Source organism: Bactrocera oleae, chromosome 2 (genome assembly GCF_042242935.1).
Source record: "Bactrocera oleae isolate idBacOlea1 chromosome 2, idBacOlea1, whole genome shotgun sequence".
Lineage (NCBI taxonomy): Eukaryota > Metazoa > Arthropoda > Insecta > Diptera > Tephritidae > Bactrocera > Bactrocera oleae.
In genome coordinates, this window is record NC_091536.1 from 54,182,732 (window position 1) to 54,404,319 (window position 221,588).

A 221,588-nucleotide genomic window follows, 5' to 3' on the forward strand; every position below is an offset into this window, starting at 1 on the left:
AGGTATTAGAAATGCTTTATCATCAATTTTGCTCAATTATAATGGAAAATTGTATGATTCGCTACCAAATCAGACCTTTGAGATCATTCTCAACCGGGCGGGATCAACTCATTTTTAAAATAATACACTGGACTAAAAATGTTAAAGAATATTTTAAAAAATGTGATATGTGTTAACCTGATGACCTAATTAATTTGTTAGTTTTTATACTCTGAACAGGGTATATTAAGTTTGCCACGAAGTTTGTAACAACCAGAAGGAAACTTCGGAGACCCTATAAAATATATACATAAATGATCATCATGATGAGCTGAGTTGTATATACGCGAACTAGTCTCTTTTTGTTTTTAAATTTATCATAAAACCTTTTCTCACAAAGAAGCTGCGCCTTTGTATTTGTGAAGGGTATTATAGATCGAAGTTAACGTTTTTTCGTGTTTTTGTTGATTTCAAGGTAGGTAAACTTCCCAAATACATTTAAGCATATTGCAAAATCAGCAAATTTTTTCTATTGCCGTGGCCGATTGCGACGAAAGCAACGTGTGTTGCGAATACAATACCTAGCGGAAAATGTCTAAAATTATCACCTATCGTAAAAGAAGAGCTAAAGTTGCTTGGTGAAACAACAGCGACCCTCGCGCAACTTTGTTCTTACTTATCCAGAATCGACTCCGAGATACTAAAACTACATCCGTAATGCAAAAAAGGCCTTCTTATGACACAAACCACCTCTTTGTATGACCCATCAAACCACAATCCATCCCCCTAATGTCCGGCACCATCGCCACAACGCGTGTCCTAGACCTCCCGTATCATTTGCTCAATTGGCTAATACCGGATCTGGAATTAAACTATGGGCTCAATCTATTGAAATCAAACGCTTATTGGGGCTCAAATGCGATAAATTTACGCACATAATAATAACAACAAACCCGCTGGTGGAATGACTTTTCGGCGTTGAAATTTTCCTACATCCTAAAACTAAAAGCATAGAAGAAACATAAAAAAAAACAATTTCTTTTTGGATGTAGTTTAGATTACTTCTCACTTTCATGACGTTCACGTGGTTATTTATTTATTAATTTGTAAATTGTATTTGCAATGTTTAGTTTAGTAGTTGTAATTGTAATTAGCATATATCCATTGTTGGGTTCAGTTTTGTTGAATTTCTTAAGACTAACTATTAAACTAAAATTTCTTCATACTATTTTTTTATTTTTTTCTTGTATTTATCATAATGATTTTTTGTTTGTTTTTGTTGGGTTTTGCAATTACCACAATTCGTTTTCTAATTCAAACACACATGTAATTTCAATTTCAAAAACGTAGTAATTTTTAGTATTCGTACGTACAATTATATAAGTTTGTATTTTGTATTTATGCATGTAATTATGCGGGTAGATAGCAATTCAATAGATTTGCATGATACAAAATATTTTTTTATTGTATTTTTTTTCACTTTATTTTCGAAAAAGTTTATGTTTATTGTTGTATGCAATCATTTGATAGCTTGGATGCTGTCAAAATAAAATGTAAATCATAATTAAAGTTTCTATTTCAACTAAGGCCATAAATCATACATATTTATATCTATACGCATACATACAGCCGTGTGTGTATTTAGTTTGAAAGTGATGCGAAACCACAATATTAATAATAAAATTTGACTAAATCAATAAAATTTTCTAAGCATAAGTTTACACATAGATAATACAACTAAATGCTGCTTAAAAAAGTTGTTTAAACTATTACTGATTTTATTTGTTTCATTTGCGCTTCTCGCCAACTAAATGTTTACACAATGGTACTTCTCTCCTTCTTTGCTTTCTTCTTTGTTTAATTATAATGTTTGAATTTTTTTTCTATTTTTTGTTGTTTGTTGTCGTAAATATCATTTCCATATTGCACTTGAAGCCAGTGAAGTAATGAATTCATGGGAAGAAGGGACATGATAGTCGACATTTTATATACTTACATATACATACTTTTATTTTTGTTATTTATTATTTATTGCTATACATGTTAATGCTATTTTAAATAATAAATTATCAAATAATTTCAGAAATTTTATAGCTCATATAAATAATGTAAGGCGATAATTGTAAACCATTGAAACTCAATGTTATTTAAAGGAAAAATAATAGTTAATTCTATAACACCATATTATTATATTTTAATTAATAATAATAATAATTTCCAATTCAAAAACGGCATATTAAACACAATTTAATTAAAGTGTCACTGAAGTTACCTAACAACTGAAATGAATATGCCAAGTGGAAGCTAGTAGAAGAACAATAATGGTTAAAAAAAATTATTAATTATCATTTGAATTAAATTTTTTTTTATATACCGAATCTCTTACTAAAAATAATTTTTAAATTTTTAATCCGAAATACTGGATTGAAAAAAATTTTTATCTCAAAATTCGTCATCATCGGAATTAGATTTTCAATTTTCAATTTTTAATTTTGTATCTTTTTTTTAATATTTTGCTTTTTTGTACTCCTGCAAGCTTAAACTAATAAAACTGTAAATAAATTTTGTTGACTGATGAGGAAAAAATTTGACATTATCAATGTTTGCTGATTTTAAAAATCATTCGCTGGCAGATTTTGTTTAATAATTAATAGTTTATTTTTGTCATACATACTTTTTTTACATATGTATGTATGGCGCAATTTAAGTATTGTATAAAAACTAATTTAACGAAGATATTCATGCGATTTTAAATTGAATTCGAATTTAACTTGCATTTATTTATTTAATTGTTGTTGGGTACATTAAGCAACAGTGGTTGGTCTTTAGTCTACCTTAAATCATATACAAAAAACAATACATTTGTCTGTTGCTTTTTGGGAAACCAAAATAATATGTATGTATCATACATACAAGTATAACGCTTAATTTGTTTAAATGTTAATGAAAAGTTGATGCACAATTCTCTATTCCTATAACTTTCTATAATGTAAATTTAAAATTAGTAAATTTTGGTTTTTGTAACTATGATAAAGAAAATACACACTATTGAATCTGTAGATTTTCAAAATTTCATAAACATCCTAATAACCGCTAATCCATACATTATCAAATGTGTAATCAGATGCGAATGACGATTAATTTTCAAATAACTAACTTCTTTTTATGAAATACATACATACATAGACTATAATTTGCTCGACCATTTTCAGATGGAGACGATATAAGCAATTATGCAGAAATTAAATAAAACAAGCTGATAAAATGCGAAAAAGCTATTATATACCAAAGTTTTATTATGATTTTTTTATTCCACGAACTTAGGGAAAATTAAGCAAATAAAATGAAATGCCTATATAACTAATTGTTCGGAGAAAGAAAATAAAAGAATTTTCTATTAAAGCAAAATTGGATAAAAATCAGCCAACTAACACCTACAAAAAAAAAAAATTAATAATAATAAAACAATAGCTTAGCGTTTTCTTTTCCCGATCTCATTATATGGCAATATCATATAAATGTTCCACTTTTTTCATGACAAAAGAACAAAAAAATGCCAACCAACTCATTCGTAATATCCATTATTGATCTTAACATAATTTACCGAATCATTCAAATTAGTAGAAAAACTTGATTTAACAAAAAAAAAAAATAACTATCAAAAACAAAAAATAAACATTGCTTGGGCAACTCTCACTCCTGAGTTGTAAAATGCTGCATTTTTTATGTTTAGAGGGCAACATTGTGAGAAAAGACCACGCAACTTTGAAAAGATGTTTGTATTAAAATTTTACTTCAGCTGGAATTCTGATTATAAATTTTTTCTTAACAAATTTTTTTTGGTTATATCATTTAGTTCTTTTTTGTTATATTATTTTAATATTTCATTTTTTTTTTAATTCAAAGTCTTTTAAAACTAAATTACTTGTAGCACAAGTAAATTTCAAGCATGATAGGCTATTGAATGCCGTCATTTGTAACTAAAAACTATATTTTGTCAAAAACTGCATGCACACTGGGCACATTATATAACCAAATTTAAGTTTAAATTGCGTAAAAACAAAATCACATATACAATGTACCGCTATTGCATTCCCAGCTCCAAGTCTTTATTCTAAAACATGTTAAAAATTTTTTTAGTATTAAGACTTACTAACTCAGTTTATAAAATAAAGTGAAGTTTGAGACTCAAAAAGTTCATTAGCAAATTATAAACTAAGAGGGAAAATTTTTTTCTTTAACTACTTTGGAAAATTTATCAACATTTGTGCCAATACTTGCTAAATAAACCCTTTTCATATAATAATTCATGCTTGCATTTAGCAAATTAGTAAGCTAGCTAGTGAACTTAACTTATTAAAAGCGAATTCCATCTGAAAATGACTTACGCATCTATATTTTTATGTATTGCTTTAACACTTTGCTTGTTTGCTTCAACACATACATATATGTAAATATTAGCCTAAACAACTACTTACCGCATTAATTCGTTATTCATTAATTCAGTAATATTTATAATACTCATTTAAATTACAGACACATACACGAAGATATTAAGAGAGAAAAACTTTCTTAAAACCATGATACGCCACAATCAATTTTTGCTAACCGCAGGAGTTTGCAACGCCTTCTCAACATATTATTATTTAAGTGCAACCAACACTTTACGCCTCGACGGTGAAGGGATCACGCGAATGATGTATTTTCAAGTGTTTGTTGTGATTGGTCTTCGTTGTGGAACTTTTGCCGCATATTGTACACTGAAATGGCCGCTCGCCTGTGTGTATGCGTCGATGTTCGATGAGATAGTAATGCCGATGGAAGGACTTTTTGCACAGGTCACAGGTGAACTTCTTGTTGCCGTGATGTTCGCGCCGGTGACGCATGTAATTGTATTTCCTTATGAATTTACAGCCACAATACTCGCATGTGTATGGTTTGATTTGTTTGTGTGCATTCATGTGGTTCTTAAAATCCACCTCGCGAACAAACGCCTTAGGGCAGTGTTCACATTTGAATGGTTTCGATGTGCGATTGGCATGTACCCAAGAGTGTATCTTCAAATTCCATTTGGTGGAGAAGGATTTATTGCAAATTGCACAGTCATGTTGTGTGTCCATCGAATGTGTGGCCATGTGTGCCTTAATGGAGGACTTGGCAAAGGTTTGCTTACACAACGGGCACTCCATCGGTTCGGCGTAATCGAACTTATCGGAGTGCGCCAAACGAATGTGGCGGCGCAAAGAGTTCGCGTGCACGAAGCGATCACAACAGTATGGACAACATTTTGGCTTGGCATCGTGCGTCTCTTTGTGCCAGAGGAAGCGCGCCTTCGATGGCAACACCTCACCGCAATGGCAAACATATTCCTTCTTCCTTATGATTTGCTTGCCGTGACGCTTGCGATGCTGCGTTAAATTCGAATAGCGTTTGAAGTATTTTCCTACAACCCAAAAATATAAATTTAGTATTAGGAGACGCCCGTGAGTAAAGTCAAAAAAATGTGTAAACTTACCGCATACTTTGCACTTGAGTGGCGTATGTCCGGTGTGCATGCGCATATGTTCCACCAATGCGCTACGCACCACGAACTTTTTGTCACACACATTACAACCGAACTCCTTCCAGCCCAAGTGGCGTTTCAAATGTAGTGAGAAATTCTTCCAACGTTGAAACGTTTTGCCACACGTAAAGCATTCGGCAGGATGCTCGCTCAGATGTGCATCGTACAATTTGACCGAAGTGAAATTGCGACGACACACGTAACAGAAAAATATCGATTGTTCAATGAGTTTCTGCTCCATTTCACTTAAGTTATGGCTATCTTTCAGTGTCGAAATATTGTAGGAAACCAGCATGCGGTAAAGCGCCGCCAATTTGGTGGCTGGCGTGGTCATCGCGAGTGGTTGTATTAGCGGCTTGGTATCCAGTGCGTCGCCGACAATATCACCCATGCCGCCGCTTATATTTGCATTGCTTGCGGGCAATGACATACCTTGCTTGTCATCAACCAGTTCTGGCTTGGCGTCGACGCTCTCACTGTTGCCAGCTGTTGACGTAGACGCAGCTGTTGCGGCTACCGCTGGCGGAGCAGTAGCTAATGGCTGATACGCATTGTCTACCTCAATTTTGACAATGTCCTGCTTGGAATCTTCCAAAAATTCCATGCTATCGGAACGCACAAGCGAACTACTGCAACCTTCGGCCATATTTACGACTACCACATTGTCCACACCGCCAGCGTCGGCGTTGGATGACGAAGGTATGGCATCAGGCGCCGTCGCACCCGCAGCGACATCCGGGCGTTGCATGCATATTAAGCGGCGATTCTGACGCACATAGTTGTGTTGTAGTATCATATGTGAATTGCGATCCTTCAGTTTGGGGAACTCTGCTGTGCAATGTGTACACTGATAGACTTTCTTCCGCTGACGCCTTTGGTCTGCGCCCAATGAAGGCGTACCGTTGGTAGCAGCAGCAGCGGCCGTTGAAGAAGTTGCAGATTCGGCGTTTTGACTTAATTGTTGTAGCTGTTCATGTGCTTGTAGATGTTGACTATTTTGTGGCTGGGGGAATAAAAACTGTTGTGACGTAATTGTGGCGGTTGGTTGAACGCGTGACACAGTCACCTTTTCAACTCGACCAGTGGCAGTGCTACTACCACCATGACTGTCCCGCTTTCGTTTCTTCTTATTAGATGTTGATGTGGATGGTAAGACATCAGTATGTCGGGCGAATAGCTGAAAATTACTATTGCCGCTGCCGGTGGCATTTGCTGCAGCTGAGGTAGTTGCTTCCAAAGGAAGACGAAAATCGAAGCTAATCAAAGCAGACAAGAATAAATAAAATATTAATAAAAATCAGAAATGGGTTGCAAAAATATATGCTGACCTTTTGCCTGAACGGTTAGACGGTGCCGTACCAGTTGTCGCAGCCGAAGCGCTCAAATCCTGTACAGTGAAATACTCGTCATGGTTCCAACCATTCTCATGCTGGAATATGCCGGGAAAGGTGGTTTTGAAGAAACGCGCAGATATCTCGCCATACATCTATAATACAATTAAAATGTATTTAATTTAAATTTCAGGTAACATTTAAACCAGTTATAATAACCAGCACTAGAAGCATAAGTTTTCAAATCGCCTTCTATCAATTCCCCTCTACTCACCGGTTGACTCCACGAGTTTTCAATGTCGCAGTTACTTTCCTGTCCAGAAATCTCACCCTTGGCTGGCATTTTTTCATCCGTGCGTATATTCAGGGCATCAGCCGTGCAGCCTCCAGCCAAGCTACTCTCTGTGGCAGCAGCAAACGATGATGAAGTAGAAGATGGCGCACCGGGCATGCCAACTAAAACCTCCCGCTTACATGTATCGAGGTCCAAGTATTTGCCTACATCACCGCCGTCGACGGCGGCATTGCAATCCACAGCCAAGGCTGCTTCGAAATCAGCATTAGCCGTGGCCAACGCATGATGATACCAATGTGAAGCAGAGCTGCCCATTTCTCCGGCACTGCCATGCACGCCATCAAAGTGACTGGTATGAGTTTGTTGTTGTTGCGTGGAACTGGTAGAGTCATCTGTGTGTATAGTATTGCTGCCGGATGCAAGTGTTGCTGCTGTGGTGGCGTCTTGTGCCGCCTGCTGATATATGGCAGAAAAATTGCCGCCTTTGGTATCAGCTGGTTGTAAGCCGCTGCTTGCGCCACTGACGCTTCCACCGTGACCATAAAGAAAGCTGAACGGATAATCGGTGAAATTGTGGTGCAGGTGTTGTTGTTGCTGCTGCTGTTGTTGGTGTTGCAACTGCTGCTGATGATGATGCTGCTGTTGTTGTTGTTGCTGCTGTTGCTGAACCAGATTTAAGTCCCTCACGTGCGAAATGGTGGTGCTACTGGTAGCACTGGTGGGTACATCTGAGGCGGATTGCGATTGAGAATATGACGACGAAATGACTACCTCTTGCACATCATCGTGTGCTATAAATTCGTCTTCGCAACGCAATGCGGCATGTGACTCTGTGCTGCTGGTATTGCTGTTGGGCTGTAACGAGGCAGGATTTGGCGTATTCACTTTGCTTGAGGTGTTTGAGAAGATCGAAGTGGCAGAGAGAAAATTTGTCGCGACGTTATGTGGTGCTTCGTGTTTCTTCGAATTAGCGAACTCCAACAAAACGCGTGCATCATCAGTCACTGCAGCATTGTCGTTGGAATTGCTGCCGTCTTTATCTTCCTCCTTGAATGGTTGCAGAAAGTTTGTTTGAGCTTCCTGCACGCCGCCTACTTGTTCGGTCTTACATTGTATAATGGGTGCACAATTGTTATCAACATTTAAGATTAGATGATTCTCAAGAATGCTATGGCCCAAATTTTGGTTGCCTATTCTATTGGTATTGCTGTCGTAGGCTGAGGAACTCGGTTCACTTTTGATCAATTTATGTGCTATTGTATGATGCGTTGGCTGCTCTTGCTGTGATTGCCGGATTTTCTCTTGCATTTCCATTTGTGCTTTTGTCGAAGTTGTTGGTTGTTCGCATAGTGCTTCTTCAATGATTATTTGACTATTTATATCTTTAACATCCACATTCCGATTGCAATTGGAATTGATGTTGTTGCTGTTGAGGTTAGCATTAGCATCAGTCTTTGTTGCTTTTGGCTTGATAATCAGCTTCTTTGGGCCTCTCTTCTGCACTGGCAGTGTGGTTGAAGTTGACGCTCGTGTATGCAACGGTGATTTCCCCTCTACTTTTGAATTAAGATCCATTTGCTGCAACGACAAACCGTGTATGTCATCCATGGCATGAAGTGACCGCGGTTGATTATGCGTGTGTTGCTCATCTTGAAGTTGTATAATATGTTGCCGCGATAAATCTTGTATAATGATTGATGTCACTTGCGATTGAGCTGTTGATGTAGCCTCGTCGTCAAACATACTTCGTGAGTGTGTGCCCGTTGCATCCGTAGCAATTGAAGGTTGCTGCACCACATCTTTTTGCGTCTGCTGTTGTTGACTAGTTGTTGCCATGCGTATAACACTGGTCACGTGACTGGAGCATATCGCCGTGCCAGTGGCTGATGTTGTCGGCATAGCGGCATTGTCAGCCGTTTTTACATTGTCACTACTGTCATTTATTCTAACCTTATTGCTACTACAATTATTTTCAACTATTTTTTCAGTCTCATTTTTGTTGTTGGCGATTGTAGGTGGTTCAATTACAGTTGATGCTTGAAAATCGTTAATCGGTTTTTGTGTTTCGAAAAACTCTTCCTTTCGTTCAGCGAACTTGTGTTGTTCCTGTTGCGAAGTCGGTATTTCGTACTCGTCATCGGGCGGCTCCTCCTTTTCAACTTTTAGTAAAGGTATGGGCATGGTGCCCGGTAATGTATTACTTTTCGCTGTTATTTTACTGGACGCTATTATATTACCGACCAAATCGAGGTATTCATCTAAATTTAGCTGCACATCACTCAGCACAGTAATAGTGTTTTTGGAGCTACGTTTACGCGAAGTACCAGCCGAGTTATGAGTTGGATTGGCATTTGTTGTGGAGCAGCTCGGCAACATATTCGATTCGCTATTTTCAATCGAATTCGAAGACGAGCTTGGCTCGCTGCCTACATCCACATGGGCAACACTCGAAGTTGCACAATGTTGGAGTGCTGATCTATCGCTATTTGTATTCGTGTTGCTGCTGCCACTGGCGCTTGCCACATCTGATTTATCACTACCGAATATTTTGGTTTGTACCTTACCATCAGCTGATGCAGTGCTCTTATTGCTACTTGTTTCTACTTCGTTAATTTGCGCATCCATATTCATTTGAGATTTATTACCTTTTCGTAATTGGTCATCTGAGAGATTTTCTTCGCATTCGATATCCATTGGTACAACTTCGTTTGCTTTCGCAGTATCATCGGCTGTTGAAACCTTTTTGCTATCGTTGTCTTTAATATCACCGTTATCTTCATCTGCACCATCATCATCGTCTTCTTTCTCATTGTCTTCGTGTATATGCAACACGCTTAATGGCGACTGATATATACGCTCGATTACTGAAAATTCACCATTATCCTTTTCAACGCATTCCACAATGTGCTTCGGTGTTTCCTGAACTATAAAATCGCCATTGTCGCGTTCCAGATAGTGCGCCACCGGCGATTCAGCATAACGCAACACTGAAGACGACGAAGGAGACTGTGCAGCTGTCATCAGCAATGTATTGTATGGCGAAGCTATTTGTCGCATGCCAGGTGTAGATGACATGGTGACAATGGCTGGTGTGGTGGCCGCTGCAGACACAGTCACAGCCGTTGATGGAGTAAGCGTTTGACTGGTTGCTGTGACGCTGGCCTCATTGCCATCTGTTGCAACACGTTGTTGCGCGGCTGGCATAGCTTTTACCGGAGCGCCGAAATGTGACAATGTATTTGGCAATTGTTGTTGATGAAGCTGGTGCAAGTTGGTTTGTGTTCGCGAGGGTGGTGGTGGTGGTGGAAGCAATTCAGTTGGTTTCGTACCAACGAAAGTTTTCGCGGTTGCCGGTGGTATATTTGCAAGTGCGTGCTGTTGATGATGCTGGTGGATTTGTTGCAGCGATGGCGTGCAATTCGATGATGCCTGTGATTGTGTGGAATGAATTGTGGCACGTTGTTGCATCTGACGAGTAAGTTGCTGATGGTGCTGTTGTTGCTGGTGCGGTTGTTGTTCCAGCTGCTGATGTTGTTGTTGTATGTTGTTTTTATCTGTTGTGGCATTTTTGTTTTTGTTTTGGTTATTTTGAGATCGAATTTGACTTATCGCTGTGCCATAAGCGGGCGGCGGTTTCTGATGTTGCAATTGATTTGATGCGTGGAATGGAAACAGCTAAAAGCAAGAATATGCAAAATAATTTAATGAGAAAGAAGAACATGTGATGCATGTCAAACTTACCTGTAGCGTGGGCGGTGGTGTTGGCATAGTAGTTGAATAATATATTTTTAGGTTCTGTTGTTGCTGATGATGTTGTTGATTGTGAGCTTGTTGTTGTTGTTGCTGTTGATACTGATGTTGGAGCTGTTGATGTGGCTGTTGGATCGGATGCATTTGTATGTGACGATGTGAGGCAACATTGTTTGCAAATAAATTGTTTGTGTGTGATTGATGTAACAGTTTGTTTGGCACTTGACCGACCACTAGTGGCATTGTTGTCATTGGTGGAGGTGGTGGTGGTGGCAAAATATTGCGCTGTTGTGCAATTTCCATGTGTGTACTTGCACTATCTAGGTGCTGTTTTTGTTTTTGCAGTTGATTCTTTTGATGTTGTTGTTGCTGGTGTCGCTGCTCTAATTGACTGGTTGCTAATTGTTTTTGCTGCATTTGGTGGTATCTATTAGCCGCATAATCATCAAATTGGCCGGGTAACTGAACTTGTCCAATACCGTTAGTAGGCACTGCCGTTGGGACAGAAACTTGAACTTTATCGCTTACATTACCGGCGTCAGTTTTGATCTCCCTTTTATCCTCTATCTTCTTATTGTTTGCGTTTGCCGCTACATCAATTGGTGCCCTAGGCGTCGCTGATGCTGACAGTGCGCTTCCAATTGGAGTCGACGGTTTATTTATTGCTGATATGCCACAAAACGCATTTGCAAAACTCTGGCTGCTCATTTGAGCTGTTTCATTAACGGCAGAATTGGATGTACCGCTCGTCGTCGAATTACTAGTTGCATCTGAATCAGATGATATCGGGGCGGGAATTGATTTTTCATCCGGATCAGTTTTAGGTGCGCTACCGCCACTTAATGAGGCGGCCAGCGCGGTGCTTGCAGCACTACCACCACTCCCCGATATGGTCATTTGCACAAGTGCCTTAATCACTTGCTCTTTAGGATGTGTTTCCAAATGATCTGAAAGATTCATGCCAGCATGCAGGAATAGTGTGCATACCGGACACTGAACGTTTTCCCCCATTTTGTGTATTTTTATTTCTACGCTTCGTGATCGTTGTATGTATTTAAAGTTTGTTATGATAATGCTGTTGCAGTAATTACTTCAAGACAGTATGGCTTGAAATCATAAAATCGGTGCAGTCCCTTCTTTAGCCATCTTCGTTAGAACATCAGTAAATTAAGCGACGATTCGTCAATCTAGAAATTATATTTTTTACATTGTGAAATTTTTAAGAAACTTTTTATCTAAAGAATTTCTTAAAATAAAAATTTAAACATTATTAAAATGCTAGAGTAGAATTTTGCAGTTTGTGTTAAAATTTTTACTTTCGTAAAGGCTTTGACTCAATATCAATTTACCAATCTGGTAATACTAGGCACCCTACATATTTCTAATAAAAGTGAATGCGTTTTCTGAAATTTATTATTTATGCTTCCAGATGAAAAACAAATGCTTTTAAACAGGTTTTTCTCGCTAGTGTACGCTTGATTGCCACTTTGCACTATTAATTCTTAAAAAAATCTGTAGAATCCCTAATACGTTTTTATACTAGTTTCCACGCTCGCCCCAGCTCTAAAAACCAAAGTTGAAATTTTTGTTCAAGAACAGAGATTCTCACCCTTTGTTACCAAAACTCTATACAACACTTGTAGGTATGTCATTTCTCATATGCTTGTTGCCGACTCAATAAAATATGAATTAATAAAATAAACAACGATTGGGGTCGTTATTCGAGTGTGACCTTCAAATTGAATACTAAATCGACTATATTTAAATTACTCTGTATGGCGTTTCACACGAGTAACCGCTTACTAAAGTCATCATATCTACGCACATAAAACAGCAAAACATTATATATTTAGTAGCTGGAAGGCTAAATTATCACAACGATAATTATGATACTCATTTTATATGAGTACATCTTTTCGATGAGAACAAAGCAAAATATTAGTCGAAAGGAGTTCAGTTAGTCGTATCCTCTGATCCAAGAAAGACATACGATTATGAGGACAAGACAGAAAACAATTTATGAAAACGATCACACGAGCCGAAGATGAGAATAACGATTACACATATGTACATATTATATAGTCATAGTATATTTACCATATAAATATATGCACATGAGTATGAATGTGTTGTTTATTAAACCAATAAATTCTCTACTATATGGGCATATATCAATAGATACAATTATTGACAACAAAATAGAATCAAAATTATATTCACAACTATTTGAAAAAAAGGGTTACCACAGTTCTTAGGAAGAAATAATTATTTTTTATAGTTAATAAAATTTATTTTAAATTTATCAAAATACAAATACAACTATAAATTAAAGTATTATCAGCAAACACCTTTTAAAGGAACTTCGATTGACATAAAAATAGAATCATGGGGCAAAAACTCGTAAATAATAAACTATTATAACTAAAAAATGCATATAAGTTAGAAATTAGTAGCAAAATCTTTATTTGAGACAGCGCACTTTTTCGGCATAGATCCCACCAGAGCTTTACAGACTGAATTCGGTATTGAATACCACGTCTCTTGGACTTTTTCTTATAGTTCATTCCTTTTTCGATGTTTACTGGGTCCCACCTTTCTTTTTTTACAATATTCTACAGGTTTTCTATAGAATTTAAATCCGGAAATTGAGCCGGCCAAGTCAAAACATCGACTCTTGATCCAGTAGCCAAGTCTTGACCTCACCCGCGGTATGCTTCAAACTAAAGGCATGTTCCATTCAGCATAAGGAAGCACTACATATCCCATAATAGATTTTAGGGCTGTGATCAACGGTCCATGATTTCCTGAATCGAAAACAGCGGCCCGACTCCGCACCACGAAAAACATCCCCATATTATAATACCACTTTTTTGCATTTTCTTCACCGGTCCAATTGATATGCGCTGAAGCAAAAGCAATCCGATTTTTAGGCTGTCTTTTTGCCAACATTGGGACTTTCCTTTCGAGAAGATTATTTTCTACAAGTCGACGCGCAATAGTTTTTGAAGAAATTTCTACACCTAATTCTCTTTGGATAGCTACAGAGGACTTGAAAAGATGGCGTGTTGATAAAATGTCAATATAATTGTCATCCTCAGACGTTGGTTTTCATGGTCATCCCTTTAATACTCATTCTTTTGGAGTTTCACAGGTAAACGCAATTTTTCCTATCTTTTTTGCAATTTTCCTTTGGGTATACCCGTTATTTTGCAAATTTGCAATGCTTTCCTCGGCTTATTTCATCTATAAATAATACGTAACTGTAGCTAAATGTCAAGTTTTAAAAAATACCCTAAAGATTATATACTTACAATATAATTGTTTATTAGATAACGCCTGTAATTGATATTTTTATCCCTTGATTATATTTTTTTCACAACAACAACAGCACACTTTTATTTAATTTGAACACAAAGATAACGGTAAAATATAAGAGAGCTACCATCAAAGTGTTTTAAAAGATAAATATTGTAAGGATTGATTAGAGGCAAAACATATCGGAAATCTATCGAACAAATATTAAATATTGTTGATTATTTCGGATATATCTATTTGATTCTAATTTATTGTCAGTAACTGTACATCAGTATAAAGATATGAAGCCTATGTGCAATTTATATACACATGAGTAAAGGAGTTTGTCAGGAGGAAAATGACAATGAAGTCTTAAACACAAACTCGATAAGTGTAAATGCATATTTCTCTGGTAGCGAGAAAAAATCAAAGCATGGGCAGCAAAGAGAACCCAATCTATATGAAGAAGTGCACATTGAAGTACAGAGGTTATACTTACACATATACAACTTCAACAGAAGGTAATAAGACACATATTCATATGTACGTAAGTATACAGGCGAAGGGCACTCGTTGAGCATTATTATATTGTTATTATTGTTTCTACTATGCGCATTTTCAGCGATCAATTTATACATGTATGTATCCTGTATGGGGTGCAGCAGACGATAATAATGACGGCAAAAGCAAACAAACACATGCAAACCCAGTAATTAAGGAACTAAATGAACAAGAGGAATAAGCAAACGAACAACAAAGTACCAGACAAAAACAAAACAAAATTAAACATTTAAAGCTTAAAATACATGTTCAACAATGTATATGAATACCTAAGTAGATAAATTTTTAAATACGTAAATAGGTATGTACATACATATGTAGATATTGTTCAAATGAAGTAGCTCTGACGCGGTGTGGCGATTAATAATAATACAATCAAGAAATATGAAGTACACACAACAAAGAGGCAAAATGTACCAGTGGAATTATACACAGATGAAATGGAAGCGATAGAGCTAACTGTGTGCCGGGAGAACAAAAAAATATGAAAAGCAAAAGGAACAGGTAGAATCTGATATAAGAAATGGTGTCGAGAAACGTCACCTTCGGATAAATAATTTAATATTTTGTTCTACTACTAATTTAAAAAATCATTTATGCATATCTCAATAGGTTTGTTCACAAACACACACACACGCAATAAGCTAAACAAATAAGCAACAGAAACTTGGATAATCTTGGCACAGCTACTTAGTCATAAAAAATTCGGTGTAAGGAGTAATGAGTGGGAGATGCTACCCTTATTGATTTTTCTTTAAAAAAAAAAGGAGTACATCTGGTGTAAAACTAATACGCGCATAATTGTTTGCAGCAAATTGACAACAAAAATTACAAGCAAACGAATTCTATAAATAATAATGTTGATACTCAACTAATAACACGTGACTCTAAATAGGCATGCATAGATCTGATAGTAAATTATCAAAGAATGCGGTTGTTAGCATATATGTATATCTGATGACCAACTGGTTAATTCCACCAAAGCTTACCATTACCACTGCCAGTGTTGTGAACATGAGTGCTACACTTTCTGTTAACGTTGTTTTTGCTTCACCTCCCACAGTTTGTAAGAGTGATCGTTTTCAATGACTTCCACACTCAGTTGTTTGCCCTTTTTTACGGTTTGCTTTTTGCATATGTAGATAATTATGTACATATGTTTTATAAAGATTTTTATTTGTTTTTTTAATATTTTTCAGCACACATACACAGAGTTACAACACAGTATCTTTTTTTATTTTTTGTATATCACTATACAAATTTATTCAGTTTTCAAGGGGTGTTCACATAATTAAGCATAGCAATCAATGTTCTCTATACAAATGTCTATATAACGAGAACACTGAGTATGGTCAAATTGCGATGGCGACAAATTGTGTGGAAAGGAAACAACGCATATTTACTATTTATATAGTTAGGGAACGTAGCGAAAGCAACAAAAATAATTGAATTTTATTTCACCGTTCTTCGCTCACGCATTTGTGATAAAGCAGAAAGATATGGAATGGTATTTATTTTTCTCATGTTTGAACTAAAAAAAAAATACCAATAGTTATGGCCCCAGTTATTACGTCCAAGTCAACTTTTTTGTGTGTTGTTACTACTGTGTTGGTGCTGGTATCGACCTTAAACGGCAGTCGATATATGATGTGCTGATCCTTGAGTTCTACCTCAGCTCCTCCTTATGAGAGTTCATTCCTGTCACTCACAGACGTCCAATGACACAATTTTTTATTTCTTTTATACATATAGTCCCATACACTCCTGCCCAAGCATGTAATCCGAATGTTTCAACTGCTGTTTGTGTATGCGATTGCGAGGCCGTTCGACAGACCCGTTCGTATAGGTCATACAAAAGAATTTTTGCATGCGAATTTCACGATAAATCCGTGTTATAATCTACATATTTTAAGTGAAATCATTACTACACTGGTTTGTGCTGTGTTTTTCACTATTTTTGCATATTTCCAAACACTTTAATACACTTTAATTCAGTTGAAAATATTTTGCACCGAAATGAAAAATTACGACAACGTCTAGATATTGTGTAGTAATAGAGTACACATTTTGACAATGGCCGACACAGAGTGCCTCGAACAGAAAACTTATAGCTACGTTCGAGTGTTCGAACATTTCACGCATTTATGAGAATGCAAGTGTTCAGTGATTTAATATTATAATACATAATAAAATTTTTTAACATAAAAAAAAAATTTCAAAAGTTCATTGTTCGAACGTAATTTTATCAAGCGAAATTATTTGCTGATTTATTACATTATATAATATTATACTGTTGGGCCGTGACAATATTTCATTTATTTTATTGAGAATTTTTATTTGCATAAAATGTAATAACCTTAAATTTACAATATTTCGTTTACATTTAAGTTAAATTTAAATTTTTATTATATAAAAAAAAAAAATTATTTTAATATATTTTTAAATTAATTTTTATATATGTGGGTGCACACGAAACGTACTACAGGTAATGCATTACTGTATTTGTTGTCAACGTGAGTCGTTTCCATCTGCTTGATTTGTCGCTCATCTACAGAAAGTATATTTAAATTTGAAACTTCTATAAATTGTTTGAATTAACTTGAACTTGAACTTTTATTAGAAAATTGATTTGCGAATTTAAAATTTAAAAGGACTACAGATACTTAACTAAAAGAAACATGGCGGATAAAAATTCCGAACAAAGTATTATGGATAAATCCATGCGATCTGTTTTCGGTGAGTTTTACGCCACACTTTAAATTCTGCTAAAGTATACACTATATTAATTGCAATTATTGAATAGTGGGCAATATTCCGTATGAAGCCACAGAGGAGAAACTTAAGGAGATTTTTAGTGAGGTTGGACCGGTCCTCTCCCTGAAGTAAGATGAAAACCTTAAGCTGATTGTGAATTTGAAAAACTAATCATATGGTATTTATAGACTGGTGTTTGACCGCGAAAGTGGAAAGCCAAAAGGTTTCGGCTTTTGTGAATACAAAGATCAGGAAACGGCTCTCAGTGCAATGCGCAATCTAAATGGTTATGAAATCGGTGGCCGGACACTTCGTGTAGACAATGCTTGTACGGAAAAGTCACGTATGGAAATGCAACAGCTGCTGCAAGGCCCCCAGATTGAAAATCCCTATGGCGAACACTGTGATCCAGATCAAGCACCAGAAATTATCACAAAGACAGTGGCATCTTTGCCACCAGAGCAAATGTATGAACTGATGAAGCAAATGAAGCTTTGTATACAAAATAATCCCTCAGAAGCGCGTCAAATGTTGATGTTAAATCCACAACTGGCGTATGCTTTGCTGCAATCGATGGTTGTAATGCGCATAGTTGATCCGCAAGCAGCATTGGTAAGAATACTGTCATAAATGTGAATATACATATGTGTCTAACTTTGCTTTGTAATTTTATAGGGAATGCTGTTCAAAGCAAATCAGATGCCTCCTGTTCTTGGTGGAAATCCATTGTCTGGTGGCGTACAGTCGCAAAATATATCATCAAATATTATACAACAATCACAGCAACAACCAACACAGCCGCCACCATTAGTTGGGGGACCACCAATGCCCGTACCCGGTCCGAATTTCAATGTGATGCAAGGCGGTGATATTGATTTACGCGCTATGAGCGGCACTGCATTAGGTGGGCCTGGCAACATGGATCCAAGGCAAATGGATCCGCGCATGTCTCGAAATATTGACCAAGATATGCGCGCTATACCGAATCCCGTTCCTCCGCCACTCTTGGATCCACGTGCACAGCGACAGATGCCACCACAACAGGTTAATCCACAACCGTCATTCCCAACGGATCCTCGACGACAGATCGACCCCCGTCTTCGTGGAAACGCAGGTGGCCCACCGGGAATCCCAGGTCCAACAATGTCTCAGCAACAACAAACAGCTCAACAGCAGTTACAAAATCGTTTAGCTACGAATTGTGGCATACCAAACGATGCAACGGATCAGGAGAAAGCCGCTCTTATTATGCAAGTATTGCAACTTTCTGATGAGCAAATCTCGCAATTACCACCGGAGCAACGCGCTAGTATTTTGGTGCTGAAAGAACAGATCGCAAAGAGCACTCAGCGTTAATATTCAACGCAATACATTTATATAAAAAAAATATTGAATTTCGTATGACTTAACTATTTTCAATTTAATAATAGGTACCAAAACAAATTTAAACTTGGTTATTTCAGACACAATAAAAAGTTTAACATTCGATTATAAAAATAATTTTGTATGTATTGTATATTTATTGTAGCTCATGGCATGGTGACTAAAGCTTGATGCAGTTTTTGTACTGCCGTATTAACAATTTGTCGCAAACTTTCATCTTCCAGGCAATGCACTTGCTAAAAATAAAGTAAATATTAACAAATGTATAAAATTTGGCATATTATTTATTAACTAACCAATGTTTCCAAATTCACTTCGGCTCGCTTTCCGGCCACTGTAACCGGCAAAACATCGCCTTTGAACATTTTTGGTACTGAATGCTCGCCAAATGTATCCTGCAGTGTTTCCACTAAACATTCTTTAAAATGCGTGCGATCCGATTTGGATATGGCGGTGGTGCCCTTAATGTTAGTACCACCCATTTCAGTTTGCATTATGCATGCGAGTACAGAATCAGCGAACATATCGTTAACGGGCGTTGCCTGCCACTCCATAATAATTATTTTCCCCTCTACCGATAAGTCGATGCACTTAAATGCGCGAATACGTTTTTCCTCCTCTATCACTTCCGTTGTACCGGCACCACCAATTCGATCTAGCAGTAACTTTAAAGTGCTTAACGAACTATTCCACGGTATGGATTGTCTCTGAGTTACTACGGACATACTCATGTCGGTGTACTCTAGAAAGTAAAAATTACATTAACATAAATATTGTCAACGTATTCAAAAGATAACTTACTCGACAAATCAGAAGCTGCGAGCAAGTGATATTTGAAGTCGCGTTTCACTAAAACTCCAGATAATTTGTTACCAACTTCCGGCTTTGTAGCCGCTAAATTACCCATCACTTTGGCTGTTTTTTCGCCACGGAAATATAATTCCACGGAATGTGTGTTTCGGGGGTTATAGAACTTGATATTTGTAGAAGTGTCGGCTTCATATTCACGTTGCAGTGCCATCTTAAGACGGGACATTTCGTTCTGTTCCCCATGAACCAACACCTAAACGATTGAGACATTTAATATATGTCAAAATTTATAAAATGCAAGCTTATAGTAAACATACCACATGTTGAGGTTTCAACAGCCGTATGAATTCGCTAGTTTGCTGGTAGTCAGTATGTGCAGAAAACGAAATATAATCCACTGACATATTTAATGGCAACTTTTGTCCCGCCAAAGTCGTAATTTCTTCTGGTTCAGAGAGAATGGTTTTAGCTAATGTACCCTCAACGCAGTAGCCGGCAATAATAACACCATTTTTCGGATCTGTGCACCAATTTTCGAATAATTCACGCGACAAACCGCTTTGCATCATACCAGGTGACGCCATCACAACACAGGGACCAATGTCGTCAAAATGGTCGATGCCTTTCAGATTCGAAATGTGCCGAAACACAAATGGATTATTCACAGCGATTTGACGTCGTATCTTGTCATTCATAGCATTAATGTATGTTTGATATACAGCCATGCATTTCTTAGCCAGCGATGATGCATAGTAAATGGGTATTTCATGCAGTTCAGGATTCTGCGACCAATATTCGTCTAGTATAAGTAGCAATTCTTGAGCGCGCCCCAAAGCGAAGACCGGTATCAAGCAACGACCACCCTGTTGAACAGTCTTTTGCACCAATGTTGTAAATCTATTTTCACGATCTTCGCGCTTTTCATGGATATGAGTCCCATATGTTGACTCTGTTATCAGAACGTCGGGTTTAACAGGTGGTATTTCAGCCGCCATCAAATGGCGGTCTTCTTGCCTAGAAAAGTCACCCGTGTAAAGTATTTTCACACCGGCAATTTCAATCAGAAACATAGCAGCACCGAGTACATGTCCTGCATTGTAAGCACAAAAGCGTACACCCATAACGTCACGCTCTTCGTGGAAATTTATAGTTTCAATTTTTTCCATAGACGCCTCCAAGTCGGCTTCGGTGTAGAGCATTTGCTCCGTGGAAATGTTACTAATTTTTATGTAGTCCGATAACATCCAACGATATATAGCTTTCGTGGCATGTGTCATAAAGCATCTCCCACGAAAACTGGTCTTCATCAAAAACCATGGCAGAGCACCACAATGATCCAAATGAAAGCTATAAAACAAACAGTATTGATTAGCAAAGTGTGAGTGATATTAACAGCTATTTATGGTTCTTACTGCGATATAAAGAGGAGATCAACTTCATCAGCTTCTATCAAATCCACATAAGGTAATGCATCCATACCGGATAAACCAGGATGTATACCGCAATCAAGCTATATAGTTTACAATTGTATTATTATTTTTAAATACAAGTAAATTCAAATAAATACCATGATTTTCTTTCCTTTAAAATCCAACATTATACAAGATCTTCCAACTTCCTGACCGGCCCCACTGAAATTAAGATTTTACAATTACAGTACGTATTTTTATTTTTTACTTACAGCGGCTTAATTTGAAGAAGATCACTTTCTTCTGCCGGTACTCTGTCATCATTACGTTGTGACATTTTATTAAATGTTTAATATAATTTATTACAATTTCTTGTGTATAAACACGCGTTTAAACACACAAATAGAGAATGGCAAATAGCATAAAAATTTGGACGCCAACCGTTTTAGCAAAACCCGCAAATGTCAAGAACAGCTGTGTACGTTTTGGTTGAGGGTTGAAATGTTACCTTAATGAAATCTTTAATACTATGGCAAAGTGTTAAATTACAGGAAATTTCTTGTAACTTTTTATATTAAATTTACTTAATTGTGGCGTAGTTAAAAGTTTTCAAGGTCGATAAAAGAAATTTTATGAAATTATTGCAATTTTTAGAATATCTTAAAGAATTTTTTCTACTAAACCCAGGTAACTCTGATAGATATGAGTGTTTTTTTTTTACATTTGTTTTGCTCGCGTCATTCGTTGCTTCTTCTGCTCCATGCAAAACCATTCACAGTACTGTCTCAATTATGTGTCATTCAATAGCCGTCACTCCCTTTCATTTTCTCTATTGTTTGAGTCTAAATTTGCAGTTGTGCATAGTTTTTAAAAAAAACTAATTAATCTCTTCCATACCACTTAAATAACTAATAGCTCTGTCTCTAAATATTGAACTGAACTTGAATTGTAAAGAAATGTGTTAAAAATTGTTTTTTCTGTACCACATTAAATTTAGCTAGATGTGAAATTGCAGCGAAACGAATTTTTAACTAATAATAATGACGTAAAAATTGAAAATTAATGAGTGTTCCCATATATAAAACAATATTGCTAAATATAATCAAAGTTTTTTATGAGTGCTAACCAGTTTGTACATACCACTGGAAAAGTGAACTAATAAAATGAGTAAGCCAGAAACTGATTCGGATAGTTCCGAAGAGTTTTTCGACGCGGAAGATTCAACACCAAATCGTCTTTCGACATTAAGGTTTGTAGATTACGTGCGGGTTCTCAAAAAACGTTTTCACACAAAACCAACTTAATATTAACATTCTAAATGGTATATTATTTCTCGCAGTCGCAAATGCAAGATATCACTTGACGGTGCACAAGCGCAGGATGGATTTATATTCCCAGAACCTGCTGTGCATGTGAACCCCTCATCCGACAGCGATGCAACTCCAATAGGCGGTGTAACGCCAGCCACCAGCAGTCCGACAAGTACTCTCAGCTTGGGTGGGCGCGGTCCCAAGCAAGACATGTTTGTCGAACCTAAACCCGTACTGGTAAGTAAATATATTTGCTTGATAGTATTCTTATCCGAAAAATTAAATTTCTTTAAGTTGTTGCATTGATTAGTTCGTGTAATTTTTTGAACACAATTGTTTATGTTTGGTAGTTCATTTGTAAATCTTCTAGTGGGTAAAATATATATTGCTTTTAGCAAAAATTATTATAAATAAAAAAGGTAGGAGAAATGTGAACATAAATACAGTATACGTTAAAATTTACAATAAATTCATTGACTAAGCACAACTACCAGTATGTAAATTAGCTTTTGACGTGCTTTCGATTTCATTTTCAAAACTATATTCGGATACTTGCTATGGGCCTTACATAAATTTTCAGTTTTGTTATTTCACCCATTACTTTGATTTGCTTTATAATTGATTGATGTCATTTTTATAAAGGTGTAAGCAGCCAACCGTTCATGATAATAAAAAAATTAAAAAACATAAAAGTAAGACAACTTCCTTTGTGTAATATAGTAGCAGGTGAAAAAAATAATGCTGGGCAGTTGGAAGATACAAAATCATTTAGGATTAGAGAGGTTGTTGTCTTGTGTAATTTAACCAACCGTCTGTAAGTCTGCCTTTATATACCTGAACTAGTCCTTCAGTTTTTGAAATATCGTCCTGAAATTTTGCTTACGTCCGAAGAAACGGCTCATTTCTCGGAACCAGCGAAATCGGGCCCCTATCACATATAGCTGTCATAGATAGATATTCTGCTGGGTGCTAGTGAAGCGATGCGACCCCTGTTTGGAAACATGGATTACAGGGCCTTAATTCTGCGGCTGCAGACTGCTGTGCAGTCCACTAGCAGGTGTTCTGGGGTTTCCGGCTCCATGTCACAGAACCGACAGTTTGCAGAAGAGACTAAGGCCATGTTGCATAGATTCTTATTGAGCCTGCAATGGCCGGTGTAGAACGAGACAAGCAGCTGGAACTCGTTCCTCGGGAGATTGATTACACTTTAAACCGTCTTAGGTCGTAACCCCCCATTACAACCTGGCATGACGCATTCCTTGAATTTGTTGCCAATGTCTCTCCCTACCTGCTCTTTCCCCCCTACGGAGCAGCTCTTTCATGGTATGTGGACCAACCACTACGTATGGTTCTGGTCCTACCATTTTTGTAGAGGCTGCGGAGCGGGCCAGCTCGTCAGCCAGTTCATTCCTGGCTATACCCCTCTGACCAGGCTCCCAAATAAGGTGCATTTGGTTGCGAATTGATAGGCTGTTCAGCCGTTCTATACACTCCTGCACTAGTAGCGATTTAACCTCATAAGCAATACTTTCGTTACGATAGTTGCGTTGGAGGTTTATCTCTACACACCGACTTATAGCACAGACTTCGGTCTGAAAAATGCTCGGAAAACTTCCCATGGGAATGAAGAGTTTGGCAATCCCTGCACCAATCCCCTCCGACGTTTTCGAGCCGTCGGTGTACCACTTGATAGTGCTATCCCTTAGCAGCAGGTCCAGCGATGAATCATTCCATTTCGACCTGCTGCCAAGGGTAACTTTGAACTTCTTAGTGAAGCTTACTACTTTGGTAATGCTGTCCCTTGGGAGAAGGGCTAGTGGCATTACTTCACTTAGCACCTCCATCTGCTGGGACGAGATTACCTTCCCTCTGCCAACTCCTTTTGCTGTCATTTGGAGCAGAGTCTGTTTGGATGTCTGTTTGATTAGTGCTGCAGTCGGACACGTACGCATTGCGCCCGACGCGCAGATGCAGGCAAGTCTTTGCAGCTTCGGCAGTTGCAGTCCTACCGAAGTCTGCGATTCTTTAGAAGTCCAAGACACCACTCCATACGTGATGATCGGTCTCACGATCATGGTGATTAGTGTCAGGTCTACATGCTGCTTCCATCGTAGAGTGGAATCCAGCGTGAGGCCTAGATACTTGACCGTGCTGGCCATCTCCAACACTATGCCGTCAAGGGGTAAATCTCTGAGGCCTGGCACTGACCTCCGTCTAGTGAACGGAAAGATTGTAGTTTTAAAGGGGTTGATGTTTAAGCCAATCCCACTACACCATCCCTTTGCCAGCCCCAGTCCTCTCTGTACGATATCGCAGAGTGTGTCTACGAATTTACCCCTAGCTAAGATAACAATGTCATCCCGATATCCCTGACAGCGGATTCCATTGCTAGTTAGCCGCTCAAGGAGATCGTCCACAACTAAGCTCCAAAGTAGGGGGGGTAGTACTCCACCCTGTGGGCAACCTCCAAGCCAAGACGGATTTTAGTATCTCCTAATGAGGTTTCAGCTACCCTAGTGCGCAGTACGGCTTCGATCCATCTTCGTACTGGTGCTGCCACACTCTTTTTCTCCAGTTCTCTTGACACGCTTTCGTGAGACGTACTATCAAAAGCACCTTCGATGTCAAGGAAGGCGCATAACGTCACCTCGCCCCCATCTAACGAACTCTGGATCTTCGAGGCCTGCTCTGTAAGCATGTTGCTTCGAATGAACTGGTGAAGCCTTCTGCACCTTCGATCATAATTCGTGGTCTATGATCTTTTCCGTACTCTTAAGCAGGAAGGAAGTAAGACTGATTGGCCTGAAAGATTTCGTCAATGAGTAGTCTTTCCTTTCTACCTTGGATATGAAGATCACCTTTGCAGTGCGCCATGGTTCTGGGATATAAGCCAGCGCCAGGCTATCCCTCATCAGCCGAACGAGGTGGGCCAGTAGGACCTGCTCCCCCTGTTGCAGAAATGATGAGAGGATGCCATCCGCACCCGTTGTCTTATATTTCGACGGAGGTCAAAGCCGACTTGATGGAGTCTGCAGTGAAGAGCTGTTTTGCGACTATCCAATCTAAGCGAGATGGCTTTCATTCGACCATAGGTTGGATCTGGTCTGAATACTGTGTCCGTCTTGCCTGTAGCCAGAGCTTTATGCAGCCTTGCTGCCTCTGGCGTTGAGGAGACGCTTTCACAGAACTTCCGAAAGCTCTTCTGCTTTGCTGTCCTAATCTCCTTATTGTAAGCAGTAAGGCGAACCCACTTTTGTAACTAGTGTCAGAAGGGAGGTGCTTGACATCACGCTCAGTAACGAGTCTGAGGTAGGGCTGATCTCACAATGGAGGGTATCATCGGAACCCTCCATGTCGGATCACCGTATCATAAGATTCGTGCTGGGGATGGGGGTCAAGCAACTCCCTCCCAAACGTATCCCTGGGAACACGGACTGGGCCGTTTTTAAGGAATCGCTTGGAACAAGAATTAGCAGTAGGGAGCAGCTGGATAGAAGCGCAACGGCTTCTGGATTGGAGAGCAGACTATCTGCCCTAAACCAATCCATTATAGAAGCTTATCATAGCAGCTGCCCCCTAAAGACAACCGCCAAGGGCGGTAAATGCTCCTGGTGGTCTAGTAAACTCTCAGTACTAAGAAAAACGGAGCGCAAGCTATTCAATAAGGCTAAGCGCACCGGAAACTGGGAGGATTACAGATGCAGCCTAACTGCTTATAATAAGGAGATTAGGACCGCGAAACGGAAGAGCTTTAGGAAGTTCTGTGAGAGCGTCTCCTCAACGCCAGAGGCAGCTAGACTGCATAAGGCTCTGGCTAGAGGCAAGACGGACACAGCACTAGCGATTAAACGATCTGATGGGACCTATACGTCCAGCGCAGAAGAAAGAGCTACGGCTCTTCTACTAGCGCATTTCCCGGAGACGATTCAAGAAGACCAGATTCGACCTATGGTCGAACGAAGGCCGTCACGCTTGGACTCGACAGTCGCAAAACAGCTCTTCACTGCAGACTCCATCAAGTGGGCGCTGGCCTCCTTTGAAAAATATAAGTCAACGAGTGCGGATGGTATCCTTCCAGCTTTTCTGCAACAGGGGGAGCAGGTGCTACTGCCCCACCTTGTTCTGGTGATGAGGGATAGCCTAGCGCTGGCGTATATCCCAGAACCATGGCGCACCGCAAAGGTGATCTTCATACCCAAAATAGGGAGGAAAGACTACTCATTGGCGAAATCGTTCAGGCCAATCAGTCTTACTTTCTTCCTACTCAAAAGTATGGAAAAGATCATAGACCACGAACTACGATCGAAGGTGCTGAAGGCTTCACCGCTTCATGAGAAGCAACATGCTTACAGAGCAGGCAGGTTAACAAACACTGCTCTGTACCAGCTAACCTCAGAGATCCAGAATTCGTTAGATGGGGGCGAGGTGATGTTATGCGCCTTCCTCGACATAGAAGGTGCCTTTGACAACACGTCTCACGAGAGCGTGTCAAGAGCACTGGAGAAAAGGAGCGTGTCAGCACCAGTGCGCAGATGGATTACAGCCGTACTGCGCACTAGGGTGGCGGAAACCGCAGTAGGAGAAACTAAAATTCGTCTGGGAACAACAAGAGGCTGCCCACAGGGTGGAGTGCTATCCCCCCTACTTTGGAGCCTAGTTGTGGACGATCTCCTTGAGCGGCTGACTAGCAATGGAATTCGCTGTCAGGGATATGCGGATGACATTGTTATCTTAGCTAGGGGTAAATTTGAAGACACACTCTGCGATATCGTTCAGAGGGGATTGGGACTGGCAAAGGGATGGTGTAGTGGGGTTGGCTTAAGCATCAACCCCGCTAAAACTACAATCATTCCCTTCACCAGACGGAGGTCACTGCCGGGCCTCAGGAGTATATCCCTGGACGGCAGAGTGGTTGAGATGGCCAGCACGGTCAAGTACCTGGGCCTCACGCTGGATTCCACACTACGATGGAATCAGCATGTGAACCAGACCTTAACCAAAGCTACTAAAGCACTCATGGTGTGCAACCGACTTGCTGGAAAATCCTGGGGGTGCTCCCCAAGGACTATCAGGTGGATGTACACCATGATCGTGAAACCGATTATCACGTATGGAGCGGTATCGTGGGGTTCGAAAGCATCGCAGACTTCGGTAGGACTTAGACTGTCGAAACTGCAAAGACTTGCCTGCATCTGCGCGTCGGGAGCAATGCGAACGTGTCCGACCGCAGCACTGGAAGTCATGCTAGAACTTTCACCGCTACACCTGGTAATCAAACAGACTGCCAAACGAACTCTGCTCCAAATGACAGCAGAGGGAGCTGGCAAAGGGAAGGTAATCTCATCCCAACAGATGAAAGAGCTAAGTGAGGAAATACCACTAGCCCTTCTCCCAAGGGATAGCATTACCAAAGTAGTAAACTTCAGTAGAAAGTTTCAAGTAACCCTTGGCAGCAAATCTGAGTGGAATGACTCTTCATTGGACCGACTGCTAAAGGGTAGCACCATCAAGTGGTACACCGACGGGTCGAAAACGGAGGAGGGGATTGGTGCAGGGGTCGCTGGGCCAAGCACCAAACTCTCCATTCCCATGGGAAGTTTCCCAAGCATTTTCCAAGCCGAGGTCTATGCTATAAGTCGGTGTGTGGGGATAAACCTCCAACGCAACTATCGCAATAAGAGTATTGCTATACTCAGCGATAGTCAGGCGGCACTAAGAGCGATCTCAGCCTATGAGGTCACATCTCTCCTAGTGATGGAGTGTATAGAACGGCTGAACAGCCTATCTAAGCAAAACCGAGTACACCTTATTTGGGTGCCGGGCCATAGGGGTATAGCTGGGAACGAACTAGCGAACTAGGGAGATTCATTGGCAACAACTTCAGGGCATACACCATGCCAGACTGCTATTGGGGGGTTACGACCTCAAGCGGTTTAAAGCCATAATTAATCTCCCCAGAAACAAATTCCGGCTACTGGCAGCGTTCTACACCGGCCATTGCAGGCTCAAGAAGCACCTCTTTAACATGGGCATAGCCTCTTCTGCAAACTGCCGGTTCTGCGACATAGAGCCGGAAACCCCTGAGCATCTGCTGATGAACTGCACAGCAGTCTGCAGACGCAGAATCAAGGCCCTGGGATCCATGTTTCCACACAGGGATCGTATCGCCTCACTAGCACCCAGCAGAATTTTGGAATTTATCAACATGCTGGGCCTAGATGATACGATATGACTTAGGGGAGGGCACAATAGACCATAGGTCGCGGTGCATACCTCGAAACTAATCTAATCTAATCTAATCTAAGGCTGCACCTGTAGTCCTCCCAGTTCCCGGTACGCTTGGCCTTGTTAAATAGTTTGCGACCCTTTTTCCTTAAATCTAAGAGTCTACTAGACCAACATAAGTCCTCTTTAGAGGACAGCTGCTGTGATACGCCTCCATAATGGATTGGTTTAGCGCAGACAATCTGCTTTCCAATCCAGGACCTGTTGCACTTCTATCCAGCTGCCCCCTTCTACTAACATTAGTTTTTAGCGAGTCCCTAAAAGTGGCCCAATCCGCGTTCCTAGGGATACGCTTGGAGTTGCTTGACGTGTATCCCCAGTGCGAATCTTCTGATACGGTGATCAGCCATGGATGGTTCCGACGACACTCTCCATTGTGAGATAAACCCTGCCATAGACTCGTTACTAAGCTTGATGTGTAGCAGCTCCCTTCTAACCCACCCCACGTTTGCAATGCTTAGGTTTTTATTAAGTATAAATTCAATGAGAGACTCACCCCGTGTGTTGCAGTCCGTGCTGCCCCAATCCGTATGGTGGGCGATGGCGTCGCAACCTAGGACTAGGGGCATCTTATTCCTTCTGCAATACTCCACCAGATTGCCCACTGCCTCTGGGAGTGCTGTCGGAGTCTCTCCTGGAAAGTAGGCCGCTGCCATGACGAAGTCCGCTCTTTCGTCGTGTTTTGTTTGTACAGCGACCAGGTCCAGGAACCGCCGAGGCCGATGCCGCGTGGTGCAGGTTCACCTGGGCAACTTCCATAAGTGGCCCCACTACAGGATCGGCTCCTTGAGGAACTGGTCCTCATCCTCACCGTCCTCCGCGTTGCCACCCGCTAGGTCCGTGAGCCGCTCCAGAAGCTCTTGCGTGGAGGGTAGCTCAAATTCTTTTAAAGAATTTTTTGTATTTGTGTGCAAGCGGAGTTAACGTTTTTTCTTGTTTTCGTATGCAGTAAGTGGAATTTTTGAACAAGCACAATTTGAAAGGAGTGTTTACGATAGCCATGCAAGTTATTGTTATTGTTTATTATCATTGAAGCCCAAAATTGAATATTTATTTCAGAAATGTGTTTAATATAATATACTCACGTAAAAGCTGTGCGTAAAAAATTTTAAAGTATATATGTATTATGTGTATTATAAGTTTTAATTTTTGTAAATCTATTCCTTTGTTCCCTTGCTGATTGTAGACATTGTTTTTTTTCTCAATTTTTGTTTAAATTCTGTTAATGATTTATTGTGTTATGATTTTATTTACGATTTTTTTTTTCATATTCTCTTTCGAAATCATGTAACAAACAAAACAACAATTACCAAATTCATGATGTAGTTTGGTAGGCAGCGCTTTCACGAGTTGCGTCAATGCATGCAAAATGATGAAGATGATAATCCTGGAAACACACTCACACCTGATTCTCAGGTATTATCACAAACTGTTTTACTTTTAATTACTTTATTTATTTATTATTATGCAAATCTAATAAATTAATCATAAATATTTACACAGTTACTTGTACCAATGCAATACTAACTTTTATAACATTTATTTAGCATAACTTTCTAATCATTTCATTTATTTCATATGAGGTTTGTGTTTTATGAAAATTAATTCTTATTAATTTATTGAAAAATTCTAATAGCAACTAAACTTAGCAAAGTTATATAATAACAATCGTACGCCTAAATTCCAAGTCTAATCTTTTTAACAAATCTCATATTCTACAGAAGAACTTCTTTTATACATATAATACATATTAACAGTAATTACCATATTTATAAATGCATATATTCATTTTAAATACAGAATAGTTCCACAGATGGCGTCTTTACGAATCGTACTACGCATCCATTCAAAGTGATAGAAAATGATACCATGAGCATACAAAGTATGACCTCATTGGGTCGTGTTGGTCGCATACTAGCAGGAAATATTGATCCATCAGGTATGTCGGGCTCGCAAAGGATTTTATACAGTTACAGAATTCTAGCATTCTTATTACAGCTTTGAGCGTGGACCGTGAGTCACTAGCTGCATACTCTACCGCTTCTACGAGTTCTCATCAATTGCAACAGCAACAACAAATGTACTTACAACATTTGCAGCAACAGCAACAACAACAGCAGCAACAGCTACAGCAAAATTTGGGTATTATGGCACCATCCACCAGTAATAATTTGGCGGCTTTGGTTGAGCAGCAAAATGCTGCGGCTGCTGCAGCTGCTGCTGCAGCGGCGGCACCTCGTGGTAGCAATGCTTCACGTATAACCAAGAAATATAATTCAACACCATCGCCATCACCAACGCATAGCCAAAAATCTACATCAACAATTGGTGCTGTAGGTGCTGTAACAAGGTCGGCCGGCGATAGCAAGATAATCTTTCAAGAGCCTGATGTGATTGCGAGCACCAAATTGGCACATTCGAAAACAACAGATTCGATCACTTCAAGCGGACCGATTGCGCCACCGCGCCGCAAGAAAAAGTCACGCAAGTCAACCAGTTCCTCGGATCAGTACAGTTTGAATGAAGCAATGCATACGTCCGGTGCACCGGACACAGAAGACACCGATAGTGATACACGTTCCGTAAAAAGTGTGCTTGATGTACAGCAGAAGTTGCGAGATGACATTGCTGAGGAAATTGAGCGATCTTGGAAAGAAAAAAATGCGATGACAAGTGCGAATTCTGCGAGTGGCACGGTACCAATCGGCACTGCACCAATAAATAGCTCATCGTTGCATATGTCTGTTGCTGGTGGCCGAAAACACATTATCGGCATGAATGCGCTACCTATGGGAATTTCCAATGTACCTTTAGGCCCATCCATGACCATGGCAACGTCATCGGGCCTCGCATCGGCATCCATTGCATCGTTAGCACAAACTTCCACATGCAACACTCGTCCTGTCACTACAGCAACTGTGGGCGGTTCTATAAATCGTATTTCACATTCGCTAGGCAATAGTTCAACATCGGTTTACTCGAAGCCTAGTCCATCGAATTCGGCAAAAAGCAATTCGGCACCCGGACGTGTTAGATACTTGTATGTAATCAAGATTATAAAAAAAACTACACAAATGTTATGCCTTAAAATAAGTTATGCTGCTGGTTTTATTTACAGTTCTATTGACCCCTCACAAGGCCTCAATCTATATAAAGCCACACAAGGCGGGTGTGTCGTTAAGCCACGCGACGAGGCGTGCAATAAAGCCGAGGGTCCAACGCAAGAGGAGATTAAACGCATCGAACAAATTCTGATGGATGATGATGCTCGTCCCATTTTGGCTGGCACTGGTTCGAACAGTTTGGGTAGCGGCACAAGGTAAGCAATTTTAATGATTTTGCAGAGAGAATTTTGTTACATAAAGAACATGGGAATTAAAGTAATGGCCAACCTATTCAAAACTGGTCAAATTTGCAAAATTTTCGCAAACGATCATTAAATACTCTCGCATTTTAAAGGAATTAAGAATCTGTGAAATATTTTTAAAGCTTTATTTTAACAATTTTGCATACAAATTCAACATTCGTTTTTAAAATAAATTGAAAACCAATTTTATCCATTTTGGGTTTAATTAACATAATGTGCAAAATCCGTACCATAAAACAAACCTAACAGGGAAAGGTATGGAATTATTTTCACTTAATATTATTGAAATATCTCCCTTTATGACCGATATATAGGTTATACGCTAATATTTTTATAAAAACATGTCCATTGAATTTCATTAAGATATCTTATAAATCTTTTTTTTTAAATATATAATAATTGTTAGTGCCATTTCATCCAATTTTGTAATCAAATCTATTAATGTCCAAAAATATATGGCGCGCTGTAGATAAAATTATATCACTTATTTAATGACGGGTTTAGGGTAGATATAACTCGATTTCGACCAATTTTTTTCGTAGTAAATTTAATATACGCTATTTAGAGTATAAAAATATAATCTCACATTGAGAAAATTAATAAAATAACTTTAAATATACTAAAATGTATTCAATCCGAGCGAGTTATGTTATGAACCAAGTGTAAAATTTTAGACTCTTTTGGAAACGCACACGGGGGCAGGTGGGACAGTATGGATATCTGATTGATATAATTTTATCCAATTATTCCTTTATGAATATAAAAGTTTTGAAAAGCTTTTTAAGTTTTTATATTTAATACTTATAATTTACCTAATCTTGACGATATCTTTTCAAAGAGAATTAAATCAATATATTTAGATTTCGCTTAAACAAAATAAAATAGAACGCATTAGTTTCAATAATTTAAATCAGTTTCAAAATCATAACATTAAACTGGTTAGAAACTATCACAGAAAATTAATTTGTTTAAAGTGTGGCCATAAGCTATGTTTGGGAGTTTTTACATATATAAATAACTAATGTCATTTGAGGAGGATTAAATTCATATAACTTTTGCTTTCATTTAATTCAGCATTTCTTCAAAGCTGACTTATCAATAATATTGTACAAAGGATTTAAATGAACTTTAGTAAATTCTCTAATGCTTACAGCAATGCCTTTGACATATTCATTATACCTATATATAAATCAAGTTAGTGCTTTAATTCCGTTTTGTTATTACTAATTTCCCTGTAATCGCTTTTTATAGTTTTACTAACATACATACATGCTTGTGTATTTCCTCACTTTTTATCGAACGTCTCGAGCAATTACAATTCATTTAGATTGCGTACTAAATGCGTCAAATTAGTTCTTGCTGTTGTTTTTGTTGTTATTTGAATATACCGCCAACTGATGTTAACGGATTTGTCCTCTTCCAGATATTCATCACTTGTGTACCGTGCAAGCAGCGACAAGGAGCGTCGCAAATCCGCTGGCGATGAGGATGTTCTTAAGCAGATGAACATCTATGTGCGTACGCGCACTAGTTCTGGCAAACAATTAACCGATTTTGAAATACTCAAACAGGTTCCCGTCAAAAATTTAGATACCGGTGAGAATATGACATTGTCGGAGGTGCGATCGCCGCCAGTACCCGAAGGTTGGAATCCATTATCGTTGCATATCCTGAAGCTGACGTCACATCTGGAGGTGAACCCGAAGGAATCTGATGAGGAGAGCGTCATTGGTATACCGCCATGCAGTGAGGGTCAGCCGCCGGATGAAGAGGAGGGCGAAGCGGAGGATGGCAGTCGTTTGAAGAAGAAGACGGCGCGCTTTAAACGTTTCCTTGGCTATACTGTGCGTAAGACGGTGGATAAGGCTAAATCGCTGGCTTCTGAGGTGTCACATGCGCGGCACAAAGAGGACGTTGCCGACATAACGGATGTCATGAATCCAGAGGCGAACATAAAAATCAAAGCGTCATCAACGAATAAAGGCCCATATGAATTCACTAAATTGCAACATGTGCAGGTTGGTAGCGGTTTGAATGATGGTGAGTATTGTGGTTATGTAAGCTCTTTTCTCTGCTTTTCGCAAGGACTTGTATGGCGAACACACCGGTGCTGTTTGGTGCATGAAATTCAGCTCATGCGGACGTTTATTAGCTACCGCTGGTCAAGACAAAGTGCTACGGATATGGGTATTAAAAGACGCCTATCCATTCTTCCAGGTAAGGGCGCTTCTTTGTTAACAAGTCTTATGTGCTGCCTTTGCTTATGTTCCTATCGTTGCACAGGATATGCGTACCAAATATAATGCGGATCAGAAGTCGTCGCCTACACCCTCACAAGAATCGCTTGTGTCGCAACATTCGGAGGAAGCTATCGCTATGGCAGCCGCAGCTGAGAAATGCGCCGGACCATTTATGCCGAAAGCTTTCTGTACATATATTGGACACACCTCGGACTTGCTGGACGTGTCGTGGTCGAAGAACTATTTTATACTATCTAGCTCGATGGATAAGACTGTACGTTTGTGGCATATATCGCGCAAGGAGTGTCTCTGCTGCTTTCAACACATTGACTTTGTCACGGCAATTGCTTTTCATCCGCGCGACGATCGTTATTTCCTTAGTGGCAGTTTGGATGGCAAGCTACGCTTGTGGAATATACCAGACAAGAAAGTGGCACTGTGGAATGAAGTGGACGGTCAAACTAAACTAATTACGGCAGCGAATTTCTGTCAAAATGGACAATTCGCTGTAGTCGGCTCGTATGATGGACGTTGTATTTTCTACAACACAGATCAGCTGAAATATCACACACAGATACATGTGCGTTCAACGCGTGGCAAAAATCGCATTGGACGCAAAATAAGTGGCATTGAGCCGATGCCGGGCGAGGACAAGATACTCGTCACATCCAATGATAGCCGTGTGCGCTTGTATGATTTGCGGGACTTAAATTTATCCTGCAAATACAAGGGATATCTGAATGTCTCGTCGCAAATCAAGGCCTCCTTCAGTCATGATGGCAAGTATATAATTGCTGGCTCGGAAAATCAGTGCATATATATTTGGAAAACAAATCACGATTACTCGAAACTAAGTTCGGTGAGTAGAAAATAAAGGCAACTAGATTACTCAACTGCAAAAGTTTAAGTATAATTCTTAAATCTAACATACTAGGGTTTTAAAATACGATATAACTCAAATTAACAAATTCAAATCATATGTTTTTGAATTTTTCAGGTGCGCCGCGATCGCAGTGACTTCTGGGAGGGCATTAAGGCGCACAATGCGACAGTGACTTGCGCCATTTTCGCGCCACATCCAGAGGCCATCATAAAATCAGAGCCAGACGAAATTGGACATAGCGAAAAGGTTAGCAAATCATTGATAAGGGTTGCGAACATCTACGATTAAATATTAAATTTTCAAATCCAAGATGTTGGGTTTAAAATTTATATTTTCAAATCCAACATAAATTTTAATTCCAAAATCAGAAATAAAAATAGAAAATTTTATTTTTAATTTAATGATAACAATTAAAAATTAAAAATTTCTTGGATTTAATATTGATTAATCCCAAACCCAGAATTTAATATTGAAAATTTAATTTTTAATCCAAGGTGTTCGGGAAAATATTTTTAATTATAAAAATTGAAGTAATAAATAAAAAAATATTTTTCAAATTAAAAGCTGGAATAAAAAGGCATAAAGGAAAAATTTACATATTTCTTACTGAAACGCTATAACTAAACGCAATTAATCATAAATAAGACAAAAAGAGCTAAATTATGTCTTTTTTCAAAAGGTATCCAAAACGCAAACGCAAAATAATGTAAATTCCAAAACAATTTATTTTTTAATTTTTTATTATAAGCCAAGAATTAACAATTTTTTTCAATCCGGTGAAGTAATATCTTTTATGCCCTTAACAGGGTATATCAAGTTTTCCACGAAGCTTGTAACACCTAGAAGGAAATGAAAGAGACCCTATAAAATATTTACATAAATGATCAGCATGATTAGCTGAGTTCATTAAGCTATGTCCGTCTGTCTGTCTGTTTATATACGAACTAGTCCATCAGTTTTTAAACTATCATTCTGTAATTTTGCACCTATTCTTTCCTCACCAAGATGCTGCTCATTTGAAACGGTCGATATCGGACCACTATAGCATATAGCTGCCATACAAACTGAACGATTGGAATCAAGTGCTTGTATGGAAAACTTTTTAATTTGACGAGGTATCTTCACGAAATTAGGCACGAGTTATTGTTTGTTCGTATGACTATAGCATGTAGCTGCTGAACGATCGGAATTAAGTTAAGTAAGGAACCTTTGTATTTGTGAAGGGAATTATAGCTTCGGTGCAACCGAAGTTAACGTTTTTTCTTGCTGATCCAATTTTTGAGATTACAATTTGTTTTTATTTTTCTATCCACTATTTGAGATTAAAAATTATCTTTGTTTAAGAATTTCAGGATTACAAAATAAAAAAATTTAATTCCATTGTTACTTAAATTTTTTTTTAATGCATTAGTTGCAACCCTGCCTTTATTACATTATATTACATTACAGCCGGATCCGCTTGTGGAACAGCATAAAAAAGGTTGTGGTTATGTCATGGTTAGCGCCGACTTCAATGGTGCCATTAAAGTGTTTATCAATAAAACAAAGCCGAAACACAGCAGCTTACCGTACACAGCAATCGCAGACTAAGCTTACTTACATATTTAGCGCTGAATTTTATAGTTATTGATTAAAAAACAAATAGAAAAACAAAAAAAAAAACAAGAAAAGTGATATTGGTTAAGATGGCAACGGCATTAGCGCCAATTACGAAGTTTAAAACTAAACATTTGTTTCGTCTAATAATAAAATAAGACTAATACGAAAGCTATTGTGACAATTAAAGAGAGTTCGTAGTAATACTATTAATGATAAAATATAAATTATGTAACTATGCCAGATGTGGCGCAAGGAGGAGAATTAAGTTTTCTCCAGATTTGTTAAAATATGCACCCTTATTATGGCGTTAAATCAAGAATAATTACCGTTCAAGAGAGTATTAAGTATTGTATATTATGCAGCTAATATTTATATTAAAGGAAATACACAAATCTTAGATGTATTTACTATGTTTTTGTCCGTACTTTATTTTAACCTATTTTATTGTGCGCTGCACTGCATTGTATTGTAATGCGAATGTGTTATTATCGATAAAAATAGCAAAAATAATGTAGCATATTGTTTTCAATTCTTGTAAGTTTCCAAATGTTTGGTTTTCAATTGAGGAATTCACACACACACACATACGTACTATGCTTCTACGTATTATTTATTACATTTAGTACACACGTGGACTAGTCTCGAAGCAATATACAACAAACACATATAAATAATTACAATAACTAACTCAAATCGAATTGGGATTAACTTAAAATGTCAATTCATTTAGATAGCACATTGCATAGCATTGCATTGCAGATTTGTTTACTAAGTTGTAAAGAAGCCAATTAACTATATGTATGTATTTATATTGCTAATAAGTGTGCATGTAAAGCAGGTGATTATGTAAAGATAAACAAAACATCATACAAAATAAAATGCAATTTATTTTATTTACAATAATAAAAGGCGTTTTAAACAATCGAATTTAACCAAGATGGGACTACAACTTGTGGATTGTGTTTTTTTATACCCTTAACAGGGTATATCCAGTTTGCAACACCTAGAAGGAAATGATCAGTGTGAACTAAGTCGATTTAGCCATGTCCGTCTGTCTGTCCGCCTGCATGTCCACGAACTAATCCCTTAATTTTTGAGATTATTATAGCATATAGCTGCCGTACAAACTGATCGATCAAACTCAAACTTTTTTATTTGACAAGATAATTTGGCATATATTATTGTCCAAGGCAGCGCTACAACCTTCGAAAAAAATCGGACAACTATAACATATAGCTCCATACCATTCTTGTATGCATAAATTTTTTTTGACGACATATATTCACGAAATTTGGCATGGATTACTGTCTAAGGCGGCGCAACAATCTCTAAAAAATTTCTTCAGATCAAACCAATATACAATAGTATATAACTGCCATACGAACAGCTCAATTAAAAGCAAGATTATCATTGTTCCGACATGAAATACGAAGATCTTCCTTGTAATTACTTAAATAGCGAGTAAAATCTTACGTACTAGTTTTTTTGTATACTATATATCAGTTAACTCCAACGACAGTCGGCATTCCGTTATCAGAACTATCCGTCCAAAAGCGGTTTTATCGTCGATCTAACTTTATTTGGATTGGTAAGTAGTAAATTAAATTTGTTATAACTTGAACAGCAACTAGCAGAAAGGCTGCTGTATACTTTCCTTATCCCGGCTGGCACTGAGTCCAATCCAGCCACGGAGGAATTTTTCTGCTGCGTACGCTCCAAATGGCTGCATCCAAATTTTTACTCGGTAAGTATGAACCTTTTGTGTCGGGTTCACAGAATTATGTTAACTGAGAACTCCTTTGCTGTCTACCCCATTCCTATGGATATAATAGTTGATGAAAACGATCGCAGCTGATAATGCTCCCAGTTAAAGCAGCGGTCATAACAAATGAGCGCAATGATTAATGCAAGATCGATTCCAGTGAACTTCGCAAAAAGGATCTCAATTTGGAGATGAGACAAATTTGAAACAGCAGCAAGCGGATTAAATTTGTAATGTATTTGAGGTCTTGTAATATCTCCCATGATGTGAGTAAGTTCTGAACAACCGTAAAATCTTTATTCCACCTGTGGAAGCTGAAGGAGTGTTGAAATTCAGTTCGATGGTTATGACTCTACGGTCCAAAGTGCGCAAGCTATTTGATTGATTTTGTAATTTACATTTTTACATAAAATGCCAAGCAAGAGGGCACCGCTTACTTTCATCAAAGAGGTTAAATTTTACTAGAAGAGAGCAAAGGCTTACGAGTCCAGATCGAGAAAATGTATATGTTCTGCTAAAAAACTTAGCTCAGCGGGACTAAACTAACTAACAAAGGTACTGAAAACGCTTCAATTACTCGATATGTGTATAATTTTATTTTATTTTATATAATTGATTATTTTTAAAAATTATGGACTGGCAATATGCGACGTCGAGTTGAAGAATTGAAGTCGGGATTGTCTTAAGTATCGATTTAATGTTTCAGTCAGATTTCTTGGTTTACTTTTGTACACCTCTTGCTTGACATAACCCCATAAAAAAAAGTATGGTGCAGTCAGGTCAGGTGACCTTAGGAGCTAGCGGAAGGTGGAGTTTCTTGATATTAATTTGTTTTCAAATTTTCGTTGGAGCTCCGCAATAACCGATCTGGCTATATGTGCAGTAGCTTTATCTTGCTGGAAACAAACGCTATTGAAAGAGATACGTCTTCGGCGCAGTTCTGGGTAAAAACCTCATTCAACATCTTTAAATAACGGTGGCCATTGTCTGCAAAGAAGTATGGCCCGACAATACACCTTGATGAAACTGCGCACCACACAGTGACTCGTGCTGCACTCCTCTTCAAGCAGTTTCTGCTAGGCAATTTTCGTAGAAATCACCCTTGCAGTAATCAGCTTGGAGGGGAACCGCCGACTAGGAGAATCAAAAGGTCATTCCTTGATAACATGATTGACATAGAATAATACGTCGATCAGACTACGGTCGCCACTAACTTCAGACACGCACTGAACGTCATTCATAGTGAAGCTATTAAAACCTTCCCAGTGAATTGCGTTTTTGGAGCGAAACCACTATCAATATCAGACGAAGAGCTCAAGTTGCCTCGTGAATCTAGAGTGACCCTTGCGTAACTTCGTTCTGGATATGGTAGTAGGTTAAACTTCTTTTTTCCAGAATTGACCCCGACATTATTAATATATGTCCTGCGTGTAATCGCCACAACAACTACATGACATGAAAACATAGATGACATTGAAAAATCTACACTCAAGCTCGTGCTTAACATATGGACTACGACTTAACTGAGCGATGACCAACATTATTCTCTGCTAGTAATCTCACACTCTCGGCTAATAAACAGTGACTCTTTTCATTGACATTATTTTCCATGATGCCAATATTTCAATACTTAAATTCCAAAATTTGAGTTTTGTCAATTTTATACATACTAGGTAGTAAATAGGCTGTTATTGAGGAAAAAAGTTATACTTTTTTTTTAATTATCCATTTAGTTTTTACAAAAAACTGTTGTTGCAGACATGCAATATGACGTCATCTTTCAGGAGAACGAGCAGAGCCGGCTTTTCCTCCTTTTATTTTCAATGCGACATTCAACATCACTTTTGCGCTTCAAAAGTCTGACCATCTTATATTCGTTATATATCCGTTAGGTGACCAAACTATTATACTCTGTAGCAACTGGTGGCGAGAGTATAATTACGTTTAAACCACTCCGTAGACCTTTAAACTTCACCAGCGTGTAACAAAAAACTGAGACGTAGCAATCTATTACTTTCTTCGGATAAAATGATCAGGACAATCTCTTCTTTCCAAAATTGCTGTCTCATCGTTGCCGAAAAATGCCTGTTGTATTGTGTTATTAATATATAGTCACTCACCTTTTGCTCACACTTATTTTAAATAGAAATATGCTCTCTTTTTTAACAATAAATTACTTATCATAAACAAATCTACTTTCTACACGTGCGTCACTTTAATGCGATTAAAATTAAATAATCATCAGTCAGAAATCTTTCAGTTTACCGATATAATGCTTTGTTGCTGATGTACATCACCGTGCAAAGGCGGTCTATTAACAAGTGCTGTATTTATATTTTTACTTGAATAGTATGTTGCAGAAGTGCAGCAAGTTTTGATAATGTGCTCAATGTACAGAGCGGTTCTAAGTCCCAATATCGTCGCTGCCGCTTAGTAGGATGCAGAAATCATCCTTGCATCCGTCGAACATTTACAACGTCTCTTTCACCTTTATTAAAAAAAAAAACAGCTTTCAAAATTGTTAAATAAGCAAACTTTTTTATTTCAGTATTAATAAAAATAAATGTACAATGAAAAATGCAAATGTATCTCATATACAGAGAGAATAAAATATAACAAATGTTTAGGGAATGTTTAATAATTCACACCTTCCATTTCCCGTGCAACAAACCGAACATTATGAATATCAAACAAAATAATGAAAGTTCAAGTATAAAATATTAAATAAACTTAGTTATAAAATTAAATTTTTGGGTAATTTTATGCCCATAGGTTACCCTCCTATAATGTAATTAATTTTCCAATTTAAGTTTGCATATATATTTCTAAGCATTTTTATAAGAATAGAAACTATCCTGTATAAGCGGTTGGTAGATGCGAGCGTCCTTCTGTTTACGTGCATAAGTGTCGGGATCGTATAAATGCACCTCTATGATATCATCCACGTTCTGTTGATAAGTCCCAGCACCAGTGATCGCACCTGAAGCAGTGGCTGAGCTTAAATCGCCAACGTCATCTAGAAGCATGAAACTTGTCATACTTATGGCTGTCGAGTTGTCAAGCCGCTTCGGCTCTTTTACAATGCGCGCGACCAAAGTGCGCTTGAGTACAATATTCTGCAAAGCTTGTCGTATGTCCTTTTCACGTAGGCGCGGATTCGGTATCATACCATGGAGGCGAGCGCGTATGGTGCGCAATGGCCAACTGAATAATTCGAGCGGACATTGTTTGAGTTGTGTGACCGACACTGATGCCGTGTTCAAGTAGTCAACGAAGAGCACATCCACTTGCTTGCCGACGGGATTGTAGGAGCGTATTAGGGCGCGATACCATTTCTTGTCCTTATGGTATTGTGATAGGCAAATGGTGCGCGGTTCGTATTCGGTGAGCAGTGGCGCTGACTTCACTAAATGTTTAATGCGTCTTTGCAATTCCAGTTCGCGATATTCGAATTCGGTGAGATGTGGTAGAATTTGTACAATTGTCGGTGTAACAATAAAGACAACGCTGCATTCGAAGGAACGTTTACCCACTGGTATTTGTGGCATTTTAAAACATTCGATGCCACTTAAGTGAGAGAACACCGACGACGTTTCATTGGGACAGAATCCATCGAATGCAGATGTTTCCATCACCTAAAATGTTCAATAAGAAAACATTAAGAATTTTTATAGTAAGGAATTCAACTACATTAAAATGGCATTGGAATGGAAAAATATTGAGAGGGCAATTCTATATTGCACACCGTCGTTAGAACACCGACACGATAAACAAAAACTCCAAATAACAGTTTCGGTTTGAAACTTTTGGTGTGTCGGACTATGCGCTAACTAACATTTCTAATTTTTATTATTTATACCCTGAAGGAAACGTCGGCGCCCATATACAAGTAAAATATATATATAATATTATATAAGTGATCAGCGTGACGGATTTAACTATGTCCGACTGCCTGCTGTATAATGTTTTGATTACATATTCAAATATTTTTCGATTATTAAAATTCCTAAAGATTAAATTTACATTTAAAAAGTATATCACTGTGGGTGATTTAGAATACTTTGTAAATATTATTTATTACTTAGGAGATTGTTTGGTTTTATATATTCATTTTGGTTTTTGTTTAAGTTGATTATTTCGACATATATTGTTAATGTAATTACTATTCATGAAGTGTACCTGCTTTTATATATATATACTTTCTTCTAGTTATATTTGTTATGAAAAGTAGATTGATTTAAAACTGTATATATTATATAAGTGGATAAAGGCACCAAAGGGAACCGAACACCCAAAAAATAGCGGTAACGCGCTTACATTGCATCCTCAGAGGTGGTTAGGAAAAGCAATAAATATGTAATAAATTTTTTTCGAAAATATTCTTGAAACTTTTATTAATGTTTTCCATTACAAACACCTGTTGCTTTTATTTACATCTCTGTGTCAAAAAAAGGCAGATTTCGTTCAGGGGATCCCAGTTGTATAACACACATAGGAAAACAGCTGATTCTTTTGTTACTTGTAGGATTATACAATGCCACCGCTTCTACTGTCCGTTTCTACAGACCATACGGTAGGATATCCGCGAAAATAGGATTTTTCCCGTAGAAACGAGTCAGCTGATTGCTCTCTTGCAACGGAGGGTTGACAGTTTCGATATTTTGTAGCAATTAAAAAATAAACTTGTATATATGTATTTGAAATATTCTTAAACTATCTCAAAATCGCAGTCGAATACATTTATTTATAAATAGGTAGACTAATTTTAATAAAAATTATAACTTAAAAGCTAAATGTGCGCAAAACCATCTATGTTATATAAATTGAGCAATGGCAATATTGCTCAAATGAAAATAAACGAGAACAACTGATTTCTACGTTGCCACTACGTTCATAACTGTCGACAACTTTGTTTAATAAGGGCGGTAAGTACGGAAGGTCAGAACGTCGTTGACTTTTTCCAGCATAACGGATCAGTGCTCGAGTATGAACAAAAATGTATTACCCGTTGCAGTTATCTGATACACACATAATTTCACGAATAAGCCTATGACCTGTATTAGAGGAAAATTTAAATTTGTGGAGAAATATATGTAAGATGTATAAGTAGAAACTGTCTCTATCTATAATTATCTCTATAACAAATGGCAAAATTAAAATTCTCAAAACCCAACTCACTGAGTTCGACCGCTGGGAAAGGCCAACGTGGTCGTGAGTTTCCAATTCTCTTCCTATAATTTTTTCCTGTTCATTCGTTGTTTTTTCTTTCTCTTTATTTTTATCTTTTTGCCGTTCGGTTTCGTTAGCGGTATGCCAATAATTCAGCGCAAAACTTTGCTCCAACTCAACAATGGCGGCATCTTCATCATCCTCCCCAATTCCCCAACTGGCAGCAAGAGCGCCGGAACCTCCAGCGTCAGCGACATCGTTATCACATTGCATCGCGGCCAATTCATTTTTCATGAAATTTTCGCTGCCATACAAATTTTCCAGCAACATTTGCTTATGCAATTGCTTGTACTCATTTGAGTCGAACATGCGTTTCTTACAGGGTGGCGTAAAAGAGTGTTGGGTTGGTTTTTGATGCTGTTGCAAAGCTAATTGTGCTGCCTGCAATGGTGAGAGCGCATTATTTAATTCATCATTAGGACTGTCATCACTATCCGAATGATTAACGCCTTTGTCCAAATTGTATATCAATTGATCGAGACAATCATTGACTGTATCGTCATTGTTGTCGCTTCCATCATCGTCGGTATCTTTATCGCTTTTGTTGTCCTCATTTAGTTCAAAAAAGTCGGGTTTAATGTGCTTGAATTGGAACTGTATCAAAGAAGTAGAAAATCAAATTATAAATAAACCTAGATATATTATGTATAAATATAATTTTTTAATTATAGCAATTTATATAAGTAAGGATCGTTTCGAAGACGATTACAAAGGATATTAATTTAAATTATTATTATTATTGTTGCTGTCTAAGAGGAAAACTTTCTGATATTAAGATTATCTACTGATAAGTAAACGGAATTTTTTTTGAGTACGAGGGTCTGATCTGTTGATCAAATACTGAATAGAAATTTCTGCAGCATTCTCCCTGATGAACCAAATTGTACGATTGTCACGAACGTATAATATCGGATAATCTTTAGTTTAATACCGAAAATGTATGAAGTAAGTCCCCGAATTGCCCCAGCTTTCATACAATGATTTTCGTTAGGCGAACATGTCAGTCCTAACATGGCAACCTTAGCTTTAACCCATGCTAAATTTCGTTAAGATATCTCGTCAAATGAAAAAGCTTTCCATACAAGCACTTGAATCCGATCCTTCAGTTTGCATTGTTGCTTTAGCCGAATTTCGTTAATAAATCTTACCAAATCAAAAAGTTTTCTATACAAGTACTTGATTTCGATCATTGAGTTTGTATGGTAGCTATATGCTATAAAGGTCCGATATCGGCTTCTTGGGGAGAAAAGAGCGTGTGTAAAATTAAACTATCAAAAAAAGATCACCGGAAATATTCTTGGAATAGTCTTCAGAAGACTACAGTTTCCCATTTTAACTTAACTTTCGCCATATCTATATAATTCCCACAGCCAAAAATATCATTTTTCGGTTTAGTTTTTAAAAATTCATTTTTTTCCATTCACAAATATTTATAATATAATCTATTGGTTTCTTATACCAGCAATAACGTTACGTCTTTATTTGTAAATAGCCATAGAAACGCATGGCCGGATCTACTAGTTATTTTATAGATGTAACTTACCATTTTTTCCGCTTCCATTATGGGCAACCCATTGTCATCAATTGTAAGTGCATCACAGTTATCCGTAGTCGATTCAATATCAACAATTACTTTCAAATCTTTATAACTAGGCTTGAGCTTATCTCTCACCTTTTTCTTATGAGATCGATCGGAGAGCAAAACATCTCGCTCAACATGTCCAGCGCTGATGAGATACTCTGCAACATCCATATTACCTACACGCATACTACATGCCTTTATCGGATTTTGTAGCTCTGAAATGGCCACACGTATGGAAACCAGTTTTTCAACAACTGTAACATGTATGATGTCAAGTACATCTGTCGTGTAGACGCCATCGACGGATTTGGCACGTATCCCCTCGATGCGATATTTGTGTGCTATGCGTGGTAACTTCGGGAATGGCGCAAATGGAAGTAAGTCGTGCAATTTGACCGACTCCACATTACCATAGTCAATGAATTGTACAATAAAATCATCTTTTTTCTTTTTTTGTACGATACCACGGTAAAGACGTTTATCCACATGATAACGCACTAAGCACGCCTGGTCCGGTGTATATATGGGTACAAAAGTTGTTGGCAATTCATAGTTACCATAAGTTTTCATAATTCTCTCTCGTATATGTTGTAGTAGAGCCTTATCATTGGCATCATGTAAATAGACAATGGCTTCATAATCCACATATGTTGGTATGGCGGCGAAAATTGACTTATCAATTGGTTTCGACTGCAGCCAAGCCTCTGGTGTCTTCGCATTGAAAACTGTGGGCTCGCCGCAGGCCTGACTATCTACTGCGTTGTCTAAGGTGAAGTCCACGTCAGGTATATGTTTGGTATCGTGATCATCAGTTTTCATAGACTTGTCAGAGTCGAAGGCGTTAAAAGCATTCGTAAGACGCTGGGCACGGCTATCGATTTCTGTAATTAAGAACATAATATAACCAATTTATGATTTTAAAATATGGTTATGATATGAAATTATTGATTCATGAAAAATAAATTGTTTATAGATTTACACCCTTTTTTTTAAAAGGAACTGGTATATAATTACCGGTCTATTAGCCAAGACTACTATAACAGTAAAATGCATTGCGTATGGCTACTGATTTCAGTATGCTTAAAAACTTCTTCAAAAATTAACATGTGCGTTGGTGACAAGAGACGCCACTTAATCGGTGCGCGTCAGCATAGGTAATCTTTATTATGTAATCCTAACTATTATAAGAACACATACAGCACACTGATTTTTAATAATTACTTATGTCCTCGGAAATATGTTCAAATATCCTTGAGCATATTTATCTTACCGAGGCAATACCTTATATATATTTACATATATACATAACCAAATAGAAACGAACCCTAGAAGAAACTGCTGATGGGTTCACCAATGCACTCACATTTATTATGTCAGTACTGACAGTCAAATGATCAGTAAAATGACTGCCAATGTTAACGATTTTTTCAAATGCAAATTCTGTATACGTCGAAAAGAGACGGCATACATTTCCATAGAAGATTCGGGAAGTTGTGAAATACCTATGTAGCTGTTATTTCGTGCGATAAAACAAAAGTGTTGCGTGCTCCTGTGCAATAACAATTTTTGTTTTATTAAAAATAAATAAATAACGAAGGAGTTTTGAAATATAAAATACGTAAGTTATCATTAAGTTTAAAATAAAATTATATTTTTAGTTATAGTATAATTTTTATTTAGGCATTTTTAAATTCCGAAATATTCATGAACTGGAGAAATACGTAGAGCAGAGCTTTCGAGAGAAGCAAGCATGGAAACAAGTGAAAATTTATTTTCATAATTTATTATTCAATTGTTACACTCTTTTTTATACTCTCGCAACCTGTTGCTACAGAGTATAATAGTTTTGTTCACCTAACGGTTGTTTTTATCACCTAAAACTAATCGAGTTAGATATAGGGTTATATATATATACATGATCAGAATGAAGAGACGAGTTGAAATCCGGGTGACTGTCTGTCCGTCCGTCCGTGCAAGCTCTAACTTGAGTAAAAATTGAGATATCTTTATGAAACTTGGTAGACATGTTTCTTGGTACCGTGAGACGGTTGGTATTGTAGATGGGCGTAATCGGACCACTGCCACGCCCACAAAACGCCATTAATCAAAAACAAATAACTTGCCATAACTAAGCTCCGCAATAAGATACAAGACTGTTATTTGGTACACATGATCACATTAGGGAGGGGCATCTGCAGTTAAAACTTTTTTTAAAAAGTGGGCGTGGTCCCGCCTCTAATAGGTTTAATGTGCATATCTCCTAAACCGCTAATGCTATAATAACAAAATTCACTAGAAGCAAATGTTTTTAACACTTCTATTGACGGTGTGAAAATAGTTGAAATCGGGTGGCAACTCCGCCCACTCCCCATATAACGGTACTGTTAAAAACTACTAAAAGCGCGATAAATCAAGCACTAAATACGCCAGAGACATTAAATTTTATCTCTGAGATGGTATAAATTGGCTTTGTAGGAACCGCGTTCAAAATTAGTCAGTGGGCGTGGCACAGCCCACTTTTAGGTGAAAATCCATATTTTGAGATCTGCTCAACCGATTTCAAACAAATTCGGTGCATAACGTTCTTTTCATGTTTCTATGTCATAGTGCGAAAATGGGCGAAATCGGACTACAACCACGCTTACTTCCCATGTAACACCATTTTCAATTCCATCTGATTCTTTCACTTTCCACTATGCAAATCAGGTAACAATGATTATATCGGGGTAAAACTTTGCGTGAATAATGCAATTAAAGTATGCCACCTTGCGGCCAAAAATTGTCTAAATCGAACCAAAACTGTTCAAACCCCTAAGTACTAAATATATGGACCCCATTGCCTATAGTTGACCTTCTACCGAAAATATCAGTCAATCCACAAAGAAATCTCAAACGAGTATACCATTTGACATTGCGAGAGTATAAAATGTTCGGTTACATCCGAACTTAGCCCTTCCTTACTTGTTTATATATATGTATATTATTATAAATAATTTAAATTAAAAGTTTTGAATTTATTAAAGAAATAAAAATTATATTATCTACTGCACAAAAGAATTTTTCACTTGTGATAGATTTACAATATTATATTTTCACAAAGTATTTAAAGTCCAACGATTTTAAGAAGATATACTAAATAAATAAGAAATGAAGTATTAATTTTTTCATCAAATATATTTATTATACACCAAAAATTATGACTAGTCACTTAGTTTCTTATAACCGGGCGCCAATTGCCATGTATATTGAAAGTTTTAGTAGCGGTAACTATACTTGCGTTAGTCCTCAAACATATTAGAGATGTTAAATGAGACTACTATTAGTAACTGACCTCTACATACTTTTTCTTAAGCCTAACAAACACTCACCTTTCAGTGCGGCATTGCTCGCAAAATTCTTATTCCACTCCTCCATGGTAATCTCACCCTCTGCAAATTCCATTTCTAACAATTTATCCAGCTGTTCTGTTAAATCTAAACGTTGTACGGAATATGCGAGACCAGCTTTCACTAATATACGATTGATTATCGAATGCTTGGTAATACAAGGCGCTAACGGATCCTCGGTTTCAGTGATTGTACCCCAAAGCACGATGGGCAATGAGTTGGAACCTGCCATACGTTTGCCTTGTAAAGTGGCCGAAAGGGACTCAAAAGAGCTGACGGTGTGGTTAAAGCAATCGATGGCGGAATGTGACCAAGCAGTAATACCGCCAGTTGGCTCAACGCAAGCCAAGTGACAGCGATGTACGGCATTTGTTACACAATCCCATTGATGATCTATAACCCGAAGTTGTGCACAGGTAATATCTGAAATGGTAGCACCAATATCTCGTAGAAAAACGGTATACAAATCAGCTTCGAAGTCGGCATTTATTGAGATAATAATAGCGCGATACCATTCGTTTGGGCTGGACGATTGTGTAGCGTGCGCATGCTTGGTAAGATCACTTTTATATTTTGTATGAACCAAACAGTGATTACCAACAAACCAATTGTTTGTGCTTTGTGAACCCAACGAGAAACTTGATGTGTTCGATTGATCTTCATTTTGTGCTTGCTGCAGTTGATTGTGAAATTTAGCAATGCCCGTTGTGAGACTTGCAATTTGTATGTAGAACTCGCCAGGATCCACGACATGTACAACCTTGACCGGTGTACGTTTGAGCACTTTCACAGGTTTGCTACTTTTCGCCGTTACTGCATTGTTGGCAGTCTCTTGACTGTCCTGTATTGTGACATCACCTTTGCCCTTGATATTGGTATTGACTTGGCTGAACTGCGCGGCATCTGTTATTGCATTAGTCGGTAAGATCATGCGTTTCTTTGGCGTTTTGTAGACTTCTACCACTTGAGAACTCTCGCCAGTCGGCACGCAGTGACCGTAGCTAACGAGCATGGCTCCAATATTTATATCCATATGCTTTTTGCAAACATGCAATGTGACTCGCATTGTTGCTTGATTTGTAGATAGTATGGTCATTTGTAGTGTAGGATTGGCAGCCAATTGGCGAAATTCGCATATGGCTTCGGATGTCCAAGCGTAGCTATTCTCTTGCAATGGTTCAACATCTGCCAATGCACATTTAACGGTAAACTCTTTTTGCGCGCGGAATTTATTTAAGAGCGGAAAAATGTGACGCCAATTAACTTCGTGTTGTGAGCCCTCGTCTACGAGGAGCACAGTAATTTTCCCTACCATGAAAGTACATAAATATTATAAGGGGAATTTATAATGAAATATAGTCACATATCAAGCTTGGTGTTAAAAAAAATTGTTTTACATACCTCCTCCGCGTATTCCCTCAATCCGGGCTCGGTGCCATATATCTTCGATGCGCACAGCGCAGCACATTTGTGGTAATGCTAAAAAAACAGGTAGCAATGTCACATTCGGTTGATTGTATTGTAAGTTTAAGTCGGCTTTCAATGTCTGTGCCATCTCAATAGCGTCCAGCTAGAATATAATACGTTTTAATTTTACTTCTTACAAATGTTTCTGCACTTGTTGGCTTTGGGAATGCTTCAAATACCTTCATGGTGTAGAACAGATGAGGACTTTCTATATTTGTCACTTTTACGACCAACATATCTCCATTATGAAACGAATATTTTGGTAGCCTTTGATTGGTACGCGCCATGGGAGATATTTTCTAGAAAGAAATTCAATTATTACTTAATGTATATCTATAAAAAAATATATGTAAATATGTTTGTATGTATGACTCTGATATGAGTTTGCTCAAAGAGCATTCCAAGAGGTCACAGTGGCTAAGTAGCTGAAACTTGTTCAAAAAGCGGCTTTCATCGGTATCTGGGTATTTTGATGATCCCAGAGAGGAGCACTCTGATATCCTCCATAATTGCGACTGAGTGGCTGCCATAAAAGTCGCAGTAGATGTATTCTCCCGAATTGCAGCCGCCTTCAGAGAGGTGAGCATTCACTCTATAGGTAGAGCGGCAACACAATCGATATTAGTCGAGTGTTTCAGTTGCCACAGTGGCATCCTCGCGGCTTTTGTCCCGGACCTATTCTAGATTAAGCGTGTTATTTTAGATTTATTTATGTTATGTTAGATTTGAACGAACGAGGGATGATAATTTTAGAATTAATCTACTCTAACTTTTTTGCACGTAAAACTCGTTAACTTTACTATGATAAGTTGATTCTTAATGTAGCGCTTGCATAAATACAACAAGATAGGTTATTTTGAAGTATTTGTTACCTTAAGTGGCGATGGTAAATTTGCTGCACCTGACATCTCCCGCGCCAGGCCAGTATATAAAAAAGATTCTCGAACCGAAATCGCTTCTACACATGACGTTGTAATCAGATCTACTGAAAGCATATTCTCTTTGATGCGTTCGACAATGCTGACGCGCACGAAGTGATTGTTTGTAATTTCGACTAACAGATTAGAGGCTTCTTCACTCCATGACTTTCCAACTGGCATTATGTCATGTATGGCACAGCGTATAGCTGCAAAGGGAATGCTCAGCGATTTACTATCAATTTCGCAGAATCTGTAGGAATAAGAGTTCCAAAAAAACAAATTATAGTGGCCTCTCACTTAAAAAATAAAAATAACAAAAACTTCAAACGCACCGCGTTTTTGGCACTTCGATCTGCATGCCAATATCTATTAAAAACACCTTATACAGATCTTTTGTTAGGTTTTTTTTGACCATACCGCGATACCATTGCTTATCATCGCTATGGTATGTCATGTAGTATTGACCCTCAGTGATAACTTTAGGAATTAAGTCGGTTTGCATGAAGTTCACATATTTATTTGAGAGTTCACGTATTTGGGAGATCGCAGTCTTTGTTTGCACGAAGAAATGTTCCGGCGACTTTACATAACTGATGCGCACCAACTCTTTATCCCGTAGCAAATGACCTTGGGATTCAGTGTCTGACATTTTGTTATTCGAACCGTCTTCGTTGTCATTGCGTCGCAGTGTTTTTTGTTTTTGCTTTTTATTACGTTCGTTATTTTTGCGTTTGTGCTTCTCAACGTAGCAGTCCACATCCATTTGATCAGACGAATCGGATTTTCGATCAGGAAAGGAATGGTTATCGCCATATATGGGTTGCAAACGAACGGTAATCGTAGGATCAATATATTGATAGGTGAAGAACTGTGAAAAGTCTTTGCGCAAATCCTGTTTAATCTCAAAACTGAAAATAAAATAGGTTTGAGTTAAAAGCGGTGGATAATTTTATTTACTGTTTTAGATAATCTCTTTATTTTAAGCTTGAAAGCTCATTTACATGAAAGGACTTTTGGTGAGTTTCGAAATTTGTACGCGGCAATCGATTTGCTCCAGCTGTGTATTGTAAACATCAAATACTTGACGTAGATATATATCGGTTGGTACTTTTTGTTGATATTGCTCCAATTGTGAGCGCATTTTCTATTTGAAAAAACATTTTTTAAATATGGTGTAAAAGTGAGTTTTTGAAACCCTTTTATGTACCTACATTTAAAATGCTCTGAGTTTCGCCGAGTTTTGAAAATGCATCGCGTATAATCTTTTGCGGCTCCACACATTGGTTATGGAAGTCTTCTAATATGCGCGCTTCTTCATTTTGTAAAAAACTGTGTAATTGTAGAAAATACTCAGATATGTCTTTGAGGCACTGAGTGGCATATTCTTCGAGCTGGAGTTCAATGGCTTTGACATCCTGAAGTAAATATGTAAAATAATTGTTTATAAATTAACTGCTAATACATTTAAAAAAAATTGAAATTAATTACATGAATGTTAATTGCCACCATAGGCTTTGTGGAGGTATGCGAAGCAGGTCTACTTGGTTGCGATAACATCGTTATTCGGCTCAAATTTCAGACAGTTAACTCTTTTATGTTGGGAAACAAAAAAAATAGATAATTCGATCGAGATTATTCGACCGATGCGTTGTCATGATAGAAGATCACAAAACATAAGAAACATTAAATTTAACATTAATGATAGCTCGGAAGGCCTGCAAACAACTCAGTATAAATTAGATAATTGCTATGGCGGCGCGTAACTTTAGTGAAATTTATATATCTAGTTCTTCTGATCTGACCAATTTCAATCAAACCACGTCCACTTTCCATTTTATACAATTTTATGTTCCATATCATTATTTCACCTTAAAGTATATAAATCAAGCACCAATGAAGATGTAGAAATATACTCCTTTGCACAATTAGTGACTTCAAGGTAGGCTATCTCTCACCCGAAAATAGTGGAAATCGGAGAACTTTTCAAGCACCCAAATATCTTAATGATAATTTAAAGGCAATATTTCCTGAAATTAATGTTTTCTGGTACCAAAAATGGATAAAATCGGGTCAATATTTCGATTTGCCCCCATATACATTAGAGCGGGTCGATCCACATGGTCAAAAAAAAAAACGGAAAAATTCTATATACGAAAAATTTACTACCATTCTGAATAACTTTGCTTAAGAAACTATGGCTCTAAAATCGATTTCGAGTTTTTTAAAGTCGAAGTTTAAGGAATTATAAAACTTTGTTTGTCACTTTTTAAGATATCCGAATGAAATTTGATACCCAGGTTCATATTGATATTGTATTGATCATTCATGGGAATCGGACAAATCAGACAACTATAACATATATCTTTCATACAATCGATTATTCAGCTGTTTTATATTTTGGTATAATACCTTCAATTAATAAGCTAAGAGCAAATAATTTTGAAGAATAATATATACTTAACTCTAATATTCATTATATATACTTAACAGTGACAGTTAAGAAAAAAAAAATGAACAACTATAACATATAACTTCCATAAAACCGATTGCTCAGAAACTATATTTAAAGATAAATTAAATCAAACAACAGTGTTTTTTTAATATTTATTAACTATCAACTTGTTCAGTTAAAAACTTATTTAATCGACACGCTCTAATATGCATACGTAATATAAGGATTTTTATACTTCTGCTTGGCCTTAGACCGAATAACGACCCTTAATTTCTTTTCTGTTTGGTTTTTATTCATATTTGGTATTCAATAAACTTACAGTCATTGAACAAACAGAATCATATTTTTTCATTGTGTTGAAAATGTTGAATTTTGTACCGGAAAGTGATGATTTGCGGACAGCATTAGTTTTTTGATTTCCTTTGAAAAGTGCTTCAGAGTCGCATGGAATGCTTGTCGAGGCATATGGTGATCATGCTCTATCAGAAGCAACATGCAAAAGATGGTTTCAACGATTCAGAGGTAATGATTTTGATGTAAAAATGAAGAACGTGAAAGACCACCAAAAAAGGATGAAGACGCCGAACTGCAAGCAATATTGGATGAAGATGATACTTTGATTCAAAAGAAAATGGCAGCCATGTTAAATGTTGCACAACAAACAATTTCAGACCGTTTGAAAGCTATTAAATTATATAAATAGAAAATAATTTTTGCATAGAATTGTCACTGGCGATAAAAAATTTATTTATTTAAAAAAATCGTAAACGGAGAAAGTCATGGGTTAATGCGGAACAACTATCAACATCGACTGCAAAAACAGATCGATTCGGTAAGAAGACAATGCTCTGGGTTTGGTGTGATCTGAAGGGTGACGTATGTAATTAGCTTCTTAAGCCTGGTGAAACTGTTAATACTAATTACTACAAATGAACAATTTGAAACATGCATTGATCGAAAAACGACCGGAATGGGCCAGAAGACATGGCAAAATAGTTTTGTTACACGATATTGCACCTGTATATAAAGCGAAATCGGTTCTGGATACAATCAAAGTACTTGGCTGGGAGCTGCTACTCTACCCGCCGTATTCACCAGACTTGGCACCTTCCGATTACCATTTGTTTTCATCGATGGAACACGCATTGGCTGAGCCATTACCAACCGAATTATTGCAATATAACGATTACCGAAACTTTGCAATATAACAGTCTATCGACCGAACAAACAAGTGCTAATTTATTAATAAATTTTCAGTATATCAAAATGTTTTCCTATTCAATTGAAATTAAATGTAATTATTTATAGGAAATAAACCTTACTACAATAAAACTGTATTAAAGTCAGAAAAATCAAAATTTTATGATTAAGGCAATTTGCAATATTGCTTGTGAAAAGCCATCAAAATAAAATTATGCCTACTTACCCTATTTACTAAAAACAATCATTTTAATATAATATAAAGTTATTTGAAAGCCAAAAAAGTTGTTGTTGTAATGCTCAATAAGCACTATAAGTGATATAAGTACATACTTAAATAGTTGAAAAAAATATTAAATCTGAAATCAAATCAAGACGAAGCAGATGAATGTGAACAAAGAAACAATAGACTTAAGACACAAACTTGTTCAAACGCGATAACGACTATCCACTTATTTTGAGGCTTCAGTTGAAAGTATTCACTAAATAAATGTAGCTTGTGAGTAGCAATAACACACATTAAATCATTATTTACGTCATTACATTAAATTACTTCATTTATGGAGCACAGATTTAGTTTAGATCTAGTTTGATCAGCGGCGTATGCAGAAACAAATTTCAGGGCAGCAGAGATCGTTTGAAGCCCTAAAACCCTCTTTGCATACGCTCCTGAGTTTGATTAAAAAATCGTTAGCGCTCGTTAGTAATTTAGCGCTTACATACAAGCAGCCACAGATAATTAAAGTACATGACAAGTGGTGGGAATATTAAAGATATTTATAAAACATGTTTCGAAGGAATTCAACATTTATTATTCGATGAAATCGTGAATGGATTACAATCAAATTTGGTATTTTAGTAAGTTATATTATAGGTCATGGAGTCACATAGAGTTTTATTGCTATATTTTACTTCGCGTCAGCTAAAATTATGTTTAGACCATCTTCGAATTAGTGATATGTGATATAAACTCAACCGAAAGGAGTTTGATTGAATATATTGAGTTGATGTGGAAGAAATAAACCAGAGGATCGGAATTCATTATATTAGAGATATGAGGCTTTGGGGTTTGAAAGCAATAAACATTATAAATAACTGAACAAGTGATGACACCAAACGCCAACCAATGTGGAAGCGTTGGTTGAGAGAGTTTTTGAGACAAGTTCGAAAAAGATAACTTACTTAGCAATTATAAATATGACTCTGCTATTTACGAGAAAATCAAGTTAGCCATATCATTAAAAATACAAAGATTTTTCATGCACATAAAAAAGTGTAGAGGGCTCTTCAAATACAATATTTATACACGTTTAAGAATGCCAAGTATACTTCGGACAATCTACATTTATACCAGCATTTTCTTCCCAGCATAATTTAGCCTTTAGCCTAGCTCGAATGATTGCTATAATATCTAAATTTAATGAAGTTCTATAAATAAGACTGCCGTCGTATTCATAAACTAGCCCATTGTGAACACGTATAGGGTCCAAACTGTTTGTGATAGTCGTACATATCCAAAAGCTATCAGCTGTCAGCAGTTGATGTGGAAGAAATAAACCAGAGGAGCGGAATTCATTATATTAGAGATATGAGGCTCAATAAGATATTTTCCAGCAATTTTATAAATATATAACTCACATACTAAACGCCATATTCGGCCCGATTCAACTCATTTTCGACATACAGACATATTATTATCAGGAAAGGATTCTCTCCGAATTTCGAATATCTTACAGATTGATTGGTCCGAATTTTTTTGTATCTGGGAACTTGAGCAGTTATGGTTAGATTTTGACAATTTTAAGTCTTGAGATGGCATACCTTATTATTATTAAGGCATTATTTGTGCAAAGTTTTATTCCGACATATTAATTGGCGTTAAATTTGTATACTGGAAGTGAAAGAATAATATGGAATTTAAAGTTGTGTTATATGGGAAGTACTCGTGGTTGTAGTCCAATTTCGCTCATTTTCCTGTAATGTAGGCAGGTCAGGATACCGTTACTCTCTCTGACGCATTTACACTGTACCATTGAAATGTTACAATAATGTTATGTACCGAATTTGGTTGAAATTGGTCGAGCAGTTATGTGATTTCCCCTAAATGTAGGCGCACATCGTCCAATTTTGACATCGGGCCCTATATTTTCACACTGAGGTAAGAGGTCTCGAGAGGATTTGTCCTATGAGGAGCCACGCCTGCTTTTTACGAATTTTTAAATCAAAATACAAAATACCAAATTACAGTTTTGTATCGTGCCAAGGAACATGTGTACCAAGTTCATCAGGATATCTTAATTTTTACTCGAGTTACAGTTTTCACGGACGGACAGACAGTTACCTGGATTGGAACTCGTTTTGTCATCCCGATCATTTACATATTATAAATATATATATATATTATATATGGTATATATAGCTCTATACCAATCTCCGTTTGTTTTAGGTGTTACATACAACCGTTAAGTGAACAAAACTATTAAACTCTGTAGCAACACGTTGAGAATGTAGATAGAAGCTCACAAACCTCCATCTCTGTATCGCTTTCTAATGCCAACAAAATCCATCCATTTCTGAAGCAGATGGTTACTGGTGATAATACAGTCGTGGTCAAATCACGGTGAGCCAGCGCAAATGGTGGCCAAGCCATGATTAACGCTTAGGAAAGTTTTGTTATTTGTTAGTGGCATTGGCAGAGAATCATCTACTTTGAACTGTTCACCTATGGCCTAACTTTTATTCCGAACCTGTCCTGTCAACAATTGGACCATCTGGGAGCAATCGCGTAGAATCCACCTTGCAGCAAGTGATTACTACTATCTATGGCGAATGATCCAGTCGATCCACCTTAGACGAGAGGTTCAGCCTGCTGTGACTTTTTCCCTTTTCTAAAACACAAATACTCGCACCGGGGAAAGTGTCATGAGTAAATTGAGGTTACAACATGGAATTTGCTGAAGGAATAAAAGCTCGATCGGTCCAAGACCAGGATTTGGAGTCATCGTATAAGTTTATAAAACATGCTTATATTGACTCAGCGAAACCTATTTCAAAAGTGACAAAATAATTTTGCATTCAATAACCATTAGAGAAAAATTTTATGAGATAATCCACACATACACATACATTTATCCAAAAAAATCAGCAAGTTGTTTTTAACACGAGCGCATTTTCCAAATGTTGACTATTATACAGCTCGGTTTCTGAATATGAAGACATTATTTTTGCACTTAAAAACGGCGAATAACAACAACAAAGTGTTTTTGGTGTCATGAGACGACATAAATGCAGCTAATTACATGCTGACAATACCAATTTAAAGAATGAATGTTTTACTTTTAACAATCACTTTTAGCTGCCAACGCGGCAATAATTCGAAAAGTTTAAGTTCATTACAAGTATGCAGATGCAACATATATATATTTGCATACTATTTACTTATAAGTGATGCATATATATATGTTTCTGATTATGTCGGTGCAGCTTTGGGATTTGAAAGCAATAAACATTATAAATAAATGAACAAGTGATGACACCAAACGCCAATTTATGTGGAAGCGTTGGTTGAGAGAGATTTTGAGACAAGTTCGAAAAAGATAATTTACTTAGCAATTATAAATATGACTCTGCTATTTACGAGAAAATCAAGTTAGCCATATCATTAAAAATACAAAGATTTTTATGCACATAAAAAAGTGTAGAGGGCTCTTCAAATACAATATTTATACACGTTTAAGAATGCCAAGTATACTTCGGACAATCTACATGCCAGCATTTTCTTCCCACCATAATTTAGCCTTTAGCCTAGCTCGAATGATTGCTATAATATCTAAATTTAATGAAGTTCTATAAATAAGTATTCATAAATTAGCCCATTGTGAAAACGTATAGGGTCCAAACTGTTTGTGATAGTCGACATATTCAAAAGCAATCAGCTGTCAGCAGTGGTCAGCAGTCTGTGATTCCCACAGACCGGGAAATGGCTTCACTAAGCTTCCTGGGTAAAGAACTTTCAGAATAGGAGTTTCCATTGCAATTTGAATTTCAGTGTTTGTTGTTATCGTGTCCTACACAAATGGATATTGAGTGTTGTTGAAAAGCAGTCAGGAGTACTACTGACACATCATCGTCCACACAAATTCATTAAGTTATCTTGCATAACATACAAAACACCTGTAGCTTGATAGATTTAATCTAGCGATGCTCCAACCTCTTTAACCCTTCGTTACGGGGGCGGTGATAATCTCCTAATTCGACCAAGTTACTCGCGATTTTAAGGTCTTGTTGCCTTTCTGCAGGTAGTCGATGTGGATGACACCTTGTAAATTCCAACGCAAAACGATGGTCATCACCTTTACCTCTGATAGGATAGTATTCACCTTCTTTGGAGCAGGTTCGCGGAAAGTCCACTGTTTTGACTTCTGCTGGGTCTCTAGTGTGTACCAGTGGCTCCATGTTTTGCCGGCAGCTACGCCACAATGCAGCGTTTAAACAATGTCAAATATTGTGTATCAAAAACAAAATAAAACGACGAGTCCAGTAGGACTCACACCGGATGAGGCTGTGCAACATATTCCGAGACTATAAAAAATTTCAAAAAGATTTATTATATTATTTTTTAGAGAAGGATGTATTATGAGTATATCCAATTTTTTTAATACAATTTTGTAAAAAGCAAGTAAATTTAATACTACTTCCGCTGAACTTTCAAATCATCCACCAACGTTTAGTTATGCATCGATATTTTTGCAATAGAAAATATTTTGAATTAAATAAAGCTTTACAAAAACAATTTCAAAGGTGTTATGAATTCCGCACCAGACATGTCAATATTAGCACAAAACAAATAAGTGAGTAAAGAGTCAATTAATGAAATTACGAAAATCATGAAAACGATTGAAAAATCTGCACCCAACAACCACTGAGCACAGCGCCTTCAATGAACGCGACGAATTACATGTGTTTACATTTTTTTCACGTAGGATCCCACACAATTTGTCAATCGATTAAAAAAAGATTCGTGTCGATTGGTCGAGAGAAATGTTAAAAAAAAAGTAGTGGTGCTTTAGGCCATATTACTAGAACAACGCAGACCTGTAAATCAGGAAAACCAACCGCTGAAGACGGATTACTCTTCACCACCACAATTCGAGTTTTCACACATCGACTGAAACAACTGCACTTTGAAGCACTCAAAACTTCGATTTGATGAGTCATCCCGTCGTAAAGTCCTGCCTAAGAATTCAACGTTTTTTGATATCTGAAGAGGCGGTTGATGCCTTCAAAACGCATGTTTGGAGGATACCTCAATCAGAGTGGCAAAAAAGCTTCGACAATTGGTTCAAATGCATGCAAAATTGTATCGATCTTAATGAAGAATATTTTGAAAAACAATAAAGCGATTTCCGATTTTTAATATTTGTTTCTGTTTTCTTATCCCGAAATATAAAAACAACCTACGTATTCAAGGAAGGTAGGGTGCTACAAATTTTGGAATCTGATCAGAAGTCTTTTCATTTCGGCAACGTGCTTGGAGGTTTGTCGTTAACTGCCGAGGGACGACGACGAAACGAAACGAACGAAAAGAAATGAAACCATTTTTTTATTGTTTGCTATATCTCACATTTGAACCAACGGCCACCGAGGGACAGTCACGCACACAGTGCACTCAGCTGTCACGAAACTAAGCGATTATAACCCTGAATTACATTTCTTATAGGTCCACTGCCGCCAAAAATTATCGCTTTTCACATCAAATAAATTGTTTATGCTTTTAAATGAGGTGCAGGGCGTGACGAGAAGCAACCACCCAGCTTACTGGGCCCATAAAACTGACACCTATTTAAGGTCATTTATGCTTGATTATCGGCTTTGCTTTTGATTTAAGCTGTTTATTAAGAAAAAAAGTTCCAACTGCCAAATAGAGTTACTGACAAGAACGCGTGATCGTATATATCTCCAACTACATATCTTCAATAACATATGTGTATAAGTATATAACATACATATATAAATTCTTCTATACAAAACTTCTTATGGGCAACCGCATTGAAGCTAGCGTGTGGGCGACTCGCTGAATAACGAAGAATTTGTAATTTGTTTTCTCACTTCTTTTTTTCTCAAACTTAAAAAGATTAATCTATGAGTTGGCCTTGTATGTGGATACATAGTTTGCGTGCATGTGAATTTGAAATTGAAAGGAAGCAAATTGTTAATACAATAATTATGTAGCGAATTGATTTTCTACTTATTTATTAAAACGAAATAAGTCTTTCGGCTGTCAAAAATGTGCATAAGCTACGCTTATTTGCCCTGAAATTATATTAAATAGTAATTAATCATAGTTATAATTTTAACACCTTTCGGTTGCGGACGGTAATTTTCAGACTCCCGACGAACTTCGAGGAAGTGTTAATATGGAAATTTTAGACAGCTGTGAGAAGATTATGTTGCATTGTGCTGAAAACCGACAAAATAGAAAATTTGTAATTAAAAAAATTGTCGAATTCGTCTCCGCCCGAAATAGCATGAATATAAAATATATTACTCTGAAATATATAAATGGAAACAAATATGGAAATATTCCTTTGCTCGGCATCAGCAAGTTTCTACTAAGCTAAAAAAATTGTTACATTTTTTCCTCCGAAAATTATTTATAGCAAGGCTCGGTTTCATAATTTTACAATATTTCTTAATTGAAAAAAAGTGCTAAAAGTTTGACCTAAGGTCTTGCTAATAAATACTTAATTCTATGGATAATATGATGGTTAAGAATGGATATTTTATCTGAAAGATTTGGGATATTAAATTATTACTCGGTATTCGTTAATGAAGTCCAAAACTAAAAAAAAAAAAAAAAATATTACCACTTCCACAACCTTTCAACATAAGTTTTTAAATCTCCGAGAGTATTTTTGTTGATAAATGCATTTTCACAAAAACAATCTAATTCTCCATGATGGTTTATAAAAAATTTTATCAAGAACCTAACATGTACATATATACGAGTATACATATAAGTAACATATATGTATCGAATATTCAAAAAGTAGGGCCAAATGGCTTAGTACTTTTGCCACTATTATTGCCTTACATCTAATCAAATGAAGTATAAAAGTGTTAAATATAGAAAATATAAAACTAAATTTACTACAAGTATATAACATTATAGAAGCCTTATACAAGTATTCGCCACTTATGTGCTCACTAATAGCGTTTTCTTTTCTCACAAGAATGTTGCATTTATTCTGCCCTAAGGCCGGGCTGCCAAACTTAGGTGTTCTTTTCTCAGAATGTTGCATTCTAACCTGAAAAAGTGCAAGATTTTCTGCGCTTCTCAAAACGTAAGGGTGAGAGTTGCCGAGGCGAAGTTTAATTTCGTTTTTGATAGTTATTATTTTTATACTCTTGCAACATGCTGATACAGCGTATAATAGTTTTGTTCACCTAACGGTTGTTTGTATCAGCTAAATCTAATCGAGTTAGATTATAACCCTATATATATAAATATATATATATATAAAAGATCAGGATGAAGAGACAAGTTGAAATCCGGGTGACTGTCTGTCCGTCCGTCAGTGTGTGCAGGCTGTAACTTGAGTAAAATGCGATATCGTTATGAAAATTGGTATACATGTTTCTTGGTACCGTAAGACGGTTGGTATTGCAGATGGGCATAATCAGACCATTGCCACGCCCACAAAACGCCCTTAATCAAAAACAAATAAATTTCCATAACTAATCTCCACAATAAGATACAAGACTCCTACTTGTTATACAGTATCACATTAGGTATGGGATCTGCAGCTTAAATTTGTTTAAAAAATTTGGGCGTAGTCTCGCCTCGTGAAAATGGTTGAAACCAGGCGATAAATCAAGCACTAAACACGCCAGAGACATTAAATTGTATCTCTGGGATGGTATAAGATGACTTTATAGGAACCGACTTCAAAATTAGACAGCATGGCACCGTCCACTTTTAGCTGAAAACCCACATCTGATCTGCTTAACCGATTTCAACCAAATTCGGTACATAACATTCTTCTCATATTTCTATGTTATAGTGCGAAAATGGGCGAAATCGGAATGGCCAATCCCCATATAACACCATTTTAAATTCCATCTGATTCTTTAACTTTCCCTTACGCAAATTAAACAACAATGATTATATCGGGGTAAAACTTTGCGTGAATAATACGTTTAAAGTATGCCATCTTGTGACCTAAAATTATCTAAATCGAACCAAAACTGTTCAAGCCCCTAGGTACTGAATATGTGGACCCCAGTACCTATAGCTGAATTTTTACCGAAAATATCGGTCAATATGTAAGATATATAATTGAAATTCATAGAATTAAATACATAAATGAAACTTTCGATAATAGTATGTTTTTGTGTCAAAAATTGGTTGAATCGGATTAATACTTTAATATACAATTTTGCCTACATCTGAAGTAATTTCCCAGGTTTTGATCCTTGCAAATTGCGAGAGTATAAAATGTTCGGTTGCACCCGAACTTAGAACTTCATTACTTGTTAAAGCAAGTTTTTCTGCTAATAATGATAAAAATCAGTTTTGTTAAGCTCAATGATATATAGATATTTGTATTTTACACTTTTGTCATATAAAAAATGAAACATTTATATAATGTTGCCATATAATGAGGCAACACTTTCATCAAGAAAAGAAAACGCTATAAATCTCTCTTGTCACGAATTTGAAGCAAATAATAATACAGTTCCACTCTCTAAATATCTCCAACGCAAAATTATGTTTTCCAGATTTTAAAAAATAGGCAGTGCTTAGATGATTACAGACTCAGTTATATGGTTTTATACTCTTGTATTTCTATGTATAAGAGCACCACTTCGCAGTATCAGATCTCCAGCAATCGCAAACATTTAATTTGTTATGTATTTCTGCTCATAATGGAACTTGTACAACTTTTTGCTTATCGGATAAAGTCAGGGAACATTACTGAGGGTCGTAATTTGTATTTTATGAGAGTTATTGCTTTAATTTTTCTCTATAAAAAACAACTTAGCATATTTGTTAATACAAATAAATAAATATATTCGCTTCGGCGTTAGGCGTGGAAATCCTCAAACGGAAGCATTGGATTTTTGCGTTAAGTACAACGATTGTAAAAAAATAAGACTAGCCACACTTAAGGGGTTACATGGATTTCGTCAAGCAAAAATAGGCATATTTTCAACAATTTTTTTTGCATATGAAAAATTAAATATTTTATTCAAATTTATTATTCCAAAGATACATATTTTACAAGTTTTTGTGAAATTTTCAAAGGAAAATATTCAAAACTCGTCTATTACGACGTCGTTTCCGACAGTTCCTCGGAAAAAAAGTTTACAGCAGAACTTCTTACAGGATCATGAAAATTAAAAAAGAAAATACGTGCTTTAATTAAGACTTAGTTGTCAAACATCAACTTTTTTTTGGTATTACGGTTTTTAACTCTGGGCCAGTGGGGTTGACTAGAGTATCAAAAAATTTAAGCTGCTAACAAGCAGTTGTAGTTAAGCATTAATGAATTTATTTAGGAAAAATATGAATAGAAAATGGACAATGGGTAAAAAGAACTATTTTATTTTTAATTTCAAATTATTTTAATCAGTTATTATGTACAAATCCATAGAAAGGTGAACAGATTTGTTGAGCTCGTGGAGCAAAATCCGGAAACTGGATGAGACAAGCTACAATTTGAAAACCTTAAAATAAAATTAAGGGACCATGGGAAGTAGTGCTAGTACTCCAAGGAATATACTTTTTGAGTAAAATTAAAGTGTTGAAGCGTTTTGCTCCTCTTCAGTCATTGGTGTTTTATCCAAAGCGCACAAATATGGTGTTCATAATATTTAAATTTATAAAAATCATTTAAAATGCATTTTTAATAATTAGCGGAAAGGAAATGGAGAGTTTGTGGTAACGTTCCTTCATCTCATTTAGTAAAAAACAAAATTATTCCTCATTTAAACGAAAAAAATATAATAATACAAAATATTATTTAAAAACCATTTAATTATCAATAAAGCTTTGGCTTACTTGGTGTTAAGAAATTTAAATGGATTTGAGTGGTCACGAAGGTTTTTTCTTATGCGCAGCACATCCGTTTTGGCGCCAACTTTTTGTCATCATAATATAAATTTAAACTAATGCCAATTTTATAAATTATTCACCCTTTCGTTAGCAATAACTAAATTAAATTGTTTTGATTTTTCCTTTAAAAATTTTCAGCTGTTTAATTATCTGTTAAATCGTCATTTTTTAGGTTGGCAACAATGAAACTTCAACTATAGTTGAAAATATTACCATAAAAGAGTTGAGTTGATCTGAAGTTAAATTGCTTCAACTTCAATTCAACCGAGTGGAGTTGAAAACCGTAGTAGAGGTATATATCTCAAAGACTGTGTAAAATTTCATTAAGATCGGTTGAGTAGTTCTTGAGAAATCTTGACAACCGACTTTGAAAACACAGTTTCGAGAAAAACGCGTTTAAAATTTTAAGTGACTATATAGCTGACCTCGACCGCGCAACTTTTTAAGGCTGTATCTTCAAAAATATTACTCGGATCGAATTGAGAATTTAGGACAATATTCTAGAGATGTTATAAAATTAAAGAAGACAATAAAAAACATTTGTTTTTGAAGCGGTGAAATCCATGTAACCCCTAAGATAAAAAATGAATTTTATTTCGTTTGTATAAAAAAATTAAAGTGCCTCTAGTGCTTTTTTCGAAATCGCTTCTGAAAACAAAGAAATCTAGAATAATAACTCTTTGTATACCTTTTTAAGGTTATATATATTAACTTATAATAAAACAACATAACTGTTTTCATCCTGTTTTCATCTTTTTCCAACTAAACAGGTAATAATCAGGATTTAAAAACTCATTAATAAGTGATTGGAAAAGCGACTTCTCTTGAGATAAAATTAGTATAAAAATTTACAGTAACAGATCCCAGCTTATAAGAAAATATAGACCAATATCAGAAGACTAGTAAAGTGGCAAACAAGCCTGCTGAACATTGACAGGATAACTTTTAGATCAAACAAGATCTTCGAAATTATTCAGTATTTTTTTCTAACCCAGTATAGCCAAATTTATGTTAGTCAGTTAATGAATGAACATTTGGCTGGCGACCCATTGTAGGGTACGATACGTTGTTCCAATACGAACAAGAAAGGCGTTACCTAAAGGACACATTTGGTATATACAGTAGTAAAAAAAAAAAAAAAAATCAAAGAGCTCGAAAACAGCAGCGAAGACCAAACTGTCTAGACCTTATGGAAAGGGTTTGGTGACAATCATTGGACGGGGGAAGATGGGGTCAAGTAAATGCAACTTATCAGTGAATGCATTGAAACCATTAAAAACTTATGAACAGTATTCTAACTGTTAGAACCTAAAATCTTCTCGACTTAATACTTGAAGGTGGTACCTGGAGGATCGGTACATGACAGTAAGAGGTTTAATTCAGACTAAAATTTCACACTGGCTGGGGTTCAGGATTTTAATGCTTCCTCATCATAAAAAAACACTACAGCACGGTTCGCTCAACTACTGAACAAATAACCAATCGTTCAGATAAGAATTTACCAAAACTTAATTGAATCGATGAACAATATTTGACATGGGAGAAGACCGGAAAGCCGGAGCCTCAATCCTTATGATTTGATACCAACTGCGAGGAACGGTGGTGTAAATATGTAAGAATATAATTTTTTTCTGCCCAAGAGATCGGGCCAATTCAGAGAATAATATATAATAAGTCAATACATACACATCGATTTTCCAAAACGTAATGTTGCCCTAAATAGAGGCACCAACGAGATTAAGATCACTACTACATCTCCAACCTTAGCAAAACCTACGTGAGAGATACTTATGGAGAAACTGTAAATTTATAACGAATATGTGAAACAAGAATTATTGGTAAATTTTAGTGTTATTTGTAATTATGCATAAAATACCTTATAAATGTGCAAAATTTAAAAGCTCGGAAATCCAAACGATACTTAAAAATAAATGACAAATGAATAATTAGTTCGCCGGTTATCACTTATCAGATTAAAAGATTGGAGAACTTTACTAAGTTAACCATTTCTAGCGGTAAACTTTCTAGGGCTTGGGAAGAATGTTCCGAGATATTTTAAACTCAATCCATTAAAACGTTATAAATTGCAGACAAATGTTGCGTGTAATTTTTTTGCACCTAAGTGAGAGTTAATTTCTGAAGCAAGTGTCACAAAAAAATAAAGCAGTCGAATTATTGGTTTGAGTGTGTGGATGAGTACCTATGTATGTATCTGCGTTTAATGATGACTTAATTGTACTAAAAACTGTTCAGTTCAACTTCACTAGCCTTTTTTTTTTTTAGCAATTTTCAGTATACAGTATAGAAATACGAACGTTTGTACAACAAATGTCACTTGCATAGAATAAATTTGCTGGAACCATATTAACTCCGAATATGCCCATTAAACTAATTAGAAGCATAAACTATGCTTGTTTATAAATTAAAATGATTAAATATAGCGATGACACACATAATAATGCAAAGATTAATATCAGAGCTCGACTCACAGCCTAAGTTTGAACTCACCTTGCACAGACGAATATGAAATCCTTTCATTTGCACTTTTCAAACAACAGCTGTGCGCTTAGCTGACTACTAACATCGTTGCCAAGATGCTTTATAGTATTATTTACATTACAAAAAAAATAATAATAAATAAACAATTGTAGTAACAACTTGTAAAACGCAGCAAATATGTATGTAGGAATGCGTTTCTAAACAGCTGGAAGAACAATAAATCAAGCGCTCCAATGATTTGCTCGCTGCTTAAACTTTTAACTGCTACACACATGTACATATGTAACTGACTGGCTTTTAGGAACTTTACCCACAAAAAAGAGCAAAAAGCGGTTTGCGCCGTTCGCGAAAGCGTCTTGTTGCCATCCTCATTACATGAATGTTTGTACTTAAATATATGAATAAGTAGGCGACGCAACAACACTCGGGTAGAAGTAGAGGCAAACAAGCCAGACACACGATCGCGATCGCAACTCCGTCTGTCTGACGGCCTGAGAAGATAGTTTGCCTACAAAGTGGCCGAATGGTGCGCAGTCACATTCTCTCCATAGAACATCATGTATATTCATATGTATGTATGTATGTGGGGTGCCACTTGCATCTTTTTATGTGCAATAAGCTTGCATGAAGCCGTCTATTATTCGCCATTGCGGCATGATAGACACTTCCAACACTTTGTATGTGCAACCATACACACGGTGTGTAGGTATGTGTGATATATACACGACGACCTTGTGTTTGATGGGTAGATGTCTTTGCCCCTGTCGTCGTCACAGTCAACGATAGTGTTGCAGCCAACGGTGATTCGAGAGTACCGTCCCATGTACGGAAAAGTAATAGAAAAAAGGGTTGCTATGAAATGAATGGCTTATAAGATTGTGTGTGTGTTTAAATTTTTTATTATACCCTAACAGAGTAACACTCAGAAAGAAACGTCGGCGACTCCATAAAATTTATATTCGTATATAAATGATCAGTATGATGAGCCGAGTTGATTTAACCTTGTCCGTCTGTCTGTATATATGCGAGAGTACCTCAGTTTTTGAGATATCGATCTGAAATTTTGCACACGTCCTTTTCCCCCAATAAGCTGCCCATTTGTCGGAACCGACAATATCGGACCACTAAAGCATAAGCTGCCATACAAACTGAACGATCAAAGTTTTTGTAAGAAATCTTTTGTTTTTGTAAAGGGTATTAAAGTTAGGGACAACGACTTATAGATTTTTCATTATATACCGGAGTTACTAAAATAAAGTTCTCTAAACACAATGTTTATTTCTTCCCGGAAAAAAATGTACATTGGAAAATGGATTTTACGACACTACAGCGTGGTGTAAGCCCTTAGCAACACGAACCATAGACAAATACTTTGACATCGTTTACCTTTCAAACTCTTTTTTGTGGTTAATTTCGTTTACTTTCTATTTTGAAAGAGCTTGTCAATGTAAAATACTATGGATAAAAGTAAAATATACAGATATTTTATTTGTTTAATATATATGGTACTTGTGTAGCTAGGTTAGTCAAAAAGCAATAATATTTTTTGATCTTTGCTAAGAACCGGTGAGAATAGAGAGAGTAATGCCTAAATGCCCATCACTTGGAATAAAGTAAAATTAGTATTTTTTTTATTTAAGCATTAAACACCTGGATACAATTTTTTTGATTCATCACTTAGTTACAATATGAAAAATAAAACACTTTTTTATAGGGATGTTGCCCACTGTTAAAAAAATACTAATTCAATCAAATCGTTATGCTAACCGTCAGATAACTATATAAATATCAATCTAGAAATTTAAAAAGACCTGCTTAGCCTATTAAAGTTATACCAAAATTTTGGAAAATTGGCGAATAGCGGAGGCTTTTTGGTGGAAAGAGGAGAAGTTATCGTATACAGCATTCAAGCGCTCTGTAATTTAATTGCGCGATTTCTCTTTTAAATACAAGAATTGAATCACTGACTGATACTCAGACATGCCCGTGTTCACAAGCAGTCCAAACAAAGCTACTACTCCGGTATTTTTTGTGGCCGAAAATTTTGTAGTTGCCGTTACAAGCCGACCTCGTATTAATAAAATCTATTTTATAGATAGAAATTAATTAGAAATATTTCTAATATTTATTCACCTAACTAAATTTACTTTTTCGACGCACTAATAAAAATTTTACGTTTATTGCGTATAATTCTTTTAGCACAAGCACAATAATACCAATAAAAATAAAATGCTTCTAATATTCTTTAATACTCCTGGAAAAATGCTTGTTTTTCTTTTGTTAGAGAAATTTCGAACATATGTATAAACATTGGTCATGTAATACACCAGGCGAAGGCGGGGTCAATAACTAATATTAAGTAACCACCGAAATTGTTGTGGAAAAATAACGGCATATTAAATATATTTATATGCATATAAAAAGTGGATTTAATAAAGCGATTTAACTATTTGTACAAGTATAAGCGTTTACTGGCACAAATGAGAATCGATTAAAGTATGATTATTTTAAGTAGCAGAAAGTGGTGTAGATATTGGCGTTGGACACAGCTGCACATTTTGGATTTACACCAATTCAATGTTTGTATGAATATTTCTTGATTGTCGGTCATTGTGTATGTGTGTATGGATGTATGTGAAATGTGCGAAAAATTCAAGTCATTCCCCGAATTAAACTACAAATTAAAATATATGGTGGTAAGTGTACTTTGCAACAAATTTGGAGGCACGGCCAGAGCGACAACAAAGAAAAAACCATAACAAGCAAGCAGCCAAATGCCATAATGAAAGAGTTATAAATAATAGATAAAAAAAACATAAATAAAATAAGAATAAGAGTGGGCAAGAAAACTTTGTAGACGAAAATTTGACTTATAGCGTTTTTTTGCAGCTCAACACGATCACAACTCCGATAGGGTCCCATAAACCAGCCCAAAAACTCTCTTATTGCTTGAGGCGGACGGCGGAGCGGACAGAAAAAGCAGTAAGCCGAAAACAGCAGGCCGCAAATACATAAATAGTGATCAGCGATCGGTAGGCACAAAGCAACAATGAATAGGCAGCAACAACGGCGGCACTAGTAGTTCGGGTAGTACTTCATCTAAACGGGCTGACTCACAACCGGAGGCCGATGGTGCTGCCGCTGCTGTAACTATTGCGCCGTTGCCTTTGGCTCATGGTTACTGCTGTTATTGGCAATGTGTTGGCGCTTTTGTAGTGATGTTGGTGAAGTGGCAACATCCGCACAGAGTTGGTGAATCTGTGTATTGTTAATCGCAGCAAATTTTCAAGTGGTGAGTTCAGTTCGTGCTTGGTAGTCGATTGGATTTGAGCGGTGAACGGAGACTTTTGCAACTAGTATTTGAGTGCAGGAAACAATAAAAAAAAACAATAAGCAATTGAATGCGCGGGTTTTACAAGTTTCGACTAGAAACCATTAAGTGTGCTGAAAAGCAGTTTGAAGAATACTGTGTGCCTAAATTATTTATTTACATGTTCTATACAAGTGAGATTCAATATTTTTAAATTAAAAAATTATAATAAAAAAAAACATTGACAAAAAATATTTTATAATTAAAAAAATATCAATATCGTAAAGAAAGAATTAAATAATAATAATAAATAAATTTAAAGAATTAAACAGTATAAACATTTTTCTAATTTATATAAAGCATACAAAATGTTATAAAAATTTCTTGCAACAGTAACTAAATATTTTTTAAAATATTTTTATTATGCAAACAACGACGTTTTAGTTAGTTTAAGCAGAAAATACAAATGCGTAGTATGCGTGAAATATGCACTTTGTTAAATGCGCCTGTGCATGTTTCTTTTAGTAAAATGTGTCTAAAGTCTGGTTATCGTGCTGACAAAATCCGCGAATATTAAGCAACCGCAAAATCCCTGCTAAATCCAACGACACAGTCCGAGGCACGCAATAAATGCGATGCTCGAATGTGGTCACTTGGCCGATTTTACGATCCAACTAACAAATGTGCAAAGCAACAATATTTTAACTACTCGCTTAAACAAATTACGTAAATATTTGAGAGTAAATAGGAAAATAAAAATTAAAATATAACCAAAAATTAAAACCAGAATAAAAAACATATTAAAAACATACTAATAAAACAAAATTATATAACAAAAATTAAATTAAATTATAATAAAAAATAAATAAAATGCAAAAATAATATTAAATTTTATACTCCCGCAACTTGTTACTACAGAGTATAATAGTTTTGTTCACCTAACGGTTGTTTGTATCACCTAAAACTAATCGAGTTAGATATAGGGTTATATATATATGAATGATCAGGATGAAGAGACGAGTTGAAATCCGGGTGACTGTCTGTCCGTCTGTGCAAGCTGTAACTTGAGTAAAAATTGAGATATCTTAATGAAACTTGGTACACATGTTTCTTGGTACCGTGAGACGGTTGATGCTGCAGATGGGCGTAATCGGACCACTGCCTACAAAACGCCATTAATCAAAAACAAATAAATTGCCATAACTAAGCTCCACAACAAGATACAAGACTCTTATTTGGAATACAGGATCACATTAGGGAGGGGCATCTGCAGTTTAATTGGTTTTAAAGTGGGCGTGGTCCCGCCCCCTAATAAGTTTAATGTGCATATCTTCTATACCACTGAAACTATAATAACAAAATTCACTGGGAACAAATGTTTTTAGCATCTTACAACCACGCCTATTTCCCATATAACACCATTTTAAATTCCATCTGATTTTTTCATTTTCCACTATAAAAATCAAGCAAGAATGATTGTATCGGAGTAAAACTTTGCCTGAATAATGCGTTTAAAGTATGCCACCTTGTGACCAAAAATTATCTAAATGAAACCAAAACTGTTCAAGCCCCTAGGTACTGAATATGTGGACACCCAGTGCCTATAGTTGACTTTTTACCGAAAATATCGGTCAACATAGAACAAGGCGGCAACATACACAAAGAAATCTAAAACGAGTATACCATTTGACTTTGTGAGAGTATAAAATGTTCGGCTACATCCGAACTTAGCCCTTCCTTACTTGTTTTAAATATGTTTTTGCGGATTTAAATAGCAGCATAAGTAGCATTGAAAAATAAATAAATAAAATATAGCGAATATAAAAATTAAAAACGATAAAAAAAAAATTTGTCAAACAAACAAATATTTATTTCTTTTATTTTTTCAAATTTCTATAATATTTTATATTGTATTTTATGTTTTGTTTTTGTTTTTTTAGTTTTTATGTTTTCTTATTCCACTGAAAAGACAAATCCATTCGTAAACTAAGCTTTAAAACAACAAAAACAAAAATATTTATAACTGTTAATACAAATTGTATCAAAATTTTACACAAATCTTGCTAATAACATAACAAAAAGTAGTTTTCCACCAACAAACTGCTTAAGCACGAATTGTGTTTGCCCATGCGCGCCCTATTAAACACCGGAAAGGGAGCGCAGCAAATACAAGTATTAACCATTGCGGGAATGGAACAAACCAGGCCAATTCATGATGTACATGTTGTTGTTTTTAGCATTTGTCTAGCTGTTACATGCTTTAACTGATTTTTCTGCAAATTGCCAATCAGCAAAGTAAAAGTGTGTTTTTGTGTGTTTATTGTGGTCAGCTTAAATTTGAAACCGTTAGCGTAAAATAAACCGAGTATTGTGAACAACAATAAGATTAGCAAAAGTTATTGCTGATCAATGTTATTGAACGGATTGACAGAGTTCGAAAATCACGAAAACCTCAAAGTAAAATACCACAAAAAAATGTAAACGACACAAATAAATACGTAAATGCACCGGTAATTAGCAGCAAGCCATTGGAATTTGATACAGTTTACCGTTACTCACTTACCTTTACGTTCTGTGGTGTATCATTGAAAGTGATACGCCAAGGGGTGTTAAACGATTTGCAAAACACACATACATATGTATATGCGTGAAAATGAATGCAATGATAAAAATGCAAAAATTAAAATATGAATAAAATATTAAATGAAATTTAAAAGATATAACATAGAAAAATATTAACATAAAACATTTATAAAAAATTTAAACAATCAATGAATCGAAATATGAAATTATATAAGTTACAATAAGAGAAAATAAAAACTTCGGCTGCATCGAAGCACCCCTTCACTGGGACATTTCTTATAGCAACTATGTACTATATTAATAGCATTACTAAATCTGAAAAAAGAAAACCGGCCAAAGGTTTGCGTCCAAAGGAAAACGCTTTGCTAGTTCTTTCTAGCCACCTTGTTTGATATAACCAATCTTCGAGACGAATTAAAGTTAATTATTAAAGAAAAAAATATCTTATGAAGATCTTTATTTTGATTTTGATCGGTCATTTCGTATAGCAACTATACGCTAAAGTGGTCCAATCTGAAAAACATGTTTGGACAATTGTACCCTTCCTCTATGCCAAATTTCTTTCAAAGATACCTTGAATATACCATAAAAAAGTTTTTCACACAATAACTTGATTTTGATCGTTCCATTTGTAGGAAGTTATATGCAATGATGGTCCGATATTAACGGTTCTAATAAATGAACAGCTTCTTGGGGAGAATAGGACGTATACAAAATTTTGATATTTCTAACATCATTATATATGTATGTATATATTATGTATATTTTAGAGGGTGTGCGAACTTTCCTTCTAGGTGTTACAAACTTCGTGTCAAACTTAGTATGCCCTATTCAGGGTATAAAATTAACAAAAGGAATTAAAAAACAAAAGAATAATATAACAAGTGATAACGGAATATAAGCGGGCACAACCGAATATTAAATACTTATAGTAGAACACAACTTTGGCTAGGGGTCAAGAAGGAGGGCTTAAATCCCTATGAAATCAGGATCTAACAGGACGTATTAATAAATAAAGGCTTTGCATCCAAATATTAGTCACTGGAAAAGATTTACTGTATGCAATTTTCATTTTTGACTGGATTATTTGCTCTTTTCCCTTCTCCAATATATGTAGGCACTACTATTGTTAACAAACTAAATTTGTGTTTTTTGTTTTTTTTTTAAATAATACTTGTGGGTAAAACTACATATACGATATATTGAAAAAGTAAAACTGTGTATACATACAGAAATAGCTAAAAATTACTTTTAAATGTTATAGAATACGTATTGCGTAGTACCGAACTGCTATGAACAAGAATACAAAGCGTGTTGCTAGGGCACGGGACTGGGTCTCTTTGTATTTCCTTGTCGTTCCCTCGCCAAAGGACGGACAGAAAAACATCGCGAAATCAAATTGCCACATCATCTTGATAATTTTCTACATCTATTTTAAATAGTTTTAGGTCGAAAATGTCAAACAGAAGTGATTTAAAAATAGAAAAAAATATTAAAATACAAAATATGTTAGATAACAAAAAAACGTAAAATAAAATATAAAAATAACAAAAGATAAATTAGATTATCCATATACACTAGAAGTAATAATGTAGATAAATAATACAAGAATTATTTAATTAAAAAAAAAATAAAATTCTATAAATAAAATAGATCATACTTTTGACAATTAGCTAAATGAAAATAACATTCAGGAACTACTAGTAGTAAAGTTTCGAGGTGATATCAAATATATTATGAACAAAATATTAATTTATACATAACTTACAACAGTTAAAAACTTTAAAAGCATCAAGAGAGATATTAGGTGCTACAAATATAATTGTTAGTGCTTTGCAATTGTACTAACTTTTAAAGCAGAGATTAACATTTTTTTATTTTACTTATTAATTTGACATATTTAAAAATATAAGAAAATTATAATTTTTTTTAATAAGAATTATTATTAATTAAATAAAATTTGGTGGATTCCAAATAAAAACTCTTCATTAATGAGTGAACAACGTGTGTTCAATACACACGAAATACAAAAAACAACAAATATAATATAAAATAAATATTATTAAATCATAACTATTAAATTCAAACAAAATAAAACAAAAATCGAAAGCAAAATATATTCGTACTATAGTAAAGTACCCAAAAACAATTCAAATTAATATCGTAAAAATTGTCGCCCATTGAAAGATAAGAAAAGCAAAAACACATAGCTACCCACAACTTTTATTTTTACAAGGCACAAACAGCGCAAGATAAACAACAACAATACAAGTATGTGTGGAACAGCAAACAAGTGAAATATACCGAAACCTGTTCTCATTGCAATTACTGCGCATGCGCAACGCTTCTGTAATTGACGGCAGCAACTACAACAATTGCGTCGACGCCAGCAACAACCTCAACCAACATTCGCGTCACCTCTCATATCGCGCCTCGTCATCACGTTTGTTTTTGTTGTAGTGATTTTTTAATAATAATTACCACATCTATATGTGGTTTTCTCGCACGTATATTTGTACGTATGTGTGTGTGTGTGTGCACCCATGTGAATTTGTGGAATTGTCCTACCGCAACAACACAAGTCGACAACACTCACTCCATGTGACTGCTGTGACAACAAAAAATTGCAATATCAACAGCAACGAGATATCACGACGCCTGGCCACAACAACGACGACCACAACCCGAGTATTACATAACTTTCAAGTTGTTCACGTATTGTTGTTATGGCTTGCTGCTCTTTTAATTTGATCACTCATTGTGTTCACTCCAGTGTCTACTTGAATTTGTCACTCGTAATTGTGACACATTAACCCAATTCTCTGGCTTTCTTCACACAGATACATACGGAGATACGTTTAATTGACGTTTGATTTATTGCATTGGATTGATTTGACTTTTGTGCTCCATTTGCGGTCGATTCATTTTATTTACACCATTATTTATCGTACGCATTTTTGTGGAATTCGGCTTTACTGGCATTTGTTTTGAAGGCGTTTCACAAACTAGTGCAGTTAAAATGTACAAAGCAACGGCGATACTATTGATCCTCTTCGGATATCTGCTCATCACAGGTGGGTTAAACATAGTATATATATATATATAGAATACAAATTTATATAAAACAAATATTGTTATTTTGAATAATTAAAATTTAGAAACGACATTTTTGGATAATATTTTTCGCTTCTAGACAGGCTTCTTAAGAATTTAGGCTAGGGTAGCCAAAAACAAATTTTAATTTTCTTTCCTTACGTATCGCTAAAATATCGTCCGGCTAACTTCAGGTGTAACCGAAAATTTCATACTCTTGCAACTTGCAAGGATCAAACCTGGGGAAAATTCTTTTCGAATTTTAATAATAAATATATCTGACAGTTGACCGATATTTACGGTAAAAATTTCGCAATATCTAGAGTGGAAGTAGGCCCTGGTTTTTGTCTGATTTCGCCCATTTTTCCACTGTGATGTAGAAATGTCAGGATAATATTACTTACCGAATGTGTTTGAAATTGGTCGGGTAGGTTCCGAAATATGGATTTTCACCTAAATATGGGACTTTGTAGTATTTTTTAACAAAACTGTTATATGGAGAGTGAGCGGGGTTATAATCCGAATTCACTCATAGGATGGTTATTCCAGTTTGAATGGTTTAGGAAATATGTACATTAAACTTATCAAGAGGGATCACTCCCACTTTTTAAATATTTTTTCCATAATGCAAATTGTTGTACTAAATAACAGACTTGTACCTCCTTTGGTGCCAAGGAACATGTGTACCAAGTTTTATTAAAATATCTAAATTTCTACTCAATTCTTCGCTTGCACGAACGGAAAGACAGACAGTCACTCGGAATTCAACTCGTCTCGTCATCCTGATCATACATCGTCACATCTAACTCCATTATTTTTAGTTGATACTGTGTAGCAACATGTTGAAGAGTATAAAAATCTGATAAAGTGGGCTCTAAATATTAATGTTAAGAAGTGACGATTTGTAATTTTTTCCCCCATTTAAATAAAAAAAGAATTTATTAATTTTTTAGTATTGTAAATGCATTTTAACAAATTATTGTCTAGTTAAAACGAAAATTTATTATTGTTGTACATTTAAGGATCTAACTAAATATTTGATATATTTAAGCTAAGACGACTTCAAGAGTCCAACCTTAGATCGGAAAAGATAATTTTTACAATTTTTAATATTCGGTAACAAATTTATTCTCAAATCAAAAGCATTAAAATAAAGGAAACCCTAGAGCAATATATAGGAATAATACAATAATGTGAATTTTTAAATTTAAAACTCTATTTGAATATTGTACCTAAAATTTGCGAAGAAGACCTTTATAATAAGGTAAGTGATATACAATCAAACGGAAAATATTTCGGATAAAAGCGTAGAACTATTTTAAGTTCCAAATATCAGAAAGAACACAGAACTCTAAACTCGGAGAAAAACCATGTATTTACATATAAAAATGTAGGTTTAGCATTACTTTTTATATTTTTTGGCTTAAACAACATGTCAAATACAATGCATAAATAATATTGTAAAATAAAATGTGTTAATCTTAATCGTATTGTATTATCTATAATTGTACAATGCGTATAATACCTTATATTAAAACGAAATTATTAACACTAAATGTACGAAGTATAATAATTATTAGTAGTATGTGACGTTATTGGTATATTGCAAGGTACATTGAATATATAGTACAGTTCCATATGTGAGAAATAATAAGGACAGGGATGCATAAAAAAAAACTGTAATACATTTCTAGGGAGCCATGAAAATGCTGCCAGTTAACAGAATCTTTTATCACTCATTATTTATTTGATGTATATTAACAAATTCCGTTGGAAAAATGAAAATAATTTGCATATATATCGTAAAAAGCCATTCTGTGTTGTTTTGCGATTTAATATGTCGTTTTAAAATAACGAAAATATTTTTACTAATATTTTCAGGTTTGTTATCAATTAATTAGAGCTTGGATTTTATCTTTATTAGGTGTGAGAAAGGATAATTCGATGTGTTAAGAAAAATCCACCCATCAACTATCCGCAAAGTGCTTACGAAGGAAAATCTCAAGACCCAAAGCCAAACAAACATGTGCTTATGTTGAAAAAAAAACGTGCAACAAAGGCTAAAGTTTATTAAAAATCATGTGTAGTCTGACGACACAAAAGTAAAATTATTTAAGTCTGATCGAGGTATTCATCAAATAAGAAGACCGAAAAATGCAACCTACCACCATAAATACACAAAAAAAGACCGTTAAACATGCTGGCGGAAAGACTATGTTTTGGGTATTCTTTTTTATACATCGGTCTGGGCCGTAGGATACAAAGCACTATGAAGGCAACCGATTATGTTGCAATACTTCAAGAATGTCTCCTACGGTACGCTGAAGATAATATTCCACTAAAATTGTTATTTCAGCCAACGATCCCAAACGCACGGCTAAGTGTACAAAATAGTTGTTTAGGGTCAATGTATTGGAGTCGGCTCCTCAATCCCCGGATCTAAAACCCACTGAAAATTTGTGAAATACAGTAAAATCGTTCATAAGAGGAATGGTAACTATTCAGAATTCATGGAACGCAATTTCGATTTGCTCTGCCAAAACCTAGTTGATTTTATGCCGAAGTAGTTTCAATCAGTTTTAAACAACCATGAATTTTCAAAAGAATATTAAACTAATTAGTAATTAATATTAACAAAAATTAATGAAAACTAGTTTCTTTTCCTTATTTAATATTAGAAAATTTTTAAATAAAACAAAAAGTGTCTTTATTTTTTCACATGTTAAAATCGCGTTATTATAGAAAAAATGCTAACAAAATACAATAATTTGCCAAACTTAGCTAAAACTTAAAAAAAAATTATTTCCAATTTGTTCCCAAACAATTTGCTTCGTTATTTGCTTTTGATTCCTTTACATGTCTGTGAGACCACTGTCCTTATTATTTCTGTCAAAACTGTATGTATTATTATATGTATGTACGGTAAAATGTATCATTATCATTGCATTAGAATAAACACAACAAAACTCAATCTATTCTGTTTTCGCTTATTGTCTTTCAAGTGGCAAAACAAAGCAAGAAAAGCACCTTCTCTATTTGGTTTTAGTAATAAAAACGAGGCTTAGTGGGGTAGGATGACCTAAAATGTATACTGATTCCTCTTACTAATATGGGTAGTGTACCAAATTTCAGAAAAATATTGTGCTTACAACCGAAGTTATTAGACTTTAACTGATTTACCTGAACCGTTCATATAGTGATTTATGGCAATAATAAAACTTAAACTATAGAAAGAATTTAAACAATATGACCAAAACAAACAAAATATTTGAAACTAACTTAAGAAGTGTTTATGAAGAAGAAGTGGCCTGATGAAGTTTTTGAACACATAATCGCAATATTATAATCCTGAGATGAGGCTTCAATCAAAAGTTTTGACACTTCACTTTACCCGAATCCCTTAATTTCATTTGAGTAGCATAACTCAGAACATCAATTGGGGTATTTCCTCAAATATTGTGATTTCGTACGTTTAGCTCGTTGTGAGCTTTCTTCTAAAGATTTCTCAGGCCGATCACCTTTTCGGCTTGAATTTTTTATTAAACAAATTGAGCAATTCAGCCATGTTTTTTATTAATTTCATTAAAAACATCTCCTTTTCGGAGCGATTTATTCCAAAAAAGTTTAAATTCAGATTTCAGGTGGTTCAATGTTTTCTTCAATTCTTCTTCAGGCACTTCCTAAAATTTTTTCGTTTTTCCAATTCGTTTAAAAAAAAATTAATTTTTCACCAATATTGATCTTTTCAGAAGAAAATAATATTTCGATGAGTTCCCTACGATTCACAAAAATAGTTTTTGAAGTAACACCTGAAATTAAAAGTGAAATCAATCACTAAAAGATTATAAATTTGGAATAGTATGGCCACACTGGCTTCTATTTGACGTTTCACACAACTAAAATAATAAAGATTAATACAGTTTGTACTTGTAGTTGACGTTTGACAAATATATAATCAAAACAAAGTAAAAAAAAAGCTCGTTATCTTCGAACTAAACCACACATAGACACATACCTAAATGCGAACAAATCCCAAAACGCAAAAAATCAGCAAAATTCTTTTTTTCAAATAAGTACATAAATATACGTATTACAGGTTAATAAAAAAAATTTCGGCCGATCATGCTAGGCTCACTAACTTTTTCAATTGTACAAACTTAAACTGTAGGAAAATAAACTTGTTAAGGTAGACTTCCGAAAAAAACGACCAAAATGTGAAAATCACAATTACATACAAAGTGAATATAAATGAACCTTTATAAAAATCCGATGTTGACGCGGTGCACTTATTGCGAACATAAACTCTATGTTTTAAGGCTGTGAAAAGAGAGATGCTTAAAAAGACATTTAAAAACAGTTGGTTTATTGATGCTAGGACATTCGACATTCGGTTGGTCGAAATAATTTTTAAAGTGCACATTAATCATTCCACGAAATATAATATTTGGACCCTAAATATTTACAATAGATGGCGATCAGTGGAAATAACTTTTATGTACTACTTTAGATTTAGAAACTGATCTTGTGTTCATAAGACAAACTTTATCAAATTGAAAGTAGATATCTTCGATTCGCCATTTCTCTGCTCGCTACATGTAAAAGCAACAACAATCGAGTTGAATTCGTACAAGAGAGTATACGGATACCTCATTGAATTGATATAGACGCTATCTTTAATGCTAACAAGTTTTGTTTTGCATATTTTTGATCACTATTACTATTGTGAATGGTTAAAATGACAAATGAAAACTCAAATTCCCTTTTTCTTGTACTTTTTAAACTAAATCTTGAAATCAGTTAATGTAACTTATTGAAAACAAAAACAAAGGGTTACTGCAACGTTTTTGAAAACAAAATGTATCCACTAAGAAATAATCATAACATACTGTTGTTACAAAGAATTAGTTATGTGTAGATTAATTACTAGGAAAGAAAGCAAAACTTGTTATTGTACCTTTTTTTACTAATATTCTCTTTAGTGTATCGAGACTCATCGGAGTACATTCTTACCGAATTGTTTGTGGATCTTCGCAATATCCCAATTTTTATCACGGTTATAACATTTATAGCCGAATGGTGAGTTAAAAAAAAACACTAATAATAGACACCAAATTTTTCATACCTAATAAAAGTTTAAGCATGTGTAGGAGGGCCGCTTCGTGTTGTTGATGAATTATCGCTTATGTAAAGCAAAATAGTTGATAATTATATGGAAACAGCCAACGGAGAAACAACAACAAGCAGCCACACCTGCACACACCCGTTGAATTATTGGCTATTTTCCCATATCTAATACAACTTGCAAGCCATTCATCTTCTCGATTTTGTTTCGCTGGTGCTTTTTTGTATTTTCATTTATACTAAGATAAGACATAGAAAATTATGCAGAAATAAAAAACAAATGCCACACATAGCAGGTTTCATCCACTCACCCGTCATTCGTCAGATGTAATGGATCATTAAATCACCGTGAGTGCTGCAATTTAAACCATCAGACAAATGCTACAACAACACTTGTTTGTGGCCATACCAACAATACATACATGTATTATTATCCAAAGTTGCCTGTTGCAGATATAACAGTGAAGAATAACAGCAAAAATCAAGCAGCAAATGAGGAATCTCTTAAGCAGCTACCAAGCACTTCATTTCACTTTGTTAGACACAGTTGAATAAACACGCGATCATTTGCATAAACGGGCGACTCACTCATGTACAGTGGGGGAGGAGAGGGCAAAAGCATTGGTCCGCGCAGCAACGACAGCGAGTGCAATAGATGCTCGTGCGTATGTTGGCTGCTTGTTGCTGGCTCATTCGCCTATTGACCCATTCAGCCGCTCATTTATTCATTCATTCAGACAGATCGGTTAACTTGTTTATTTTTTACTGCGTGACCTGTTGTTTCTGAGTTGACTTACCGCTTTTAATACTCAAGGTAGAATGTTACGCGCATGGTATTATGGTTTTGTGAACCAAACGGTTACTTATCTATAATACAATGTGGACAGAACAAAGTGGGAAAATTTTTGAACTTTAACATTTACTTGCTACCATACGTATGTATTAGGTAGGCAGGCAGAATGTCTAACGACGCACCTAGGTCTATAGGAGGCCCATTGTGATACCACCGTATATGTATTAAATTTAAAAAAATATTTCTTAACAAAAATTGTTAAATCTTACTTAAAAAATTGTTTGAAATTAATGATTTTTCTGAAAATAAATTTTGGTAAATTAATCATTTAAAAACGTTTGTAAATAAATAAAAAATAAAGTAAACAATTTTGTTATACAAATATTCAACATATGACAATCGCTCAAAATTAACTTCCTGATTTGAACTTTTCTTTATACTATAACCAAAGCTGTTAATATACGAACGAAATGGAGATGGCTGACTCAAATTTCTGCAATAGTTAGCCGATATCCACTTGTACCGTACATTTTGGTAAACTGTTGTTGAACGGCAACTATACTTACGAAACAATACATAGATAGTAAAGATGTAGGCGAGAAAAAATATAGGCATTAGAAAGAATTGGTTCTCAATCGACCTTGGTCGGAAACTAAGCTTGGTCATCCTAGACTGAACTTACTTACTTCGAGAATATTACGAATTTTTTCATGGGAGAGTTCTAGCAAATTTTCGGCTAATATTCAAATTTTTCTACTGGATTTTAAAACAGGATACAACTTTGAAGATATCAATTTCGGCATTATTTTGGAAATAGTAAATGGGAAAGTCTTTAATTGTAATTTCTTTAATTTACCCGCAGTCTATTTTAATATTAATTACGAAAGTTATGTTATAAAGTGTTGTCTTCGCTATTTTCTCATAGACTTGTGGCATACAATGTTTTCGTTGCGTTCAGCAGCTCAGCATTTTTTAAAAACTTTTTTTTCTCATGTTCGCTGTTTTGAAATCTTAAATCATTTACAAACTTTTTAGCGCATGTGCTGCGCACTCTTTCCAGCCGCAGACCAACACATTTTCAATTTAAATAATTATGCATTTGTAAGTTTGCATAATTTAAAAAAAAAATCTTGTACTTAGCTGTGTATAATGCACAGCTAAAGTGAGAGATGAGCTAGTGAGTGGTGCCGTCGGCTGTTGGTGACTTGTTTACGCGCCGACACGAACGCGGATATATTTTCAAGCGACAGTTGAACTTTCTAATCACTTTCAGTCAATGCTGTTTCTTTTTTTTCTGCCAACATTGCCCAATTGGCAATAATACTAGCATTTTGAAAGGATTATGGCGATCTCGTTTGCCGCTCTCAGTGCTGCCAGCCAGGCAGTACGCGCTTAAGCGTAAAAGCATTACGACATTAACGTACACAGTTACATCTTCTTCTTAAATATGACGCTCTCGAAGCAGTTTTTACCTTTCAAGTTTTATTTGCGTGTATTCACTCGCAGAAATGCAGCGTGTATTTTCGCAGGTCATATGTGGCAACCATTTATGAAACCGACATTTATGTAACTCTTTAGAGGAGTTGGAGTTGTCTGCTAACTGCGACATTAAGTGATTTATACTAATGAGAATGAGTTCGTACAATTTAAACTGAGGCTTAAGTAATTTTATTATTACTTAATTTTTCTTGTTGCAAGCCGTTAATGGCAATAACAAATCAAGTTTTTGTATAAACACTCATACTGCATGAGATGGAAGCAGGTGTTAGCGCCGTTTAAGTTTAAGAGCTTAGATTAGGCAGATATTAGCTAATGATAAGTTGTTTTTTTTTCAAATCTATCTTTAGATAAAATAATAATAATGTAGTCACCACGCCAATTCCCAAAATATCTGAAATAGATTTGTAAATCTTAAAATTTAGCTTGAGTCTCAGGATAAGGAAAAATTTTATAATTTCTTAAAATACAAAAGAAAAATTGCAACTTTGTGAAGCATAAATGACTTCTTCATAATGTAACAGCGCCTGCTATCTTTGTTAGTTTGATTATTCTAACGGTAAACAATTTGCCTTAGTTCTAAATTCTGTCAGCAGGAAGTCACGGTGTGCGTGATCAATCAATTTATTGGAGTAAAATTTTGGTTATCGAATCACATAAAGAAAGCATTAAACCGATAAATCAGTTACAATTGACCAACATCCGTTGTATTGAGGCAAAGCTATGATTAAAAACAAGAAAAAACGTTAACTTCGGTTGCACCGAAGCTATAATACCCTTCACAAATACAAAGGATCCTTACAAGAACTTGATTCCGATCGTTCAATTTGTGATTTGAATCTTGCATTGTTGCGTCAAATAATAATCCATGCCAAATTTTGTGAAGATACCTCCTCAAATGAAAGAGTTTTCCATACAAGAACTTAATTCCGATCGTTCAGTTTGTATGGCAGCTATATGCTATAGTGATCTGATCTGAAAATTTTTTTTAAGATTACATTGTTGCCCTAAACAATAACTCATGCCAAATTTCGTGAAGATATTACATCAAATAAAAAAGTTTTCCATACATACACTTGATTCCGATTATTCAGTTTGTATGGCAGCTATATGCTATAGTGATCCGATATCGGCTGTTCCGACAAATGAGCTGCTTCTTAGTGAAGAAAAGACAGGTGCAAAATTTCAGATCGATAGCTTAAAAACTGAGGGACTAGTTCGTATATATACAGACAGACGGACATGGCTAAATCAACTCAGCTCATCACGCTGATCATGATACATATATTTTATATGTATTATTATATACTCTGTTCAGGATATAATAAAGTGCAAAGAGGCACAAAAATAATGTCTTCTACACTACACTATATATTCTTCGGCGTTTTTTCTTTAATTAACGTTCTTTAACTCTGAAAAAGACACCCTCTACATATTATGATCACTGCATAATAAAAACGAAAATATGATTAGGTGTGACATTATATGCAGCATATTTTCGTATTTGACGCGTTGAAAGCTTCCTATTGTGACTCTAAAGTCCACAATCTGCCTCACCCAGAATTCAGCATTTGATTTAAATATCATGCAGTTTAAACTGCATACAAGTATTTCTACACCCATTATTTTTGTATGAACTAACATAGCAAGAATTCTCATTTATATAATTTTAAATAAAAAACCCAATAAACAAAAATCATATTTGCATCTCAGACAGCTCACATCTTTGGCAACTAGCAAGCACATCGGGTCTTAGCGAGATTGTAATCGAGCCTTATGCAGATTGCATCCAAACGATACACAAATTAAATATAAAAGAACTATCAAAAAAATTTAAATAAAACTTAAGTACGATGTAGTTAAAAAATATAATATGTGAGTGCAAAAATTTTAAGTGGTGATCTCAAATGCTTTGCAGCGTTTTTTTTTTTTTGTATGCGTGGCTAATGAAGATTTATTTAATTGGCATGAAAGGTTTTATGGCAACTGCCCTAGCGCTTTTTCAAGAATTAGAATGTGATTTAATACATACCTATATTTATGCAAATGATATCAAATTGTTTTAAAAACCTTATAATAAAGCTCACTTGAACCGATAACAAAAGCATCTTTCGGAAATTCAACCGATTTTTAAAAAATAATAAGTAGTTCTTCCCTCTACTCTTCTACCCAACGGAGATCTTGTAAAGGTAAGATCTGGCATTTAGAGGACAGGATAAGCTTATGGTAAAAGCTCGACGCTAAAAACTCCACTGGCTTATAAGGGAAAGAGAGTTATTTTTAACGCCGCTAGACAATAGACTATGATGTCCTCTCCTCCTATATTAGCTAAGCTCTTTCTTCGGTTTCTTTCAAAGCGATATGTTACCTAATATACTTGCTGAAGCTTAAATTTCGAGAATAAAGTCCGACGTTTTCGTTAGTGATTCAGTTAATTTAGAATCTAATTGTAACTATGTATATCGTAAATAGGTATTATCGGCCAGTTGATTTAAAATCATATTCAGCGACTTTTACATTTTTTTTTTTTAATTTTCTAGTGTTGTTCTGATGTTTGCCTTGTATACCTAGAATATAAGTTTCTCCAGTAGTCCCCACTTGAAGTATTCTATACATATGCCCTTTTAGACGTTTCGCTTCCCGTCTATCTTCTTAATTTTTCCCATCCCCAGGAACGGCACGTACAGTAATTAAGAAGAGAATTTAATTAGACTAAAAAGTTGGAAGAAATTGGTTTCGACCAGTGCATACTATAAATCCCTCCCAGAAGTTTCAGGATGATAATGGAAGACTGTATTTACTGTCTCTAAATAAAATACTTGAAGCTAAAGACTTTAAAAATGGTTAAAAGTGGAAGAATCATAGTAGGATGAAACCCATCGGTGACAAGATAAAACAATCTGAGGTCGGGCAGAGAAAGGCGTGGTTGAATTTTTAAGGGTTAAACGAATAGCAAAATTGTAGGTAATAAAGTCATCTACAATCTTTTTCACATAACCTCAAAATATATGTGAAAAATTCAAATTTTTCTACGACATCTCTCGTCTCTGATAATGTTAAATTAAATCACCTTACTATGGTAGGTTTTTTCAGAAACACAAAAAAAAGACTGCACTAAACAATTCAGAGCAGCTTTTTTAATAGCTGCTACTACGAAATAGCAGATAGATGAAGATTTAACTTCTTGATTACCCCGAATTGGCGAGATCAAGGCTTAAACAATTGAGACTCTCAGACGTCCCTCTGAGCTGGTGGCTGAGATTTGTATTGGTATCAAGGAGCTTTATCGGCTCATAAGATCTTATTACATGAGTTTTATTTTCTGGTTTTCCAAAGTATGTATTTAGTAGTCCAAGTGCGATCCACATCTTCATCAGTAATTGAACCTAATCTTAAACCTAGATGTTATTTTAATTTTGTAGAACTTAACCCTCCAAAAAAAAAAGCAAAAAGAAATTCGTGGAAATCTTTTTGTGATGACATCGAGAATACGGCAGAAGCGTCTCGACTGAGAAAGATAATGACACAGTCGAAACATAGCATCGGATACCTTCAGAATCCAGATCACAGCTGGACGGTATCCAGTAAAGAGACTCTAGGCCTACTAATGGATACTCACCTCCCAGACAGTTCCGAGAACCTCGTAGGGGAACATATAATGGATAGTGAAGTGGGCTCAGAGTCCCCTCCGCTAGACATAGTGTCAGATAGCAATGTTTATTGGGCAATAGGCAGCTTCAAGCCTTATAAAACGCCGGGACCAGACGGACTATTCCCGGCTCAGTTACAGCAGTCCCTGAGCTACACAATAAACTGGTTAACAACCATGTTTAGAGGGGCACTGAAATTAAACTATATTCCCTCGATATGGAGGGAAGTCAAGGTGATATATATACCAAAGGCTGGCAAAAGCTCACAGATTAATCCAAAGGATTTTAGACCAATTAGTATTTCATCATTTCTTTTAAAAACGCTGGAGAGACTAATAGAAATACATATAAGGGACATACTAAACCCAGGAAAAATGGCAGTTTCGCAGCATGCGTACTCGAAGGGTAGATCCACAGAAACGGCATTAAGCTCAGTGGTAACAGAGATTGAAAAGTCTCTGGAAATAAAAGAATATACCTTCGTAGCCTTCCTAGACATAGAAGGTGCCTTCAACAACATCCAGCCGAGGGCCATATTAAGCGCGCTTAAAGATCTGGGCATCTCTGAGCCTCTCCGGAAATTAATTGAACAGATGCTCTTAGGCAGGTCAATTATTTCAACGCTGGGAGCTTCAACGATGCACAGATCTGCCCGAAGGGGTTCACCCCAAGGAGGCGCGTTATCCCCACTTCTTTGGATCCTGACAATGAATAAAATGCTTGTGGGTCTAGAAAAGAAGGGGGTACATGTTGTGGCCTACGCTGATGATGTGGCAGTCTCGGTTAGTTAGCAAGTTCCCGAACACCCTCGCTTGCCTTATGCAGACAATATTAAACGATATTAATCCATGGGCCGTATCATGCGGACTGAATTTAAATGCTAGCAAGACAGAACTAGTATTGTTCACTAAGAAACACAGTACTCCAGAAATCACGCCGCCATTTTTAAATGGCACCAGGCTAACGATAGGAGATAAAGCAAGCTACTTGGGACTAATTTTGGACAGGAAGCTTTCTTGGAAACAAAACTTGGAAGTGAGGGTAAAGAAAGCAGCTACAGCGCTTTACATATGTAAAAGAATGGTGGGGCCCAGATGGGGACTGACACCTCGGGTGGCTCACTGGCTGTACACAGCAATTGTAAGGCCGATCATGACCTACGGTATAGTAGTATGGTGGCCAATTACAGAAAAGAAATATGCGATTAGAAGCATGGAAAGTATACAAAGAGCAGCTAGTATTTGCATCAGCGGAGCTCTCAGAATTACGCCAACCAAGGCACTCAACATAATTTTACACTTGCTGCCAACAGATCTGTATTGCAAACAAATGGCAGCGAAGTCAGCTCTGAGACTGAGGGAATCCTCCCTACTAGTCGCCAGCAACAAGGGGCATTCTATGATGCTCAGAAAGTTCCCGTTTCTTCCCATAACTACGGATTTTCGCAATCCTATGGAGCTGAACCTAAATCCGGTCCTCAATATTGCCTTCCCTCCAGAGAGGAGTGGGAAAGGGACGTAGTGGACTTGGAAGCAGGGATAAGCTTCTATACGGATGGTTCCAAACTGGATAACCGAGGAGGCGGCGTTGTCTTCTCGGCTAAACTAGATACCAAAATCGCCTTCCGGTTATCAGACCACTGCAGTGTCTTCCAAGCGGAGGTCACTGCAATTAAAGAAAGCCTTCTTGTACTAACAAAAAGTGTAATCACAACAAGAAGTGTATTTATATATACAGACAGCCAGGCGGCTTTGAAATCTCTGATGTCTCATAGGATTTCGTCGAGGACAGTGAAAGATTGCTGTGATCTTCTATCGGATCTGTCATCCTATTTCACGGTAAATCTGCAATGGGTCCCAGGACACAGTGACATCCCTGGGAACTGCGTAGCGGATGAACTAGCCAGAACAGGCACCACCCTACAACTATATCCTGGTAAGGAGGACATAAATATTCCTCTGGCTTCTTGTAGATACATAATCGACAAACATGTCATTAATATAGCCGAGTGTCAGTGGAATCAGTCCCTGACCTGCTCAACTAGCAGGCAAACGTGGCAAGAATGGAATGAGCCGCACATGCCGACTGTTAAAATCCAAGAGGAATGATTTAAGAACTCTAGTAGGAGTACTAACAGGCCACTGTCTAATAGACAGACATGCAAGTAGACTTGGCACGCCATATAACGACTATTGTAGAAGCTGTCAGGAAGTAGAAGAGGAGGAGACCATTAAACATCTTCTATGCGATTGCGCAGCACTATATAGTAAAAGAATCGCCACCATCGGTCGTGGGTTTCTTGACGACGTCTCGGAGGTTGCACTGATAAAACTTATCTCATTGATGAAGTTCATCAGAAGTACGGGGTGGTTCAGAGAGGAGCCAACAGAGTGAGGGGATCACAGTCCCAGTGGTATCACAATGGGCCTCCTAAAGGCCTAAGTGTGTCGAATGACAGCCACTTTACCTACCTACCTACCTACCTAATTAATTAATAATATAGAATTAAAAGACAATGACTTTGCTTTGTACTTTGCTACATTTGATATTTAAATAAAATTGGACATTCGAAAAAAAGTACAAACAAAAAATTAAAGCGCAACTGAAACAATTGCCCAAAGCGGGTTTTTTTCCGTGCTATTCAAATAAAAATTATAACATCAAGCTTTTGTTTGTTGTGTACTTGTACTTTTTTTTGTGCTCCGCCTTAATTTTCGTATTTTAATTTTGTTGCTTTTGTTTTTGCTCAAATAGGATTTCGCCAATAGTTAGCGCGCATAGCTTTGAGGCCGGGATTTTATATTGTCACGACTTTTGTGGAGTGTCCACATTCAGTTATTACCCCTATTACATTGTTGTTATTATAGTTGTGTTGTATATATATTATATATTATATATGCTTCCAATAATCCGTATTTGAGCTCGTTTTTCGGGCTTGGACTAAATTATTTGCATTGATGTAATCACGGTATGTTCAAAACGTACCCGAAATTTGCTTAGAAAACAAAAACATATTTTTTCCAAAGTATTGTACTTGTATGTGCAAGTATTTATAGTGATATTAGGTATTTTAAACCTAAAAAGGTTTTCTATAACTGCTTTTTAGAATAATCTGCAGTTTATTTTGTTAATTCTTTATTACGATTTAAATATTTCTGAAACAAAAAAGTATACAAAGCCTGTCTACGGTACAGAATAATTATATGAATATTTTAAGGTTCAGGCTGAGTTACATAGAGGTTGAATCTGGCCCATTGTCCATAAAATGTTTACTTCAGTGATTATAATCACATTGGTCCCATAAGGGTAAGGTTTTTAATTAATTTTATTTATTGAATGCATAATTTCAAGAATATTTTTCCGACATCACCCAGGTCTTAAACTCTGATTAACAAAATGCACTCCGGTCGCTTATTGAAATCGTGTTAAATAATTTAAGGAAAGTAGCTAATAATATAATAAAAATAGTTGTTTTTAATATTGTTTACCACAATCCTTAATTAGTTCCACATCAATTTGTTTACTGTTTGCTTTGGGTAAAGAAAATTCCAGGCACATATTGTACAAAGTTTATGCGTTATGAGGCAGTTTTGCAAGCTAAAACGTAGAGGCCCATGCAAAGGAAAATTCAAACTGACTAATAATAAAACGAATTAAAACTGGTTTAGATTAGCGTATTGGGTATTGTCAAAATCCATACAAAAACATATATGCATATATCTATATTTCACACAACTAATTTCATTGCAGTCCGAGCACTCATATAAACACAAGCAAGTAAGGGGCATTACTATTGAAAATTAGTTGGTTAACACATCCGCATGCAAGGCTTGGCGAATACTGAACTGCAATTCTCTTATGTACAAATATATCAGAGAGCCATTGGTGAACAAAAAAATCTGTAAATGGGTGTGCAAACTGGCCTAACGAATATTTTTGTGTTATATAAGAATTGATTGCAAAAAATTTACATTTAAAAAAACGTTAAAAAGAGCTTGAAGCAATTCTTTATTACATATTACACAGACTTTGACAGAAGCGACTAAGAGCTGAGTTTTGAAGGCATTTTATATTTAACATTTAATATATAAATCTAATAAGAAGTTCAGTTTATTAAAGCAAGACCTGCGGTTTAATTTTAAAATTTACCGATCAACATTTACAAACAAATCAACTTTTTTAATCCTATCCTGATAAAACTCTGAACTTTTTCAATCTAAAAAACGAAAGTGTCTTACAAATATTGTCGAATTTTAGATAGCAAGAGTCTTTAAAACTGGAAAAATTATCCCAGCTCGTTTATAATATGTATAATGATTTTCGTTATACTTACTGACATTTGGCATAGAATATATTGATCAATTTGTGAGTTTTCTTTGTAAAATGATGTGAAAACATGCTCGCGAGAATGCTTGGGATATGTCATGCAGTCAGCTCAGACTTTCCCCTAGTCCCAGTACGCCCGAAATTCAAGCTGTCTTTTAGCCATAGACAACTTAATAAATTTCACAAAGCATCTTGTCCTGGTAATAATGTTCCCTGTTGCCAAAAGTTAATAAAATAGGGTCAATACTTCCCCCAGCACCCATATACCTGACAAAGTGATGTCCGACTTTCCAGGCGACTGTTGACTTTAAACCCTTTATTTAAGAAAACATGAATGATGTTCACAATTTATATGAACATGTTTTCTTGAAAATTATATGGTTTAGAATATAAATGAAATTGGTATAGACCTAGGTTTAAACTGCATACCCTAGTATAATACCACCATGAACAAACAGCACCAGCAGAATATCAATGATATCAACTAAGTTCAAGAAAGAATATATATTAAATCTGTGAAAATATAAAGCCATAATAAAGGACTTTTTCAAAAAGGACCTCATAATGCATATGTATGTATATAATATCAGGTGTAGTAAAAATAAATCCATTATTTTTGCATGAAATTGAAGACTTTAATTACCATAGTTAGAATGATCCGATTTAGGTCAAATATGCGCCGTTTTGTTCGATAAGGGTAATTTCATTATGCCTCTCTCCTAGAAGCCTTCGTTCCTATTGGCAAAAAATTGACAGTCGATTTTCACAAGCCTCTCTTGAAGCGAATTCTTCACCAGCAAAATTGTTCGCCATGACAGGAACAGATGGTAATCACTTGGTGCCAGGTCCGGACTATAAGGTGGATGAATAAAATCCTCCCTGCCGAGTCACTATCGATGTGTGTGGCCTGGCGTTGTCCTGATGGAACACAATTCCTCTCTTATTGGCCAAAGCTGGTCGCTTCTGGGCGATTGATTCCTTCAGACGGTCCAATTGTTGACAATACAGGTCCGAGTTAAGAGTTTTGCCATATGGGAGCAGCTTATAGTAGACAATTCCCGCAATTCGCTTGACGTTGTCGTAAGTGATCCACTTACCATAGCCAGTCACCAACCGCTTTAAAAATGGGTCGATTTTGTTGCGATTCAACAGCGATTCGCAGATGGAAATTCGGTCCATGAGGTTTTTTTGCGTTAACTCGTGTGGCACCCATACATTGAACTTCTTTTTGTATCCAGTCATATTCAAATGGTTCCAAACGGTTTTTTGTGCAATCTTTAGTTCTTGGGCAATCGAAACAGTGCCTACATGACGGTCGGACTCGACAATGTCCATGATTTTATCGAAATTTTCGACAATCGGCCTTCCAGTGCGTGGTTCATCTTTGACATCGAAATTACCGGAACGGAATCGATGAAACCAAAATTGCGTGTGATTAGCTTTTACAGTATCAGGACCATAAACGCTATTCACATTTTCAGCCCCCTGGATTGCGTTTTCGCCCTTATCGACGAAAAACTGTAAAATATAGCGTATTTTCTATTCGCTAGTGTCAATCTTTGAAACGCGCTCAAACAAAACTGAATGAACCAATCACAAAACTGTCAGAAAAGCTTTTTTAGTACTAAATGTCATCATTCAACGCGAGATACAGATAAATAATGCCATCTATTTTAAAAAAACAAAATGGATTTCTTTTAACTACACCTAATATATACATGATTGCTTGTAATAAATACCTTCTGCTCAAATATTAACGAGACTGGCTCAAACAACAAAAAACGGTTAATTATTCTTCAATATTTATTTTATCCCCTTCAAAATAGTCACCATTAGAGGCGATACACAAATGCCACCTTTTTTTTCCAATCTTCCTAACACTTCTGGTAGGCCGCTTTAGGTATGGCTTTCAGTTCCTTCTTCGAATTCTGTTTTATGACTTCAATCGACTGAAAATGCTTTCCACGAAGCGGCAATTTGAGTTTAGGGAAAAGAAAAAAGTCACACGGTGCCATGTCGGGTGAATACGGTGCTTGCGGAACAATATTTACGTTGTTTTTGGTCAAATAATCGCGTACAAGACGAGACGTATGAGCTGGATTTTGGAACAAGTCGAGCAGATACACGTCTCATGCCCAAAACATTGTGAATAATGCTATCCGTTTGATATGTTGAGCTCACTAGCTATCTATCTTTCAGTCACACGACGATTTTCCAACACAATTTTCATTACTTTTTCGACGTTTTCTTCGTTTATTGACGTTGCTGGACGACGATCATGGGGCAAGTTCTCCAGCGATGTACGGCCGTCCTTGAACGACTTATACCAATCAAAAATACGTGCACGTGATAGGCAAGACTCCCCATATGCCTTCTGCAACATTTTCATTGCGTCCGTCGCACTTATTCCATTGGAATAACAAAATTTCAAACAAACACTTTTTGCTCAACGTTAATTTCCATAGTAAAATTCGAAAAACACACTCGAGGTTGACTTGTTTATAGTGCCTTAAAAAAAAAACTATATGACAGATCGCGCTCAAATTTGACATGTAAACATATAACAGTCCTGCCAACCTAAGCAAAAAAAAAAGTATGGCCATATGTCATGTCCTTGTCGAGTTATGGATAAAGTCTCGTTTTGCGTTGAGCAGAAGGTATTGTAGAAATTTCTTTTGTATACGTAAATGTATTATCCAATGTTTTTAAAAGAATTGAAATTATAAATTTATTGTAAGTAAACTATTATTATTGTATTTAAAAACCGACAATAGTTTCTCACAACATGTGTATTGAAAATTTAATAACTACGAAGGAAATTTAAAATACATTTGCGTATTGCTTAAATGGTTTACGTTGTCTGTGGTTCTTTTAAATATAGTATTGTGACTTATTAAAAAAATAACGCACATATCTACTTACGAGGTATCACAATAAAACATATTCGTCTAAATTATCCAACCGCTTAATAACGATTAAATAATTAATTTTAGTTGTGGACGAATTTTGCGTGAATAAATGCACCCAGTAAGAAAAATATTCGTAGAAAATTTTTTTTTGAAGATGGATTTGCTTACAGCATACATTAAATACAATAGCTTATATTTAGTTCAGTTAAAAGAAGTTGTCTTTACAGTGTTTATCAGTATTACTCATGACAAGACTATAAACCTACTACTTACTAGGCACAACGAATTTTTTACTTGGGTCACGGCTGAAGATGAAGTATCACTAAAACCAATATAACGTATTGATTTAAGACTCTCTATCTAATAAGATTCTTATTTAAGACAAGTTCTTGTTATAAGAACTACAATGGAGACATGTTTACTGAAGTTCAGTGTATATTAAATTTATGGAAAAAAAGATATGGCCAGATGGATGGATATAATTGGCGACATTATATTTTATATCGTTTACATAAATAAACCAGGCGATTGAAACGGATTGTGAACGATATTGATTATTAATAACTCTTAACTTCGAAATTATATACAAATTTATCTATTTTGGTACCAATATTAAGACTGAAACCCAAGTTCGTCTTACAATCTATAGAATAATCAGTTTTATCAATTCTTTTTGGTTTATTTGATTTGATAATGTGAAAAGATTTTTTTATCAAGAAAATGCAGTTCGACGAATTGATCTATGTCTGCTATATAATTTTATCTTTGTAGACCTAATATGTGATGTGAATGATATAAACCAACCTCGTTTCAAAATTACGGATATCCCCCTACAAAAGCTTTTTTGCTACTCTAGGACATAGATTTCTAGCAGGTGATGATTACAATGCAAAGCCTTTGTTCACGTCTAATTAACCCGGAAGAAGGGCATAACTAACATTGACAAAATTTCTCCCTGGTAAGCCGACATACTGGCTCAGTGATTGAATGAAAATAATACATTTAATTGAGATGATTCCTTTCCTTCATGAAAATAATACAATTCTAACGCACCATTTCGGGTTTCGTGCAAAACATGGCACTGTAGAGCTGGATTATATAGTTACTAACGAAATTAGAAAGGCATTGAAGTATAGAGAGTTTCAAATATATTAAAGATTTTATTGCTTATTGTTAGGGTTGCTGAAGTATATTCTATAATTAAAGATATATTAACCAAAAATACTCGAAAGTATTTCTAAAAACAAAAAGGCAATAAATATATTATTTCTATGCTCACTGGACGGTTCTGTTCAGGTAAATTAAAAACAAAAAAAATTTACTAACAAAAATCACAGCACATACACGATGCGGCGAGAACGCCCTTACAGTTATTTTCACTACATACTTATAGTTATTGTTGTTGCACTACTACGTACATATATGGTATGATAACCTGTGTGTTGTGTACTTTTTGGTTTGACCATAGTTAATGATTATTATTGTTGTGGGTAATGTTTTCATCCGTTGTCATTGACGTTGTTGGTGTCAGCGGTTTAATCACACACCATAGCGCTTGTAATGTGTGAATTTTCAATAGTAATTCTACAATTTTTAATGTAATTAAAAATCTGATTTATTTAAATTGCATTTGGAATTGTCCGTCTCCCCCCTGTCACTCTTTATAACTTAAAGCAAATAACACGGTCCAAAAGGAAATTAAAAAACAAAAATTTACGACTATTGCGATTTAAGTTTTATGGCTGTGGAAGTAATTGTGGGGCTTATGAAAGGTAGAAAGGAAATATTAAATGCGATTATGCCAGCAAATTGAGCACAGTGCATGTACTAGTTCAAACATGTAATGCAATGACCATATATTTTATTGGAGACAACACGCATGTTGCAAGTTTGCAAAAGCAATGTTGATTCCTTACTTTTTCTTTTACAAAATGTTGGCCACAAATTAGCACACAAAGGCTTGGAATTAGATTGGCAATAAATTTGTGTAAGCTATTTTGAATCTTGCGTGACAGTTAAAACGATTTACACATTTTTATATAAGTTTCTATATGGTTACGGTTATCCTCGCAATAGCAAATTCTATCAAAGGCTTTGAAGTAAATAAATAATAAATTATTTGAAGAAATATCCCAAAATAATATATATTTGAAAACATGTATTACACTCGACTGGGTATTAGACCAAACCTACTATTCCGGTTGTTCGAAATTTGGCAATTTAAAACCACCATTCTTAAATGTATATTGTAGCTTACTAAAAAAATAAAGCTACTTATTACTCAATCCCTTTAAAAAAAATTGGTTGATCCAATACCCAGAAAAAAATCGATTTTGCCGTATATTTTTTGTGCAACTTAGTTCTTTGATTGTTAATTTATATATGAATATTTATTATATTTATGAACTATGGATTAAAACTTTGTAGAATTATTTCTTTGTTAAATGTTGTTTTAGAAAATTAACTCCCTTCCAACAAGAAGAATAAATTATTTCAAAAATGGACAGAAACCTCGATATATTTAATACTCCTTATATTTGTGTTTTATTTGCCTTTTTACTTAAACTATCAAATTTAGATACTTAATACTTTCAAGATTTAGTTGCGAAACCATAAAATTTATTCACTACATTATTAACGCAAAACAGCTATCAAAAAACTGCAATCATATTTTATTAACAATTTATTTCATTTCAACAACTTTTAATTTTATTTAACTTCACAATGTATAATTCACGTTTTTGATTAACACTAAGGCCACAAATCCTGATATAGGAAAGGGTTTTCAGACAGAAAACAAAGAAAAAAAAAATGAGTGCATATTGAATGAAGTTGTTATTCTTTGTTGATTCTTATAGTAACATGGGACCACCATCGAAATCTATTTCAAAATGAAAAAAGTAACCATCGAGTGGGGCCATTCCTTCTTTTTCTTGTGCTGGAGAACGCAAGATGAGCCAGCACTGAAAATTGTTATCTGAATAAATTATGTAGGTAAAAATTAAGAGTTCTGATTAGATCAATAATAATATTTTAGCTAATTCGGATAATTGTATTTATAAATATAAAATTTTTCTAAATAAATATACATCGGATTGATTTATTCACATGAAGTTTACAATTAGGCAATAGATCAAAAAGGAATAATATGTCTCAAGTATAAAAATGTAGTAATTATATACCAACATACATATAAATTGGAATACTTATAATAATTGAGGTTTAAGACCTTTAAAAAAATAATATTAAGAAACTGGTAACCAAACCTCTCGAAAAAGATTTCTGTGTGGGGGGATATGAAGTAGGGGATTCCCCTTAGATCCGACTGCCTTTGGAACAAAAAGTCCTTACTTGACTGTTCTGTTAAGTGCTTTGATAAAGTGTTGTAATTCATCTATTTCGTTTAATACAGGAACGTGAAAGTGAATAGGAGAAAATTTCTCTTCGACCACAGATAACGACCAAATCAACAAATTTACATACTATAGGTAAACGTGTTTTTAAGGATAAGAAAATTTAAATTTAAAATTTCTGATCAAACGTTTCGGATGTATATACGCATATATATTATATATGTCTGCGCGTGAGAATTCATTAAAATTACTGCATTTCGATTTACAATCGTTTTTCGGCATTAAAGCATCCGCTTAACAATATAAAACGAAAAAAATGTACTACCAGCAAAATGCATTTGCATGTCGATAGACAAGCTGGCGAATGAGTAAGCAGCAAGCTGAATTCCCCAACGGATGTCATAACATTATGTGGCATCCGCGGCTGACATCATTATTATCATGAGCGCTTGGTTAGCCGTAATGCTGCTGCAATTTTTTTGCTATTTTTCGCTTTTGCATAAATAAATACATACTTACATACAAACAAAAATGAAAAGCAGCCAATGTTTGCGTTACTGATTAATTCGAAGAGGAAATGCAGTAAATTTTCGCAAAACAAGAAAAATACGAAGAAAAAAAATTTTAAACTGACAGAATATCAGGTAGGCAGTATGTTAGGAGCAAGTATGCAAGTACTTCATAAAAACGTAAACTTATGGGAAGTCATAAAAATATGCGTCGTCATTCAGGCTAAGTTACATACATACATATATATCCATATAGATATGTAGAAACAGAAGTACCTACAATTTGTATGTATTGAATGTCCGTCTATTGGATATATAGTAAATGCATTTTTTGCAATATTCTTAATTTCAGCAAAAAATATCATTCTTGTTCGTTACCCAAATTGTATTGTAATAATTAACTTATTAAATCAAAAATTTTAAACAGGTAGCACGCGTCCTCAAAAAATATTTTTAACAGTCAGCTTTCGCAAATCTCTTCATTTAGATTTGTTTTTTCATCTCATAATTTCTTTTTATTTATACATTTCAAATAGTTGGCAACACCTACTTATTTTTCTGTAAATATTCAAGAATATTATCGAACAATAGAAAATGAGGTTCAAAACGGTTCTACCGTCACTATGTTGTGAGCTCGGTATACTGGAAGTATGGCGGGATTTCTTTGCAATTAATCAAGTAGTATACTAACCTGCGTGGGGTCTTGGTAGGTCACACTAATTTCGATAACTGTCCGAGACAGCGCTGCAATCTCCAAACTAATTGTTTAGATCAGAACACTATAGCATTTAGTGATTCATACAATTTGACCGATCAAAATCAAGATAGATAAGATTAAAGATGTTTGTATATCTTTTTATGCTTTAAAAAACCTGTTAGTTTTCATGGGACTGTTATAAACAATATTTGGTTTAAATTGTCCGAATAGCTTATGAGAGATAAAAGTAGGTCCATAGTACCAATTTTTAAATTGATCCTATGTAAGCATTTCTCAAACTTTTCTTTCGGGTGATTTTTATAGAGTTGCGGCCTCTTTGGTTATTTTGAATAATATCTGTATAATTTTTGCCTATATTCACATTGCAATAAGAGATAGTAGAATGTAATATTTTCATTAATAGTGAAGTTATTAGAAAATGGTGTCATGTCCGCTTCACAAAGTTTTAGTATCGTCTCTTCCTTCTCTGAATACATATTGGATATTGAGGGCTTACAGAATTATGGCCTTTATATAAAAGATGCGGGAGGTTGTGGTCTTTAAATGAAATACATTGTTGGAGCTTTTCTTTTTTGTAACTCGTCGGTGGTATTGTGGTGTGTCCGAGAAGTGGAGGGTGCCATAGAGTTTAAGTCCCATGCCAACAACTGATGAATTTTTTTGAGATTTTTTGACATCAAAATCACAACTGCCCTCCGATGGATAATGTCTGTTAAAAAATATCTTACATATATACTTCTAAAATTTGCCTTCGCTGCAGTTTAAACCTAAAAAATATACCTCTTGAACTTACACAATACTTGATGCATTCTATTAATAGAAGACTGGAGGCGTGATCAAGGCCAAGGGTGCATATACAAATTTTTAATTTTTCTTAAAATCGTTGTAATGTCAATTAATGCAAGCATTACCAGTTTTTTTTTTTTTTTGGTTTTAGCAAGTTCTTTTGGTATATTTAGACTGTCGACTTTGCAACTTCCTTTTACGGCTATTCAAAATCAGTTTGTAACTTTTTCACTTCCACTGTCTTCGATGCTCACATGACTTATAATCACCTGCGTGAAAATTCGGTTAACAATCATCAAGCTATTTTTGGTTTCAGCAATTTGTATTTTTTATCGTTTTCCATATTTCCCAATATAACAAAAGTAGAGCCACTTAAACTGATATTTCTCACCAAACAACAGTCCGACGACCGTGAAATTTATACACGTATCTTTGGAAGGTGAGATCTACCTACAAAGCATACGAATGCTATTCTGATAGGAACGATCTTATATTGTAGAAATAATACAAACTTTTGAAATTTTGTTTCTCTTGACCTTTATGTTATTCTACATATTTGTAGTCCAAAAAGTTTCAAGCCACCGCCTTCAAACTAATCGATAATAGTTATTTGGATTTTTTCTTGTCAGACAAAACGAAGAGGTAAAGTTTCTCATTTTCTCAGATCAAATAATTCAAATACATTTTTTATATATAAAATATAAATAATTTCAATAGTCATTCTCATCTACAATTTTTTATTTCATTACTCATAAATTTATTAGCTTCTTTGTTCGTAAGCGTATTTTCATAGCACATAACCTCGGAACGGAACGGAATTAGCAAGACTTACCTGCAAGAAATTGTATTATGACTAATTTTATTGAATATATTTTAAATGAAATTAAAAGACCGACAATCAATAAACATAAAATGTGAACTCTAAAATAAGCTAACTGTGGCGTGAGGTTAAGGCCAAGCTGAAATTGGGCACAGCGCTGTGCTGTCAAATCGGCTTCAACATAATCAAAATAAATTTCATTATTGTAGACTCAATTAAGAACAAGGCGTTGTTTGAACTATAAAATCAGCAGAATCAAACGAAAAGATGGTGAAAATGGAAAAATTGCAAAATCATTAACGAAGCAAACAACTAAAAAGAATGAGCAAAGAAGTTTCAAGCTAGTGCCAAATAATAAAATAAAGCGTAAAACAAATTTACACATCATTTAAATTAAATAAAAGATAAAAAAAAACGCAAACTGCCGTTAACCTTGATGGCAATCAATTGTGGTGAATTTTTTCTTGCACAAAATAAAATTCATGTGAAAATTCTTGTCACAATCAACGGTTTCCAATTTTTAGCTTCAATTCAGAGAGGATAGGAGGGTCTCGACGAAAAATTAAAATTGCCTTGCAAAACGCCAACAATTGCAAACAAGGTCAACAACCAGTAGGTTACAACGAGCGGCATGTAGAAAAAAAAATTATCAAAATAATATATGAATAAAATAAAAATTTGACACTCTACGCGAGTACATAAACATACCCGATTCATTGACGAACTCAGTCACTCATTCATTACCTACTCAATGCTTGGCAACCTCAGCTCATTACTTGAGTGATTGTGTAGTTATTGCTATTTAAACATCGGCTTGATTAAAGCACATTTTTTTCAGTGCTTCGGTAGCAGGCAGCATACGGAAAAACCAGGCTGAACAGAGGCAAGAAAAGCGCAGAGGAATCCACGGCTTTAACTGAAAACGCCAGCGCACCCAAAACGCTACGTTTAAGACGGTACGTAGTAGCAGTTACAAAAAATGTCGACAAGCTAAAAACCATTCAAAAACAAATAAAAGAAACAACAACAACAAATGTTAAAATAAAAGAATAGCAACTTGAAAGATAAGACAACGCAACTGCAGCCAGCTAAATAGTGACCAAATTTGAAACGTTTGAGAAAAAACAAAATCAAATCAAATGTTATTTCGTAAATATTCATTTAATGTTATGTATCTTAAGCTTAAATACTATAAATTTAATAAATAATGTAATTATCGTAGCGGTATTAATGAAAATTCGGAATTTAAGTTCATATAACGGCATTTCAAAGTTTACTAATTATGAATACCCTAGTTCAAAGAATTTCGAGGAGTTGAACTTATTTAAGGGCAATTTCAAACTTCACTATTTTCAAATAAAGACAGAAATTCTTTCTTCTCGATCGCATAACGTACTTTCGGAGGTAGAGTGTCTATATCCTGCGTAACTTCAGTATGTTTTACCAAATGGAATCTCACCATAAAGCTCAAGCGGGTCTTTATTATTTCGTCTAACGAAGTTCACAATGCACAAAAAACCATATTTTTTATAGAATTTTTCCCATGATCTGTCCATAATTACGAGTTTTATTTGATCCTTAAAATTGTTGATCCTTGATCTTTACCAGACCATATTCGACCAAGCCTTAAACCGGAATACACGAAGGAACCAATAAGCTAGGTCGAATTATATATTTCCCCCAAAAGGAAATCTTAAACCTCATTTAGCATTGTACAAGGTGCGTTCCAAAGTAAACAGTAAAAAAGTAACACAGTAAACTCTAGTGGCGCCATCTATATGTCGACTAGTGCGTTAGAATCTGCTATCCTTTATCTTCCAGTAAAAATTTCATGACATTTCATCTATTGGAAGTGAAGTTATTGCGGTTTAAGTGTCAGTATGTTTTTGTCATCGTTGCGAAAATGATCTTAGAACAAAGAGCCAACATTAAATTTTGTTTTAAAATTGGTAAAACTTTTACCGAAACGTTTCAATTGATGAAACAAGTTTATGGCGATGATTGCCTATCCCGTAGCAGAGTGCACGAGTGGTTTCAACGTTTTCAAAGTGGTCGTGGTGGACGAGATGAAACCCAAAAAATCGCGCCTGGAGAAGTCAAAAGTGAAGACAATGCTGATTTGTTTTTATGATTCCAAGGGTATTGTCCACAAAGAAACCTTTACCTTTTCGGAAAAATGCATTTGTTGATGAAAGGAAAGCGTTATGCAGACGTGGAGGCTATTCAAACTTTCTTTTTTACATCGAAACTAAAAAATTATACAACTCCAATTCTTTTTCGTGAATGAGAGGACTAAAGTCAACAAATAGATGCTGAATGTATAAGGAGGTAGTTTCTGTCATTTTTAAGACTTGAGACATGATAAGATTAACTCTATTTTATGTGCACGCCCTTATATTAACTTGCTATCTTAAATAAAATATTACCAGCTGAAAAGTTCGCATCGATTCTATGGAAGCGATTAGAATTGGATCCCTATATTTTGTGGTTAGACTTGGGTGACCATATTTTTTTCGGCAAAATCCGAAATCATAGATTTAGATTTTTTCCATATTATATTTCACTGAAAATCGCCTCATATAGTAGGTGAAGAGCAACAAATTTTATTCAAAAAGAATGGAAATCATAAAAGAGAAAGCAAAGTAATATTAAAATTTATTAAAAGATTCAATAACTGTCTGGTTCGATCGTTTGTATATCAGTTGATGAAATGGACAATGTTTCCGGAATTGTTGAAGACGTCTTCGGTTTGACGTATTTCTCTTGTTGATTGATTTTTCGAATATACTCGGGGTGCGATTTTAAGCGAGAGAAAAATTCTGTTAATAGTGGAATGCGTTCCACTGGTGCCGATGTTCCTAGTAATGTCAGAGCATATTCAAAGGCCTCTGAAAGCTCAACAAATGGTATGTTTTGCTTCAACAGAAAAGCATAACATTGAATCAAACGTTTGTCAACGGATGTTTGCTCTTTGCTCCATTCATCATATCTTTTGCCATCTATATACTGAGAAATATAAGTAAATTGTTCAAACAGTTTATGTGACCTTGTGTCTGATGCTTTTAAAATGTTATTTTCTGTCAGAAAAATAAACGTTTTCTCAATTTTTTCCCAGTCGAGTTTATTAGTGAGTAGTACCCAACCAAATAGTTTTACATACGCAAACTCAAGAGTTCATGCGTCAAGATATTCGTAGCAATCACCTGATTGACGTATTGAAGACAATTAAAAACAAGTAAGGAAGTTCTAAGATTGGGTGTAACCGCACATTTTATACTCTCGCAACTTGCAAGGTTCAAAGCCCGGGAAATTACTTCAGGTGTTGGCAAAATTTTATATTAAAGAAAGTATTGATCCGCTTCAACCCATTTTTGACACAAAAACATACTTTTATCGAGAGTTTCATTTATTTATTTTAAAATATGAATATCAATTATATATCTTACACATTGACCGATATTTTCGGTAAAAACTCAACCATAGGCACTCGGGTCCACATATTTAGTGCCTAAAGGCTTGAACAGTTTTAGCTCGATTTGGACAATTTTTGGTCACAAGGTGGCACACTTTAGATGCACTATTCACGCAAAGTTTTACCCCGATACAATCATTGTTGCTTGATTTATACCGTTATATGGGGAGAGGGGGGAATGCCAGCTGGTTTCACCCCATTTTCACACTGTCGATAGAGGTGCTAAAACGCTTGCTCTCAATGAATTTTATTATTATAGCCTTAGCGGTTTAGGAGATATGCACATTAAACCTATTAGGGACCGGGACCAACCCACTTAAAAAAAAGTTTTAAACTGCAGATGTCCCTTCCTAATGTAATCCTGTATACCAAATAACAGTTTTGTATCTTATTGTGGAGCTTAGTTATGGCAATTTGTTTGTTTGAAAGTTCATTTATTTTAACATTCACTCCAGATAATGGAAGAAAATAACGAATGACAGGAAACATCTTGATTGCTTTGCGATTGGAAGCGTCGATCGACAAACAAATGAATCGGGCAGTCTGTCAATCAGACTTGTGGCATACCAATGCATATGGTGTAAAAGAACATTTTTTCATCAGTCGTGTGATCTGCAAAAAAAAGTTTGAAAAAATTTGAATTGTGTGGTACGCCCACACGCCTTCCACCGTCGATAGATTCAAATCTGGTTTCTCTCCGATGAAAAAATCTGATACGATTGAAGTTTGAAGAGAAGCATTTTCAGCCACTTTGTCTTCAAATGATTTTCAATATCATTGCCTCCAACAGCAGCAGCTGAAAAAGTTGCATTACATTTGTCGCAACGAACGTTGGAGTCGTCATAAGCGAATCTCAAAAAATTATATTTTTTCTTCAAATTATCGTTGAAAACACTTTTTCGTGAAAGCATTTTACAAAGTAATATTTATGCTTCAAATTCACAAAAGTATCTTATGTTTCACTTTGAATGTTGAGTGAAAGTAATGAACTGTCAGTGAACAACGCCGACGTTCGCGCTAAAATCTATTACAGAATTTAAAACATTCAAACCGAATGTATAATGAAACATGTATGGAAGGTATAAGTACATTTTATACTCTCGCAAGGTAAAGTAATACACCGAATTTTCGTATATATTTTAATTAAAAGTAGGTAGATTGCATCCATCATTTACAATCACAGGCAAGAAGACGCAATAATATTAGAAATAAATTTTTTCGGAATTGCTTTAAGATTTCTAACATATCATGATTAGGTATTTGGGCTAAGGGAAGTATTGACCCATTTTTGGCTCAAGAACACACCCGAATTTCAATACTAGAATCATAGACTAACCGATATGTTCGATAAAAAATCAGCCATAAACACCGTCGTCCATATATTTGATGTATGGGTCCCTAACAGTTATAGTCCGATTTTAACAATTTATGGGCGTTAACTTAAATACTTTGAAGCACTATTTGTGTAAAGTTTTCCCCTATTAACTGCATTGATGTTTGATTTGAATACTGTAAAAATCAGATAGAATTTAAAAGTTTGTTATATGGGAAAGAGGCGTGGTTGTAATCCGATTTCGCCCATTTTCGCACTGTAACATAGAAGTATGAGAAGAATGTTATGTACCTAAATTGGTTGAAATCGGTTAAGCAAATTCCAAGATATGGGTTTTCACCTTAAAGTGGGCAGTTTCACGCCCACTGTCTAATTTTGAACGCGGTTCCTAGTCATCTCATACCATCCCAGAGATAAAATTTAATGTCTCTGGCGTGTTTAGTGCTTGATTTATTGAGTTTTAGAAACTTTTAATAGTAGTTTTTAATAGTACCGTTATATGGGGAGTGGGCGAGGTTGTCACCCGATGTCCCCTATTTTCACACTGGTTGAGGGGCTAAAAGCATTTGCTCTCAGTGGATTTTGTTATCAGCTTTAGCGGTTTAGAAGATATGCACATTAAGCCTATTAGAGGGCAGGACCACGCCCACTTAAAAAAACAATGTTTAACTGCAGATGCCCCTTACTTATGTGATCCTGTATACCAAGGAGCTTAGCTATGGAAATTTATTTGTTTTTGATTAATGGCGTTTTGTGGGCGTGGCAGTGGTCCGAATACGCCCATCTGCAAAATTAACCGCGTTATGGTACCAAGAAACATGTGTTCCAAGTTTCATAAAGATATCTCAATTTTTATTCAAGTTACAGCTTGCACAGACGGACGAACGGACAGGCAGTCACCCGGAATTCAACTCGCCTCTTCATCCCGATCATTTATATATACATAACCCTATATCTAACTCGATTAGTTTTAGGTGATACAAACAACCGTTAGCTGAACAAAATTATTATAATCTATAGCAACATGTTGCGGGAGTATAAAAATAGAACATACAAGGTGGGCCATCTACATTGTTGTATTTTTGTTCCGTTTATTGAGAAATTTTATTGTTTTTTAATTTTCAAGCCCGGGACGCTTAACTCGGAATCCGACACTGTCCCGGCCAAACCGGTACGAAGGTCAGCTAAGGTTAGACACCTTATCCTCAAAAGACATGTGTATAAATTTCACAACTGTCGAAGAATCAAGTGAAGCAAGATTTGCTATCTAACCCTTATGTTAGTAACCAACTTTACCGACGTCTTTTAGCAACCGGGTACAGGGGGGGTAGTACCTGACGATCTGAGTATTATTATTAGTTTGTTTATTTTATTAAAAAACAAAACTTTTCTTCAAATATTAATAGTCAGTGACAATTTTAAGAAAAAAAATTACAACGTAGAATAAAAAAAAATGAAATATTGAATACCCGGGTACCCAGTTACTAACATAAGGGTTAAAAAAAAAGTCCGGGACCTTTACCAGGCAAAACAAAAAAAATAATAATTTACACCCTAAAGACATGAAAAAACATGGATATGCGAAAAATTTTGTGCGCGAGAAATCACAATCGAAAGAAAAAAACACCGTGTTAAAAGGAATCATTTGTTATAGCCTAGATAGGATAATAATCATAGCAAATATATATATGAAAATTACTCAGCCAATTCAATTTGCAATCATTTTCAATACTATATTTTCTGGTTATTTAAAAGAAAATATCTTTGTAAGTATTACCGCATTTCTGCTTTCCATAGATTGCAGTGAAACAACACGCACAAAGCGGGCCAAACGACCACGTGCCCCAGAACCGGTGAACTTCGAACCGGAACCACAACAAGATTTAGAAAATGAAGAGAGCGGGAGTCAAGAGAAGGATATACCTGAAATACCGACGAATTTCCTAAGTCCTTCTGTGCGAGAGTATCTTGAATTGGGCAAGTCGATACCTGGTGAGTTTAATAGTAGTTTTATATAAATATATGTACAAATATATTATTAGACGTAGTGGTATACTATATATTATGGTTCTAAGTTACGTTCCACTTTGTGGATATTGAACCTGCTGTAATGAAAAATAAGACCATAATATAAAACAGAGCTTATGAGCTAAATTAATATTTTTTACGCCTAACACTAGATTTACTAGCTATTTAAATATACCTATTTCTACCAAAACCAGTCAAAATTACTGGTGTATAAAAAGAAATGGCTATTGTGGTTTCAAGTCTTTATTATTTCTAAAAAAAAATTACAACAAAGTTAAACAATATTATTTGTAATAGCTAAATGGATTTATAGACATTTGAAAATAATAATGCATTTAATTGTTTACAGTTTGTCGCTCATAATTTCTACATATGTAGATTACGCTTTGTGTACACTTTCCACATAGACTTTTTTTGCATTTATTACAAATATTTGTAGTCTTGTTGTTATTCCAGTATCCTATTTGACACCATTTGCGAACAGAAACCGTCATTTTGACTGGTACTGGTATAAATGTCAATAACAAAAAATTAATTTGTTACTAATATATATAAAGTAACATTAAGTTCGGAAAATTCATTCTCTATTTATAGCTACAAAGGTCATAACATCATTTCGGAAAGCAAATGTTATATGTAATAAAAAATTTTACTTTAAATTACACGAGTGTTAAAAAAAAAAAAAGAAATAGAAAAAATAACCAGAATGTGGCCACATATTTTTAATTTATCCAAAATTAATTAATTTATACAAGTATGCTTCAGAAACATATATGGTCTCAGAAAACAATCAACAAGTCTCAAATTATGTCGTACCAAATGTATCGAGTCAAAGTATAGGACATCTTTTTCTAATGAAGGTTCATGAAAACAATCAGTTTGGTACTTTTACAGTACTATAAAAAAAAAGCCCTTCAGTTGCTAGTAAATAATTACCATCTATTATTTTGTGGTGAGCTCATGCTACTGTTGCTCCTGATGATAATAGCATTGTTATATTGGGGTATTTAATAATCGAATTTGTATATATTAAGTTTCTTCACATGAATTTTGTATTTTTTCATTTATTAAGTTATTATTGACGGAGCTGAAATATCCATTATTTTATTTTAATATTCAAACAAAAAAAAACCTTACCGGTTTTTTTTTTTTCTTTGCCCACATATCTGCGATGGAGTTGTGGGTGGGTATAAGCCGTTGGTGGAGAGGGGCAGTGGCTTCTTTACGGATGCTTCAAAGCTTGATGGGAAGGTTGGTGCAGGGGTAAATTGGCAGGAACTCTCTATCAAATTTAGTTTCAGACTTCATGACTATTTTAGTGTTTTTTAAGCCGAGGTTACTGCCATTAAGGTAGCGGTAGATTTACTACTCCGGAGTGCAGCCCTTTCAGAGAAGTGACTATCCACTCTGATAGTAGGGCGGCAATACTAGCCTTCAGTTCACTAACCGTGCGTTCAAGGCTGGTTAAGGAATGTCTAACCTCATTATCAATGTCATCGAGTCACTTTGTGATAAGACTAGTATGGGTGCAAGGCGACAGCGGAATCGCAGGTAACTGTTAAAGCTGACGAGCTGGCAAGGAAAGGCACCTTATTCCCGATATCAGTATAATGATAACGGATCGGACCCAAAATTGTATTGGCTACAAAGCGCTTCGCCGAATTATAAGATCGAAAGAAGAAGAATATAAGGAATTATATTTTTTATGGATTTACAAAGGTCTACATATAATAATCCAAGTGCGATCACTGGATCAGCCATCAAACCTAACCTAACCTCGTAATTATTTTTTAGGGGATCTCTGGAAATATAAATACAAGTATGATGTCGATCAGAAAATTTGCTTTGACCACGTCCATGATCCGAGAATTGCTGGTACATTTTAGTTTTCAAATTATTTCACAACAAGAAATCAGTAGTCAAATTTGAAGGTCTAGTGCCATTTAAAGCCACCTATTTTTAACATCTTACGTCAAGTTGGATTTTTTTATATATTCCAGTCGGTCGACATTATCCTTTTGCTAAATTGCACTTCATATGGAAACAAATATAAACCATCCTCCAAAAAGCGCCGCAAACTAATTAAAAGGGCCGCAAACTAATTAAAAATGCTGGACGCGGCGTCAAGACGACTCTTTCGCCCAGTTCCTTTGTCCATCTGGACGTTGATAAACTCCATGTTGATGATATCTCAACAAAATTCGGTCATGAAACGACAATTACTATAATATTCTCAGATTTAACTTTTCTACAATTAGCCAAAGGAGTTGGACTCGAAATATCTTATTTATATTTATTAAATAATATATAATATATGTATTATCCATATGTATGAAATAGTTGTTCATTTTGATGGGGCAGTAAAAATATTTTTGATTTGTAATTAAACGGATAATAATTGAGTTTTGGTTTTTTTATCGAAAATTATAATTATTTTTTTGATAAATTCTTTTCTCCGATAGTTTCTTGCATTAATTTTTTAATTTTTGTCGTTAAAATTGTTTTTCTGAACTTGAAAAAATTTCATAAATTTTGGTGAAATATTGGCATTAAAAAATCAGTATTTTTAATTTTTATTCGAGATGAGGAGTAATCAGTTAGCAGGCTAATTTTTCCATTTCTCCAAGCACGTTTGCATTTCGACTTGCCTGAGGTATTTTTCCTATATTTGTTGGAATATTATAAATGTTTTTATAGAGTTCATAAATTCCAATACAAATTTCTTTTTGCACACTAATTTAACCATTAGAGTATTTAATAAATACCAATGGTAAATATAATTGCAACCACGTGCTAAGGCTGCCAGATGAAACGAAAAACAAATTTTTTTCCGTCGACTGCAACAAATGACACTGCATATGGAATTAGTGTTGAGTTACAAAAAACTTTAAAAACATATTTACACAGATGTATACAAACAATCAAAGGCTATCTAAAGGCCAGAGGCGCTTGGCTGTCATTCACAATTCAAATAACATTTTAATTTATTTATTGATTCGATGCCAGCAGATATGCGCTTTCGCATACTAACGAACACACAGTAAGTACAGCATTGAAAAACACTAAAAAATTGATATCGACGGGAGAGCTTCAAAAAGAAAAAATTCCTCCAGCTATACATAAATGAGAATTTAGGAGAAATTCTGATTTTATGACTTTTTTCCGCTCGCTTTCTGGGTACATCGAGCAGCTCGTTTTGTTTCTTTCTTTCGAAAATTTGCTAGAGGGGCGGAGGCTGAACGGAAATTCAATTATTTCGTGTTAAGAACAGATATACAATGCCAACTGATAGGCAAACTACAAATGTATAAAAGTAGAAAAAAGTTGCACAAAAAATGTTGGGAGTGCACGGATTGCCTCTCAGTGGCAGGCTTTTGATTGCGTGCAACATACACATACATACAAAAAAACATATGTGCCAAATGGGCATTCGTTTAGCAACAGGCACGCTATTTTTCAATGAGTATTTTTGAAATCTATTTTCTTACCATCTTTGTGGTCAATAGTTATCTGTTGGGGTCACTCAGTTTCCGGGAGTGTGATGTGTGATAAAAAAGCAATATGGAAGCACGAAAATATTCATCTGATAAAAGAAGCTGAAAAACTCAGACGACTTTTATACGCGCGGCGTAATTGAGTGCAACTAACAGCGCCTTGTTTGTCATTGAATTTTGAGCGAACTTGCACCAACTGAAAACACCCTCATCCTCCAGACAGGAGTCACTAATATACAGTACACAAAACACATATTTCTTTAACTTTGAATGCAACTTGGTTTTTGTGGTCGAAAATGCATTTGGAATTTCATTTCGCAGTGCAGCAACTCGAACAGAAAAAGAACTTTAGGGTGAGCAAAGTGATGGTGGTTAAATATTGAGAACTGTGTGCTACAAATATTTGTATTTATACATACCGATAGAAATCTTCAGCAGCTATATGCTAAAGAGGTCTGATCTGAACAATTTCTCCATAGATTGTAGTGTTACCTTGGATAAAAACCTATGCATATAACCTATTTCTTGAAGGTACATACCCTATTGTCATATAAAAATGTTTTCCACATAAAAAGTTACTTTTGATTTGGCTCCAGTGTTGCAATCTCGCAACTTACAACTTTATCGAAAAATTTGACATTTTTGATATTATGCAAAAAACTATTGATGCTGTGCGAAATTTGATATTGCAAGATCGTCACTTGACCTATTGTGAGATAGAAACAACTATAGACATTAATGGGGACCAGCATACATTCAATATTGCATGAACATTTGACTTAAAAAAAAAATTTGTTCACGTCCCACACAATTTGTCAATCGATTAAAAAAAAAAGGTTCGTGTAGATAGGTCGTGAGAAATGTTAAAAAACTACGATAGCGGTGCTATACGGGTATGAGCCCAAAAGTAAACAGCAGTCGACTGCATGATTGTTTCAAGATGAGCTGAATCCAACAAAAATTGTTCCCGCACGACGCACTTCCACGCAAATGGTTTCCTGGTTTTTTGGAAAAAGTGGACATATCGCAACCATATCACTAGAACAATGTAGAACAGTAAATTCTGATTGATACACAACTATTTAATAGCCAGTTGTCTTTTAAGAAATCAGGAAAACCGACCGCCGACAATGCGAACTTTCACACATCGAATGAAGCAACTGCACTTTGAAGCACTCAAAACTTCGATTTGATGAGTCATCCGCCGTGTAGTCCTGACTTGGCACTGAATGACTTCTTTTTATTCCCGTATGTAAAAAATAAACTAAAATTTCAACGTTTTTCGACACCTAAAGAGGCGATTGATGCCTTCAGAACGCATGTTTTGTAGACACCTGAATCAGAGTGGCAAAAGTACTTCGACAATTGTTTCAAATGCATGCAAAAGTATATAGATCTTAATGGAGAATATTTTGAAAGCAATAAAGCGACTTTCGATGATTCAAATTTTTTGTTGTTCTCTAATTCCGAAATATAATAGGCAACATTCGTATGATATAGAGGTCCGATATATTCGCAGATTGTAGCGGTACCAAATTTTATGAAGATTTCAAATACAAAAGTTGTTCATAATAAGGAAGGAATTCATTTTGATCGATCAGTTGGTATCGCACCTAGTATATCCTACAGTGGTCCGATATCGGAGGTTCCGACAAATGAGCAAACTATTGGAGAAAAAGACGTTTGTAAAATTTTATATACAGACAAATGTACAGTATATGAGCAGAGTGCTAAATTATATTGCTGGAATAAGTAAAATAATCTAACCAACAACGGATCGCGTAATTAAACTTGGGTTCACAGAAGTTATAAAGTGGTTATAGAAATATACCAATAAAAAGAGCTAACCGAAACTTCTTTTTCGGCGTCATTATTAACTTTATTATTATATATCAATTTGAAACTTCTTCTTTTCGAAAAATTCGTTCTTGTTCTAATGTAACTAGGCTTTCGGCAGTAAACACAGTCAAACCATTTGTTCTTGTTTTAATTATCGATGCATGATTAAATCCTAACACTAAAGTGAAATTATAGTTGTCTTCGAATCGCCAAGCGTTACTCTCCAGCGAATCGAACAAACTATACCAGATCTTTAAACACACGGGCAGTACTTATGATGCAACCCATAAAACGTAAAAGGATAAAAAGATCTCATCGGTCAGTTTGAGTGGCAGCATAAAGCTATAGTAGCACAATTTGAACAAAGATTGTGGCGTTGCTTTAAACAATATGTGCCAAATTTCATGGCTCATTTATCTTGTCAAATAAAAAAAATGCTCTAAATAAGGATTTGATTTTGATAGATCATTTTGTAAAAAAGCTATGTCATAGGATTCCGAGGAGAACAAATTATTTGGAGCTCATAGCTGTGCTTTAGATAATAATATATGCCAAATTTCGTCAAGATATCTTGTCAAATAAGTTTTTCATGCAAGAACTTGATGTTGGTCGCTAAGATATCGGCGGTTACGACAAATGAGCAGCTTCTTAGTGAAAAACGAGTGTGTGCAAAGTTTCTGATCGGTATCTTAAAACTGAGGAAGTAGTTGGCGTATAAACAGACAGACAAACGGGCATGGCTAAATCGACTCAACTCGTCACGCTGAGGATTTATATATACATATGTAGACTTTATAGGGTCCCCTACGTTTCTTTCTGGGTGTTACAATTTTTGTGACAAGCTTAATACATCCCGTTCAGGGTATAATGCTTAATATAAGGTTCCATCGGCACTTTTGTATCCCAGAGGTCACGAAGAGAACTGTACTTTTGTACTTTATTAAATAAGTAATTTTAAAAAAAATGTTCAGTCGGGCTCATCCGGGATTTGAACCCCCAAAGCGAGAATCAGACCCCTAGACCATTGAGCCGCCTAATTTAAGCCAAATTCGATATTCTTTCATTGTTGTGTTTATTTTATTTTCAGCACGTTTTTTACCTATTTTACAAGTATATGCATTTTTCTTGATAAAAATAGTAAAATTGCTTTCTTTTTAAATTTGTTAAGTAAAAAAACAATAATGGACTCATATATAAACAAGTGAATGATGAAAAATTGGTATATAAACAAATGTTAGAACCCAAATTGTGAGCTATTCGCTAAAATGTTGTATTAAAAATATTTTATGTCAATTGACAACATTAAAGTACCGTTAATGTATTTCATAAACGGTATTTAGAAAAAAATTCAAACAAAATATTGAATCGGGCTCAACCGGGATTTGAACCCGGGACCTCTCGCACCCAAAGCGAGAATCATACCCCTAGACCATTGAGCCATTTAGTTAAGATCAAGTTACATTTTCTTTTAACTTAGTTTTCGGACTACGTTAGTACTCATCTTCATCAATAGTTTTGCTGGCTTTGCCATACACGCAATAGTTTATTTATCTGTATATTTGTGTTTGTTAGTGCATTAATTAAAAAGTGAAACATTGTTTTCAAACATGTTTTTTTTGTATCTTCTCCACTCGTTTTAACATACTGTTTGATAAGGTTGCGGCACTTCATATGTGTATGTTTGTATGTGACTGTAAGACAACTTCCAATTCACTTCATAAACCAAAAACATGTTTCTACCATTTGCTTTTTGTGCCTCTAATGATAAAGACATGATTCATTCTTATAAATTGGGGTGCTTTAATATTATTGGTGGCCATACCTTTTGTGGTCGACACATCTCACATAATTACCACGGCACGATAGAGGGCGCCGTGGTCAATAAATATAAAAGCCTATATTTACCATCCGATTTAATTCATATATAATATCCCACCCAAAAATATGTTCGATAGATTTCACTGGTGTCTAAATATCTCTTATACCCTATATATACAATATATATTAAATATTCGTATGTATATAATGAACTAAGGACTAATATGAAATTTTCATAATGTCAATTTCAAATGACTCTAACTGACAAAAACAGAATATAGTGATATGTATTCCACTTACCATTTTTCCACTTCCAAAATACAAAAAACTGATCATTTCAGTTATAATGACATTACATACAAGTATTTTTATATATTCTGAACATTTCATAATTCCCACAAAAAATTTTTTATTTTAAAACTTTGGAACATTTTCGTAATATAATATAATGACAGCATTATGACATATTTAATTGCGATATATATAATACCTCATCTTTTAACAGAACCTTCACCATTTTTAACAAAACGTTGTTTTCAAAATCATGACCACCTTCTTTGGTTAAGATATCTTACATATTGTAGGATTTATCCGGTATAAAGTGATTGAGATCGTGAAAATTCGTACATGGGGCATACGAAAACTACACTCGCCTATTTAAGCTGATGATCATCATTCAAAATGTTTGCTTAATCTTGAGCTATTCATGATAAATAAACTTAATAAGAGTAGATATAGTAGTCATTCCTTTCTGCTATCAACAAACTATGCCAGACAGTCATCCTAGAAATATTATAGCTAAACCATATATGATTTAAATTAGTCAAGTAGTTTAGCCATGACTATACGTAATCTGTAAGCCAACTTTATAATACCAATTTTTGTTTGATAATTTTATTATGGGTTGGTATATCTGCAAATTCTCCATTGCTTGGCGGACGATTTTTTATATCTCAGTGGATATATAAATATTTTTTTTAAAGAGCACATTTCCTTCATTTTTAAAATAAACTCTTTTTCGAAATATACCTTTACTTAAACTAAGAGTTTTCAGCTGATGATATTAGCACAAGACTTTTTAAGGAAATGGTCGAAATGACCTGTACGTTAGATGGTTCAAATGATCGAAGAATAAATTTCACACACAATTTTTATTTAGATATACGAAGAAGTTATCCACATCCATTTTAAAAACTTAAACCTTAAGCATGCGGCATGAGTCCATTAATTGATTATTACAAGGAACAAAGAAATGTTAAAATAGTAGCTATATATATAGTTAATACAAGAATAAAAATATAGGACGTTTTTTAAATTAAAATTAAATTAAAAACTAGTCTGTAAAGTGTTTGATTTTTTTGAAATATATAGTATATGCATAGATTGAAACATTTGTTGATTTTTAACCTTTTCGGTCAATATTCATTCATTCTAGGCCGTCCTGGTGTCGACTATCCCATACTCTCAGCCATTCCATACACAAATTTCTACTGCGATGAGCAGCCATATCCGGGATTTTTCGCCGACATGGAAACCAGGTGTCAAGGTAAGTGCAGAATTTAATAAATAAAAATATATTGTAATTGTTTTATGTCTATCTGTTCATTACAGGTTGGCACTATTGCGACATTGATGGCCGACAGGCGTCTTTCCTGTGTCCAAATGGCACACAATTTTCACAAGCCGTCTTCGTGTGCGATTGGTGGTTCAATGTTCGCTGTGATCTGTCGCCACGTCTTTACGCCATCAATGCACGTCTCTATCAGCGTCCCAAGGTGAATCCGACACGTCCACATCGCATTATTACAAAGGAGCTGGTCGATGATATTTTCAATTAAGCTGTAGTGGGAGGCAGCAAAGATAGTGAAAGAAACAAACAGATAGAAAGGAAGGAGATATAAATATAAAAAGCGAGAGAGAGAGAGATGCAGATAAAGAACAAAGAGTGAAAGGCAGACAATGGGAGAAAATGTGTGGAAGCCTTGCCAGATGAAAACCACTGAAGGAAGAGCGGTTCATCGTAGATTTGTGGGCTATGAGGGTTATTTAAGTTAAAAAAAATTTCGATTTCAAGTATTGAGAAAAAAAATTACTAACGGTGCATAGTATTAAAATGAAACTCGAAAATGTTGCGATCCTAATTCGATGCAATTTGAGAAGTGCAGTTACAAATTATACTAAGAATATATTTCAAGGACTTCAAGTGTACTCTTAATGATAAGTTGGAACTATAAATATGGAAAAGAGTGCTACATAAACTATTTTTTAGTAAATAAATTAGTATTGATTTATATACTTTTTAATGTAAAATATTAATTTTAGATTTCTAGGCTAATATTACAAAAAAAAAAATATTATTTAATATTATCTTTTAGTGAATTTGTATATAGTTATATAGCAATATAATCAATATGTCTTCCATCGCGGTCAACTGTTTGCATTAACATACAAATATATAATATACAATAGTACGTATACATTATTTATATACTACATATGTATGTACACATTGAATTTATAAACACACAACTTCTTTCTTCTCTTTTTATTCATTTTATCATTATATATTATATATATATTTTCATTTGGATTTGATTTATATTTTGAGTAAAATTACTCTTTTTGTTTAAACTATTCACCAGTTAGTTTCAACTTTTATCTGATTTGAAATGTTTAATAAAGCTTATTAGCGAGCGCGCAAATATTTTGTTTTCAACTTAAATTTGTTGTTATATTTTTTAATGTCGTTACTTGTTTTTGGCTAACAATTAAGACGAAATGTATGAAGAGTTGAACGCCTTAACATTTTCCTTTGGATAAATATATCTTGTTGAGCTCAACCGGGATTTGAACCCGGGACTTCTCGAGAATCATACCCCTAGACCATTGAGCCGTGTTATTACATACAACTTATGTTTCCTCTTGTTGGCATTCGTTCCCCAGTAGGCAAGAAATTATTTTATTTTTGGCCACTTTAATTATTTATTTTACGATGGTTTGTTAATTTTTTTTTGTTAATAAATTATCATTGTACTTCTATTATTTTTTGTGCCTTTTATTTGTCCTTTTATATTACTTAGAAAATTAATTAATACATTTTTATAATCAATAGTTTATTATTATTGTTGTCCAAAATTATTTTGTTTTTTAATACCAATTATTCGGTGGTAGTTCCTCTTACTCAAAATATTACCTCGGTTTATAAATCGTTAAACATGGCCACACTAAAACACCTAGAAGCATTGAGCCAAATCAGTTGGTTGAATTCGAGGTAATGCAACGGTTAGGTTAATACCGGCAGAATATGCAAAATGCATTGGACTTTTTGGCGTCTTCAGCAGAAAATGTAAAAACTGGGGCTCGATCCAAAAGAAGTGTTGATGGAAAAGAAAGTTTGTAGATTCATTACAATTAAAATTAAAAAATTTAGCGAATCTACGATTCGTGAATGGACTACAATCAAATTTTTTATCATATTAAATTATTTTAACTTAAACTAAGGGAGGCTAGTTTTATTACTATAATTTACTTCGCGTCAGCGAAAATTATACTAATATCACTGTATATACATACATGGATTGAAGTCAGCCGGTTGTTTCAAAATCGTGAATACCAGTTATATGGAGGCTAAGGCAAGTTTTCGTCTGATATTATCCATTTTGGGCACAAAGCTACACAGTTTTTAAAAAAACACGCCCTCTCAATTTCATTAAAATAACTACCACATTGGCCGATATACAGCCAAGGAAAAAGTCTACATACACCCTTCGATGTAGCCAATTTGGAAAATCAAAAAAGTCCTCATGTCAATATTTAAGTTATTATGAAATAAGATTTTAAGTGGGCAAATTTTTCTTTTTTTTAACAACTCTCACAATTACTGTGGGAAAACATAATATTTAGGATGAAAAAAGTATACATACCGCGTGGCAACTCCCGACATTATATCTGAAAGTGAAAATAAAAACGAGGAATTCTCCGTGTATTTTGTTGATATGTTTATTCCGCGTATTTTAGTTATAAAAGAGAACAATTTTACAAGTTTCAATCAATAAATAAACTTCATTATTTAAAATGGTAAATTGTAAAGAAATACACATTTCAGTTCGAAATATGGTAGTTAATCTCCGAAATGAAAAGAAATCATACACAGTACAAAGTATCATAAAAAACTTCAATAATACAAACAGTATCGAAAATATGCCACGATCTGGCCGACCCAGAAAGCTTTCTCTGCGAGACGTAAGCTCCATTATAAAAGAAGTCAACAAGGATCTGAAACTAAGTTCCTCAAAGTTGACGAATCGCATTGAAAATTGTTCGAATATTAATGTACATTGAATAACTGTACGTAATAGGCTACGTGGCTGTGGATAAAAGAAGAGTAGCACGCAAAAAACATCTAATTGCTGCGAAAAATCGAAAAATTCGTCTTGACTTTGCTAAATCACATCTTGAGAAAGATGCGAATTTTTGGAAAGGAGTGCTTTTTACCGACGAAAGTTAGTATGATATTTTTGTAAATGATGGCCGATCCAGTGTTTGGAGAAAACCAAATACTGCGTTTGATATGAAGAATAATATACCTACAGTCAAACATGGAGAGGGCAGGCTATCGTTTGGATGCCATTTCTTCATCTGGAGTTGGGAGTTTGGTTTTTACAGAAGGTACTATGGACCGCTATGGTTATAAAAACATATTGGAACAAAATTTGAAGGCTGACTGTGGATAGTTTGGGTCTTGAAAAGTATTGGAATTTTTAAAAAGACAACGATCCAAAGCATACGGCGCACGCTGTTTGAGATTGGCTTCTAGATAATACTCCAGACAACTAAATTCACCACTATAGTCACTAGATATAAATCCGATCGAACATATTTGGGACGTTCTAGAAAAGAAAATACGCGAATATGATATCAGCAGCCGTTAACCTCTCAAAACTTCCTTTACCCGAGCTTGGGCCGAAATTTTTCCCGATATAACTGAAAATTTGGTGAATTCAATGCCACGAAGTCTACAAGCAGTGATTGATGCCCAAGATAGACCAACCTACTAAGATTAATAAAAATTTGTTGCAAAAATTTTTTTAAATTTTTGTGGTAGCTGTATGATGTTTTTTACTAATGATTTTCTATGTTTTGACTATTTCTGTTTTTGTTATTGCAATGAATAACTTTTTTTTCTGAAATAAACTTTTTCACAAATATTGACTTTTGGTCACTTTCACTTTTTTGATTTTCGTAACAGCTTTGCCAAAATCGAAGGGTGTATGTATACTTTTTTTCTTGACTGTATGTATATAGTATAAAGTCAACTGGAAATTCAAAAATCTTTGTTAGGTAGGTATATGGGGGCTAAGAGAAGTACAGATCCGATCCAACCTAATTTCAATAATATATCTCACAGATTGACCGATATTTTCGGCAAAAAGTCAGCTATATGCACTGGGGTCTACACATTTGGCGTCTGGGTTCTGAGAAAGTTATAGTTCGATTTTGACAATTTTTGGGCGTAAGATGAAATTAATTGAGGGCTGTGTTTGTGAAAGGCTGTATTTGCATACTGGAAAGTAAAAGAATCAGATGAAAGTTAAAATTGTGTTATATGCTAAGTAGGTGTGGTTTTCGTCTGATTTCGCCTATTATCGCACGGTAATGTAGGAATTTTTAGGTATTACATACCGAATATGGTTGAAATCGGTGGAATGAATCCCGAGCCATAAATTTTCTCTTAAATATGGGCGGTGCCACGCCCATCATCAAATTTTGACACCGATTTATTGCAAAATAAACTTTTATAAGTCCATACTGTAACAGATTACTAATGTTTACTGTTCAGAATTATTTCCAATCAACTAAGAAAATAAACTATTGTAAAGGAAACCATATATTTTGTTTAAAATTTATCTTCAACTGAAACTGATAACAGGTTTAAGACCCTTTCGAACATTCATTAAAGTTGCCTATCGGATAAAATTTTTGCGCAAATACGGCTGTTTGTTTTTCATTATAAATTTTCAAAATAAAAAAATATGAAATTATAACAAAAATTAATTACACATTACACTTGATCTACTTTCTGCACGGTTAACTGGGACAGTAAATTACACTTGCAAAAAAAAAAAAGAACGTACAAAACTAATAAAATTGTCATATAAAACTCACTATTAGGACCAATTTATAAAAAAAATCCATGAAAAAAACGGAAAAAATATCTTATTTTACATGTTAATCTATCTATTCGTAGTGAGAATTTACACAATTAAAAAGCTGTAGATTTATATGGTATTATATTCATATGGATGTATTATTGTTAAAAGGGCAAACAAGGGTAAAAAAAGTATAATAAATTCATGTAAATAAAAATAAAAGTTCATGTCAATATGTTACGTTTACGATTTAAAAAATCCGTCATTAATCGCTGTGTCTTCCTTTACTTCTTCATACAGCTCACGGTAGCATTCTACTGCTTCATTTAATTAATTCTTATTACGATAACATGTTCTTAAATGAAGCATACCTGCATTTACGTATGGGATTTTGATTTTATTGCAAAAAAAATTAAAATAAACCGTGTAGAAATAGCAACTAGGAGGTGTACAAAAAAAAACTTGCAAAAAATATCCGTTCAAACAAAAAGCGTGCAAAAAGGAGATCAAGTGTACTAATGTAGTAGTGCTAAATGTAGATTCACTACTTACGCACTACGCACCACAGCAATATTTTATCAACTTGTTTTTCTTATAACTGAAGCCTAAAAGCATGCAATAAAACGCTTTGTTGTTTGATGTAGCTATATAGAGGAAAAGCTCTTGCATGATCTACATATATGACTAAATACTTAACTAAGCTTCTTATAAGAAATAAGCTTAATATAAAGAAAATACATTTACACTTTTCATTAAAAAATGTAGTTAAAAAAATAGAATTTACTTCAATAGTAAATAGCATTGCAATTTTTTTTATTTTCGACAGGTTACGCCATAAAACTCTAAATCGGCGAAAGTATAGTGTACGGCTCAATGGTCTAGGGGTATGATTCTCGCTTTGGGTGCGAGAGGTCCCGGGTTCAAATCCCGGTTGAGCCCAAGTCCTTTTTTAACTTTAATATTTAATTAAAATTTCTTATACCGTTAAATTGTTTTATATTATTTTACTTTTTATATCTTCCCATATATGTACACATAGCCAATAAAGTCTGCGTTCACCCGGCACTAAAAATATATAAAAATGTAAAGGTATGCAAGGAATTTTCCAAATGGCCGGAAAAAATTGTTTTATCTTCGAATGAATCAAAGGACAATATAAAATGTTGGTTAACATGTGATAAGAGCATTTGCCATACAAGGCGGGAGACTGAATCAATACAGATAATAAAATTGATGTGTCTATTTGTAATAATAAAATAACCGCATTTTACTACATGCATATCTGCGGAACATCTACCAAAATAAAATATTCTATAATTTTTGTCTGAACTGAAAGCCAATAAAATCGTGCATCCAAAGTTGTATATAAGGAAATCTATCTTCAACTATGTAAAATCTGGATATGTTATATTATTATGGCCAACACTGTATGTCTTTAATACGAGGACGATATTGTTGAGACGAACCGTAAACTTTTATACTTCAAGTGGAATACTTTATATTAATAATGTAAATAATAATTCAAAAATTAAATAAATCATCCGTAGTTAATAAAAACTATTCAATCTACATACTAATTGCAGCGTGTAACTGTATTATTATTATTGGACATGCGCAGAAACTTGTTAATCAATATACAGCACAGGGTGACTAAAAAATCAAAGAAAATAATAATTGCAGAGTGACAAAGTTGATATTAGACACATTATAATTATATGGCTCAATGGTCTAGGGGTATGATTCTCGCTTTGGGTGCGAGAGGTCCCGGGTTCAAATCCTGGTTGAGCCCAAGTTATTTTTATTCTTGTTCTTTGTTGCTATGGTTAGTATTTTCGTTCATAAATTGTTTCTTTTTTATTCAGTCTTAAAAGCCTATAAATTCCTAATGTATAAGCTGTTACTGTTAATGTTCACGCTGCGGCTATTTATCAGATGACACTAATCACAGCGGTAAACAATGTATGGTCATTGTGGCAGGTGGATGTGATTCAAAATAGTTGCAACATTTTATATTCGTTTGTTTGTATTAATTAATGTAGGTTAGAGTTGATGTTCAAACAAAGTGACCCAATCAAGATTCTGTAACAAAGAACAAGATTCTGTAGCATAGGTGTAGTTACGGAATGTTTGATAGTGACCGCCTTTACAAATGTTGTGAGTCATCCCAGCAAGGCACGGCTACCGAAGCTCTAGTACAAAATATTAGCACGGGATATGAATTCGAACACACATATGTAAATAGGTGTATATACTGTGCTATTTATATACATAATTATGATAAAATGAAAAACATTGATGGGGACCTCCTCAGGCACCATCGATGAGAAACGAGCCAGACTTTTATTTTTTAAAATGGTACCAACATTTTGTATTTATAACTTTCGATTCAAAACGCGACAATCCTAGAATATTTCACTTTTAAGTGACACCTAATGTGACCGTGTATGATAACTGAAAATAAACAAAATCTCACTATAAGATATTGTCCGTACAATGACCTACGGTCAAAAAAACAAAACCCTTTGAGTTTTGCAATAAAGAATTTTAAAACTATGTATATACTTGTAGTTTAGGGGTATTATGCTTCATATACCATACAATAGGTAATTTGTAAAACCTTATATAATGCATATTCACACCCTGTGACTGTTTATTCCTTGTTCAAAATTTTATACTCACTAACTAATTTATTATTTCAGCACACAATTAAATGGTAAAATAATTATGAGCTCAGGTTAATTCAAAAAAATAAACAGACTAAATTTACACAAAATTTATTAGATCGACCTGGAGACTTCGAATGCGTTGAAATTTAATATGGGTGAGTATATTACGACTTTTTCGAAAACTCCATATTTATAGTAAAAAAAAAATCAATTTACAATAATACACTATTTCATTCCGAATATAAAGATGCTTCATTGCGATAAGAATGTATTGTATAGAGCCATACAAATCATCTACATAATGTTTTTACCTTACCCCTTACTGGATAAACGCACAATCGTGACTACTATAAATACACCAAAACTCACCAAACTTCCTTTTAAAAGTAAATTGGATAAGAGTCACGATTAGTAGTAGCAGTATTTAATTATTTCCAAATTAGATTAAACGATCTTTATTGATGATTTATGAATTTTGAAAACATCACATAAACTCATATTAAAGATTTTTATAATGAATTACAGAGAACTAGTCCTAAAAGTATTTTTGTAGTTGGTGAGTATTATATATGTATATGGTATATGGTATATGTATTTAATAAAAATAAAAATAAAACTATATACATAGAGTTAAAGAAAAAAATTCGTCAGGGCATATTTCTACAGCTGTGAGCAATTGTAAAACAGTGCAGTATATTATATTTATTAGATCAATCAAATAAAATGTCGTAAGCACTCTGAGGAGGTTGGTTTTGCTGATGGACAATATCGAACCACAAAATTATGTTAATGCAAGAGCTATAACTAAACCACAAATTAAGCAAAAAAAAAATAATAAAAAATTTAATTTAATTTGTGCTTGGAAAATTGTTAAAACTTGGGCGTGGCCACGCTCTATGAAACATTTATTATAGATATCTCCCAAATCATGAGACTACCGTTATTTTCAATTTTTATTTCAAAATGCTGTAAGAAAAATTATATTTTTTTACAAAGTGTACATTTGAAGAATTAATTGCTTTTCATGGCTAACATTTTGTATAAATGATATAAATTTAAAGGTATTCAGTAAAGAATCGGGCGAGTTATCTTTCCGAACGTGGCAAGAAAACTTAAATTTTTGAAAGAAATAGAAATTAATTCACTATTATTAAATTTTTGTCACCCCTTAAGCACCTTCCAATAAACGTACAAAGGACTTGAGGTCGGGCTGACACATTCTTGGCTTGCAAACATTTTTATATGTATTTGTGTTTATATTTTTCATAGAAAATATACAAAATCCTTTAATTGCGTGACCACCAGCGATTTACGGTATTAGTCCTCAAATCGATTGTCCTAAGAGCCACTGATAAAAAATTATTATATGACCATTACAATGCCATATAGTACGCCATTAAGGGAACAACAGCCCGCAACTGCATGCACATACATATGTACGTACGCATGTGATATATATCGAGCAGCAACTTTCACTGCAACCGCAAGGCTATTGATGATTGGCGATACGGCCGACAGTTCAACACTGCCAAAAAAAAACAGCAACTTACACTGGTTACAGAAGGCACAAGGAGCATACTGCAATTTCAATAAAAATATCAGATTTTTCCTTTTTGTTGTTGTTATTTAATGCTTCGATGTTGCATGCTACAAGCGAAGAGTTTACAGCAACATCGCGTATTTGCTGTCAGGTGCCAACAGCAAACATGAACCAGTTGTAGAGCAACTTGAAACAAATTTTTCAGCTGGCAAGATTAAATCCGGATTGCGGCGACTCTACTTGCACCCCACTCTAAGCCAGTCTGGCAGCCTTTACTGGTGAATAGTGTTGGATGTGCTGCCAAGTGTGCGAGGATCAGTGGCATTAGTAACAGAGGCAATCAGCTGGCCAAAAGTGGTTCATTAACGGTTCCACAATCGAAAGCCAGTAGCAACATCAACATCAGCGCTCTGGTAGTGGTAGTGGACTGGAACGTTACTAAGCTTGGGTGCTATTGACAATACAACGCTTGATTGTTCGGCGATTTGACAAAAAATTTATAAGTTATCATTATAGTGCAATAACAGCATAAGACAAACGTATAACCGACTTCCGTCTGTCGTTACTTGCCCACATTTCGCTTGGAATTTTCATACAATAATTGTTGAAATAAATATTGAAACTATTTTTAATGAGATCTTTTATTTTATAAAAATATTGGAACAAATTCTATAACAAATTATCGTTTAAAACGCATACAAAATGCTACAAGTAATCCCGTTAAGAACTTTGCGGATTTTTTGACGAACTAAAGCAAAGGGAAAACTTCAATTGAATGATTATGTGATGACAAAGACTTAAGTAAGTTCCACTCATTTAAACAAACATAGGTTAAAAATGTTTTTTTAGGTTGTATAAATTTATAAAGTTACGCAATTTGTGAGAATCGTGGAAATATTTCTTGATGTAACCAAAACCTTATCAAATGTTCTCTATCGTGATATAGTGAATATCTGACGACGACAGGGCAAAAACGCGTTAATAACCAAAACTTTATAATTAAAATTTTGCCTATAACTTTAACGAATTCTGAAATTCTGAATCGATTATAATCAACCGGAAGATCGCAATATGGAGAGTATTGGGACTAGAAGAAAGTGGAACTGATTTCATTTACTTTTAATTACACTAGAAAATGCATGAGAAAATATATCCATTCAATTTTTTAAAGATAACTCTAACTCTGACCGGTATATTCAATATAGAATAACGAAAATCTTTATATTTAGTATATGGGGACCGATTTCACTCATTTTTGATATCGAACTGCAGTATGGCGTATTAACTTGGGCTCTTAACCAATTAATTTTGTTAATAGATCTTACACATTGATCAATTTATATATGGTATAAAGTCAGCCCAAATAATGAAAATCATTATTTTACTCGAAAGTGTATGAGTACTACGGGAATTGTTGAACCGATTTGACATCAGACCACACTATTATCACTTAATTTTATTAGAATCTCTTAAAAACTGACCGATATTTGCTGTATAAATTCAGTCACTGTTCTCCTTACATTCGGTATTAGGGGGAAGCACGGTGGTTATTGCGGCAAGAATGATTTTTCGGAAGCTTTTTTTTTTTCTAAGGAGATAAAGCTCAATTAGGTCAGAACAGAAATCTTGTGTTTATCCATAAAACAAAAAACCATCATACAATCCATGGTACAACCCACAATAACGGTAGAATGCGGAATACAGAATATATAGTCGTGATGAAATTTGAGTTAAGCTCTTATTGACGAATGTGAATGCACGGTTTATATTCTCTTAGCTAAGCTTAAGTGTAGACTTTCAGGTTATAAGGGGTCATATCCGCTTGTGAATTTCCAAAAATCGACTTTTTTGCATATATGTATGTACATATATCGAATATGCATATAGTAAACAATATTCTCCAAAAATTTGATCCAGCAAATAGTTTATGTAACAAATCAAATTTTGATCAGTCCTGCTACTTTAACTATTCATTTATTGTAATGTATATTTTGGTTTTAGACAATTTTAGGAAGAAAAATCTTGCAGCAGTCAGACACCTTTTTTCGTAGGTTCTTCTGGAGATGATCTACGAGATCAAGGGAAACCAAAATAAATTTCAGATTAGTAAAATGCATTAAATTCTGTAAAAGTATTTACATCATTTTTATTTATTTAATAACTAAAATGCCTCATAAAAAATCACAAAAAATGCTTTTTTCTGGCTTAGGGTTAATTTAAGGAAAGAACTTGGGGAAAGATAATATGGTCAAAAAGGACTTCGTCTCAATCTATATTGATAGGTTCTAAACGACTCTGATCTGAACTATTAGGGCAGTTAGATACACAAGTTAAGATATGTACGATCTTTTCAAGATCGAAGGTGGAGCCATTCGTCTTCTACATACACAAAGATTCAGCTTCAGAAAGCTGAGCTCCAAAATATAATTTTGACCAGTGAGTGCTCCAATATACAAGTAGTTTAAGTAATTAACAGCAAACAACAAAAAATTTTTAAATGCTTGGAAATGCTGAGTTGAAACGGTTAGCACGAAGGAAGCTGGTAAGTGTGGCAACACGGCAAGTGTAGTAACATTTAATAATTCAGAGGGGGTGCGCACTAAAAACTAAGCAAATGAGGAATTATAAAAATAATACATAACAAATTTAAATCCAAGCAGTCTGCTGTATTGTAATTGCGAACAAACCAACGCAGCTAAAAAAAAAGTTTCAGCAAAAGTCAAGTAATTGTAGCATGAGCTTACAAAGTCTTGTATGTATGTACTTGTATGTGTGTGTATGGTCGTCATAAAAATAAACACTACTCTATTTATCCACAAGTGGTTTAATGTTTCTTCAAACAGCAAGTTAGAGCCAACATAAGCGCTCGGTCCTCTGCCATTTGGCGCAGTTTACCACACGTTTCTTTTTTACAGCGACGATTTGCTTGCAAATGGCATTTGGCAGGCGGGTGGGAGGTAGGCAAGAGACCAACAGTTAGCGAGTAGTTGCTACTGTCTGCTGTTTAATTGCAGTTGCGTTGGGTAAAAAGCGCTTGCGGCACTTAATCGTGGTCGTGGTCGCGGTGATTTGTTGGTCGATCGCTTAGCATTGTCGTCGCTGTTGTTGGCTGCTGATTGTTGTTGCTGTAGCCTCACTGTTACAGTAATCGAAGTGAATGCAGCTGCCAGTTCGGCAGAAAATGTGAAAGGACGAAATGTCAAAACCATGTTTTACTTCTGCTCAACGACATGCGAGTGTTTAGGTGCATGTGTGTGTGCATCGTCTGCATGTACGAGTGCACGCGTGAGTAGTTTGCCCGCAAAGCAACGCTATGCTGCTTGTAATTATTGTTTGAAGTGGATGTAGAAGACTACAATATGAATAAAAAAAAATTTGTATTGACAATAAATGATTTATAACTTTATATAACAAGCGATTCTGAATTTGCATATATTTAAATGCAAATTTATGTGTGTATGTCTTTACGTATGAACATTTTTATGCATGTATGCATGTACTTTCGTTGAACTAATTCTCTACATACATATGGTAACTTTAGTGAGAATTGATATTTTAAATTTATTCAAAGATCTTTAAGGAGTGACCTAGAAGCATCAAGAGGTTATTATTAGGCATAAGTCTTGTTTAAGACTATAGTAGAAATACTATTGCCTTCCAACCATTCTTTATTTTTCCCCCGGTTATGTAAGGTATGAACTAAGTACATGTATAAGAAATTGCTAAACTCTGGTAAAATAGAAGGTAGGGCGACTTCAAGAACACTTATTATAAAAAAAATTAAGAAATAATATAAGACACAGTTTGATGTATTAAGGTAATAAAACTTAGATCTTATTAACAGTCTACCAGAGTCTTATTAGCTGTCTAAAATATAAATGTTTTAGTTTTACTTAAGGAAAAGTTGTTACTGCTTCTTATAGAATTATGAACAGAATTGTTTTGCATACATATAATCAGAACGCGTTCAGAGAATGTCCGGCAGGCACTATTGAATGAGAAGAAACGTAGATGATGCCCATGTTTTCACTTATTTAGTATATATGATATAATTAATATTGATTTTTGGAATAAGCTCAACTTCGGAATTTTAAAGCAAACATTTCGATTTTGGAGACTAACTTCGAAAAACGGAGAAATAATTATCTCTCGAAAAAAATAGGTTCAGTCCAATACCCAGAAAAAATACGGTTAGACACCGTGAGATTTACCAAAAATTGCGTTTATTTAAATAAGTGCACAATACATTGCGACAAAATGATAAGGTCAGTAATTTTGGTAACGCAATTTTTATTTCAATTGTAACATTTTTAAGTTATTAACTTTGTTGAATAGAATTTATAAGGTTTTGCAGAAGTTAGAGCGAATTTGACGCCAAATGTTGCAAATTGCCACATTTAGTTCTTCAATTGATCCGTACTGTTTATTTTCGGCATACACCTGGCGCACTAGCAGTCCCCATAAGTTCTCTATAACATTAATGTCGGGAGAACGTGCTGGTCAGTCAAGCAATTCAATGTTGTGATCCTCAAACCACTGCCTTGTAGATCCACTTACATGAATTGCTGCGTTATCTTGTTTAAAAATGAAATTTTAGTCGGAATTTTAACCAAGTAAAGACAGCAAACGTTTAGAGAGAACACTCTGATACTTCAGGCTGTTCATCCGATTTGATGGAGAGTGGAGTACCACTGGAACTGAAAGCAACGAACTTTCACTAAAATTCCGCTTCGAAAAGCACATTGGTTCCTTACGTAAATCTCGCCAATAATAGTTGAAACCGTCTGGTCCATCAAGATTAAATTTTTTCTCATCAGAATGTACTAATGGATGCTTGTAGACAAAAATCTTTCATAATTGTTGCCGCACGGGTTTCTCACGTAGTTAGAATCTTTGGCTGACCTGTACTTTTTAATTTCCCGTAACATTGCACAAACTTTTGGCAATTTCTTTCATGCTTATTTTCTGAGTAAAAAAAAGCAGAATTTGTCCTTCCTTATAGCTAGAGAGCGACTTACCACGTCCCATTTCCTCTTTTTAATACTCAATTTAAATAAACGCACTTTTTCGTATATCTAACGGTATCTTTCTACGTCCCAAATCGTTTTTTTCACTCTCATTTAGTTATAGAATTTTTTTAATATGGTTACCATTTTCCAGGAAAATCGTTTGCCTATACTGTACTAAGTATATCATTTTGTCGCGCACCTTATATCTATTATTACTAAAGAGGTTTCAAAAATCTGTTTCACAGAGTAGAGAATATTTTAGCTGTGTTACTTTCAAATGCCCATCCCACTTTTAATTTTCATTTTTCTTACTTATGTATATTTTCTGATTTAAATTACTAATTAAGAATAGACGATATGAAAAAAATGATGCAATTTAAAATTTTTCCCACAAACTAAAGATTTACATTATCACTGAACCGATCGGGATTTGAAAACTGTTCGCCAGCATTTCTAACAACCCAGTGCTATGCTAATAGATTCTATTGATTTATATCAAGGCAATGTGGCAGCAATTTTATTTTAGTGTTTCAGGTTCACAACTTTCCAGACCCCCAAAAATATCAAATTTTTCACGGTTTAATACTACTATGTATTATGATTACAATTTTTATAGTTTCTTATGGATTTTCGACAGAGGGATCAATAAAAATATTGTTATTATTACATTTCTTAATTACGTAGATCTTGATTGGAGACCAAACTGGCATTGGATTCCTATTTTAAAATCGATTAAAGAACTAAGACCTTCTGGATTGGATAGTTAAAGATATTTTTTTAAGCTTTTGACCAGACATTGCCATTTATTTCTGAAAGAGCTCAAACATTTAACTAGTCTCATATTATACTTTGTCTATCAATGACTGCAGTTGCAATACGTGCTAATAGAAGCAAGAAAAAAGCAAAGTGTGATGTATTTCCAACCAACATGCTATGAAAAAAAACAGCAACCAATCAATGAGCTTTGTGAATCTTTAGCACTTTGGGTAGTTCGTAAAAAATATCAATTCACAAAAGCAACGGATGGCTAATGCCAATAATCACATAAATGTACATACCTATACATGCATATGGTATTTATCTGTATGGGTGAATGTATGTGTTTGCGAGTTGGGGAAAATTTTGTCTAAAGCAGAAGATGGGTTCAAAAATGACCGTTCGCCTGCATTCGCCTTCATATCCGCCTACAACGTCACATACATACGCACTATGTATGCTATACAACAACAAAAATGTATTCGGCTTTATTTTAATGTTACTCCATATACATTTTGCTGCTGTCTGAACTTTGTAGAGTAAATTAATTTATTCGTCGACATGTGCCGTTTTAATTGCCGCCGTTATTGTTATTGTTGCTTGATGTATGTGTAAAGCAAGAGCACAATTTTATGCGTGCGAGTGTGCGTGCCTCTGTGTTGTGCCGTTATTACTGTATTATTTCGCAAATTATTAGATTTTTAAACACTGCACGGCAACGTACACCTACACACATATATGAGTGCATACATACACACTTATATATAGAGATGCACGTGGGTATGCGTGTCACTGCAGAGAAACTTGCGACCGGCAAGGTAATTCATTTGTTTTGGCCATTTCACATTTCTTAAATTAGCATATAGTAGGCATATATACATACATACTGACATACAGATAGTGAAAATTTGCCAACGCAATGCGTACGAATCGGATTTCTCGTACACGTGTAAACAAATTCGCACGCATTTATATGGGTATTTATGCTTTTTCATTGTACCAAAGCACTTAGGCATGTGTGTGTGTACATGCTACATTATTATTATGCGAAAACATCATTTGCTATTATATTATTTTGAATTTTCCAGCAATTAGTCTTGTTTACATTGAGCGTATGCACTACCAAAGTGCGTATCGTCATATGTACAAATGTACTTATGTTCGCAGGTAAGTATCAGTACGTGATATGGTAACTGAATAACTTCACAAATAACTGGCATACACATACTTGCCCCAAATGATGCACCGAGTTTATTTAGTAATTAAAATTTGTTTTATTGCTGCAAATTCTTCACTTAGCCCGTTTGAATTTGTGTGGATGTGTGCTTTTAGTAACTTGATGATGAGATGCAATTGATAAATGGAACTTTATAAATAACATATTATGCAGCTTAGCAGGCTAATGGATTTGGTGAAGTGTATGTTATTTAAAAACACATGCTAATAAAATGAAAGTCAGTTCCAAGAACAAAAAAAAATAATATCGGACATTGTAAAATGAAATGATAGAATCATTTCAGAAAAACCTAAAATTGAGATTCATCGAAATTTGAGCTGTAAGTACTTATATTCCAGTCAATTTCACCGCATGGAGCTCGAAAAGCTGGCGGGATAAAATTTTAAATTTTTTGGATAATGTGGAAGTAATGATAAGGGTACAATCAGGGGAAATCTACTGGACCTAAATTTGACTATCCAATTAATTCAGCAGTTCAAAACGTAAATCAAATATTGCAGTATAGTGTCTGTTTTCCGCCCTAATTTATCGCAATTTCATTCTATTTAGCAGAATGCATCCTGAATACAATATTCTGAAGAGTAAAAGGTATCTCTGTTAATTTTAGAACCTTGTCTGTTCTTTATTTAACTGGACCTAAGCTCATGTGCTTCCATAAATAAACTGTTCCTCGAAACAGTAAATAATTTTTTGAAAGATGATTTCAATTAAGAGGTTTGTAGTTAAAATTAATCTTCAAAAGACAAATTGACCTTCCAGTGGTCGTGCAATTGAGACATCAAATTTTTAATGACGATATTTTGAAAGTGCTGGATAAAAATGAAGTTTGTGTGTTAATAAAACATTTTTTTGTCTAAATAATATTTAGGAATGTCCTCTGCGCTCGGCATCAAGCGAACCAACCATTCGAAAATGGTTTGGTTAATTACGTACAAGTCATATGGCAGTGGACGAATGACGATGAAGGCAGTGGAGGTCCAAAAGAGTTAGGGACAAAATTATCAAAAAATTCACAATATCATTTTGGATTACCATAGAATGATTTTTATTGTGATCTGTAGCTGACATACTGAATGTCGAGTGAAGAAAGCTACTATTTGTAACAAATTATTGAAAGCGCCCAACGCTTTTTTGTCCTCAGACCTTGCCTTATAGCGCACAGACGAAGACGAAGAAAACAGATGCTAGTATTTAGTTTTAGGTATATACGGTAATCTTTTAGCATTAACATGGGCTAATGATGAGGTCAATTACGGATACTACTCGGAATGATTCATCGTACTACTCTCAAAACCTCAAGTTGAACAAATGTCCAACACTGAAACCCCTATACAAGTAGGTCTAATCTCAGCAGTTTTGCAGAATAACTTTCATTAGATAATTTCGCAATACGAAATATTTTAACAAGATTTATGTGTGTATGTATGTAAGCATTTTTTCATAAGATATATTCACAATATAATCTGCGTTTCCTTTCACCAAAGAAACATTTATCAATTAACGTATCTCATGCTGTTATATCCAATCGCGATACGAATAATTAATTACAAATACTTGCTGCAATTTTGGTTGATTTCAGAGTGATTCTTTAGTGAACAAATTTAATTGTAAATAGCGCTTTAGCAACTCTGAGATTATATGTTACATTATTTGTAATACACATTAGCTAATGAACGGTGCAATGGGTAAATTGAGGTTTAATACTGTTTCAGCGTTTAAAGTTGGTTGTTGGACTAAGATATGCAATAGAGCAGACAAAATCGTTAGTTTTTGTGATTCATGAGATATCCGAAACGAAAGATTAAACCCATAATACAGCGCGTTCAAAAATAACGTTTTTTCTTCGCGCCATTGATTCGAGAAAAACTCGTTTTGTTTTTTTTTTTTGCAATTAACACATGTTCAATTGCGATCACTAACGCGTACAATTTGGTCCTTTTAATGTGACATGTCATGCCGTGAAATAAAAAAAATCAATGCAGTGCTTTAAAGCTTTAAAGTATTTAAATACGGGTTGTACATTTGTGAAGAGGTGGTCCGACCATTATGGAGAAACTGGAAACGTAGATGACAAGCCAGGAAGAGCGAGGAATATCGTGACATCTAAAAGTGAGTAAAAAGTTATTGTTCATGAGTCAACTTTTGTATTGTTCAACCCCTTCAGATGTGTTTGGCTAAGATAAGGACAAACATTTATTTAAAGAAGTGCTGAGCACCTCCAAAAAGTGCATGTTTATGGATGCTTCTCAGGTCATGGATGTGGCGTCTTGAGGTGCTTCACAAAAAACCTGAACGCGGTTTAAATGATTACATTGTATAAAAGATCAGAAAATATCAAGAAAAATTTCACGTCAATCAAAGATTTCATTCGGCTACTCGCTTCCTCTGAAATATGTAGAAAATTTAGTTGCAAGCTGCCATCAAAGATGACAGGTTATAATAGACAACAAAAAAACGAAGTTAGCCGTTGAAAATAGAACATGAAAAATTAGTCTTTAGTGCAATTACAAAACTTTAACTGAATTAACCATATCGATATTTTTTCTAAAACATAGATACCATAGCTTAAAAGTTAAAGAATCATAAACTCCCATTTTAATCAGGTGCTGGATATTTTAATATCGAGTCTAATATCATCCCCAAAAAGACTCCTACTAGTTGGACAATTAAGATAATAATATAATACACAGTTGTAATATTCAAAATAATTGGAGTGGCCTCAACATAATATATAAAGCATTGTTCATTTTATGCAATCTCTTTACGCATTTTAAAATTTTTATTAATACTAAGTGAAACAAGAAAATAGAATTATTTCAATATAAACCTCAATAATTCGGTGTTCAAAATAATAGGAATGTAACACAAAATTCAATAAATCTAATAATAAAAAAAAAATAACAAATTATTATTAGTATACAAGTTAGTTTCCCTAATATTTAGTTGAGTAACCGAGATTTTTTATTACTGCAGCACATATGCGGGGCAATGAATCTTCTTCAGATAACAATAGCCTTTCTGGCACAAATATGAATAAATAACATCGCAAAAAAACTAAAAAGCGGAATTTTATGCTTTGTGTTTTACCAGCAGAATACCGGTAGAAGTATTGCTTGAATAGTGCTTGGTGTTTATGTTCTGATATGATACATTTGGATTAAATATTTTCTAAGGGGCAATATTTGATGTATTAAATGCAGAATAATTGCCATTTAGGATAATTATTTTTCCGGTACAAACTCGATCGTATTGACCTTAGATTTTCAATATTTATTTTATACACTAATTTATTACGCATAACAATTAAATTATCGTATATATTATTTGCACGGAAATTTTGTATCGTTCTTCCAACAAAACAATGAAACCTATAACGAAACAAGTAAGGAATGTTTACTATATAAATGGTATTTTAATTAAAAGTAGGAAGTATTGCATACATTATTTACAAACACAGGCAAGAAGATGCACATTTATTAAAAAAAAATTCTTTCGGAATTTCATTAAGATTTCTAACATATTGACCGATAGATGCAGTATAAAGTCAACCGGAAGTTCGAAAATATTTTAATTAGGTATTTGGGCTAAGCGAAGTATGAACCCGATTTAACCCATTTTTGGCACAAGGGTATACATACAAGTATTATTATCAAAAAACATTTTCCTTGAATTTAAATTTATATCTCAAAGGTTTACCGATATTTTCAGCAAAAAGTCAGCCGTAGGCTCTGGTGTCCACCAGAATTTAAAAGTTTGTTATATGAGAAAGATGGCACAGTGTATGATGGAAATGAGTTGGTGTCCCCACACAACAAATTGGTTAACATTGGTCCACTAGTTCCTGATATATAGGATTTCACTTAAAAGGTTTTCGTTTAATGGCGTTTTGTGGTCGTGGCTGTGATCCGATTACATCTGCAATACCAACATTCCTTGGGTGCCAAGTTTCATCAAGATATCTCAATTTTTACTCAAGTTATCGCTTGCACGAACAGACAGTCACTCGGATTTCAATTCGTTTCATCGCAATGATCATTTATATATATGTACATAACTCCATATCTATCTCGATTACTTTTTGGTGATACAAACACCGTTAGGCGAACAAAACTATTATACTCTGTGCAACAAAAATTTGCAGTTTGCGCAAAGCTTCTCATACCCACTATCGAAATAGTAATAAATCGGAAATGCCATGCAATCATACAAAACTAATTGAAAGACGCAGTGGTGACATAAACAGCGATTTTCTCTACTCGTGCGTCAGCCATTCGCTGTTTGTGATTTGCGACGATTTTCTGCAACAGGAGTTTTCTGGAGTTCGTTGGTTGGTGCTTGCTAATATTTAGTTTAGAGGCAGGTATTTAATAGTTTAACACCAGTAAGGACATTCCAACTTTTCGATGCACTTTCGCATGGAGTTTCTACGAAAAATCGGGTTTAAGGCTTAAGACGGCACCTAGCAGATATTTATTTTTTAGTTTTGACGCTATTGTAATGGTACCAGAAACTTTGGTCTGTGTTTTATATCGTATTACATGTTAATCTTTCTTCTTGGATGTTCTTTCAGTTCTTTCTTGGATGACTTAGTAAATCCAAAATAACCAAAGTCAGTCTAACCTAAAATCTACGTTGGCTGGTATGGCTTGTGACTTTAGAAGTATTAAAGGCACTCTGATATGAAAATTTTCTAAATTTTTCTTATTGGGATAGTTATTGTTGAGTTTTTATTAACGACTGTGAGCCACTTGAATGCGGAATGACATTATTTCATTTTCATTTAGAAAGCATTCACAATTTTCACTGCGGTCCTTTTCAAAGTGAATAAGACCGAAAGAAAAATGTTTTACTTTTGTTTCTTTTAATATTCGCTTTCGTCTTGTAAGAACAAAAAAAGAAATTCTTTTGACATCAGAAAATAATTTAGAGTTAGTAGGAAATAATAACAAATAATGTAATTTTGTGAAAATGCTAGATAGTACATATTCTCAACAAATGAGTTTAGAGAAATTGAATCGACGGCCCCGAAACAATGAATGTACATGTGAAATAGACAGTAGAAATTGAGATTTTATTAGAAACCGATTGAAATATTAAATATTTTAAAACGCCTTAAACATCACTTTTTGGAGCTCATGCATATACAAACCATGTTTTGTGGTTCAACCTAACTTTCAAAAGAAATGTGCATAAATTTCATAGTTGCCGAAATTTTAAGTGACGCAACATTTGATTATTTAAGATAGAGTTTTTATTTTATTTTTTTTTTTGAAGAAATTGAGCTGATGTCTGATCTACATATATTTGAAAATATCATCCGAAAATAGTTTCCGAAATATGAACGTATTTGTAAAAAACTTAACTTTTAACTTAGTGTAATCGGTACCCAAAACTTTAAACGCGGAAATCTTCTATGAACCGGCTTGACCGATCCACTTGGACCTTGTTAGATATATTTGGATATCGAAGGAATACGATTTTTGATAATAATTTCGATGTTTTAAGCACTCTGTACTCTGAAGTGTATATTTTTTCATAAAAATAATGTTTTTTGGAAAGCCGAAAGTTTTTCAAAAATGTTTACTAATCTTTCGATTTCAATAATATTTTTTTGTTTTGGTTCTTGGATTTGAGATAATTTTAAGCAGAAATATATTCTTGACCGCTGGATCCTAGTCGAGATCGACTATTGGTTCAAGAGAAACCAAAATTTTTTAGAAGTAAACATCGACTATTAAAGTACACTAAATCTGTGAATGCACATTAAAAAGAAATAATTTTTATTAAATAAAATGCCGCTTCAAAATTGACTTACAAGTGGATATAAACGCTTTAGGGATGTTTATTTAAAATGCAAGCAAGAATTGCATGGCATTCTACATATACCTTCACAATGTTATAATATTTAATCTATTCACTAATGTAGACTAGTGAGGACAGTTGTAGATATTTAAAACAGCTGTTTTTTAAAAATTAACATCGTTTAATATTTATTAAAAGAAAATATTGTAATGTCGTACTTTGTTAAAAAAGTTGATAAAAAAAATCAACAAACATAAAAATCAAATGCAACGAAAGCCATGAGGAGCGCTCCATAAACCACAATGCGTTGCATGTACCTTTATATGAATACCCCCTAAGTATCGTGAAGTCTGCAGGCAGTTTTCAGCTACTTACTGCCGTCTGTCTTGCTACAGGGATGTACTGCGCCGAGTCGTTAATGTCTTCATTAAGTAAAGTGTGAAAATGTTGACGCGCGCGCCAGCAGAAATACTACGAATGGAGTGTCCGAAGGCATGCTTATTTACAGCTTTTTTCAATGAGATAACGATAACCTGACAAATCAACGCCGACCGGCAGACAGACAACATACGTCAATGCCACAGAAGCTCTCTACCTTCACACATAATTTGAGAGACATAATTGGCTTTTGTTTAATAGTCATCTCTATTTAGCATGTGCTGTATTTTTAAATTTTTAAATCGAATATTGGCTTGGTTCAAAAAAGCCGGGCTTAAACATGTGCTGTAAGAGTCGACAACGCAGTTTGCCTGCGAAGACGTGTCTAAGCTCTCAAAAATCAGTTAGGAGCGGGAGATTTCGCGCTCAACATCACTTGTCTCTGAGCGGCGGTAATGATTTCAAGTTTATTAATCTCAACTTCTGCGTTAATTTTGGAGCTCATGCCTTAAAACTCGCTTTCAATTCAGTCTATGCAGTTTGTTCGGTTCAAGCCGTCTGTTGTGCGCTGCTTGTAAACAGTTGGAAAGCGCGTGTTGAAAACTCAAAACGCAAGCACGGTTACTCTTTCGTTCGAGTTGTTATAACGGTAACATATTGTTTTGAATTGCCATAGCTGATGTTTAATTTGAAAGTTTTGCTGCATGTATAAGCTGTAAAGGTGATTTTTAAAAGTTACTTTTAACCGAAAAGAAGCAAGCTTTTCGACACTGCTTAAAATAAGTGCTAATCTGAGATAATATCTTAAAAGTATTTCTGTTATTACAAATGTACATGAAAACTAACCAAGAAAATAAATACGAGAAAATTTGCAAAAATGGCAAATTTATATCGTTTAGAGTGAAATATATTTAAATGAAATCTTGAACTCTGTATACATTGGAGCATTTTCGTATATAAAAAATTATAGATGTGGGCATTACTGACTGTGCACCGAATGCAATATCGCTAGATATAGATTACAAATTCTAAAGTAAAACTACGACAGTGTTTGAGTTTTTAATAGACTTATGGAGGGTTTTAACAAACTCAAACATTTTTGTGTTCTCAGTTAATTCTCCCGCAAGGAATAGTGGTCAGATAAGTAACTTTGAAACACGGTTAATTCTAAATAGAAGCAAGAAATTTCAGGAATTTCATCCGTTAGTAAGAATTTCAATCATTTTAATAGGACAGACTGAGGATTTAATAAATCATAATTGTATTGTACATGAATAACAGTGACTCATAACTACTTAACATACAGTTATTGATGGAAAATATATTTAAATAAAAACATTCCTTTTTTCTATTATTAACTACTAATAATTTCAAATATACACAAGTGCAACTCAGTCATACGGTATTCAAGTTCAACTGACGTAAAATTTCATGCTAGAGATTTAAATACTTGTAAAAAGGTAAAAAAAAGGAACCAGATTCTAAAGGCTAAACAGAATGCATTCAGAGTCAACGTGGTATATAGTTTATCGGGGATGTTTTGAAGATCTTTGCTAGATATCCTTAAATATTGGTTATAACTGTGTATAGTACATATTTCAATGTTTCAAGTAGTGGACCATGACTTAAAACTCCATTGAGAGTGAATAATCAATATTTCCGGGAATAACTGCAATACTAGTCTTAACGTACCACGATTGCATTTTTTTAAATACTAATAGAAGGCGAAGATAATTATAAAAAGAAGTCAACATGCTACATATTCCAAAAAATTTCAATGCATTTTTTTTGGTCCAGAATTTAACTGCTAAAAAATTATGAACACAACCTCCATTTCTATCTTAGCTCATGAAGTACCGCTATCAGACTATAATGTTGGTTATTGACAAATAATATACTTAAAATTTCGCATTATTTAGTGAGTAGATACATTCTATAGATCTTAATACGCATATTTATATTCTATATATACAAGGTGCGTTCCAAAGTAAACAGGACAAAATTAACAACGTAAACTCTAGTGACGCCATCTATATGTCGACTAGTGCGTTAGAATCTGCTATCGTTTATCGACTTCCATGATTCATGACATTTCATCTATTGGAAGTGAAGTTTTAGGATTTTAAGTGTCAGTATGTTTTTGTCATCGGTGAGAAAATGTGCTTCGAACAAAGAGCCAAGATTAAATTTTGTTTTAAAATTGGTAAAACTTTTACCGAAACGTTTCAATTGATAAATTAAGTTTATGGCGATGATTGCCTATCCCGTAGCAGAGTGCACGAGTGGTTTCAACGTTTTCAAAGTGGTCGTGAGGACATAAATGACGATGAACATGTGGGGCAACCAAAATCCGTGATCACCGAAAATTCCATCGAAACTGTCCGGGAATTCATAAAAAATCATCCGAAATCATCATTGAAATTCATGGAAATAGAATTGAACATCTCCAAAACATCGATTTATCGCATTTTGACCGAACATTTGGGCTTGGGTGTGTGCACGGTTTGTTCCGCACAAATTGACTGACGACCAAAAATTGCTCAGAATTCAACATTCGAAGGATATCATTAAAGAGGCAAAAAAAGACCCGAACTTCCTTTACAAGATTATGACTGGTGACGAAACGTGGTGTTTTCAATATGATCCCGAAACGAAACGCCAGAGTGCTGAATGGACGGCGCCGGACGAGCCGAAACCCAAAAAATCGCGCCTGGAGAAGTCAAAAGTGAAAACAATGCTGATTTATTTTTATGATTCAAAGGGTATTGTCCACAAAGAATTTGTTCCACCCGGCCAAAACGTTAATGTGGTATTCTACCTTGGAGTTGTGAAGCGTTTGGTGCGCCGCATTCGACGTGTTCGGCCCGAATCTCGCGAAGATGGAAGTTGGCGTTTGTTGCGCGATAATGCGCCGTCTCATCGATCGACGCTTGTGGCCGATTATTTGACCAAAAATCACATTTTAACAATCAACCACTCCCCGTATTCACCTGATATGGCCACGTGCGACTTCTACCTTTTCGGAAAAATGCATTTGTCGATGAAAGAAAAGCATTATGCAGACGTGGACGCCATTCAAAAGGCTTGCACCGGCATACTGGCGACCATACCGGGCAACGAGCTAAAACACTCATTCGACGTGCTTTTGGACCGTCCAAAAAGCTGTATTAAAGCAGAAGTAGACTATTTGAATAAAATTATTTGATTTTTCCGATAAAATCATTTGTTTTGACTTTTTTTTTAAAGTCCTGTTTACTTTGGAACGCACCTTGTATTTCTCTTATGTGAATAAGAATGCGCTATTCACTTTTTATATTCTCGCAACCTGTTACTACAGAGTATAATAGTTTTGTTCACCTAACGATTGTTTACATCACCTAAAACTAATCGAGCTAGATATAGGGTTATATATATATAAATGATCAGGACGAAGAGACGAGTTGAAATCCGGGTGACTGTCTGTCCGTCCGTCTGTGCAAGCTCTAACTTGAGTAAAAATTGAGATATCTTAATGAAACTTGGTAGACATGTTTCTTTGTACCGTGAGTGGGTGTAATCGGACCACTGCCACGCCCACAAAACGCCATTAATCAAAAACAAATAAATTGCCATAACTAAGCTCAGCAATAAGATCCAAGACTGTTATTTGGTACACAGGATCACATTAGGGAGGGGCATCTGCAGTTAAAATTTTTTTTTAAAAGTGGCGGTGGTCCCGCCTCTAATAGGTTTAATGTGCATATCTCCTAAGCCGCTAATGCTATAATAACAAAATTCACTGAAAGCAAATTTTTTTAGAACCTCTACCTACAGTGTGAACATAGTTGAAATCGGGTGACAACTTCGCCCGGTCCACATATAACGGTACTGTTAAAAACGCGATAAATCAAGCACTAAACACGCCGGAGACATTAAATTTTATCTCTGGGATGGTATGAGATGACTTTATAGGAACCGCCTTCAAAATTAGACAGTGGGTGTGGCACCGCCTACTTTTAGGTGAAAACCCATATCTTGGGATCTGCTTAACCGATTTCAACCAAATTCGGTGCATAACGTTTTTTTCATATTTCTATGTCATAGTGCGAAAATGGGCGAAATCGGACCCCAGTGCCTATAGTTGACCTTCTAACGAAAATATCAGTCAATCCACAAAGAAATCTCAAAGGAGTATACCATTTGACTTTGCGAGAATATAAAATGTTCGGTTACATCTGAACTTAGCCCTTCCTTACTTGGTTTCTGTTATTTTTATTTTCAGTTTTTTTTTTTACAAATCAACATTTCCGCTTTTGTACTTGTTCACTAGGGTGGAGCGAAAACATTTTTTGTTTTGATTAGCCTGATTAAGGTAAAATCTGTAGATTATAAAAATATCTATATATAACATCTAGATGCGGCTCAGTTACCCAGAGTTAAAATGGGGCCGCCTCTAGATGTTAAAAAAAAAATTATTTTTCGCTTCATCCTACTGTTCACACAATTTAATTAAGAATTGTATCGAGCACAGCCGTGACTAACATATACAAGTATATACATATAATATATATGTTTGTATGTTGGCAGCTATTTCGTATAGGTTTGAATGGTATATTTTCTGCATACTCAAATTGTCCAGCTAAGCAAATGCGTGCAGACAATTCTAACCATTCCCTATTTTTGAAATCTTATATATATACATAAATATGTACATTTACCAACAACAATACTACACATTAAAAGAAATTTCACTTTCACGGCAACTCTTTATATCAATGATGATGTTAAAACTGACATAAAACTAAAATAAAAAACCATAAGAGTAACAAAACTATAAAAGAAGTGAAGTGAAAAAATGCGACCAAACAGAAAAACAAAATATATTAAAACTAACTGTAAGAATTCGTGGAGAAGTCATTAGTAAACTTCATAAATATTTATTAAGTCGACGAAAGAGCGACGCAGAGAATGAAATTTTCGAGTTAGGCGTGGTTGGAAATGGGGGAATGTGTGTTTTCGAAATTTTTGTGGTAAAACTAACCAAACGTTATTGATTTTGTTGCTTTTTTCCATAAATAATATTTATCTACACTGAATACAAGCACACTTTCTACAGAAACACAAATCTTAAAACGAAATAGAGAGCAGCACAAAAATCAAGAGTTAGAAGCGAAGCGAATAAATTTTATAAAAAATTTGTTTGCAGTTTAAAGTGGCGAAAAATTTAATAAAATTATAAGTTGTGAAATAATAAAAATTACACCAAAAAAAATTCTCAAACACAAAAAATAATTGGCGTAAAATAGCAAACGTCAACACTCTGGTAACGCAATGCAACGATTCGTCTAAATAGGTTTGTCGCGCGTATTTGGCGTAAATAATGGAGCCGATGACGTTGAAAAAGTAATGAGCCGCGCAATTGTAACGAAGTGAAATAAAACGAAAGACTAACTTCAAAAACACAGCGTAAATCTTACGAAACCACAAAATCAATAAAGCAAAAAAAAAAAATATTACTAATAAAAATTTAAACCAGCAACACAAAAAATCAACAACTAAAATATCGAAGCTGCGCGGCAAAAATCACTGCACAGCAAAACGAGGTAACATGGACGCGGTCAATTGGTTGCGGTTAAGTCTGCTGCTGACGCTTGGTAAGCTTAAAAAAATAACAAAAAATATGTACTTATACCTTACTTCTTTTAAGTACTCACTATTGTTTACAAGCGCTTCTTAGCACTTCTCTTTAATAAACGAGTGTTTATTTAGCGCTTAACTATTGCTATTTCAAATATAAACAGATTTTGGGATTCACGTAATAGATAAAATAGACATACAGACCATCGAGATTGGTGAAAAAAGTTAAAAATAAAAAATACCATAAATCAAACAGAGCAAATATGATAAATGTATAAAAAGCAACAAGGCGCTCTTTAAAATTGCCTTTAATCGCTCAATTAGTGACGCCAAGGCTGTGAACTCTTGCGAATAAGCAACGTAATGAGTGTAACGAGTGCTGGTAACTGGAGTAGAGCAAGGTCATTGCGGGCGAAGAAGAAGTAGAAAACGCAGATGATTATGATTAGTACAAGCTACACTCGGTTAGAATTGGGGGATTGCTTTGTCAACGTAAAAATCGAATATCCAACACAATATAATAGGCTCAACATGCGGTTGTTTAAATAAAACAATATATAATTAAGTATTTGTCCTCAAATTCGAATTTAAACTATAATCAAACAATAAGTTTACATGAAAAATATAGTACGTATCATTTTACAGCGAATCAGAAAATATTTCCTGAAGTAATGTTTTGGAGATATGGAATTTTTACCTAAAGTACCTGTAAACACCGGAATACTCTCTACTCAACCGTAGTTGGTTCATCGGTCGTGTCGTTTAAAAAATCTGCACCACAATGTTATATTGCCTGCAGTGCTGCTTATCGATTTTTTTTTTTTTAGAAAATAAAATGATTTGTGTAAAAAATAAACCAATTAAAAAGAAAACCAAACAAATTAAATTCTTAACACGGAATATAAAAAATGTATATCGTAAATTAATCTAAGTTAAACAAGTAAGGAAGGTAACCGTACATTTTCTACTTTCGCAAAGTCAAATGTAAAAAAGTATACTCGTTTTAGACTTCTTTGTAGATCTTGTCACCTTGTTCTATGTTGACCGATATTTTGAACAGTTTTGGTTTAATTTAGATGATTTTTGGTCACAAGGTGGCATACTTTAAACGCATTATTCAGGCAAAGTTTTGCGCCGATATAATCATTGTTGCTTGATTTTTATAGTGGAAAATGGAAAAATCAGATGGAATTTAAAATGGTGTTATATGGGAAATATGCGTGGTTGTAATTCGATTTCGCCCGTTTTCGTACTTTAACATAGAAATATGAGAAGAATATTATGTAGCGAACTTGGTTGAAATCGGTTAAGCAGATCCCCTAAAAGTGGTCGGTGCCACGCCCACTGACTAATTGTGAACGTGATTCCTATAAAGTCATCTTATACCATCCCACAGATAAAATTTAATGTCTCTGGCGTGTTTAGTGTTTGATTTATCGGGCTTTTAGTAGTTTTTAACAGTACCGTTATATGGGGGTGGGCGGGTTTATCACACGATTTCACCTATTTTCACACCGTCGATAGAAATGCTAAAAACATTTGTTCCCAACGAATTTTGTTGTTATAGCATTAGTGGTTTACGAGATATGCACATTAAGCCTATTACGGGGAGGGACCCCGCCCACTATTAAAAAAAATTTACACTGCAGATGCCCCTCCCTAATGTAATCCTGTATACCAAATCACAGTCTTATATCTTATTGTGGAGCTTAGTTATGGCAATTTATCTGTTTCTACTTAATGGCGTTTTGTGGGCGTGGTAGTGGTCCGATTGCGCCCATCTGCAATACCAACCGTCTTACGGTACCAAGAAACATGTGTACCAAGTCTCATAGAGATATCTCAATTTTTACTCAAGTTATCGCTTGCACGAACAGACGGATAGACAGACAGACAGTCATCCTGATCATTTATATCTAATATAGATAACCCTATATCTATCTCGATTTGGTTTATGTGATACAAACAACCGTTAGGCGAACAAAACTATTATACTCTGTACAACAAGTTGCGAAAGTATAAAAATATATAGCATTTGAAACATAAATATCCCCATATTTTTTTCGGTACGTATCGCGGAAAGCCTCGCAACATTATTTTCATATAAGAACTATATTTTGATATATTCCAGTATCAAAAATGTGTTACCTAACCTAACAAGTATTTAATTTTCTAAACATAAAAAATTAAGAAGATCCATGAAAACAATCGATGTTCCGCGAAAACTGTTAAAGCCAGTTTTATGAAATCGTAGAACATGTCTTCGAGTATAATTTTTGTTTTGTTTCAAAATGTGGAAAGAAACAACAGCGCATTTTTTAAAATATAAAAGTCGAGAAATGTATCGTGCTATTTTTTATGAAATTCTTTCACTACAACCGCATAGTTTGGATTCTTACTGTATGTACGGCCTTTCAGAAAATGCAAGTGATGTAAAACTCCTTTGAAATTTTTGAAGCCTTGTCAATCGGGTTTAATGTTTTCAAAAACGTTTTTGTGCAAAAACTCTCATAGGCATAATTGTTCTTTTGATATCGAGCTTTACAATATCGACGAAATACCCACATATAGCCCCCTTTTTCTTAAGCTGTTTTTAATGTAGTTCGTCAGCAGCTCCAAGTAGAAGATTGTTACGAATGAAAAAATGTCTAATACAAAAATATATTTTTAGTATACGGATATATAACCCTGTTTGCAAAGATATTTTACTAAGAACTGTGGAAAAATTCTCAGAAAGTTTAAATGAAACTCGAAACTTCTTGAATGCTTCACTAAAACCTTAAACTGTATTACTAACATAAGTAATTTATAATAGAACTTATATTGACTAAGTATGAAAATTCGAATTAATCTCTTAATCACTATGGTATTCATGGCCGCAGAGTTTATCATACGAAAATGTTTTATTACACATATGTAGATAGAACAATTCCATTTCTAGATAATACGAAAGAACTTCAAGTTTCCTAAACACATTTATACTTAAGCTCTAGCTTGTAGTACAACGTGAATCTGATGTAAGAATAATTACAAAAAATAAATATTTTCGCTTAAATACCTGATGAAAAATAGCAGTTAATGAAAAAAATTGCTTGAATTCCTTTTATCACATTTTGCTATTTTCTTCCCACTGGGCAGCATTAAAGTACCTAGTAGAATTAAATTTGCGTATACGCTACAAGTTCCTGAAACACTTGAAGGATCAGAAAATTGAGAGATCTAAATACAGGTTTTAAGGGCGGATAAACATATCTGTTGAAAATAAGTACAAGTGACAGCGTTATGAAAGTCAACCACCGGTGCTGTCGGCAATTCGCTTTCGTTTTCTAAACCTTGCTTGAAATTAAATGTACTGAATCAGTGCAATAATTATATTATAGCAAGTATGTAGACTAGACTAGTTAAACTAGTTGGCGGTTGCATTATGATGCATTAAGCAATTTTTAACGGCACTTTACTTTTATTTAATTATCTTAGCGTTGCTTTGCTTGTTTACACTTATGCGATTACAAATACCATACTAGATATTCGTACGGTGACAATGAAAGTAGCAGTTTCTTGGTTAGGAGTTTCTTTTATCTTTTTATGGTGAAATTGTGGCAGTAATCGGCGGTTGAAGTGAACGCAAGTAGCTAATGCGACTCGGTTATTTAGTTAATATATTAGTTTATGGCATGACAAGTTTATTGCTCTCTATTATAAATACATCTGAGTTTGGTTTCAATGGCAACAAATTAATGACTGTTTATTCAACGTGTGCGTATTTGCGAATACAGAAATAACGGTAAACTTTTATAATGGTTTTTAAAGTTTGAACTTCTTCCCAAAACAGCTCCTAGTGATTTGTTAGAAAACAAAAAAGGTCAAAAAGATTTTCCTAAAGCAGTATTACGATATATCACGGATGATCTCAGGGGTGAACCAATAATCTTAAACATTGAATTTATAGTTCTCCGTACGAAGATAAAGCTATGTAAAGGTTTACTATAGTATAATTCAAGTAGGGCTTACGACCAGCAAAAGCTACGAAGTAATCAGTAAACATGACGAAGTAAATATATATGTTAAAAATTAGGTTACTTTATATTTTGTGGTTCCAATTAATTTCACTGATTATAATAACTTAGGTGTTAAGGCGAACTGATTATTTAATGATAAATGTGGTAGTACCCTGAGCATGGCTAAATGCAATTCCTTAATCTCACACTCGACTAGGGAATGAGCCAATTAGTAACAAACACGACAAGGGTTAACTTTAGTGTGACTACTACTTCTACGTCGATGTAATAGTCTCATAGAAAATTTTTTTTACGGAAAAATCAGTTTAGCCCCTTGGTTACCGCCGAATAAGTAAACCCAGATAGACAAAAATTGCCGGAGTTTGAGGTCTAAAATTATAATTTCGATATCTCAGTTCCAGTTGAAAATTAAGTCTGGTATGTTTATAGAATTAGCAGGAAGAGAAGTATAAGCTGATATTGCATAACATACGGTAAAAAGTGGTAACAAGATTAAACAGAATAAACGAATTGAGAGAGCTAAGTACCTCAGAAAGAAGGCCGAAAAGATATTAATAGTTCTAGCTATGCCGAAATGTTTTCGCCATACGATCATCATCATTTGCGTTTTGCAACGCTTGTGGAGGTATAAAATATAGCATATCTATGGATCAACAAGATTAATGTAAAAATACCTCAAAGTTGGAGAAAATCAACAGATATAACTTTCACGAGTATGAGCTTTTTTTGGTACAGAGTAGCAAGCAAGAGATCTTATTAACTACATGCTATTTGTACTATCACTGTCCAATATATAGAAAATAAATGAGCACTCCGGCTCATTATGACTACGTAGGATCCGGGTTTCTTCGCTCTTCTGAAAGTACGGAATTGAAAAAAAATATATATAGGCCTTTTGTTCCCTGAATACCAACGACAAGCTCAATCAAATAAGCGTACATTAAGCTTAACCAGGGTAACCTAACCTAATTTTTAGCAATCTCGAGTGACAGGAATCATACTCTACTTATAGAAGTGTCAAGTCAGCATTAACAATCATAATCATTAAGCGTATATAATTTAGAAAGTTATAAGTCTATTTTTTCTTTTTAAGTAAGCCTCATTTATTTTATTCAAATGTTGGAAATTAAATAACCAATTTATATAGCATAATCGAATACGACTTCCGGAAAAGTCCGCTTAAATGTTATGCAAAGTAAATTTTCTTATACTTAAAACACGAAAGGAGCCACTGAAAAGATAAGAGTTTAAAAGTGCCAAGTAGTCATATTTTCCACATTAATGATTTTACATACATGCGCTCGTGAGTGTTTTTATGTTACAACAAAATCAAGTTATGAATTCGTAAAGCATACTATTACAACAACTACAACAATTGTACTTTCTACATGCTTTGCTTCGCACTTAATTATGCAATACTGGTACTAAGTAAATATTTATGCAATCAAACACAAAAGGTTTCTTTCACTTTCGGCAAGACTTCAGACGTTGGTCAAATCACATCCTGACTTCGATGTGAGTGATAAAATGATGCTGCGAGGGATCGTGCCAACATATGTTAATTTTGACATGTTGATCCGCTTTTTTCTTAAAAAAGAAACACAGGTTGGCATTGATTTTTTCCACAACAACAACAAAGTTTACATGTAAGCAGGTTGTCGACTTTTCGCCTTTTGCTGCAGCTTTCGACTGATCTGCATAAAGCGGCGCAACTGGTTTGCATGTTGCATGTCGCATATGCAACAAAATAACAAAGCATGCAAAGGAAAGAGCGTTCGCAAGTGTAATGTGAAAAAAAGATAGTGATAATGCTGTCATACGACTCAGATATACGCAGATTCGAGCTGCATGGTCCAAGCGACAGGTGGCTGCCGTGTGTGAATGAAATTTCTTTTTGTGGTTTGTTAAGTGCAGATTAAAAGATCGCTGCACTATGATCCGATTAACAAGGCGGATTTGAGACACTTTTCGCGAATTCCAACGGAAAATAGAAAGTGATCAAGTTTTGGGTGGATTGTGAAGTGCGGCAATAAATTTTCAACTATAATCCGTTAGATAGAATTCGTTCGTATCGGACATCCACTTTGTGTCAAACTCGTGAGATAGTTGCTTTTTGCGGGAGCAGACGATAAAAGCAAAAATATTTGCGGATCCGTAAATGCCAGCGTACATTTTATTTTCGAGTATTTGTATCACTTTTGCTCTGGAACAGAAATTTTGAATTTTGTAAAAAAGCAAATAGGAGGAATTGATATGCCTTTTAAAACGAAAGCATTGAAAATGTATTAATAAAAGTCATATAGATCGTCGAGATTTATGACAAAACTTTACTAATAAAAGAAATTTCTTGTTGTAACTGAATTATCAAAAAAAAAACCAAGTAAGGAGGGCTAAGTTCGGGTATAATAGAACTTGTAAGGATCAAAGTCGGAAAAAAATATTTTCGAATTTCAATAATATATTTATATGACAGGTTGACCGACAATTTCGGTAAAAAACTCGCAATAGGAACTGGCATCCACACATTCGGTATCTGAGTGCTTGAATAGTTTTGGTCCGTCTTGCACAATTTTTTGGCATAAGATGGCACACATCAAAAGTACTATTCATACAATGTTTTATCCGGATACATTGATTGGTTCATGATTTTCGGAAGCTACGATGTTTGCCCATCTTTCTGGCAGTTTGTGGATAACATCCTAAAAGAACTTCTCCGACTTGGAGGTCAAGAAAGAATCGAGCCAATTTCTGAGGTAGAACTTCCCACCCACAGTTTTCCAAATAGCTTTTAACTGGCCATGTGGCCGAGCGTTGTCATGATGAAAAATTATTGATTCGTGTCTGGTCGCATATTCTGGTCGTTTTTCCGCGATGGCCTTTTTCAAACGAATCAATTGTTTTCGGTAGAGGTCCCCATAGATCGTCTGACCTGATTTCAATAGCTCATAATAGGGCACACCCTTGTCATCCCACCAAATACATAGCATAACCCTGGCACCATGGATATTCGGCTTTGCCGTGGATGTCGATGGTTGGCCGGGCTTCACATACGATCTCTTGCGATTTGGATTATCATAATGAATCCATTTTTCATCGCCAGTGACAATCCGATGCAAAAATGACTTCTTTTGGTGGCGTTGAAGCAACATTTCCGACATGCAGAATCGACGTTCGACAGTACCTTTGAAATGAATATAGCCACAGATAAACACGACGCGAAATAATACTAGTAGAGCTTTTGAACACCGCACGAATTAATGCATACACCCAATATTACCTAGCGAATTTGGTGCAACGCCTATTGTCCAAATTTGACACCGGGTTCTTTTGTACCATCTCAAGTGTAAAATTTTATGTTTCTGGCACTTTTAGTAGTTTTTAACAGAACCGTTATATGGGGAGTGGGCGGAGTTATCGGATTATAACCCATTTTGACAAGGTAGGTACGGATGCCAAATATATTTGCCCAGAGGGAATTCCGTTATTATAGTTTGATTGGTGTAGGAGACATTTACATTAAACTTATTAGAGGGCAGGGTCACGGTCACTTTTTAAAAATTTATCAACCATAGGTGCGACTCGCTAATACAATTCGTTGGACTAAATAACAGCTTTTTATCTTATTGTGGAGTTTAGTTATGGGACTTTATATGTTTTCGATTAATGACGTTTTGTGGACGTGGCAAGGGACTGCTTGGGTGTTAAGGAACATGTGTATCAAGTTTAATCAAGATATCTCTGTTTTACTCAAACTAACGCTTGCACAAAAACTCACACATAAAAGAAATAAAATAATTTAGGAAAATAAATATTTTTGAGAGTCTTCCGCGAAAATACAAACTTTTTGGCTATTAAAAATCTTTCAAAGCAAACTTAAATAAACGAGTATTTTAAGTTCCAATAGTAAAAATTTACATACAAATATTAACAAGTTTCAGAGTACTAAAACCACGTGGTAGATGTACCACATTCATATGGTGAAAAAATTACCTGCACTTGAGCAATTTCAGCCAATTATTTAATCAAATTGAAAGGCCAAAACGATCCACTTACTCCGAGGGCGATTGCGAGGTGCTACAAATGTACGAGAGCACAAGTTTACTTCCCAATTGAATGAGTGTTCGTATATATGTATGTGTGTAAATGTGAATGCATCAAAGAAAGTAAGCGTTGTCTTTTTGGTTTTTGGCGAAAATGCGCAATTAAATGCAGAAAAATAGTAAAAAAAAAAAATGTCTAACCCATAGACGTCCAATATGCACACAAAAACACCCATATGTAGACTTGCAATCACTTTACAGTGCTCTTGTATCATTTCTAATAATATGACCAAGTCAATGACATTCAATTAAATCGCCAGCGAACTAAGTAACCGAGTACCAAAAGCTTAGAAAGAAAAGCAATAAAAAATAATTAACTTTTTATTTTCTTAATTTACACTTTTATTACAATGCCGTTTTTCATTATTTCAATTTAATTAAGCTAGTTTTATCTAATAATCACGCGTTTTCTAAAAGTTAAATTTGCGATCAACAAGATTGCACGACAAAAAAATATTAGGTCAACCACAAATCAGAGGCTTACTTTTGGTTTTGGCTAATGAAAGGCCTTTCTGGTTGAGCATATATATTAGGTAAAGTAAAAAGTTCGTTCGGTTTTTTATTGATTTTTCAAAAGATGATAACTTTGTGTACATTTGTCCGATTTAAGTCAAATATGTGCCGTTTTGTTCGTAAACTTGTTGCCAACGAGATGCCAACTTCATTATACCCCTCTCGTAGAAGACTGCGCCCCTATTGCCAAAAAACTCGGAGAGCCAATTTTCACAGACCTCTCTTGAGGCCAACTTCTCACCATTAAGCGCGTTCGCCATGGACAGGAAAAGATGATATGGTCGTAAGTGACCCATTTTTCATCGCCAGTCACAATCCGCTTCAGAAACGGGTTCTTTTTTTTTGCGATTCTGCAGCGATTCGCAGATGGAAATTCGGTCCATCATATTTTTTGCGTTAGTTCGTGTGACACCAAAACATCGAGCTCCTTTTTGAATCCAAGGTTATGCAAATGGTTCCAAACGGTTTGTTGGCTTATCTTTAGTTCCTCAGCAATTAAATAAGTTTCCACTATTTCCATGATTTTATCGCAATTTTCGACGACAGGCCTCCCGACGCGTGGTGCATCTTTGACATCGAAATTACCGGAACGGAACCTAGCAAATCTCTTTTGTGCTACACGTTCGTTTACAGTATCGGGCCCATAAACTAAATTAATGTTTTCAGCCGCTTTGGCTGTTTTTCGCTTTTATCGAAGAAAAATTGTAAATTATAGCGAATTTTCTCTTTGTTGCTGTCCATCTTTGACGAGCGCTCACAACAAACTGAGTAAGTCAATCGAAAAACTGTCAAAGACAAACTTTTAGCGCGAATAAACACGTTTTCAGCCTAATATTATATTATATAAATGTGTATACCATAATAAAGGGTGACTAAATAGCAAACACAGATTTTGCTTTTGATAAGTCTTTGCATCCGTCATTTCGTCCGCTCTTTTGCGAGTGTGAGGAAATTAGTATAGAACATGTGGCTTCCATTCGCCAATTTTTATTCACTATGCTTGAGCTATGATCTCTTGTGAAAGCATAAATAAATACAATACATATATACACCATCTGACCAAATTTGACTCGGACTGACCCTTTTCAACTGCGCGCGCAGCCTTCTTCTAGATCGGTACAACATATTTTTATGTTCGTGTGAAGTTTGATCTCCAATCAGTCAATTAGTGTGTATTTACGCTCGAAAAGTTTGTCTGGCGATTTTTACCATGGGGAAATAAATTTAACGAGTTTGTTTGAAGTTTTGTGTTTCCAAAGAAATCACGGATACGGAATTGAAAATGTTGCATAAGAGTAATGAGGAGTTTACTTTATTACAAAACAAGCATCTGAGTGGCACATGTATTCGGTGAAGGTTGCAAAGTCTTCGAAAACTTGCCTTATACGAAGCGTCCATAAAACTTTGTTAATAACATCGAAAAAAATTGAAAAAAAGAAGGCTTGAAAATCGTCGTGTTGACATCAGAGGATCTAAACATATCGTATTGATCGATTCAACACATTTTTATTTTCATGTTTTGGGTATGAAGCGCGTCAATGCTAGACTCGTAGCAAAAACCCTGAATGTTTCACAAAAACAACGTCGAGTAGAGGTCGCAAAACAGATGATTGACAATGCAGCTGGCACATGGCATCGAAACTCTCCAACAATCTAACGAAAGGCGCTCCAAAAATGAGCCAAAATCGCAGCAATCAAAATTCGCTGAAGACCATTCCAGCCGAGACTTATAAGAAATCGAAACTACCCGTTAAATTTTGATCAGATGGTATTATAAATACTGGTTAGTTATAACAATGACAAATTGAACAAAGCAAAGACCTGAATGTCATTTAAAAAAAAATTGCGGTCTACGTAATGAGATGTGTTCAACTTCGAAATAAACTCAGAATCATTGTAATATGCTCAACCTATGAATTTTGACTTAACATCTTTGCGTATAAAAATTTTTTATTTGGTCACCCTGTACAAAAATATGAGTTGAGTTTATAATCCATCCTGACCAGCTTTGTTGCGAAAAATCTGTCGTTTGGCGTGCAACTATGAGCTTGGCTTTAACTACCGCAAACTGTAGAGGAACCTCAATAATATTAAATAATAATATATTTCAATCGTAGAATTAAAGATGAAACCATGAAATTTCCACTTAACCAAGAAATTTCAGCGTTGAAATTGCTCGTGACAAATGATGACATGAAATTATGAAATAAATGAGTGAGACATTCATGCCGCCGGAACAAACCACAAAAGAAATTAATATTACTTTCGATTTTTTTGGAATTCGTAGTTGATTTGCACTTTGTAGGTGGAAATTTTTTGCGAAATGAGCAAATCCAAAAGTATGTCTGTTGAAAATATTTATGTTGTAAACACTGTAATTACATTTGCACTTAGAAAGTGGAAAAGTGAGAATGTTCATCATTAAAATGTCAGGAAATATACATATACTACCAGATTTTCAAAATTAAATGAATTTACCGTCGTATACTTAAACTTTCTGAATTATAATTTAAAACGCAAACGCGACGTAATTTAGGATAAATGGCAAACGAAAAGCTTGATTTAAGAACAGATTTTGGATGAGAGACGCAATGGATCTGTACCTACATGTATGTATTTCGAAACCGTCGATAAACAGTGAGTTTTGCGAACATTTTTTAAAGAACCTTAAACTATAGAAGCCTGAACGACAAATTCAATCATTAAAAACGGCCACAAATTTCTGATATCCTGTAGCTAAATATAATATTCTTCTCAGTTCCAGAATTCAGCAGAAAATCGTCAACGATGCTCTCATCGTTAATATTTTTTAAATTGCTTCCATATTTTATTCAATTGTTAAAAAAGTTATATAAAGCAGTTTTTTATACACATATCGTGTCCTTTCGCGTCCCTTTTCCGTTCGATTTGCGTCTCAAGGACATTAATGAATATTATATCGCAGTTCTGAATGAGATTGAAGTACAGTACGAGCGGGGACGAATTATCAGAGGCGAAACTTCCCTATATTTATGAAAAACGAAGTTCACGAGACTGCTGAAGATATTCGCCATATGGTATATCCAGTGTATTTTTCGGGATTAGCTTTAGAAAAAAATTGTTAAGGCTGCGGCCTAGCTTTAAGATATAAGATATAGGATATAGGATTCTCGAAAATGTCGAATTTAACTTCATCGAATTGATAATTGGTTATTATTAAATTTTGTTGATAAAAAATATTATAGTGGTTCCCAACTTTTTGTCTAATTATAAATTAGTGTATGTTGGCAGCTAAACAAAACAAAGAGTAAAACTTAATAAGCCTTTAAATTTTGATCCAATCACACTTTTTCAACCAGAGGGAATAGCCGATTTTTCATGGATAACTTTTGAATTTCAAAACACATTTATAAAATATTTATTCAAAAGAGGTTCGACTAGACTCAATGCAACGTTTGGAATGATCAATCAGCGTATGCATAGATTTTTTATGTCATTTACAACATAGGAGTGTTTTTTAGCACCACGGCTAAGGTGATTGAATAGCTGGGATATTATCACATATTATCGAAAACTCGTTCACTTTTTCATGTGGAACAAAACGCGCACATACCTTTCTTTTACGCAAATCTTCAGATGAAATTTGCACCAATACTAATAATTTAAGAGACTTTTTCCACAAATCCAACACGATTTACTAGCTTCTGGACGACCTGGTCTTTGGTCGTCATTTAAATCTTCACGACCATTTTTGAATGCTGTAAACCACATAAGTACAAACTTGAGTACGCCTCATACAATCATCACCGTAAATCTTTTTCATCCAATTGTATGACTCAACGATTTTTTTTTTCCAAATTTGAAACAAAATTTTATATTTGTTCTTTGTAAAAATGGGAAAATATCAACTTTAATTGAAATGGCTGTAACTTTAACATCTATCATTTACATGATGTTAGGTGTATTTGAAAGAGGATGAAAGTATCTTTTTAATGCTGTATGTTGTATGATTTAAATATGAGGTTCAGTTATTTTTTGAAACACCTTGTATGTTCAATATTAAAATCGAAGTTTGGCAAACATTTGCTCTTCTTTAAAATTATGTGAACTGTTCTAACGTCATCTTCTTAAACTTTTCGAAAGTACATTTCGCTAAATAAATATTTAGCTTGCTTTAATGCAATCCAAGTTTACGCAAAGATTTTTATCAAAAAACAGCTGTCATTTATTGATTTAAAAATATCTTCTTATTCTAATTAAATAAACACAACTGTATGTAATTCATTTTGATGAGCCGACTCCATATTGAACAAGGCAAACTAATAATATTTCCACATGATTAAGTTTATATACACAGATACTTGTCTTTATATAGTAAATAAGGAAAATCCGCGACACAAATAACCTCGATAAAATGTAAAGGAGTTACTACTTAGAAATTTGCATCAACCAATAGGATATTAAATATGAAAACGCTACTCATAGGTCATTATGTATTGACGCTCAATTTGCTTCATTACTGGCAAATTGAATTCGAATTGGATTTTATAGAAATTTAAGTAATTTCAGAAATTTAGGGCAATTAACGGTGAATATTGCACAACACGGCACTAAAAGTCTATACAACAACAACTATTCATGGATTCGATTTGCTTGCGTGCCATGCACTCGTCTGTATATTTATGTGCTTTTGTAAAATGTATAGATGCATTACCGACAACAACAACAAGAACAGCTACGACAAAAATATGTGTAGTTTTAAAATTAAGAAAAAATGCGCTCAAAATTTTAATTGCAATTATTACATAAACTTTGCGCAACTAAATCAAAATACCAAAATGAAAACAACAAAAACCACAATAATAAATACAGCAAAAGCAATCAAAGTAAGTTAGTAAAAGACGCAACAGGTGTAGAGTAGCCAGACTGGCACATACATACACATACATATATATATTTTTATATAGATATATGTTATCAAGCGACGGTGCATGCTTCTGTGCAGTTATTTGTGCGTATGTATGTGTGCATAGTTATTTTATAATACCTTCTCCATTAGTACATATGTATATATATATATATGTGTGTGTGTGTGTGAATAGTAAACAAAATATTTTATGCTCTGATGAGCCGAGTGGGCATATGGGGTTATTAAGCGCTCAGGCGGTAAAGCCCACAGGCAAAGCAGTTGCTTTAAGTAGCCACATTTTACTATTACTGTGCCGCTAACAAAAGTATATGTAGGACTATGTGTGTATGTGTAAAACTGTGAATGTATGAAAGTACAAAAATGTCAACAACGAAAATATAAAAATGTCTCAAAAATGTCACATTAATGAAAAGTATGCATTTTTGGGGACATATTATAAAATATGTACAGTAGGGTGGGTCGACGTTTGTAAAAAAATATATGATTGTTAACTGGAGTACCGATCAGCAATAAATTAAAGATAGATGTAAGCAAGAATATTTGATGAGAAGATGTTTATCACGATATATTCTTTTTTTCTAGTTTAAGCAATATTATATACATATATTCTTTTTCGGTGCTGGCAATACCACACAAGCAAACCGGTAGTATTGTAAAATTTATAACGGTTAATTATCACTCAATACTTCAAAAATATATAGTTTTGAAAGCCACCTGAAAAACAATTGTTCAAAATGTCGACTGGCAATGCCTAATTTGAAACTCGATACTAAGTTTTAAAGAGTGCATCAGTTGCGGAAAATTGAATATAATTTAAAGTTCATATTAGAGTTGACATTTTATCTGCAAAAACACATGAAAAGAGAGGCTACTTTAACCCGGAACACATTACCTCTAGAATCATTAAACAAACTTGTTGCAGTTAGAAACTATAAATTATCGACTACCCCTTATCGCTCAAAAATTGAGATTATTTCGAATTGCTTCCACATCAATCGTATTTTTCGGATTTACGCGACATTTTCTGTTTTTAGAACACGAGAGAAAGGTCGCTGGAAAGAAATTCCAAAATTGAAGTTCATTTAGAAGCAAATATTAAAATCATATTACGTTATGATGCTGCATTAGGTTAATATGTTACTTTGTTTGAAAATGAGAAGAGATGTAAGACTCTGGAAGTATTAGAGATTATTTTACGCATAATCTTTGCATAAGTTCTTGATAATTTCAGAATTTGCGAATCTGATATCCATCGGTTATTTAATCTACCTCTAGATTTGTTTTATCAGGGAAGACACTTTTATTCACGAGTTTGCTAGGTGCTTAAACTCACTGGGAGGTCAACTCCACTTGTCCATAATCTGGGTTACCGTTCACAGGAAAATTTTCGGGAACAAAAAAAGGCAGACGAGTTGGTAGGAAATAGTTGTACATTTTCTCTGTGAGTGTCCAGCTCTCTCCCAAACCTGACATAGGACTTTTAGAATCCATCAGGTACCAAACATTGAATGGATGTGGACAAAAACCATAACGGAGATAAGTAGTTTTACTAAGAGCACCAAGTGGTTTGAACGCAACATTGAAACGAGATAGCAAGATTTAAGGATCTTACGATAGTATATCAAAATGGCACATCTAACGCTAATTGAGCCCGAAAAGGCTGCACTTCCACCTACCCACCTACCACTCTTGATCCTCCAGCGATCTCAACCATACAAGGTAGAACGAAAATGCAAACTTGTTAACGAATCTTAAATCTCCCTAATAAATCGCCCTTATAAACATGCAGACATTTCGATATGCAATTTTTAATTGAATGACAAAAAAGTAACAAAAACAGGGAAATTAAATAAGCTGAAAAAAACAAAAAATATAAAATATATGTATCAAAAATAATATATTAAAAAACGAAGTACAGAGACTGGCGGGTAATGAATATAGCAAAAGACGTTGCAAATAAAGAGATGTTAATATTATGGCGTACGGGAGTAACTCATATTTTATAATTACCGAAATATATATGAAATTCGTCCGACCAGCTGTCATTGCACCTGTTAGCCAACTGTCACAACTGTCAGATGCCACTTGCCGGTTGAATCTGGAGCCGCATGTAGCCCCTAACTTTATTCTTATTTCTTGATGAGCACCTAAACGCGACGTTTGTCACCCCAAAGTGTGGCCAGCAGAGACGTCTAAATACCGCCAATATTTACGGTCACATATTTTTCTTTAAATTTGTATTATCTAACTCATGGCATAGCTATGTTATTGTGATCTGCTTTGTGACGTTTGTTGATGCTTTTGGCAGCGTGTTGTCGCTTTGGTTGATTTATTTGAGCGCAAACAAAAGTATAAGAAACATAATTAATGAATAGCTGGATAAACGAAACGAGCTGAATGGATAACTAAGAGAGAGCAGAATTGTTGCCGAGTAGGTGGGATTGCTGACGTTGAGTTCGCGTTTGACTGAAGCCCAAAAAATCGTGCCTGGAGAAGTCAAAAGTAAAGACAAAGTTGATTTGTTTTTGTGATTCCAAGGGTATTGTCCACTAAGAATTTGTTCCACCCGGCCAAAACGTTAATGCGGTATTCTACCTTGGAGTTTTGAAGCGTTTGGTGCGCTGTATTCGACGTGTTCGGCTCGAATATAGCGAAGATGGAAGTTAGCGTTTGTTGCACGATAATGCACCGTCTCATCGATCGACGCTTGTGGCCGATTATTTGACCAAAAATAACAATCAACCACTACCCGTATTCACCTAATATGGCACCGTGCGACATCTATCTTTTCGAAAAAATGCATTTGCCAATGAAAGGAAAGCGTTATGTAGACGTGGAGGCCATTCAAAATGCTTGCACCGGCATACTGGCAGCCATACCGGTCAACAAGCTAAAACACTCGTTCGACATGGTTTTGGACCGTGCAAAACGCTGTATTTAAGCAGGAGACTATTTTGAATAAAATTAATTGATTTTGCCGATAAAACCATTTTTTTTTTTTTTTTAAGTCCTGTTTACTTTGGAATACACCTTGTATATCTCACACATTGACCGATATTTTCGGTCCCAAGAAATGGGTTTTCCAATTTAAAAGTGGGTGCTGCCACGCCCACTGTCAAATTTTGAACGCGGTTCCTATAAAGTTATCTCATACCATCCCTGACATAAAATTTAATGTCTCTGGCGCGTTTAGTGCTTGATTTATCGCGCTTTTAGTAGGTTTTAACAGTAATATGGGGAGTGGGCGGGATTGTCCCCCGATATCACCCATTTTCACACTGTCGATAGAGGTGCCAAAAACAATTGTTTCTAGTGAATTTTATTATTATAGCTTTAGCGGTTTAGGAGACATGCACATTAAACCTATTAGGGAGCGGAACCACGCCCATTTTTAACAAAATTTTAAACTGCAGATGCCCCTCCCTAATGTCATCCTGTATACCAAATACTAGTCTTGTATCTTATTGTGGAGCTTACGTCCATCTGCAATACCAACCGTCTTAAGGTACCAAGAGACATGTGTACCAAATAATAAAGATATCTCAATTTTTACTCAAGTTACAGCTCGCACAGACGGACGGACGGACGATGGACAAACAGTCACCCGGATTTCAACTCGTCTCTTCATCCTGATCATTTATATGTAAATATATATATATATATATATATATATATATAATTCTATATCTAACTCGATTAATTTTAGGTGCTACAAACAACCGTTAGGTGAAGAAAACTATTATTCTCTGTAGCAACAGGTTGCGACAGTATAAAAAGGAAAGTGTTAACTTCGGTCGCACTGAAGCTATAATACACTCCACAAATAAAAAAAAAATCCGTACAAGAACTTGGTTTTGATAAGTAATCCGATTTGAACAATATATTTGGATATTGCTGCCTTTTACAGTAATCTTTGCGAAATGTAGGATAATTTGTCAAATAAAAAAGTTGTTTTGATCGATTTCTGTATAATTGTAAATATGTGCATAATAAATTAAATATACTTCTAAAATTTTTAGGTATTCAAAATAAACTTTTAAATGAATAATAATTTTTTATTGAATTACAATTAATTTTGATAAAATACTTTTGCAATTTGTGCCACTGTTGAACACTTATTTTTAATGTGAAATAAAAATTTACAAGATATTATGGTTAGTTGCTAATTATCTTTTGTTGTCTCAGCTCTTGCGGTAGTTCGTTCAACATCAACATGCAATATTTTGCACCTCGAAGAGAAGATATCAAATAGCTTTGGATACTCGTTTTTAGTGCATTTCATTTACAACAATAAATTTTCTGATTTGCATTCGTGGCTAATCATGCATACACTTATTAATCGAGTACACTTGTTTCGACATAAGTACACATGTATCCAGGGAGTAAAAAGCATTTGCGAGTTTGATTTGAAAAGTAATTCATTTAAATGATGTGAATTATTTATGTGCAGCTCATCTGAAGGTGGTGAGAGTTTTGCAGATAGTCACGCTTTATTAAATCAGCTCAGCCAGATTAATGAAATTCCATCAGACAACAACTATATTTATAATTTAAAGCATAGAAAACAGTAATTGATTGGACTGAATGACCTTCAGACATCCACTTAATTGAGTTAATTATCAAATTATCTTACACATATTGGAAAAGTGCTAATTGACAGTCTGTAACCCCGGAATAATAATATAAAACAAAAAACAAACAAGTAAGAAGGGGCTAAGTTCGGATGTAACCGAACATTTTATACTCTCGCAAAGTCAAATGGTATACTCGTTTGAGATTTCTTTGTGGATTGGCTGATATTTTCGGTAGAAGGTCAACTATAGGCACTGGGGTCCACATATTTAGTACTTAGGGGCTTGAACAGTTTTGGTTCGATTTAGACAATTTTTGGTCACAAGGTGGCATACTTTAAACGTATTATTCACGCAAAGTTTTACCCCGATATAATCATTGTTGCTTGATATGCATAGTGGAAAGTGAAAGAATCAGATGGAATTGAAAATGGTGTTATATGGGAAATAGGCGTGGTTGTAGTCCGATTTTTCCCATTTTCGCACTATAATATAGAAATATGAAAAGAACGTTATGCACAGAATTTGGTTGAAATCGGTTAAGCAAATCTCAAGATATGGGTTTTCACCTAAAAGTGGGCTGTGCCACGCCCACTGTCTAATTTTGAACGCGGTTCCTATAAAGTCATCTCATACCATCCCAGAGATAAAATTTAATGTCTCTGGCGTGTTTAGTGCTTGATTTATCGCGCTTTTAGTCGTTTTTAACAGTACCGTTATATGGGGAGTGGGCGGAGTTGCCATCCGATTTCAACTATTTTCACACCGTCAATAGAAGTGCTAAAAACATTTGCTCCCAGTGAATTTTGTTATTATAGCATTAGCGGTTTAGGAGATATGCACATTAAACCTATTAGAGGCGGAACCACGCCCACTTAAAAAAAAAGTTTAAGTGCAGATGCCCCTCCCTAATGTGATCCTGTGTACCAAATAACAGTCTTGTATCTTATTGTGGAGCTTAGTTATGGCAATTTATTTGTTTTTGATTTATGGCGTTTTGTGGGCGTGGCAGTGGTCCGATTACGCCCCGCAATACCAACCGTCTCACGGTATCAAGAAACATGTCTACCAAGTTTCATAAAGATATCTCAATTTTTAATCAAGTTACAGCTTGCACGGACGGACAGACGGACGGACGGACAGACAGTCACCCGGATCTTCATCCTGATCATTTATATATATATAACCCTATATCTAACTCGATTAGTTTTAGGTGATACAAACAACCGTTAGGTGAAGAAAACTATTATACTCTGTAGCAACAGGTTGCGAGAGTATAAAAACTTAATTGAACCATTTAAAAGAGGAAATTTTCGACAAGCACGCCAATAAATGTATGAAAAATATAATAAGAACAAGAACAACACAAGAAAAGTTGGGTGTATTGACTCGCTTATCGCAATATTAAGTAACTCGCTGAAATAATTAAAATAAAAGTAAAGCGAATTGAGCGCGTATCAAGCGATAGAGTGAGAGAAAAATTAGTGATTAATTTACTACTTAATCTTTCTATAGGTCACTTATAACTTATGGAGAGAGGTTTAAGTCCAAAGCTTTTTTTTTATAGAAAATCAACTTTTCGTGCGAATTATGTTCTAATATACTGAGTTTGTACTAATAGTCTATCTAGTATAAAGAAATCCATTATTATATAATACCTATATGGCTTTAGTAATATGTATGTCGCCTTGTGTGAGTGATCACGCTATATGGCATTAGAAAATATAAATAAGATAAAATGTGAATAGTGCTTGCTATCCTAATACTGTAACAGCCAATCACGCGTAAGTTTGGTTTCGTTTATTTTGTTGCGGTGATTTGGAAGGCAAAGAAGCATCACTTCTGGAAGAGGAATTGTCGAATATATCGATGAAATAGTGACAGTCGTCAAAAAGAAGTTCGATATATATCGGCCCGACACCAGTATCAAAAAAAAAACCCTCATGTGCCGAATTTCCATCTGCGAATCGCAACAAATTGGTATATTTCTGAAGCGGATGGTTACTGATTATGAAAAGAGAATCACTTTGTATAATGTCAAGCGAAAACGGTGATGGTCGAATTGCGGTGAGCTGGCACAAACGGTGGCCGGTTTGCTATATCTCTCGTGGGATTGGCAGGGAATATCTTCTATGAGCTGCTGCTGAATTATGTTCCATTTGGACAACGCCAGGCCACACTCGCCATTAGCGATTCGCCATCAACCTTATTATTTTGGTTCTTGCAGCAAATGAATAGTACGGGTTTCTGTCTATGGCGAATGATTTTGCTGGTGCAAAATCAGCTTCAAGGAAGCTTGTAATAATCGACTGTCCCAGCTTTTAGCCAATTCATTCAGTAGCTTAGACTAAGACTTAATAAGTTTATCATTGATATTATAAGAATCAAGAAACGGCAGCAATTTCGACGTTAAGATCGCTTTCGAGCCATTAGGTTTTTAGAACTTAACAAAGATGCATTTACAAATCCTGATTCTACAAATGGATACTTTTTAATCCTGTAAAAATTGGTAATTAAGACGCCTAAGCGGTAGTTTTCCGAACAGAATTGAGTGTAGTCAGGATGGAAAAGTCAAACTGAGTGTATATAAATCCTAGGCTTTGGTCGCAACGTTCAGCATATTTCTACATATGAATCAGGTGCCCATAATCCTTAGATAAGAAGAGATAAGAGCTTGAGTCCAGAGGACGATTGCATTGAATAATTAATTTTTATTTCGTTCAAAAACGTTTTCTCGTCTTGGCTGCTTTACATTTGTATGATAAATTTTTCTAGCTTTACTCATCTTCGATTATAAAATAAAAACCCATGTGTTCGAAAAACTTAAATACTAATTTTTTTACTTCAATAATTCGTATAATCGGTACCAAATACTGAGAAATGGTATTGTATTGTAAAGGGTTTACCAACAAGAACGACGTGATGTTAAAAATACTCAAATTTGGTCAAAATGGGTTCTGTGGTCACCGCGGCTTTGTTTGCATATATTCAGTCATTTACACCAATTTTCGATGACCCAGTTCAGCATTTCAGCTGGAATTTCGGCTATAGTGCGCTGAATACTGTCTTCGACCTCCTCGAGCATTGTTGGTTGATCTTAGTGATCATTTGACTGGGCCGTTTCTTAAAATTAACGAGTCAGCTGTCTTTCAGCCAAGAGAAGACATTTTGGAACAACCGGCTGTCATACTGTTGTCTAACTCATCACATGTGGGATATTTTATAAAGTTGGCAAACTGGGAAATATTTTAAATGACGCAACTCATAGTTCATTAACGAACTTAACTAAAAAGTAATTATAAATCTAAAGAAGAAAAAACAGGAACATTTTTAATAGAAATGACGCAATGAAAATTAGTAATGAATTTATTCTTCAGTAATTAATTCTGCTTATGGAACAAAGGACTTCTATTAATATTCAATGAAAAAATTTTCAATAATTACTATACTAAACAAACTGGTCTATGGTTTTATATAAATATAAAACAAAAATAAGAGAAATTAACATCTGAAGAACAATGCCAAAATTATTTGCACTAAAAAATTAAATAAATAACATAACAAGTAAGGAAGGGCTAAGTTCGGATGTAACGGAACATTTTATACTAACGATTTAGACAATTTTTGGTCACAAGGTGGCATACTTTAAACGTATTATTCACGCAAAGTTTTACCCCGATATAATCATTGTTGCTTGATATGCATAGTGGAAAGTGAAAGAATCAGATGGAATTGAAAATGGTGTTATATGGGAAATAGGCGTGGTTGTAGTCCGATTTTTCCCATTTTCACACTATAATATAGAAATATGAAAAGAACGTTATGCACCGAATTTGGTTGAAATCGGTTAAGCAGATCTCAAGATATGGGTTTTCACCTAAAAGTGGGCTGTGCCACGCCCACTGTCTAATTTTGAACGCGGTTCCTATAAAGTCATTTCATACCATCCCAGAGATAAAATTTAATGTCTCTAGCGTGTTTAGTGCTTGATTTATCGCGCTTTTAGTAGTTTTTAACAGTACCGTTATATGGGGAGTGGGCAGAGTTGCCACCCGATTTCAACTATTTTCACACCGTCAATAGAAGTGCTAAAAACATTTGCTTCCAGTGAATTTTGTTATTATAGCATGTATTTAACTGCAGATGCCCCTCCCTAATGTGATCCTGTGTACCAAATAACAGTCTTGTATCTTATTGCGGAGCTTAGTTATGGCAATTTATTTGTTTTTGATTTATGGCGTTTTGTGGGCGTGGCAGTGGTCCGATTACGCCCATCTGCAATACCAACCGTCTCACGGTATCAAGAAACATGTCTACCAAGTTTCATAAAGATATCTCAATTTTTAATCAAGTTACAGCTTTCACAGACGGACGGACGGACAGACAGTCACCCGGATTTCAACTCGTCTCTTCATCCTGATCATTTATATATATATAACCCTATATCTAACTCGATTAGTTTTAGGTGATACAAACAACCGTTAGGTGAACAAAACTATTATACTCTGTAGCAACAGGTTGCGAGAGTATAAAAAATAATAAACATTTTTAGCGATATTTCCAAAAATGGAAAGCGGTAAAGTCGAACTAAACAAATGCATACACAAAAGAAAAGAAAAATAGCCAAATATGCATTGAATAATGAATAACGAAAATTATTAGTGGCAATAACAATAAATAATGGTCGTACTTCATCAAGCCTGTCTATCAGACAAATGCCGATGTTAGTAATTAGCTAAACGAAAGATGTAAGTAAAACTAGTTAACTAAAGTTGGCAAATTAAATAATAAGCACAAGAGAACCGCAAAAGCAAATTAAATAAAGCAACACCTTGACTCTAGACGATATTTGGTATATTTCTGTGAGACTCTAGCTGGCATGGCCCATGCGTGACTTAGTCGCTTCACGTCCATAAAATACAAATATGCACATACTTCTTTTATATTGGCGTGTATGCATGCATTTAGTAGAGCGCTGGTTCGCGTTTAAAATTCTGCCTCACGTCGTCTTGTTTTCGAATACCTTACAACCACATTCCGATTTCAGTTTCACACACTGGCATTTAACTGCTTTTCGCAACTGCAAATTAAGAATTGCTAAACGGTACTTGTATGTAAATATATATGTAAATAAGTATAATGTCCACATAGTATAACAAAAAGCCAGTCAGAGCAATTTCGCTGGCACACATCCATTAAATTGTGTTGAGAACTGTTTGTTGGCAGCGGCAAAAGGGAAGTTGTGTTATGGAAAATTATTGGAATATTTCATTTTTTGTTGCCTGTTATGAGAAATACTATTATTGACTGGGAAAATTCGCATACTTTACTATTTAAAATATTGTCATACAGATTGACATGAATCAAATAAACATGAACATGAAACAAAGAAAAAATAGAACCACCCTCAATTAAACTCAACAGAAGTTTAAAAAGTATTAGGAATATTTCACAACTTATCATTTTAATTAAATATAATTAATATTTAAATATTTATTATATGATAGGGTAACCCTTATTCTAAAACAAAATTTTCAATTGTCTTCTAGAACCAATTCGGCCTTTGAATTGAATTCGCATATTGTAGTGTTTTCATTCCGAAAGAGCTTCAGCAAATTTTACTAGAACTCCCAGAAAATATTAGGTTTGTGCCTAAAATGCTAGTAGCTTCGAGCTATCAGAAAGAATATTAAAATTGGCAAGTCACTCGCACAATGAGCGAAATAACGTAACAGCAGCTCTCTAAACTTCTTACGATCTTAACTTGTTGCTCTCTTCTGTAATTTTTTAGATTAAAAACTCTTTTCCAGCAGAAGCTTGCTAAACTTTGACTTCTGAATAAACTATAAAAAATTACTATGTTTAAAAAATATAGCCTAGGAAAAGAAGCATTTTCCATGTTTAGATTGTTTAAATCAAAATTTCAAAACCTATTTCTTTTCACAGTGATACCATTGTCAAATGTTATAAAATATGCGCATTTTGACAGTGCTCTTTTGAATCATATCACATATGGTCTCGATAGCGACTTAACGATAATACGTAAGCGTAAAATTAAAAAATAAGAAAATTAAGGTAAGTTTAACCTCACTATGTTAGTGCTCTCTTTCTATTTTTATTTTGCATTGTAATTTTTGCATCTGATTAATTTAAAGAAGTTTCACTCGAATTATATTGTTTATTTGGTTCTAGCTTCTGATGTGTTGTGCGCATCTCAATGATATCTTGAAGACAGTAAAATTTGTATTGTTGTTTCACAATAAAAGCAAATATCTGTATCATATTATATATATAAGTAATATAAATGGATTGATAATAACCCTAGTAATACTATTTTCTACAGCTATTTCAAGCTGAAATATAATAAAAAAAAATATCAGAACCGTAATTTTCAATCTATTTTTAATTACATATGCTGCAGGCGGGCCTTGAAAAGCGGATTATTATAAAAAAAGATCAAACATTGGGTAGACCACTTTAAACGAAGTCAAGCTGCCATGACGAATAATGCAGTCTTGAGTTTCAAAATTATCTATAAAAGAATTATAATTTTTGAATTTTTAAGAAAGTTGATAACAGATAAAGCATATGGGAAATGTTTTTTCCTCAAGTTTATATCCTCAGTACAACGAGAAAGTGTTTCCTGAAGCATGATAATACAAATTTACTACCTCGGATTATTTTTCCCAACCAAATCTTAGGAGAATAGTTTGCCTTTACGGTGGCGAAAGATGAAGTATGTTTTCTTACGTAATAGCGATAGGACATTATACTTTATAGGATATTAGGACATGGACAGTTAAAATAGAAAGTAATTGTAACATTTTTTTCTTTATCTAAGTGGGTACTTAGAGGAACGCTCATATCTCATATTTCTAAGCTTAATAACGCCCTCTTTGTCATAGAGAATTATATAAGTACGTAAATAATACGAAATCGCCACAAATTACATTAATGGACTTGATCTACTTGTAAGTGAAGAGAATGGGGAAACTTATTCCACAATGTTTCAAATATCTATATCAAAATCTATATCTATCTATCTATCTAGCTCAAAATTTACCTGAGGCTTAACTTGCGTAAAGAATTGAAAAAGTCTCTAATGAAATTTTATGAATAAATAGAATGAACTTTTAAGGGACAAAAACAATTTTCACTTCTCTTATACTAAGCTTAACGGTAATTACATAGACTTGGCTTATATAAAAGTCTTTGAATCTTTGAGTTCTATGAATTTTTTCGCGGTTTGTATGGAAGGTTCCACCTTTTATAAAACAAATGTTCCACTTACCTGTAAAGAAAAAAAGGATAGAAGGTTATTAGTAAAGTGTTGAAATAGCAAATGTTTTCTTGATGACTAAAAAATATGTGTATGCATATGTGGTTGAAAAATCGAAATTGAAAATTTTTTAAACAACTGGTCACAAAAAACGTAAATTTATTTTATATTCCATATTTTTTATTATAATTGCACGCGAAGTAACAACTGAACATCAATCAAATAAGATAGAATTGTAAGCTAATTATAGAAATATAGACTTCTGGTATATTCATGCGAGCAGAGTTGAAATCAGAAAAAAATTATATTAATGAATGTTTGCTTTGGCCATTAGGCTACAGCGGTGGACATATAATGGATGACACTATAAAAATTTCCGATGATATTATTGTATACAAAATTATTTGGTAGCAATAAAAGGCTCCACGAAAACATTGATAAGGTATCAAACACTTTCTTGTATGTATATTGCAAATTCCAACAATGATATGCTAAATATCATAACTTGACCTCCAAAGTCTTTTTTAACTTTCTCTATCCTTTGAAGAGAACTCTAGAAAAGTACTGTGACGTGAACACGGACCGAATCATATCAAGAAGATGAATGAGTCTGGTTATTGGATACCTAGGTCATGCGATTGAGACCCGTTTAGGCTTTTTCTTATGGGGGTCAAATCCATAACGCATGCTTTCAAACAATGTTCGACGGACCAATTTAAAAAAACAAAACAAAAACAAAAAAAGAAACATTAAAACAAGTAGTGTTCTAACAGGTTTTCCTTAAATCAATCTACATAGATACACTGCTATTGAGTTCTTCGGTTGCCTAGGATAATTTACTATAAGTGTTTTGTAGATGTTTTGCCATCACATATTTTTGGAAGAAATAAGCATAGTACAAGGGTCGACAATTTTTTCGAAACCCATAGCATTTATTCTTGTCTTAAAACACTAACCTTAAGTAAAATATTGCCATGATATTACATCCAATCATTTTAAAATTATTGGACTCAAAGTAATGCTATAATTGCTATTTTCGTTTCCAGTGAATGTGAATTTCATGTCGTAATGAAATAACACTTCCTGAAGATAGAAAACACAGTTGGTAGAAAAGTAAAATCTTTCAAATTAGGCCCATCTTGACATCGAACGGGTATCGTAAAGTTGGAGGACTGTTACAATAAATACATTACTCTAAAAGAAAATATTATGTCGAAGAATAAAGCCATACTTGCAAATAAATTCATTGTTGTCGTATTCAGTTACTTAGACAAAACATTATAGTTAAATAATACTGTATTGATTTAAAATCACTACAACTAGGTGTCCTAGTTTTTTGTCTTACACTGTACGTAAGTTTAACCATAATAGATGCTGTCTGAATGCAATCTTGCAAAGACAAACGTCAAAAGAATTGCGCAAGATGAAAAAACCGTTTACAAATACAAAGTCGTTAAAAAAAATCAGTAGCAAATGGACAGCAGAGAGAAAAAAAGAACAATGAAAAACACAAATAAATGCATATAAATAGAGGAGATAAGCTGGTTTAACTATGGTATATTCGTAGTTAACTAGATCGAACAACATCTGGTAATAAAACATGAAGAAACAAAAACAAAATTGATCGTATAAAAACTGTCAGTAGAAGCAAACATACAAACACATATGTATATATTGTACGTAAGAGCAAAAGTATAATGCGCCTGCGCACCTCATGCCCGTCAGCTCGTTCAATTCAAAACTGAGTACATGAATATGTACACCCATACATATATTAATGCATATTTTCAGCAGAATTACGTAAAAAAACGTAGAAAACGAGAACATTCAAGGCCGTTGGAGCCGCTTGCCAAGCTTATATGCGGATAGACGGCCGCACGAAAAGCCAGCTAAACATCTTGTCGTCGTTGCCTCGGTCGCTGCACTAGCTGATGGTGACTCGCACAGCTGTGTGGCAATATGTAACAACTAATGGGTATGTTCGACTTGTTTTTGTGTTCAATTCACTTTTTGCTGCGCGCAGTGAGAATGATTTCTGCTAGTTTGTCCGCCTCATAAGAATCGCCCAATTCTCAAGTCTCGTAGAGCTATGGACGATTGCTTAAGCGGTTGCTGCGTGTTCGACGGCAATGTTGCTGCATCCATTTCCTCCGCTGACTGTTCGTCTGTCCGCAATTAAAGCATAACTCAAGGCAGCTATGCAGTAAATAAAGATTTAGCGAGTCAAGTAAAAACGAATGGCGATTAAGAAAATCGCTTCATTTACGAATAGTTTATTTGTTGTTTCATTGCGCAATAGAGTCACAAAAATCGTGCTGATTTTATATAAGCAGGAAATTATTGAGAGTATTCCAGAACTTGTCAAATTTTAAAAAAGCTTCGTGCTGCAATTAACTTCGATTTTCATTTACACGTTTAGTTTGGTGTCATTTGCGAGCTATATTTCGAACCTACAAGCGAATGCATGGAAATTAATAGTACATATATACTTGTACATATAAAGTTGTTTTAAAGCCAAGGCTGGCATTTTTAGTGAAAAACACCTACTCATTTTCAAAATTTACAAAATAGTTTTTCGCTAGCAGTTGGTTTATACTTGTGGATGCAAGAGTAGATTTTTTTTTTTGTAAAAAAACACTTTATGTCACAACGTCTAGTCTATCTGACTGTTTGTGTCTAACCAATTAGGTTTACTTTTCAATTAAAAAATAAACAACGACAATGAATTTTTCGTTGGACTCAAACATCTGGTCCCTAAGGCACTTCATCAGGTTTGGGAAAAATAAATACTAGTAAAAGAGCAATACTGTTACTGTGTCTTTGGCTTTTACCGTTTTGTTATGGGTCTAAACATTGGCCGTAAATTTTACGACAGTTGTACTATACTTATTACAATGTTCTGAGCAAAAATTGCATGACTACTGTGGGCCAAGTCCTTTGAAATGCAAATGGTTCAGCATATTTACCTAGTGAAGATTGACACTATCGTCATAGTCCCCTAGAAGTGCTGACGCTTAATCAGAATTAGACAGTTAGACCGCGGCATTAGGAATAAATAACCCCTGAATTTATAATTAATATGTAAAGAGTAACATAACTGTGGCACAGGTGCCCGGTTGAATATTAAATGCGACCTTAAATATAAAAGGTAGGCTTATATCGGTGGACATATAACATAGTGTTCTATAGAATTTTGACACAATTATATGAGTTATTACGGAGTAATGAATGATTTTATAAAGTTGAGCTTATTGATATTATTAATAAAATAAACTTTTCTGTTTGGAAAGAATACAATTTTCGGTCCTGACGAGCTTTCAATAATGTTCTGAAAGCCAACATTTCCTTTGTTTTCGACTTAATATATTTTTCTCTTGACCGGTTCTGTTCTTGAAATCAGTTTATTTCAAGCAGAAATTATTGAACTCTCTAGTCGTAGGGAAATGCTTGGCATAATATTCTTAGTGAACATCTTGAATGGAACAGTTTTCAGTTCTGTTCTCCGGTTCGCTTTTAGAGGCAGTTTAGACCTTTATGGTTAAAATCCTGTAGATAAAATTTCGAACTAAACGAACTATTCCGCCGTATATGTCATGATTTTAATTCTCATTCCAGCACATTTGACTTATCTGACTCATTTCTCAAAATTAAAGACTTTATTGTTTTCTCTTAATAAATGAAAATGTAACAATTTATTATATCGTAACTATAAATCTTAGCTGTTGAAAATTTTTGTTTCTGTAGCTGAGTAGTTTTAGATTTCAACACTTAAAAAACTCTTGCCTTTTCTGATTCGGCTAATTCCTCACGTATGCGGATTCCGCCCCTCGCGTCGGTTGGGCGGTTGTCAATCAATCATTCATACATCCATATTACGAAAGGCTATTGAATTATAGTTGCCGCCATGCTTGTGTCGGCTACCGCAAAAATTGTGTATATTACTGAATAGACGTGTCAAAATCAGGAAACACCTTAAGAGCAGTTACCTACTTTATTATGATAATTTCGGCACATTTTTTCCTAAATGTTACATTTCTATCTACATTTATATAATAAATAATCACATTTCTATCTACATTTTTAATATAAATGAATAAAAAAATATATCCAAAATGGTGACAGTCGACTCAATTGCCTGCAGTAGATAATCGATATCCACTCGTAAAGTACATTTTAGTATTCTGTTGTCGAAAGGCAGCTATACTCGCGCTATTATAGATGCGTAATAGGGGTGATAGTGTATTTTGAAGTTTAGAGATCATGCCCATTGTATGTATCCAAACATATCAATCTTCCTCCTCTCCATTCGATATAACAACGAGGACTTGGCCACATTTAAGATGAGTGTTTATAATTTTCAGATTTTGTTAAAATAAATTATTCTGTTTATATTAAAAAATTTTGTACTATTTTTAAAGTGATATGTCTTTTTAAAAAAAAAATTCATGGCAGTTGGCAATAAAGTCCAAGTGTGATATTCACACGACTATTTTTCAATAATATTTGCTTGACTTTTAAGCAATTAAATTACCGTATGTTTAGTCGCATGTGAACTCAAAAGTTCTCCTCTCAGCACGCGAATATGGCAGTTCATTAAACGTATAAAACATAAACATATATCATAATAGAGCAAAATACCTGGGTGTAAACGCAAAACTGACTTTTAAGAATAATGACTTTGAATTAACGATTTACCGCAAACAATTTAAATAAACAGGCACGAACAATAACCAAAAAATATACAGAAAAAAAAAGAAAAGTCATTCATATTTTCACAATGGCATGAACGAATTAGTTGCAGCTAAGAGCTCGTGAAAAATTAGCACCGACTTTATTACTAATGCCAACGGAGCTTTTATGGGCATTCAAAAATTAAGTAGGAAATGAAAAAATTAAATAATTAATTGGGCCTGACAAAAGTGTAGATTGTAGCTATGAGTAAACATTTGAACTGTCAAGAACGTCAAAACAGTGCGGAGTCTGAAAAATCGTGGAAACTTAAATGTCGGTCAAAGTAAGCTAAGACTTCAAGTGACTAAATGTAGAATAAAGACTAAGCTAGGAATGGCCAAATTTAAAAAGTTGGCACGAAAGTGAATGTTGCTAGCAGTTTTGGCAATGTGTTGCAATACGGTGTCAACAAAAAGTGTGTGGAATTCGCGTAAATGAAAACCACAATAAAAATATAAGTAAAACAAAAAAATTAAAATTAAATCAGAATTTACGCGCGCCTATTCCGCTGTCTACACTTTTGGCATATTAATCGACCAGCTTAATGAGCATTCGTTTAACACACTGGACTCTAGCTAGCCGCTTACAATTGCGCCACAAGGAGTGTAATACAGAGTCAGCCCATAACAACAACAATAACGACAGCAGTTGCTTTGACAATACAGTTGACATTCATTCAATTCAGTCCAAAGACATTTTGCAGCGTACCTCAAAGTATCTTTGCATTTGCAGCAACTCGATTAACGACTGTGCTTTTGGAGATTTTCGACGTCCGTCGATGGCGCGCTGTTGATTGATAGTAATCACAATCTGCAAGACATGTCGCACAGTGTGTCCTTTGTGACCACAAATACAAAATATTCCCAACAAGAACTTTGTTCGGTCAGTTTGTATGGCAAATACATGCTATAATGAGTCGATCTGAACAATTTCTGCGGAGATTGCATCGTTGCCTTAGACAATAACCCATGAAAAATTGGTGAAATTATCTCCTTAAATAAAAAAGTTTTCCACATAGGCACTTGATTCCGATTGTTCAGTTTGTATGGCAGCTATATGCTATAGTGGTCTGATATATGCCGTTCCGACAAAAGCACCTTGGTTGACAAGAGTACTGGTGCAATATTTCAGATCGATATCTCAAACACTGAGGGACTAGTTCGTATATATATAGATGGACGGACGTACGGACATCGCTAAATCGACTCAGCTCGTCACGCTGATCATTATATATACACTTTGTAGGGTCTACGACGACTTATTATAAAAATAATGGTAAAAAAATGTAACAGAGTACAGCATACAAATCACTCTTTTTTCAAATTTATTAACTTGGGTTATTGCAAAACCATAGTCATTTTTGAATTAATATGGATAAGTTTTAGCTGATATATAATCAATTACTGATCTTTTAAAGACCGTCAAGAAATTTAAAAATAAAATGTATGAGGAAGAGTAACTCATTTGGATCGCAGTTCATCTTCGTAATATGATAGATTTTCAATATACGAGTATCTTTCTAAACTCAAAAACGGTACATGGAAAATTCAGTACTACAATTGCAGAGAAATGTAATTACACAAAAGCGAGTATTTTTCAAGGATACAAAAATTAATTCGATTGAGTTCAACGGTGTTTTATATGCAGGTTGGAATATGAAGCAATGTTTATAGAAACAAACAACTCAATCTATATTTTCTACCTTTGCTAGAAGAAGAAGAAGGGAATAAAAAAATTTATATGAATAAGAATCGAGGGAGGCAATCTTGAAACCATACAATGAGAGAACTTAGTTTATTGTAAAATTACTCTAACTAAGAATGGGGTAACAAAATAAGACTATTTCCGACTTTTCATTTCCAGTTTCAATAGAAGTTTGAATTACGTTTTATTATACCAAAGCACGTCCATCACATTAGCTCTAGATAATGCCAACTTTTAGCAATAGATCTACATTTATGAGGAATATATGTATTTTATAAAAGTGAGACCACTTTTTCAAATTCACTATGCGAATTATAAGTCGCTGAAGTTATTGACCTTATCCGGAAATGTTCCTGGTCTATCAGGAAATCGTATTGTTAGATATATCAATTTAAAAACGCTTACCAAAATTGTTCTAAATTACAAAATATATATTAATTATATACATGGTTACAAGGGAAACGATTCACTGTAAGGTACAACGCAAGCGAAAGCCAGGCCTATAGGCCACCAACGAAATTGTGGTGTTAATAGGCGTTCGAACATCGACTGCATTGACTAGCTGCCCATTTGTGGCAATTTAAAATAGTCTAGTTTTCGTGTATTAAACACGTTATGTTTTTAACACATTTGCAACAAATTTTCGGATTTTAAATTGAAAATAGAATTGTGAAAATTATCATGCTAACATTATACTAGTTCACAATAATAACAATAATATTGTATAAACCGTCATTCAAATTACGAATATTTGCTAATTTAAAGAATATGTTATTGTAATAAAAACTTTTAATGCACCGACCAAAAACGTACATACATAAATCTACTGTGTGCGTTTTCATCTGTAGTCTTATTCGTTGTGGGAAATATTTAATTAGACAAGGTCAAGTTATCTGCATTGCAGATTTTTTCTGCATGGTCAATGGTAAAATAAAATTTTGAGCTAAAATTACATATTTATACTACCATACAATACTTAGGTAATACATTCAAGCCCACATATCAATTGAGTACCCAATGTGAAATGAAAATTCCCACACCTCTTAACAAAATCGCACAGCCACAAATTAGCAATGTAGAGCAAACAAGAAAAGCTCACACTAAAAAAAATTCGTTGTAAGTGTGACTCACGCTACTTCGAACAAAGCTCTGCCCTGTTTAGCCTACACATTTCTAACTTAAATGGTTCCCAGGGAACGCGTGATCAACGCCTACACTACGCTGCGAGACATTCGCTGCAAACGGGACAAAAAAAATGTGGCGTGACAACTCGGCAGAGTTCGTGATATTTTAAATTTATATGAACACGCATACGAGTATATATCAATATACATATATATTTATCATATCAATGCATATGCAAATTCTGTTGGTACTTACCTAAGTACTTAGTCACTTGACCTCATGTGTGCGCTTGGACTAAAACGGTCAAACCTTTGAACTTTTATGAATATAATACAATCACGATTCTGTGTGAATAAAATCAAAAAGGCGCGTTGCAAAATTATTGGGCATGTCATGCTTTTTTTAAGCAAAATCAAATGACATTCTCAAATTATATTTGAAATGCATTCATATGTGAATGTATGTATGCGATATATGTTATAAATAGGTTCATCATCACTTCATGTCTTCAGGTCTCTATTTTTGTACTGACAGCTAAACAGTGAGTGAAAAGAATGATGATTCTTGATGATAGGTTAAAATATTGGAAAATGGGTATGGTAATGCCATTTTGACTAATATACCAAAAAAGACTAACAATCCTTCCAATTGAAGTTATACCGCACAATTTTATGGCCGAGAAAGTCTTTGCCATAACAATGAAAGAACTTTTTTTTAATAAAAATATGGTTTTATTCTTCGACATAATTTTAATCTAGACATTGTTGTAACAGTCCAAAAACATTTCGATATCGATAATAAGATCTTCTAAATTGACTTTTTAGCCTGTGAATGGGTAAATAGTCGCTGAAGATAAATGTTACCAATAAAAGAAATTAGCTTATTAAGTAATTGCTTCAATTTATATGTCATATCTTTTAAGCTGATTGAACCAGAACGTTGTCTTGCTGAACTGCAACGCGGCACCCATCTAACCTAAGCGTTTTCATTGGTAAGAATTCGTATATAACAATCCGACGCATTCTTTTGAAATGTCAATGATTTTAGAACCAGAGACCGTAGATAATGATTATTGTTGCAATTTTTAAATGAAAAAATCAAATACTTAGATAAACATAGAAAAAAAAGATAGCTTCATGTTCATCCTTTTTCGATGAACTTAGCATTGGCATGATGATTTTTTCATTTCTGATTTTTATTATTTTCTTCACCGATAATGATTAATTTTGATTAATTTTACAAGAAATCATAAATAATTGTTATGTCATTTAGCTAAAAAATTAAAAACAAAAATAAACATTATGTTTGAGCAAAAATAAAAAATAAATAAATAACAAAAATAATCATTATTTGTGATTTTTATTTTATTTTGTTCAAAACAAAACTCACTTTTAAATCACAGGTTTCTTATGAAGGTTTTTGCTTACTTCGTTGCAGGTCCTTTTAAAGCACATCGCAGGGATCAAATTTATGTTATGGTATTGCCACCCCCCCTTTCGACTCCTCCGAAAATTAGAAAAAGTCTTATATTAACCCTAATATGTCCTGGTTTTCATGACTATTGCAAATTGCATGGCTATCGGGTCCAAAACATGAACCGATAAATTCTTACAAATTTTTACGTTATTCACAAAACAGAAAAGGAAGATATACTTTTGTTCTAAAAGAGCATGGAAAAAAGTTAGCAAAATACTTCATAAGAAACCTGTGATCAAAAGTGAGTTTTATTTTGAGCAAAATAAATATATTCTAGATAATAAATATTATTTATTAACAAAAATAATCATTATTTATAATTTTTATTTTTTTGCTCAAAAATAATAATTTTTTGATTTATTGTAATATTAATCAAAATTAATAATTGTCAGCGAAGAAAATAATAAAACTCAAAGCATAATCAACATAACGTGTTTTTAAATTAAAGATTATAATCATTACAGTCTTTGGTTACAACAAAACTGGCAGAGGTAGCGTTACTTTGAAACCAATAACTTGAGAACGATATCATGGATTTTGAAAATATTCCATTGTAGTTAAGATAGTCTTCTAAGGTAAGGATAGAGACTTTCTGTCAGGTTGTTTTTGACTGCAAAAAGAGTTTCTATACGAAAGTACACATATACACACATAGGTATTATGCATTTAAAGAGTATTTTGCGATCAAAGATTATATTGATATTGGTTTATTTTCGACGAACCAACACCACTTAATTTAATCGATTGAGATTCTCTTCATTGTTGTTATTGAATGAAATCTCGGAGCACTTTTTGTGTCCAACACCACTTAATTTAATCGATTGAGATTCTCTTCATTGTTGTTATTGAATGAAATCTCGGAGCACTTTTTGTGTCCGAATTGCAAATACGAATCAATTCTAAATGGTTTCTGGAGCACTTCGGAAGCAAAAAAATTATTAGAGGCAAGGCAAGTTCGCAGCGTTTCCAAGAGCCAGTTAACGTCTTTAAAATGTTTGAAGGAGGAAATGGTGCAATTTAATGCAAAAGAAAGGGCTGTTTCATCAAGCCAATGTTATTGTGAACACTCTGTTCTAGGAAAATGGCAAAATTGTTTGAATTGGGTTTCGAATTGCTTACTCATTCATCGTCGATCTGGCAGCGAGTTTTCCCTGTTATCAGATCTCGAATAGACCTCGCTGAAATAAATGTACCGATACTGAAAAGGTAATATAATAGAAGACTGAGACTTAGTTTGAAGCAAAAACCAGCTCATACCACAAAAATGGTATCGAAAAGTTGGAAGATCGCTATACTTGTAGTCAGTGTATCTCGAGTAAAGTTGGCACTTAGCTTACTAGAACTAAATAAAAAACAAAAAAAAAATTTCTTAATTAATTACACAAAATACCTTTCGTTTTTGTTCATTATAAGTGGGTGCAGCAATTAAATGTTTATAATTAGATCATACATAACGGATGCTGGAATCGAAACTCTATAACCAGGAAATTAGTTTCGCGTCGTGTGGCACATAAGCCCTCTGACCCAGTTTCCCACTCCCAACTATTTCCCTTCAAGATATTTTATATCTTTAATAAGCGTCGGTTATTTCATAAGTTGGAACCAAATGGCTAACAAATGTACACATATCCACACATAGAAATTGTGTAATGGCGTAGGATTACAAAACTGCAATAGTCTCGACAAAAGACAAAGCGTTTTCATAATCTGCAACAAAAACAATACTTCGTTTGGAATAATATGATCTGGAGTCATTGATGTCCCCCCGCCGGGCCGACATGACATCGTATTCCAAAAGCACGTACATCACACACATATCTACATACAGACAATGCAGTGTTGGAGAGCGATAGTAATGGATCAAAAGTTGGACTAGGCAGTGACTAGGTGCCGAGGTCCAACTGATTCAAAATGCAATAACACAAACATAAACACTTTTGAAAGCAAAAAAAAACAAAAACAAAAATTGTGAAAATTGAAATTGTAACGAGAGCGCGCACAACAAAAACAACAACGAAAATTATGCAGTAAAATTTCGCAAAAAGTGAATGTGCCTGACAAAGGTGTAATGCGCACACAGAAGAAGCACACAAAAACAGTAACAATAACAACACAGAGGAGTTGTTTCCATGCTTAGCTTCACATTTCAACCAGGAAAACACCCGAGAAAATGTGTGAGGCACGTGAAAATGTACAATAATTGTTCAGGTAGTACAAGCGGTCGAACAGCAACAACAGCAGTACGGTTGTCCGTATGATGTAAACACTTTTATAATTTCATATGCTAGAAATCGAATTTGGCAGCCGAGATGCCAGCAGCTGAAGTGAGTATTGAAATTTGCAGTTGATTGATTTGGTAAAGAGTGTAGGCAATGATTCCAGGAAGCGTCACCAGCGGTGTTAATCGAAGTAATGAGATGACCTCGCAGATGTGTTACAAAATGAGGCATAAACTAATCAGAAAAAATACTTGTATGTAAAAAATTTCTCTTACTTTTGTTTGGTATAGAGTAAACAATGCTTTAGATGTAGCTTAAATTTGGAGAAACAATTAAGTAATTAGTTTTCCCACTTTAACTTGAAGGTAGTCATTTATATGATACCGGAAATGAATGCTATAGCTCATTGTCTAAAAGGGATGGTCAAAAAATAATTAATTTATAGAACCAATCGAGAATAACATCAAGCAAAAATAATACAAAATCGAATTCGGATTAAAAACTATGCTATGACCAAAATATGTATCTATGCTAAAATAACTGTCAAGCAAGAAATCCCATTGTCGAATATATCCAATTGAACGATTGTTTGAGTAACACTGGTCTGAAGTACTTTTGTAAGAGGTTTAATTATTTAACAATATCTGCCTGGTGGCCTTCGAAAGAATGTTGTAGACCGCATTTGATCTTAAGCTCGTCCGACCAATAGGGATCGACATAATCGCCCAGCAGAGTCGGTAATTCGAGCTACCATGGGACGGTTTTGAACCACGTTTACTCTAGTGGATAATGCGCATCCTTCGAGACGCCGTACAGTGCGCGCCAAAAACGTTATTACTGCTGGCGAGTATCGAAGAAAGACCCAAATGAGTCCATCCGCCATCGCACGCAAGAATTGAAGCTGTACATATCTACTTTATGGAAGATTTTGCGGAAGGATCTTGGTTTGCGGACTTACAAAATTAAGCTCGTACAAGAATTGAAGCCAAACGACCATCAAGCGTATCTCTCGTTCGGTGAATGGGCTCCAAACGATATGGGCACGGATCCCGAGAGAGTATGTTCTACTACAGACTGCTTCTAACTAAGAATAAAAATATGTATAGCAAAAGTGGTATGCTAGTTATGATATAAATAATACTAACATATTTCAAAAATTTCGCATTCTTAGCTCACGATGTGTCAAACGAGCACAAAAATGAAGCACCAAAACAGTTGCCTCGTTCTTGGCAAGGTACGTAGGTTTTATAAAAAACTTTTTGTGAAAGTACCAATTTCAATAGTAAGACCCCTTCACATTTGATTAAAACTGAAGTATGACGCGAAGTGATAACCAGATTTCAGTGTAATTTACGATTTGTACACACTTATGTTCATCATCTTTTACTAAACTTGCTTAAGGCATAAATCTATAGACCAATAGATTTTACTCCAATAAATATCTAGAAGAAGAATTCTGAAATAGAAAAAGAACTTGTATACACGAATGTGTCTTTCCTCAACTATTTCATATGAGGTGCGTCGTCGAAAATAAAATAAATATGTACATATTGTGTTGGGAAGAGAATCAACACAGTTACCCTAAAGTTTTTGATTGTTACATATTAATAGTTTGATTCGACGGATTGAAAGGTTTTCTTTATCAGCTGCTAAGACCGATTCCCATCCTTACTGATCATTCAGTTTGAAATACCATCATCTTCACTGAACCAAAGAGCTGCATATTTAGGCGGTATAATTGGAGGAGTAAGTTATTCTTTCCTATGAGAGTGTTAAAGAAAAATAATAGAACCACCCTATGATCCGCCCGAATCGTTCCAATTCAAAGTAAATTCACCTTAATAATATACCATATATACATATGTACGTAAAATGTAGATACGAGTTGAGTTGCAATGTAATTTTTACTGTTATGCAGCACTTTAATGCCTAAACACGAGTATAAATGTACAATTATAAACTTCGCTCAAAGCGCTAAACTCCTTGATTACTGAGCAATTTGTGTTACAGCTAGATCTATGTATGTATGTATTCGGGTAAGACTTGTGTTGCAGAGTTAGAGAGAGTAAATAACGATAATTTATATTCACTTTAGGCTGAAGCTCAGATTTTAAACTGTTAATGCAAGCAAAGTAATTATACTTTTGAAGGAAGTTTAAAAATACTATTTTTAACTGAGTCGGTTCGAGGTCTTAGAGCATAATATTTTAAGTACACTTACAGGATGGGAAAAAAGTAGCAGTTTAATATCCTTAATCGTTTATCAGAAGTACGTCCAAAAATGATCTTTGACAGGAGTACTTAAATTTCGTAACGCTGTACTGCTTTGTGCTAAAAAAAAACAGACATGAATAGTATTCAAAAGTTCCTCAAATTATATAATTATTACGGTTGTTTAAAACTTTTTATATTTTATTACAAGGAGCTTATTTAATTTTGCCGGAATAACTTCTACAAGGCGTAGGTAGAGCCTGCCGATCATCTTTTCTTTTCAAATCAAAGAGAAGGGTGTTTATTCTAAATATACTTACTGGTATATAACATTCTTATATTAGTCAAATCTTGAAAAAATAAAAAAAGAAGAGGGCTCATCGACATCCTACATTATTTTTCAACATTTACAATAGCAAGAAAAGAAGTAAAAGTCTTGAAATCCGATCTAGACTCATTCTTGGCGTTAGGGGCTATTTGGTTTTGTAGATAATTCAACATCCATAAAATTATGAACGATAACCGCTTTTGATGAGGCTCTTAATCTCATTCTGCCAAATATCTTTAAAGTTGTACGCATTGCCAACGGTGAAGAACTCATGGGACTGTAATTATAAACGGCACGAAGTACTATATGTTGGATGGATCAAAACACCGCGGATATAGCTAGAACACAGGGATGAATAAAGAGATCTCATCTTCATTTTCTGCGTTTGAAATAAGAAGTTGGTAAATTTGATGAACTCGGACAAAATCGTTTATGCGGTTATAAGCCAAATCAGTGAAATCCAAATGGAACTCTTAATAAAAAGGTTTATTTATGTCCTATCGAGGAAACCACCAGAACGGTGAGCTCAGTCGTCGACTGTGGTTTATTTTCAAACGCTAAAGCATATTCAAATTAGGATACAGAAACGGCTATAATTTCATCAAACGATCTTTCGGTAGATATAAATTTAAAAAAGGTCTAAGCTCGGATAATTTTTTGATAATTTTAATATTCGAAAACCGCCAGCAGCTTAAACCTTGTAGGTCCCTCTATTTGTCATATAATATTAATACTTGTATATCCAGAATAGACATAAACGACAATTATGAATCAGTTTCTTAAGCTCATTTGTTAACAAATTATATAAGCGTAATAAGCTGCCCAAAATTTAGGTTTCTCAAAATTACCAATTACGTCAAGAAAACCGTAATCGCAACTATTAAATACAACTATATGTAAAACAAAGACGATCTTGAATGGACTGGGTTCGGCGTGGACTGTTTCTATTAGCATTACATAGTTGTAAAATATGCAAATTACTGCAATTCATCACACTCAGTTGTAGTTTATTTACCCTTTACGGGTAAGGGAAGGCAAAGATGAGTTGAAGAAAGCTGGATCTGCCCTATTATGTCTGTGTATGTTCATGTATAAAGGTTTGACGAGCTCCGGTGGCAAATGAAGAAATATATATGATGCGCTCCTACAAAGTTAAATATGTACCTATATATGATATTATATATGTATATATTTATATGTTGTAGTTATGTGCGCTATGCAAATATTTAAGCCGCCACATGACACTTGCATTTCTTTTTGCGGTGGTAGCAGTTGATGTTGCATCAAGTGTTTGCTGAAATACGAATGGCTGTGATTGCTAATTATTGACGTATGAGAAACCGAATTCCGAAATTTAATTAATTTGGCTTCGCTTTGCGCGAGTTGTGAAGAAGTTTTTACCTGCTTGTTTTCTTATATACTTCAATAATGCTACCAATTAAACTATGTGAAAATTTTTATGCAAATAAAGCCCTGATTTTGTTAACCTTTTTTGGTTTGAGTTTAGACATCCACATCATCTTTACATGACATATTTTGCTCTTCCTATAAAAAATATCATGCTAGTCTTATTTGTTAGTTTCTGAGTTAATGTGTAAAGAAATCTCTAAGGTCGGTTGATACTGGCAAATGCAAAACTGGGTTTATGTATATAAAAATGATCAGGATCTAGTTGAGATTCGGATGTCTGTCAGTCCGTGCAAGCTGCAGCTTGAGTCAAAATTGAGTTATCGTCATGAAACACATGTTCCTTGGTCGAATCGAAAGGACGAATTGGACCACTGTCACGCCCACAAAACTACATTAATTGAAAACTTATAAATTGCTATAATTAATCTGCAAATTAAGACACAAAACTCTTATTTGGTTCAACAAATTGCAATAACGAGGGACACGTGTAGTATGAAATTTTTTAAAAAGTGGGCGCGGCCTGGCCCCTAATAGGTTTAATGTATAATATATATTTCCCAAATCATTCAAGCTTTATCACCACGCGTACTCCTCATATACTTTGTTAACTACTAAAAGTGCGATAATCAGAGTTATTAAATTTTACATTTAGGATGGCACAAGAGAACTTAATCGGAGCAGTTGTCAAAGATGGGACAAAAAATTTAAAGTAGTGTTTTGTATAGGTATTACGAGATAGAGTATACCAAATTCAGCGATTTTATTAATCAAAACTGAAAGCCCTGATTAATTTACGTCCAAGCAATGCAATCTGTACAAGCTTTCTTTACAACTCGTTTATCAAAATTCTGCATATAGAAGAGAAGCAGGCAAGTCCTTACAACATAAAATTTCAATAACAACACAACTACAATGGTCACAATACAAAATTTTATAATCACCTAAGCATAGGTAAGTAGTTGAGGTCTTCGGAGTGAGTGAACCGAAAAACTTAGCGATGACAGTCTAAATAAATGGCAATTAAATTAACCAAATTTGTCGACACACATCGATAGCTCTTTGGCGAACATAACATATATATATCTAAATGTATCTATGTTTACGTATGAATATATATATATTAAGGTGATACTTAAACAAGTAAGGAAGGGCTAAGTTCGGATGTAACCGAACATTTTATACTCTCGCAAAGTCAAATGGTATACTCGTTTGAGATTTCTTTGTGGATTGACTGATATTTTCGGTAGAAGGTCAGCTATAGGCACTGGGGTCCACATATTTAGTACTTAGGGGTTTGAACAGTTTTGGTTCGATTTAGACAATTTTTGGCCGCAAGGTGGCATACTTTAAACGTATTATTCACGCAAAGTTTTACGCGAATATAATCATTATTGCTTGATTTGCATAGTGGAAAGTGAAAGAATCAAGTGGTATTTAAAATGGTGTCACATGGAAAATAGGCGTGGTTGTAATCCGATTTCGCCCATTTTCGCACTATGACAAAGAAACATGAAAAGAACGTTACGCACCGAATTTGGTTGAAATCGGTTGAGCAGATCTCAAGATATGGGTTTTCACCTAAAAGTGGGCTGTGCCACGCCCACTGACTAATTTTGAACGCGGTTCCTATAAAGTCATCTTATACCATCTCAGAGATAAAATTTAATGTCTCTGGCGTGTTTAGTGCTTGATTTATCGCGCTTTTAGTAGTTTTTAACAGTACCGTTATATGGGGAGTGGGCGGAGTTGCCACCCGATTTCAACTATTTTCACACCGTCAATAGAAGTGCTAAAAACATTTGCTTCTAGTGATTTTTGTTATTTTAGCATTAGCGGTTTAGGAGATATGCACATTAAACCTATTAGAGGCGGGACCACGCCCACTTTTTAAAAAAAAGTTTTAACTGCAGATGCCCCTCCCTAATGTGATCCTGTGTACCAAATAACAGTCTTGTATCTTATTGCGGAGCTTAGTTATGGCAAGTTATTTGTTTTTGATTAATGGCGTTTTGTGGGCGCGGCAGTGGTCCGAGTACGCCCATCTGCAATACCAACCATCTTACGGTACCAAGAAACATGTCTACCAAGTTTCATAAAGATATCTCAATTTTTACTCAAGTTCGAGTTTGCACGGACGGACGGACAGACAGTCACCCGGATTTCAACTCGTCTCTTCATCCTGACCATTTATATATATATAACCCTATATCTAACTTGATTAGTTTTAGGTGATACAAACACCCGTTAGGTGAACAACACTATTATACTCTGTAGCAACAGGTTGCGAGAGTATAAAAAGAAAAAAACGGGTTTTCCGCAACGTCAAATTGTTTACAGGGTAAGTGATAGTTTATATTGATTTGTAAACATTGACTAACTTGAAATTTTATTTAGCCCATTGAGTCTATTGTACCTGTTTTCGAAACCTCACTTCAGGACTGTTCTAACCATGAATATAGAAACAATCGCTCACTGTGATTGAACAAAATTTTTGTATTTACGGCACATACATTCATTTGAGATCCATGAAATCATAAAATGCCACAGTTTTTCAAACAAAAGGAAAATTTCGATGAAAATATATATCGATGGATGTTGGTTCATTATGTGTACTCACAAATTAAGTGAAAAAGGTCTTGACTGTTACTAGTCTTAACAAGGTCTAGTCTAGAAATTTAAAAAACAATCGACATTTTTTACTTTATTTATTCTTTAAATATTTAAAAATATATCTCAAAAAATGTTTGTCAAATTTCAAATTATTTTCATTAGTGAAAAAATCGGAATCTGTTTTTAGTAAACTTTTTATAAAACAAAATTCAGTTTTGTTGTTCCTACTATAATGGCATTTATAGTAATCAAGAATACTTCATTATTTTATTTTTCAAATGGCCACAAAGTAAAAATCGTGCAGGATAGAATATAAAACATAAATTTATGAAATTTTTTGCTTTGTAATTCATTTTGAATCTTGTAATATGAATAAACAAAAGGTAAAAAAATGTAGAGTAAAAATATCAATTGTTTTTTTTCATCAAGGGCTAAAACACGATTGGAATTCGGTCCTCTAGAATAGAATACCTCCTTAAGCCATCTCTATGACACTTTCAAGCCAAAGTTTCTGCAACATAAAAAACTTTCCTTTCCACCCTAATGCGAATTTAAATACACGCGCATACAATAGCACTCGTTCGGATATTTGCATTTTGCATCCGATTAATGGCGATGCACGACATTTATCGGCGGTAAACGTTCTCAAAATACCATGAAATTCAATAAGCGTGTAATATTCGGCGTTTCTTTTGTACTCATTTCATTTCATTGCTGCATTTTCACACGTCAATTGATTGGTTTAGGCGGATATTTTGGCAGGTGTTTGCATTTCCGCAAATAATCGAATTTGTAAAATTTCAAATTTGATTTTGTCAATGACAACGCTTGATGAACAGCGTGCGATGTGTGCCTCGATTTTTTGTGGCATTATAGTCTATGCAAATAATCGCATAATGCGATGATAATTATGTGTGTGTGTGTGTTAATGGTTTGTTAGTTCGTTATGGGAAAAGTGCCATTTTATTTATACTGTTTATTCTGGTTGATGGATGAGTCTGTATTGCAAAGATTTATGTGCATTGTGGTGTTTCGTTGTAGTATGTGTATACCATAGACAATAATAAATACTTGTATATTTGTTGTTCATTTGACGCAAAATCATACAATTATACGTCAAAATACGCTGTGAGTACTAGCGGTTGGTTAAAGAAGAGCGCTTTTATTTTGCTCCAACTGCGAAAATAATGCAAATTTATGCCGCAAATATTTATTGCTGGCATTTAGAAGCGGATTAGAGATAAGCTGGCTTTTTTATGGGATTTTGACGCAATGAATCATAGGCATGCAGTGCGAAGGAAGCCGTGTTACCTATTTTTAATTTATAAAAAAACATAAATAGATATAATAATTCGCAAATATAAAATAATGGAGTAAGTAATAATCAAATTTTCTGCATCATTACAATACTTTATATCTCAAAACGCATGAAAAGATTTTTAAAAGGTTATAAAGCACATAAACTAATAATTATACTTTAAAGGCCACTAAAGTCAAACCCGAAAATATACTTATAAGTTAATTACGAAAAAGATTTTCCATGAAACCCGATTTTAGGAGGTCATATGTATTAAATCAAGTGAAAAGATGGCAAAACTACTTGTACTCCTAAGTAAAGAAACAAATCGCCAAATTTCGTTTGTTCCGTTATTGGGAATGTTTTCCTCAACCAATATTTTATAATAATGTAGGTTTTTGGTCAAAGGTATTTTACAAGCCCTGTATTAAGCCGAATTAAGCATGAATATTCTATTTAAGGATTTTAAATAATTGTCGATTACGTAGATCCGAATACCATGCAGACAGTATTTTCGAATAGAAATATATCGATAATATTGCGGAATGAGTCAGCAAGATCGTTATTATATTAGATTAAGGCACCTAATGATCAACTTAGTCTGATAATCAAAATACAATAACGTGTTTTGAACATCAAGTGAAAATTATCGTCTTGTGGTAGTTTTTCATTCGCAGTAAATCCCACATAACTTTAAAAACCTTTGAACACATGAGAAGCCAACAATGTATTCAAACCGAAAATTTCAAATCAAATCCAAAAATTATTCAAAGTAATAAAAAACAAGTAAGGAAGGGCTAAGTTCGGATGTAACCGAACATTTTATACTCTCGCAAAGTCAAATGGTATACTCGTTTGAGGTTTCTTTGTGGATTGACTGATATTTTCGGTAGAAGGTCAACTATAGGCACTGGGGTCCACATATTTAGTACTTAGGGGTTGAAACAGTTTTGGTTCGATTTAGACAATTTTTGGCCGCAAGGTGGCATACTTTAATTGCATTATTCACGCAAAGTTTTACCCCGATATAATCATTGTTACCTGATTTGCATAGTGGAAAGTGAAAGAATCAGATGGAATTGAAAATGGTGTTACATGGGAAGTAAGCGTGGTTGTAGTCCGATTTCGCCCATTTTCGCACTATGACATAGAAACATGAAAAGAACGTTATGCACCGAATTTGGTTGAAATCGGTTGAGCAGATCTCAAGATATGGGTTTTCACCTAAAAGTGGGCTGTGCCACGCCCACTGACTAATTTTGAACGCGGTTCCTATTAAGTCATCTCATACCATCTCAGAGATAAAATTTAATGTCTCTGGCGCGTTTAGTGCTTGATTTATCGCGCTTTTAGTAGTTTTTAACAGTACCGTTATATGGGGAGTGGGCGGAGTTGCCACCCGATTTCAACTATTTTCACACCGTCAATAGAAGTGCTAAAAACATTTGCTTCTAGTGATTTTTGTTATTATAGCATTAGCGCTTTAGGAGATATGCACATTAAACCTATTAGAGGCGGGACCACGAGTTTTCAAAAAAAAGTTTTAACTGCAGATGCCCCTCCCTAATGTGATCCTGTGTACCAAATAACAGTCTTGTATCTTATTGCGGAGCTTAGTTATGGCAAGTTATTTGTTTTTGATTAATGGCGTTTTGTGGGCGTGGCAGTGGTCCGATTACGCCCATCTGCAATACCAACCGTCTCACGGTACCAAGAAACATGTCTACCAAGTTTCATAAAGATATCACAATTTTTACTCAAGTTAGAGCTTGCACGGACGGACGGACAGACAGTCGCCCGGATTTCAACTCGTCTCTTCATCCTGATCATTTATATATATATAACCCTATATCTAACTCGATTAGTTTTAGGTGATACAAACAACCGTTAGGTGAAAAAAACTATTATACTCTGTAACAACAGGTTGCGAGAGTATAAAAAAGTGTATCAACACGGAGAACAATTATAAAGAGCGTTACTATAAGTAACGACCCAAAATTTTACGATGAGTTTATGACTAATTCAATTAATATCTTCTCCTAAATCAGGTGTTAAGATATGTCAAGTGATTGCAGAGTTTCCAGATCTGAAAGTCTTAAATGTGATAGTACATGGGGAGAACCTATAGCTGTTTCGAATTGTCGCCGAAACTGTTGGGATGCTATTGGAATTCATCAAATTCGATCAGGAGTTTACAGTGCCAATCAATAAGAAAACCTTTGTAGTGCGGAGAGAAGGAAAACTGCGTGAGCCAGGTGTATGCAAAAAAAAACCCTATTTTGAAATTGAAATATTTCGCTGACCATTTTGTTGGTTTCTTATGGTTTTATATATATGTATACATGTATGTCGGTATGAAGCAACACTTGGCTAAAAATAAACATCACACTTTCATAAACTAATAGTCCAGTCATTATAGTAAGTTCACCTCGGAATTCAGATACCCAGCTGTAAGTCTGTAAATACTTGTATATTTACACCCTAAAAGTTGTCTCAAAACCTACATAGGGTAGGGTGTACGCAACTATTAAATTTCAAGGTCAAAGGTCACAAGAATCGGTTTTTTGCGCTTTTTTGTAAATATCTCATTTCCTATGGGTTTTTTGCTATTGGTATTTATTATCAATATTGTAGAATACAAAATTCTCTACAAATTTTGTTTAAAAATTTTTTTCATACGGTGAACCGTTTTCGAGATAGAGGGCTTAGAGCGCGCGGTCACAGCATCACTTCAGGTCAACCGGTGCCTCCGATCAAAAACGCGCCATATATAGTTGATGAACTATCGATAAATCAATGATTATAAATATTTGTCAATTTTTATTAACTATTATATTTTATCATTTTTTCCTAACCTATCCACTTTTTATTCAGTATTAATTTATTTAACAACACTTACCTGCCCATGAAATTGCAGAATTGTTCATGAAAATATAGGAATTATATTTGAATTTAAACCTTATTAATATTAATAACTTCTTACATGATAATAGCAAAAAACCCATAGGAAATGAGATATTTACAAAAAAAGCGCAAAAAACCGATTTTTGTGACCTTTGACCTTGAAATTTAATAGTTGCGTACACCCTACCATATGTAGGTTTTGAGACAACTTTTAGGGTGTCAATATACAAGTATTTACAGACTTACAGCTGGGTATCTGAATTCCGAGATTCTTACCTAATTTAAGCTTAAATGACTGGACTATAACCCAAAAATCATTCACATAGAAAAACATACAAGGAATGCGCAACAACAACACAGCCACTGGCCACTGAAGCCGCAACAAGCGCATTGCATGTGGCACAGCAGAAATCATAAAATAACGGTAAAGAAAGCAATTGAATAAAACGGGAAATTTCTGTTTGAAAGCGCCAAGAAAATAAAAAGAAATAAACAAAATTTCATATAAGAAAATGAAATAATGCACAAGCACAATACGAGTGATTGCAACTGATGATGAACGCAGTCGGCCATTGTACATTACAAGTTGCGTCCACAGCGTTTACGCAATGACGTAACAACAATGACACGAGAGGCGTTACGCTTTGACGTGACAATAACTGTAGTTGCGTAGCACCTGAAGTGAGAGGCCGGCGATGTCTGCGAATAGATATGCTAAGGAAGCTGGTTTGAAAACGTCGCCGCACAACGGCACAATCGCAGTGGCAAGCAGAAGAGTGTCGAGATTACGAGAGCCACTGATATACTTGTAATTGTGCACTAAGTGCCGTGATTTATGCACATAAATATATGTATACGCCATATCTACATTTCATTCGTGTTTCAGTAAGAGCTAATAATGAAGCAGTACTCATACGCCACGCAGCACCCAACCGTTGGCTGGCATTGTGTATGAAGCTACACAAGCGTTTGTGGATGTGGGTGAGTTTTTCGGTAATTTTGCTGGCTGCGCAATCACAGGGAAGTTATTAGTCCACTGAGCGCTTGACACGCAACTCATTTCCCCGAAAACTGTTGTTACGTGCCGTGAATGCATATACTCTTGCCAGTCCAGGTTCTCTAATACGATACTCATATGCAGAAGATATTAATTGAAATACAAACATATGCTAACGGCGAAAAGTTCGCTCATAAAAATAACTTGGAGTAGCATTTGGAGACGCAAAGTTTACACTATAATCGTAAAATAGAATTTAACGGTGTTAGTGTTAAAAATGTAGCAAGATCGAATATACTCCTAAGGGTGTGCAGTGAAACATTAAAGTAAACAGAAACTATTACTTTACCGCAGAATTTTCCAAATTACGGACTAATCGTAAATAGTATATACTTGAACTAATTGGAGAAGGATTTATTAAATAAATGTTTTATTAAGCTTCAAATACAAAATATTTCGGACTAAAAATACTTCGCAATTGTTTACGGATTCGGTTTCGTTCTACGGAGAAAATTTCTTAAGCAGTCCAATTTTCAAGAACCAAATTTTGTACCAACACTACTTCCGACTGCATAGATACCCACGAAGAGATGAGATCGTTTTAAGATTAACAATCAACCATTAGATCGTTTTAAGATTAACAATCAACCATTAGTAGTCCGCCCTTTTAGTAATTTAGCAGGGTAAAGAATGTTTTGAATCCCAACAGTTAAAGTAATTTATATTCATCGTAAGACAATATCGCGTCGTTTAAAAATTTTATCACTACAAAAGCCGTAATATTATGTTTATTTTTAAAAAGATATTTCAACTTGTACTAGCATTAGGCGCTGTTGGAGTTATTTTACGGTGGCTTTTTACGATAACTTTAACTTTCCTAACAATAGCAAAGCTTTGAAAGAGAGCTGTTCGCTGTCTAGCTGGGCTACCGGCTTCACTTTAAAGGAAAAGTCAAGTTCATTTTGCAGTGCTATTTTTCTGATCGGCAGCGTGTTATGGATGGACATCCTTCATTAGATAAAATATAATATATTGAGTTCAAAACTTTCACACAAACTGTCTTATGAACATCCCAACATTCGCCTTTACCCATATATTTTTCTTCGAATGTACCAGATATACAATATAAAAAACGATGACAAGAAAATTAAAAAGTGCATCTTGCGTGTGGCGAAAATTTTTCCTTATTGTCAATTCATAGGCTACTATTCTATCAAGGTAAGATAAAAGTAGATCGTTTGGTTTGTTCTTTCATTCGCTTTAGATTGTTTTTAGATGTAGATAGAACCTGATTTACGAAAGAGTTTAAAAATACTGAATATTTGAATTTAGTTAAATTTTACATATTCAGAAGTACTTAATTTTCGTTTTTATCAGTTCTATGCTCTTTTATTTGAAAAGCATTCATGAAAATTAAAGCTTTAATGTTAACTAAGTAATTCGGATCGACTAAATCAAATACTATAATTTTTTTCAAAAATTTCTTTTAATGTATAAAAGAATATTGAAGTCCTCTCCAGCAAAGTGATGCCCTAGCATACTATACATATACACTCGTGAATAAAACTTAGGCAGCGCAGCTGTTTTTCGCCTGTGTCATTGTTCTACTAATCGTCAGCCTGTTGCCAATCGCAATATCAAAATTTCCAAATCATATTAAGGCAAGCACCACTTGAACGTTTTAAGTGGGCACCTGAGAAGCATTGCGCATTAACCGTTGCGCCAACTGCAGTTAACACAGCAGCACACCGAGCCGTGCAGAGCTCCACTTGGTTGACTCACATATGTGATCCTATTACACTCGGCATGATATCACTCACCTACCTCGGAATACACACTCGTATGGATGTCGGCTAATGGCCTGTCAAACTTTAGCTTATATTCATTGCAAGTATAAGCTGCAGCCTGTTGCCAAACATACAATGGAGTAACTTTCAGAAGACTTAATACAGTAGGCCATAGATGTCAAATGAACGTAACAGGCAGGCAACCGGTCAATTTTCATTGTTTGACTTACAGATAAGAATCTGTGATGGAAATGTGGAGCGGTTTATGGGTTAGCAGGAAAAACTTATTTGGCTTTTGGAAGATTTCATTCTTCATTAGAGTTGGATCTCTTTGGTAAAGTTTAAGTACATATGTTATGGAGTAGCCAAGTATTTTAAGATAAATCGTATTATTTCAGAGACACTCTTATCAACACTAACACATAGGGTGAATAAATTCTCAATCGCAAAAAAAAAAAAAATTATAAGTACATATCTTATCCGATGCATACGAAGGCCTGTCCTCAGGCTATGCGAGGTAAGCTTCATAAGTGTTGCAAACTAAGCTATGTCTATACTGTTAAATCTGTACTGTATATATATTGCATTTCGCATTAATAAAGCTCTTCGTCTTACCTTAAAGAAAGTTCGCCGTGTTGTCATTGGAAAGGAATTTTATAAGGAACTCTTTTTTTAAGACAACACCACGTATTGGAATGCCACTAACCCGTACATTTACCTTAAGCTTACTTGCATGAGGCGTGAAACGTTAAACTAGAGATTTTTACCATAAAAATATGAACGAGTTTGTCTGAAATTTTGTGTTTCCAATTAAACGTGTGGGCATTAGAGAGACAGGAGTCGATCTCAAGATCTTTTATGGATCGACTCAACTTTGGTTAATGTGAATGCCAGACTCGTAGCAAAAGATCAGAAAATGACGTCGAGTAGAAGATGCTTGACAACCTAGCTGAAGGCCCTACGTTCATCAAGCACATCATTGCTTGGATCAAATGGTATTTAAAAGAGGCTCGAAATTACTCATTTCAATATCTAGTGTTTTCGAAAACAAAATTTTAAGTGGTTTCAAAAGACATAATTTTACAAGGCTGACACCATTTGGTGACTATTTTCCACATTGGTATTTTCCTTTTCGTCACAAATAAACTATAGATGTACATATGTATGTTTCAGGTATATACATTTCCACAAACTACGACTCTAAAAAGTATATACAGGTTGATAGAAAAGTTGGTTGGTCTCACCAAGAAATAGCACTACTAGCTCCAAATTTTTTTTCTCAAGTTGGTACATCTGTCACGAGAACACATGCAAAGTTACAAGTCATTCTGTCAATTAATTCTTTGTTTACAAACCATTTGAAGTTGACGTGTCAGAGTAGGATTAGGCTCTTTGTTTTGAAAGGTTTAAAAGCAAAGAAAATTTTTGAACAATTGTTAGAAGTGTATAAGGAGTCCTCACCTTCAAAACAGGCCGTTGAGTTTTGGGCTGGTGAATTTAAACGTGGTCGTACTAACCAACAGCATCATAATATTCTTATTGAGGATCCAAGTGTGACTAAGCGTGAATATGCTAATGTCATAGGCATCTCAGAACGAGTACTTCATATTTTACATGGAGAATTAAATATGAAAAAGCTATTTGGAAAGTTAGTTCTGCACACGTTGACAATTCAACAAAAAACTGCTTGTTCTGCTTCAAAGGAGTTGAAGTGACAACGATCAGCAAAGAAGGTTATGGCATCAGTTTTTTGGGATGCTAAAGGAATTTGTTGATTGATTATCTGCAGAAAGGTATAATAATCAACTCTGAATATTATTGCAGCCTTTTAAATTAACTGGATGAAAAAATTCGTGAGAAAAGACCTGGTTTGCAGCACAAAAAAATAATGTTTCATCAAGACTGAAACAATTCCTTCGTGGAAAGCGTTTTTCGTCGAATGAAGAAGCTATTACAGCCGTTGACGGGTATTTTGTAGAGCTTCCAGAAAGTCATAATAAAGATGGCATAAAATTATTGGAGGATCATTAGAATAAGTGTATTGAAGTTAAGAGAGATTATATTGAATAAAAAAAATATATTTCGTACCAAAAACAATATTTTTTCATTTCGAACGCAGAAACTTTTCAACCAATCTGTAATTGAAATATATTGCGCACAAGTTGCAACTTCACTTGTTTTAGATTACCACATATGCATACGGCATGACATCGCACTGCACTGCCACCAAGCATGTGGTAAAACAGTGTGTTGCGCGAAAACTCGACAATATAGTGCACTTTGTAGCCGACATGCAAAAGTTAAAGAGGGTTCAAGCATAGAGCACCGAAAGCTGGCGGGGTATCGTAGCATTCCACACATCACGCGTCGTAGCGATATTTTTCCGGACAGCCACAAAAAAGTGGCATAATGAAATTATAACCTTTTTAAGTAATTTTTAATGGAGTTATACGTACATATGTCTGTACAAACAGATACGGACAGGCAATTTCAGTTTTATGTAACTTGCATTGTTCAAATATTTTTAAATTCTATATTTTTGAAAAAAAAATTATTGTTTTTTGGTTAATATCTATTATTTATGTATGTATTTATTTGCTTTTGTCTCGGAATGCATTTGCGGCATTAATTATCTTTGCTTTTATAGTTATTCTGTTTGGTTGTTACAGTTGTTGGTGCCACTAATTAAATTTGCTGCCATCACAAGCGCACACGTACACAGATACATATAAATGTGCAGTAAAATCAAAAGCTATTCTCCGTAGCAATGCATTCGTCAGCGCTCTTAGCTGCCTGACTACTACCCCCTGCTTGACAGCAGATTCGTGCCTCATGTCATGTCTTCAAGTATGTACGAGTGAGTAGTACGTGTGTATGTGTTTAGTGGAGTGCACCACCAATTGTTTTGCCGCAATTATTTGTGACGTTTTAAGAGCAAATGCTACATTCGTTCAGTTGGACAATAAAATTAGACATTTAATGCATTCGTTGGAAGAGAGCACATTATAAATATGGACTCGAAGAGTATTTGTAATTTGCCTCTAATAAATGCAAGTGGTGATTGCAAGCCAAAGGTCAACAAGAAATAGTTTTCGGTTCGGAGAGTGAAACAGTACATATATTTTTGAAGTTTTGGGCGTTTATGTTTTTAATATCCTTTCATAGATGAATACATAGTTTTGATCTCAATTAATTTTTGCGTTGTTACAAATACGTATGAATATACCTTTTTGTTATTACCAACCGCATTATGTTAAAAATAATCTGAAATTGCCAGAAGTTAGTTAGTTTTAGTATAAAAAAGTATAAAAATGCCCAAAAATTGTTTTGAGAATGTCCACTCTAATTATTTTAAGTGGTGGCAAAGTTGGTACATCTATGTAAATTTTGACATCTCTCTCAAGAAACAAACAATATTGTATCTCATCATATTTGGTCTAACAATCTTCCACACGAAGTTTCTAGAAACCATTTTCAACAATTAGACAGAAGACGACTAGTAGAAAGCATATGACGACGTCAGGTCAGTCAATGTAAGCCTCTTAAGGGGATATACATGCTGCCTGTAAAAGACTATAGCGTAGTACTTAGCTACCAGTGTCTACTATCACCCTTGCATACCACTAGTATAAAGTAAATTGCCTTTCAACAACATCGAGCACTCTTGGTAGCCCGATATATAGTTGTATGTAATTTTGATTAATCTACATTTTCACAAACCGTTTTTATGTGAAGTGAAAAGACCACCAGTAGCCGGAATCGACAAACTTGAGTTGAATCGTGAGATCCGATATATATTTAGTGCAATCATGTTCTGAATAATGCAGGAAGTTGAACTACTTTAAACCGAACTGACTAGAAATTAAATTATGTCGAATATGCAAAGAAATGTTGCAAAACATTAACAATCTACACAATCAACTCCCCACATTTAACTTGCTTTTCCATGCGGTCCAATCGCGATGGCACATCTACAACGGCGTTGCTTGGTGCAATCGAATATTTATTTTTTGTTTAATAGTATATTAGTTATTTAAAATAATGACCTGTGACTGAAACTTAACTCAAAAACATATGTTTTAATTACAAAAAATTATATTTGTCTTTTAAAAGATCGTTCTACTATATAAGAAAACATATTCTATGAACACCCAATACTTTTTCTAAAGAGGGATCGATGGAATACTTGTATAATAATATAATATACAGACTTTCGAGACCAAATGTACCATCTATGGAAAATGTTCAAAAATTTCAATTTTTGTTGACCAAAAATGATTTTTTCTTAAAATGAAGAATTTTTACTCCTATTGATCACCCTGTTATACTCAATGATAGTAATTTTTCTCTTCAAGTTCAACAAAAAAATAAAAAACGAGTACTTGGTTACCATTGATAGATAGAGCTTTCGTCAGCTAACCCCCTCTCCATGGAATATCTGCACTGTGTTTTTTGACGACTCTTGTCTAACAGAGACCAAAAGCTATGTAGTGACGGCCGAAGATTCCGTTAAAATGTTTCCGCTTTGTAGGAAACATAGATACTGTTTGTTTTGTATACAATCCTTTTTCCCCATCTTAAATAAAAAGTAACATCAAAAACTGAACGGGTTCCAGCTGTTCCACACTAGCTAAGCAGCAAGAAAATAAACACCAGCTAATCACAGTCACTAGTAGACTACACAATTACACATCACATTTTTTGCCTTCACATCAAAGAAATAAAATTTCAAAACACACACTTGTTTTCGTAGTGACAGACAAACGGACAAGCACTTTTTTGAAAATTTACAATTACAATTTATTATAATTAATAATTTTTTTTACTAACTTAAGATATTTTCTGACACATATAACTAAGAGTAGTATTTGGAAATACTAATGCTCTAAAGCACATCATCAAATTTTTTGGCTTTTTTATAGGTTGGAGACGACGCCGACAAAGACGCCATACTCCTGTATATGTACGACAAATCAGTCTTAATTCGATACTGGCCTTGGTCCACGACCAGATAAATCTAATTGTGACCAATTAAAACAAAAAATAAAATTAAATATTGGGTTTATAAAAAATAGAGAAAAATTATGACATTCGAATGCAATCGTTTGAGTCAAATTAATTAGTTGAGGAGGTTGCGGTGGGAGTTTCAGGAATTTAACAGCCGAAAACTAAAGCATAAATATAGTATATATACATATATAATATACATATGCGCATTATATATACATGCATGTTCATATATATAATAATTTCAGAACCAAAATTGTTATGTTACAGGCTTTACAGTGTGTTTAGAGGGCAGTTTCACTAATGACCAACATTTTACATGCGCAAATTAAAAAAATATATATAGATATAAAGAATTACTTTTTTTTCCATACAAAAATTCAACGGCATTAGGTCCAAAACCAATCAGACATACTGCTTAAACTGTCGCATGATGTATGACGCACGTATTCGTCTTTAGGACTAAGCCAACGGTTCCTCCTCGTCGGCACGCAACCAGCTGCAATTCAATATTTCACGTAAATTCCAACGCGCATGCGGTTCCGGCTCCAATAGTACCGCCACGGTGGCCTTGGCCTGTGCCGAAATGTGATCTTGTAATTTCCGTCGAAATGCAAACTTCTTATTACGCTGATCGTCCAGCAACTTACTGAGATTGCTATCGTCGAATGGCATTTTCGCATTCAACATTATGAATAGTATAACGCCAAGTGACCAAGCGTCGGCCAATTTTGGATCGTATGGCCGACCGCATACGACTTCGGGTGCGGCATAGGCCGCTGAACCGCAATAGGTTTCCGATTTAATTTCACGTCCACTGTCGTCGCAGCAATAGCGTGCAAAGCCGAAATCAGCCAATTTGATATTGAGACGTTTCGAAAGCAATATGTTCTCGCACTTCAAGTCACGGTGTGCGATATCGTGAGAATGTAGATACTTGAGTGCTTTCGCCATCTGCATGAACCAGGCTTTCGCTTGCAACTCCTCAACCGGTCCCGATTTCTTGATATGACTCAATAGATCACCATTCTCCGCGTAACGCATGAAAATGAAAATTTTCGGCCCACGCTGTAGTATACTATGTATCTGTATGATGTTTGGGTGATCGATTTTTGTTAGTATTTCCAGTTCTCGTGGAAAGAACTTATGTACGAAATCCGAGGGTGCTTTGGCCTTATCAATTATCTTGCAGGCCAAATGTACACCATGACCCGCGTCGTCGGCATAGCCGGCTGTGATAACGGTCGCATAGGAACCCTCGCCAATTTTGTGTCCGATATTGTAGCCACGCTGGGCCAAGGCGTCGATGTCGGAGCTGCGCGTATTCAGTTGGCGATTGGAGGTTGTCGAAAATTTTGACATAATTGTTGGATTTTTATAATGTTGAAATTTTGTCTAATTGCATCTGAAGATGGTACTCTGATGATTTGAATTTGCACTCGAAAGAGTAGACCAAAATAGTGTTTATGCAAACTTTTATTGATTTCAAAGAATTTTTATAAAAAAAATATATATATAAAATTTAATCTCCTTTCAATGAAATTTTGACAATTTTGGAAAAGAAGCTATTGAGAAAAGAGTTCCAGCCAGTTATCATTTTATTTTCGCTACTTTTTCTCTATAATTTATTCGTTATTTATGTTTTTATGTATTCAAACCGCAAATGCAACGAACGAAAGCAATTCTAGTAAACAACGTATGTATGAATATATGTATGTGCATAAGATATTTATTTATATAAATTGGAAATATTTGCACTGAATTAGAATGGTTCGAGGCATTTCAGACAGCGCCCTAAATAAGTTCTCCCATATGGAAAGATGTATGTATATCAATTTCAGTGACCATAAAAAAGGGCTATTTTAGGTTTTAAACTAATAATTGAATAAATCGCAATCATATTTCAAAATCTGGTACTAAGGACGGCCTTTAAACTTAAGAAGTGAACATTTTATGTTTATGCTCAGATTGTTTAAGGCGTCATAATTTTTGGAAGAAGGGCTTTAAGAAAACTCAACTTATTTAAAATTGAAAATAAAATCATAAAAGAATTCAATTAGGAGAAAATACGTGTATTACGTAATTTTTAATAAATAAAATCTGGCATTAAAACCACGGTTATTCATTATATTGATACCACACTTAACGCGATGCACTAACGATGATACGATTGCAAATATTTTTATGTACGTCGACGATTTCTAAAATAGCTTGTACAATCCAACTGTGTAAGGCGACTGGTGTATGGTTGACGGTCTATCAGTCCTGGCTACTAAATCAGTATTTCTCAAATTTGTGCAAGAATTCGTGAAATGTAACATAAAGTGGAAAAAAATGACGTCCTTGAAATTTTATGTGAATATGTTTCGCAAAACTAATTATTCTTATGCGTGTCTAAACTCAAATTAATAAATAACCATACTACTCATAATCCAAATTTTGGTGCATGGTCTCCAAGCGGTTACTAAATGCACTAACACTTGTCGTCGTACATAATAGAGGTAAAATGTTTTTCTATCATCTTCGATATGATTTAGTTTTTATTAATGAGACTGTGGATTATTGGATTATGGAAAGATTAATCTAGCAATCCCATATCCTCCGACTTAGACGTAGCGAAAAAGCAAAAAACCAAACTAGGACTTTGAAACTTACTTCAATATTAATAATTACCAAAGTTTAAAATAAACTGTTATTAAAATACTTTTGTTTCTTTTTTCTACAGCATTTCTGAAGATCGGTAACTGCATACAAGTTACACCAGTACCAAAATTTGCCAACATCACAAAGACGTTACTTAAAGAAGAGCTTTTTCTTGATTCAAATAATGATACGTTTGCCAGTGACTCGGTGTTAAGCGCTTCCGAGCGTAATCGTCGGTTGATACCCTACATGGCTTTCTATTTGGCACCGGATTTTCCGATTAATCAACAATATGCGGTTCAAGGAGTAAGTAAAAATTTACATACGTTACATAAGTAACGGTTTTTGAAGAGATTCAAACGCTCCAAAGGTGGTCTTGTAAGTGAGCGCATGCGGGATCCGAATACTTGCACATGTAGAAACAAAATTTTGGATTTAATTTGGATTTAAATCTTGTTACAAATTCTTAAAAAAAATAAAAAAGAGAATTAGCATAGTCAATAGTTTAAAATGTCTTCTAGAGAGCTAAGATCTACCAAAAGCTTCGAAAAAACTCTTGCTTTATACTTTTATTAAATGCATGGAATTGTCTTAGACGAGGTTATTGAGTCTATCACATTTAATATTATATTACGTTAAGTTGAATTTAAAAGTCAAGGATAGGCCTCCTCATATTTTTTTATTTTTATTTTAAGCCGAACATTTAATGATAATTTTAGAATTTTTTAAGCTTTCAACATCAGAGATGTATGTATGGGCTTTTAAAACCCTGATTATTTTAAAACCCCACATACATACATATGTACCATATATACTTAATTTTGTAAAATCAAATCAATTGTATACTTCTTTTTATTTTCCACAGCCGAAAGAAGCGCTTCCACACAGCAGCAAATATACGAAACCGATGTCGGTGGAAGGTCCTCTACAACCGTCCAGTGAACGCATACCTTTGCCGCAGGAGTACATGAATTTACGCGCACCACCACCTGGCACACTGAGCGCACCAGCGCCACAACAACACTATCTTCCAAGTGTCGACGATGTCTATCATAAGTTGGCATACACCGCCGCAGGACCATCATCACCACCGCCTACAGCCATGCCACAACACAGCCCACCCCCACTCTCACAAGCACTCATCAATACGAAAAGCAGTAAAGTGCCAGTGTTGCATTTATTGCCACCCGGACCACCAGGACCCACAGTGGCGCCCATCATAAAGCACAAAGTAAGTTGGAGGGAGCGGAGGTCAAGGCAATGAACAATGCATCAATGCTGCTCAAGGCAGATTTGCCGTTAAACTAACGAGAAAATTAAATTAATTATGTTGTAAATAATTCACAGCACAAAACGGTACAACATTTCCCGCCCACAAAGCCGCCAGCGGTGCAACAGCTGCCGTACGAGCAGCCGCAACCGCTGCGACAGAAGACGGTTCGCCATAACGGTGTGCACCAGCAACAACTGCCGGTATTTGCGTCACAACATGAACTCCAGCAACAACAATCACAACAACAGCATCAACAGGCGCCAGTGTTTCGCCAGCAAACGCGACCAAAATCATCAAAAGTCAATTTAACACCATTTACAGCGTCAAATACACTACCAGGTCATTTTATACCGATTATTTACACGCCAGTAAGCGGAGATGACAATAACAATAACAACAACAACAATCATGATGTCAACGCACTTCATTATAGCTATGACAATCCGACGGTAGTGTTGGTTGACGATCTGTCGCCACCGCTGCAGCCAGTCAATCTGCCACAACAACAGCAGCAGCAACAACCACAACCCACACAATTCAAGCCAATTTCGCCGCCGCATGCCACAGCAGGCAACGTCTATACGCTAGTACCTTCTGATGTACCGATTGAAGCGCATCACCAACAACAACAACAACAGTATGAACAACAGCAAAAGTACATTACTGAAACTGGCGTACCCGGAGATACACTCGCACCACAGCAAGCAGAGCTGCCAAGAGGACCCGCCAAAGGCGCAGCACTGATTCCACATTCGACGACAAGGTATGAGTGAAATTTATTTCAACAATTTTCCGTACAAATAATGACAACGCCAATTGAGGTACGGTGTTTTCCTTCGTTTGTGTTGATGTTGCCACAGCTAGGTTTTCAGGGAAGAAATTACAATATTTGGCTAAAACCCGAGAATTTTCGGAGCTAACAAAACGGGACACCGGGATTTACAACCGTATTTGCACTTAATTTTGATGCCCGTTTTGGTTTCTCATAAATGCGCGAAATCAATTTTCGAATGACAGAAATTTGTCAAGGAAATAAAAATGGAATGAATAACACGTGGTTGGGTTAATCAGGTTCACATAAATAAAAAAAAATGTATTGCTAAGATTTTATACATATACATATCTTTAAGGATGTGAGATTTTAACCAAATGAACTGATAATCCGATTAGGAAATGTTATCCCTGTGGACATTTATTGAAAAACCGTAGGGATTAAAGCTCTTTTTGTCTTTTTAAAATAAGTTTTGGTTTGCATTATTTCAACTTCTACTAAAAATTACTCAAAGGCTAGGTAACTTTACACCTTTGGTCCAATATTTTTAGAGAAATATCGAACAGATCATAAAAACTTCATAGAAGCTCGGCGTTCCTTTCTTATTAGAAGCACCACAATAGTTATAATAGGTCTAGTAATCTGCATCTCGCGTTATACGACTTTAGAAAAATAACATTTCGTATTAAAAAACTTCCGTTTTGTGATAAGACCGGATTTCCATCTGCGAATCACAACTCTTACGAGAACGTAAATACGTTCTAGTCCGGACCTGGCACCAAGTGATTAGCATCTTTCTGTTGAATAGTTTCGCTAATAAAATATTCCCCTCAAGAGAAGCTGGTGAAAATCGACTGTCCCAATTTTTGGTCAATAGAGAAGATAGCTTCTATGAGAGAAGTAGTATGAAAGTACCTTCAAAATGGTAACAAGTTATTGAACACAACGGTGCACATTTGATATTTTAACTATTCCAACTTCAACTTAATGCAAAAATAATGGATATTTTTTTACTAGAGTAAAACAGAAAAAGTGAAATTCTGAAGCATAAAAACTCACATTGTCCTCAAAAATAACTCTTCTAAAAATAATATTGGAATATTGCTTAAGGAATTAAAAAAATCCACGTTTGACTCTTCGAAGATTTATTCAATACTTAATGGAATCTGCGTTGAATGGAGTCAGCCAGCTTCTGCCTCTTGTCTCGGAATGTAACAAACAAGATTAATAGTTTACATTTTGTGTATCTCCTCATAGCTTTTTGATGGAGTTTTGTCCCAGGAAAAGTAACTCTCCTTCCATTATAATGACATTTTGTTTGTGAAGCTAGATCGTTTCCAAGCATTTCACTGACAATATACCCAAAATGATGATACAGCTCATAGTCTTAAGCATGTTGTACGATGGATATCTGAAGTAGTTCTATATTAAGTGGATTTTATATTTATATAGTATTAAGACCATAATATTATATCATAATTAAAGCTCACGCTATAATGAAAACACAACAGTAGCACCTTGCTCTCATCGCGTCACAATACAAGGTGCGTTCCAAAGTAAACAGGACTTTAAAAAAAAAAAGAGAACAAATGGTTTTATCGGCAAAGTCAATTAATTTTATTCAAAATAGTCTCCTGCTTAAATACAGCGTTTTGCACGGTCCAAAAGCATGTCGAACGAGTGTTTTAGCTTGTTGACCGGTATGGCCGCCAGTATGCCGGTGCAAGCATTTTGAATGGCCTCCACGTCTACATAACGCTTTCCTTTCATTGGCAAATGCATTTTTTCGAAAAGGTAGATGTCGCACGGTGCCATATTAGGTGAATACGGTTAGTGGTGGATTGTTATTTTTGGTCAAATAATCGGCCACAAGCGTCGATCGATGAGACGGTGCAATATCGTGCAACAAACGCTAACTTCCATCTTCGCTATATTCGAGCCGAATACGTCGAATACAGCGCACCAAACGCTTCAAAACTCCAAGGTAGAATACCGCATTAACGTTTTGGCCGGGTGGAACAAATTCTTAGTGGTCAATACCCTTGGAATCACAAAAACAAATCAACATTGTCTTACTTTTGACCAGGCGCGATTTTTGGGTTTCGGCTCATTTCTCATTTATGTCCTCACGACCACTTTGAAAACGTTGAAACCACTCGTGCACTCTGCTACGGGATAGGCAATCATCGCCATAAACTTGTTTCATCAATTGAAACGTTTTGGTAAAAGTTTTACCAATTTAAAAAAAAATTATAAAACAATGTTGGCTCTTTGTTCGAAGCTCATTTTTGCACCGATGACAAAAACATACTGACACTTAAAACGCAATAACTTCACTTCCAACAGATAAATGTCATGAAATTTTTACTGGAAGTCGATTAAGGATAGCAGATTCTAACTCACTAGTCGACATATAGATGGCGCCACTAGAGTTTACTTTGTTACTTTTTTACTGTTTACTTTGGAACGCACCTTGTATATTGTCATTTCATAATATAATATTTCAATAACACATTGTGGCCTTACTTCAGTACAGGTATAACTCAAATTTCAATATTTTGACAAAAAAAAACACGCTTTTGGAGTTTTCAAGTTTTGCTCACCTTCTTCGGAATAATAACGGCATATACATTCCACGTTTGAAAACTATTACTAATACCATACATACATATAAAGCTTTAGTTAATGATCATTTCTGCGTTATTAACTCAAAAATTACATTTTTTATTTCTTTAGATCTGACTTTCTATAAAACATTTGTTGTATGCTTGCGACCGAGTCTGACTTCGCAATTAACCATAAAAATTAATTTTGGGAAAACGAATTTATGCAGCGGTTTTTTTGAAGATATTTTAACTATTTTTTTGTACATATTTACGTATGCACGTATATTTGAAACAATTCTACACATCCATACCAAATAATTTTGGGAATCATATTATATAAGAACCGAAAATTAAAATTGTATGACATAAAGGCCTTGAGGCGAACATGACAAATTGCAACGATAATGTGCGCAGATATTGCTTAATGCCACAGCACGGATACATGACAACAAGGGTGGGTCACACAATACGCCCCACACTGCATACAAACACACCTATTTTCTTCTATATGAGTAAGTGTGTGTGTTTTGTGTGACATAGCGACATTTACCGTTGAACTTATTAGTCATATTGTTTTTACCGATTGTTGGCACGATTTTGCATATTAACATTTTTCGTTTGTCATTCTAAACCGCAAATTCACACACGTACACATATACTTATATACATACATACATACTCATTGCTTATTATCTCGCGTATGCGGTCATTTTCATTGTAGTTCCTCCTATCACATAATCAATGAGCCATCAGCACCTGTGCATCCATCATTAACATCTGCACCGCAAAAGCAAACACAATTGAAGCAACAACAAATACATTCGCAAAGGCATTCGACGCGACCGCGACAAAAACAGTCGCATTTCCAATTGCCGAGACCGGTGAATTTTTTCGACGGGATTGCGCCGGCACAGGAATTACTAGAGCAAGAACAACAACAGCCGCAGCTGCAGCAAGAATTGGTGCCACAGCAGGATTCGTACTCGTATTTGAATGATGAGACAATGACGCCACAGGAGAAATACGTGCGCTATTTACAACAACGTATCCGTTACAATAGGCAACAACAGAAGCAACGCGAACACGCTAAGCAGCGTGAAAACTTTATTCAACAACAACAATACGACGAGGAACAGCAGCCACAGCAACCGCCACATTCACAAATTGTGGTGCTTGGAGATGGCGAGGCTCCCCCATCTGCACCCGCACCACCCTTTGCCCCCGCCGCCAATAATCAGCAGCAATTAGATGCGAACGCACAAGTTAATTATCCGCAACATAGTCCCATAAGGCATGCCGTGTATCCACATCCCGAGTTGAATGTGCCGCCCAATCATCAGCCACCGTCGAATGTGGCAACGGTCAAGCAAGTTGTAAAAATTCCCGTGCGCACTTTGGTGAGCGAGGCATTGGATGCATTCCAACAGCAGCAACAACAACAACAAAAATTGGAGATTAAAGGCTCAAGTGGTGGTGGCATTGCATATCGGCAGCAACGGCCACAATACGTAAGCGGTTTGGGGTGAGTAAATATTTCATGCAAAGCCTACAAAATAACTCTGGTGTATGAAATCGCATTATGTAATTAGGTATTAGCATTATCAGATATAAGGTACAAGCAAAAGCTTACATTCTGGGTTCAGTACAACAATTTACAAAAATTCCAAAAATCCGCACATAATTTTCATTAACATCAATAAGTATTACAATAACCATAAAAGTCATATCACTTTTTTATAAAATTTCTAAGAACTTTTGATATATATTATATATCTATGATTAGATAGTTGGCAATCCTACTGAAAAGTGTCGAATATTTGTAAAAATAATATTTTTAATTATCGAATATAATTTGATTTGCTTGAAGTAAATTTCGCAAACAGGTGGCAAGACTTCTTATAAATTGGCAGCATTAAAAAAATAGTTGCAACCGCAAGTCTTTATGGTAGTATGATTTTTTGTCCAATTTTATGTGGAATCGCAGGTAATTGTAAAGCTGATGAGCTGGCAAGGAAAGGCACCCTAGCGCCGTTTGATCTACTACCGAATAGCAGGGCTTTGCGGGAGATTGGACGGCGCTGGGATCATGATCGATCGTAAGAGCTTCAGTGAACTCTTCGCCCTCAGTAAGGCTAGCGTCTCCCTAGTTGTCGGGGCTCTAACAGACCATTGTGCTATCGGCGTCTACGCTGTAAGGTTAAGAATCTTAGCGTATGCCAGCAGCAGAAGCTGCATGGAAGAAGACGAGGTGGAAACACCTCAACACTTCCTTCTTGATTGTCCCGCGTTTGAGAGATCAGGCTTAATCACTTGGGAGCTCACACTTCCAAATATCTCGCCGAGCTGGATAGAAATTAAACGCCTAAGCAAATTTTTATTGCCAACTTATAAGGTCGGATACAGGAGTTCTATTTTCATGGCGTCACAAAGGCCTGCATACATTAGTCCAAATGCGATCATTGAATTAGCTATCGAACTTAATAACAAATTTTAAATTGGTGGAAAGCTTCTAACTCTTTTGTTTAAATCACCGAGTATTTATTTTATATTTAAATAATTTTTTCTTTGTAAATTGGACTAAAAGATGCTAGGTAAATTCAGAACAAGTCTCAATTCACGCCGATTTCGAAAAAATTTATCGAATTAATATGAGGAAAAGATACGAGTATAGTAGCTGATTATTTTTTCATGGTCTGAAGGTAAAAAAATGTGCATACAGATTTGCTAAAACTCGAATTTCATAACCGGTGTTTAGAGAATTTTGAATTTGATTATGATCGTCAATAGGGCACGCCTAGTGTGACCCCTTAAAATAAAATAACACAATAATCGCACAATTCCACAACCGTCAAGCCTAAGACACGAAACTGGTAAAACATATGGCTAAGAATTGCCACTTTTTACAGCAGCAACAAACAAAATATCAACAAGTCTCCTAAATTCTGATTTAAAAAGATCTTAATCTAGAATATTCTATATGTTTGAGTACTTTATAAGCACCTAGTAAGTTGAAAAATGAAGCAATATGAATGATTGAGATTAAATACTTCGAAACCAGACAGAAAATATACCGATATTGTGTACGGGAGGGTATCCGACGAAAGTGTGTTTGAAACAAAAATCGATGAAAACCCGAAATGATACAAAATTATTTGGGGAATGTTTTCTGCTGCTAACGCAACAACAACACAAATGCATAATAGATGATAAACCGTTTATACGATAGTCTGATATATGTAACTCTCGGCAGCATTCTATAGAAACATTTAAACAAAAGAACAATCTTTCCGAAAAAACCTACAAAGCGTTAATTAATTATTATTAATACTTTTAAAATTATTTTGCATCAAAGTAACATTGTGTATATAGTTATATTTACTATAATAGAAACCCAACTAAAATGTCGAAAGCTTATCTCACCCCCACAGACCACCGGCAACTCAATACATTGACTACATCGTTGACGATCCCAAGCAATCGCTTGACGATGAGCAACAACAACACAACGTAGTAACTAACGTGCCACAAAAGGCTGCAACGCCACAAGATACTTTTATTTTCATATCCACTTCATCGCCACCATTGATTGCACCTGTCGGCGGCATTAACCAAGATTACTATGACTCCACCCACAGGCCAATCTACAAGCAACAGCCAACACAGCGCTTACAACCGTTGCCACCGGCCAACAGCAAACATAACTCCGCCACAAGGCGTCCAATTATGGCCGCCAAAGCGCTCGAATCACAACCACCACCCCCTCCAGCGCAATTGGCAGCTACACCTGTGGTGGTTAAACAGAAATATGCTTATACCGAGCCGAAGCTCAATTTTGGCGATGTTATAAAACCGGCAACGCCAGCAGCAAAATTACGTCCATCACACAAATATGCCGGTGGTATCGCTAGCAAGTTGACACTACCAGCGCCGCCACCTGCGTTAGAAGTAACACCACCCACTAAGCAAAACCAACAAGAGAAACAACAAGTAAATGTGCCCGAATATTACAATCCACCGGTGCCAGTGGCAGCAAAAACCACAGCGATTTTGGATCCCAACCAATTACCAGACATACGCTCCTCCTCGTTGGCAGAGATTCTGCACAAGTTGCAGGCGAGCAATCACTTGCCACGAACGCTGACGCCGGAAAATATTGATAATTCGATTAAGACGCTTGTCACGATATTGGAGAATCTTAAACAAACACAAACAATTGTGCCGAATCCGTCCCAGCATCATGAACGACCGGCTGTCGCGCCGGACTATGACTACGGCACGAGCAGCGAAGACTTGAACGGAACAGTGCCAGACCTCAGTAGTGTGTTATCGCCAGTTGTGCCAAGTAGGTATTGAAGTTTCATGATAATTGCTTTTCGTAATGATTTGCTTTTAGATAAGCATCCCGGTCCGAGCACCGGACGCGCTGGCATCGATTATCCCAATTATGCTGATATACCACAAACAAATTTCAACTGTGCGGAGCAACGCTACAAAGGCTTCTTCGGAGATCCGGAAACAAACTGTCAAGTGTGGCATTATTGCGATCTGAATGGCGGCAAGGCTTCGTTTCTATGCCCCAATGGCACCATTTTCAGTCAGGTAGGTAGTTTTGTACGATATTTCTTCTCATTTTTTAATTTCTTTAGCTTTTTATTTTATTTTTTCATTTTTATTTTATTCCGTTATCTGTTTTTCTAGATTGCCCTCACCTGTGACTGGTGGTTCAATGTGAAATGCTCCACAACTGCACAGCTTTATGTGCTGAATGAACGTCTCTACAAGTATATTTTACCATTTACGCCGAAGTTCCCCGAAGACTACAGTGGACCGCTTGTCGACAAGTAAACTTATACATAGTATTTATTGTTGTTTCGACCAGTTATCAAACACAATATGTCATTAGATTGTCTTCTATTTTTTAACTTACAAATCCCAATCTACGTCTCGCAGGTATTTAGCAATGAAATTCCAAGAGATGGAGGAAAAAATGCGAATTGAAAAGGAGAAAGTAGAAAAAGCGGCTATTGCAGATGTTGCAGCAATCACAGGCACTGAAACGAGCAACAACATCGAAAGCAACGAAGCCAGTGACGGAGCTGATGCGGAGCATGGCACAAACGCTCACGATGACAACGTCCATGATGACACTGATGATGATGGCGATACCGAAGTGACTACAGTGGCGGACTTGCGAACGCTGCCACGAACCATGAACGCACATAATAATCTTGGCGCAATCAATGCACACGTGAGTGAACAAAGCTCCGAGCGCAATCTACTGATCGACGACGAAGTCGATGATATAGCGAAGCGTGGCAGCATTGATACCTTTGAAAGTTCCACAATATCGACCGTATCGGCGGCAGCGACTGCGAGTAAGGTGGACGGCACGACCGCATTTAGTCTGAAACCGATCGTCGTCTCTTCAACACAAGGGCCCGACTATGATGATGATTCAAATGATGCACCAGCTGCGCAGCATAATCTACGAAATGCCGAAGCGGCGAGTAGAACACTAACAACGGAGACGGCGCAGACAACAACCCAAAGGCAGCTGCTGCAAAAGGAAAATCAATCACAAGTGCAGTCATCACCGAAACCCGTGCGTCAAACGGCCAATATCGATGTGGAAAAAGTGGAAGTAATCGAAATTAAAGCCGAGGGGGCAGCTGGTCAGCTGGGAGCCAAGATGTACTATGGCGCTGAGAGTGTGAAGGATGTGCGGTAAATGTGTTGTGTGGCAGAATAGCGGAGGCATGAGGGGAAAATGTGTATGAGAAGCGTTTCTTGTTTACCACAACAGAAACAAATTGAGTTGGGATTGGGTGTAATAAAAATATAAGATTTTTAGTGTGTAAACAATTCGTGGTGGAGCACAAACGTATGCCATTTGAGAATTAAATTGTGAAACAGTAGTTGAATGAAATAATTATGCGACATTTTAATATTTTTTATTTTACGGTATTACTTGTATTTATATTTTGTCTTTACTGCAACAAATGCAACAGTAATTGTAGTTTTAAGTATTATTTAGCAAATTGGTTAGCAACTCATGTCAATTAACGACCGTTAATGACTATATATGTTACTTGCCATATTCATTAACTGCTTGTTTTTGTACACAACTATTTAAATGCAAAAACTGAAAATTTAGTTTTTAGTATTTTGGATGACGCATACTTTAAACGAAATGTAAATATGATAAATAAGGTTAAATAAATAAAAAATAAATAAATTTAGCAACAATCCTTTATGATAAAAAAAATGATAAATGAACTTCAATTTATAATTTGAATCGTCACATAATTATTTTGAACAAATATAAGGGTATTAGGCCCTCAAAAAGGGTATAATGGGTTATGGGTAGTCAGAGTTTTCAAAAAGTCGAGTTTATTTTTGCATTTTCTTAAAGTATAATATCTCAGAAATATTCTCTGAAAATTTTCAGTAAATTCAACAAATACTCTTCGAGTTATTAGATAATTAGCAAAGGGTTCTCGGGAGCTCTGAAACTTTCGTGTTTTTGTAAACATAAAAAACTTGTGCCTGATCGAAGGATATTTGCTTTTAATTTCGATTTTTTGTAAACAATTAACTGTTAGTTTTTTCTGAGGTCGCCATTTTGTTAATTAAACAAAAAAAAACAAAAAAAATGTGAGTATGGAAAAGTAATGCGATTGCTCTTTCAGGCTTTATTAAACATGTATTTTGGTATTTATTGAGATTTTAAAAAAAATGGCGACTACTGGGTTAATCTCTGGAATTAGTTTTTTCAAGGGGGCCTCGACAAACGACGGTGATTCTAGGAACTCATTATTTGAATCAAAATTAGAAACGGTATTTTAATCTACATAAACTTTGAGAGCAGACTACTTAAGTTTTTAGCTTTACATCAATTTTTCGCAAAACGGCGAACTTGTAAAAAAAAAACGGTTTCACCTGTTTAACGAAAAATTACCGAAAAAATTAATTTGACCGGTAGGTTAATGAAAAAATTGGTAAGGACCATTATATAGAGAACTCAATTACACACATAAGCATAAGATATATGTATATATTATATATATATTTTTTTTAAATAGTAGATATTAAGAAATAAAATTTTATTTTTATTAATAAAAAAAAAGAAAGGAAACTAAAAAGCAAAACTGAAAAGCAAACAAAAGAAAAACCTTTAAATATCAAGACTCATATTTGGAGAGAATTATTTTGAGGTGTTTACCAACCAATTTTTCAGGATGTTTGTAAATTTCGATTATTTAACCTATACTACTGTAAATTGTTGCATATGGTATGAGATAAAAATTTCAAGTGAATAGGTATGAAAGCTTCCGAGTACCATAGTCGCCCGTATTTTAAGTATTAGATAGTGGCTGACCCGCACAATTCGATACTACGGCGAATAGGACAGGTACATTTTTTTACTATTCTACCAGTTGAATAATGTTTATAGGTCAAAACGAACTTTATTCTAAAAAAAAATTAAATATTCATATTTTGAAAATCCTATAAAGGGGTAACCACTTAAATCAATTAAGTCATTTTTTTGTATTTTTAGCACAAATAAGTGTCAATTCACTTACCTTCTGTGATTTACGCAGACCCTCACGTGACATTTTCACCGATTCTAAAATAGTGCCAATTTCATCCTGCAAGCCTTCATTCTATAAACGAACATAAATAATAATTTAAAAAAACTAAAATTATAAAAAAAAAAAAAGTAAGGAAGGGCTAAGTTCGGATGTAATCGAACATTTTATACTCTCGCAAAGTCAAATGGTATACTCGTTTGAGATTTCTTTGTGGATTGGTTGATATTTTCGGTAAAAGGTCAACTATAGGCACTGGGGTCCACATATTTAGTACTTAGGGGCTTGAACAGTTTTGGTTCGATTTAGACAATTTTTGGTCACAAATTGGCATACTTTAAACGTATTATTCACGCAAAGTTTTACCCCGATATATAATCATTTCTGCTTGATATGCATAGTGGAAAGTGAAAGAATCAGATGGAATTGAAAATGGTGTTATATGGGAAATAGGCGTGGTTGTAGTCCGATTTCGCCCATTTTCGCACGAAAATAACGTTATGTACCGAATTTTGTTGAAATTGGTTAAGCAGATCTCAAGATATGGGTTTTCACCTAAAAGTGGGCTGTGCCACGCCCACTGTCTAATTTTGAACGCGGTTCCTATAGTTATCTCATACCATCCCAGAGATAAAATTTAATGTCTCTAGCGTGTTTAGTACTTGATTTATGGCGCTTTTAGTAGTTTTTAACAGTACCGTTATATGGGGAGTGGGCAGAGTTGCCACCCGATTTCAACTATTTTCACACCGTCAATAGAAGTGCTAAAAACATTTGCTTCCAGTGAATTTTGTTATTATAGCATGTATTTAACTGCAGATGCCCCTCCCTAATGTGATCCTGTGTACCAAATAACAGTCTTGTATCTTATTGCGGAGCTTAGTTATGGCAATTTATTTGTTTTTGATTAATGGCGTTTTGTGGGCGTGGCAGTGGTCCGATTACGCCCATCTGCAATACCAACCGTCTCACGGTACCAAGAAACATGTCTACTAAGTTTCATAAAGATATCTCAATTTTTACTCAAGTTACAGCTTGCACGGACGGACGGACAGACAGTCACCCGGATTTCAACTCGTCTCTTCATCCTGATCATTTATATATATATAACCCTATATCTAACTCGATTAGTTTTAGGTGATACAAACAACCGTTAGGTAAACAAAATTATTATACTCTGTAGCAACAGGTTGCGAGAGTATAAAAATTAAATAATAAATAATTAAACAAACTGCCACCCACACCCACCTCATTCACCAATAACATGCCGTGGTGCGTTTTATGCATCCTTTGCACACACACGTAACAACAAATCAATTGGCACGTGTGACAATACCGATCCTTAACGCGCCTGTGTTGTTGGCAGTAAACGGGACGCGGTAATTCCGTTTCTTTAACGGCTTGGCGATCCTTGTCGAGCGTCACGAACGAATGGCGTTTCAGTGCCTTACCATACATGTGTATGGAATCATAGCAGATGCGGCAGTAGTGAACAGTACATTGGCGACATAGGCCGACAGCCGGCTCCAGCTCACACTCTGTGCAGCGCTCGACAAAACGGTTCAGTGGCGCATGTATGCCAGGTGCTAGCGTACGACTTCCACTGGATGTTGGCGATGGCGGACTGCGATCAGATATCATTAAGGTGTTATTTGCCGAACTTTCACGACGATAGAAACGCAAATGATTTAGTTCGCCCATTAAAAAGAAATTCATGTAGAAGTAATCGCGTACATTAAAATTTTCGTGGCGAGGTTGAGTATAGTGTCGTTGTTGTGTCTGCTGGATGGCATGGCTATTCGGTGAATTTGGTACATTGCCGCGTTTCTCTATGACAATTGGTTGTTGACAAACGCTACAAACAAGATTCTGGTGATTTTGATAAATACAGTTTTCGCACATATTATGCCCGCAGCCGAGTAGAAACGGTCGATTGCTTTTGACGTGCAAATCTGAAATTAAGTTTCATATGAACTATTAAACGAAAATTAAGCCAATGAAAAATAAAATATGAACAAAACAAAACAAGTAAGAAAGTTGTAAGTTCGGTCGTAACCGAACATTTTATACTCTCGCAACTTGCAAGGATCAAAGCCCAGGTATTGGCAATAATTTATATTGAAGGAATTATTGATTCGATTCAACCCATTTTTGACACAAAAACATACTATTATCGAGAGTTTCATTTATTTATTTGAATTTCAATTATATATCTTACACATTGACCGGTATTTTCGGTAAAAAGTCAACTTTAGGCACACATTCAGTACCTAGGGGCTTGAACAGTTTTGGACAATTTTTATTCCCTAGGTGGAATACTTTAAACGCATTATTCACGCAAAGTTTTACTCCGATACAATCGCTTGATTTGCATAATGGAAAGTGAAAGAATCAGATGGAATTTAAAATGGTGTTATATGGGAAATAGGCGTAGTTGTAAACCGATTTCGCCCATTTTCGCACTATATAATAGAAATATGAAGGGAATGTTATGTATTTGGTTGAAATTGATTTAGCGGATCCCAAGATATGGGTTTTCACCTAAAAGTGGGCGGTGCCACGCCCACTGTCTAATTTTGAACGCGGTTCCTATAGTCATCTCATACCATCCCAGAGATAAAATTTAATGTCTCTAGCGTGTTTAGTGCTTGATTTATCGCGCTTTTAGTATTTTTTAACAGTACCGTTATAAGGGGAGTGGGCGAAGTTTCCACCTGACTTAACCCATTTTCACAGCGTCGATAGAGCGGAACCATGCTTACTTTAAAAAAAAAAATTGAACTGCATATGCCCCTCTGCAATGTGATCTTATTGTGGTATATTTCAACTCGTCTCTTCAACTAGACTTAGGGTCTATTATGCCTTACCCTAAGTCACAACGACTCACTTAGCCCCAGCACATTGATCAACTCCAATATACAGCTAGGTGGTAATGAGGCGATGTGATTCCTATTCGGAAACATGGATCCAAGTGACTTAATTCTACGACTGCAGACTGCTGTGCAGTTCATAAGCAGGTGTTCTGGGGTTTCCGGCTCCGTGTCGCAGAATCGGCAGTTAGATCAAGAAACTAGCCCCATGTTGTATAGGTGCTTCTTGAGCTTGCAATGGCCGATATAGAACGCGACAAGTAGCCAGAATTTATTTCTAGGAAAATTGGTTACGCATGCCTTGGAGATGTTGCCAATGTCTCTCCCTGCCTACTCTTTCCTCCTTACGGAGCAGCTCCTTTATGGGCTGAAGACCAACCGCGATGTACGGTTCCGGTCCTACTATTCTGTTGGAAGCAGCAGAGCGGTCCAGCTCGTCAGCCAATTCATTCCCGGCTATACTCCTGTGACCAGGCACCCAAATAAGGTGCATTTGGTTGCGACTTGATAGGCTGTTCAGCCGTTCTATACACTCCTGCACTAGTAGCGATTTAACCTCATAAGCAATACTTTCGTTACGATTGTTGCGTTGGAGGTTTGTCTCTACACACCGACTTATAGCACAGACTTCGGCCTGAAAAATGCTCGGAAAACTTCCCATGGGAATGAAGAGTTTGGCAACCTCTGCACCAATCCCCTCCGACGTTTTCGAGCCGTCGGTGTACCACTTGATAGTGCTATCCCTTAACAGCAGGTCCAGCGATGAATCATTCCATTTCGCCTTGCTGCCAAAGGTAACTTTAAACTTCTTAGTGAAGCTGACCATTTTGTTAATGCTGTCCCTTGGGAGAAGAGCTAGTGGTACCTTCTCTCTGCCAAACACTTCTGCTGTCATTTGAAGCAATGTATGTTTGGCTGCCTTTTTTTATTACTCTATGTGGCGTTGGGAATTCGCATTGCACCCGATGTGCAGCTGCAGGCACGACGTGCAGCTTCAATAATTGGAGTCCTACCGAAGTCTCCAATGCTTTTGAAGTCTAAGCCACCGCAACATATGTGAAAATCGGTCTCACGATCATGGTGTGCATTCACTTGATAATCCTTGTGTTGCAGCCCCAGGATTTCCCGGCAAGTCGATTGCACACCATGAGTGCTTTTGTAGCCTTGGCTATGGTGAGGTTCACAAGCTGCTTCCACCGAGGAGTGGAATCCAGCGTGAGGCCCAGATATTTCACCATATTAGTCATCTCCAATCCTCTGCCTCCAAAGGATAGATTGTTGAGGCCTGGCAGGAACCCTCGTCTCGTAAATGGAACGATTGTAGTTTGCGAGAGGTTTATGTTTAAACCAACCCCACCCCAGGCCTAATCCCCTTTGTACGATGTTGTTGTTGTTGTCGTTGTAACGGTTACCTAATCCCCGTTAGGGTGATAAATTCTATATTCGTTGTCGTCGAGGTCATCTAACGGAAGGCCCAGGAAACGACGTCACAAAGAGTGTCTACGAATTTACCCCTGGCTAAAATAGTCATGTCATCCGCATATTCCTGACAGCGAATTCCATTACTAGTTAGCAGCTCATCCACCTTGTGGACCTCCTGTTATGCCGATACGAATCCTGGTATCATTCCTTTTTTCTAGTGCTCTTTTCACGCTTTCGTGAGACGTATTGTCAAAAGTACCTTCGATGTCTAGGAAGGCGCATTGCATCAACTCGCCCCCAGGCTAGCTGATACAGAGCAGTATTATTAGGCTATTTGATTGTTTAGTTTTTATAGCAGCTATATCCTATAGTCGTACAATATCGGAGGTTCCGACAAATGAGCAGTTTCTTGGGGAAAAATGACTTGTAAAAGTTTCAGATGGATGTCTCAAAAAAGTGTTAAAAATATTCCGACAAATGAACAGCTTTTTGGGGAGAAAATTACTTGTAACAAGTACGGAAGGGCTAAGTTTGGGTTTAATAACATTTTATACTCTTACAACTTGCAGGATCAAAGCCGGGGAAATACCTTCAAGTATTGACAATATTAAAAAACAAACTTTATTTATATTGAGCGCCAAACCGTTAATATTTATAATTTTATAACTTAAAAAAATAAAAAGAACTGATTGCATTAATTTTTGGCACATTGATCTGGTATACTTGGGATCTTATCTTCAAGCAATTTCATAAATATATAAATACAATAAAACAAACTGTAATCATATTTTTTTGTGTGAGTAATCGACTTACGTTTTGTTTAATTGGCAGGTTATTATTTAAGTTTTTTAAAAATTAATATTTGGGATACCCAAAAGAGGGTTTGGATAGTGCAGCAGTACCATGATTTGCAGTCCGTCATTACCGTCCAAAGGGAATTCAAACAGGATTTTGCGACACTCCCCCGAGTAGATGGACCATTATGAGGTTGGTAAACATGTTTACTGAATCTGGATATATCGCAAGAAGACCGTACTATCGAGATCCGTATGTTTAAGAAACAATCGCGGCTGTTGCATCGTCAATTCAGGCAAATCCAAGAGTTTCGACTCGCAACTTATCGGCGCAACTTGGAGTTAGCAGACGGTCATTACATAAGATAATTCAGGACTTAAACATGTATCCATACAAAGCCGGTTAAACTCTCTAAATATGGCCATTTGCCCAGAATTTTGCCAAAAAATGATTGAAATGGCCCAAGCGGACAATCACTTGTTAATTTGCCTGTTAACAAGCAAAATTGCCGTATATGGAGTGAATCAAATCCAGAAATAATCCACGAGACGGAACTTCACCTAGAACGAGTCATTGCGTGGTGCGCAATTTCATCAAGGTGTGTTGTCGAGCCATACTTCTTTGAAGAAAACGGTGTAGCAGTAACTGTCAATAGTCAACGTTATTTAAAGGTGTTAAATGAATGTCTGCACAAACAGCAGCGAAAAGGATTTTGACGCGATTGAATTATGAACATCCCGATTTTGGACCGACCAGGGTTATTTTTTGAAGAGCGGCGAAGGCCGCCAGTGCAGAAAGGAGTTTGACGCGATTAAAAAAAAAAGAAATATTGAAAAAATTCACTTTCTGCTCACGGATTTGTAATCTACGCGTAAAAATAACCCGATTTAAATTAATTTCAATTTTGAGGCCTCCTTAGTTGGGGGACCTAAACTATACATTTACCGCTAAATCAACTCAGCTAATTTTTTATACATTTATATATACATATTAAAGGATCTCCGACGTTTCCTTTTGGATATTACAATTTTCGTGGCAAACTGAATAGGATATAATTGTTTAAATTGTTCTATAGCGCCTTATTTGAAATCACACACCCTTTCTGCTTAAATTATGATTCCATTTAGACATTATTCATATCTTATGCGACTGATATATATTATAATTTAACTCTTATAAAAAGTTCTATATATTATACTTTATGTAATAACTACGAGTCCAGAATATACGAATTTCAGAGTATTTAACGTATTTTTAAATTCTGACATTGCGTTTTTATTTTATTGAAAATCTATGTATTATACATAAATAATCCTCCCATTATGTAAATTATATAAAGCGCCTACATAACTTATATTTCAAATCCATACCTCTTTAGAAAGTGGTTATTTACACCAATAAGAATAAAAAATACTTGTTGCTTACTAACCGATAAGGGTATGAATATACCACGCTTTTTTAAGTACTCTAGCAAAACTTGTATCTATGTATGTATATATATCGGCTAACAGTACATGTATGTACATAGAATGTGCATATTTCATTCTTGTAATTTCCATTCGCTCATACTTGTATTGTAACCTTTGCTTTTGATGTGGTATCTGCAACCATATACTTTTAATTTATTTTATAACTTTACAAAATCAAAGAACCACATTATACATTTCAGGCATTTAATTGGCACTCGCGGAAACCAGTTATTACAACTTACCGCCCATACGGAGATCATAATTCGTTGAATATTCGCTGCGGCAATTAGGGCAACAGCGTGAATTCCTTAAAACGGTGACCACAAATTTATTATCAAACAATTTTGCCGGCTGATTCAAACTTTGCATTTTATCAACAGCGCTTAATGCCGTGGCGCCCGACTTTTCGCGCGTTTTAATTTTCTTCGATTCTGCCTGACACGGAAACATGCTTCTGCATTGAATTTAACTTGCACTTTACTTTTGAATGCGAAAGTTAAACTACAAAACTAAAAACAAACGGTATTCATTAAATAGCGTGTACGAAAACAAATAATGAAAAGGCGAATATGCGAGCAAAAACACAAAAGCGAAAAATTCCTTTCATATTGGGAATGCATCGGAATATGTGGAACGCTTTTTGTGCACAGGGTTGCATTCGCCAAAAAACATCTAGTGGAAATGAGAACTTAGATAAATACATATAGGTGTATTAACTAAAATCCAACAATTAAATATATATCGTCACTTAAAATGCAAAATAACGTATCATTAAAAAATTTGAAATAGAGTTTTAAGGTGATTACGATTCATTAAATCATATAATATTACATACATATATTTAGAAAGTTTCAAGTCCATGCTATCAGATATAATCAAGTATACCCAAATTTTAAAATAACGTATCTTTAATTGAATTA

General features: G+C 35.1%; 8 protein-coding genes, 2 long non-coding RNA genes and 3 other non-coding genes across 33 annotated transcripts; 7 read left to right on the forward strand and 6 right to left on the reverse strand.

Moving 5' to 3' along the window:
- Nucleotides 1-1,014: 1,014 nt before the first annotated feature.
- LOC106620047 (uncharacterized) lies at nucleotides 1,015-16,835 on the reverse strand. The gene is made up of 6 exons (XM_070113173.1): nucleotides 15,763-16,835; nucleotides 10,910-12,105; nucleotides 7,148-10,843; nucleotides 6,871-7,028; nucleotides 5,495-6,798; nucleotides 1,015-5,422 (listed from the first exon to the last, which is right to left on the reverse strand). Exons 2-6 carry the CDS (start codon nucleotides 11,927-11,929, stop codon nucleotides 4,644-4,646), a joined length of 6,957 nt encoding a protein of 2,318 aa, XP_069969274.1. The 5' UTR covers nucleotides 11,930-12,105; nucleotides 15,763-16,835; the 3' UTR covers nucleotides 1,015-4,643.
- A 411-nt stretch (nucleotides 16,836-17,246) lies between these two features.
- On the forward strand, nucleotides 17,247-19,027 carry CstF64 (cleavage stimulation factor subunit 2 CstF64). Of its 2 annotated transcripts, XM_036357922.2 has the most exons (5): nucleotides 17,247-17,330; nucleotides 17,394-17,509; nucleotides 17,577-17,655; nucleotides 17,716-18,139; nucleotides 18,203-19,027. In XM_036357922.2, the coding sequence occupies exons 2-5, from the start codon at nucleotides 17,452-17,454 to the stop codon at nucleotides 18,881-18,883; spliced, it is 1,242 nt and encodes a 413-aa protein (XP_036213815.1). In that variant the 5' UTR covers nucleotides 17,247-17,330; nucleotides 17,394-17,451; the 3' UTR covers nucleotides 18,884-19,027. The 2 variants fall into 2 exon arrangements, with proteins under 2 accessions (XP_036213815.1, XP_069969276.1); XM_070113175.1 differs by having other exon boundaries at nucleotides 17,282-17,509.
- Cpsf73 (cleavage and polyadenylation specificity factor 73) lies at nucleotides 18,922-21,654 on the reverse strand. The gene is made up of 7 exons (XM_036357921.2): nucleotides 21,402-21,654; nucleotides 21,288-21,351; nucleotides 21,133-21,230; nucleotides 20,038-21,067; nucleotides 19,712-19,973; nucleotides 19,207-19,652; nucleotides 18,922-19,146 (listed from the first exon to the last, which is right to left on the reverse strand). The coding sequence occupies exons 1-7, from the start codon at nucleotides 21,464-21,466 to the stop codon at nucleotides 19,057-19,059; spliced, it is 2,055 nt and encodes a 684-aa protein (XP_036213814.1). The 5' UTR covers nucleotides 21,467-21,654; the 3' UTR covers nucleotides 18,922-19,056.
- Nucleotides 21,655-21,946: 292 nt separating this feature from the next.
- Nucleotides 21,947-36,916, forward strand: LOC106620048 (uncharacterized). Of its 4 annotated transcripts, XM_014238435.3 has the most exons (12): nucleotides 21,947-22,378; nucleotides 22,469-22,676; nucleotides 30,051-30,140; nucleotides 30,525-30,663; nucleotides 30,723-31,764; nucleotides 31,819-32,043; nucleotides 33,515-33,605; nucleotides 33,663-34,109; nucleotides 34,177-34,308; nucleotides 34,375-35,190; nucleotides 35,329-35,460; nucleotides 36,664-36,916. In XM_014238435.3, the coding sequence occupies exons 1-12, from the start codon at nucleotides 22,293-22,295 to the stop codon at nucleotides 36,802-36,804; spliced, it is 3,549 nt and encodes a 1,182-aa protein (XP_014093910.3). In that variant the 5' UTR covers nucleotides 21,947-22,292; the 3' UTR covers nucleotides 36,805-36,916. The 4 variants fall into 4 exon arrangements, with proteins under 4 accessions (XP_014093910.3, XP_014093908.3, XP_069969275.1 ...); XM_014238433.3 differs by having other exon boundaries at nucleotides 33,515-34,109; XM_014238434.3 differs by having other exon boundaries at nucleotides 21,948-22,378; nucleotides 31,843-32,043; nucleotides 33,515-34,109.
- A 4,169-nt stretch (nucleotides 36,917-41,085) lies between these two features.
- On the reverse strand, nucleotides 41,086-221,227 carry qin. 2 transcript variants are annotated; one of them, XM_070113176.1, is made up of 13 exons: nucleotides 220,911-221,227; nucleotides 215,361-216,064; nucleotides 214,107-214,187; nucleotides 52,371-52,574; nucleotides 52,161-52,303; nucleotides 51,492-52,067; nucleotides 51,112-51,409; nucleotides 50,419-50,538; nucleotides 50,174-50,342; nucleotides 48,755-50,080; nucleotides 45,348-46,267; nucleotides 43,754-44,398; nucleotides 41,086-42,210 (listed from the first exon to the last, which is right to left on the reverse strand). In XM_070113176.1, the coding sequence occupies exons 1-13, from the start codon at nucleotides 221,116-221,118 to the stop codon at nucleotides 41,401-41,403; spliced, it is 6,204 nt and encodes a 2,067-aa protein (XP_069969277.1). In that variant the 5' UTR covers nucleotides 221,119-221,227; the 3' UTR covers nucleotides 41,086-41,400. The 2 variants fall into 2 exon arrangements, with proteins under 2 accessions (XP_069969277.1, XP_069969278.1); XM_070113177.1 differs by lacking the exons at nucleotides 214,107-214,187; nucleotides 215,361-216,064; nucleotides 220,911-221,227 and adding an exon at nucleotides 52,648-52,731.
- On the forward strand, nucleotides 70,324-117,601 carry LOC106620046 (uncharacterized). 2 transcript variants are annotated; one of them, XM_036357911.2, is made up of 5 exons: nucleotides 70,324-70,931; nucleotides 76,161-76,394; nucleotides 107,498-107,692; nucleotides 116,315-116,425; nucleotides 116,491-117,601. In XM_036357911.2, exons 2-5 carry the CDS (start codon nucleotides 76,340-76,342, stop codon nucleotides 116,715-116,717), a joined length of 588 nt encoding a protein of 195 aa, XP_036213804.1. In that variant the 5' UTR covers nucleotides 70,324-70,931; nucleotides 76,161-76,339; the 3' UTR covers nucleotides 116,718-117,601. The 2 variants fall into 2 exon arrangements, with proteins under 2 accessions (XP_036213804.1, XP_014093906.1); XM_014238431.3 differs by lacking the exon at nucleotides 70,324-70,931 and having other exon boundaries at nucleotides 75,351-76,394.
- LOC138859032 (uncharacterized) lies at nucleotides 80,390-102,132 on the forward strand. Of its 2 annotated transcripts, XR_011398071.1 has the most exons (3): nucleotides 80,390-80,599; nucleotides 81,393-81,489; nucleotides 101,734-102,132. It is a non-coding gene; the product is annotated as an uncharacterized lncRNA (long non-coding RNA). The 2 variants fall into 2 exon arrangements; XR_011398070.1 differs by having other exon boundaries at nucleotides 80,390-81,489.
- On the reverse strand, nucleotides 100,784-159,994 carry LOC138859033 (uncharacterized). Of its 2 annotated transcripts, none has more exons than XR_011398073.1 (2): nucleotides 159,584-159,994; nucleotides 100,784-100,907 (listed from the first exon to the last, which is right to left on the reverse strand). It is a non-coding gene; the product is annotated as an uncharacterized lncRNA (long non-coding RNA). The 2 variants fall into 2 exon arrangements; XR_011398072.1 differs by lacking the exon at nucleotides 159,584-159,994 and adding an exon at nucleotides 101,604-101,735.
- TRNAP-UGG (transfer RNA proline (anticodon UGG)) lies at nucleotides 114,429-114,500 on the reverse strand. Its single transcript has one exon. It is a non-coding gene; the product is annotated as a tRNA-Pro (tRNA).
- Nucleotides 121,896-121,967, forward strand: TRNAP-UGG (transfer RNA proline (anticodon UGG)). Its single transcript has one exon. It is a non-coding gene; the product is annotated as a tRNA-Pro (tRNA).
- TRNAP-UGG (transfer RNA proline (anticodon UGG)) lies at nucleotides 122,746-122,817 on the forward strand. Its single transcript has one exon. It is a non-coding gene; the product is annotated as a tRNA-Pro (tRNA).
- Nucleotides 138,947-213,627, forward strand: LOC106620053 (daxx-like protein). 13 transcript variants are annotated; one of them, XM_036357882.2, is made up of 10 exons: nucleotides 138,947-139,065; nucleotides 143,498-144,049; nucleotides 201,955-202,178; nucleotides 202,738-203,103; nucleotides 203,220-203,908; nucleotides 207,245-208,045; nucleotides 209,952-210,865; nucleotides 210,917-211,122; nucleotides 211,222-211,364; nucleotides 211,474-213,627. In XM_036357882.2, the coding sequence occupies exons 2-10, from the start codon at nucleotides 144,004-144,006 to the stop codon at nucleotides 212,249-212,251; spliced, it is 4,167 nt and encodes a 1,388-aa protein (XP_036213775.2). In that variant the 5' UTR covers nucleotides 138,947-139,065; nucleotides 143,498-144,003; the 3' UTR covers nucleotides 212,252-213,627. The 13 variants fall into 13 exon arrangements, with proteins under 13 accessions (XP_036213775.2, XP_069969280.1, XP_069969281.1 ...); XM_070113179.1 differs by having other exon boundaries at nucleotides 143,512-144,049; XM_070113180.1 differs by having other exon boundaries at nucleotides 143,602-144,049.
- On the reverse strand, nucleotides 198,998-200,781 carry Tssk (Testis-specific serine/threonine kinase). The gene has a single exon (XM_014238438.3). The coding sequence runs from the start codon at nucleotides 200,589-200,591 to the stop codon at nucleotides 199,692-199,694; it is 900 nt and encodes a 299-aa protein (XP_014093913.1). The 5' UTR covers nucleotides 200,592-200,781; the 3' UTR covers nucleotides 198,998-199,691.
- Nucleotides 221,228-221,588: the final 361 nt, after the last annotated feature.

What these genes read in the sequence shown, in the direction of transcription:
- qin (XM_070113176.1), bottom strand. Translation starts at nt 221,118, where the DNA reads ATGTTTCCGTGTCAGGCAGAATCGAAGAAAATTAAAACGCGCGAAAAG. An exon ending in ATCGAAGTGCCAAAAACGCG is followed by an intron (nt 51,410 to 51,491) that starts GTGCGTTTGAAG and finishes TTATTCCTACAG; the next exon opens with ATTCTGCGAAATTGATAGTA. An exon ending in TTTCCCAGCGGTCGAACTCA is followed by an intron (nt 42,211 to 43,753) that starts GTGAGTTGGGTT and finishes TGAACATTTTAG; the next exon opens with GTGATGGAAACATCTGCATT.
- Tssk (XM_014238438.3), bottom strand. Translation starts at nt 200,591, where the DNA reads ATGTCAAAATTTTCGACAACCTCCAATCGCCAACTGAATACGCGCAGC.
- LOC106620046 (XM_036357911.2), top strand. Translation starts at nt 76,340, where the DNA reads ATGTACAAAGCAACGGCGATACTATTGATCCTCTTCGGATATCTGCTC. An exon ending in ATTGGGCAAGTCGATACCTG is followed by an intron (nt 107,693 to 116,314) that starts GTGAGTTTAATA and finishes CATTCATTCTAG; the next exon opens with GCCGTCCTGGTGTCGACTAT. An exon ending in CATGGAAACCAGGTGTCAAG is followed by an intron (nt 116,426 to 116,490) that starts GTAAGTGCAGAA and finishes TGTTCATTACAG; the next exon opens with GTTGGCACTATTGCGACATT.
- LOC106620053 (XM_036357876.2), top strand. Translation starts at nt 200,868, where the DNA reads ATGTTTTTATGTATTCAAACCGCAAATGCAACGAACGAAAGCAATTCT. An exon ending in AACAATATGCGGTTCAAGGA is followed by an intron (nt 202,179 to 202,737) that starts GTAAGTAAAAAT and finishes TATTTTCCACAG; the next exon opens with CCGAAAGAAGCGCTTCCACA. An exon ending in ATGGCACCATTTTCAGTCAG is followed by an intron (nt 211,123 to 211,221) that starts GTAGGTAGTTTT and finishes CTGTTTTTCTAG; the next exon opens with ATTGCCCTCACCTGTGACTG.
- CstF64 (XM_036357922.2), top strand. Translation starts at nt 17,452, where the DNA reads ATGGCGGATAAAAATTCCGAACAAAGTATTATGGATAAATCCATGCGA. An exon ending in ATCCATGCGATCTGTTTTCG is followed by an intron (nt 17,510 to 17,576) that starts GTGAGTTTTACG and finishes ATTATTGAATAG; the next exon opens with TGGGCAATATTCCGTATGAA. An exon ending in TTGATCCGCAAGCAGCATTG is followed by an intron (nt 18,140 to 18,202) that starts GTAAGAATACTG and finishes GTAATTTTATAG; the next exon opens with GGAATGCTGTTCAAAGCAAA.
- LOC106620048 (XM_014238433.3), top strand. Translation starts at nt 22,293, where the DNA reads ATGAGTAAGCCAGAAACTGATTCGGATAGTTCCGAAGAGTTTTTCGAC. An exon ending in AGGAAATATTGATCCATCAG is followed by an intron (nt 30,664 to 30,722) that starts GTATGTCGGGCT and finishes TTCTTATTACAG; the next exon opens with CTTTGAGCGTGGACCGTGAG. An exon ending in AAATTGGACATAGCGAAAAG is followed by an intron (nt 35,461 to 36,663) that starts GTTAGCAAATCA and finishes ATTACATTACAG; the next exon opens with CCGGATCCGCTTGTGGAACA.
- Cpsf73 (XM_036357921.2), bottom strand. Translation starts at nt 21,466, where the DNA reads ATGTCACAACGTAATGATGACAGAGTACCGGCAGAAGAAAGTGATCTT. An exon ending in CTTCTTCAAATTAAGCCGCT is followed by an intron (nt 21,352 to 21,401) that starts GTAAGTAAAAAA and finishes TCTTAATTTCAG; the next exon opens with TGGGGCCGGTCAGGAAGTTG. An exon ending in TGTTGAAACCTCAACATGTG is followed by an intron (nt 19,974 to 20,037) that starts GTATGTTTACTA and finishes TCAATCGTTTAG; the next exon opens with GTGTTGGTTCATGGGGAACA.
- LOC106620047 (XM_070113173.1), bottom strand. Translation starts at nt 11,929, where the DNA reads ATGGGGGAAAACGTTCAGTGTCCGGTATGCACACTATTCCTGCATGCT. An exon ending in CACCACCGCCCACGCTACAG is followed by an intron (nt 10,844 to 10,909) that starts GTAAGTTTGACA and finishes TCTTGCTTTTAG; the next exon opens with CTGTTTCCATTCCACGCATC. An exon ending in ACTCAAGTGCAAAGTATGCG is followed by an intron (nt 5,423 to 5,494) that starts GTAAGTTTACAC and finishes TTTGGGTTGTAG; the next exon opens with GAAAATACTTCAAACGCTAT.